This window comes from Miniopterus schreibersii (genome assembly GCF_964146895.1).
Source record: "Miniopterus schreibersii genome assembly, chromosome: 11".
Classification (NCBI taxonomy): Eukaryota; Metazoa; Chordata; class Mammalia; order Chiroptera; family Miniopteridae; genus Miniopterus; species Miniopterus schreibersii.
This window is the reverse complement of record NC_138111.1, coordinates 38,314,911-38,603,268: the sequence shown is the minus strand read 5'-3', so window position 1 is coordinate 38,603,268 and position 288,358 is coordinate 38,314,911. Positions and strand designations below refer to the sequence as shown.

Genomic DNA, 288,358 nt, shown 5'->3' with positions numbered 1-288,358 from the left:
TTATTTTATTTTAGTATGCATTTGATTTTCTGGTGTTTTATTTTTGGTTTTTCCATCTTTATATTAAGTGAAATTAAACTACATGATGTATGTGTGTGTGTGTGTGTGGGCGTGCACTATTTTGGTCAGGTTTGTTATCAACATATGGAAGTTCTTAAAATAAATCGAGAAGCTTTCCATATTGTTTTAGATGCTGTGAAGTTTCAAATTCATGCTCTGCCTCTATAAGATGTGTAATTTTAGGCAAGTCACTTCACTTGTTTTTAAATTTATTTTGTAAAAATTGACTACTCAAGCTTTTCCCACTTTTGAAGTAATTTTTTTTTAATCTTTACCTGAGGATATTTTTTCCATTGCTTTTCAGAAAGAGTGGGAGGGAGAGAGAGAGAAACATCGATGTGAAAGAGACACCTCAATTGGTTGCCTCCTGCATGCGCCCTGACAGGATCCAGGGATGAGCCTGCAACCGAGGTCTGTGCCTTAGACAGGAATCAAACCTGGGACCCTTCAGTCAGTGGGCCGATGATCTAACCACTGAGCCAAAGTGATCAGGACCGAAGTAATTTTTATAATTTATATATATTTTTATATATATTTATAATTTATACTTTCCTTTATAAATTTTGAATATATTACCAGCTATATACTAAGGATTTAAAAAAATATATTTTTATTTATTTACTTTTAGAGAGAGAGGGAGGGAGAGGGAGAGAGAGAAACATTAATGTGAGAGAGAAACATCAATCAGCTGCTTCCTGCAGGACCCCTACTGAAGACTAAGCCTGAAACTTGGGTATGTGCCCTGCCTGGGAATGGAAGCTGCCACCTCTTGGTGTATGGGGCAATGCTCAACCAACTGAGCACACCAACCAGTGCTATACGAAGGATTTTTAAACAAATTAAATGTCTATCAAATCTGTGGTAAATTTTGCATATAAATTTTGTGAATCTGATAGGTAATTTTGTATATTTTGCTTTTTAAAAAATTATCTTATTTGTATGATTGGTCTTTTAACAACCAAGACCCTGGGTTAATTTATCAAATATTTTCAATTTCTCCAACATATTAATGTTACATATTTCTCTCTTTTAAACTGACTCTGTCAGTTTTATTATACATATATTGGGTCTCCTGGATTAACTCAACAGCTCCTATCTTTTTCCCCCATTTTTATTTATCTATTTCTCCCAGGTTCTGGAAGGATTGTTTGGGGGTTGGATTCTAATTCACTGATTTGTTTGATACTTTATAATAAGGTTTTCTATTTTCTCAGTCTTTTCTGATTTCAGATTTTCTCCTTTTTAATTACTGATCATTTTGTAACAATATGCAAAATTCTCTTTATTAACTAATGAGAGAATTTCCAAACCTTCATACAGGAATATTTAATCTCATTACTCAGGTTGGAACTTTTTGATATTTACTCTTTTCTCATTTTCAGTCACTTACTGAATTAAAGAGGGAAATCAGCATTTGTCCAGTATTGGTGGTTTCTGTTCTTTAGAGATTAGGTGCCAGAGCAGCCAAGCCTGAAGTTAGCTGGGGCAGCAGCTCACCCCTTTTTTGCCCTGTGGGGGTTGCCTTCATTTGGAGAGAGCTATGGCAACCTCTTTGCACTATTCCCAGCATCATAGTTCATAATCGGTGTTTCATGGGGATGTAAGGTACAGCATAAGGAATATAGTCAATAATATTGTAATAACTATGTATGGTGCCATGTGGGTAATGGAAATATCAGGGGGAACACTTTGTAAAGCTTATGATTATCTAACCACTATGCTGTACACCTGAACTAATACAAAATAATATTGACTCTAAACTGTAATTGGGAAAAAAAGAAAAAAAAAAGACATTTGGAAGGCCCCCAGGACCCCTGCTCCTTGAGCCTTTGGCATGCAGTGCACCACGCCTCAGAGGTGGGGACTGATTTATAAGTGCCCCTTACAGGGTCACCAGTGGCCTATTGTTACCTCCAGCCCTTGCTAGTGCAATCAAGGTTATAGTCAGATTTTGCTGAGGTCTTTTTAAATTTAATTTCCAAACCTCAAAGAAACCTGGGGTGATGGGGCTTTTCCTCATCGTCTTATATTTCTAATATTTAGCAAACATTCTTTCATTTTTGAGATGACCAGAATTGCTATAAGATGTTTCCTGTTTATAATATCTATAGGTTATTCCAATGGTTAACTTGGATGGAATAAAGGGTAGTTAAATGTATCCTGAAGTCACCATTTTTAGCTGAAAACTATCTCAGCCTTTCTGAAATCTGGGACAGCTACCAAATTAACACCCACATGTACTAGTGATGGCTGGCAGAGTAGGGAATCGGGGGCAGAAGATTTATGCTATATACTTATTCCATTTTCTCAGTCATCACCTCCAAGCAGATGTCTTCTACAAGAACATCAATTCAGTGGCCAAGAGCATGTTGTAAAGAGGCAGCCGAGATATTTTCCGCAGTGCTTGGTCTCTCAATGTTTTTGGCGTCTCAGAGTCACCAGATCAGTTGCATGTGCAGGAATGACCTGCTGCTCTCCGCGTCCTGGAACCCCAGCCGCTGCTGCTGTCAGGGCCTTTCAGGAACACAGGTGGGCACCTTTACAACATCTCGTTGTACCCACTGTAAAGTGTTTGTGTTAATAAGATTTACCTTCAGGTGGATGTGTTGCGGAACCGGAGACGCTCACCTTACGGAAAGACCAAGTGGCACTTGGAGGCTGGGGGTTCAGGAGGTTTATTTTATGCCTGCGGGTCCAGAGGAGTCCAAATCCAAATTCTGAACCCCTTCTACAGGAAAGTTTACAGTTTATAAAGGTTCAGAGTTTAAAATAGAACAAAGAGGCTTTCTAAACTCATTCACAACAGTCTAGTCTTATCTCTACTCAGATACTCCTAGTTGAACACTCCTGAGCACATAGGATGGGGGTTGGTGCGCACGGAGTGACCTTGACACCAACTAAAAGACAACAGAGAGGAGGAAGGAGGGGGAAGGAAGAATGCAGTTTAACTCATCCCGCTCTTCAAACAGAGAAGCCAGCAGCCAGGTGTTTCTCATAAACAAAGCAAAGGGGAGGCTTTTAATTTTATTCTATATCAGATGGAAAGTCAAGTCATTCCTCTCATATGTAACCTTTCTGCTAAGTTTAGATTGTCAGCATCCCATTGTACATGCCCATCAAACGAGACTAGGGAATTTTGATAAGCATCCCCAGGTTTTAATAGTGCCGGTTTCCTTTTAAAACACTAGAAACACATACATAGCTTATCGTTTTACACTTAGGTCCAACTTCCCATATAATGTTTTTCTTTAGGTTCTGGCTGGATTTCCTCTTACCTCCCACTAACCACTGTGTACTAGGCAGTGCTTAAATTCAGTGAGCTGGGAGCAAAACTTTCAGAAACTTTAGATTTGGCAAAGCCTCAAAGAAGAATGCCAAGATTTTGGTTATTTCTGGGAGGTACATGGGGAAAGGACACTTGAGCAGAAAAGCCTGTTAAAGGCTGAGGTTTGATGCAAGGTTACTATGAGGACTTGGTGCAGGAATACTTAGGGGTGTAACATTTAGTGTGGAAAGAACCCAGTCTCGGGAAGATTGCTAAGGGCTATTTTACAGTCACGTTTCGCTTAATGAAGGGGGTGAGGGTGGCGATGGGGATAGGTTCTGAGAAATATGTCATTAGGTGATTTTGTCATTGTGTGAGCATGATCCAGTGCACGTACACAAGCCTAGCCGGTGTGGCCTACTACCGTAATTGTATGTGCTATCACACACACACACACACACACACACACACACACACACACACACACACACACACTCTCAGACCTTACCATGTGCCTCTGGTGTGGCTTTGTATACTCCGGGGCCTATAAGTAATATTTTTTTCTTCAGTTTCATAATAGTTTTTGAGACGGGTGTCTTGTAATCCTAATAAGAATCACAAGGACCTCTCCAGTTGTAATATGAGTCTAGAAAGGGGAGATGTGGTGGGAAACTCACTGGGGCCCAGGTGAGTGCCCCAGTTATTTCTAGCCAATATCATTACTTTCTGCCTTATGACCTTACCACAGCTCCATACATCACTAGGCAGTAGGAATTTTTCAGCTCCATAGTAATCTACGGGATCACCGTCGTATATATGATCTGTCATTGACCGTATGTTGCTATGTGGTGCATGACTGTATTGCTAACACTTAGGAACAAGATCAGAAGACTTCTAAACTTACAGATGACTGAACAAATTTGACGAGCGTAATCGAATGCTATTGATGGGAAAAGTGGTTATTACCATTCAATAAACATTTATCCAGTAACCACATTCCAGTCACTGTGCAAAGACAAAAAGTATACCAAGATGCACAAACTGTGCTAACAGAAAGCGGATCTGATTAGTTAGGGAAAAGATTATAGCAAAAAGAAGAGCTTATCAAATTCTGTGATTCTACCAATTAGGTTTCATCTAACTCCTTCATGAATACTGATATTTAATTTTTATTTTATTTTAGGAAACTTCAAATTAATATAAAAGTAGAGAAAATGGTGTAATGAACCTAATGTATTTATCAGCTTCAAAAATTATTAATATGTGGTCAAGTCCTTTTTACCTGTATTCCCTCAACTCTTCCCTCACTGAGATTATTTTGAAGTCCTTACTATCATATAATTTCCTCTATAAATAGTTCAATATGTATCTTCTGAAATAAGGACTCTCTCTTTTAACATATCCATATACCATTACTATCACATGCAAACAAACTAATAATAATTCATCATCACATAAATTCACACTGAACTGATAGTGTTACTGGAAAACCCCGGTGGGGTTTGGGCTGTCTGTCACTGTGTCCAATTCTATGAAGTGTTTACTGAGAAGGCAGGGAGCATGCGAGCATCCAAAACCTGTCTTAAGGAGCGGCCTGAGGGCTAGGGTTATATGGGGCAAACTGAGGCTGGGAATGGAATGCAGCTACGTGCAGTCCTGGAAGTCCCCAGACGTCATTCTTTTGATCTTGGTCGTCTGGCTATGTCTCGATAAGGTGATATCTTGACTCCTTGTTGGGTTGGCCGGACCATGCAGCTGGGTCATCTGGCGATGTCTTGATAAGGTGATATCTCAACCCATTGTTCACAGCTGCACCACCTCCTTAATTGCTTCAGTCTGGGATCAAGGGGAGTGCAGGGTGCAAAGGCCTAGGCGAAAGAAGCTTAAGGAAAAAAGAAACTTAAATCCCTGCTCACATAAGTATGTGTGTTCTACAACTTTATAAGTGATATAATTATATTTCAGATTAATTCAGGTGCTCAATCTTTGGACATTATAAGTGCCCCTATCAATTGCTCTATTTTAAAAAAACACCTTTTTTTAGTTAGTTTGGTTTTTAATCACAATCCAAATAAAGCCCATAGTTTGCCATTGACTGATAAATCCTCAAAGTTTGTTTTAATTTGTAGGATCATCCTACATATCTCTCTTTTTGGGTGGTGGTGGGGGGGCATTTTATGGTGTTTATTTTAGTTTCCAACAGCCTGGATTTTATGAATTGCATCTCCACGGTATAGTTTATAATATTTCTTTATTTGCTCTATTTCTTATAAATTGGCAGTTTGATTTAAAGGCTTGATCTATTTCAGGTTATTATTATTATTTTTTTAACACTACTTCATAGGTGGTGTGTTATGCTATCTTGAGGAAAATGATGTCTTAGTGTCTCTCTTTTTTATGTTAATTCAAGTTTACGGAATAATGATACTCTAATTCTGTCATCTCATTTTCCTTTACTTTTTGAAATACTTCTGTAAAGAGAAACTTCTTCTCATCAACTATTTGGTTATCCTGTAATACAGACTAGATAAGAAGGTCAGGAAGGCTTGATTCCACCCCCCTTATTTATCAGCTTTCAAAATAATGAAATTTCCCCCCAGCATCTTCTAAAGGTGACTAATTAGTTTAGTTTTAGTATAAAATTTCAATCTATTGAAATTGTTATTATTATTGATGCTTAAATCTCCTATTTTAGCCCAGTGGAACTTTGTTAGGTTGGCTCCTGAATACTTTTGACACAACCCTGCTGGTCTTCACTAGCTTTCTTGATTTTTTTGAATAACAAGGTATTTCAGCATATCTTTTACACTTTCTGCCCTAGACCTAGAATTAATCATTTTTCTAAAGAGCCTTGTTTGCTTTAAGAGGGAAATGATTTAGAGACCATAATCTGGACACTAAGGGTGCACATTGGTACCAGGTTGGTCATTGCTTCGTTGCCTTTTCAGTGGTTAGAGTTATAGAATACACTTTTGTTGTTGTTGTTCAGATAAAATTCATCATGAGTTTACACTTACATTTTCAATTCCAAGTTAGGATGTGGTTTTTATTTAACCTCATCAGTTACATTTGAACCTCCTGGCAATGACACACAAAAATGTTTCAGTCCCTTATGACACCAGCCTAATTAGACTTTTTATTTTTTTCCATCTCAGAGAGCAATTTTAACACTACCACCGCCAACATGATTACTGAAAATGGTTGAAGGTTTTGTGTTTTGTTTGTTTTTTATTTTATTTTTTTGCAGCTCTTTATGTCCTTAGAATGTATTTCTAATGTACACTCTTAGGAATAGACAGGTATTGTGTTTTAAAATCCATTGTTATAATTTCTTTCTCTCTCTGATTTTTCTACCAGCTAGATATATAGTTATGTCCATGTGTTTCCTGATACTTTTAAACTTAGATGTTGCTTTTATTATTTAATTTTGCTTTATTTTTATGTAAAATATTTAGATAGTTCTAAAGCCATACCTACAAACAAGACATATTTTAAAAAATCTATTTCTGTTCTCTCTACTATGTCCCCTTTCTCCCTCCTGTAACTAGCTATTTTAAAAATAGCTTATCTTTTCATTGTCTTCAAAAATATAATTAAATATATACATGTAAAGTAATTATTTACTTTTACCTTTGAGCCCAACTCAGCTACAGATGAATACAGTTGAGTCAAAAACCTACAGGGAACAAAAGAACTACCCAGGTGAAGCCTGCCCAAGTCCCTGTCTCAGAGTCATGAGAAATAATAAAGCATTGCTTTACATACAGTAGCTGTGTTTCAAGCCTGCCCAAGTCCCTGTCTCAGAGTCATGAGAAATAATAAAGCATTGCTTTACATACAGTAGCTGTGTTTCAAGGTAGTGTGTCATACAGCAATAAACAGATGATACAACAATATATCCTGAAGTTCATGCTATAATTATACATGGAGATCTCTGTCTCTCTCTATATATACATATATATATCAATATATATCTATCTCCCCATGGTGGCTCAAACCACCACTTAAATGCCATCTTTAGCTAATGAAAAAAAACTACCCTTCTAAGTCCTTTGGCTGGTCTAATAATTAAGACAGATTAACAGGTGAAAAAAATAAATTTAATTCATACATACAGAGGTCTCATAGATATGGGACTGAAGGAAATGAAAAAAGGAGGCAGCTTTTATACTTTTTAGACAAAGAAACCATATGTTGATGAAGAGCTGACAAGACAAAGAAATTTAGGCTTGGGTGCTAAATCAGTGAGGAATGTAAACAGAGACTGTTTATATCTTGGCCCGAAAGTCCCCATCTCTGGCCATAAGGTTGTCACTCTACCTCTCGGTGCATGCAGGGCACCTTTCACATGAGAGATGTGTTTTCTGCTGTCAGTGAGACAAAGGATGGTCAGAGTGTCCTTTTTGCACTGGCTATTTCTTAAGTAACTTTAATTTAAACTAATCAGCGTGTCAAAGTGGCCTACTTTGGGGCCCGGAGCCACATCAGTATCCTGCTCTTCGGCATCCTGGACAGTGTTCCCAAATTTACTTTCTTTTCTTTGACTTTCCGAAAACAATATCCATAAATCAAAACTGCAAGCACAGAGATTACTGACATCATTGCAATGCATCATGCCTTCTGATTGAGAATGTTTCTTGGTTCTTGTTGATGTTTGGAGTCTTGCCACACATCCTAAGTTAAATAAGATAATTGCTTCTCCTAGCACGGCACTGGAATGACTCCAGCTAAGAACTGATCCAGTAACAAACAACTTGATTTATGATGGTATAAAAAGCCTCAGTCTCAGAATATCCAAAGTAAGGAAGAATCCAGCTGAGATTGAGGTGTGCTAAAATGAACATTCTCCCCTCCTTTCTTTATGGAGCACGCACACACACACACACACACACACACACACACTGTTTTTTTCATAGATTGAGAATATTCCATAAGAAATCATTTGGACTAGCATGTGAGCTTTGGGCTTTTTGATTGAATAAAATATCCTGAAACTGGGATAATATTCTTCATAAAGACTTTATATGGTATTGTTTCTACTTTGGCATGTTTTAAACTGCAAAATGGACTCAGTAATAAGCCCTGCTCCTGCTCCCCAATTACCTAGCCGCCCTTTCTGAATCAGTTAGGGTTAGTTCAGCTATGAATGACACAAACTCCCACATGCCAATGATTAAATAAAGATAGAAATTTATTTCTCTCTCAGTAAGACAAAGTCCCAAGGCAAGGAGTCCAAGCTTGGCATGATGAAGCCGCTGTAATCAGGAACATTGATTCCTTTCTAGTGCTGCTTTGCTACTGTCAAAATGAGGCTTTTCTCCCAGGCCCCAAGCAAGTGCCTTGAGTCTCAGGAAGCAGGTCCACAGTCCGGCAGGCATAAAGCAATGGGAGAGGAGAAGAGCACAGCCCCCTTCTAAGGGACACAATGTTGGCCAGAACTGAGCCACACCTGTTTGCAAAAAAAGCTGGGAAATGTGACCTTATTCCAGTTAGCCATGGGGTTAGCCAACATCTGAGGTTCTATTACTAAAGAATAACTCTTAAAAAAACATTCTCCCATATTTTCTTCTAGTACACTTATAGTTTCTTTTTTTTAAAGTTTATTTTTTTTCTGTCTGAAATTAATTTTCTTATAAGAAATGAAGGAGGAAGGAATCCAATTTTACTTTTTGCCAGATGGTTAACCAGTTGTACTGTACTAACATTATTTATTGAATAACCTATTTCTTCCACACTGAATTTTAATGCCACCTTTATCATATTCTAAATTCCCATGTGTATCTCAGTCTATTTCTGGGCTCTTCATTCTGTTCCATTGATCTGCTTATTCAGGCACCACTACCAAACTAAACTGCTTTAATTCCTTGTAGATTTATACTGTGGTTTTATATATAATATTAGCATTAATTTCCTTTAGTTATTTGTCTTTTTCAGAATTTCCTAGCTATTTTTGCCTGCTTATTTTTTCAATAAAATTTAGAATTTTTTTTAATATGTCTTCATTGATTTCAGAGAGAGGAAAGGAGAGGGAGAGAGATAGAAACATCATTGATGAGTCATTGATCGGCTGCCTCCTGCACGCCCCCTGCTGGGGATCGAGCCCGAAACCTGGGCATGTGTCCTGACCGGGAACCCAACTGTGATCTCCTGGATTCTAGGCCTATGCTCAACAGCTGAGCCATGCCCGGCTGGGCAAGAATCTTCTTGTTCAATGGAAAAAAAAAAAAAGTCCTTTTGACATTTATGGATTATTTAAAAGAAAATAAAATCTTTATGATGAGTTTTTTATCAAAGTAGTATTTTAAAGTTTTCTTTACATAGATGTTGCATTTTTATTGTTCAGTTTATCTTTTAGTTGTAATTGATTACTTCTAAATATAGGAAAAATAGATTAACTCATTTTACTGATTTCTGTTTTGGTTTGTAATAGTTTTTCAGTGCATTTTTCTAAGTTTTTCAGATATACAAGCATATCTGCTGCACATAATGACCACTTAGACACTTCCTTTTAAATTTGTATTTCTCTTATTTTATTCTCTTGTCTAATTACATCAATCACACCAGCTAGAGTTCCAGAACATAATAAAATAATAAAAGAAACTTATTTTTCAAATAAACTCTTTTTTAGGAACCAAACACATAAAAGAAATAGCAGCAAAGCTTTTCTAGTTGATGTGAATATATGGGTCACTGATGCTCACCAACTCTATCCCCCACACTTAGCTGGATCCTTACACTGCATCCTAACACAACGTGAGAACCTGTAGGGTTAATGGAACATAGTTGGAAAACTTCTTATAGATTCTAACACTTTGTTTTGCTGATGAGGAATCAGACCTAAAGATTTGTCCAAAAGTGAAAAAAAGGCACCATTTTTTATTTTATTTTATTTATATATTTTTAAAATATATTTTTATAGATTTTTTTTAGAGAGAGAGGAAGGGGGAAGGATAGAGAGAGAGAAACATCGATCTGCTGCCTCCTGCGTGCCCCCTACTGGGGACTGAGCCCACAACCCAAACATGTGCCCTGAATGGGAATCACACTGGTGACCTCTTAGTTCATGGGTCGAGGCTCAACCACTGAGCCATACTGGGCTGGCAAGGCACCATTTTAAAAATAAAATGACTATACTATGTCAAACAATAAATTTCATCTATTGTTATTTTCATTTATTCAATTCACTCATTTAACAGATACTTATTTAGAACTTATTAAATATTAAGAAGACAACACAAAAAGCTTATTTATAGTCTAGGGCTGAAGTCAGTAAACTATGGCCCAAAGGCCAAATCTAGCCTGATCTTTGTTTTTATATGACCTGTGAGCCAAGAATAAGAATATTTATTGTATTGGGAATGCTTGAAAAATATTAAAAGAATAATAATACATGACACACAAAAACTCTATGAAACTAGAATTTCAGTATCCATAAAGTTGTATTGGAACAGCCATGCTCATTTATTTATGTATTGTCTACAGCTGATTTCTTGCTACAGTGGCAAAGTTGAGTAGTTGTGACAGAGAGATCAAGTGGCCCACAGAGCCTAAAGTATTTACTAGCTGGCCCTGAAAAATTTGCCAATCTAGGTCAGTGGTTCTCAAAGTGTCAAAATCATTGAGGATGACCTAGGAATCTGTATGTTGAGTAAGCTCCTTTCCTTTATCTTTGAAAATAAATAAGAACAATACAAGATGATAATTGTCTCAATGGCTGCAGGTAGGCAGTGGAAGTAAGTAAGATAGCATCTAGCTCTACTTGGGGGGTAGACAGGAAGTCTTCACCTTGCATGTTGATATTGGAGGATGAATGGGCCTTTTCCTGTAGAAGAGCAGAAAAAGAGCATTCCAGAGGACAGCTAAATAGAGTCCAGGATGTTTACAAAACTGAAAATTCTCCAGAGAGGCCATATGAAATAGTGTTGAGGAATGTGGACTCTGAAGTGCCTCTACCACTTACTATCTAAGGGACCTGGGGCAAGTTATTTAACCTCTGGGTGCCTTAATCTCCTCATCTGTAGCTGGATTTCATAACTATGCTTCAGTTTACTCATCTACAGATTGGGTTGTTATGAAAATAATAAAAACTGTTATTAAGGCAGTGTCTGATACATACTAAGTGAGTTTAAGAGTTAGTTATTGTTACTATGATAAAAGGTGAAGTCAGAAGGCAGAGTAGGGAGAGAGAGCATTAAGGGGGTAGGTAAGGGCTAGATCTTGAAGGGCTTGTAAGTTTTTATTTATTTATTTATTTATTTATTTATTTATTTATTTATTTATTTATCTTTTAATCCTCTTTGGAGGATATTTTTTCCATTGATTTTAGAGAGAGTGGAAAGGAGAGGGATGGGGGACAGAGAGAAACATCTAAGTGAGAGAAACAAGTTGATTGGTTGCCTCCCACATGCACCCTGACTGGGGCCAGGAATGGGACCTGCCACCCAGGTACAAGCCCTTGACTGGGAATCAAACTCGAGACCCTTTGGTCCGAAGGCTGATGCTCTGGTCACTGAACCAAAGTGAACAGGGCAAAGGGCTTGTAAGCTCAGATAAAACTTTGGTAAGTGATGAACATCTGTGGTAAACTGTTAAATTGGTAGCCTCCAATGAACCACATCGCCCAGTATTCACACCCTCCGATTCTCTCTTCTCACATTGGCTTTGGACATTGCCATGTGACTTGCTTTGACTAATTGGACATTAGCATATGTGATGCAAGGAGAGGCTTGATAAGCACATTGAGGCTTATCCTCTTTAAATGCCCCTTCTTAAAATCCCAATTCACCATGCAAAGGGATCCAGTGAGCCTGAGGGAGAGAACATATGAACACAGAGAGATGCCCGGTCAGGTCCCAGCCTTTCCAGCCATATCAGCCGAGGTTCCAGATTTAAGAGTAATATTGCATTTCTTGCTGAGCTGAGAGGTGACTGTAGCCACGAAAGTGACTCTAGACAAGAACAAACAGTACTTCCTCCCCACCCCAGCCCAGGTGGCAAAACTGTGATTAAATAAATGGTTGTTGTTTTAAGTCACTAGGGAAATAGAAAACTGAAATATGAGCATTAAAGAATGTTATTCATGAAGGTCATTGGATTTGTATATATCAAAGGAGACTTTGGTAGCAGTGTGTGACATGGCACGAGACAAGAAGGGATGCTGGTAAGAGTGTTGTTTCAATCGTCCAAAAGAAAAATGATAAAGATTTAAATTCAAACACTGGCAAAAATGCCTGGCTGGCGTGGCTTAGTGGTTGAGCATCAACCCACGAACCAGGAAATCATGGTTCGATCCCCTGTCAGGGCACATGCCTGGGTTTCGGGCTGGGTCCCCAGTAGGGGGGATGCAGGGGGCAGCCGATCAATGTTTCTCTCTCATCATTGATGTTTCTATCTCCCTCTTCCTCTCCCTTCCTCTCTGAAATCAATAAAAAACCCATTCTTAAAACAAAAAACAAAAAAAGAGTGAGAGAGGGAATGGAAAACAGAAATGAGAAGATTCTTTTCTTTGGCTTTTAGCTCATAACTCATCCTAACATCATAAATATGTACTATGTATCCGTCAGTCTTTAAAGAGAAGTTAAGCAACCTCACCAGTTTCTCAGGATGCCCCTTCTCTTCTCCTCTGTTGCCTAATCAAGGTCTAACCTCACCTCCTGCCTACCTGGAATCTTCATTCCCCACTTGATTTCCCTGATTTTGGTTTCCTTTCTGTGAACTTTGGGTTTCATGACTTCTTCTGATCCTTTGATTTTGGCATTTGTACTTGCTTTCCTAGTATCTGGACCTCTTTCTCCCAGGAATCTGACATGGTTTATTTCCCTAAACTGTTGGGTTGATGCACATTTACCTCAGCTCCAAGACCCTCTTAGCCATCCACTTGGAGGTGACGGGAAAGGGGTTGGAAAGAATCAAGATATTTAGGAGGTGGAAAAGGTAAGATTTGATTGATGTAAGTTTGGACTATGGGTAAATGGAGAGGTGAGTTTATGTGACAGTTTATGTGACTGGAAATATATTGGTGCCATTAACCAAGGTACAGAAATCAGGAGAAAGAGTAGATTTGGGGGCAGATGGTATAAACTTAACTTTAGAATTACTGCATTGACTATGTCTATTGGGCATTGGAGTGGAGAAATCCAGTAGGCTCTTATATATGTGGGTCATGAGGACAGAGTGTGGGTTGGAGATAGAATCAGCAGCCGTGCGACACATGAATACATTCCCAGGGAGAATGGGAAAAAGACAGAGGGCAGGTCTCTGGGGATGCTGACTTTTGAGGGACAATGAGAAGAAATAGAAACAGAGGAAACAATCAGAGGGGAGCCAGAAATTACTGTTATCATACAGAGAAGGCAAAGAAGCAAGGAAGGTGAGTGTCAGATACCAAAGAATTTCAAGTGAAATGATGGCTGAATAGTGCCTAGTGGATTGAGGCGTTAGGAGGGCACCAGTGGTGCCTTAGTGGAAGGAGTTTCTGTGGAGTAGGGGGAGGGTGAGCCTGTTTGCTGTGGGTTGAGGAATGAATGGGAAATGAGGAGAGAGACAGCAGGCATAGACTTCTTCTTGGAAGCTTGACATGAAAGTAAGAAGAAACATAGGGCACATGCAAAAATTGGGCATAAACTCTAGGAAAAAGACTAACCATTTTAATATCTAAGCAATATACAAGAGTAGTTAGAAAATCAAATGGTACTAAGAGGCTTATTAGAATAAGAGCAGCCCCTTGTTAGTAGTAACTTCATTTACCTCTTCTAGGTGTTTATAAGTAATATGCTTATTTTTTTTGTTGACCATTCTCTCATGGATTTACAAATATACGAATAAGACTATCTGTATCTATACCTACGTATGTTTCTATAGGCTAATATTTTTAATGTTGCAAATATAAAATCATGCTGTTCATATTGTTTGGTGCTTTTTCTCATAGACATATTTCTAACTTCACTCTTACAAATGTACCTCAGTCAGTTTAAACACTTCAGAGCAATTCATTGTATGGAGGTGCCATAATTTTATTAACCCACTGCAGTTGGGTTTCTGCAGTCACCAACAATGACATGACTCTGGTTAAAGTCACTAGTCACCTTCGTGTCTTTAAGTCCATTGAGTCTCTTTTTCAAGTTCTCTTTTTACAAGGCCCTCCCTTGTGCCATCTTCTTTGATGTTTGCATTATGATGGGTATATTCTTTGCTTCAAGTCACACCTATTTCAGACATGATTTAAATAGAATTAGAAAATGTGATAAATTCAGTCAAATCGTGACATAAGATAGAATGCGGTTTGTTTTTTATGTTCTTTTTAAAAAGTTTTTCAAAGCTCTTTGCGCCTGAATTTTCTGTAAGCAAGAAAAAGCTCTCAAAAATGTTCAATTTGATGTTTGAAGACGATATCTGTTAATTACAGTTTGTGGGCATGTGCAACAAAGTAGCACACACGTGGATTACAGCATTCTGTATTCTTTGCTGACACTGAGTGAAATAGGCTATTATTAGCGAGAATCGTGGGCAGGGTATAGATGGGGTGATTTAACAATTAAGTGAAAAGACCTCCTTGTCTCCTTTCAAAGTCAGTACATATTATTGTCTTTCGAACACCAGTTTTATTATTTGAAATCATTTCAGGAGACTTAGGAGTGCTTATGTTTAGTTTTTATGAACCTATTTAATTTAGGTTTACCATTTGGGACTAAGATTACAAAATATAATGTTTATATTAGTTGGAATGCAGCATAGAGGTGAAAAACACAGGCTCAGCCATGTCTGGTGTCTTAATCAGCTTGAGCTACCATAACAAAATACCATGGACTGGGTGGCTTAAACAACAGACATTTATTTCTCACAGTTCGGGAGGCCGGGCAGTCTGAGATCAGGGTGCCAGCATGTTTAGGTTTTGGTGAAGGCCCTCTTCCTGGCTTGCAGGTGACAACTTTCTTGTTTTACGGTAGAGAGAGGAAACTCTGGCACCTCTTCCTCTTTTTATAAAGGCACTAATCCCATCATGGGGGCTACACCCTCATGACTTCATCTAAACCTTATCTTCCAAAGATCCCACCTACTAATACCATCACATTGGATGTTAGGGCTTCAATATATGGGTTTGGGAGGCAGAGGGGAGAAGACTCAAACATTCAGATCCTAATATTGGCTTATGCGTTTTGCCAATCATTATCTATGTGACTTTGGTCATGACACTTAACCTTAGTTTTCTCATCTGTAAAATGGGAGTCATATTTCATAATCTCATAAGGCTCCTGTGAGAATGAAATGGGACAATGTTTCTAAAGTATTTTATGAAGTGCTTTTTGTTTAGGTAGCTCTTATAAGACTCTTCTGTGAGTACAAAGTGTCAGTTACTCTTTATGGCCCTTCTGTTTGATGGTGACCAGTTGTGTTGGACAAAGAGGCTGTTGGTCCAGCTCAGTGGAATACGAAGCTATTAACTGTGCCAGCAAAGATGCTTTCCTGGAGAGATGATTTGTTAGCACTGAGTCCATCTATACTTGCTGGATCCTGGTGAGGTTTAGGGATGCACTGGTGATTCATGGAATGCTAACTGACCAGCAGGGAGGTCAAATTTATGAACTTTGTTTCATCAGCATCACACTCTAACTCCCACTGGGAAATACTGCTAGAAACCAGAGTTCTGATGCAAGAGCTTTTAACCTAGATTGCATCCAAGATTGACCCCTCAATCTTGGGGGGTCAGATGTTGAGCTTCAGATGTACTAATGCAAACAGGCTTTATCTGCACAGAAGCCCAGAGTGTCCTTAGATTCTCAAAGCAGTCTTTGACCCAACAAACTTTAATAGCTTCTGACCATAAAGAAATTTCAATGTTTTCCATAGCATCCTCCTTAACTAAATGTCCTATGCCCTATACTTTCTAATGAAAAATGTGTATATCCCTTCTCTAGAAAAAGATTAAATTCTATTGGGATAGTTAATATATAAAATTTGATAAATTAATACATTTTAAGGGGGAGAGTATTTTAAATTAAGGAACAGAGAAAAGCTAACCGTAAATTAAAACTAATGAAGGAAAAGAAGCTGTGGTCATTTTTCTGAATTTTAATATTGCAGTATTACCTAAATGTCCCCAGCTCACCAGCCAGTGGATATAAATGAGATCACTAGCACATTAATAAGGCCTGAAGTTAGCTTTCTTGTGGTCCTTCCCGTCACATGTCAGGACATCAGCTCCTCTCCAATTTTTTTTTTTTTTGGCAATTTCATGAGTGTCTCACTTGGGCTCAGAAATAAATCCACACATGTTCCAATGTATCATTACGAAGTCCATTGCCAGTAGCCACTGTATTTTAGTTCTTCAGCTCAACCACATGGGCAAGATCCTCAGTGGGAGTGCTGCCTCCTGGCATTCCTGCTCCACAGCTGCCCCGAGATTCCTGCCAGATGTTATCTTGTGCTGTGCAGAGACTGGGGACATGCTTTTCTCTCTAGGTAGCAACTTGACACCAAATGCTATTGCCTGTGCCATCTGTCCTATAAGGCTCTTATCATAACGCTCTGGCTTTCATTTATAAGCCCTGCCCTCTATAGGGTGATCCTGAAAGTCGGGGTGAATAGCAGACATTCTTTTATTTTCTTTCACACCACTTTTTTTTCAGAGATGTGTGTGAATAAATATCTGAGGCTGGATATTTGAGGAAGTTCCCAGCATCTTCTTATGGTCAGTTTAGATACTTCATTAACCCTTTAATATTAGTAATAATAAACTTTTTGTGTCAATTAGAATGCTTTGGGCTGCAAGTAACAGAACATTTTATTTACAGTGCTTTAAACAATACTGATATCCTCTGCTCCACAGTATGCTTTAGTCAAATGTCCAATGTAAGACTGTGTTTTATTTGCTAGTGTACTCCCAAAGCTTACAACATCTAATAATAGTAACTGCCCAATAAACATTTATCCAAATATTTGAACAAATGAATGTCTATGCAATTCTCCTGGCTCTTTCCTCACAAGCACAAGGTGGCTGCAGCTTCTCTAAGCATCATGTTCTCATATGGCAGTGACCAGAGCAAGAATAAAGGATGCTGGAAGATAAAAGACTCTATCCACATGTACCTTTCTTAGCAGGAAAGAAAATCTTTCCAGGAAGACCTCAGCTGACTACTTATATTTCATTACCCAGAAGTATATTACAAGCCCATTGCTAGACCAATCACTGTAGGAGAGATATGGGATTGTCATAGCTCTTAAGCCAATCTTGATTCATCTGAGCATTTTGCAGCCTGAACAAAATTGGTAGCAAGAAAGGAGAGACTGTCTATGGGGTTGCTAACCAACAACGTCTGCCACACCCCTTCCAACACCCTCAAACCCAGTTTTTGTATTTGTTCCATTTCCTCACTTGTAGCACACTTTGGTCTTTGGAATAAAATAATCAACCATGCCCTCATTTTAAAGAGCTTTCACTGGATAGAAGTGGGCAGAATAGCTGGCCTGTGTATTATTTAAATGAAGAAAAAGCCCAGCCATCCAGATCCTCATTATCTTTGGAACCAGAATATAGCAAGGCCTCCAAGTTGGCTTCCCTGCCTCCAGAATTTCTGCACTAATCCATGTGCTTCACAGCCAACAGAGTGATTTTTAAAATCCCAGACATGATAGTTTCATTCTTCTGCTTAAAAATTTCAGCAGGTGATGGTTCCCATCACCTCTCGTATCCAAACTCCTCAGCATCACAAACGATGTCCTTCACAGTCTTGCCTCATCCTACCTCCCTACCTTCAGCTCCCTTTACTTACGCAGTCCAGCTTCACCTTGTCATGTAAGACATTATAATGAACCTCTGCCTTGTACAATCGCATTTCTTCTTTCTGAAGCATCCTCCTCATTTTATCTGCCTAATTATAGCAGGTTTATATTGAGAAAGAAATAGGTGGAGAATGGCAAGGAGAGGAAAAGAGAGTGGAAAAAGGGCTGGAGGGGACGGAAGGGCAAGAAGAGAGAAATGAATAATTATTGTGTATTGACTATGTTTTGGCTCTTTGTTGGTATGGAATTTATTTCCAAGAAAAATAACCACAGAGGGATTTTGATCCACATTTTACGGGGGAGGGAAAGGACGCTGAGTGAAAGGTTAAGTCATTTACTCAAGATCTCTGAGCTTCTTAGCAGCTGAGCTGGAAATTAGACTGATGCACCTCTCATTCCAATGTCGTGCTAACTGCCACACCTGTACCAACCACTGTCTCAACAAATATTTCCAATTTTCTGGTGATACTTGAAACTCTGGTTGAAGCTGCTTGCATTTGATGAATTTAAAAGAATATAAAAATCCTTATGTTGTTTGGCCTGAGTCACCCTGGACTAAAACGGATGAAGCTGGAAGCCAACTCTGAGAGATGGTTTCCATAGTGGCCAAAAGTGACTATGGCACAGCATGCCTTCCACTCTGTCTCTGCAAGGAAAAGTCCCAGTGCCCTCAGTTAACCAGTTCTAATGGCTCTGAACACACCTTTCTAAAGGAAAGTGCTCCCCTGCTATTCCCTAATGAGCTTTTTCTGAAGGGAGGCCTTTCACCAATGCCAGTGGTTTTCTGCTGTAAACTCCTAAGAGGCCTAAGCATTGGGATGCTCATTGCTGTCCATGAGAAATTATATGTGTTTATTTCTTTAGCCTAGAAAGAGTGCCTTGTGTTCTCAGAATGTAAAACTAGATGTTCCAGATGGATAAGAGCTCCTGGGTTGACACCACTCTGGGTGACAGTTTGTTCCTTCCTTTTACACCTTCTTTCTTTTCAATGCCTCCTTTATGCCTCTGTGTCTAAAAAACTCCTTTAATTATTGCCTGTTCCAGCTGAGACAAGTCTCTGTGTCTAGGAGTCTCAGATTAGTTTCAACCCAATGATTCGAGGACTTGTCCTGTGTCGTGCATAGGTTGCAATGTGAACCCAGGTTAAGAGGGGACGAGTTGGCCCATTCCTGGTGTGATACTAGAATGTCAAATCTGTGGAATCCACTCAAGCATTGCACAGAGCAAAGGACTGTGAACATAGGCTTCTCAATCTGCATGATTTATAAGCTTGGGTGAGTCTGGAGGGAAGTCAGCCAGAATTAAGGAAAACTCTGAATTGTAGTTTAATGTACTAGAAAGAACATTTGTCTTTTACTTGCATTTAAAAAATAGAATTACTTCAGTCTAAAATATTTCCAAGTTGAGATTCACCTAAATCTGCTTTTATATGTAGAAGCTATGCATTATTGGTTAGGATCGCTAATTTATACTTAAAATAATACTATAAATTCTTAAAAATATAGGCTGTTATCTTAAGTAAGTCATTGATCTTCAATAACATATGAATTTACAAAATCAGAAACTTGTACAATTGTAAATCACAACTCCACCAGGCTGAACTGCTGGAAAATGGGGAGAAGGCAAATAAGTTGACCTCCACAGATGACAGTAACAGCTACTATATATCTTGTGCTAGTATCATACGAACAGCAGAATCTTAAGAGGCAATTATTATTATCCTAACTTTTCAGTGAAGTTACAGTGTCTGAGGAGTTTAAACGACTGGCCCAAAGCCACACGTGAGTAAATAACAGAACCGGGGCTCTAACCGAGATGGACTTGGTTGCAAGCCCTTTGTTCCTAGTGCCCACTTTACAATGCTTTCATTTTAGGACTAGGAGAGATTTTAGAGTTGAGCTAGTCCAGTGTTTCTCAAACTCAAGTGGTGAACTTTTTGTGACGAACTCATGTGCATTCATGGCGTTGATATAAAATATTTTTATTATATGAAGCTTAAATAAGTACAAAATATGTTCTCTTATGTCCATATTTTTTATATAACCATAAAGTCAAACAGCAGCATTATACATTAAATACCAAGCAAATTAAAAAACCAATAAAATTTAAATTGGTTGCCTTAATATCATAGAAGATGCTGTTTTGCTGAAACTAAATTGCTCATACTAGCTTGAAACATGTCAAAAGTTATCTACTAATCACTACTATAGATAACCAGAGTCTGCAGCAATGAGGTATTCATATAAATGTACTGCTCAGAATGTTATTAATAATTTCAAGGCAGTGAGAAATGCTTAAATGCCCATTTTAATGGAGTCATTTAGAGCTCTGTAAGCAATCTTACTTACTTGAAGATAAGATTAGCATTCTATCTTTTTGGAAATCTACATTAAAGAGTAGCTAAGTGAATTATCACTGAAATGTGAAATAAAAATTTCTCATCATGTGTTAACTGCCTTACAAAACTATTCTTGAACCACTGCAAACTGGTCCTGATGGTGCCAGGAAGCAGATTCACTTGGGTTCAGCAAGTCTAAACTACCTCTATGCTTCGTCATGGCTCAATTCTCTTTTCTCTTTTCAAATTTTTGTGTACTAGCTAAGGATAGTATTAGCTGTTACAAGAGGTAAGTCCTAAATTTTCAATGGATGAGCACAATGAAAGCTCACTTTTCACTCATGCCACTTCTGGTCAGGCAGCCTTCCATACTATCTTTCAAGGACAAGGTCTCCTTCCATTTCATGGCTCTACTTGCCTTTAGTGCTCAGTGGCCTTTCTGCTGGCAGATGGGAAAAGAGAGCAAGGACTATGTATGCTGGGGGGAGTGGGTGCTTATATGGACCAGACCTGGAAATGGTACACATAATTTCTGCCCACATGCTATTGGCCGTAACTCAGTCACCTGGCCATACACAGAGGCTAGTACATGTAGCCCAGCTGTGTGCTAAAAAAGGAAACAATAAATATATAGCAGGATATTCCTCATTATGAAAAACTGTTTTTTTAGTGAACTAGTTCTTATATAAACCAGATTATAAAAATGAATACTAAAATGTATTCATGTAATGAATATAATAATGTAGCAGTGACTAGGTTTAAGTGACCATCCTGATGATCTACATATACTTATACTAATGTTTTAAATCATCCCTGAAATAAAAATGCTAAATGTCAAAATCGTCTTTAAAAACTCAAAGACCTCGGAGAAAACATGTATAATCCTGAAGGTCCATAAACCTTAATTTTAGGAACCATCACCCTAAATGAAATCCCCTTCCTTAACAAGCTTGAGTGCTCCCCCATGCCTGTTCATTCACTATCATTATTCCTGGCCTTGGGTGCTTTTGTTTTTGTAGTTCACCTGCCTAGAATGCTCTACCCCTTTCTTTTCAGAAATCAATCTAACTCCTACTGACCACGTGGCTAACAGCCTCATGCCTCCATGAAGTTTCCCCAGCCTTCCTGTCTTTCGTGATCTCTGATTTTTCAGAACTCTTATCTTATATGGAATCAAAATTTTATTCATACCATTATTTAGTTTATAAATATATGACTTGTCCCACTAAATGATTTCCCAACCTGAGTCTGGAGGGATTTTATACTCTACAAAGAAGTGAGGAAAATAAGGGTAGAATGCTGTTTTTTAAAAAAAGTTTAATTAACTCAACCTCCAATTTTTTTCATGGGAATATGCCTTTTTTTTAATGTTAAAATGACTTTGCTTTTTATAAAATGATGACTTGAGATATACAGTGGTGCCTCAGTTTTCAAGTGTAATCAGTTCCAGAAGACCGTTCCAGCTCTGAAACGCTGGAAAACCGAGGGATCCACAGCTGACAGCTGGGCCTCGGGACCTTGCCCTCAGCGGAAGCCGCGTGACATGTTCGACTTCTGAGGCGTGTTCGAAAACCGAGGCACCACTGTGTACAACAATTTCCTTTTCTCTGTCTCTCTCAATAAAGAAATATATGAAGAGGTCCTGAAGAAAGGCTCCTATGCGACTTGATTTGTTCCATGGGTCAATGATGTCATCAAGGACCCAGATTCTTCCTGTGTTTCCTGCTCAGCCATGGTCAGTAGGGCGGCTTTGGTTTCAAGGTGGCAGTCATCATTCTAGATGTCATGTGCAAACATGCCGGTGTTTGACAGCATGAAGAGACATACTTTCTGTGTTTATCTTTTGTAAAAGTGAGGAAATATTTCTCAGAGGTCAATCAGCAGACTTCTCCCTCAACTCGCTGGCTAAGAGTGTGTCAGATGCTTATACCCAAGCCAATTCCTCCGGCAAAGGAACGGGTGAAACATGATTGGTTAGTATGTACCCTGAAGTTGGCTGTAGGTTGATCTTCCCTGAAGAGTGGAAAACAGAACAAAATCGGGCTTTGCAAACACAAAAGAAGGGAGAAAACGGTTGTCAATACACAACCATTAAAGTCCACTATGTCAGACTGATTCTAGGGGGTCTTCCTGCGTGAAATACTGTTTGAATGAATAGAGAGGAGTGAAAATATACATGGAAGATAAAGGTATTAAGAATATAAATCAGGCATTAAGAGAAGAGAAACTGATTCCTCATTTCTTTCCTTAGAACCATTCAAATACCTTTATAATTTATGATAATGCATATAAAAGCTCCTCCTTCATTCTTCTTTATGGTGCTACAATGGTAAATGAGCTCTATAAAGTCCTACTCCATCTGTATATTGTATTGTGTTCACCACCCCAAGTCAAGTCTCCTTCCATCTCCGTTTATTCACCCTTTACCCTCTTCTACCTCCCCCATCCCTCTTTTCCTCTGATAATCACCCTGCTGTGGTCTGTGTCTATGAGTTTGTTTGTTTGTTTGTTTGTTTGCTTAGTCCCTTCACCTTTCTCACCCAGCCCTCCAATCTCCCTCCCCCCCTGACAGCTGTCTGCCTGTTCTCTATATCTATGAGTCTGTTTGTAGTTTGTTAGTTTATTTTGTTCATTAGATTCAAACATGTAAGTGAAACCACATGATACTTGTCTTTCTCTGACTGGCTTATTTCACTTAGCATAATATTCTCCAGGTCCATCCATGCTGTCTCAAAAGGTAAGATTTCCTTCTTTTTTATGGCCAAATAGTATCCCATTGTAAAATAACAGTTATATACCAAGAATTGTCCATAAAGATATTTATCCTATTGTAATTTATAGCATCAACAACAAAAATAAATTCAGTGAAAGAAATAATATTTAGTAATAAAGAATTAGTATTCTAAATGTTAGAAATTCAGATGACAGCTAATACAAAGACTGCAGATTATTTAATAACATTGAAGATGTTCATAAATGTACATTAGCAAGTCAAAAAAGATTTCAAAATAGCATGATCTCTTTTGTTAAAAACATGGATATATGGAAATGCTTAGAAAAATGTTGGAAGTATATGAAACAAAATGTGAACTGATTCTTTCACTATGGTGGGGATATAGCTTATTCTTTTTTATTGTTTTTATACTTAACACATATTGTTTTTGTAACAAGGAAGACAAGAATAGATATCTTTCTCTTCAACTGGGTGATCTGAAAAATAATTTCTCTCCATTTGACTACTCCTAATCAAATGGCATTATTTTATTTTGGTAATGATGGCTTGATAAAGATATACACTTTATCAACCAAACTAAGCATCAAGAACCAATCAGTGGCATTTTTGTGACAGATTGTGGGATGTTTTCCCACTGTGAAAGTGAGATGTTTTTCCACTTTTCTGCCACAAACATACAGGTTTTTAAATGATATTGTAAAGATTATCAAAAGGAATCACAAATTTCTGTGTCTATTGTAGAATCACTTCCTTTAGTTTGGCATTCACAATTTAATCTATTGTATTTAAAGTTAAACCTCAACCTTGTGGACCTCCTATGCAAGAACAGCAAGTTAATGTTTTAAAAAGCTGCTTGCTTGCTTCTTTCTCTTTGCCAGTGCTATTTAAAGAGTGGTGTAAGCACACTTATCAATAGGATGTGTGAGTCATATCAATAGTTATGAGCAACGGCAATACTTTTATCAAAGATGTGCACCATCTTTTAAAAACTCTAAGCAAAATGTCATTTTTATGCAACTGATTGATATGGAAGGCTGTTTTGAAGCAGTGGGGTCTTTTGTTGTTTTTGATCAACCAATATTGTAGGCGAGAAACAAATCAAGTAATCTAGTAAACATAAAACATGGCATTTTAAACATGAACCATATGACGCGCATTGTGTTTGGTGTGAACTCATTGTTCTTAAGACGTGATTAAAATTCCCTAACTTGTTCTGTAAGGCCCATGTTTACCAGCAACCTTAAAGTAGTTCCCTGGGATCTCCATGGTGGACATTTAAAGATTTTTCTGCTTTTTCAATCCTGTGCTTCTACCTCCTACCCCTTAACACATGATCTCAACCCTTGCATCATTCAGAAAATAGAAGGCACCAGGCAGAAAATGACTCTACTTTGCTGCACAGCACCTACAAACTTACCTACTTTAGCACCCCCCACCGCTCTCCTTTCTCTACCTGTGCCTGGGATCCCCTCGGCCCCTGCCTTCTCAGGGACTGCGCCCTACAAATGAGCCCCCTTTCCCACATCTTCAGTTTCTTACCTCAATCATGGGCCTTTCAACACCCTTTTGAAAGATATATGAATAGAATTAATAAAATGGTAATCCCACTTACTAAGCCTTTAGTCTATACCAGATATGGAACTAAAGGCTTTGAAATCTATGAACTTACTTTTTAAATCTCTTTTAAAGGCTGATGCTGCTTTACATATTATGCAGATGGGGGAACCGCAGCTCAGAAATGGTAAGCACCGGCTAAGATTGCGCTGTGGCAAAGGAAGCATTCAAACCAAGGTCGGTCTGATTACAAGCTTATATCTTAATCATTCTGTTATTCTGCCCTTGTTCATCTCTGAAAAACCCTCTCTTGGACCCAGTCTGGAGCTCATCATAGACAAACTTCCTGAAAGTCTTGTATTCACTTGCTGTCTCCACTTCTCACACCTCAACCCACTGCAGCTTGGCGTGTGTCCCACGACATCACTGAAACCACTCTGGGCAACATCATCAAGTATCTTCTCACTTGTAAAACCGAAGGATCTTGAGTCCCCCTTGAAACTTGATGTGTAGCAAGCAGCCTTTGACTCTGCTGACAGCTCTCTCCTTGGAACATTCTCTTCCATGGACTTTCAGAAAACACCTACTTTGCTAGTGTTTCTCCTGCTTAATCTTTGGGGTTGGAAGTTGCCTCTTTTTTCTTTATCTATTCCTTATATGTTGAAATTCCCCCAATCTGCCTTCTTTCCATTACAAATGCAAATACTTTCATTGCTAATACTGTCCTGCAGATCTCACCCACTCTGGTGGTTTTATTTCCATTTGCTGAAAAATCCCACATTTCTATTTGGAGCCCAGGTTTCTATCCTGACCCTCAGACCTGAATATCTGCTGCCTATTTATTTCACTTCTGAGTTTACATGTCCCACAGGCATAGGACTGGAGGAGTGAAGTAGCGAGAGCATCCCATCTAGACACAGACCCCTGGGTTTGAATCCTGGCACTACCCCCTTGAATCATGTATGTCTGGGTGTTCATTTCTCTGGGCCTCCATTTCCTCACTTCACCTGCACTTGCTGAGTACACATACAAACACACACATTTAAGAAAAACAGGTCTTACACATACAGACACTATCATGCCATCTCAGGTTATTTTTCATAATTATTATGTAGGCCACCAGCCACTCCACCATTAAGTGAGAAAATGATGTTATGGTCTTTATTTTTAACATTGGATACCCTACCCATTATGGATAAACAACAGAGAGAGAGAGAGAGAGAGAGAGGGAGAGAGAGAGGGAGAGGAAAGAGAGGGAGAAAGGGGAGTGATAATGCTTGAATTTTTTTTTAAAAGAAGGAAACCTGAATTTTCACAAGATTTTACATGCATAAGTATTCATTAATAGTATCATTCAAAGTAACTAATATAAATTACTCACTAAGAAGGACTTGTTGCACTCAGCAGATTAGTACTCAGTAAATAGTAATCAAGAGTAATCTGGTGATCATCAGAATCACTGAAGAAATTTAAAGTGTATGTACATGGATATCTCCCCAGACTTACTGAATCAGAATCTCTGGAGACGGGAGTCAAGAATATGTATATCTTAAAGCTCTCAGATGATTCTGGTGATCAGTCTCATTTGGAAACCACTGGTGAGGAGGGTTTTAGCCTCTAGTATTATAAAATAGCTATTATCAAATGAGATCCATTTTCAGTGCTATCTCATATTCTATGTTTGAATGCCGGGCAATTGGAAAGATAGCGCTCAATGGAATCATCATTAGTGACATTGATCTAGATAAAGACTACATTTATCACTTTCCTTTGCAGTGAGGTGTGACCGTGAGACTCAGTTCTGCCAGTTGGATGACAGTGGACATGAGGTATGCAAATTAGGGTCTTGTCTTTTGAGCAGTGGTTTCTACTATTTTTCCCCCCATAAATCCTTTTGGCAGCCTGGAGAACCCTAAGGACTCCTTCTTAAAATAATATTTTTATATGCATAAAGTAAAATACTTAGAATTATAAAGGAGACCAATTATATGACATCCCGTTATTAAAATATTAAAAGAATAAATTTGTGATGCAGTGATAGAGATAATTATCAACACATTCAACAACAAGATGATCAGCAGGTTAATTGCAGAATTATGAACATTAGGATGGCTTGGGGTGAAGGTGGGAGAGATATTTCAAGGTAGGTAATGTCTTAGAGTGAGAACATTTAGGATTCTCTACCTTCTTAGATTGAATGAACTCTATTCCTAATCCCTAGAAACTTCCAACTTTGTCCCCATCTTACCCAAAGTTCAGTCCTCAACAATTAATTAGAGGAGGGGAAAAAACAAACAAACAAACAAACAAACAAAATATATATATATATATAATGGACACAGCTTTTTAAGAAAGTATAGTGTAAGTTCAAGAATGTTTTGTGTGTGTGTGTGTGTGTGTGTGGCTTCAAACAACAGAAATTTATTATATTACTGTTCTATAGATCAGAAGTCTGACATGGGTTTCACCAGACTAAAATTAAATGTTGATGGGGCTGCATTTCTTTCTAGAGAGTCTAGAAGAAAACCTGTTTCCAGCTTCTAGGGCTGCTCACATTCTTTGGGGCACGGGCCTTTTCTCCATCTCTAACACCAGCAGCAGGGGATTGACTCCTCAAATCATGTTTCTCTAACTCTTCTTCTATATTTACATCTCCTTCTGACTCTGACCTCATTGGGAAATGTTCTCTGCTTTAAGGACTCATGTGATTAGGTTGGATTCAGGAATGTTTTTCAATAAAGACAGTGGCTTTTTAGAGTATTCTGACCCTGGTTTACTGGATTTTGTTAACCTGGCTGAATGAAGTGATGTTTCCTTTATTGGGCTCTTCAGTACCTAATTTACTCATCCATCTGTCCACCCATTCAACAAACACTTTTTGAGCATCTGCTATACTCCAGACACCGTGCTGGGTATCTATTAAATGTTAGTGACTCGCAAACTTGCCGGATATTGAGTAGTGGTCATCACCTGTAGTAGCAGACAAGCAGCATTTCAACCTAAAGTCTGACTGCATCTGCTTGTCCAGTTAGAACAAATTAGAAAGGTTTTCCCTAACTCATTTTGCTCAGTGGTTAGAGCGTCAGCCCGCGGACTGAAGGGTCCCGGGTTCGATTCCAGCCAAAGGAATGTACTTCGGTTGCATGCTCGAACACAGCCCTGGTCAGGGCTCGTGCGGGAGGCAACCAATTAATATCTCTTTCACATCAATGTTTTTTTCTTTCTCCCCGCGCCTTTACTCTCTCTGTCTCTTTCTCTCTCTCCTTTCCACTCACTCTGAAAAGCAATGGAAAAAATATCTTAGGGTGAGAATTAAAAAAAGAAAAAAAGAAAAAGAAAAGAAATGAGGTTTACAAGAAAGTATAAAGGGATATTGAAGAACTGGTTAGTTTTTTGCTCCCTATTTCAAGTCTGTCCTGTAACTGCCCAATCTTTTCTGAGAGTATTTGGGCCTCTCTGAGCAAACTGCCAGCCTGTAATAGGTCAGTTCAAGGAGAACGTGAAAAGTCATTCCTAGGAAACATCCCAGAATAAAAAATTCTTCATGGCCCTAATAACACAAAATGGACATCTGCATGTTTCAAGATCATTGGGGAATCTGTTGTATCCTAAATTTCCATTTAGTATGAAAGTAAATTTTTCCTGGAAGAATCTACAACGTCTAGATTTAGTTGTTCTTTCCTTTCGGGCTAGTCCTTGGACACTCTCTCAGGTTATCTGCCTACATTGTCATCGTGAGGATCAAATGAATGGCGTATGAGACAGGGCCTCCTCAGTGCTACTATTGTTCTTTGCAAAAATAAGGTCTTGTCACTATCAACTGATGACCTTGGGAGTTATTTCCTCCAAAAGAGGTTAGTTGGCTTTCCCCACTCAGTTTCCACATGTCTGTTTATTTTTTAGTTTTAGTCTGCTTGTTCTTTTCTAATCTACGTGTAGGACTGTAAACCACTTATCAGCAAGGACTTTGAATCCTATCTCAATTGAGGTTCAACTGTTTTGCTTGGTTTTACTTGAGCCAAAAACTTCCAGATTTTCCTGTTTACTGGATTACTGGATTTTGATTATCAGTTACCCACATCCCTAAAGAAAGGGGATTTAAATAGAAAATCATTTCCTATTAAAAGGAGATGAATATAACTGGCATAGCAATTAATAGGTAAGAGAAATGAGAGTTGTATGGCTGCTTTTGTACATACCTGTTACTACTGTATTATTCTTGATGCATTTACAAAGCTGTTTCTATAACGAAGTGAATGGCAAATGTGTTTATTCACTATTCCATGTTGTTTTAAATAAGGGGCTCAAATACTGGAATGGTGGTGTTACCGGAAAGGGGCCTGGGCCTGGAGCATGTCTGCCTCGGGCTGGCCTGTCATATGTGGGTGCTTCCCTTCATGCATGAAAGATTTCACATCACCATCCAGGTGATTTTGAGAGTGTGTTTCTTAAAGGTGGGGACAGTGCAACAAGGAAGGGCTTAGGATAGAAGCAGCAGCAGGAGCGAGCCTTGGCAGGGCTGCTTCGGCGCTCTAGAAAGTTACAGAAAAGGTGAGCCAAGGCAGGGCTGCTGCCAGCTCACTAGCGTCAGAGAAAAGGGGGTCTCGGGGACAGGTTGAGGGGGTCAGCCTGGGGCGAGCTGCTGTTGCGCATTGTTGCCCCTGTTGCAAGTCTCGTGGGGCCCTTTATAGTTTAGGAGCTGCATGCCTGTGGGGGAGTAAGAGGAGAAAGGAGAAGGCTCGGGTTTGACACGCTGGGTCCTTGTCTTGAGGGTTTTAAAGGCTGGGAGTTTAGGGGAGCTCTTAGAGGAGGATCCCAATAGAATATTCATCAGCTTTTCCAGGGGTATCCTGACAGAGTCACCAGTGCAAGGAGTCATTAGTCACTGAAGCTGGTCCTGGCCTCGCCCCACCTGGTTTTGCTTTTTTTCTGGGCTTGGGGCTGGTACAACGCAGGCGTAGATGTTATCTTTAGGGGGGAAAGGTCGGGGCCCTAAACTGCATGGCCCGCAATATGCCAGGGGAGGAAAGTCCATCCTGGGTGGGGGAGGTCCCGCACCAGTTTTGCACTTTGCTAGGCAACCAGTGGGGTTTCTGCCCTGGTGACGCTCTGTATCTGCCTGTAAATTGCTTGGCCAGTTTGTTCAGCTATCAGTTTCAGTTTTCCCCTTCCAATTGCCAGGGAATTTTCCTAGCTTCTTACTTACTATCCTGCCTCAGTGGAATGAGGCAGAGTGGGAGTGTGTTGGATGGCTTTCTCTTCATTCTTCCGAAAATTTGCTTTACACTGACAATCTCTTTGCTAATTGTATTAGTAATAATGATCATTTCAAAACAACTACTCTCATTTTTGAGCATTTGCCATGTGCTAGGCATTTTATATCTTTTATCTTAACAATAGTGGAAGACAGATTCTATTCTTCATGGTTTTATTTTTATTTTTTTATTTTTTTAAAATATATCTTTATCGATTTCAGAAAGAGGAAAGGAGAGGGAGAGAGAGATAGAAACATCAATGATGAGAGAGTCATTGATCGGCTGCAGCCCTCAACCTGGGCATGTGCTCTGACTGGGAATTGAACCCTAAACTCCGGGATCCTAGGTCGACGCTCAACCGCTGAGCCACTCCGGGCCGGGCTATTCTTCATGGTTTTAAAAAATGTTTTTATTAATTTTAGAGAGGGAAGAAGGGAAAGAGAGAGAGATAGAAACATCAGTGGAAGAGAAACATCAATAGGGTGCTTCCTGCACGCCCCCTATTGGGGATTGAGCTTGAAACCTGGGCATATGTCCTGACCAGGAATCAAACTTTCAATCTCTTGGTGCATGGGCTGATGCTCAACCACTGAGCCGCACCAGCCAGGACTATTATTCACTTTTCAATGCTGTTATATAGAATATCATATAATAAGCATTTAGTATTGATGTAGAGTGGGTTAGTTATTTGCATTATTAGGATTTTGGCAGCTCCCCCACTTGGTTTTGCTCACCTAGCTCACAACAGACTCCATGTAAAAACCAAAATGCTACGGTACTTAACTGACCATGAGAAATTTAACTGCTCCCCCAAATCTTTGCTAGTAAAATCTGATGTTAATCAGAGGGTTGCTTGGTAGGCTTGAAAGCAAGGTAAGGGAGTTAGCAGAATGAATTGAATATTTAAAGGTAGCAGGTTATATCAGCCTGGGACCAGACTCTTGCTGGGACAGGCAAATTCTTGAGCCAGAGCATTTCTTCCCCTAGAAAGTTCCTGTACCGTAGGTGACTTGGGCCTGCTAGAAATTGTTGGGTGACACTGGAAATATTTCTGCTGGCCTCTGGCACCTCCCACCAGCACATGCAGTAAGCAGGCATGAAAGATACTTAAACAACAAAGAATGACCTTATTCAAATTGTGTATTCACATTAGAAATTGTCCATCTTTCTGAAATAAGATGCCAAGGAGTTTTCTTTGATTCATCTAGTGAGAGAATAAAGGTAGTAGGTTAAAGTAAGCCTAAACAAAGAACAACAATAAAAACAGAAGTGAGGGGGTGAGTGGGTTGTGGGGCGGGGAGAAGGGGGTAGAGGACTACGAATCCTAAATAGATCTCTTTCATGTCATTTAATGGCTTATTTCTATAGAGAAGAGTTGTTTTAAGAAACAGATACTCCAAGGAGGGATTAAATCTACCTAATTTTGATAACAGTACACTTAAATGAATAGTTTTTGGTGAGGTCTAAAGCTTGATTTGTAGAAAATGATAATTAAGAACTTTACGTAAGAAAAAGCTAAGACCTGCAGAACTGAATACACACATTGGGTAGGGGCAGAGGGGACTCTACATTGCTTTTCTTTTTTCTTTTTTAAAAAAATATGTTTTTAATTGATTTCAGAGAGAGGAAGGGAGAGTGAGAGAGAGTTAGAAACATCAATGATGAGAGAGAGTCATTGACTGGCTGCCTCCTGCACGCCCCCTATTGGGGATTGAGCCCGCAACCTGGGCATGTGCCCTGACCGGGAATCGAACGCTGACCTCCTGGTTCATGGGTCGATGCTCAACCACTGAGCCACGCCAGTCGGGCTGGTGCACTTTTATATAATTAAGGTTCCTAAGGGGCTATGGGCATAACGAGGTAGGCACTTCATCCAGCCTGAGGCTGGGGAGAAGGTCCATGAAGGCTTTACTATGTAAATGGACCTTGCTCGAGCCAAGTTGTGAAGGGTCAGTAGAGTTTAATTAGGCAAAGGATGTGGGGAAAATGTGCCAGGCAAATAAAAGTGCCGAAGTAAACATTCAGCGGTTTCCAGTGTTTTCATTTGTCACCCTTACCTCATAACCGCGGTCTTAAACTGTAACTCCATCCCATCGCACCCTTGGGTTTATGAGCCCAACGCTGTAGTTTGGTATCTACTTGCCATTCCTAACCACACCATGCATTTCCCCTGCTGCAATGCCTTTCTTCTATCAGTTAAAAAAAAAAAGATTACTTGTCCTTCAAGGTCTAGCTCTAGTTGACCTCTAGCTCTACCTCTAAACTGGAAAACTAGCCTGTGAGCCAACTCTCACCTACCACCTGTTTTTGTAAATAAAGTTTTATTAAAACACAGCCATACTCATTCATTTAAGTACTGTCTGTGTCTGCTTCCACCTTACAATGGCAAATTGAGTAGAATTAAGGAGTGTAGTTGTTTCAGAGATGGTGTGGCCTCCGAAGCTGTGTGTCCTTGAGATAATTGCTATGTAACCCTTCCACGCTTCAATTTCCTTACGAGTAGCATGGCAATAATTATAAAAGATGCAGCATGTTTTTATAATGATTAAATGAGATGCTGTGTATTTGCTGGGTGCCGTGATGTGCCACCCTGATCCCTCTTCAGAATGAACATAAATTTCCCCAGTTGTCAAAAGATAGCTTTCACCTGTCAGTCTTATGCTGTACTGGAAGAAAACTTCAAGTTGTAACTTTTTTCCGGGGCAGTCCTCATCTAATGACGTCTTATTCTGGGAAGTATAAAGACCTGGTCCCTCAACCCCCAACGTGGATCTGCCCAAAGAGCCATCTCAGCACCAGAGCTCCCTGTCGATCATAGAAATTCAGCCTTTTCTTATGCCCAATTCTACTTCAATTCACAGGTGTTGATCCCAAGAGCACTCTCTAAGCTCCTTCTCAGGGTTTGCCTTCAGTGATCCCAGCTCGTGACATTAGGATTGGTCCACAAAGAGAGATACTGAGATGGGATTTTGGAGTGGATCACCATGTCCTGGCTGCCAATGAGAATGCTGTCACTGGTAGTGGAACACACATAGCCCAGGCAGATGTTAACACTTCCACCAGTTGTGACCTGGGATGTACTGTATATGAACAGAAGGGGATGGACTGGCTGGTGCAAGGTGTCAGGGGTTTGAGAAATAAGAGGGAGATAGGAAACACAAGGACTGAACTGACTGGCTGCTGTTAAGCTCCACTGAGGCCCTGGGAAAAGGTAGCAAAAAGCTGAGATTGATTAATCAGCAAATAAATGCTCAATGTGCAGGCCAGAGGGCCAACCTGGAAACATACAAAAGAGGCTCTCATCTCTTAAACTGAGAGAAGAAGGGGTTCAAATGTGAGGACCAAGGCCGGGATTTAATTGTAAGAGTAGCTGAGGCAGGTCTTCTATGTCGAGGTTGGGCAAGTGGGTTCCTGACACAAGGTATGGGTACATCTGTGTTGATGTCCCCTAAGAATCTTGTATCTCCAGATTACCCTGAACCCTCTGACCCTGCACAGATGGTCCACTCCTCCTCTCTGTTGACACACACACACACACACACACACACACACACACACACACACACACCATGCTTGAATTTAGTGAAGAGGTCTCTCCTCTGCAGGACATTATATGCTCTCTTTGGGGCCTCCACCATCTCCCCACCCAAGTCCCAGGTCAATAACTGGGGTTAAGTCACAAAATAACTCAGCCAAGGACCTGCTACAACTGATGAAGGAGGAAGAGTTATACCCTCTCTGGTCCAATTTCAAGACTAACCTACAGGGCAAATATGCATGGGGCTTGACTCTGAGGATGCCCGACCAAGGTGGGTGGAAGATAAATTTGGACACTAGAGAGCTTACCGATATCAGAGCACTCCCCCAAATGCAGGATGTGATAATACCCTGGCAAGGAGCCAAGAGAGGGTGTGAGTATGTGGTAGGATGGCACCTAGAAACAAAAAAAGCAATGGCTCATATTAAGTGAGGTAGAAATGATGGAATTGCTGTAACAGACAGCGTCACACAACAGAGAAAGGAAAGAATGTGTTTGGCACCTCTGTTCTCTTGCCTAATTTGATGGTAAGTGACATGTGCAGCAATCTCAGTGTATATATATTATGGCTATTCATTCTGAAGGTCTCCAAACCAAGCAAGAAAATGCAGATTAGTGTCAATAGTACTACTCTAAGAACCCATAGGGACACAGTAGCCCAGACACACCAAGAGACTCCCAGGCCATTAATGGTTCTGCTGGACCTATGTAGTTATAGTTCTAGGAGTCCCCTCACCTCCCTGCATCCTATCCTCAGCCAGAACAATACTGTACCTGATCTAATGGTTCTGATTTGTGCCTCTGGCTTACAAGACCTCATTATATAGGGCAGCCCTGGATATTTGTACCTGATTATGAAATAGGGCCCACCATTTTCAAGGACAAAGCATAACTGAGGAAGAAAAGGAGGCAGCTCAGTGTACCCTGTGTGATAATTTCAGGGAACAATTCATCCCTGATAACAAGAAGTAATTTTTGTTTAGGAAGCGATCTCTGCACTTTCTTTTTTTCTGTCCTCAATCTATATTATTTATTGATTTGCAGGTTCTAGCATTTCAACTATTTTAGATAAATTCTTTGCCATTTTAAAAATCAGCAATGTGTATAGTCTAGATACTATTTGGACATCTCCTATGTACGTGAACATTGTTCTCTGGGAATGTTGAGTTGAGAATGCTTGCTTTTAGATTAGCCCACACGGAAATTATTCCCTGGTCACTTGTTTTTAAACTCTAGGCCTTCCATCATCCTGATTTCCCGTGGGCAGAATAGTTGTTCACTTCAAATACAATTTAAGAAGAATTAGGAAAGCTACCTCATTTCTTCTTACACTAACTGGCTTCCTAGAGATATTCACCCAAACAATACTAGAAGTTGTACAGCTGTAATTCTATGAATGGGGTCTAAAATAGTCACTGTATCCATCATCTGTTATACTTTTAAAAAATATTACAACAGTTCCAGGTGTCTTCTTTAAATAAGATATTGACCAGGCACTGAGGCAACAGAGACTACATTTTTTGAGGATCTACTATGTTCCAGATTTTGAACTAGGAGTCACCCAAATCTCAACATCCCTGTGAAGCACTTTTAAAGAAAACTGCAGCAACTGAAACTCAGAGAGGCTGGTAACTTGTTTGGAATGAAACTAGATATGATCTCAGATTGATTTAATTCTAAAGCTCATATCTACACTATTACATCAGGCTCCCTGAGGGCACTCAAGGGAGCGACCTAGGCCCAGGAATGAATGGAGGTAGGTACAGAAGAGAAGTGAATTAACTTTTATAAGGCATCTGTTATTTGCTAGACATTTTGCATACATTGTCACAACACAGTAACTCAGTGAAATAGGTATTATCACATCTGCATTTTAATATGAGAAAACTGAGGTTTAAAGGGCTAAACAACCCACCTAAGATCACCTAATAAGTGGTAGACTCAAGAGCAGGCTAGTCATCTGTTTGACTTTTCCCAACTTCAGATATTACTCATGGCACACATATTGATTTTGCTCAATTTGTATTGTGATTTTCTTTTTTAAAAATCTCACTTTTTAAAACTTAAACTCAGTTAATTAACTAGAAAACTGTATACAAATCTGTAAATGAGAAACCAACTATGCCAAAGCTATGAAAGAGAAGCCAGCACCCCTTGCCATAAGCAGGAAGAAGCAGTAAACGTAAACACATTATAAACAAAATAATGATGTGGATTCTAGCTAGATACTGTTGCCCACAGAAGATTCTAGTTCTGAGGTCTCTCTCTGTTAAAAAAGGAATTCAGCAGGTTACTAAACCTTTTAGTACTTAATTGAGAAGTTCTTGACTTAAGAAGGATTGAAAATTCAAATAGAAGTAATTTTCTCACTATAATTATATATAATTCAACGTTGTTTAATGCAGTGTCTGTGAGAGAGCTAAAATCATCTCTTGAACCATGTAAAGACATCTCACATTCTACCAGTTGCTCACATCTAGTATTTCTGAATGTACTCTTTACCATTCTTAACTATCTTGAAGAAGAGTGGGATGGCCCTGGCTGGGTGGCTCAGTGGGTTGGAGCATCCTCCTCTAAATAAAGGGTTGTGGGTTTGATTCCTGGTTAGGGCACATACCGAGGTGGTGGGTTTCACATCTGGTCAGGGCACATACAGGAGGCAACTGGTCCGTGTTTCTCTCTCACATTGATGTTTCTCTCTCTCCCCCTTTCTCTCTCTCTAAAAATCAATAAAAACATATCCTCAGGTGAGGATTAAAAATAATAATAATTTAAAAAAAAAGAAACATAAAAATAGAATAGTGGGCCCGGCCAGGTGTGGCTCAGCGGTTGAGTGTCGACCTGGGATCCAGGCGATCGGGGTTCGATTCCCAGTCAGGGAACATATCCTGGTTGCGGGCTCAATCAATGACTCTCTCATCATTGATGTTTCTGTCTCTCTCTCTCCCTCTCCTTTCCTCTCTCTGAAATCAATAAAGATATATTTTAAAAAAAGATAGAATAGTGGGATGACGAATGTGGTAGGAAAAAAAGAAAAAGACTTGGGACAGTCCCCACCATCTTCAAGTCTTGGAAGGTCAACATGTGGGAGATAGTACTGATTTCTTTCTTGCTCGAGAAAGTCGAACTAGGACAAATTGTGTGACATTTTGAAATACAACTTTCAGCTCAATATAATATACAACATGAACATTAAAATAACAAGGGAGGACTGGAGTCAAATTTAAGATTCTTTAGAAGTTTAAGTCTTTTTCAACTCCATCACTCTACAAGACTTTATGGTGCTTCTAGTAGCTCGAAGTTCACTCAGCATTCAAGATCCTGTAGTTGAGGCTCTTACCCGAGACAAAGGTGTTTCATCCGCAGCACTGCTGATGTTTGGGGCTGGTTTTCTGCTGCTTTCAACTTAAAGTCTTTACTTACACATGCCCCAAACTCAAATTACATTTGTTCACTTCACAGCATATGATAGTATTTTGTACACTATAGCAATTTTAATGCTTAAGGAAAGAGATGAGTGAGTTTGAATTGGGCTATTAGATATAATGTAACATTAAATCATCTACTATTTACTGAGTTCCTACTATGCGCCCTTGCACAAAGAATCCTGAAAACACAAACCAAACTTATAAAAGCAACAAAAAAAGGTGCTTCCCTTAGATGCTTTTCCTCTCCCATTTGGGCTAGATTTATAATTAGTGTCTTTTGCTTTTCATATAAAAGAGCCTTCCATAAATGGTAAGTTCCTTTATATATATATATATATATATATATATATATATATATATATATATATATATATATATATAATATTAAAAATCATCCCTTTAGAAATATGCAGAGGAAGGAATTTTTGACATTTATTTATAGTTTCCCAAATAAGTTTAATTTTGTATATTCAAATAAGACTAAGAATTTCTCATAACTCTTTTTTTTTTTTCTTTAAAAACATCATTATCAATTTGATTTTCAGTTAGCTTTTAGTTTCCATATAAAATGTACACCTATCTAAAGGGGCACTAATTGTGTAACTTTTCTAAGGATGATAATAGTTTGTTTTCTGCTGGAGTAGAAGCCCAAATTTGGCTTGGCTTTAGGAGCATGGACTCCCGTGCATGCAACAGCTCTCAGTGTATAGCCTATCACATCATTAGCTAGGCTGAGCATCTTCCCAACTTGGGCACCACTGTCAGCTTAAGTCATCTGAGCTGTGCATGGACACTTGTGAGGAAAACCAACCCTTCTCTGTTGTCTCAAGAATTAGCACCTAAATAGGATTTCATTCTCTAAGTCTCAATTGTCACTGTGACATGTTGGATATGTGTAAAGTAAACTCTCCTAGTTCAAGGCAGAATAATTGGCAACTAGTTCCCAGAAATATGTGAAATAATGTTAATGATTTCCTACTCTGCTTCAACAAATTCAAAACTATATTTCTTCAGCTATTTCTAACATTTGTCCAACATGAGATAGATGTATGAGCTAAGTCAAATGTTAGATCTGTTTTTTTGTTTTGAATTATGTTAATTCAGCATGATAATACTAGACAGTTCATGTTGATCGGGAGCTGTGGTTGGTAGTTAATTTGGTCTTTAATGAAAGAAAATGGGGAAATAATTCATTCAACAACAACTTATATTGGGCATCTATCTTGTCTTCTTTATAGATAAAATGTTTTAAAATTTAAGGTCTGAGCAGGGTAAATAAGAAAATTAGTTCTGGGGAGTAAAGAAGTAAGGAACCAGTGATAGTATGTGATCTCATATTTTAGAAACCAAGGATGGAAGAGGTGGAATGACTTTCCCAAGGCATCATTGGCTAGAAGCTGAGCTGGAATAGGAACCCATAGATATCAATTCTATCCACTGCTTGTCCTTTGATATTAAATGTAGAATATTTTTATAACCCATGTTAGGGTAGAAATGTAGATTAAGTAACAGCAGGTCAATAGTATTTGTTTTGAGCTTGCTGTCATAGCTAAGGCGCTATGTGATCCTAAGGATCAGCAGTAAGAGCAGGTGGTGGAGACAGTCACTTATAGGATACTGAAAGCTTTCTATCCAGGAAAAAAATCTTCCTGCACCAGCTTGGCATAAAAACTAGTTCAACTGAAACTCAGTTCTCTTGTTTTGAAATTTTTCTTTCTTCATTAAAATTCAGGTAAAACATATGCCTTTCCCCAAATTTCTCCAAATTTAACTTCTGTTCTACAAAGTAGAGGTAGCTTTTTCCTAGATTACTTTTCCCTCTACAAACCTCTGGTCTCTTATCTTTTGTCTTTTCTATATTCAAACTTTTCTAAGAAAACCTCAAGAGTGCTAGTGTTGATGATAGATCTGGGTTATGAGGTATGAGTATTTTTAAAAATATTCAAATCTTTAAAAACGAACATATACAATTTTACAAAATGATGAAGTATCTACTTAAACATATAGACCTCTTTAAAACAAAGACGGTTAAAGAAGTCACACACCTCTGGGTTGTATGTGTGACTTTGGCTCTAATCTTAAGTGCCATTTATTATGTTCATATCACAAAACTTGATATGCAGTATATATGATAATATGCTGTTCTCCAGTCATGCCGGGGAAATGTTATGCTAACAGTGTGAAAACTATTAGTTCCACTCCTAGAGGTGAGAAGGAAGATTTCTGCAAGTTGCGTATGGGCAGGATAGCATCTGTTTCATTCTTCTATCCACATTGCTTGGCATAATGCCTGTCATGCTATAGAGTTCCTATATTGGTTTCATGAGCAAACAGAATAAAATATATAAGGGCTAGCACTACAGTCTCATAAAAATTGGCTAAATGAGGACTGAGCCATCTCTCTCCCTATTTCTAGTAAGTGCAGAAGTGAGTATGCACAGACATAACTACTGCTACACAGATAAAGAATTGGGGGGGGGCAAGGGTACTCCTTTGTTGGGTATGCAAACCTACATTCTCACTTAAGTACTGGAAAATTGAGATCATTATGATTTGCTATCCATCAAGGCTTCCTACTCAGAAGAACACAATTTTAGAAGGAATGCACTTATTCCATCTCAGATTTTTGGAGTGCCTTTCTTTTTTTTTCCCCCTTAAAGTATAACGAGCTTGTCAGAGTTTCCATGGTGAACATGGGCACCATGGAAACTGATAGATTTAGCTACACAAAAAGAATAAATAAAATAGGCAGGCATTTATTCCACTGTGCAGTGACAACTTCTCTCCTGGATAGGAGAGGAACGTGGCTTCCCATTTAACCCGCCAGCCCTTTATTCTCTGTGCCTCATGAAAACACGCCTTATTTTCACTGGAGCATTTTACTAGCCTGTGCTGACTGGATTGTTTATCTCCCCGAGGTCCTACGTTTATTTTCCTCCTTTGGTTTTACTTCAGGGTGGGTCTGTGTGCCAGTGGCAATGGTTGGAAAACCATGGACAATGGGAAAGTTGTAGATGACAACCCACAATGACCAGTGAGTCATGAAAAAATTGAATGAAAAATTCTTCGCAGTCTCCTGTGAGGGGACGGTGTGTGAGAGTAACTGCTGTCAAGACCCAGGTCCATCCTATACTAAGTGGATAGGCAAGCCAATGCCCCTGAACTTGTTTCCCCATCTCTGAAATGATTAAAGTACACCCTCTCCCTATTTTATAGGGCTGTTGTGTGGCTCAAAATGAGATAGAGGAGAAAGCCTTTTAAAGCAGGTCAAGTTCTACCTAGCAGGACAGGTTGACCAGCTGCAGGTATTACACCAATAAGGTGACCAAAATGCCAAAACTGATCATACTATGGCCCAGTCTTTTGCCTCAAGCAATTAGAGTTCAGAATATATTGGTCCCACCTAGTAGTTGGGAAGTTTTGAGACCACTTGTTTCCATCTGAAGTAGAGAGAAATGGAATGTTAAGAAATGAAGCTTTTCAAATTTCCTGTAGGTTTGAAAATTTTCATAATAAAATGTTGGAAAATGAAGTCAAGAGAATAAAGCTCTTTTTTTTTTTTTTAATGTTTTTATTGATTTTTAGAGAGAGAGAGGAAGGGAGAGGGAGAGAGAGAAACATCGATCAGCTGCCTCCTCCATGCCCCATACTGGGAATCACACCCACAACCTGAGCATGTGCCCTGCCCCAGAATGTAACTGCAATGCATGGGGCAACGCTTGGCCAATGGAGCCACCCTGGCCAGGGCTAAAGCTCTTTCTTAAGTTCTAGTCCCAGTGAAAATCTCACCATTAATATGCTTACTATAGCCCCTTATTTTTTAATCACTAAAATACAAGCAGTAGAGCCATCTCTTGAAATTCAGCATTTATATAAATCTGTTGAGCATCTCCTCTTGGCCAGGCCCTGTGTGAGGGGATACAGAGGAAGGAAGGAGAAAAAGAGAGCGTGGTCCTTTAGGACCCCGCAGTCTTCCGAGGAGACGAACAGGGGAGCACCTAACACCGGGGAGAGAGGAAGAGCAAAGGTTTCCTGGAGGGGCTGGGGGCACCGATTGGGCTGAAGGATTGGATCGGGGAGGGTGGGTGGTAAAGCGAGGCAGGCGCCCCGGAAGGCGGTATACGGGCCCGGCAGGCAGAGGGGTGGTGAGCCAGCAAAGGCACGGTGTGTGGGAGGGGGGAAGGGCCCGAGAAGCACCCATGCAAAGGAGAGTCCTTTTCTTCGGAAGGAAGTGAAATGTGGGGGTCGGGCCCTGGCAGCACATCCCATTGGTGGATTTCCTCTTGAGAAACTGAGTCGGTGAGGGTTGAAAGGAGCCATTACTGACAGGTAGTGGGAATACTAGAGAATAGCAGTGAAATGCACATTGAATAACAATCTCCAAGGTTCAGCTCTAATGCATGAATGTAAACGGGCTATAGAAAGAGCTGAGGAACAGAAACTGTGATTTCCTTGAGACTCTGAAGCACAGTCAATACCACTTGTGGCATCCTTTGCCCTGTCAGAATAACCATATTAACCAGAAGCTGGCTTGCAGTGTGCTTGGGCTATGTTTCAGAGGCGAGTGGAAAAGCTCCACACTCCTTTCCCCCTCCAAACCTCAGCAACCTTGAGAACATTTCCCTGGGGAGACCGGGACGGGCTTCGCAATGGCAGGCGGGCCAGCACTTTAAAGGGGTCTCTGGGTCTGAGAGCGGAGAAGGGGGGAGAGCCGTCAGGAAGCCAGTTCCCTGACGGGCTGAGCTGAGGGAGCGGGGGGCCTACAGCCGCGCTGAGGATGGGAGCAGAACTGCACTGCTCAGGAGCGTGAGCACCTACCTGAGGAATGCAAATGCCAGGTCACCTGGAGGCATGTGGCCGCTCCTTCTATTTAAGAATAGCTTTACGTAAGTCTATACTATAATTACTCACACCATGAGGCACAGGCAACAATATCAGTAAGCATCAAAACAAAATGCCCGGCTGGCGTGGCTCAGGGGTTGAGCATCGACCTGTGATCTAAGAGATCTCAGTTCAATACCGGGTCAGGGCACATGCCAGGGTTTCGGGCTAGAACCCCAGCCAATCAATGACTCTCTCTCATCATTGATGTTTCTATCTCTCTCTCCCTCCTCCTTCCTCTCTCTGAAATCAATAAAAAACATATTTAAAAAAAAAATTCACAGCAATTCCATTACCCCAACAAGAAAAGAGCCACTGTTTGTTAGACCTTTTCAAGTCTAGCCAGTATGCCTATAGGTGTTTCATGATTTTAACCAAGCATAAATGTCATTTAAAGAAAACCACCTTAACATTTTATTCTATGTAATTCCCACATGGCTACATGTTTTCCCTAATTGTTTTTAATAACTGCATTAAATTCTACTAAGTAGATACATTCTAATTCATTAGTCTCAATAGTTGGATAGTCATTAGAAATATATTGGCTGTATCTGTTTTAGGGAACTAACACATCTTTTGGGAACATTTAATGGACTTCTTTTTTTTACAATAACAGCCAGACTTTTTTTTCACTTTTCTTTTTGAGGTTTGTGTGTATACAGGCCTAGGTCAAGAGGATGTTTTCAGTGTTCTGGCTGTTGGGACTGCCAGGAGGCAGTGTGGTCTCTAGAATCAGGAGAAAGTGACAGGGAGAAAGGGCTCATGTCCCCACAAGGCAAGTGCAATGCTTTCAGCTTCTGGACTTCCTAATCTGAGTCTTTGGCAGAGTGACCAACCACCTTGGTGGACCTGGGACTGAGGAGTTTTCTGGATTTTGAGACTTTCTGTGCTAAAACCAGGAAAGTCCACCATAAACTGGGATGAGTTGGTCACCCTAGACATTGGGAGGAGTGAAGGGACTGGAAAAATAATTTATTCAAGCTAGCCCTATATTATAAAACCAGCAGTTCAGGGAAAGCTTACTCATGCACTGCAATGGAACGTTTATTCTTTACGTAAGAGCCAAAACCAGATATTTATCTCAGGATATTGCTCTGCTTCTGGAAAAACCATTTCTTCATTTATTCAATAAATATGTATGAAACACCAGGCACTGTTCTAGGCACAAAACCCCTGTTCTTGTGGTACTTCCATTGCTGTGTGTGTGTGTATGTGTGTGTTGGGGGAAGAGAAGCATAAATAAATGAAAAAACATGAAATACATGAGGATGGATATGATAAATGCAACGGCAGATATAGGATGGATTAATGGGGGATTGCTACTAGCTTGGTGGGGGGGGGGGAGGTTTCTCCGAAGAGCTGACAAGCGAAGTAAACCAGTAGTAAGAAGAGCTGTCCATGTGAAGATCCACAAGAGGCACTAGGGGCAGAAGGAGCCACAGGTGCAAAGCCCTGAGTGGACACTAGTTGGTTGTGGAGGAACTTAGTAAAGGACATTGTGGGTGTCGTGTAGGAAAGGAATACTGAGCTAGAGGCAGTCTTGGCAACCACCCGGTCGAAGTTCCATTTCCACAGGTGAGGATGAAAAGGGTGCCGAGGCCCACCTTCATCGACTGTCGTCTCTTGGTCCCTCACCCAGCAGTTTTCCACCAAGCCATGCCACACTGCCATTCCTAGCTAGTTGGGTTCAGTATTTATTCCCCCCCCCCCTTGCACAACTGGAAATAAATCAAAGAGCTTAGGTATGAGAAAGATTAGAATTGGAATTGTTTGTGGATGGACAGAAGGACCAAAATATTGGCCTCAAGGTGAAGAGAGGTGTTTCCGGGTCCAGATTAGCCCGGGTAAGACATGCTTCTGGACGGTCAGGTGAGGACACATTCTGCAGCTGGCAAAAGCTGGCAGTGAAACTTGTGGGCAAGGCTGGCCACCCTAACTCACCTTTCACCCTAGTCTGAACTTGTGTCAGGTCAGGCGGTGTGAGTGTGACAGGTTGAAGAGTCCAGGGTTTGGCACAAACAGCCTTAGGGTTTGAAGAACAAAGAAAACAGGCAGATGCAATTTTAGCTAGGCGTGCCAACTAAAGAAAGGCGCAGGAGGTGGGGGCCAGAGAGCTAAAGCGAATTTAGTGACCAGTTCAAGGTACAGAGCTGGAATCCCGTCTCTGCCAGCTCCTTCCTTCTCTCCTGCCCCCCTGGGTGCGCGACAGCCACCACGGATTAAAAGAACTGCAACATTAGCAGTGATTTTGGAAACTCAAAGAGTTAATATATTAAAAAAACCCCAACAAAAAACAACACACCGAAAAAACCTAACGCATAGGAGGAGAGAAAGACCACACCCACGGGAGCGCGGTGCCAACTCCAAGCAGGAAGATCCTGTTGGTGTTGAAGAGGCAGGGAGCCAGCCCCTGGGCGCGGCCTGCAGGGGGCAGAGGACCGCCGGGGAGAGCGGGGGCAGAAGCAGGCGGGAGCTGGTGCCATTTCAGCAGCCGCCCGCAGCCCCGCCGCCCGCAGCCGCTCGCGCCCTCGCCGCGCCTCCCCCCGGGGCGCCCGCCGACCCGCTCACCCTCCGCGGCGCTCGCCGTTGCCATGTGTGCCGCCCAGATGCGGCCCCTGGCGCACATCTTCCGAGGGACGTTCGTGCACTCCACCTGGACCTGCCCCATGGAGGTGCTGCGGGACCACCTCCTCGGCGTGAGCCACGGCGGCAAAGTAAGCGGGCGCGGGGGCTGGCGCAGCCCGACGGGCGGGCGGGCGGGCGGACGGACGGGTGAAAGGAATCGAGCCCGGGGCCCCGGCGAGCTCGGAGTTCGCTCGGCGCAGAGCGAGTGCGGCGGCTCCGGAGTTGAACTTGAGCGCTCGGCTGCTGGGGATGCCCGACGAATCCCCGCGCTGGGTTCTCGGCCTGGCTGGGGGGACGTGTGCCCAGCCGCCGGGAGTCCCAGGGCCCCGAGCCACTGGCTGGACAGCCGTCCAGGCTGCAGTGGAAGGGGGAGCGAGGCTCTACCCTTGCAAATCTGAAGAGCGCATTCATAGACTAGAACCGCGTGTCATTCATCTTTGGGTTTCAGGCGCCTGGCACGGGCTAGGCGTTGAGTAAATTTATCGTGAAAGGAATCACAGAGGGGGAAGTTTGATCAGTGTTCTTTAGTCCTTTCAGTGCACAAAAGAAACAAAGTGCTAATTTCATTCACGCGATCATTCAACAGACAATACACTTACTAATGATTCGAACTAAACAGCTTCTAATACTAGAAAGGCTAGCCTGGGAGAAAGTATCCATCCCACTCCCCCAACACACACCCATAGCTATTCGCATTCAGGCAAGCAGTTCCATTTTAAGGTGCAAAATGTCTTCTAGGAGTGTATCTTCTATACTTCCTTTTCCAAAACCAGGATTTCTGCAAACGACCTGGGTAACTTGATGTCTAATATTGACTGTTCCATACTCAGGGGTGGCAACTGTATCTGTAGCGTCCTGGCCAGTTTGATTAAGTGAAAGGCATTCCAGTTTTAGAAGAAAGAAACTAAGGTGGGGATGGGATATTTTTGAGCTTTGCACTACCAGTTTGCTTAGCAAAAATACAGGCATTGTGACTTGTCAGCTTGACCATACTATTCCTGACTAAAGATTCTTCCCAGTCAGTCAGAGGTCTGCCTCGTGAGTCTTACATCTGGGAATAACTAAACCCTATTTTCTTATGGTGCTTAAAAAAATATTCTCAGTGCATATTCAGGGAGCCTGCTGTTATGTTTCCAAGGTGATCAGACTCTCAGAGCTCCCCCAAATGGGGAGACTCCCCTAAACCCCGAGAATGGTGAATTATTGCCTTGTGTACTTTACCCAAAAGTTTCAGGGATCCCTTAGGCTAAGAAAAGTCCCAAGTGGCAAAGGAACAGAAACTGCCAAGCTGGGGAAGGCTCAAAGGTGTTTTCCTAACCACAAGGAGCTGCTCAACTCTTAGGATTCTTTTTTAAAATTAATTTCCCATATCCCGAATTTTAATTGGTAGGATAGCAGGCAAGAGAGTTGAGTTTGAGGAATGGCTTTAACCAGTGGAGAAGAATGAGAAAAGGAAGTGATTTATCTAAAAAATTGCCTTTGCTAGGTGTTGTAGACAAGAAAGAGTGTCCTGAACATGCAATTAGTAGCTGGTCAAGAAGTCTATTCCTAATGGTGTGTGGAACATACTGAAGTAATAAATTTAGAAAAATGCCTTCCCAGCACAAGATAAAATCAACTAGAAATTGAATACAAAGGTGAGGTAATCAAGTGGCTTCAATTTATAGTATAAAATGCCCTAATCATTGAATTAGTTACTGTTTACTGCTCTGCTCCTAAGTGCAAAGCAGTTGATTTCTGACTGTGTAAAGCGAAGATGTGCCACATATATGCCAAGACTTGATTTCCCTCCAAGTGCGAATGCCTCGCCTTTAGAGCTGCTGGGATAAGTATCTTATTTCCTTAAAAATTTTCGAGATTCTAAACAGAAAATTATGTCTCCATGAAATAAATATGAGGAATCAACATGATCTTTACATTTTTACTGAGCTCTGAAAGCTATTCTCAAACCTTGGGATGAATCAGAAACACCTAGGGGTGCTTGTTAAAATGCTGGTTCCTGCCCTGGCCAGTTTGGCTCAGTGGCTAGAGTGCAGGCCCTCGGACTGAAGCGTCCCGGGTTCTATTCCTGCCAAGGGCACGTACCTCGGTTGCAGGCTCGATCCCCAGAACCAGGGGTGTGTAGGAAGCAACCAATCCATGTGTCACTGTCACATCCATGTTTCCCTCTCTGTCTCTCCCTTCCACTTCTATGAAAAGCAATGGAAAAATATCCTCAGGTGAGGATTAAAAATAGTAATAATAAAATAAAAAATAAAAAGAAATAAAAGTAAAATGCTCCTTCCTGAGCATCATCTTTACCCCAAGAAGTGACATTGCAACAAAGATCCCAGGAGATTTCAGCACAGGGAGTGGGTAGAATCCATTTTGGGTAATCACAGTGTGTAGGTTGTGGGATGGAACGAGTTGTGTGGGGTCTTGGGAGCTTAGTTTTCCACTTCAGACTCAGGTCTGGGGTAGCCTCTCAGAGAGAGGAGACGTGACTGCCTCCGTCCTTCAACCCTCTCTCTTCTAGATCTCACCCCTTACTTCATTTAGGCCCAGAGAATGGCACTGACTCACTACTTTTAATGAATTAATTAAAGCTCATTCAAAATTAGGTTAATTAAAATTAATTCTTTAGTCAACATTTTAGTATTGGACATTTGGAATTCAGAGTTAGTTTTTCTACTCAAGTGACATGTAGCTTTTCAAAAGAAAGACCCCAGCATGAGTAATTCACTTACAGATATTTAATTAATCTTGAGACACTGTGTGCTCAAATGTTACTAAATTGCCTGATTCTTTTCACATGCAACAGGGTCGGGTTGACTTCAAAGATACAGAAAGATGCTTTGGGTCTTTTAAGGAACACTTACAAGGGAGCAAGAACAAGGGAGAGAGTCATTTTGGAGGTAATGTCCTGGAGTGGCAGAAGAGAAAGTCCTGTGGAGAAACAGAGACCTGGGTCCAAGGTCTGTCTTTATCATTTACCTGCTCACTTCCAACCTATGTGAATTTGATCAAGTTACTTAATTCTATTTTCAAGTTCCCTCAGGTATAAAATATTACTATAGCCTACCTCATAGGGTCGTTGAAAGGATTAAATGGATTAATAGTTGTAAAATACATAGATTAATGTCTTGCATGTAGCACATGCCCAATAAACACCAGCAGTTATTATCAGCAATGGAGATGGAGAGACATGCACAAAGTTGGTAGCTATTTGTGTCAGGTCACCTGGATTTGATGACAAGGGTGGAATGATGTTTGTGAATGTGTTAAATTGTATGGTAGGATACAGATTGGCTGCTGGCAGAAAAAGCTTGACGAAGGAAGCCAAAATTGAGCTGCACATGAAAGAACACATAGGACTTGGACAGAAAAGGGTTACAAGGCTCTGGTGAAGGGAGTGAGTCAATGTTCTCTATTTCCCCAAACTGCTGGGAGGAACAAGGGTTATATTATAAAGAACTTGATTTGCCATATCTCACAGTGTAAAAAGTCTTAACTGGTTCCGAATTGTCCTTTTTTTCTGCTTGGGCTGGTGAAGACCCATCTTCCTGCCCAGCTCAGGACCTCAGAATATCCTGTGAACTTGAAGAGGGAATTTGGGCTAAGCGCTCCCTTCTGAGGCTGCCAGATCAGAGCTTTGCTTTCATTAGAAACATATGTTTATGCCCAAGGATCATGTTATCATCTCGTAAATTCCTGTTTTCTGGAACGCAGATTGTTTTGTTCAAAATGCTCATGGCAGGCACTGTTGGTTACCCACTCCGTAGCTATAACCCTGCTTCCTTATTGACACATCTGAATTCGAGCTGCCTGTAACAAACTGGGCTCCTGGATACGTCGTGGTGTAAGCCAGTGTTGGTAATCATAATCTCATTGGCTGGATATTTCTTTTCCCAGCTTCTTGGTAGCTTGGGGTGGCCAAGATGACATGACATTCTGACATACAGGAAATCGGCTCAAGGCTTCTGGGAGATATTTCTCTTATTTGTCTTCCTAATCCACAGACACAGCTGTGGGAAGAGAAGTCCTTCCCTTTTTGGATGCTCTCATGTGAGGAGAGGAGCTGTTGCTGCCACTGTTTGAGACTATGAGGAAAAATTTAAGAGGGTTTTAGAGGCACCAACCTAGTTCCTCTTTGAACCACCTTGAATAGTTAGCTCTTCCTGGAACTGCCTACTTCCCTCAGACTTCTTTTGGGAGATAATATCTTCATTATCTACACTTCTGTTAATTGTAGCCCAGGACGTCTCTAACGGTGACATTGCTTTTTCAAAGAATTACATTATTTTCCAAAGGACTGCTAGCTGCCTTCTCCTTTCCTGTTTCTATCTTCTTATTGGCCACAAATGTCAGTGTCTTTTAAGGCACCCACATCAAGCAATCAAACCAAGCCAGTTTCCTCTGGGACATCTCTGTGCCTACCCCTTTCCATTGCCATTGGCTCCATCCAGCCATTCATTGTCTCTTGCCTAAAATATTACCGGAGCCTCCTAACTGTTTTCTCTTCCCCATTCTAATGCCTCCTCCGCATTGCTGACAGTTGCTTTCTCAGGGCATAGATACTATCATGTGTCTCCTCTTTTCCAAGCACGTGTGGCTCTCTGCTGCCTCTAAGGCCCAAATGCGCCAGGACGACATTCTAGGCGTGGCATTATTTGGCCCCAGTCTGCTTTTCTAATACTTCCTCCTGCTCCATTCCTCTCTCTGACACATAGGAGTGGGATTACCGTGACTGGTTTTCGCCATGAGGGATCCATGAGCCAAGGGCTGTTTATCCACGCCAGTTTCTCACTGTTACACAGCATATCATGGGCCCTTAAAACTCCACTTTGTTTGTGTCAGCCTCTCGGCCTGGAATAGCCCTCCCTTTTATATCCCCTTTTCTACTCTACCTCTGTGAAAATGCAATCCTGTTCTTCAAGGCCCACTTCTTTTTTTTATTTTATGTCATGCGTTCCATTTTATTTATTTGTTTATTTATTGAATTTATTGGGATGACATTGGTTTGCAAAACCATACTGGGTACAACCCAATAAAACAGCATCTGCCCACTGCATCGTGCGCCCACTGCCCCAAGTGAAGTCTCTTTCGCCCCCCTTTCTCCCGCCTTCGCCACCTCCATCTCTTTCCCACGCCCTTTCCCTCTGGCTATCACCACACTGTTGTCTGTCTATGTGTTATGTATATATATATTTTTTGTTAATCCCTTCACTTTCTTTCATCCAGTCCTTCATACCCTCATCTTCCCTCTGGTTTATGAGTTTAAAAACAAAATCCTACAAAGCTAAAACAGTTACAAGGTAATTCTAATTTAAAGTGAGTTCTTCTAGGCTTACATAGATGTAAGAATTTTAAAATCCTGAGGTTCCCAAACGACTTAAACTGACAAAAAAAGTATATGGTATGACCATTCAGCCCCCTCCATGCACATTTAAAACACATTTCTGGAAGGTCATATTAAAATTAAAAACCTAAATAATATTTAAGGGTTGGGGATGTGGAGGAGAATTTTTACTTTTCACTTTATAACTTTTTGTATTTTTTGTTTTGTTTTTGTTTTATTTTTATAATTTAACATAAAATTCACCACTTGAAAGTATATAATTTAGTGTCATTTATTACATTAACAATGTTGTGCCACCATCACCACTATCTGGTTCCAGAAGATGCTTATCAACCCAAAGGAAAACTCATTAGCCATGAAGCAGTCATTCCCTATTCTTCCCCTCACTGCTCGCCACCCCTCAGCAACCACTAATTTGCTTTTTATCTTTATAAATTTTCCTACCCTGAACGTAGATCATGTAAGTGGACACATACAATATGTGACCTTTTGTCCCTATTTTTTTTTCCATTTAGCATAATGTTTTCAAGGTTTGTCCATATTGTGGCAGGTGTGAGACTACTTGCCCAGCCTTCTATATTGTTTATGCCTTTGTGTCTTTGTCTCTGTTCCTCCTTCACCCTTCATCTGCTGTATTAATACCTTTCCAGACCAATCACTGACACCTCTCCAGCCCTTCTGTTGACAGGCAGAGCTCAACCCTGGCTCCTTTGTGCCCCACGTTCTGTTTGACACCTCTTTACGGCTCTGACTTCATCTCATGAGCCTTCCCATTAACCTAACTTTGAAGGCAGAGACTACGACTTTATCACTTTCAGATCCACAACTCCTAGCACATGGTGGCTACTCAGATGAATACTTGGTAGATAAATGGTGCTTGGATTTTTTTTAACCACAGGTGACCAGATTGGAAAAATTCACTTTAGGAGTCAGCAAAATGTACAGCCAGCTAAAAATATCTTCCAAATTACCAATTATTAGAATTAAGACTCTGAGTTTTCTAATATAGAGCTTAATACAATGTATTTGGTCACTGGGAGCTGTTACTAGTTTCATGTCCTAGTGAATAATTAAGAACCCTGGAAAAGTAGATTTTAATTGGAACTCTGAGACTATCATAAAGTTCTCAAATGCCTTTATCGTGGACTGTGTTGAGGATCTGGAATAATGTAGGTTATTCCCTTTGGTGTTGATAGTATGGTTTGTTAAATGTTCACATCTCCATAAAATAATAATTTATTTGATACGTTGTTTGTAAATTGCCACTTATAATTTTCAGTCCTGGAACATGGTAGAGCTTCCATGAAGAATGGCTCTTATCGTCCGTCTCCTGTCCCTCACAGTACTTAGTGCTTGAGCACAAAGTCAACATTCAATAAATGCTTTCGAGTGGAAGAATGGATAGAATGGACTGTTACTTGGGGGAGGAGCACAGGTTGTCCTGGCAGAGTAGGCATGAAAGAGTTCATCAACACTCTCAGCTGGTGGTGGCCAATATGTGTGAGGGTGCAAGACAAGAAGTTACATTGTTAAGGTCTTCAACTGGTGGGAATCATTTCTGGACTTCTGCCTTCTCTGAGGCTTTGAAAAAACCTCACTCTCTTCCTCCTTGCTGGGTGGATGACTGTACCAGAAACTTTAATCCAGCTAGAAAACAACTTCTAAATGACTCACATTAAGAAGGAAAACTACACCCCTTTAGGTATGAATGGAGGCCTTCACAATAATCCTTTTTTATTTTCTCTGCCCAGACAATCCAGTAGGAAGAAGGAAAACAGGAGGACTAAACCAGCTTAACCAGCCAGCAAGCTCAGCTGGCCTGGCAGTGTCAGCAGCTCAGCAACTTCTTACCCTCGTCGTATCCCCAGTTAACTCTCACGAAGTAGTTGAAAAAAACAACCAAAACTTTTGATTTTTATGAAAGGCTGTAGTGTTCTTGGAAAACTGATGAGCAAGTGAAGATGTGCTGCTATCAAAGTAGTTTCTTTTCACAGCTGTGTCCCAGTGACCAAATGGGGTGAAGAGAGCTGAATTGTAAATCAGACCAACAGAATGAAGCATAAAGATGTTTTTCTCTTTAAAATTAGGAAATATGGCATCAAACACCATTCTCTGGTTGCTGTAAAAATATAACAGGAAAGTTGGACTGGACGCCCAGGTTTGACTAATGAATGCTGTGCTCCTGAAAACACGTAATTTTCCCTGAGCTATTGGAATGAACCAACTGCAGTGGCTGGGGGTGGTGGGTGGTGGGGGTTGAGGTATTTGCATATATTAATTTTAAAGATAGAATCCAGGTTGGCAAAAATAGCTCTCCTTGTACTATATAAAGGATACAGCAAAAGGCAAGGAATAGACCTAAAGACTGAGAGAGAAAAAATAAAAGCTCATTGCTGTCTTCATCCACCACGGATCTTTTTTAGAACTTAACAACTAGATTCTTGAGGAGTTGTATGCAAAGGAGATTTTATAAATGAAATATTATGAAAAAAATATATTAGGCTAGAGGTCGGGTACCTGAACTAGAGAAGGGCTTCTGTTACTCAGAGGACTGTCATCATGGGCTAGTCAAGATCCTTTGTGCGTCTTTCTTCTTCACTCATCTGTGAAATGGGTATGGAATGTGGTCCTTCAGAAAGGATTTTTATTTTCTTCTGTAGGGACTATTGGCGTCACCACGCATTTCGTCTGAGCTTAGTATTCACTGCTCCTCTTTCAGCCTAGAGCTTCTTTTTCATTTTCACTTTAAAAAAGCACCAAAAAAAAACCCTTTATACTTTCCCTATATCCTGCAAGTGCTACCTAAATGCAGACTATAGTTATTTTGTGGCTGGAGGGCCCTTCAGAGTATATTGCTCACTATATTTACCGAAGGAGAAAATTGCTAACATTATTGAAGGCTTATTCTGGGCCAGGCATTCTTTTGAGCATTTTACTAGTGTTATTTAATACGCACAACAACTTTAAGAGGAAGGTAGTATTTTTATTCTCATTTTATAAATGAGGAAATGGAGGTCCAGGGGGACATTAAGTAAGAAGTTGCCAATATTACCCAGCCGATTAAATATTGGAATGGGTTTTCAAAAAAATACCTTAAAAACATAAAAAATAAAAATCTATGCTCATGATGGGAAATTCCAAGTGCACAAAATGCTACGTAGTGGCTCGTAAGTCCTTGTCTTGCTTCTGTCCCAAAGACTTGACATTGCCCCTCCCAACAGGCAACCACTGCTAGCAGTTTTTTGCTAGAGATACCGTATTTTCCTAGAGATAGTATACAAAATATACAAGCTCATATATATGTTTTGTATTAAAATACTTAGATAGTTTTATATATTCACTTCCCCCTACAACTGGCAGTACACTAAATATGGTGCTTAATGCTTTGCCACATACCATATCTATGTATATCTACACACACACACACGCACACACATGTACCAGTTAACATACCTTGGACCTCCTCTCTTATCAGTACCTAAAGATTTGCCTCATTCTTTCACTCTTCCATGCTTTTCCATTGTAGGGATGGGCTAGAATTTATTTGACCATTCCCTGTTGATGAGCATGTAAATTACTTCATCTGTTTTGCTCTTACAAACAGCATGATGCCAAGACGCGAACTCAGATAATCTGACTCCTGATCTCTATTTCTTTGCCAACCTCATTTGTTTTCTGCTAAGATGTCTTCTCTGGAAATGATGAGGAGATAGGAACATGGAGTGACATGTTACCAGAGCTCTGTTGTTGAAAGAGAACTGGTGGCCTCAAGGAGGAAAGTTTAGAGGGAGATGAGTTTGAAAATGAGATTCTCTTTTCAAAGATTAACACGAATTCCCACTTCCCTGTGTACCACGTGGGCAATGTGATCGCATAATTCTTCCACCTGCCCATTCCAGGGACCTCCATCTTCTGTCCATTACAACCACCAGCACGGCCTCACCTGGAATTTTTGCAGCTCTGACCTGGGCCTGCCCTTTGCCTTATTCCAGGCTCCCAACTTTCATGGACCTGGGCCTTACCCTATTCTCTTCTGTCTGGTTTTGATAGAAAAATAAAAATAACAAAGACATAAACTAGTATTTCTTGAATCCTTAGTCCATGCCTGGTACTTCTCATTTAATTACCTTTAATCTTCTCAATAATTATTAGTTTTATTTTATAGGTGAGAAACTGAGCCTTTGAAAAATTAAGTAACTTGTGCAGGGATTTTCAGATAGTGAGAAGCAGAGCTTGGATGCAAACCCAGGTCTTCGTGGCTCCTGTGGGCCCGCACTCTCAGCCCTCGGATGGCGCTGCCTTTGGGTTATCTGAGAGAGCGACACCCTTAGCCTCCCTGTACTGGGTTAGGGTGAGGGTGAGAGTGAAGACTGGAGTTAGGGTGCACTTTAGGATCTCCCCTCTGTTCCTCATGTCCCGCCTGGATGTAGCCTGCCCCAGTCTGTTTTGGGATTGCTGGCTGGGGGAGGTGTCAACTGGGGGTGCAAAGCTCAGTCCTGCCCAGGTTCTCCGCCTCCACAGTGTTACTTTCGCATGTCTGTTTAAGGATACGCCTTTGCCAACCAGTGCTTTTGTGGGTCTAGTACTTTGGTGCCAGAAATACAAAGGTCCAAGAACGTCACTGTCTTTTGAGATTATACTTTAGTGGGGAGACAGATACCCTAATTCCGAACTGTAATGCAGCGAGGTAAGTGTTTGTATTAATTTTGTATGGTTGCTCAAACAAATTACCACAGACTTGGTGGGTTAAAACAACACAGAGATTCTTTTACGTTTCTGGGGGTCAGAAGTCTGATCCAGCGTACTACCAAGTTCCTTAACATTCGGCCCACATGACACTTCTCTCTTGGCTCCTCTCTACACTGGCCATTGCCTCCACCCAGATGAATCATTCATATGGTTCACTAAGGGTTCTGTCTCAAACTCTTCCTGGCATACCTTACAGTCATGGCTCCATTTATTTTCATATGAGACTCTTGCTTAAAAAATGTTTAGGGAGTCAATTCTAAATTCTTTAGTGTGGCACTTTAAAGTTCACTAGAATTTAGGCCTTACATTACATTTATTTATTCAGGCATCTCTCATGTGCCAAGACTGTGGCAGGCAGTGGAAACATGATAGCAAGTAAAAATAGACATCGCCACCCTTGTAGAATTTGCCTTCTAATAATAGAGATAGATATGAATAAAATAATAATTATGAATACATGTGAAATTGTAGCCATGATAAAACAATAGCTCAGAAGTATGTAATGCCTGTGATGTGCCTTGCCCTATTCTGAGTTTTTTTACATATATTGTATCATTTAATCCTCTCAACATGTTCATAAGTAGTATCCCCACTTTACAGAAAACTGGCTTTTGGAATTGTAGTTTGAGTCAGTTAAAAGGAAACTAGCCCCCCCCTCCAAAAAAAAGCTGTGTGAGCAGGCGTCTTAAGATTGCAGTGCACCCTCAGTGTTCAGATAAAAATGGGTTGTATTGGTTAGCTATTGCTGCATAATAAATATCCCAAAACTTAGGGGCTCACATCGACAATTTGTTCTCCTTATAGTTTCTTTGGGTTCGGGATTCAGGAGCAGTTTAGCTGAGTGGCTCAGGATCTCTTGTGGGATGAGATCATTTCATCAAGATGTTGGCTAGGACTGTGGTCATGCAAAGACTTGACTAGGGCTGAAGAATCCACTTACAACACTCAAGTTCATTCACATGACTGTAAGCTGGTGCTTGTGGTTGTTGGCAGAAATCTTTGGTTTCTCCTCATAAGAACTGCTCCCAGGGCTGCTTGAGTGCCCTCATGACATGACTGACGGCTTTCTCCAGAATAATAATCCAAGAGTGAGAGAGCCAGGTGGAAGGCATTGTTCTAAGCTAGCCTTAGAGGTCACATAGCATTGTGAACATTTGTTCCAAGCACATTGCTAAGTTTGGCCCACCTCAAGGTTGGGGGAAGGAACTAGAGTTCACCTTTTGAAGAAGAGGGGAGTGTCAAAGAATTTATGGACATATTCTAAAGCCACCACATTGATGTTTGGAATCTGAGCTGTGGATGGAGCCTCCCTTTCACCTTGCGTAGGGATTAATTTCTGTTGCAGCATCCCTGACAGATGGTCAGTCAGCCTCTGCTTGGTACTTCCAACCATGAGGAGTTCACTATGTTGTGAGTCACTGAATCCCATTCATATCAATTGTTAGAAGATTCTTTTATTCATGAAATTGAAAATTCAACTGCTGAGTGTTCCGTTATTGACTCTAGTTCTGCTGCTCTAGGATAGCACTTTCAGAGATGGTTTTTTCATTATTTACAGCGATGGCAATCTGGACTTCTTTCTTCTTTAGACAAAATAGTGTCAGTTCTACTCAGAGTTTGCTCTGAAGTTTTGATTTTAGAATTTTCCCACATCCTGATCACCTTCCTGTAAAACACTTCAATTCAGTACATCCTTCCACAGCTGAAAACCAGCAGCTCGTCCTGTACCCCAAGCTAAGTCTAACAGGACATGACAAAGCAGCCCTCATTTTGCACAACAGGCTGAGAGAAATGACCATGAAAATTGAAACCTTGCAAAGTACAACTAATCATACTTGGGAGATATTACAGGTTTGGTTCCAGACCACCACAATAAAGTGAGTATCCCAATGAAGGAAAGTGTGATCTTTTTGCTGGTGGAAGGGCTTGTTTAGTGTGTGAAAACGCAACGTGTGTGAAGCCCGACAAAATGAAGGGCAGTGAAACGAGGTATACTTGCGATCTTAAAAATCAATGGGAAACATTACAATTATTCTGAAACCTTTAAAAACTTCTGTTAAAACATTAAAATGTCTCTTTCAAATCTAAATGCATGGAGAAATGAAAAAAAATAGTGAAACCAGTGTTCATTTAGTATGCTGTAATTTAAAACATTAGAAACAGAGAATTAAACTTTTATTTCTTTATTAAAAAAAACGTAAAACTAGTTTCAACAGTGCTTGCCTTTTTCTTGTCGTCATGTGGCTTATAAAGTAGAGTGAGCATCTTTTGTTTGCCTTGGACACTGCCACCTGCTTTATAAATTTGAAGCACCTTCCAACAATATGTCCTTTGAACTCTCAGTGTTGTGAAATACCTCTGAGATATTCCTCTGAGAGTGCCTTTAATGGGAGGTTTGGGGTTTTTTTTTTGCTGGTGTCCCTGCTGAGGTATCTTCAATCACTATGTTCATTTATGTGAATAAGTTCACTTTGCTAAAGTTCTCTGGCTGTAGATCTAGTTTCTCGAACGGTGCTGATGTCCATGTTCCATGGTCAACTGTTCCTTCGATGGCTCCATTTATGTTGGATTCAAATTTCACCTCTTGTGGTATCACTTTTCATTTCTTTGCGATACTGTTAAGCAGTTTACTTTTTCAATTATTCATTTTTGTAAAGTGCCCTGTGAGTTCATTGCTGGGAGGTGAAGAGGCAACACAGCCACATGCTCTGCTCTCTCTGTGAACGGAGTTAACAGTGCACAGTGACCGGTGATCACAGACTTGGGACGAACTGACGTGCTTGGCCACTGATCCCTACACACTCTGTGGAGTGTGTCGTGACTTGTGGACTGAAGAGCTAGAAGCCAGGTTTGTCCTTTATGCAGTCACTCAAAGTTAACAGCTTGTGGTAACTAGTATTTGAACCACGTTGTTAAGGGACTGGTGTTATTTAAACTGTGGCGTCTGAAATTTATGTATTTTGGAAACCATGCAAAGTGAGGACTCCCATATTTCTACAAATTTAACCTTAGCTGGAATCTGTTTTATGGGCAGCTATTCCATACCATTAATTTAGGGTCTCATACATCTTTCTTTATGCATTTGATTTTTCTTAAATGTGTCAGGTTTTACTTACATTCCTGTTAAGCTTCATCTTATTACTCTTATTCTGTGGATGTCTTTTTAAACTTGATTTTGCTATCTAAGGAACAAACTGTCCCTTCCAAATTGTTGTCCATTTCACACCTAAGCTTTTAATACGAACAGGGCTTGGGCAGAGCCTGGTGATATGTCTCTAGAGCTCTCCAGCCCTGCTTCTCTCATCCTGTTAATCAACTTTTTGGGACTAAGAATATACAACCAAATATAATTTTCTCCAACTCTCCTGTCATCTATGCTTTCTTTTTTTTTTTTAGCTTGTTCAACAAAGTTAATTTTCTGGTGCCGTAAGATGCCTCTCTGAAATCAAAGCACACCATGTCAGCAGTTGTCTCCTGAAATATCACTCTGGTTACCATATAAAAAATTAACAGTACTGAAATATCTTATGTTTATGAAGAACTTTTACAGTTCATGGAATTTTTATATAGCTTCCTTTAAAAATATTTAGTCTTGATAGAGTGGAAAGGTGATATGGCAGATATTACCATATTTTCAAAAATGGTAAGTCAGAAAGGTTAAGGGATTTGCCTTGATTCACAGAGAGAGTGGAGAGTAAAGTCTTTTTTATTTTTTATTGATTTTATTTATTTATTTATTTATTTATTTATTTATTTATTTTAAATATATCTTTATTGATTTCAGAGAGAGGAAGGGAGAGGGAGAGAGAAACATCAATGATGAGAGAGTCATTGATCGGCTGCCTCCTGCACACCCCCGACTGGGGATCGAGCCCGCAGCCCAGGCATGTGCCCTGACCAGGAATCGAACCCCGATGGCCTGGATCCTAGGTTGATGCTCAACCGCTGAGCCACACCCTGCTGGGCATGTTTTTTTATTGATTTTAGAGAGAGGAAGAGAGAAAGAGAGAAACACATCAATATGAGAGAGAAACATCGATTGGTTGCCTCCTCCACGTGCCCTGACCAGGAATCGAACCTGCCACCTTTGGTGTATGTGAAGATACTACAACCGACTGAGCTACTCGGCAGGGTGAGATTAGAATCTGACTCTTCAGAAAGTCTAGTGTATTTTTTACCACCTTAAGCTTCTGAGATGAGGGGCCTACAGAAAAGAGTTTCTGCAGGTTTTTATTGTTGATTTACTAGACCAGTCTTACAATCCCCCCTTCTCGTAGGGTCTTCTGTTGGTCTGTGAGAGCTGCCATAACAATGCACCACAGCTGGGTGGCTTACACGATACACATGTATTGTCTCTCAGTTCTTGAGGCTGGAAGTCTGAGGTCAAGGTGTCAGAAGGGTTGGTTCTTTCTGAGGGCCATGAGGGAGGATCTGTCTAGGTGTCTCTCCTTGGCTTGTCGATGGCCATTTTATCACAGTGTCTCCTCATTTCATCTTCCCTCTGTGCATGTTTCTGTGTCCACATTTCTCCTTTTTATATGGGAACCAGTCATATTGGACTAGAGCCCACCCTAATGACCTCATTTTAACTTGATTACCTCCTTAAAGACCTTATCTCTAAATACAGTCACATTCTGAGGTACTGGGGGTTTAGGACTTTCACATATGAATTTTGGGGAAACACAACTCAGCCTATAATGCTTCTCTAAGGCAGATTTAGAAAATTACCAAAGGAGTAGGCTTGTGTAGCAGTACTTTTGTGCATCCCTGCATTTTCTTACCTGTGTCTCCGCATTTAATGCAGTCTATTGAGGTCAACTTTCTGGTCAGTTGATATCAGCTTTCAGTTATAAAAAGAAAGAGTGCTTTTCCTAAATTCATTCTCAGTTGTCCAAGCATTGAATGTAGTATCTGAAGATGTCTTTTGGGAGGCAGATGTTGAAATTATTAGCTTATATAATGATTTCAGGATTCAAATGTGTCATTTAACTTTGGCTCTGAGACCTGTGTTGAATTCAACTTAGTGTTTGGTGAAAATTATACACCCATCCAAACAGTTTCCTTAGTCCACAAATTGATTAAGGAATTCTGAATTTAGAAAAAAAATAAATTAGAGAGTATCCATTTGTATCCCAAAGACATTCACAAGCACTCAGGTGCATGTAAAGGTTGTGTAGCATATTATTGCCTGCTTGTAAAAACAAGGGGCAAATTAGATTGCTGATGTTGGGATGCTATAAATGTTTGATCTGTGTAATTTTGCTTTCTCATCTCCTCTACACCTCTTGAAGTTTCTCTTCTTGGTCATTTGGGTGTTCTACAGATGATCAATGTGAGCATTTTATATGATATAGAGTTTGATGTTTAAAAAAATAACATTTAGGGTGTGAGCAGAGTTTGTTTGTGCTCATATATTTGCTCAAAAAAAAAAAAAAGAATAGTTATAATGTCTGTGTAAGGTGTAATGAATAAAGACATGATGAACTGTCAGTTACCTTTGGAGCCCCCTATATCCCTCCCCACCCCATTTTTTCCCCTTCCCACTCTGAGGAAACCATTATCCTAAATCCTATGTTTTCAAGTCCTTGCTTTTCCTTACACTTAAAATATTTGTATTCCAAAACAAATATAGTGTTTGGTTTTGTAGTTAAATTTTTATTTTTAAGTCATTGCAAAATTATAAAAAAGTTACAAGGGTAGTATAAATAACTCTCTTATAGCCTTCAACCACGTTGCCCAGTGTTAACATTTACATCTGCTCCATCGTTCTTCCACACTCTCTCCAGACATATGTAGATATACATATGCAAATACACACACTTATATTTTTTTCTGAACTAATTGAGAGTAAGTATAGACATGCCGTTCCCATTTACATACTTTGATGTGTATTTCTTTAAAAAAACAAGGATGCTGTCTTACATAATCATATACAATCATCTAGATCAGGAAATGAACATCGATATAATTCTACCGCATAACATTCAAACTTTTCCCATAGGCCCAATATTGTCCTTGATAGCTTCTCCCCCTTTCTGGTTCAGGATCCCCCCCAAAATCACATCACAAGTTGCATTTACTTGTGATGTTTCATTAGCTGCCTTCCATCTGGAATAGGTCTTCAGCCTGTCTTTGTCTTTCATGTCCTGGATAATTTTCAAGAATATAGGAGAAGTTTTGTCTTGTTTTAAGAATGTCTCTCAATTTGGGTTTGCCTGGTGTTCCCCTATGGTTAGATGCAGGTTATGCATTTTGGGGCAGGATTATCACAGAAGTGATGCTGTGTTCTTCTCAGGGCATTATATCAGGAGGCACATGTTACTGATTTATGCCATTACTCTTGATGTTAGCTTTGTTCACTTGGTTAGAGTGGCATTTACCAGGTTTCTCTACCATAAAGTTACTATTTTTTTTTCTGTAAAGTAAGTTTTATGAGGAAATAATTTGAAATTATATAAATACCTTGTTCCTCAATGAATTTTCTCTCACTAGTTTTAACATTTATTGATAATTTTTGCATAAATAATTTATTAAATGATGGTGTCAAATGCTCATTTTTAGAATTCTCTCATTCCTTGCACATGTATTAGTTGGTATTCTACTGTAGGAAGGACTTGTTTATTAATTCATTCATTCATTCACTTATGGACTCACGGATTTCTATCATTGAGATTTAATTCATTACTATTATTATTTATTTTCATCCTCATATTAGCCCTATTTAGCTAGTAGAGGCTTCTTCAAGGTGGTGCCTGTGTGCTTTTTACTACTCTCCATCTATATTTTTAGCACATCCTTATTTTTTGACACAAATTTGTATTTCAGAATTATCTTTTTTTTGTAGATTTAAAAAAAAAAGCTGTATTAAGATATAATTCAGATACAATACAATTCAGTGGGTTTTTATCTTTTCAGAGAGTTGTGCAATCATTGCCACTATCAATTTTAGAACATTTTCTATCCCCCAAAGAAACCCCATAACCCCTTGGCAGTCACTCCTGCTTTCCTCCCAAGCTCCCCAACCCTAAGCTATTTTCTACCACTAATCTACTTTCTTTCTTTTTTTTTGGTGTTTTTGCTATATTTGTTTTTACAAATTTATTGAAAGTTTATTCCATTACCGTATTTCAGTTGTGTTGATTAATGTGGCCAAAGGTGCTATAGAACTTATCTACTCAAGTTATAAGGCATTTTCCTGGGAAGTTTCCATTGCTGCATTTAAGCCCCTGAAAAATCACTATGACTTTAATTTAAGCAAAAAAAAAAAAAAAAAAAAAAGATGGGGGGATGTTTCTAAAATGCTTCTGTTTTTAAAAAATATTTTAAAATGTTGAGTATTTTTGAAATACATTAACATATTATATATGGTGTTGAGAAGGAATTGTAGTTTCTTTGCTCCAGCTCTGGAATCACTCTGGTTCTTTCTATTGGAGAATGACACATAGAAACCAATATCTGAGCATTAGGGGTGCTGAATGCTACAGGGTGTCACTGTTTCTAGTTCTTGGCCCTCTCAGAAAGTAGAGCTAGGAAGGAAACTTTTATATATATATATATATATGGTCTACATAAATTAAAAACCATGAGTTGACACCAATACTCCAATTTAAATCCAATACCACAGAATGCTTTCTGGCATTACATATTTGTACCTCCCCTCTGAGAAGCCTGGCTCTCATTATCCACAATATATTTATATTGTGAACTAAGTATGGTTTTTACCTTTTTAAATGGCTTGGGGAAAAGAATATTTTTTAACAAAATAAAATTATATAAAATGTAAATTGTTTTCTATAAATAAAGTTTTATGGAAACATAGCTGCACCCATTTGTGTATATGCTGCTTTTACTTTACAATTACAGAGTTGAGGATTGTAACAGAGACAATTTTCTGTCTGCAAAGCTGAAAAGATTTACTGTCTGGCCCTTTGTCAAAAGTTTGCTGACCCTTGGTTTATCCTGTTAGAGAAGCAGTCATAGAGGTATGACAGAATCTCTGCGAAGATAGGTCAAGACCAGCAGATGCTCCTGGCTTTCTCTGTGACCGTAGGCGATTCACATTACCTGGTGAGAATCTCGGACCTGAGGATCTAAGTCCCTCATGCTTCTCTTTGGTTACTTTGTAATGTGGATTTGCTCGATTTTACCTTTATAGGTTAGCTTTTATTTTTTCTAAGGCAATCTCACCTCATCTTTCTCTTCCATTAATCTGTTTGAGGTGAATTGCGTTAATATGGCAATTTTCACCTCTGTCCAAAAGCTTCAGAAATCTTGAGATCACATATTTTTATCTGATTTCATCTCCCGTTACAGTGCCTAAGAGTGGATTTTGTGTAATGGGTTGCAATATATGTTACCTTATTTTGTTGGCCAAGCTATTTTATAATGGTCCGAAGAGCAGTTTACTCTGTTCCATAGCAACAAGCCTCTTGCCCAAATTGGCCATCTGGTGTGTGAAGCCTCTATTTTGCAGAGATTTATTTTATTTTTTTTTTTAGCTGGTAGTCATTACTCATCTGCTTTGGCTTTAGTATTCTTGACATTCTTGTTATTGCTCATCCTAAATAGTTCCAGTTTCAAGTAAGAGAGCGCTTGGAGTCATTGCTTAACAGAAGGGATTCAATTTCCTCATCTGGGAAACAAGGGGGCCAGATGAAAAGGTTCTTGCCAGCTGGCACCACCTATGATTTTATGAAATTTGTTTTTTAATGACTGCTGTATGTGCTTGGCAGCCCACCTAGACTATGGCCTGTGAAGAGGAGACCTTGGGCCATAGCAGATACTCTTAATGGTGAATGATTGAATGAGTGAATGAATGGCCACATGAACCCAGGTCACTTCAGGTTGAAAGACCCCTTGCCCCATAAAGAAAACATCCATATTATTTTGTAGTTTTGCCATATTTGTTTTCCAAAATATTTTTAGGGAGCTCTTAAAAATAAATCTCAAGATTGTGCCATGACCTACAAAGCTACCTCCTCCATCCAGTTTCTTACCACTCTTTCTTCTAGTCCTTGTACTCTATCGCCACTGGGTCCCTGATGTTTTAAAACATGCCAAGCAGCTAATTTAAACATACACATGGGGGATTTTGTACTGATTGTTCTCTCTCTGGAACTCTCTTCCTAGAATATCCTAGTAGTTCACTCCCTTCCTTCATATAAATCTGTGCTCGAAATAATTTCTCAGAGATAACATCACACCCCACATTTTATTACATCCATTTACCTTGCTTTATTTTTCATCGGTCTCACTTACATATGCAATATACCTTATATTCATCTATCGACTTATTGTTCCTGGTCCTTGGGAGAGTGCTTCTCACACAGTAGGCCTCAGGCGGTAATTGTTGAGTGACTACATGAATAAGAACAGGGAAAAAAAATCTAAGAAATACTTTATTTGTGAATTAAAGTTTTCCCCAACCCAGTGCTCTAATGTTATTAAAGTATACTCATGTCTGTAACACATCTTGTAGCTTTTAGACGTTGTGCCTCTGTTTCTGTCATTATTTACCTCTTCCACCCCTTTCTCTTCAACCCTGGGTATTCATCATGTGTCAAATCATTGTTGGAGTTCTCCCTTTCCTTTGTAACCTTCACTGACCATGCCCACTGTCTCTCCATTGGTACTGGTGGCGCCCATTGCACCTTGTCACCATGCCTTCCCCGTCTGATTCATTATCTCTCTGTGGGTCTTAACTACCCAACCTTAGGCTCTATGACTGGAGATTATGTATTTCTATTTTTTACTTTACATTTGCATATACATTGAAAATGAAATTAACTTTAACATTTTAAAATAAAACATTTGTTACTATTAACAATTTTGAATCTAAATGAGTGTAAATATAGAAGCAAAAATTACTCCCAAATTTTATTTTAGAGATATTAACCACTGTGAACATTTTGACCCAACACCCCAACACACACACACCCCATATTCTTGTAAAAAATGTGATCATGCCATAAATGTTATCCAGCAAACTGCATTTTAAAAAACATCTTAAGATTGTATTAAGGGTAATTTTCCATTCTGTACGTATATGTCTTCACTGTCACTTTTAATTCCTGCAATGTTTATTTGCATTTAAACCAATCCCTTAATGACTGATTTGAAGTTGTTTGCAGCTTTTCACTATTGCACATGTCTGGTGTATATTTTGGGGGTAAAAGCGCAGATTTGAAATCTTTATGGTGGAAGGTGAGAATATGAGTTGACTAGAGAAATGCTCTGCACATTTTTTTACTAATATGCCCCTAAAAGAATTTTGAAAAGCTTTATATGCTTTCATACTTTTAAAAGCTGATATGTGTAATTTTTATTAAATTAAAATATGTATAAAGCTCATAATTTCTGGCAAATTGTAAATATTGCATGCTAAAATTGAACTGTGATGTTACTTTAAAAAATTTTTTTTTATTATTCAATTAAAGTTGATGTACAATATTATATTAGTTTCAGGTGTACAACCCAGTGATTAGACATATAGTGTATATAACTTATGAAGTGATCACCCCGATAAATCTAGTACCAATCTGCCACCATACTTAGTTATTACAATATTATTGACTATATTCCCTGTGCTCTACTTTAAATCCCCATGACTATTCTGTGACTACCAATTTATACTTCTTAATCCTTTCACCTTCTTTACCGAGTCCCCCAACCCCCCTCCCATCTGGCGACCATCAAAATGTCCTCTGTATCTGTGAATCAGTTTCCTGGCTGCTTGTTTGTTTATTTTGGTTTTTAGATTTCACATATAAGTGAAATCACCTGGGATTTGTCTTTCTCTGTCTAACTTATTTCATTCAGCACAATACCCTCTAGGTCTATTCATGTTGCAGATGGCGAGATTTCATTCTTTTTTTATGACTCAGTCATACTTCATTGCATATATGTTCCACTTCTTTATCTATCCATCTATTGATGGATACTGTGACATTATTTTTCAAATGTATCTGATGGAATGAAAATATAGTGATTTGATATCTATCTTAACCTATTTTCTAAAAATCATGAGCTAGCTCCTCTTTAATGATCTAAAAAGCTATCCAGTCCCTTTTTCTTCTTGAATTACTAATTATATTCTCCTTTCCTCACAGAGTTGTGCTAATGCAATCTAGTTTTAGGCTTGAACATCTTTTATTGATCAACCAGTATAAATTTGTGCACATAAATTTAAACCTTTAAAATTTCCTAGGACCATAAAGAATTTAAAAAATATATGTTACATATGTTGAAAGGTAATTTGTTAAATGTGAAATTAAAAGGCTGTTTTTTACTACTAGATAAATATCTCTATAGATGAGAATTACTTGGTAGAAAGAATGAAATGCCAGTACCATCAATTTTTTAAAATTTTTCTTATTTTACAGAAGTAAGAGCTGAGAATTATTTTCACATAAATCAAGTAGATGGGGCTGGGAGGCGTTCCTTATACAGTAGCAATATTGCTCAATTCTTTGAACTCATGAGTTATTTGATAAAATTTGTATATTAATATATCATCAAAAATATTTTTAATAATCTGTCAGTAGATAAGCAATTAGGTCTCCTGTAAATTTTATTGAAAGTAAAGTCCACAGTGCTAGAGAAATATCTTAGGGAGCCAGGTGTAGGCATTGGTAGGAGCACATTTGAGCTCGATGATTGGATATTCCATCTACCATCTGCATGCAGCCCAGAAAACGGGACAGTTGCGTTCAGTTAAGGTTGAACTTTTTTAAAAAAATATGTTTTTATTGATTCCAGAGAGAGGAAGGGAGAGAGAGAGAGAGAGAGAGAGAGAGAGAGAGAGAGAGAGAGAGAGATAGAAACTTCAACGATGACAGAGAGTCATTGATCGGTTGCCTCCTGCACGTCCCCTACTGGGGATTGAGCCTGCAACCTGGGCAAGTGCCCTGGCCGGGAATCGTGCCGGGCTGAACTTTCTTTACCAGATGTGTGTTAACTAAAACTCACAGGCAGTATGAAATAACACATGGTAGAATCTAAGCTGGACCAGGAAAAATGGTAAGAGAAGACCACTGATGGACTGAAGAAAAGTGGAGGGGGGAAGGTAAAGGGAGGGCTTTTTAAGGTAGAAGATTGTTTGAAGTATTTGGAATGACAAACAGGTAAAAGAGAAATTGTGGTCAGATGTGTGATTTGGGAGGTAGAGCAGTTATAATATGAAGTTCATGAACTTCATATGTTCACAAACCAATCACTGAAGATGAGTTCATGGAACTAGCTGGCCCTGGTGTCAACAGGGTTGTCCAGGTTGGTATTACAAGGCTTGGGATGTTAGAGAAAGTGTGTGAGGCAGGTGTCAACAGATTTGAACAAGAGAAAGGTTGGTACAGGAGAACAAAAAGAGACGATAGGTGCACTTGAAAGCTGCATATATATTTTATTCTTCTTTGTCCTTTCTTGCTTTACAACCCGTTTTTATAGAGAAAGCAATCACACTACACTTTAAAAATGATCAACAATAGATATAATGTATCTAGGATTTAACATATTCTAAGGATGTGCTATCATCTTTACTCAAATGATTCTATTTAGGACTCACAATAGGCTTGAGAAGTATGTTCTGGTGTTACCCACTGTTTGCAGATGGGAAAAAACAGACCAAAAAAGATTAAGAGGCCCATCGAGGTTTCCCAGCTGTGGCCCATGGGTTTCAGACCTCACAAGTGTAACACGAGAGATCACTCTGTTCGTGTTCCATACACTGTACTAGAGGAATGTAGCAGACGTCTAGTATCAAAACATCAACATGGTTCATGCCAAGACTCAGTTGTCAGGCAATTATGAGCAGCTATATTCCATATTAAGAACTTGCCCCGTGATACACTACTACGGTACCCTGGACTTGAGTCTCCTATAATAGCCTAACAGAGATCTTTTAGTCATCTGTCGTGAGGCATACTTTCTATAAACAATGGTTTTCTTTAATCATTTTCAGGAGTGGGAAAGAAAAAAATATCAAGCCCTTTTTAATACTGTCTCCAAATTAGAATTTCTGAAGCCTTGCTTATATCTATAGAACAGCAGAAAGGGAGAAATATCATTCAATTTACTTCTTTGGGCAACCAAAGGCAAACACCTGCCTTTTGGGCCTCTAGACTCAAGCCTATTTGTTATCAACTACCTTTTAAAATTAACTCAGCTACAGTATAGTCTCTTTTTAAAACATTTAGATATTGAGTAGCAACAAATGATGTTTCATTAATTTATGATTCTTTTCTTTCTTTCTTTTAAAGATAGTGTTTCTAGAAGAAGCATCTCAACAAGAAAAGCTGGCCAAAGAATGGTGCTTCAAGCCGTGTGAGATAAGAGAACTGAGCCACCAGTAAGTAACAGCCAGCTTCTTCCCGTTTGTGGAGTCCATTGACTAGTCTTAAATGATAAGAAACCTGCCTTGAGAGACAGAGGGGCTCTTTTTCTTTCTTAAGGTGTGAGGTATGAGGAGGAAGTGAGTAGAGAACAGGGAGCTGAGGGATGGAAACTTTGAGTCCTAGAGGCTGCCATCATTTATTTAATTCTTCACCAAACATTTGTGGAGCTTAGTACATGTAGGAACTGGGATCCCGAGGTGAGAATGCTCTACGAAGCCTTTGCTCTCCCAGGGTTACAGCCCCTGGCAGGCCCTGGGGAATACAGAGGGTTCACAAGGGCGCAGGTATGTGAGTATGACAGTGATAGGCTGTGAACCTGTAAAGGAAGGAAAGAAAGAGCAGGATAGAGATGCTTGTCGGGAGGCTGGGAGGGAGGCTTGGGGAGCGATAACTCTGACATCATGGTTAGGTAAGACCTATCTCCAAAAGTGCATTTGAGCTGAGATTTTATGTTCCAACTTCTTTTAGGAGTTTTTAATAATTTGTTCAAAATGTGTTTCTTGTGATTGGCCCACCTTCTTTGTAGCCTACTTGATTTATTTCATAGAAATAGAGATACTTTTTTTTTTTTTAACTCAAAGATTTTATCTTGTTTCAGGCCAAGTGTATTTCCAAAGTCAGTGAGAGTTCCAAAGTCAATCAAAATCATTTTCATTCTAAAAACATCTTTATAACCTGGGGAGTGACTTGAGAGTAATGTAATGAGAACAGTGAAGTAGGAATTAGAACACCTGGTGTGAATCCTAATGCTGCGGCTTCGTGGCTGCTAAATGTAATGCAGGCCACTGTCCTTCTCTGAGCTCGTGTCCTAGGCTGTTAGCAAAAGGATTGTCTAGGTGACACTGTCCCCTGCCACAGATTTGTGAATTGGGTTACCCTCAAGGCTTTGAGGCAGAGGGCCTGGCCGCTGTCCAGAGAGACGGAGGTGACTGGTCATAAAGTTTTGTTGCACTTGCATTTATTTTGTCTCTCCTGCCTCCTTCCCTCTCTCTGGGCTTTGAAGCTTGCAGGCAATGGGCATAGAGATGAATCCAGGGCAGAAAGATCATTACAGTGACTTCTGCTGTTACCGTCTGCTCCCTGTTGCTAAATTTTCATGAGAATATATGTTGAAGAACAAAGGACATTTCTGGTCACGTGCCTGTGTGCCTTGGTAATGAGAGATTAAAAGAAAGCTTGGGAGTGGCTGAGATGGGGGCTGGGAGGGAGGGAGAGGATGGCGAAGTGATTGGCAGATGAGGAGATGGGTGAACACGTTTGTGGGTCTTCACATTTTTTGTCCCTCTTTATGAGGCTGCTTTTGGAATGAAATTCATCAAACAAATGCAGATGCAAAGGGACCTGTAAGCACAAAACACCAAAAGAGGTAAAGTAAGAAAAAATTTAAACTTTGGTGGAAGACTGAAGTCTTTGAAGAAAAATCCTATTTAAAATGCACAGTAATTTGTAGATCAAACACGTAAGATAAGTGTGTTTGAATTTCTTTAAGTCAGGATTAAAATACCATAGAAGATGATGTGTCTGACTGTCTGTTTCATAGATTCCATGTATCTACAGGTCTATCTCAGCACGATGTGTATTTTAAAAATATGAAAATTACAACTTTGAGCAGTGCTTTGTTAGGAGTGGTTCAGATTATGGCCACAGACCGCAGAGAGGTTGGCAGGGCCAAGGTTAGGGTGAGACGAGTGGGGAATTTACCTTGGGCACAGAATTTATGGGTGGTGGGGAGGGCAAAAAAACTTAGGAATCAAGATAAATAACAGTTTAATGCAATATTTTTAAAAAAGCGAAATTAATGCAAAAAATATCTGTGATGAACAAAATGCCAAAATTTTAAATAAAGATGTTGTTGTTTGTTTCATATCCTTAAATTTTTGTGTGCAAGAAAAGAGTGGTTTTCAAACAGCCCTGGGCTCCCAGAGCAGGTTGACAATGGTGTTCAAACAGATTGGGTAGCTCAGGCCTTTGCAGACAGTCATATGCTTTGATTCTAAAGCTTTTATCAAGGTTTTCCACTTCGTTAGAGGTCGGGATGCTTCAGTAAGTGTATGTAGGAAACACATTGTTCTTTCTCCTCAGGTTCTGATACAGCCTGGCCTGCGCTGCAGGTTTGGAACATGAAGTTGATGGTTTTTTCGGGTGGAAGCCGAGATTTTCTAAGGGAATTATGATAGTGATTAAGTGAAGTGAAAAGAGGAAAGCAGAAAGGAGAAGAAAGGGGAGCTTTTCACCTTTTCTGCTTCTCTGCCTAAGCCCCATCTCTGCTTTGCCTGCAGCTTGATGGCTATGCTTTAGTTGTAAGTGAGGCCTGGGGTGGAGAACTGAGTTCTGATCCTGGCTGGACCAGCCACGAAAGAAGTGCGCGTCTGAAAACGACCTTGGCATCTCTGAGCTTCCCTCTGGGCTCGGTGACCTCTCATCGCACACTCAGCTCTGACAGTCCGCACTCGAGCACCCTCCAATATCTGTAACATAAGTCCCCAACTATACCTTGATTATGTGAATGTTTCTATTAATAAGCCTTCCACAATGCTCCCTGTTTCCTACAACGGTTGTTAGCTTTTCTGGATGAAAGTCACATTTCTGATGCAGTGAATCCCTGGTGTTCCGTTGCCCCTGAAGACTTTGCACGCTGGATTACCTCCTTTACTTCTTTTATCTCCGCTACCTTCAGAACGTGCTTGGGCTTCTCCTACATGGTAAACAAAATGTGACTTTCTCTCTCCTCCCCTACATTACCATTCCAACATTCACTATCAAATATTTTGAAAGCGAGCTCTCCATTTGTCCAGTAGTTTCTCTAACACCTGTCCTTCATGGCCATGGCTCCCTCCTCAACACCTAGGGTAGTAACTAAACTATTCTAGAGACTTGGTGAGTACTTACATAATAGAGGACTGAGTCCATGTGAAATCGGTGTCTCCTAATCGTTGTTTAGAAATGAGAGCTCCCAGAGTCTTTCTTGAGGCTGCACATCCTTGACTGTTGCCATTTCTGACACTAGTCACTGTCCTGTACTCCTTCCCTTCATTGCTGTCTGTCCTTGACAACTCTATTCTGGGTGTCCCTCTACCTACCTGACAATGACTCTGCCTAGATCGGGCATGACTGTCTCTTCCTCAGTCCTACTCCTTAAAAGGGAGGGAATGCTGGGTCATGTGGCTATAGCTGCAGGGGTGGAGATGGGATGAGGGGGGTGTTATTTTCACCCACGCCAGCTCAGCCCTCACCATCCCCCCAATGGGAGACTAATTGGACATATCCTTCCCACAACCAGGGGCCCTGCCCTGCTGAGCTCAGTTGCTGGGGAATTGAGTGCTGCACAGTTAGGATCTTTGGAGTGTGTCTCCCTGGGAAACACTTGTCTTAGACTCAGAGGAGTGCTGGGTTGTGCTCCTAGGGCCATTCTTACCCCACCTGTGAGCTCAGCCTGAGGCACTCCCTCAACCAGAGACTCATTGACCTGTCCTTCTGACGCCCAGAGGACCTGCTGTGCTGAGCTTGCTCCTGAAGAGGAGTCAGCTGACTGTGCCCAGCCTGAACCTCAGGGCACTCCTTCTGGGAGAGCTAGAGTCAGAGACTTGGGCAGAGACTGAGTGGTGTGGCTCTGGAGTACCCCCTGCCATTGCATACCTGACCACGCTGCCCCCAAGCAGGAGACTGACTAACCCTGTCCTCTGGACCTTGGTCTCCCTGGAGCTTGTGTCCTGCGGAAAGGGTCTGTGTGTTGTGGCAGCCTGGGCCCACTCTACAGTTTTTCTACGGAGGCATCTCAAGGAAAACCAGGCAACCTCAGGGGGTGGAGGAGCTGTGGACAGGTGGAGGTGGACTTCGGGGTATAAAGAAAAAAGTGGCAATAAATAAGTACCTATCAATACATATTTTAAATGTAAATGGATTAAATGCACCAAAAGACACAAGGTAGCTGAATGGATAAGAAAATGAGACCCATATATATGCTGTCTACAAGAGACCCACCTCAGAACAAAAGATACACGCAGACTGAAAGTAAAGGGATGGAAGAAGATATTTCATGCAAATGGAAACCAAAAAAAGCTGGAGTACTTATATCAGACAAAATAGACTTCAAAACGAAGGCTATAACAAGAGGCAAAGAAGGACATTACATAATGCTAAAGGGATCAATACAACAAGAGGGTATAATCCTTGTGATCATCTAGGTGGCCAATGATAGGACCACCTAAATATATTAAGAAAATCTTGGGCGTAAAGGGAGAGATCTACAGTAATACAGTCACAGGAGAGGTTTTTAACACCACAATGGCAACAATGGATAGATGTTCCAGGCAAAAAAAAAACCCAAACAACAACAAGCAAACAGCGGCCTTAAACAACATACTAGATCAGATGGATTTAATTGATATTTACAGAGCATTTCACCCTAAATGAGCAGAGTATATTTCAAGTGCACATGGAACATTCTCTAGGATAGACCACATGTTAGGACATAAAACAAGTCTGAATAAATTCAAGAAGATTGAAGTCATATCAACCATCTTCTCCAACCACACTGGTATGAAACTAGAAATGAATTACATGAAAAAATTTGCTCACTTATGTTTTGACCAGATACCTATCTTTTTTTACCCTGTCTTTCTCTCTCTCTCCCTCTCTCTCTCTCTCGCTCTCTCTCTTTCTCTCTTCTCACACACACACACACACACACACACACACACACACACACACACCCTCACTCATCCTTAATCTCCTCAACTAGATTATAATCTCTTTGAGGACAAGAAGATGCCTTATTTCTCTTTGTACTCCCCACAAAGCTTAGCAGGGTTTCTTAAACACATTAGAGACCCGGGAAATAATATTTGTTTGAACAATTCAACTACATGCAGAAGTCACACTGCTATTCCATTTTATGGCGGTAGAGACAATAGAAGACGCAAGGACTGAAGTATCCTGGGGAAGAGAGGTCAGTGACTAGAGCTAAGAGGAATCCATATTTCATCCTTTGTCTCTGCAATCCCCATACACGGTAGGCCCACTACACACACCTTCTTGCCATGCTTACAGGTTGTCACTACTCTTCATTTCTAAAGTGAATTAGAAGTCTTGTCAAGTGGAAGGTAATGAGCAAGAGTACTGAGTCTACTGACAAATGGCCAAGGTTTGAATCCAAGTTGCAGAGCTGACTAGTTGAACATTTACTTTTTTCAAGCTACTTAAATTTCCTGAGCTGCAGCTTACTCTTAGGTAAATGAGAATGACAATATTACTTCATAGTTTGTTGTGAGCATTACACCACCATCACAAGTAACATTTTTTCAGTGTTTTCCATCACCTAAGTAATGTTTTTATGCATGCTAATTCGATCTTCATAAAAGCCATGTGATTCTACTACTACTCCATCTTACATAAGGAGAAACTGAGCCACAGAGATATTAAATGACATGCTGAATATCCCAATGCTGGTTTATGGTGGGGCATGAATTCATAATCATGCGGTCTAAGTCAAGAATGTATATACTAAAACCCTATAATCAGCAAATACGGTGATGCCCATAGAACCCTGTGCCCAGTGTTCAGTCTACGTATATCTTTGGTTAACATTGCCTACTGTCACCATCGTCATTATCATTATTGCCACCATTTACAGTTATCATTTAAAAAAATAAGCACTTATAGATACTCATGTTTTGTTTGTTTTCCACTGAGGTAGTATACATCTGAATTGGTAGTGTAAGGGATTTTTTGTTTGATCCTGTTTTGAGTTCAAGTCCCTTATATATATAAAAATATAATATTTATTTGAGGTGATGGTGGTGGTGGTGGTGGATAGTATCTTTTAACAAATATCTGTTTGGATGACATTAGACACTTAATAAATACCAGTGAACAGAAATGCTTCTTTAGAAAAGTTTTAAGTATCTGTTAGCATTGGGCTGCCTCAATTCTATGAGTAGTGCCTCTGAAATTTTTTTTAAAAAGTATTATCTTTTTAAAAACATGTATGTTTTTATTGATTTCAGAGAGAGGAAAGGAGAAGGAGAGAGAGATAGAAACATCAATGATGAGAGAGAGTCATTTATTGGCTGTCTCTGGCACCTCCCCTACTGGGGACTGAACCCACAACCCCAGCATGTGCCCTGACGAGGAATCGAACCTCGAACAGTGACCTCCTGGTTCATAGGTCGAGGCTCAACCACTAAGGCACACCAGCTGGGCCTCCAAAAACTTTTAAAAACATCTTTCCAAGACTTTTTTTATAAGTGTTCATAGAAATGCGAAAATTAGTTGGTGGACTAGGGTAAGAGCAGGCGTGGTCAGAAACAGCTAGAGAATGGCTGGCAATGCAGTCATAGCTTCAGTTCTCATCTGCGGTCATCCTGAGTGACTTGTATCTAATTCCTCAGCGTGGCCCTAGAAGGTTTGAATACCTCCTCTCTCCTTTTTTCCCTGTCTTACAACCCCCAATGTGAGAGCAGACTCACAGAATGAAAGCATAACTTTACGCTTTTCTTGTGCCACAACTGCTTTGTTCCTGCCCAGTGCTGTGATTTTCTCTCCCTCCATCATTTGTGATTACCCTCACACCAGTCATTCCAACTTAGGAGCCATATCTCTCCTAGCAGAGCTTCATTTTTATATCTTGATCTCTAAAGAATAGGAGAATTTAGTTGTCTGGTTGCATCAGCTCTAAACCTATGTGGGGTAAACGATTCAACCATTGCTAAGAGAAACCATTGCTAAAGGTTGGAAAACGACTAGGAATGCTATGAAATTCTTTTTCTCTCATCTTAATTTCCAGTGAGTTCTTCATGCCCGGGCTGGTTGATACACACATCCATGCTCCTCAGTATTATTTTGCTGGGAGTAAGGTGGACCTGCCGCTTCTGGAGTGGCTGACCGAGTACACATTTCCTACAGAACTCAACTTCCAGAGCATCGACTTTGCTGAAGAAGTGTATACCAGAGTTGTCGTAAGTATCCTGCTTGTGAGTATTAGTGTATGTGTTTGGTCACATGTAGAAACATCAATTTCTTGGAGCTTATTTTAAGCATAAAACACAGGCAGTTAAGGCTAGAATGAGCTATAGAGATTTTTTCAGTTCTTCCACAGCCCAGTGAGTTTGGGACCACCTGACCTACACAACTGGTCACTAGCAAAGAGAGGACTTGAGTTCAAACTCCCAGATCCCCAATCAGGTGGGATCTCATGACTCTGTCTTTTGCTTTTTGTGTTTTACTTTACTAAATTTAGGTTTAATGTATATGTGTGTTCCCTTACTCCTGCTAATCCACAGTGCTGTTCTGGAGACCATATGGAATAGCTGTGCAACCTTTGAAAAGTTCTTAAATTCATCTTCTTCATCCATAAAATAGAGATAACGATAGTACCTATTTCACTGGATTGTTATAATTTAGCAAGCTAATACTTGTGAGGCTCTTAAAATAGTGCCTGACATATGGTAAGCGCTCTGTTTGCTTTAAAAAATACCCAAGGAAATTAAAAATTAAAATTACAATTAGAAGACTGTCACACTATTTTGGTAGCTTCACAAGGAGAGAAAATAGGATGGTCCCTTTATAGGGCATTTAGGGGTGTGACAAGAGTCAATACCACTAGAGGGAACTATGGGGCTAGTTCAGTCATTGAACAGTGTCTGTAGTGTGTGCCAACTTTATGTTGAAAGCTGGGAAAATGTCCTTCCTTTCACTCTCTCAAGAAAATCATTTCCCATCTTTCCACCCCAACCCTATACCCACTCCACTTAGCAGCCAGAAACAGCTTCTGCAGTTGAGAATTTAAGCTACAAATACCTTCTTACCTGACCACTGCCTCTTATTATTCAGTACACTTAGTATAAATATTGCTGCATTTTTGTTGGACTCATTGATGGATTTTCTCCTAAGATGATGGTTATGTGATGGCGACAATATTATAAGCATTATATAGTGACCAGTTATCTTGCCAGTTTCCTGGTTTTGCATTATTCAAGCCTTGAAGGATAAAAACAAGTGCTATCATGTATACACTTGCCTCAATTATAAATGCAGTGCAATTGTGGATTTTACATATTTAGCATGCATCCACATGACACCAGAAAAACTGAGAAAGGCTAGGGCTGTGAATGAATTGTGTTAACCACACTAGATCTTTTTATTTTCAAATTTTATTTATACCTTGAATTGTTTTAAAAAGGGCTTGAGATTTCTTAAAATTGAATAGTATCCAACAGAAGAAAATGAGTCACAAAATCATAGCAAAGGAAAAAGGGAGAGGAAAAATAAAATGAAACCAAGAGGTAAATGTATCCCATGGGAGTCCACACATTTGTTAGAGTTTGTCAGAAATTTGACTTTAAGTATCTAGCAGCTGACCCAGAGAGGAAAGTCAGTTTTCAATTTTACACTGTCGGTATGATTAAAAAGGAACATTTGTTAAGGTAAAGCACATCTATTTCTCATACTGAAATGTAAGAATATTATTCCCAATATTCCAATGTAGTTACATGCTATGTCATCAAAATATATACTATCTAGGTGCTATAGTATCAAAAAGTCCAGATATGTCAGTTTTTGTTTAGAGAGAGTATCTAGAACTATGTATCCTTCAGGCCGTACTCCTTAAATTTTATTTATTAATTCAGAGATTTGAGTAAGAATTTAATGTCAGCGAGTACAAAATAGTTGTTATTCTCAACAAGTATTTGCAGTTCACACACCCAATGTTTCTGATTATGAGCAAGTCCACATACTATAAGAAGGATCTCGTACCCTTTGGGACAGCATGGATGGAACTAGAGAATATTAAGTTAAGTGAAATAAGCCAGGCAAAGAAAGAAAAATATCACATGATCTCACTTATATGTGGAATCTAAAGAACATAATAAACTTATGAACAAAATAGAGTTAATGACATTGAAGCATGGAACAGATGGAGGAATCTCAGAGGGAAGGTGAGGATGGGTGGGGGGTGGGGGAGAGATTTCCCAAAGAACTTATATGCATAACCCTTGGACACAGATAATAGTGTGGTGAAGGCCTTGGGTGGGGGGTGGGTGCGGGGTAGAAGGGGTCAGTGGGGTGAAAAGGGGACATCTGTAATACTTTCAACAATAAGGATAATTTTTTTTAAAAAAGAAAGTTAAGATTTGTTAATTAGATCCTGTCCTTAGGGTGAAGACTGCCCATGGCAATGCATAGGGGTGCTGAGGCAATATCCATGAATAAAATCCAGATATTTTTGTTTTTTTTATTTTCTCCCTCAGAAAATGGTTCTACATCTATACTTCAATAAATGGGCCATCAAGACCACAGAGTTTTGCACGATAGATTTTTTTACATCTATGGATAGTATTTCCATTGTCCTCATTGCTAAATAGCTGAAATTTTTCATTTTGATTTCATCTTCAGGCCCAGATTTTAGAAAGGTGTTTAAAATTTTGTGAATTTAGAAAATGTTTGATTATATTTCTGTTTTAACTTTGAGTTTTATTTTACTCTGGTAAGTGAATGTAATTTGTATGATTATTTTTCTTGGGAATTAACTGTTATTTTAAGACCTAACAAAAGGTCAATTTTTATGGTTATCTACACTTTTTTTTTTAAAGATTGTGTTTTCTCTGTCAACATGACATTTTTTACATCTCTGTTAGACTAAGTTGTTAAAAGCGTTAAGCAAGTCTTCTAGCATTTTCCTCTCTATTCTCTCATATAACAAGACTAGAATCTTACATAACCTTCCCTTCTTTGTGTTATGACCCCTTTCACCATGTTCTTACCTGAGATTTTAGTTCCAGTTTATTATTTTTTTACCATCTACACTATATTTAAAATAAGCTTTAACTTTTAAATTTAATATTAATTTTCTTTTAATTTAATTCCAGTTTATTATTTTTCAACATCTGCACTTAATTTAACAATGAGCTTTATTTTTTCCTTTTGCTATTTGGATCCCCTGTCTTTCTTTTGGATTCATTTTTTAAATTTTCTTGAAATCCTTTTTCAATAAAGTGGGTGATAAACATTCCAAATCATTGAATTACCAAAAATGGTTTTACTTTGTTCTGACTCTTGAATGATGCACTTTCACTGTAGAGATAATTCTATTTGGAATGATTTGCCCATCAGCATCCAATGTGCTGATGTCAATCTGATTCTCATTCCATTCTGGCTAATTTGCTGTCTTTCAGGGTGTTCTGAAATTTCACTTACAGATTTTTTTTCAACTTTTTATCTTTGATATGTAGTTCATTCAATAAGAGAACTCCTGTCTTCCAATTTGGGAAATGTATTTCTCTTTCTTTCTCTCTGAGTATATCCTTCCCTTCAATCTGTTCTTTGTTTCGGTAACTCCTACTAGAAAAATGTTGTAACTTCTGTGTATACCTTTGTATTACATTGTTAAAGAATGCCAGTGGTCCAGTTTTGCAAGTCATTCATTCACTCTACTGTTATAATAGCCTGTCCTCTTTCAAGGACATCATGTCGTATTTTCTTTATCTAAGAATACTGATTTTAGTTCATTTTATGCCTCTTGTTGCTTAGTAATTCAGCTTCCTCAGGTGTTCATTCAGTAAATGTTTACTGAGTGCACCAGGATCCGGACACCTTTGGAGTTGCTAGAGATTGAATTAGGTGTCTCTCTGCCATGGTATTACCTTTCCTCCTGGACTTGTGATTCTGATAGAGAGCTCATCCTTGTCTTCAGCTGACGGGCCGTAATCATCCTCTATTAGCAGCCAGATGTATTTTATTTCATATGCAAAGTGTCTTAAAATTTGAAAAGACTGACAAAAAAAAATCCAGTTTTTCAAATTCCCTTGGCCTTTGGGACTAACTGACATCACTGGGCTCTCATCTGCGTTTTTCAACAGTTGGCTGATGCAGAGTAGAGACTGCTGTCTGAGATATAGGGTATGTCCTTCCTTATTATTTAAGTTCACAGTATGTTATTCACCTGAATGATTCTCTTTTAATTTATCCTACAACCCTTCTATTGTCTTCCAAATTTCACTTATAAAAGTTTTACTTTTGGAGAGCTCCTGTTCTTTGATTTTCATAGCATTCTGTGCTTGTCTTATAGAAGTGATATCTTCTTTAATTCTTTGAGAATGTTAACAATAGTTGTTTTTTAAATCACGCTTCTTTCTGACCCTATTTCCTCCAATATATATATTTAAATATGGTTTTATTCACTTGAGAGAGAGAGAGAAAGGGAGAGAGAAACATCAATCAGCTGTGTCCTGCATGCTCCCTACTGAGGATTGAGCCCGAAACCCAAGCATGTGCCCTGACTGGGAATCAAACCAGCTACCTCTCGGTGCATGGGAGGGTGCTCAACCAACTGAGCCAAGCCACACCGGCTAGGGCTCCTCCAATATTTTTTCTAGACTTTTCTTCCCCCTTCTCCTTTTCATAGCAGCTCTCCTCCAGTGTCTGTTGAACTTTGAACGTACATTCACATTTAAGGGTGATGCCCTAAGATGTGATTGGAAGGTCTGGGGGCGGTGCAGCTCTTCTTGGCTAGTGAACTTCAGCATAGGATAAACAGTGAAAGTAGTGAACAGCCTTTTCAAACATGGGTCCCACACATCATTGTGAGGGCATCTTTCTTGTAGAGCCACTCATCTTCTCTAGGGAAGAGACCTTCAATCCTGCCAGGAGTGGTGGTGGTAATACAGATGGCACTCTGGGCAAGCTGACCAAGGGGCCCTGGAGGTGAGCCAGGTTTTCTCTTAAATCTCTTCTTTGCAGTCTAGCCTCACCTTGTCCTTTGAGGCTTGTATCCTCTAAACACTACCCAGTTTCTACAAAGAGTAAATGTCTCCTTCAAGGAACAGGTTAGGGGTGGTTGGCTGCTTTCAACAGGGAGCAGAAGGGTCCTGCCTGGGCTTCATCTGTAGACAGACTTGGAGCCAATTCCCTATTAACAACCACTTGCTTCTCTCTCTTCCTAAGTTGCTTTCAGGTTCTCATCCATATTTTTTATCTTCCAAGAAGATGTTGAAATGTTTCTTCTGTGCCTGCCTCTTCTTATGTTCTTCTTGCTAGTGAATAAATTTTGCACTCTTTTACTGTTATTTTAGTGGAAATTTGCTAAGGAAGACAGAGAGAGATATATGTGATCAATCTGCCAAGTTGAACTAGAAGTCTGGTTGAATTATTTTACCCTATAATAGATAGAAAAATCTCCTTTATTCACTCCCAAATGCAGTAAAGTGTGCATATCTTTACACAACCCTAAAAGATAAGGAATTAATGAGCATCACATTTTATGAATTCTGCAACACAGAACTGTGTGAATCTAGGGAATCAAAAGTACCAACTTCTCCAGTTCACACTTTTAGAATATCAGTATTTTTGCCATTTACCTGAACTGTATTTCGTATTGAGATGGCATACCTTTAAATTAAAACATTTTAAAATTGGAAATGAGAATTCTATTTTCATCTGTATATGCCATGTGACCTTCTTGGCACACGTGACTCATGGTTTTTGTGGTGTATTTTTAGAGGAGAACGCTGAAGAATGGAACAACCACAGCTTGTTACTTTGGAACAATACACACTGACTCATCTCTGCTTCTTGCGGAAATTACAGGTGAGGAGATGAAAGCGTAGTTTATGGGCATATCCAGCAAAGCCAGCCAGACCATGTCTGGCAGGGAGTCATTCTAGTTTTCAGTCTTGCCTTTTAATTGCTAGAATTTGAGCATTGCATTTCTTGCAAGTAATTAGGTGTCTGTGTATTACTGTGGCCCTTAAATGTTTTTCTTGTATAAGTAATTTGATTATTTACTTATGGTTTTTGGTTCCAGAATGATGTGTATAAGTCTGATTTTTGTGTATTAATTTAGGGCTTTTTGGAGCAGGTTTATTGATTCTAGTAATGGCAACAGTTTATTATAATCAACAGATAAATATTTTGTGTGTTGGTTAAACTCAGGGCACTGTGCAGATTGCTGGGAACACAATGAAACAGAACATAGTCTCTGCCCTTGAGGAGCTTGATAGGACTAATTGATTAATAACTATACACATTGATTAGTAACTTTAGGAACAGCTGTAGTGCTCTTACTAAGATGCCTGGCTTTGTGCGAAGTGCTCTGCATGGATTATGTCAGCTCAGTTGCAGACAACCTTCCGAGGTAGTTATTATGTCCTTGTGTTACAGATGGATAAACTGATGCTCAGAGAGATTATGAAACATGCCCAAGTCACATAACTAGTAAGCAGAGGTGGGGCTTGATTTAGGTGGATGATTCTAGAACTTGTATGAAACACAGTGCCTAGCACATGGCAGGTGCTCAGTAAATGGTGTTGGCTGATATGCTGACACTGCTGCTTGCTGACCAAAGTCATTGATGTCCAAGGCCTGAAGGATGACACTGTTGCTGTTTTGAGAGGAGACAGAGAGAACCCAGAACTGGAACATCTGGGAAGACTTCATGGAAGGGAAGGGATTTTTAAACTTGGCTTTGAAGGGAAGATAAAATGGGGAAAGAGGAAAATGTCCTTCACACAGGGAAAATGACATGAGCCAAGGCGTAGCAGACATTGGAAGTAGGGAGCAGAGTAGCTGAACTGGAGGCAGGATTCATTGCACGGGGGTGGGGGTGGGAGAGGAGGTTGGGGAAATGGGACAGTTCAGACTGTGGAGAGATTTGAACATGCATCAACAACTCAAAGGTTTTGATGCCAGACGAGGTATGTAATCAAAGCGGTGTTTTAAAAAAGAGTAATCTAGCCCGGCCGGGCGTGGCTCAGCAGTTGAGCGTCGACCTAGGATCCAGGCTATCGGGGTTCGATTCCCTGTCAGGGCACATGCCCGGGTTGTGGGCTCAATCAATGGCTCTCATCGTTGATGTTTTATCTCTCTCTCTCCCTCTCCTTTCCTCTCTCTGAAATCAATAAAGATATATTTTAAAAAGAAATAAATAAAAATAAAAATAAAAAATAAAAAAGAGTAATTTAATGGCCAGTTAGTAAAATGAATTACAGGGCCCAGAAGGTCATGGCTCAGCGGTTGAGTGTCGACCTAGGATCCAGGGGATCGGGGTTCGATTCCTGGTCAGGGCACATGCCCGGGTTGCGGGCTGCAGCCGATCAATGACTCTCTCATCATTGATGTTTCTATCTCTCTCTCTCCCTATCCCTTCCTCTCTCTGAAATCAATAAAGATATATTTTATTTAGTAATAATAAAATAAAAATAAAAATAAAATGAATTACAGGGAAAAAGAGAGGCAGTAAGACTTCTGTAAGATTCTTATGACAGAGGTGGAGACATTGTAAAAAAATTAACACTGCCCACTGTAGATTCAACTTCCTAGCTAAAATAGAATCCCTCTAGAACCTCTAAATAGAACTAGGTTCTTTAGTGTTGGGAGCTGCTAGCAGGACTAAATAAAATTTTTACAGATAACAATATTGGCATAGCTACAGTTAAGAATAGAGGCAATATCTTTTCTAAGCGTGTGCCAGACACTTTATATACATCACTGGGTATATTCCTTCTGGCCCTGCACATAGCGGAGGACACTGGACACACAGGTTTAGACCTTAAACAAATAATATCCACCATCCTTGAAGTAATTAGAGGGGTAAGGAGTCAAATTCAACCGGGTCTGTTGAACTCCAGTGCCCTGTCTCTTACCACAAGCCATGAGTAGAGGAAGGCTAGAGAGAGACTCCATCCAGGGGGCCGGGGTGCAGTAGGAGACAGGAGGGAGATTGTGGGCCATGGAAAAAGAGAAGGGAGAAAGAAGAAACAAGGGGTAGACATGTCAAGGTCGAATAATGTCTCACCAGGTCCGAGGCTGCCCTCTCTTTTTCCATGCGATAAAATGGGAACAAGGATAGTTATGACTGAGTAAAAATATAGACAAACTGTAAGCAAAGGGAAAAGCTGAGTAATAAGTAAAAAACACCCAAATATTACCTGGCCAGCCTAGAAATGGGGATAGGAGAGGGGGTGGTTAAAGTGATAGATGGATATTTACTACTCACAGAACTTAATGGGGGTTTTTTATTATTGTTATTTTTTTCAAAAAAATATGTTTTTATTGATTGTTAGCAAGAGAGGAAGGGGAGAGAGAAAGGAGACAGATAGAAACATGGATAAGAGAGAAGACAGAAACATCCGTTTGCTGCCTCCTGCTTGTCCCTTACTGGGGATCGAGCCTACAACCCGAGCATGTGCCCTGACCAGTAATCGAACCAGTGACCTCTTGGTTGACGCTCAACCACTGAGCCACACCTGCTGGGCTGTTGTTATTCTTCTTAAGGGATAATCTTTCACATTCTCACCTGTGTTTTTGTAATGATTTGAATTTAAACATATTTTTTAAAGGCTCAGAAAAGCTACTCTGTGTGAAAGACACATAATTTCAGATTCTTTTTTTGTGTACCTCACAGATAAATTTGGGCAGCGGGCATTTGTGGGCAAAGTCTGCATGGATATGAATGACACTGTTCCGGAATACAAGGAGACCACTGAGGAATCAATTAAGGAGACAGAGAGGTATGTTTGTCCTGATTTGTTTCGTGGGTGGTCCCTCTGCTGCACTGATAGAGTTGGAGACGGCACTGAACCAGGCAGGATATGCACATATGTTACAGTGTGGTTTTGCCCAACTTTATGAAGTTGATCTGGTCCTAAGAATCATTGCATGTCAATACTACTTTTGTATATCAAACTATATTTTAAAGCTTCTGGGAACTTGTGATAGGAGTCCTAGGGTAAACCCCATTGTAAAATGAGGGCTTCTTTTTGGAAGTAAATGGTTTACCCTCTCCCTCTCCTTTAATGTAGATCTGATCTTCTCCTGTAAATTGGACTTGCTTTAAGTGATAGATGGATATTTACTACTTACAGAACTGCTCATAAGTTACAGTTGACCCTTGAACAACACGGGTTTGAACTTTTTATCTTACATTGAGATGTTCTACTGATCCTATAACTACTTTTTTTACATTTCTTTAATGGCTTTTTCATAGTGCCTTGAGGATTTGACAAGGAATTGTGTTGCATGACACTCAACACCCAAGAGATATACATAGAAGAAATTTCTTCACATTTAAGTCTTCCTCAAGACCAAATGTATCCCAGTGCAAATTTCAGAAGCCCAGCTTCTCTGGATGCCCCAGGCCTCCTTCATTTAAGTGTGTCTTCTGCAAAGGAAGCTCACGGGCTGCTCCCTGCTCCCAGAGAAAAGGAAGCGTGCACCTCCCCTTAGCATTGGCCATCAGCTCAGCTTTTCCATGAATGTGTGTTTGTGGTCATAGTAAGCCTTAATTCACATTTTATTCTGAAACAAAGGGAAAAGGAATACCAGAGGACAGGAAAGTGTAGCTAGTACATATTCCCAGTCAGGGCAAAATTAGCCATTTCATAGGCCATGCATGTATCACCATCCCTGGAGATATAATTGGTAAGATCACCACCCCCCTCCCCATCCGTTTCACAACCAGCTCTGGCCTTCATCTTCTGCCTTACTCCAAATCCAGGAGGAGTAGGACTCTGCCTTTGGAAATAAAGGATGATATTGTGTGAGCAAGTAGCTTCCACTTTAGGGAAATCAGGAGTAGAGAGCCCCATGGTTTCTAAATGCCTCCCGGTGCATAGGATTCGGGAACTCTAACATCCCCGGAGCATCGCACATGGCAACATTCCCCCAGCCCAGCCCAGGCTGGCGGGGCGGCCTGAGTGCTGCGGGAATGCTCATGAGCGGCCCAGCTCATGTCACATGGCGAGATGGCATTTCCCGGTGATTTTGCACTCCATCTCTGCAAATGAGAAGGCGCAGTAATTACTACTTGTTAATCTTTAATTAGTGGTGGTGAAACATACGCAGTGTTAGAAATGTTTGCGTGGAAAACAGGACTTGGAAAGATCATGTTTTCATCCTTTGAAACAAATTTTTTTGAAAATGCTTACATTTTCTAACTTCCCATTTGTTGCCTTATTTCAGATTCGTGTCAGAAATGCTCCAAAAGAACGTAAGTAAACGTGTCGCCAGCTTGTTTCGGGATTGCCTTTGTCTTAGTCGTAGGGTTTGTGATTAGGTCGCTTGGCAGAGAAAGATGCGGGCCTCTGGCTCCTTCCCAGGCCCGCAGAAGCGCTTGCCTAGAGCCGCAGGTTGTTTCCACAGCGGGCCCGTCAGCTCGGCTCAGTGAGCTCAGGCCGTTTTCGCTTTCCTGGCGGTTTTCTCTTCCTCTCCTCTTTCTCTTTCTCTCTCTTTTCTTCCTCTCCCTCCTCTTCCTCTCTAATTTCACAGGATTGGTCTCTGGGGAGGTGGGGGAGGGCTTCATGGCTGCGGATGGATTGGTGGCAACTAGAAATTGAGGCGTGGTGTTTGTGGGCTCTGTTGATATTGTCTCTGGCCTGTTGTACCCCTTGACCTGATCTGAAATGCAGGTGGTACCCAGCCCTGCTGCCCCTGTCCCAGGCCGCCTTGGTCCGTATACATACATGTGGCATGTCACATGGCCTGCGGGCACTCGGCCAGGCACCTCCCTTTGTGGCCCTGGGGTTGGTGAGCCTATGGAAGTAGTGCTGGTTCCTGTCCCCACCCCCAGCAGGCTGGTTCATGGTTCCCTGGTACCTTCCCTTAGCATCCTTTGAGGTCTGATTGGAAACCATAGGGAACCTCAGAATTTCTTTCAACCTGACCTTGGGAGACTTAGGTGGAGTTTTGTGGATCCTTATTTTCACCATCCCTCTCTGAAGTCTTCTTTCCTGCTCAGACCCTCACCTCAGGTGACAGCAGAGCCAGTTCTGCAACTAAACAGCCTTCGGGGGTGCCATGACCAACACACCTCCCTAAGATGCAGGAAGGGAAATAGGCCAGTGCCTCCTTCTAGTCTCCCCAGATCTCTCCTTTGGAAGTTCTCCTTCTGCCTCTCAAGTCTCTTCACAAAGGCCACCAGTGTAGGCCTCCATGGAGCCCTCCTGTGATGTGGAGCCAGGGGTGGCCATAATTTGGGATGAGACCTTCTTCCATTGACCTTGGAGCTACAGAATATACTCTTCTTTTTCTTCAGCCATGAGTTGTTCCCATGAAACCCAGGACTTCCACCCACTCTCAGAAAGGGGGACTGTCCCCAAATATCAAGACATAATATCATCTCTTATGATATGCACTTTGGGATATACTATGCATTCATAATATCCAGTTTCCTTATCAACTATTTTTTATTATTTCCAGTATCCTAGAGTGAAGCCCATAGTGACACCACGTTTCTCCCTTTCCTGCACTGAGCAGTTGATGAGCGAACTTGGAAACATCGCGAAGACCCATGATTTGCACATTCAGGTGGGTATTTTTCTCCTGTTCATGCCTCTGCCCAGACCTCTGCCCAGATCATCTTGCTTTCTGGCAGTAATCTTCAGTTCTTCTCCTGAGATCTCCTAGAGATGTGGCATCATGGGACAGGGAGGGCCCTTTCAGACCTCAGCTAAATCCAGTTCTTTAATTTTTTCAGCTAAGAAAATGGAAGTTCCTTTTCCTCTCAATCATCCCTGATCAGGCCTACAGAGATGAGGCCATCACAAATAACCCAGCGAGATCTATGACAGACTGGGTACCTGCTGTCTGTAGGATACATTTAATGCATGTCTTTTCTACTCTTTCATTTGATGCTTTCTCAATGTTTGAGTCCTTTATCTTTGAAGGAACCACCTATTATTTAAAAAACAATAAAACAATAAGAACCGAATTTCCACCTTACAAAATGCATTTAAAAGCCCTTTTGTTCCAAGTTTCTTAATTTAAAATCAGGAACAAAAAAAAAGTATATTTTACTTTGTCATTAAGCAGTTGCAATTTAGGAATAAAACACTTTTTAAAGCTTCCAGCTGGGTTAAAATTGGAAGTTGGGAGCTTGCCTTCCTCCATCCAAGCTTCATTACATACAGCACTAAAATTCCTCCTCTTAAGAATTGACTATCTTATAACAAAGGGAAAGTCAGGGGAAAGGCAACACACTGATTCTTTCACTTGTGGGATAGAAGGTAGTTTGTATTTTTTAAAGATTTATCTTGATAGGTCACATTAACTATTCTCATCTTTCCCAAGTCTCTCTTTGTTGCTGTTGTTTGTTTGTTTGCTTGCTTTTTGTTTTACAGCCTGTGATATTTGAAGTTTTGACTCAATCCCACACAGTTGTAGGGCAGGAAAAAGTTTTCCTCCACCTTTTTAGGGTCCCTGTCTGGGTTTGAGAACTAAACTGACAAAGATAGAGTAACGGGAAAAGCATGCAAATGTATTTAATGTAAGTTTTACATGACTCAGGGACCTTCACAGGAAGTGAAACTATGGAGAAACAGTTCGACCTAAAGATTTTTTGCTAGGTGTGATGAAGAATGCACGGTTGTGGGGGAATAGCATAGGCTAAGGGTTGTGAGGTAAGGCTAGGAAACTTAGCAAGGCCTGTTTGTTCAGCTTTTTCTTGGCTCCCTTTGTCTTCAGAGATAAGGGTGCTCTTTTCCTCTGGGTGTGGGGAGGCACCTGTCCCCTGTGGGTTTTTTAACCTATTTCAGGGAAAGAAGGATTGGGGGCCATCAGCGTGACCTTCCTGCTTCTGCCCTTCTCAAACTCCTTCAGCTTAACATGGCATTTTTTAACAAACCAAGATGCCATATTATGGGGCAATGTGTCCTGAACCCCATCAACACACAACAAAAGGAAATATATCCTTCCTGGGGGGTAGGAGTGCCTGTATGTATGTGCATTTACTCAAATTTATCAAAATGACACAAATCATTTGGTTATCCTTTCTCCTACTCTTATGCCCAGGCATTTCTTCAGTGGTCTGGGCTTTCCTAAAGGCCAGGTATAGTGTTCACCCCATAGGTAGAACACCGTTTTTATAATATTGCTGTTTTTTTCTGTTATTTATGTGGCTATGCATACTCTACCTCATGGAGAGAGGGAAATGGCATTGCTCTTCTTAGAAGTGGTAACTTGTTCATGAGTTGTTTCCCATAACATATATTCACCACCAGCTGGTCTGAAATGATTTTTGTTTTAGGCTAGAGGTAGGTGTGGTTCCACTTAAGTGTTGTGTCTCAAAGACACTTCACATGCTCTCAGGTTTTGTGGTGGCCTGGAGAAAGGTTGGTGTGGGAAAGGACACTCACCTGTTTTGCTTGCATTATGGGCTCTTTCTTGGTGACTGCAGGATTGTCTAACTCAGTTATTTTCAAATTGTTTTCTGCAGAAGAACTCATTCTGGAAGCCAAAAAGGGGACAGAATGGAGACAGGGTTCCAGAGTCCCAATACTGCTTCATCATTAGAGACAACTGGTTTTATTCCTTTTACATACTGGATTTCTATGAATTTTTATCAGAATAACATGTCCAAAACTAAAAGAATTTAGAAAATTACTTATCTGGCCCAACCCTTTTATTTGAGAGATGAGGGAATGGAGGCCCAAAGAAAAAAAACTGACTCACCCTAAAACACATAACTAGGGTCAGAACTTGGGTTAAAATCCAATTCTCTTTATTCAAACCCAGTTTTCTTATGAGTGAGCCATGCTGTCTGTCTTATTAATGGCCACTGAACTCTTTTCTTAAATGGCCAACAGCAGAAGAGGTAGGTGGCCACAAATAGCGAGGCTCTTAACACTCTTCAAGGTATACTATTTATTTTTGTTTGTTCTTGCTATACTTTGGAATTTGAAAAGCCTTTGTTGGAAGAACTTTATATGGGTTAGAACATTCATAGTTTCTTTGTCATATGATTGTTTTAAATAAAACACATGTACAGTCTTCATTGTCTTTCTATGTGGTCCCTGACCTAGGCAAGTAGAAACCATCCATATAATTTTGGGATAGGAAACATAATTTCTAATGGCATTTTACATTGAAAAGTTGAAAGTATTATTTTTTTTCTTTTAGAGCCATATAAGTGAAAATCGTGATGAAACTGAAGCTGTGAAAACCTTATACCCCAGTTATAAAAACTATACAGATGTGTATGATAAAAACAATCTTCTGACAAATAAGGTAAATTGCATATCATCACATAATCCTGTCAAATAGGGCATATATATCTAAATTTTAAAATCTCATAGTGCTCTTCAGACTTCCATGACGTGGGCATTTTCCAGACTAGAGTAAAGCTCAGAGTGTGCATGTGTATGTGTGCACATAGTTAAAAATAGGCCTGAACTCTCATCCCAGTAAATAAATCTAAAGGCTTCATGGAGGGTGGGAATGTCATTTGGTCCAAGGACATTTTGTCAGTATTTATTGGAACGTAAATGTACACTCCTTGGAGTTAGCAGATCATTTCTAAGGGTCCATTCTGTAAGGAATATGAATAGGAATGTTAACATGTGAAAGTTAAAAAATGGCTCTCATGGGGGGGTTTTTAAGATTATAGAATATACATAATTAGGGCTTTATCCAACACTCACAAAGAATGAGACGTACAGGCTTATAATATTGTCTGATGTACATATACATATGTGTGGGTGCATGCTTACCTAGAAAAATTGCACGGAAGACACACCTTGAATGTTAAAGGTAGGGGAGAAAGTAGAAGGGCTTTTTACTTTTTTATTTTTAAACACTCTGAGGTTGCTTTTATGAGTGTGTATTTTATAATTAAATAGTTTCAAGTTAATTATAATTAATATGAGTGAGGAGAGACCTCATTAGAACAGTATACCCCTTGACTTTGGCCTTCAATGAACTGTGCAAACTGCATGGAGAGTTTAACTGCAGCAGCAAATAAATTCTTAGGGACTTTGTGAATGGAGATGTGAATATGACTAATTTGAAAGGTTAATATTCTGCATAAAGCTTATAAATGCGATGCCTTAATCTTTATCCTTCACTACATATATATCCCTATGATTAATAAATTAACCTTCAATTTGCATGTTAATTTGATTTGCACAGAAGTTAGGAAAATTATATTTTAACAAAAATTCTGAACCATGCATCCCAAGGGAGAAAGCTATTCAGGTACAGGTTCTGTACTGAGGGAAAAAGAATTTTGAAAGGGTAAAGTCTTATTCAGGAAAATCCACAAATATTACCAAGACTTAAAATTAAGAGAATTTTATGCAGTGCCTGCCTTCTTGAATCAATTTTACCTTCTGAACTTATGCTTATAAGATATTACATTTCCTAATTTTTATGAAAATGTAAATATAGGTGACGAAATAAAGTGTGTTTGGTTTTGTGTCAAGACCATTGGTGCCTATATCTAACTGGGAGCAGAAATAAAGAGCAACTCTTCCCAAGGATCACTCCCATAGCTCCCATGTACTGAGAAAGGAAAGCTTACTTCCAGAAAGTTCTAATTAGAATAGGAACAAGCACAGCCCCACCAGATGCCCACTAGATTTAGAAAAGAAAGTAACTCGGTTATTTTCTAACGTGGAGGTGAAGGAATCATAATATCTTCAAACTGGGTGGATGTCCTAGGCTGTAGATGACCTGGATCAACCCTCCTTATTTTATAGATTTAAAAAAGAAAATGAGAAGATCTACAAATGTGCTGAAACTTTTGTAATCCAATGTTTTTACAGGCTCTTTTGAGATGTGACTTATACTGAGTGATTTTATACAGATAGGTGGACATAAATGTTCTTGTGAAGATGCTAACAGACATCTTCATGTACATACGAACAGGGACAGATGCCACAGCTTCTGTCTGTACCTATTATGTCTTGTTGTGAGTAAGGACTGACTTAAGCATTGTTAAGTGGTAAACTCCACACAGGACACTCTTCTCTCCAGACAGTGATGGCCCATGGCTGCTACCTTTCTGCAGAAGAACTGGATGTATTCAGGGAACGAGGAGCATCGATCGCACATTGTCCCACTTCTAACTTAACGTAAGTAGGCAATGACTGATAGATTATAAACATTTGGGTTGCAAAATGTTTTCTTAGTCATTCCTCCTGAATCTCTCTTCTATAGTTAGGTTTGATTGGGACAGAAGCTAGATAGACAGACAGGTATCTTTGCTCTCATGGGGAGAAAGAGAGCACTTAACAGGCCTTTTTTTTTCTTCCTGCATAGTATGCATTTGAAGAGCACCACATCTCTTAAAATTTCTGAGTTTGCACAAAACAGAAAATTGGAAATACAACAGAAAGAGTTCAAAGCCAATAGCATTCAGAACTTAGAGCACGGACATACCAGCCAGGTGTTCCAGGGAGAGGGTTCTGATTGCCCATTACTTTGTGTTGTGCCAACTGCTAGAAACACTCGAACTAGTAGAATGCAGTGCTACTGGAAGCCATCGCTCTACGTACGGTACATGTCACCTGCTGGATCCAACAGGATGCCAGTTCACATGGGAGGGACCTTGCCCTATTCTAGTTCGCCAGAATGCAAAAGCTTTATTCATAACTGGTTCTTAACATTTTGAAAGGTTATGGATCCACAAGTGAGTCACATGAGCATTTTGGCCTGTATCTTCAGAAAAACGCCCAGAGATATAAACACGCTGCACCTAATTTTGGGGAATTCATGGATCCCGTGATGCTGATCCATGGATGCTAGGTTAAGAATTCATGGCCCAGGGTTAGTCAGAGAAAGGAGCTCTCCTTTCTGATGTTATTAGACCCAGAACAGAGCTGCTTCCTCTTAGGAGCAGGCTGGGGTGGGTCATTCATATACTCATTCGATAAATGTATTTAGCTTCTGCTAGATTTTAGTTTTCTCTCGAGTTACTTTGTGTTCTCTTGTTTTGAGTTCTTGCAGAAGCAGACCATGAGACGAGGACTCATGTACGAGTAGTTTATTAGGGATGCAATCTCAGAAAACACCTTTAGTGGGGTAAGACAGAGAAGGGAAGGAAGTCAGTAAAGAGTGCACCATTAACCAAGTTATCAGCATGGGCTCCTGGAGTTTAATTGTTCTGGAAATCCCAGGGAGCCAGTGTCCATAGCAGACCTCCAAGTCATTCTGCCCAAGGGGTGGGGGAGCTGGGGTAGTTATACCCCAAACAACATTGTTGGGGGACCACTGGGTGGGGTGAAGAGCCATTGAGTCCCTGGAGCTTCTGACCTTCCCCAAACCAGGGCAGAGCAGGTTCTATTAGCTCAAGAGTGCCCTTGGCAAAGAGTTGGAGGTGCCGGCAGTTAAAAGCCAAGGGACTTTGTGAAAGAAAAAATGATACATCACTGGCAATGTGGGAAGGCACAAGAGGCACAGTGATTTATTTCTGGGGTGTCTGACAGGTTCCAAAGACTTCTAGTTTTGAGACATTGAGTGGTAACACATGACAGGGAATCCTGCCTAGGTACAGCTTAGTGACCATGATTATGGTCTAGTGGCCAGATCGGGGAAGGGTTTAACATCCCTTCCGTTAGTTACACATCTAAATTAAAGCATGATTGAAATTTAGGTTTGAAGTTAAATTTCTTTATGGATATATTTCTGTTTAAATGGCAACTGCTCTTCCTCAACAACTGAGAGATTTATTGCATGTACGTTGGGGCTTCGAAAATTATAGTCACGTGCGTCTTCGAGCCGACCACTTTGACCTTTGCATCTTCTCGGACTTCTAAGGATTGCTTTTGGTTTCCTTCGTTTCTTTAGAAAAGCGGCTTATCTATTAAGCTCAGAGTCACAAGGACCAGGATTCAGTGCAGGAACCATCTCTCCTAGTTTCTGCTGTCCCCAGTGGCTGCATTTGAACCGACAGGCCCAGACTCATCGGAATGTACCCCTTTTCCAGTTACACCCCCTGTTCCTTTGATCTTGATAGTTGCTACTCATTCAGGGTAACAAATTATTCCAGACGGAGAGAAAGGCAATCCTTTATAATTTCTACTTCCTAATATAGGAGGATGGGTTGGTTAAAATATATTAAAGACCGGTAGGACTTTTGGACTAACTGCAAGCTTTAGTTTATTTTTCCTTGCAAATGATCCCCTACTTCCTGTTTTTGTTCTTGCCTCTTTGTTTCCTCCTGGAATTAACCTCAGTGCAAGGATTCAAGCTCTTGCATGATCTATTTTTACTCTAGGACTCAGATGTTGTGATGTGACAACTGTGTGTGTCAGCATTAGACTGATGTGATGGAGAATGTCATTTTCAGCGCCATCGCCAGCGCCATCACTATCGTTAGTGTCTTTCTCCTGTTGGGCCCACACAGGCCCCCTTGTTCTGACAATCTCCTCTCTCCACAGGCTCAGGAGCGGCCTTCTCAATGTGCTAGACGTGCTGAAACATGAAGTGAAAGTAGGGCTGGGTACAGGTCAGTAGTGCGCCATTTGGGGCCATGGCAAAGTGGTTGATTAAGTGCATAACTTTCTAACGCGATTAATGTTCAGGTTGCATTTCCATGTTTAAAAAAATTAGTTTTATTTTCTGGTAATAATACCTTGAGTTAATAAAATAGTAGGGTTGGAAGTAGTAAGACGATGTACACAAAAGAAGACGTTTGATGTCACTCACCTTCTGAAAGCTATTATCTGTATTTACTGTTCAGCAGCTATAAAGGATAAGCCCTTCTCTAGTGTTTTCGAGATTCTTTTAAAAAAGTCCTTGATTTTTTTCTCTTTTGTTTTGTCCCTCTGGCTAGGCTTTAATAGTTTGGATTTGTGTGTTTCTTGTTTTCAATTAGTGTGCCATCACAAACACCGACTCAAAAGGAAATTACTTGGCCTTGCCATAGTAAGCACAAAATCAGTGTGTGCCAGCGCTGAGAACTCCGAGTTATGTTATGTAAAGGACTTGCTTTGCTTTTAAGCAGTGGTTAGCAAAGTGAGATTCCATTCCCACGGGCAGCGTGATGTTTGCTAGGCTGAAGGACATTCTCAGTGGCTTGTAAATTAAGGATGCCTCTCTTTTTTTTCACAGTTCATTTTAATGATTTTCCCCGAGGTGTGCAGTGCTACTCACTTTGAAAGTGTGAGTCAAGCCCAGGTGTCTAGCATATCCACTGTGAACCTGCTTTTACTATTGTGTGTGAATAAACTAAAACGTTTTTAAAAGTGCGTGTGTGGCACAAGGACTTACTTTCCATTCTTATGCATTTGTCCTCCTGATATTTAAGAGCATCGGGATGTTTGCATGTTGACAGTGATGATTGCCATCAGTTTCTGGAATAACTCGAGTCTCAGTTAACTTTGTACCAAGCGACTCCTTGGTAAGACACACAGTAATACAGAGATTTATCAATATTTTAAAATAGGTATGCTAATGTAGAAGTTTTCCCCAATTTTACATGAATCAAAGAAATTAGATTTTTTAAAAAATTCTAATTTAAGCCTTGAGTCATTGAGATTGTGTAATACCTGAATATAGTTGCAGGTGCTAAAGCAGGAAATCAACTATTTTACCTCAACAGAAAAGCTTTAATGGATAAGGGAAAAAAGGCCAAGGGTTTTTGTTACACAGTATAGTCAATTAATGAAAAATTTAGCAGACATGCAAAACAAGGTAGAGTCTGGCCGATGTTGCTCAGTGGTTGGGCATTGACCTAGGATCCAGAAGATCATGGTTCCATTCCTGGTCAGGGCACATGCCCCGGTTGCGGGCTCGTTCCCTGGTGGGGGGCTTGCAGGAGGCAGCCAATCAATGACTCTCTCATCATTGATGCTTCTATCTCTCTCTCTCTCTCTCCCACTCTCTCCTTCCTCTCTCTGAAATCAATAAAGATGTATTAAAAAAAAAAAGTTGGTATTGCTTTAAAATTTTCTGGAAGTTTGGTTTCTATGATTTAAATACATCACGTGACTTCCAGTTCTTGACTTTGGATTGTGTGGCAATGGCCTGAAACAATTACGTAAAGTTCTGTCACTTATTAGCTGTAAGACATTGAACAAATTAATTTTCTAGGAATTTATTTCTTAATTTCTATAACAGTAAGAACAACAATCATGACAATATCTATCTTACAAGCTTGTTTTCAGGATTAAATGGGAAAAAAAATCTGATACATTTGTACTAGTCAACACCAATTGGCTTAAAAGGGAAAGAGCAGTGTTGGTACATTGACCAAATATTTGATTAAATATGATGTATTTGCTTACTAAGTTGGAGAATGCATTTTACATAGTCTCTGCTGTGGTAGCCACCCTATGCTCCACTATTTTCTAAACATGACCTTTGTGTATGAACTTGCCCTTCACTTGTAGGCTTTAGAAGATTATTTAGCCTGATATTATGGACAGAGAACAGTTGTAAGGGCAGGTCATTCACTGTATCTATATCAAGTGTAGGCAGGTCTGGACTTCCTCAAATATTAGAGGAACACGAAGCTTAATGAAAATATGGCAAAACAAGAAACAGCAGTATCAAAAAAATAAATAAAAGGGTGAGCATATTTTTGCAAATGATTTACTTCAGGATCCAGAAGAAATTTTCAGAAAATTACCATCCTCCTCGGAGTACAAGAACACATGGCACTATGAAAAGCCCACAGGTTGTGATGGAAACGGAAATTTTTAAAATGAAAGAAGAAAACTGAAAAATAAAAAAGAATAAGAAGCATGTAGACTCTCATACACAACTGAAGGGAGGGTAAATGCACAACCACTTTGGAGAACTCTTTGGCAGTTTCCTATTGAGTTAAATATAAATCTACATATGACCCAGTAATTCCATTTTGGAATTTACTCTAGAGACAGACATAAACACATATATTTGCAAAAAGAGTTGTATAAGAATGTTGATACCAGCTTTACTCATAATAACCTACCCCCTTCCCCAAAGTCCCCCCTCCTATTTCAGGCAAAACCTAAAATCCCTGAGGCATGTTTTGTATTCTCTCCCTCTCCAAGTATCTCAATAAATTAACTCCTTTTGCCACTAACTCTTTTGTATCATCCTTATCTCCTCCCTACTGAATCATTTCTATCATCACAAAAATATTCTTTAGCATATTCTGATCTTCTAAGCAATGAAATTTAAAAACAACAACACACCTCTCTTTTAATCAGACACTCCCCTCTGGCTCCTGCTCCGCCTCTCTACTCCCCTACAACACAAAACTTCTTCAAAAAGTGGGGACCCACATGGCTACCATTTTCTGAGCACTCTTGCGTGCCCCCACCCACTTCAGGCTGGCTCCCCCCCCCATGGTAATGATCCTTGTCCTTCCTCCCTGGGGCTGTCGCCCCTGTGCTGTCTTGCTGTCAGCTGCAAAGGACGTTCTGTACTTATTACGCGGGACTCCTCGCAGTGTTTGCCATAGGTGACTGCTCTCTCCTCTGTCCACGGTGCTGTATTGGATTCGGTGAGACCGCGCTGTTCTCGATTCCCTCCTTCCTCTCTCGCTCGATTCCCAGTCAGGGCACATGCCCACAGCCGATCAGTGACTCTCACCTGTGTCTATTCTATGTTCATAGATAAGATCTTTTATTTGAAGTATATTAAAGACTGAATATCTGTCACTAAAAACAAACAAATAAAAAACCCAACCTATTAAGAAGTACAAATTGGTAGTTACAAAATAGTCACAAACCCGGCCGGGCGTGGCTCAGGGGTTGAGCATCGAGGCGATCGGGGTTCGATTCCTGGTCAGGGCACATGCCCGGGTTGCGGGCTTGATCAGTGACTCTCTCATCATTGATGTTTCTATCTCTCTCTCTCCCTCTCCTTCCCTCTCTCTAAAATCAATAAAGATATATTTTTTAAAAAAATTTAAAAAAAACACCAAAAAAAACCCCAAAATAGTCACAAGTCTCTAAAGTGCAGCATAGGGAATATAGTCACTGATATTGTGATCATTATGTATGATGTTAAGTGGTACTTGAAATATCGGGGGGATCACTTTGTAAAGTATATGATTGACTAACTATGCTGTACACCTGAAACCAATGCAAAATAACATTGAATGTAAACTATAATTGAAAAACGGAATTTCAAAATCCAACCTTATATACTTAATATTCCATTTATCTCATAAGTTTACTGTCTTGGTTTCTTCTACCATAGACGTGGCTGGCGGTTATTCATGTTCCATGTTCAGTGCAATCAGAAGCGCAATGATGGTTTCCGACGTTCTTTCGATAAATGAGAAAAGCCTCACCCTCAAAGAGGTATTCAGACTAGCTACTCTTGGAGGCAGCCAAGGTAATCACCATTTTTTTCTCTCTAACAATGTACAACCATGCCAGTCTGTGTCCTTGGGTGCACTATGAAGGTAGATGATAGTGGTATTAGCAGGTGTCCAATATTCATGAAATAGTAGTAAAAATAATAGCCAAGAGCTCTTACCCCGTGACAGGCACTATGCAACATGCTTTATGTATGTTGTTATTTACCTCTCAACCACTGTTGTTAGTTCTATTTTATCAAGGTACCTGGTGGAAGCTAACACAGCCGTTAAGCTATAGAGTGCCATGATTTGAATCCAAAACATGATGTCAGAGTGAGGTTCTCACCTTTTCACTGTGATACCTTCCTGTGTAAATCCCAGCTTGGAGTATGCATTTTGTTTATGTAATTAAGTATAGTAATTACCCAAGTCTCTTTAAGTGGAGAGAAATGTCAAAATATGGTGGGTTGATATGCAAATATTGTTCACCAGCTTTTCCTAGTTCTCATATGTAACGGTATTTTTTATGGGAAAAAATAGAAATTGATAATTGCTAGCTTTCAGTCACTTTAGTATAATGGTGTACTCTAGATGGATGATAGTGAACATAGCATGAAATCTTAGGTAGCTAGTGAGAAATAAAAATATAGATATAGAGACTGATACAGATATATAGGTAGACTTATATATATCTAATCTGGGTCTTAAAAATAGAGCATAATGAAAACCAAGAATACCCCGGGAAGAGAAGCTTCCTGACTCTTCTTTGAATGTTCTGGGCTATGATAAAGAACCTTTCAAGAAAAACAAGTAGAGGTCACACCGTTCACATTTCCAAGTCTTAGGAATTCATGTGAAGTTCCATATTTTAAGTCACCCTTCTTTTAACAAGCATGGCACTCCCCACCTCCACTGCCACTGTGTTTGTGCATATGAGTTCAAGCAGTTGGCCAACCCTCTTATTTTCAAGGTGCAATGAGTTGTATTTAAATAGTGTGGGCTGTTTTTTGTTTTTTTTTTAATTCTAGGCTCTCTGTGAGTTGCTTCATCAGGATTAGGTGTCTGATCAAGCCAGGGTAGAATGTTTACCCAATCATTTCAACCTTGTTGCATTTTCTGGGCTGCTGGGCTTACTGTTTTGGAATTTCTTCTTAACTTGTGTTTCTACAAGAGTCTGAGTGAAATGAGGTGAATGAATTCCTATTTAAAGTGTGGCATCTTCCCGGCTTGCCACTACCTTTATATTCAAGATGTGCATAAATCACCTTCACAGAGCCAACATTTGCTCCAAAAGCAGCAAAACTGTATTTCCTGAAATGCATTGGAGTTGCTTACCAGCCCAGCTGGGCCTTACGGCAATAATTTGAATTTAGATCAATTTACAAATTCACCAAAAACAATTGTATCTTCTTTGGTTAGTTCATGCCTGAACTCTCCCGGTTCCAACAAATAGCTCAATTAGTTTATATATTATCAAAGTCTGGCAAATGAACCTGGTTATCTGACCTATTAAATGCACAATAATTTTATGTTGAATACAGTCATTAAAAACTTATATTTGTCATGTTTCTTTGTCAAGGGCAAATGGGTGAAGGAGGAGAGAATTTCCAGTGCTTTTTCTATTACATTCAAGTCCTTCTCCACACTATTAGCAGAAGTTACCTAACTGCTTTTAACATTTCTAATTATTTTCGCACCCCTGTCTTTCTATAAGAATTCTTTAGCTAAAAAAATCTTTCGTTTCTGAGAATGAAAGAGTTTCCCTTTAAATACTCTTTTAAGAATAAGTAGGATTTTTAAGTCAGTGATTAGAGCATTGCCAAAAGACTTCTGGATATCCATGAATAGAAATATAATGTATCAAATATTGTCTAACAGGGATATGCCATTCAATATCTTCATATTGGACCATATCTTGATAGTGATAGAATATGAAAAAATATGTAAAAGTTCAAATAAATAATGTTGTACTCCAACTGACCCTCCTTTTATGCATGCTTCCATTTGGTATCTCAGTGTACACCTTACTCAAATCACAGGCTTTACTGAGTTAAAGATGCAATATTTTCATTGACCAAGGAAGCCAACTCCTCCCCATCTTCCTTTTTTCTCCCTGCACCTTCTGAAACTAAATCATATCAGTGAAAGAGATGTTCTTCTTCAGCATCTAATACACATGGAACATGAATTCTAGCTATGAGATAGAACAAATCAATAGACATTATTGACCTATGCACTACTTTAGAAAACAATTCTTCTCTTGCAACCAGAAAATCTTTGAGGTTGCAAAGAAATTGGTCTGCTTTGAAAAGGATTGTGACTCTTAAGTCATGAGCATCTATTTACTTTTAGAAGTGAATTTTTTCTATTTCAAAAATTTAAACTAAGGAACTTATGATGGATATGCCTGCATTGGCAAATGTGCAAAAGGATAATTACTTTTTGTTTATTTGAAGTTCATTCCACTGCCATGAAAATAGTTCTTGTCAGCTACTTCATGGAACAAAAGGGGGAAGGACAGGAGTCGGAGTGTTGTGGGGGAGACTAGGAAGGAAAAAAGAAAGATATTTTGTCAGTTGTCATGTTTCTTGGAGGGATGAATGAACCATAGACCAGTTGGACTGTGAAGAGCGCCTATAGAGATACACCATCAGAATTATGATCATGTGATGAAGGGAACTGTTTTATTCTCAGATTTGCTTTCCTTGATTTCTGAACGTTGAAGTCTTGGGAGCTATTGGAATGAGAGAGCTTTTCTGCTTCACTATTAAGATACTAATTTTTTTCCTGGTGACGTGTTGGTTGACTCTGTCCTTGCAAACTGGGACATTGGCACTGTCTGATGGATCAAAATATTGACTATTTATTAATTTATTTCACACTGTAGCCCTGGGGCTTGATAGAGAGATTGGAAACTTTGAAGTTGGCAAGGAATTTGATGCCCTCTTGATCAACCCCAAAGCATCTGATTCTCCCATTGACCTGTTCCATGGGGATTTTGTTGGTGATATTTCTGAGGTAAGTAAAAAAAGTTAATCAAAATGCATCTATTTCATGAAGCAATTACAATAGCTTCCTTGTAGAAAACAAAATAGAAGGAAACATTTTAATGGAATGCAGGAGGGCCTTAAAAGGGAAGCTTGATTTTTAAAAGTTAGCATAATTTCATGACAATGATGTTAGCAATAATGGTACTAACAGAATATTTGTATTTTGAATATATTTGTATATTGAATGTTTGGGGCTATAAGAAGCCATAATATAACTAGCACTTATTGAACACATTTGCTAGGTGCTACGTGACATGGCATTAAGAACTTTCATACATAATTTTTGTTTAATGATCAAAATAACTCTTATGAGAGATAGGTACTATTGATATTGTAATTTGGGGGGCAATGAGGCGTAAGGGAGGTTAAGTGATTTACCTAAGGATTGATGGTTAGTCATTAGTAATTATTAGACAGAGTTGGGATTCAAGCCCTGGACTTTATGACTTCCAGAGTCTGTACTCTTGACCACAATGCTACACTGATTTTCTCAATTATAAGAAAATGAGTTTTATTACTTTGTTCCTCCTATTATGAAATGTTTCCCTATGTATAAAACAAACTAGTTCTTCTTACTTTAATAACAATTTGTTATAAGATACTGAGTTTTTCTAAAAAAATTAATTACCATTTATAACATGATCCACTATGAAAGTAAATATGTAAATATAACATATTGAGTTTTTTTAGAAAAAAGATGCTAGATTATTTGTGGTTGATTATTTGTTATTTTTATATTATTTATTCTTTTACTTCTTTATTAGAGTGGATTTCTGGGAATAGGGCTCAGTCCTATTCATCCAGTCATTTTTCTTATAGATCTCTTAAAATATTTGCATTATTTTGTTAAATTAATTTATGTAAAACTTTTCTTCTAAATATTTCAAGAACTTTCAGGCAGTAGATAAACATTTACTAATAACTAGTATTTTTTTCAGCAAAATACCATTTCTTTTTCATTAATAAAAGTAGATTTTACCATTGAGAAATGAATTTATATTTCTGGGTTTTGCTAATGCACTATTGACTATGAATTTACTTTTCTAAGTGCACAAAATAATTTTTTCTTCTTATTACCTTTATTTTCCCTTTTAGACTATTATCCAGAAGTTTCTCTATCTAGGTAGGTAAAAATATGTCTCTATGCTAAATAAAATCTTTCTCTATCTCTATCTTGGGTATGACTCTCCGCATTTATGATACCACATGTTAAACCGTAAGTGTGATCAATTGCTTTGATTTTTATTTTTTTTTAAACTTTCCTCAGGATAGAGCCCATTTATGACACAATACTTAAAGACATAATTTGAAATTTGCTCCTATGGAGCATACAGTCATAAATTCTCAACTGCTGGCAGGCCAAGGGGAAGATCAGCAGGCCTCTTCCTCCTACACTCAATCCCGACCCTCAGGCTGCCCTACCATGTTGTATTCGTGGTAAGGATGTGGTGGGGTCTCGCCTCACATGGTTTTTCACGTACCCCATGCCACTATATTCAGTGAGGGAGAGAAATAAATCACGTACAAGATTCTACTCTGCCTGCCACTCCGTCGAGTGAGCTCTGAGTCCTGAGTGAACTGAGAATGGAGAGACGCTTGGTTTCCTCGTGGAGCTCAGTTCTTGCAGGCCCTTCACCTCACCGTGCTGAGTGTGATTTGGGGTGTAATTATAAGCACTGCCTTTACGTTTGGGGCTGGAAAGGCAAACTCATTTCAGCTGAACAGACAGCGATAGGGGTCAATTCAACTACATGTGATTTCTGCCTCAGGTACGGATTTCAGAGCCCAACCCTCGAATTAGATGCAGCACCTTCTATTGGTCACGTCTCCCTTGTCGGTATTTTAAACAACCTGAGACAAAGAAAGGCAGTTTTTGTATTTTCTCTCGTAGAAGTGTGTTTTGCTTATAAATCTCTCTCAGGGGCAAGGAAAATAGTTATTAACACAAAAGCACTTTATAAATGATTCCCTTCTTTTTCTTCCAGGGGATGACCGAAACATTGAGGAGGTTTATGTGGGCGGAAAGCAGGTGGTGCCCTTTTCAAGCTCAGTCTAAGGCCCTGGGCGTCTCCGAGGTCTCCGGGACGACGTGGTTCTGTACCTCCTCTGCCCAGGCAGGGTTAGAAAGTCAAAAAATAGTACCTTGTTCTTGGGATGACTATCTTTCTGTGTTTGCTTACAGTGCTCACTTGACAAATCAAAGGAAGTTGCACTAATTCTCAAATCTGTGGTCAGGAGGGTTTAAAAGTTCTTTTTGAGCGGTTCAGATTTACTTTAAGCTTAAGCATAAGAGAATGTTATTACTAATGGTGTTGTTATTATGAGATTAAAGTAAAATCGACTTCATGTTTGGAACTGTGGAGAGGAAATATATTCCAATTTAGGTTAGATATTCTAAGCTAATAAATGTGAAAATTGGATATGGAAAATGAACCAGTGAGTATATTTTCACAAGGGAGAAAAAGTCAGACTACGAAAAGACATTGGAAAATCACTTCAGCTTGTTTGAAAATTATATCCTGAGCTTACTAATTGAAAAAGAGAACTCATTAAGTTTTAAAACATGCTTCTAGATTGACTTTGTGTTCTGGAAATTTGTACTTAATGGAATTTGCATTTCAGAGACTTGCTATTGTTGTGCTTTGCCTTCTTTGGGGATGAATTGTCAGAAATTGAATGCCACAAGCTTTCTTAATATAGCCCTGTGCATCAAAGTGTTTGTCAGGAGTTGGGTAGCAAAGATTTAAAGTCTCTTAGGAATATTATTCACACAACTACATGGCATAAATAGTTGTATTCTTGTGTACTTTAAATCACCTTAATGTGTAACTGTGTGATGCTATTATCGCTTCAGTTTTATTAGAAGGGAAACAAATTCCATACCCCACTGTTGTGTAGATTGAAGTCTTCATAAATTGGGAAGGTGCCTGGCACTCAGGAGCTGTCAACACTAGAGGAAGCATTTCATTGAGATTGACCTGCTGTCCCCAAAAACTATGCCGTAGTCGCTGGCAATTTCATACTCAGATCAATCTGTTAGAACTTTCAAATAAAAGACAAATCTTTTAAAAATAAATATTGTTAAAAATCTTAAAACCTTGCATGTTGAAAGCACTCTGTTTTTCAATTTTATCCTATTGTCTTTTTAATTCCTAATAATTTTAGGGCATTAGAATTTTAGTATAATGAAAAATATATAAACATCCCACTTAATGTTTATATTAATAGGACTTAATCTGTACCAGATATTTAGGAAGATTAAGCAAAGCAAAGAGTATTTTTATGCTTCCTAACTAATTAGTGTTCTTTTCCATAACCTAGAATTAAAAACAAATTATGACTATGATAAATCCTTAAGAAGCATTGATATGAATGTTATTTAAAGACTATGTATTTCTCATTTAATTCCAAACTAGCAAGGAAAAGGAGTAGATTTTCTTAATATTTCATAACACTCATACCTAGGGCTTAGGTTTGACTCATTATTAGAGAACTTTACACTGTGTAGCTAATTCCATATATAAGAACTAAGAAAAAAATTCGCCTTCTTGTCTATAATTTTTATTCTCACATAATCATGCTAATTAAGCAATAACTTACCCAGTTTTCTTTCCTAGTGAAAACACTTCTAAATTTGATTGTGTATAACTATACTTAAAGATAGAACAAATTTTGGAGTTTTTTTCTTTTAATAACAGTTTTTTAGGATATTAAGTAATTCAGTAAATCTAACTTCTAGTCTCAGTAGCTGTATTTGCAGAATTCCTAATTCCTGAGTCAGGTCAAAGAAGGCCCACCAGACTTCTCCCCATTTCTCTGAAGTGCCAGTATGTGATTTCTGCTCTATCTCCCAATCCATGGCAAAGGAGCTCGGTTACCTGGTGTCTAACCTTCATGAGTGGGCTTAAGCATTTGGATGAGATGTTCAAGATCCACTAACAAGCAGCAGCTGATCCCACCCTTTGCAAGAGCCTATACTTTTACCATCCTTAACAGTATACATTTTGAAGTTAAAAATCCACTTTCATTTAGATTTAGGATTCATATACAGTAAATATAAATAAGTGTAGCGTCAGAAGCAGGAAGAATGACCATATACGACCACTCTGTCTAATGTTAAATTTAGCCCTGATAGTATGTTAAGACCTGAACATCTTTTCTAGTAAAAATAGAATGTGTTGAAATGTTTACCTGTGCTTTGATCTTCCTGCATCACTTAGAACTTATGGGCTTCATGTCTCCAAGTGCCGTGTTCTTGAATGGTGCGTATGCTTTTTGCAGTACTTCGGGCACTCGCCATACATGGGCCCAGGTGTTCTGCACCTTGAAATGTGGCCTTTGCCTAATGTGAATTGACTTCCTGAATTGTGGGGAGACAGTATTCCAAGCCATTTCTGTTTGTCACTTTGTGCTTGAAGATTTTGCTCTCTGACAGGAAAGAATTAAAACTTCTAATCAGCCCCCTCACTTCACCCTGCACTATTTTGCCTCAGATTTCATGGTATTTTTAATGGAATATACTTTAACAGGACAAAATGTATCCAGTAAGATTGTCACACATTTTAAAAATATTTTTGCAACCAGAACACAAATCAGGCTAATCAGCTAAGGTGAATATAATATTCAAGAGAGTGTGAAGTGTGGATGAGGGCATGAGAGGTGGTCCGAGCCATCGTGAACTGAGGCCAAGGAGACTCAAGCTCTCTTATCTATTCTCCCAGCTTCTTCTCTGATTCAATGTCAAAAGTTTGAGAGTCTCAGATAATATCTTAGAACAAGCCCTGTTCATGCCAGGAGGAGGTCTTTGTAAGTTAATACCGTGAGCACCAAAGCCCATTGACTTTCTGTTTTACTTCCATGAGACTTCTGCACGGTTAAGAAAGGAGAGTGGTGGGGAAACACTCCTGTTATGTGTATCTGAGTTTGAATTGTGACCTTGAATATCCCTGTTGGCAGCTACAGCTGAGATGTCAGAAAGGAAACAATGGGTTTGAGATCCAGCAACATATTTTGAATCTTCACTCCTTTCCAAACTCTTTCTATTTTTAATCTTTTCACCTCAACCAGACATACGGGAAGCCTTAAAGGCAAGCCGGGAGGCACGTTGGGTCAGGTCTACCTTGTGCCGTACACTGAGGAGATGCGGAATCAGATGCTTCTGTAGCCTACTGGGTATCGTTTCATTGTTGCCATGTTTTAAAGCTGATGATGATGCCAGAAACACTCACATGAAAGACACTGAAAGAGGTGCACAAATGAATGGACACTATTAGGAAACCCTGGCATTGGTCCCCACGCGTGTTTTCATGCCCAGACTCTCCTCCCGTTTTCTCCCACAGCCCTGAGTGTGCGAGATCAAGCACTGAAGGGTTAATTCTGGTTCAAATTTACTGAAATGCAAAAGTTGAACAGGCCGATGATAAAGCTAAATATAAATTCCAAGGTGGCTTTCACCATCCTTGGGGTTCAAGTGACTGAGTATCAGATGTTATGTGGCAGTAGTGTACCTGTCCATTTCCTACTCAAAAGCCTGTCAGAAAGCATTCTTTATTGAAAACCACTTTACCTTGTTAAATTCCTGATTGCTGCTCTGAAGAATAAAAAATATATATGTATGTATTCATGGGGACATTTTTTCTCAATATTTGTATGATTTGCTTATTGTTTATGTGCAGAGTGAGCTCCTTTGTGTTTTAGAAAAAATAAATGAGATTTTGTGTTTACATTATTTTATTGTTGCTGTGAGTTCTATCAATCTGATAGAAGGGGATTAATCTTATAATGTTTTTCTCCTTTTAACACGATTGTAAAAAACAGGATAGAATATTTAGCTGTGGGCCAACATGTATTTTCCAACCTATGATAATCTCTATACATAACTTTTAAAAATTAAGCTAAAATGTTCAGCCCTTTAGAATCAAAATGCTATTGCTTTTGATCTCAGCATAGTGAAATATTTTATATATACATATGCCACAACCCAGAGTGAGAATGTACTTTAACATCAAGAATTAATTCACACATACATATGTACATGTATATTTAAAGCAAAAGTATCAAAAATAATACTTTTCCTGTCTGTGATGTTCTGGGCTATTTTTTTGTACTATTTTATTCTGTTCTGTTCTATTATATTTTACTCTGTTTAATTATTTTTGGTTTCTCGAACCTGCATGGAAGCAGTTTCCAGTGTCATTTGAGCTGTATGCTTTAAGTCTCCATTCTACCTTAGGGTCATGAGAATTAGATAAAATAGCCAGCACTTAAGATAGCACCAGAGACAGAGTGAGTGCTTACCATATAGCAGTTATTTTTTAAATGAATGCACACTGAACAGAAACAAAAATCATTTTAAATGTGTTTTTACCAGTCTATTTTTTAGAATCTAAATCAAGTGATGTTACAGATCTCTCTGTACATAAAAATATTCTATAAGGATTAAATCTGATTTTTTGGCACTGTTATGTTCATTATTTTTTATTTGTAATGTGGAGCATAAGAGAGTAATAAGTTTGTTCTGTACATTTGCCCTTGATGTTCTGAGCAACTTACTAAGCACCCTTTTTTTCCTCCTAAAGATAACTTAGTTAAAATACCCAGAAGAGAAGTTTTATGCATAATCTTGCAAAATATGTGCCTAATTTACACATAGTGGGCACTGTGAGTTCTGTAATAGGTAATTCATAGACACATGCAAATTATCACATGGTACTAAATTCAGGATTCAAATAAAATAAAATAAAGTTTAGACATTAAATAAATACCTGCCAATAGCAAAACAAGGCCTGTCGTGGGGTGTTTTAAGATTCCATGGGGAGTCCACCCAGTTAAAGACACAGGACTCACAAGTACTTGTTACCAACAGGAGCAGAGTTTTTTGAGTTTTTTAAAATCTTGTTTTGCAATGGGATAAGTGAAGAATTCTCTGTTCTTTAACATGATAGAACATTAAAGTATAATTAATTTTTTTCACTAATTCACACTCATTTGCTTTTACCATCAAGCCTGCCTATGCAGTCATTGTAAAATTACATTAAATTTTTCATACTGCTATATTTTTTCATGCTTCTATATTAGTTGAGTCTATATTTTGGGTGGGAGAAAGGCCGCTATAAAAGCATTCTCTATGTGGTAGGCAATTACACAGACATGAGAAGACCAAGGACGCTGAGCTAGGTACAGAAGGTAATGGGGTGGAAAGCCCCAGGGGTCTAGAAGAGACAATTGTAGGGTGTGGCCTCGCCCCCAGGGTGATCTTTCCTCCCCTAGCATATCGCTGGTCATGCAGTTTGGACCCTCTAACCTTTCCTCCCTAGAGATAACATCTAGGCTTCAGTTGTATTTCAGCTCCAGGCCCAGAAAAGCAACAAAACCAGCCATAGCTGACCTCAGGACCAGCTGCAGAGGATAATGACCCTCCCAGGCACTGGCCAGTCAATCTGTGGAGACCACAACCCAGAAAGGACACACCTGGAAAGCTGCTGAATATTCTATTGATCTTCCCCTGGGACATCCCCTCAAATCTCCACCCTTAAAGCCATTAGGACATGGGCCCAGCGCTCTCTCTCCTGGGAGCATGCTTGAACCTTTCCCTCTCCATTCCCTGACCAGCCCCTCTCAACCCCCACCGCCTACACCTTACTATTAGCTTCCTCACTTCCAAGCACCTAGGCCCCTTCCTTTATCTGTTGTTTACTAAGCCCATTTCTTCTAGGAATTACTTCTGTGATTTTATAAATAAATGTTCTCTTATAGTTGGATTCTTGGCTCTGAATTCTTTCCTAGCCAGAACTCAAGTAACCAGGGTGCTGAACCCGGGTCCAGTGTGACCCTACTGGTCTAACACCTGGTGCCTCTCCCACCGTCTACATCTACAGCAAAACCTTTGCTGGGAAATTTTTCAGTGGTAACTTAGAAAAAAAATTCTTTTTCATCCCAATGTAAAAGTGATAAAATATGAACAGATACATGGAGTTTTTCTCAGGCCACTTGCCCCTCACCCCCTCAATTGCCTAGATTCTGCCCATCCCTATAGGAAATTAAGCAAACATTGGTTTCCCCATCTGTAGGGGAAAGTCATAGCAGTAAAATCCAGCTCAAAGTCACAGCAGTAAAATCTAGCATAGGAGAAATAAAGGCCCAAGAAAGATTATACTTTAATCACATGACAAGAAATTCTCATAGTCGGGCTTGAAAATTGACACTGGCAGCTTCTGGGTGAAATGAATCTCTGCCCTTTGAATCATGGGCGGTCTCTGGAAATCAGACGCCTGTTTCACTGCCGTCAAATAAAGCCAAGCCGCCAAGCGAATAACCCAAGGAAGAGTTTTGCTCTCATTTGGTTTTGGTTTTGATTTTTTTAATTTCTAAATTTGTTTCCTGGAGCACTTGAAAGACTTTAAACAGCTTTGGTGTTTTGTTTTCCTTTTTCTTCCTGAAAAAGTTGATTCCATCCACGCCAGAGTTTGGGAACAAAGGCAGGGATGGCTTTGTGTTTGGAAAGTGCTTTGAAAACCTTGATTGAAGCACAGAAACAGATAGCGACAGGAGGGGCTTTTGTTATTTCAAAGGCTAAAAATTAAGAGGCTCAGAAAAAGCAGTGTATACACGTCTTTCTGTTAATGAACGCTCTCCTGCTGGCAGGACTATGAAAGAGGAATTGGGATCAGCAAATTATGGAGCCTGGATTAATTTTCATAATGGCAACGAACTCTTCAGCAGCAGAAGCATGTTCCGGCTCAGCGCAGTGGCGCACTAGGCACCCAGTAAATCTCGCATTTATGAGCAATGGGCATGGGATTTATGAGTAAAGTCGTATTGTGGTGGCCAGTTAGAGAGACATGAGCAGAGCAAGGACGAAGGGAGAGTTATAGAAGGTCACCAGGTCGGACACCTAGCAATGCAGAAGAGCTGATAGAGCAGATCCTGGAGATAAGTATTGTTATTCAAGACTCAGGCCCTGAGACCCCTCTGCACCCTGGAGTGCCTCTGGGCCCACGGATCAGATTCTCCTGATCTTGCCTCCCCCTCCCCCCCCAGGTGGCTAGTCTTGTGGTGGACCCCCATCCTCAGAGAACTAGAGGGCTGGGGAAAGCCCCATCTAACCTCCATACAAGGACAGAAAATGGCAGGACAGGCCCTGATGGGTAGTTTGAAGAAGAAAGCAGTTGACCCCGGTCCAAGGGATTTAAAGGAGCCCTAGCCCCACTACCCATTTCCCTTGGAGTGTACTTTCTCTCTGCCCAATAAATCTTCTTCAGCGAGTTGGAGTCTTGGCTCCGAACTCTTTTCTTAACCAGAACTTAAGTACTGAGGTTGCAGAACCCAGGTCTGGTCTGACTGGTGGTCTGACACCTGGTGCCACTCTCACCACCTACAACAGTATGGGTGTAACAGAGAAGCTATGGAGTTTAGGTTGTTTGTGGTTGTTATTTTAAGCTTATTGATAGATTTTTATTTTATTTTTTTATGTTCAGGACAACTGTGCAATCTCTTGGGAGTGGATTATTTATGGTAACTTAGAGGAGGGGGGAAAAAAAGTTATATAGAAACATGTATGAAATCATGTTCTCTATAAAATTACTACCCAAATAAAATAAGAAAGAAGGCAGCATAAATGCATATAAAAGCTTCATTTAATGTCATTTGTGGTGCTGTAGACCATTTAATGTGGCATAATTGATTCTAAAAGAATCAATCAGGTTGCCCTGAAAGTACATAGCTTTTCGTGTGTTGGTAAAGTCAAATACTTGTAATTAATTAGTTGCTTTTTAGAAAAGATTAAAATCCGTACTTGCAGAAAGCATAAGTTATAGCCTATTAAGTAATTTTAATTTATTGATCACGAGGCTGGTAAACTTTAAAGCATGTTCACTTGAGTGATACTTTATTAAGTGCACACGAGGTACCAGGCACAGGCCGGTTTTGAGGGTTAACAACATTTGTCCTTTGAGAAACTCAGTCTGTGATGACAGGTAAGGGGACTATGCAGACAAATCAACATATTAAGTTCATGACAGGTGTATAGAGACCTAAGGGGGCTCAGAGAGGAAAGCTGGGGTGTGTTGGCCATGCTGTGAGTGGAGAAAACAGAGGGCAAAGGAGAGTGGTGAATGTTTCTCAGAGAAAGGGACATCTAAGCTGAGAAGAAAAATAGGAATTTATTTTCCACGTGAAGACTCTCAAAAGGGTACTCTAAGCAGCATTCAGCAGGAACAATGGCAGTCATCATCAGAGGGAAGGGGGGGCAGGAAGAGATTAACCAAAGAATTTATATGCACGTATGCATAACCCTTGGACACAGACAATGGGCGGGGAGAGGGACGGGCTGGAAGGGGGTGATGGGGGAGGGCAGCTGTAATACTTTCAACAATAAAGGTAAATTTTAACAAACCCGACCTCTGTGAAAGGTTACATAAGATGAAATGGTCTAGTCCAGTGACCATCGGGGCCCCTGGGGGTGCTGGTTCAAAGTCTGGAGTTGGGTTCATGAATCTGTATTATGAACAAATGCCTTGGTAAGGCCAGAGGCAGGGTATAGTGAAGAGGGCCATCCTTCTGATGACAAGGACCCGGTGTGATCACTGGTGTGAGCTGCTGAAGAGGAAGATGCCACATTGGCTGAGTCCAGAAACTGTGAGCCTGTGTGCAACGTGGGTCATTTACCTGTTCATGGGGTAGATAGCTCATTAGCAAACATCACATGGCTTCACCCTGGCTGGTGGGGAAAGTGCTGCTGGCAGCCCTGTTCCTGCCACAAGGGGAAACCTGAGAGGGTGAACCCTGCCCATAAACACCCAGAGGCTTTTCTCTGACTCTGAGACTAGAGGCAGACAAAGGAGCTCCTGGGCAGGGTGACTCCCTGATCCTAAGGGGGACCCCAAGGCTGCCACAGCTCTGACCGCTCTGCCACTTTGTGGGTTACCTCAATATCCTATGTTGGCTTAAGCTACTGCCAGCTTTGTTTCTGTCACTTGCAAATCAGAGCTCAGACTAAAATCCACTCTAGCCTTTTCTCTCCCCTAAAATGGCTCAATTCTTTAGAAACAGGTTATAAACTGTTGGGTTTTTTTAAAAAAAACAACAACACATGAATGAATGACAAACAAACAACTCTCACTTCACCAGGGTTTGGCCACCTGTCCACGCCAAGCCTTCTCAGAGGCTCTGTGCTCCACACCCACTAGGGCACCCGTGGCCTGCACCTGGCACCCTCCAGGACCCCAGGGCTCTCTGCTCAAGGCTCTTGTCTCCCTTCAGTAAAGGCACTGCGGAGGAGTTGCTGATGGCAGTCCCAGCACATACTAGGAAAGAGATGTTTAAACAAGTAAATGCACTCTGGTTATGTTAGAAAATATCAATGCCTTCAGAAAATACATGTGAAAGCATTTAAAAATAACATGTCACCCTGCCCCCAACTTGTCTCTGCCAAGTGATTTTCTGGCCTCTGCTTGCATACCTCCATTGATGAGGAAATTATTTTAAGCAGCTCATTTCATTCTGAGACAACATAGATCATTAGAAAACTATTAATTAAATTAAAATATTATATAGTTTCATGTGTTTCAAATTCTAGGATAAGTAAAATTATTTCAAAGTGAATAAAACTGGGCTTTTGGTACAAGATATAAAATTGTCATTTTTGGAATACCAGGTGAGATTGTAAACAGCCCAGAAAGGTGGAGAGAATGTTTAACCAGTGCACCACCTAGCGGCCGAAGCTTAAACAGCCGGCTCTGGGCAATAACCAAGGTCTCCCTCCAAAAGGGCCGTCACAGAAGAAAAGGCATAGGCTACATTAATTTTATTTTGACACTCAGCAGAACAGAAATTCATAATTTTCATAAAAGTCTAAAACAATACAATAAAATTTGGAATATTTTTTTCTTAGAAGGAAGCTGGACATGTTTTGTTTCCTATGCAAGGAAATTAATAAATAATTTCTTAGGTTGAACCCAGACTCTATAATAGACCAGGTTAAAGGAAATTATATTCTCAGTACAGAAAAAAAATGTATCACTTACTTACTGTCTTTAGTAAAGAAAATGCCACAAGAAAAAATTAAGCAAAATTATGAAATTCCAAATGGCTTGCTTGAGTCAACCAAGTTCTTAGGAGAAATGAGAAGAAAAACAAAGACTTGTCCATCAGAAAAGAATCTTTGGAGATACTGAAAAATGATGAATTGCCATGGGCATATTAAGTTTTCCCTAAGAAGTAAGAATGTAATATAAACTATTTTACATATCACCAAATATGAAATTCAACAACACTGCTTATAATTTAGTCAATTATTTTAGATTCCTATGAACACATAATGATTCAAACCATAAAGCTTGCTCTAGCTTATGCAAACCAACCACCAATTAACAGGCATCACCCATTCTGCCAGGATTTTATAATCAAATGAAATCATCAGCAGGGAAATTGGGAAGATGGTGCTGACATTGTCCCATGAAGGACGTTAAGAGTCAAAACTCAGACACCCAGGATCTCAGGTTTGGGAGGACACTTTAAAGATCATCTTGTCTGACCAGCTGGCTGATGCTTGAGTCCTTTCCTCACATTTCCAACAATGAATGTTAAGCCTTGTTTAAGCCCTTAGAGCGAGGGGGAGCTCAAGGCTATGTTCCGTTCTTGGACTGCCAAGTTGGAAAATCCTCTCTTGAACAGACTAAATTGTTCTCATGGCAACGCCTCAGCTTACCCTGTTGGTGACTCTTACAAAAACAAGGGTACCCATCTGCATGCGACAGGCTTCACCTATCTGAAGATAACTGCTGTACCCCACTGAAGTATGAGTTCTCCAGATGACGCATCCCCAGGTTTCCATATTATATTGTGTTTTTTAAATCTTTTTATCATTAAAACCTTTTCTACCAGAATAATTTAGCAGATAATCTATTACCCTTTTAAATATGATGCTGTGAATTAAAGGTAAGTTTGGGGATTGGGTGGCCAATGAAGACAAGAGGCAAATATCAATGTATTAATTCTGGACCAGCATTTCTTAAACTATGTTCCCCAGAACTCAGGTTCTGGGAGATGTTTCATGAAAAAATAAAATGCCTTTGTGACCAAATAAGTTTAGGAAATATTCCTTCCTTTATCTATATCTTTCTTCCCCTAGAATTCACTATGTATAATAGCATATTACTGATACTGAGAAACTCTTCAACACGGTCAAAAAATGACTCTATGGCCCAATAATTTTGTCTAGCTTTGTTTACCCATTATTTCCAAAAGTATTAAGCCACAGAACTACCTTCCAGTTATTTTCCTCCATAAGATACCTATTAATATTTCACTATTTGGTGACTTTTAGAAATTCTTTTTAGATACAGTACTTCAACCCATGGAGGCTATCATCACCTTTTGGTGTTGATGACATGACCTTGTAGATTCAGAGTGAGCTGTACTATCCACCTAAACTTCATTATTTTGCACATTGCTCTGCTAGTCATGTGTCTTCTTATCCTCATTTTTTTCTGTTACAAGTTTTAGACCCAGCTGTTGGACTTTTCCTCTACCCCTATTGAGCTGCATGGTGCTAGAGTCAGTCTATCCTTTCAACCTGTTGAAGTCTTTGTAACCAGAATTTGCTATGCCCACCAGTTTTGTTCTGTCTTCAAGTTGGATGAACCTGCCTCCTTTCATCCATAGCAGGAAGTCACCAGAAATTTTCCCAAGCCTTATTTCATCTTTACAACAACCTTGTTATTAGGCGATGACCTTGAAGGTGATGGTGATTGAGAGTCAGGCAATATTAATCCTGTTTATAGAGGAAAAAAATCAGGTGGCCAAACCAGTCTCCAAAGGTGGATTTCAATGAACTATGTCTCCCAGTACTCAAGCCTTCATGTATTCCTCTTACACATTGAGTCTGAGATGGACTGGTGACTCACTTTAACCAACAGAAGGAGGCAGAAGTGAGGCTGTGCTGGTTCTGGGCCCAAGCCTGAAGGAAGCCTGGAAACTTTTGCCTTTGTACTCTTGGGAGCCCTAAGCCACAAGAAGCCTGACTAAAGGGACCTATTGAAGAGACCATGAGGAATGACCACATAAGAGGGCACGTGGGGATGAAAGAGGGAGAGAAAGAAAGAGAGACTGATTCAGCTTTTCTAGCATCTTAACCGAGTCTAGCCTCCCAGTCATCTCTGCAAGATGCCATATATGCTCTAGCCCAATTGAGCCTCCAAGTGACCACAGCCCCAAATGACATCACATGGATGAATATTAGCTCAATTGAGCCCCATTAACCCCCAGACCCATGAGAGAACATAACATAGTGGTTGTTTTAAGCTGCTGTGTTTTGAGATGTTTTTCCAAGTCCAATACATAACTCAGACAGACAGATAAAAACCAACACAGCCATGCAGTGTTATGGCAATTATCAATTAATTGCCTCTCAACTTCAAATTCACGCTTTTTTTTCCGGATCTGTGAAAATGTAAGTGGGCCTCTTAAATACATATTCTTCCTTTGTCTGGCACAGTGCTAAATTTTATCAGTAGAGGGCGATGGAGAAACATTCCAAGAGGAGAGGTTCCAGGGCCTCTTAACTAGGTTCTGGGAGAGCCACTTTTCATAACTTGGTCCATTGCTAGATACCAGTGGGACACAGCTTTCTCCACATTTGGGCACCACATATTTTCTCTAGCTCTTCACTCAGGCATTGGTGGTGTGGCTGGGAGTCCCAGACTGTGCAGACGTATACTCCAGCCTGGCTCGCTTCTTCCCATGTGCTTTCACCAGTCGCATAGCTAATACAGCTAATTTGAATACATATAACATTTGCTTACTATGAGGAAGGAGGGCAGGCAGACAAGTTACTGAATTGTACTTTGTATATTTTTTTCTTTATTGTTTGAACTGCTGGTTGGAAGCAATGAATACCCTATGATTTGGGCCTCAAACAGGTTCAAAATTTCAGGGCTACTATTAGGTTTGTAACTGACACATTTCCGTATATTTTTGTTTTTATGATCACAAATGAGCTGTTGACTAGAGGGTTTACACAAATCATCTATACCCTATTGCTTATCAGATATGAGCACAACCCTCCAAATGTACTAATTTAACAGTAAAAAGAATGTGGAGCAACACTTCCCAGTGTTTCTGACATTGTGTTCCCCTGGAAAGGAGGGACAGTTAGGGTAGCTAGGACCAAGAATCTTTTGCCCAACCTAAGTAGGCCACAGTTTAAAAGTTTGATATTCAATTGTCCAGGTTGAGAGTGATTTATTTCTGTCCTCTGAGTCAAATCATCCAGCAGATAATAAATGCGACTACTGTCCTCCTGCCTAAGAAACAATTGACACAATCACAATACTAAATAATGATGTGAATGAGGCAGAATCATAAAGTATACTGTGTGCAAAAATGCAAATTATGGCACATCTGATGTTTTTATTCAATTGGGATGTAGCCTAATGCTAAACCCAGAGAATGAATAAAACATATTAAATTGATTTGTCTCTGCAAATTTTAAAGTGTACGACTAGATTTGTACATGTCTGAAGAGTCATTAACAATGCCACTCTATCTAATTATATGAATTTTGCAGGCATATTGCTATGATAACAATTGAAAATAATGTCAACTGTTTTGCGTTTCTAAAATTACTGTATCTGCAGGTCAATAAAAATGTTTTCATATTTGCTAATTCATGTTTTTATTTCTGTTCATCAAGAGAAGAGTTTGACACATATACTATTTACTTATTGTAATGGAGATTGTTCATTACATTTAGAGGATTGATAATCTTGGAAAGAATTTGTCTTTAGGGGAAAAAAAAAAATGTGCCTGATCTGTCTGTGTTTTAAGGCTTTGAGGAGAAATCTGGGTTTGCCTGGAGACCTAGAAATTTACAACTTCTGGGTCAAGAAGAGGCCATGACATTTGTATTGATCAGGATTCTTTGTTGTAAATAACAGAAACTCACCCGGACTAGTTAAAACATTCATCATAGAGGCTGGAGAAATCAGGACCCATCCAATGAGAGCTATAGACACTTCCAGTAACACTTCTAATGCCTAACACCACGAGGAGCCATTGCCATTGTGTGGAACACCATCAGGGTGAATGATTGTTAAGTGCCCTTCACCTTTGGTTCCTGGGCATCTGATGGGCTACCCTGTGTCATGTGCCCTTACCTTTTCAAGGGGCATGAAGTAGGAAGACTTCATCCTGAGTTTCCTTAGTGAGCATTGGGAAACCACATCCTACCGACACCACACAGGGTGGAGTATTCTGTAAATAAAAAAAGGGAATTGAATATGGAACAGTTTGGATAAAAATAAAGACTGTTTACAATACTCACCTCTACGGTGCAGGTGGGTTCTGACTCACAGGTCCCATTACAGCTCCTCTCATGTCCTAGAACAACATATTTTTCCTCACATCAACTGTTCTGCCTTGGTTCCTTCTTCTTGCCCAAGCCCTTCTTACTATTTTAATTCAGCATTCCAGGTCCACTAATAACTCTATTTTCCTCACCACCACCATCTCCTTCCACTTTGTGTTGGATCTTTCTCCCCAGGTCACAAGAGACACTCCTCACTCATGTTTGAAGAAGAAAGAACCAGGAAGGGAGGAGAGAGAGGCAGAAAGCCAGCTGCAGAGGAAAACCCTTGTTCTCCCAGGAGTACTGTATGTTCAGATACCCATGGTTGGAAATCCAGATGCATATGCTATACAAATGGGCCAATGACGTGGTCTGCATATTGGTCCATTTAGGCTTTTGTAAAGCCTAAAGCCCACCAGCACCACAAACTCAAATTCTTACACACCCAATTGGTCTAAATATAGCCCAAATAAGCATATTTTTATCAATCTAGAGCCTGCTTGCTTTGCAGACCCCATAAAACTGTACCCAACAACTACTAGCCATACATAAGATAAACCTCATAGCTATAGGAAACCCAAACTGCTGGGTCATTTGGAGCTCTCTGACCCAGAGACTTCACACCTTGCTGCTACTTGGCATTGCTTAGACACATAGGCCCTTCCCCAATTCTTCTCTCCCCTGAGACTTCCTTCACCCTCTTCCCCTTCTGAGTGGTGGCCCCATATCACTATCTCTGGAAGGCCTCCTGCTATGAGGGACATACTCTCTCTTGCAGCCCTGTCTTAGAGGTGCCCAGTGAGCATGTTGTACAATGCTGCCATCTCATGGTCCTGGCTTTCCGTTCATCAGCCCCGAAATTCTTAAATACATCACAGCACCTTATTTTATCTTATCCATGATTAAGAACTTCTCCATGATCAGGACTAAGTTTCAGCTATACTAAGGGCTTCTAGAACTAATCTAGAAGCATAACTATCAGAAATAAGGGCTTCTAGAACTAATCTAGAAGCATAACTAACAGAAATAAAGAGTGACCAGCTGTCTCAATTTTCCAGGACTGTTGGTTTTCCAGGACTGAGGGTATTCAGTGCTGAAACTGGAAAAGTCCCTTGCTAACCACAATGAGTTGGTCACCTTAGGAATAACTGGTTCTATGGGAAAATACATTCTGCACTCCAAACAACTGATTTCAAGTCAACTTAGTGAATACAATCTTTGCAGACAGCCTGTTGGAAAGTAGTTGACTCATCTATTCAATGCGATCTTGCTTGTAAGTAGGGGAGTCATGGATATCTTAACATGATTTTCTGATAGTTTGCATTGGAAATCTTAATGTTCAGAAACCCTTTATACCTAGGGTTTCCTTTCATCAGCCCTGAAATTCTCAAATACATCACAGCACCTTATCTATATCCTTGATACCAAGGATATCAAAAGAACATTCAAGACTTGGCTGAGTTAAGGAATATTTTATAGTGCCCCCAGAGAAGAGCCAAGAAATGGCTAGTTTTTCTTTAGAAATTTTCCATTAAAGTTTTGATTATTTCTGCTTCCTGATCAAAATTCACCCCAAGCAGGGTGGTGAGACCAGGTAGGCCAAGAGCCCAATTAGTAAGACAGTTATCCTTGACATATTACAGCAAATATTGTCACCAACAAAATTTCAGGGTCTGAGTGGGAAAGGCTTGTGGCTGAAAGCTGCTAACCCTAATGAAACCAAGCTCAAAGTCCTTTGAGCCATGCACATCTCCTTGGGTGAAGCTTTATACTTTCAGGAATTCCTAATCTATTGGTGACCAGAAAACCCCCCAGCTCCATGGGTGTGGGGTCGACTTGTTTCCTAAATTTAAACTCCTTGCTTAACATGTCTTTAAAAGAAAATCATCTGGATTTGTGTAAAAATCAAGCTCTGAAATGTCTATTGAAATATTTTCCCCATTTTAAAATTGGTTACCTTTTTATTGTTAAAATGGAAAGGTTCTTTATATATTCTAGATACAAGTCCCTCCCTTATAATTTGCAAATATTTTCTCTATTCTGTGGGTTGTCTTCTCACTCTTTTAGTGGTGTCTTTTGAAACATACAAAAAATTTAATTTTGATGAAGTACAATTTATTTATTTTTATTTCATCACATGTGCTTTTGGTGTTATACCTAAGAAACCATTGCCTAACCCAAGGTCACAAAAATTTACTTTTATGTTTTCTTCTTAAACTTTTATAGTTTGAGCACTTTCATTTTAGTCCAGGATCCATTTTGAGTTAATTTTTGTATATGGTGTAAGGTAGGTCTAACTTTGTTCTTTTGCATGGGGTTAATCGATTAGCCCAATACCATTTGTTGGAGACTATCTTTTCTCCATTGAATAGTCTTGGCACCCTTGTCAAAAATCAATTGACAAGAAATGTGAGGGTTTATTACTGGATTCTCAATCCTATTCCATTGATCTTTCTATTTACCCTTATTTTAGGATCACACAGTCTTCATTATTGTAGTTTTGTAGTAGGTTTTGAAACCATGAAGTCTGAGTCCTCGGACTTTGTTCTTTTTTTGCAAGATTTTTTGGCTATTCTGGGTCCCTTGAATTTCCATATCAATTTTAGGACTAGTTTGTCAATTTCTGTAGAAAAGGCAGCTAGGATTTTGATGAGGACTGTATTGACTCTGTAGAATAATTTAGAAAGTATTTTCATCTCAGCATTAAGTCTTCCAATCGATGAACATGTTAAATTTATTTCTATGTATTTTCTTTTCTTAGTGCTATTGTAAATATAATTATTTTTAAAATTTATTTTTCAGATTGTTCATTGCTAATAAATAGAAAAATACAACTGCATTTTGCATATTGATTTTGTATCTTGCAACTTGTTGAACTTATTGATTAATTCTAATAATCTGTGTTAGTGTGTGTGCATATTCTTTTAAGTTTTTTTATATACAAGATTGTGTCTTCTACAAAATGAGATTGTTTTACTTTCTTTCTAACCTGAGTGCCTTTTATTTCTTTTCTTGCATAATTGTCAAGAAAAGAAAATGACTGATCCTCTTTAACGAGTATGATTAATCTTAAAGAAAAGATGATATGTAAGCTGGGGCCTGAGAGACAAATAGGAGTTTGCCAGCTGCAGAAGACAGGGTAGAGATAGGATATTTTTCTACATTTTTACTACTACAATTTGTTTCTAAGTTTTTATTTAAAAAATTTCAAGAGGTAATATGTTTTTTATTTGCCTCTAAATTGTCGTAAATAATTTGTGAAAGAAAACCCCTTGGCTTAAGGTGGAGTTTTATATGCACAAAGAGCTCATAGGGTGTTCTTATTCCTGAACTCTGAATTTTCTGGACTATGTGATTGAAGTTAATCTGAACAGGCAGCACAACCTATGCTCTTAATGGTCTTTAAATGATAATAAAGTCCCTGGGTGTCAGGTTGGGCCTTCAACATAACTGCACAGTTCTTCCTGATTTTATTTCTGTCCAGATGTCATGTCACCAGTACTCCGGCAGGGGGCATGCTTTCAAAATGAAATTTCTTCGAAAATAAGATTCCACAGCCTTTTTACTTTTGGTTCATAGCCTTTAATTTTTGTGCATCTATTACTACCATAATTTGCTTAGAAGTGCAGGAAACAGGAAAAAAAGTTAATCCTTAAATCATAAACAAGGAGTCAGAAAACACTTTCCCAAAGAATAAAAATAGGTGGTAATGAGAGCTTAGCTTTAAGAAACCAGAAACCAGCAAGGAAGCGGTGTTCAAGCACCCGGGGGGAAGTGAAGACAAGGCAACTATCCAGAAAACCAAGACAAAAATAATGCCATTTGAAAGCATTTTTGTAATATTTATGTTCAATTGAAGGTGCTTTGACTTAGTCCAAATAATTGTTTGGGTTTTTTTGGATTGAAGTGCATTTCCATAGAAAAACAACTAATGAGCAAACTGTTATTACTACATGCATACATCATGATGGAGTAAGTAGGTCTAATGACAAGGGCCCAACTATTACTTTTAACCCACTCCCCCATTACTAGTCTTTAATGATGTTCCTTCTCTAGGTTTCATTTTGCACAAAATGGAGGTAGTATCGTTTGCCTACTTCACTGTGTTGTTGAGCTAATCAAATGAGATACTCATATAAAAGAGCCTTTTAAAATAAATAAGCTGTATGCCTGTAAGTTAATTTTTAAAACAAGAAACACTTGGTCTTGCAGTTCTACTGGTAGGAGACCATATACTTAAAGACCAAAAGTCTGTGTGAACGGCATAGTATTACCCTCCTCAGAGGTAAGCCAGCTTTGTTCAAAACTTTTAAGTAGAAATCTTGATCATTGGGACACAGGGTCTTATATGTACCAACAAAAGACTTTTTTCTCATTGGAATGGGAAGCATGGGCCTTGTTAGTGATTCTCTTGAGGGTAAATTAGCTGTGGAAACTAGCCCCCAAATTACAGCAGTAATACATATTAATTCATTTTATTCAATGCATGTATATTGAGCACTTGCTCTGTGCCAGACATTGGGTTTAGACACAGGGGATACTTCAGTGAATTAAACAGGCAAAATTTTGTGGAGAGTAGGGGCAGGGGATAGTTACTGGGGTTTTTTGTTTGCTACTTTAACAAGATATAGAAATACTTTAGGGAAGTTTTTGTTTTCTCTGTTAACATAGTTACATAGAAATGAGCAAATTTCAAGGTCCTTAAATTAAAATATTAATTTTTTTCTCACTTTTGGGAGAAATTTTATTAGTAAATCAGTTTCACCCATGGTCAATCCTATTTATTCAGCACCTATTGCAGACAGAGAGTCTAACTGTTGGGTATAAATACTTAAAGGAGTTTCTGGTTTGTCTTTACCTTCACAATTTTCCCCATTTATTTTTCTCTATTTCCCTGCAAGTCCTTACCTAGCCCCTTCTTACAGAGACTTGAGAGCAAATGGCTTTATAATGGACATTTAGTAACAAATATTTTCACAATGGTTTTTAGGTGACAAAATATTTTATCATATATAACCTCTTTTGAGACAATCAGCAATCCTGTCCATAGATGCTATTTCCAGTTTGCAGTTGAGGAAACAGAGGTTCAGAGACAGTGAGTAACCTCTTCTAAGTTGCACAGCTAATAAGAGTCACAGCTGGGATTCAAACACATTTTCTGCATTCAGATCTTAAGACCTTCCCCAAGAGCACCTCCTTCCCTTCTCTTTAGAAAATGAAGTTATAACTTGACTAGTATTTTAGCTCCTTCTTAAGCAAACTGAAAGTCATCCTGTCAAAAAATTTATTATAGTTATGAAGCAGATACAGGCAAACTTTAGAATACTTTTTCCTTTTAGTTTGTGTAAATTCCTGCTGAATCCTAGAGTCTAAAGGTTAATGATATCAATAATTAACACCACTGGCACAAACTACATCCAAAGTCTACTTTCAGATTTATCTTCATTTCTAACCTAAGCTACACATCAAGATCGGAAGAATACAAATGAGAATTGCCTCTAGGTACTCTACAACTAAAGCTATATTGAGGTGTAAGAACTTTTTTTTTTTAATTCTCATCTGAGGACATTTTTTCCATTGCTTTTCAGAGAGAGCAGAAGGGAGAGAGGGAGAGAGAGAGAAACATCGATGTGAAAGAGACACATGATTGGTTGCCTCCCACACATGCCCCAACTGGGGCTGCAGATCAAGTCTGCAACTGAGGTACGTGCCCTTGGGTGGAATCAAACCCGGGACCCTTCAGTCCGCAGGCCAATGCTCTAACCACTGAGAAAAACCAGCTAGGGTGAAATGTAAGAACTTTTAACACTGACTCTGGTTTAATCTCTATTTAGAGTAGGAGATATTAATACTAACTGAGGTAGCAGATATGCTCTGAAAGCAAAGAAGAGCACTGCTCATCCATTAAAATAAAAAATCGAGCCTAATTGATCCAAAAGCCTAAGAATGGCCAATTTTAGGAAGAGAGAACTCCTGAATTGGTTTAGATGTGGGGCAGAGCTTGGGATTCCCCAACCAAGAGGGCTGTGCTGTTGGTTTAAGTGGTTCACATTTTTGTAATTCTGAACGACTGTGTTTTATTTTCATGCACCCATTGGTGGCCACCTACCAATGACCAAGGTGGCTATTGGCTTGTCTTCCAGCCTGTGCAAGGGAGCAATTGGAACGTGAGGAAAAAAGTAAAAGAACAGGAAGAAGAAAGAGAACAGAAAGACATGGTGTTGGTGGTAGACACAGCACCCACAGGTCCCCATTTAGGCCATGGACATCCTAGTCCTGGGTTAAGAGGAGACAGGAGTCAGAATTTCTAGGCCCTTGTCCTTTCTTGCCTTCTATTACTCTTCTGTGCATCCTGGGCCCACTACAAACATTTGTGGGGCTCGGGGTAAGAATACAAAAGAAAACCACATACCTTATGTCTATATATTTAAAAGCTCTAAATCAAGCAGATAGCCCAATAAATGATATACCTTGACAAATGTCCCATTATAATGACCTGGAGGGCCAAGTTTGAATTTAGAATGGTCAGACTTCCCAAAGCTCCATGTTGGAACATGTGGTGGAGGGAGAGCTGGGCCCCAACACCTGTTCAACTCTCCCCACCCCAGGCTCTGTCCTCAACCACGAGGGGCTTTATACAAGTGGAACAGACACCCCAGACTGCCCCTCTGTCCCACCACACAGGCAGCAGGTTTAGGTTACCCTTTGGCTAGGGATTTCTACACCAGAAGTGCAATCTGTTCTCCAAAAGACAGGCTTGGGGATGAGGTCTGCCGAAGCCCTCAAAAGTGCCTGAAGACATTTGGTCATAGAGGGGAGGGGACAGCTGGATTCCAGGCGGAAACATCCCTTTGGCTCCATGAGTTCCTTGCCCCACAAGGAAGAATGTTGTTTGTAGAAAGCCAGAGCAGAACCCTCTTCTAACTTATGTGTGGCAGGACAGGGCCCCTCTTGGCTGGGGCTAAACCTGATGCTGCTGTGTCTTGGTGTCCACTCCAGCTTACTAATCATGTAAAATGCATGGAATGTTCTCTTTCAAATAGCCTTGCAGGAAGGAGCTGATGTGCCGCCACCCAATATGTGTGTGCTAGCAGGCCATGCATGTGCTAGCTGGCCTGCTGTTTCGGGTGGACTGTGAGAAAAAACATTTCTTAAATAATACCCAGTTCCCAGCATTTTGTGTGGCAAGGCATCACCTAATAAAACTGCGCTTTTTATTGTCTTTGTTATTGTTTGACTTTTACTGGTTGAGTGTTTAAACGCAAACGACTAAGTCTAATTTGTTTTTATCCATCACGGCTGGCTCCCTCTCTCCTGGCTCACTTTTAAACCTTTGGACTAGTTTCATCATTTAGGTTAATGTAAAATTAATTGTACAGTTTCTCTATTTGCTTTGGTAATGTGCAGCTTATCGTTTTAGAAACCTTCAGGTTATAATTACATAAAAACACACTGAGGAACATCAGAACATTTCTATTCTCCTTAAGTACTTTTGAAGCTGTTTCAAACAGCACTTAGAACCAAGATGCTCATTCCCGTCGGCCCTCCGGTGGCTGATGAGGCCGTGCTTGGCTACTGGCTTCTGTTTTCTAGAAGCCTCTTTTATTAACCCCAATGTAAAACCTTACCACTTTCTAAATGTCCTCTAAAGTTAAAGACGTTAGGGGGCCTTGCAAAAGTAGTTTTGCTCTGAATGCATCTGAGAATAGATGTATTTATTCACTCTGAGTTACTAATCTAAACAATATTGGTATTTCCTCCAGTTTAGATGTTTCTTTGCCCACCTCAGTCTTCTGAAATGCTTTTCCTTCCCCCTACCCTCAGCTTCTCCTGGTTCTACTTACCCTCCAACACCTGCCTAATTTATTCAGTCATCAAACAAGTACAAAGCCCCTATTTTCAGGTGTCATTCCCACCTTCGTCTTGAAGCCTCCCTTGACCATCTGCCTGGCCATGGACTCTCCTTTTTCTCTCCTTCTCCAGAACTCATAGTGTATTTCATTTCCACTCTTTATATGCACAGTTCTGTTTTATTTATTTTTTTTTAGTTCAGTCTCTTTTCACATATATAGTCAAGTTTTTCCATTGAGATTATAGATCTTTGTAAGAAAACACTACTTCTTATTATAAAGCCTTGTATTTCTCACTCCACCTACTGGAGTGCATTTAGCATCTATATAAAATCAGTTGACTAATTGATCGTGACTACAGTAATAATAAATATCACTTACCGAGCGCAGCGCTTGGAGCTCAGTCTGTGCCGAGCCAGACAGAACTGGACTGAGTCCTGCTGGTGCAGCTTGTTAACTGGGCCACCTCAGGCTGCTGACTTAACTGTTTCCTCATCTGTAAAATCGAGATCAGAATGGCATCTCCCTCATGGGGTTGTTTGAGAACTAAATGAGATAATAACTGAAAGAAACACCTAGAAGAGTTAGCTTAAGAGACTGTTAGATAGTAATGATAATAACCATAATGTCCTAGGCGTGGAGACACATTCTTTTTTTTTTTTTTTTAAATATATCTTTATTGATTTCAGAGAGAGGAAAGGAGAGGGAGAGAGAGAGATCAAAACATCAATGATGAGAGAGTCATTGATCAAGCCCGCAACCCGGGCATGTGCCCTGACCAGGAATCGAACCCTGATCGCCTGGATCCTAGGTCAATGCTCAACGGCTGAGCCATGCCCGGCCGGGCTGGAGATACATTCTTTACATATATTACCAATCTAACTCTTACTATAATCCTACCAAATATGAACTATTATACCTATTTTATAGATAGGTAATCCGAGGCTTAAGGAAGATGAGTATTCAGCCCAAGTTCACAGACCAGGCAACCTGATTGCAGAGCCTACCTTCTTACCCACCCCAGGATGCCAAGTGGCAGACGCAGTAGTGCCAGGATCTAAGGACATTGTCTCCTCCAGGTCACCTGTTGAAGAAACATGTTGGGAAAGTACGAGGGTTTCTATATAAAGGAGTCCTGTTCTAAACTGGAATTGAGAGTCCGACTTGTCTGAGCATGGGAAGACCTAGTGGAGAGGTGGGCAGAAGTCAGTGTCAATGAGATTTTGGGCTGAACCTTCAGAGGGAGGGGTGGTGTGCCCTGGTGTCCGATGTGGAGAGATGAGGGTAGGGAACAGAGCATGGCATTTGGTTCTCTACTGTCCAAGCCCTTTAGGACAGGAGGCTGTAGACAGATGAGGAAGCAGCTGTTTCCAGGAGGGACGCTGAGACACAGAGGGGTGAGCCGCCTGGCTGGAGGCCCAGCGACAGGCTGAAACACGGCGTGGGAGGAGTGGTGTTCCTCCCACTGCACCCACCTGGCTGTGTGACAGTGCATGCAGCAAAGGGGCTGTGCCACCTGGGCATCCTCAGCACTAGGCAGGGCACCCTAGGCGCAGGCAGGAGCCGTGGTGGAGAGGGACCCCAAAGTGGCTTTCTGGGAGGAGCAAGAGTAGAAGAACTTGAAAGCCCTGAGCACCTATGGATAACTTCCAGGATTCATATCGGGCTGTGGTCCCGCATCATGCAAATGAATGAAGACAGTGAAAGCTGGGTTGCTGTCTTCCCTTTGGGCCGCATTGTATCCTCCAAAATCATATGTCCAAGTTCAGCTCCCAGTATACCTCAGATTTTGGAGATAAGACCTTTAAAGAGTGATTAAGTTAACTTGAGGCTGTTAGGCTGGGCCTAATCCTGCATGACTGGTGGCCTTTCAAGGAGAAGAGACACCAGGGACACATGCACAGAAGAACAGCAACATGAAGGCACGAGAGGACATCCATCTGCAAGCCAAGTAGAGCGGCCTCTGAGGAAACCACCCCTGTGGACTTCCAGCCCCCAAAACTCTGAGAAAATAAACTTCTATTGTTTAAGCCACTCGGCCTGTGGTATTTTGTGATGGCAGCCATAGCAGGCTAATATACTATCCCCAAGAAGGTCTGTCTCATGCCCCCAGGCTGGTGAGGCCTGGGGCAACTTGGGGTAGAGCCGCTTAACTCTCGCCATGCATGTTTGAAGCAGGTAATATCGCTTATTTACAGAGTAGAAACCAAGGTTCGGATAAGGTAAATATCTTGCCTAAGATCACACAGCTTCTAAGTAATGGAGCCTGGATTCAAATTCAAGTCTTTGTAATGCCCCAATCATATTCTATGTGACATTCTATGTGACATTGCCTATTTTATCCCTCACTATCCAGTGACGTATTTTACCCACATACTAATTACTAGTGATTAGTGATTAACAGGAAAGGCACATCTCATACTGCCCTGATGATACAAAGAAAATCGGTTCTTTATTTATAAATCCACTATACTTGGCTTTGTGGTAACATAAAATTCAGAAAGATGTGTTAGCAAAGGGATATTTGATTTCTCAAAGAGATTTTTAAAATGTTCCTAAACAATTGCTGTTTAATGTCATAAAACGATCGTATTAAAATGATGTAGAGCCGGGCCCAAGGAAATAAATAGACATATAGGCATATTCCTGAGTATGTGTGTCTTAGGCGAGCAGGAGAAATAAAGAAGATGGGACAAGGAAGGAGAGGAGATAGACCTTTCTCTTCTTTTCCCAAAGTCGAAGACATGTCTTCATCATTGTTATATCCCCAGGGTCTTATAGGGCTTGGAATACATGGATTTTCGAGGAATACTTGTTAACTGACTGAACAAATGAACAAAAGAATGAATTCAATCCTCTAGTGAGGAGAAAAAAGTCTTTAGGCCTTTTCAGTGACCTAAACACGTCAAAGTATTCTGGGCTTTTCTTAATTTACTTTCTGTTTCACTTAATCAGATGAGATGGAATTTAAGAGGAGGTAAAGATTGTACTAAAGAATTAAGTCATAGGCCAAAACAGGGCAAAAAAAAGGGGGTGTTCTTGCTTGAATATTTGAATAATATTAATGAAAATGTATCTCCTTGTCACCCTTTACAGTCATTGTAGAAATCAGCGTCGCCCCACTGCCTCAAGTGAGCTCAGAATGAATTTATTTCAGGTGGATATCTCGGTCTATATATGGTGAGCTACAGTCAGAGATGCATACAGCTCAGGAGACAGAAACATGCATGGTAAATATAAGCAGAAGTCATCCAGATATTATGAGACAGCAAGACTTTTTCCAGGCTGATGATTTTTAAGAGCTGTCTTCAGAGCTTTAATCATGCTAAAAATAATTACCTAGTAGGCAGAGTTCAGAGGGTTTTAGGGCAGTGAAACAACTCTGTATGATACTGTAATAGCGGATACATGTCATCATATATTTGTGCAAATCCATAGAAAGCAAACCCATAGAAAGTAACACCAAGAGTTAACACTAACATAAACCATGAACTTTAGGTGATAATAATGTGTCAGTGTAGGTTCATCAACTGTTGCAAATGTACCACCCTGGTGGGGGATGTTGATAGTGGGGGAGGCTATGTATGCATATGGGCAAAGGGAATATGGAAAATCTCTATACCTTCCTCTCAGTTTTGCTGTGAATCTAAAACTACTCTAAAAAATAAATTCTACTAAAAAATATCTGCTAAAAGTAAGTAATACAAAAGATCCCTCCCTCCACTCCAGTCAGAAAAATGGCTAATAAGGTTATGAACAGGGCAAAACAAAGTGAAACGTCCTTAAAGGTTTTAGATACTACTCTAAAACCAACCCTTTACTTTAGTGCCCTTTACTATGAGAAAATGCAAAATTTCCTCAGCCCTGTATTCAGATTTTAATAAAAGGGAAAAGGGAGTGTTTTCTCATGCTACGTTGTGGTAACTATAATATCTTGTTTTTTAGTGTGGTAGCTACAACATCTTGCATCTTCTTGGATGTGATTTACCTATCAGTATGAAGAATATAGTAAATGAGGGTGAGTTATGTGTGTTGGTAGTCCCCCAGTGTTCCTTGGGGACAAAGATGGTTCTAGTAAATATTTCTCCTTTAAAAAAATAAATGCATCCAGTTATTAATTTCTGATTCTATCTGGGAAAATTTTAATGGGCTTTCAATTACAATGTTTCAACTTACTTGCAAATGGAAGCTACCTCCATCCTACTACGTGCTATTATTATAAACACAGCTTTGAGTCTGAACAATCCAATGCTGATTAGAGGTTTTCAGCATTAAGCACTAGTCTCATCTCTCAGTTTTAACAAATAACACAATGCATAATTCTCTGGCACGTCCAATCCTTTTATGTCTCGCAGTTGAAGCTCCCTCTACTCACGTGACAAGCGAACAGAATACATACTGTAATCAACTGAGCAGGCTGTGATTAACTTTGCACAGAGCTGTCCCCAACTTCCTACAAACTCCATACTTGTTCTTAGATAAAGATATGGCAAGATATATTTCTCTAATAGAAAGAAAATTTCTAGTTAAGAGCATCTGATGTTTCGTTTCTTTTCTTTTTAAATATATCTTTATTGATTTCAGAGAGAGGAAAGGAGAGGGAGAGAGAGAGAGATAGAAACATCAATGATGAGAGTCATTGACTGGCTGCCTCCTGCATGCCCCTGACTGGGGATCAAGCCCACAACCTGGGCATGTGCCCTGACTGGGAATCGAACCCTGATCGCCTGGATTCTAGGACGACATTCAACCACTGAGCCACGCCCGGCCAAGCTGATGTTTCTTATTTTTTAGGGGATCATGAATCACATTAGCACAGGGCCTAACCACAACTGTCTCTCCTGTATTATTTTCACTTGCTTCTGCTACACAAAGCCTTTCCATTGTGAGGTGCTGGCCTTTATAATGTGGTTGGGACCATCATGTTAATTAATTAACTGAGCAAAAATACAGAGAACCCACTCCCATTATCCCGAAAGGGGGCACATTCTAGCCACGTCTGTGCAATCAGCAGATGCAGCAGTTATGTTCATGTTTCTTGAGTGTCTGCAGATAGTTAACCAAACATTAATAATGCATTTGAAAATATGTTGTGAGGTCTGAACTCAGGTTATCTCCACAAGTTTGGTTACTTGCTTGCTCTCTTCATTGACAGCAGATATTTAAGTTGCAAACTGTGGGAATTGAACAGCATCTCAGCTCCCCTCCCATGACAGACATTGTCAACCATTTGTGCCCCTCATATACCCACAGGTCCAAGTGAGTTAATAATATTCAAAGCGCTTAGGCCACTCCAGTGAAAGGACTGATTCTGTCTGATTCCAGAACCAACTCTGAACCATTCACTCTAATGTCAATACTTTTTTCATTATCTTGAGCAAGGTGATGGTGGTTATCTCCCTCTGGGAAACTTTTTTATCAGATGGGTTAATAGCTGGCTAAGTATGAAGAGGCTTCCCACTCTTCCCACTCAAGGACGATCTGTCCAAGAGCGTCACTCCAACCCCCTGAAAGACTTGGGCGTTAGTTTGTCTGGAGCATCACTAGATTAACTGAATTCCGAAACCCTGCATAATTTCTGGTGGTGTGGATCTGTGGCACTTCGAGACTACAGGACTTATTTCTCCAGCTGTTTCTGAGAAGAATGTCAGCTGACAGTCCTCACAGCTGTTCCACCCAATGTCTCATCCTTTCCCGGGACAGCCACCATCCCACAATGCTCCCTCCTCCTGGCTCAGAACAACTCTGAAAGGCCATCCCAGCTTCAGCGCCCCCTGTAGCGTCCCCTCTGGCCTTGGTTTTGACTGCATTGTAGCATGCCTTCTTTCCCTTCCCAATCCTGTCTTTCCTGTCCCTTCCACAGGTTTTGATCCTGAGAACCCTTCCCAATAAACTATTTGAGCACTAATTTCCACCTCAGAGTTTGTTTCCTGGGAAGCCACCCTGCAATATCTGGCTTCCCCTTTTCCTGAGCTTATACCTACTATTGCTTTCTTACAATTGGAATTAGCTAATGGAGACTGTATTGATTATATATATATATATATGTGTGTGTGTGTGTGTATATATATATATTTATACATGTGTGTATATATATATATATATGTATATTTTTCCAATGGAATTTCTGAGGACGTAGGGCCTGCTTACCTTATAGTCTATACCCACTGAACATCTAGTAGAGTTACCATTTAATAAATGTTAACTGAGCAGAAGAAGCTCCAAGGTGGGGTGAGTGGGAGTATTATTACTCAAAATAAGTGGTAAATATCTTATTTGGGGCTAACTTGTAACTTCAGCGGACTGCAAGTGACTAAGTTAATTTGGGCCTAGCATTATTCACAGGCAGTTACGTTAAACCCTGGAAAGTGCATGCATTTTGGTTTCTCTGGGGTACATTAGGGAATGAGGAGACTGACTTCTTGCAAAGCAGAATGTGGAATAGTTTGTTGATTTTCAAGTTTCTCATTTCAAGATGTTTTTGGAAAAGGTCTTGCCATTATCTGTTTTTCATTCTGCATGGAGATTTTTATTTGTTGGCCTTTTTGGTTCCTGTTTAACAGATCCAAAGTTAGAATTGGTTGAGAAAACTCTTACCAGGAAGTAATGTTATTGCCAAACAAATAGACTTAGGAATAATAGGCCAGTTCAGTGGGGTCACCCTGCCCCTTAAAATCTAAAGGAAATGAGCTCAATCCTTCATCCTGTGACTTCTGGAAAGCCCAGGGTATTCTCAACAATTCTATGAATTTCCCAGTCTCCTCTGACTCCAAGCTCCTATTCTGCTGAATTTGTTGAGTTTAGAGGTGATATTCTCTCACCTTACTCTGTTCCATATCGATACAAAACAGGACCCAGCCTTCCGCTCTGCCCCCCAACACACCATTCACACAAAGCAGTCTTATATGTAGCTAACTTTACTAGAGTTTGGGGAAGGTAAAAGTTATTTTACATAGAATGCAAAACCCTAAATACAGTGTTCATCATCTCTGTCTTTAAAAAGCAAGTCTTTTGTCTATTTCTGTAACAATTCACGCTCTGGCTTCCCTTTCTTCATTTCCCCCTCCCTTGTGTGCCCACTGCCTCTTAAGAGAATAAAAAAGTTCCCCTCATTCTCTTATAGATCATAATTTAGGCTTATCAGAAACTTATTAGGTCACTGTGACTGCAAGTGACAGACAACCCAATTCAAACTGGCTCATGTAAGAGAAGCGGATTAAGTCTTTTAACTTAGAAGTCCAGGGCTAGATCTTATTTCGGGCATGGTGGATATGGGAGCTCTGCCATGTCAGCAGATCAGCTTTCCTTCTCTCAGTCTGTTGGCTCCCTCTCCCTGAGACTGGCTCCCTCTCAGAAGCCTTTTTTAAAAAATCCTCACCTGAGGATGTTTTTTTCCATTGCTTTTTAGAGAGAGTGGGAGGGAGAGGGAGAGAAAGAGAGAGAGAAACACCGATGCGAGAGAGACACATTGATTGGTGGCCTCCTGACTGGGGCCGGGGATGAGCCTGCAACTGAGGTACGTGCCCTTGGCCGAAATCAAACCCGGGACCCTTCATTCCGCAGGCCAGTGCTCTAGCCACTGAGCCAAGCCGGCCAGGGCTCTCAGGTGCCTTTTGTTCTTTGTTGCAAGATGACTGTGCTAACTCTTCACATCATCTAGCATTCAGCACCAGCTGGAAAAGTTGTCCTGTCTCTGTCCCAAAGTGTCAGCAGTCTCATTTGGTTGTGAGTGAGTCCCATGTCTCTCCCTTGGCCCGTCATTGTGAACATGCTCACTGGCTTAGGCTTAGTTCCCATCATTTCTCTCTGGAGCTCTGGGGGTGGGATTAGCTCGACTCAAACCATGTGGAAGTTGTAAGTGGCTTCTCAAAGGAAAATGGGCTTTGAGTGCCACAGAAAGATGAAATATCCCAGAGCAATAGCCAAAAGAGCAATATCTGGTACATGTATGACCCACACCCCATAATCAGCTTAGGGCCTTACTTTGAATATCTAAAGACTCCCTGAAGTTTTAAAATGATTGCATGTACATACCTGCCCAATTAAGTGTTGACCGAGGCCATCTTCCTACCCATTAACAGTGTAGAGTGGGAAGGTACACTTTCATAGATACTCTGCAATGGCCTGCACGTGCCAGAAATGTTCTATATCTTTATATAAATGGCTACAAGACATATACATATGTAAAAAAAAAAAAATCAAGCTATATACTTTAGGCTTTTTCTTTTTCACATAAGTGTTATGCTTTAGTTAATTTTAATATCTTGCAAGATGACCAGCAAGATCTGTGTGATCTTGAACCTATTTTCAGTCTGCCTATATACTAAGTCTTATCCACCCAGAGGTGAAGACGGCCTACCTGAGGTCGCCAGGGTAGGAAACCCTTATGTGTTTGGGGTCAAATCCTAGTTGGTGTGAATATGTCTAGTTTGCCTGAAGTCTCTTCTGAGATATATACAGCCTTCAGAAACTTAGTGTATTGACATAAGAAACATTTAGAGACTGAGAACAGACTGAAAGATGGTGTTTATAATTTAGACTTCTAAACATTTCCCTAAAAGATTCAGGTGAACATATTCAAGGCAGAAGGATAGTCTGCCTTCTATCACAAATAGAGCTAGTCAAAGTCATTAGTGCTCAGTGAAACCATCACATCTGATGTTTCTTTGGTGCAGAGTACAATGGCCTTAGAACTGGAAGGCCATGTGCAAGTCCTACCCCACCCCTTACTAGCTGTGTGACTTTGGAAAAGTCACTTAGGTGTGCCCGAGCTTCAGTTCCGCATCTATAAAATAAAATAATGATAATAAGTGAGGTTCCCCTCTTTCAGGGATGCTCTGAGAAACACAGGTGACATGAACCTTTTTGAAATGGTGAAATTTAGTTATGCTATTCTCCACTGCCCACTGTCTTTGATAAGATTAACCATGTGGGGTGTTTTTTTCAGTGCCTCTTTTAAACTTATCTTCTTAGGCATTCTACTGAAGGATTTCTCTCTTTATAATTACATCTAAGACCAAGTGATTCTCAGGAGTTGGTCCAGCAACCCCTTCCATTTTGCCAATACATCAGAGCACCTTGCCTGAATTTTATCTTACATTTTTTTTAGATGCTCTATCTTCTATAGAGCTTCTTGTCCTTTTGGATCTTTTGCAGTTAAATCTCTTAATTCACTCTGCTTACAATATTACTCCTCTTTGAAATCTCATGATCAACTCTGGCCACCCCAACCTAGGGCAGAGTTTCTTGATTTCTCTTCAAGTGGTTCAATTATTGCGTGCTCCTTTGGCTGTACAAGTACAATGAATACGGAATAGTTGTTGGTACAGAGAAAGTGCAATTTTCTTTTTGAAAGGTGGAATTTTCTTATTGTTTTTTGTAAGCTACTGGAGAAAATGATGAGAGAGGAGATTTTTATGAGAGTTATAAGAAAATTTGAGAGATTAGCTAATTAGGTCTATGTATAGAGTATAGATATAAAGAATATAGAGTTTATGCCATATAGAAGGCATTGTTTTAGGTACTTATATTTCTTATCTACTTTAATCTTCATCACCATTCTACAAGTTAGCTATTGTTTTCTCCCTTTTACAAAAGATGTTCTTCAATGGTCCTCATCTGGTGGACTTTGGTGGATCTCCAACCAGGTAGAGATAAGAGATAAGAGAATACTGACTTGCTAGCCACATGGCTTATGTCCAGGATTCATATATGTACTTTTAACTAGAGTGTAACTCATGAAGGAAGGAACAAAGGAAGAAAAATTATCACTTTTTTTCTGCTTCTACTAAAGACTGCTCAATAATAATAATAATTTTAAAAATACCAATTCTTATTAGACTTATCAAGGTGATCATTTTGTAAGTTATATTAATGTCCAATCACTATGTTGTACACATTCAAATAATACAATATTGTCAACTGTAATCAAAAAATAAAAATAAATTAAAAATATCAGTCTTACATTGCTTCAATAGGAATGTCTATTACTTTTAAGAGATGACACACAGAAAATGGGTTATTCAACATAAGGATGGACCACCAAGCAAATAATAGAATTAACCTTTATTACAGTGTCTAAGGTCTACTTAAGACCAATAATTGCAACTTTTAGGACATTAGGAATCTGGACTCAAAAGCATTTGGGGAAACTATAATTTTATAATGTAATTAATTATTTAATATTAATTTAAATGTAGTCAAATTAAAAACTTTGAGAAGATCATTTAAATATATCCTCATGGGGACACATTTGTTTTACAAGCTTGCAAGCCCAAATGGCTAGAATGACACAGTTGTCAACATGTAAACATGCTAATGTGAACGTGACTACTATTATTAACATGTTGAGATATACACAGGTACTTATTTATTAAATTAGCTTGTTGCTAGGAAAAATGTATAATTAAAAGTAGACAAGAGGGCTCCCCTCTTTGTTTATTCTTTTGGAAAAGCAGACATTATTATTCACTGTAAAGTTAAAGAAGATCTTTTTCCTAGTCTCAGAGGCCCCAGTGGAGTATTAGTAGGTCAGGGAATGACTCAGATTCACAGTCCTAACAAGTTCCTATTCTGAGCAGCTGTGAGCATCAGCTTTCATGTCTTTGCTACTGAATCATAGCAGCTACCACTACATTTCTGAGACCTTTTTTAGCCCCTTTCACCTGTGACTCCCCAGATCCATCATTTAAGATTAACAAAATATAACATACAAAGATTAAAGGTCAGCTTTGAAATATAAAGGCATTATGTCCAAATGTTAAAAGCAAGGTCAGCAATAAATCATGTTGCAAAGAAACAGAATGTCATAAACACAAGACAAGAGATAGTAAATCATAATTCAGAGCATGGAGCTCCACCATCCTATGAAAATTAACTATAAAGCAACAACAGTGAAGATGATGACAATAGCTAGCATAGGTCAGGGATCTGAGGTTTAGGAGAAAAAGGCCAGAATGCTCAGAGGAAAAGGCAAAGGGCAAAGGTCACGAGCACAGACAGACTAACTAGGTATCATAGTAATGTTTGTTTGCTTGTTGTTTTCCATCCTGGTAAATGCTATAATTAAATAATTCTTAGCTTTTTGTTTGTTTGCTTGGTCCCTGAAGGTCAGTCTAGGAAGTGTGATGTCAGTTATTTAGAGGGCACTAAGAATAAAATCTCATGTATTCAATTGAAGATGCTCCTAATATCTTAGAGGCAAACACTGAAAATCTTTAAAAAGTGAGAGTAAATTTTTGTCTGGTTCTTCTGGTATCACTTGGCCATGCTAAAATATCATCCAGACTCCTTTTAATATATGATAGTAAATCACTGACACAAAAAGAATGATTTATTCTACATCAGAGATTAGCCACAACCACAAATTTAAATGTCGGCTTTCTTGGTCATCTACAAATCTAATAATGGTTTAAAACTACTAATGACTGTACATCATATTTTTCTTGTGATGAAACATAATTACAATACATTAATATTTATGAATCACATTGAGGGTCTCAGATGAAGTGAAGTGACAAGCAAGTAAATAAATATTACATAAATAAGTAATTACACAAGCAATTAATGCCTCTCAAGTTGTGGACTGTAAATTTGAAAAAAAAACTAATTGCTTTTCAAGACGTAGGCCCATAGACAACATGGGAAGTGATGTTGTTTAGAACGAAATCAACTCCTCTCTAATCTGACTTCGAAGCCAAGTAAAGCAGAAAGGAGAAATTAAGGTTCGAATATGCCTAGTTTTTTTACGTACCACTGGAGACATTCTGAACAGTGTCAGTTCAATATAGTTGATTTAAGAACAGCTAAAAGGTATGATCTTTTTCTATTCTGTGTTCACATGCAGTCAGTGCATGAAAGTGACTTTTAATAGACTTCAAATGTTTGAAAATGCCTACTATAGTGAGAAAGAAATATATGTGGGGGTAGCTCATCCTTTAACTCACATTCAGATGAGACATAATTATTACATACTGCAAATTTCCAAATGTGATAATGGAAAACGTAATTTTTTTGATTTTTTAAGGTCTAATAGCTTAATCTGTTATAAATAAGAAGGACAATGGGGAGAATGTAAATCATATTTCTACTTATGTCTTTTTAAACCACAGCTTTGATAGCTCAAGATTCAGATCATTTTGGAAGTTTAAAGAGTAAGGCAAGAATCCAGTTTGTCATACAATATGAACCATTTGGAATGTCATAAAATTACTTTCCCCCCATTCAACAATTCTTTGGAGATTCATCTGTAACAATTAGGAGCAGGGAAAATTATCTTTTTTCTCACTTGACTGCCCTACAATCAAAGGGGTTTTCTTTGTAATTTTTCACAAAAATAACTGCAAAGGTATTATTCTAACCCAAATGAGCTCTGATCTGGACCTAAATTAAACACTAAGAAAGGTAGCCCTATTTTATTGGCTTCTTTATACTCTTCTGTATCATCTGGATTTTCTACAATGGATATATATATATAGCTTTTATAATTTTTTAAAAATCACATAAAGAAGTTTAGTTCAGATCCAAAACTTGCTCAGGGCCAATAAAAATAAGAGGCTAGGCTAGTGAGCGTGATGTAAACTCTGCAAGCACCATGACAGGAGTCTACATACGGCTTTAAGAACTATTTCTTATGTTTCACAGCAAGCATTCTGGATGTTGTAAATGGACGCTATTATTTCCCCCTCCTTACTGATGAGCACTGAAGGATGTGTGTACTTACATAATTTTCTTCTGCATGGAGGTTAAAAAATAAATTATCTAGCGGCTTTACAAACAATGTGAAGACTATTTTAAATAAATCTGAAGCTGAGTTTGCTCTGGACAGCGTTAAGCCAGCAGAGATTTTTGCTACAGGGAGGCTGTCAGCCTTATCAAAGGAAGCAAAGATAAATGTCTGAACAGAAAATTATTATTTTCGGGAGTGTTAAGAGAAGCAACACAGTCTCATAAATATTTGGAGAGATCAAAGCAGCATAGTTCAGGAGGCTCTAGATTTACCACCAGCTCTGATGTACAAGCTCTGTGACCTTGAGCCATTTACTTCACCTCTCTGGGTCTCAGTTTCCATTTATAAAGTGGCAGTGATAATAACAGTACCTATTAAGAGGGTTATTGAAAGGATTAAACTCAGCAAATTGCTTATGGGACATCTTTAAGCCAGTGGAAAGTGCTCGAATGAATGTTAACTTTTATAGACACCTGTGTGGTCTTCTCCCCTTGCATGGCAGTGGTTCTTAAATGAAGAACAGAGTCTGAATGTTTTGAAATATATTTATTACACTATAAATTAGGTTGGACACACGAAGTTTCCTTACCTTCACGCTTAGAGTTTTATTTGGAATTAGAACCTTCAACCAACAGGGCCCTAAAATGATGCCACCTAAAAAGTTGCTTATCCTAGAAGTAACAAGTGGAACTTCTGCATACGAAATTGGAGGGAGACTGTGTTTGTGTTTAAGGTGCCAGCAGGGCTTCCTAGAGGGAAAATTGTACTCTATTGGGGGAGTAAGAATCTGCGTGTATTAATGGTAAACCATTCCCAAATGTTCACTGGGAGGAGAGAGTTGTTAACATCTTGTCCCACACTGATTGCTCACGACCGGCCTATGCAGCAGGTACTGTTTAATCTCTGGAGACAACTGAGGCTCAGGGAGGTTAATACCTTTCTCACACAATGAGCAAACGGTAGACTGGGCATTCCAGGGTCTAACCATAAATGCACACATCCATTTATTTGAGAAGAAAACACATTAGCTTCACCCTTTTTAAAATGGTGGCGGTGTGGGGAAAATAAACCCACTGAGGGAGAGAAAAACAAAGAGGAAAAGTTCAGCCAGAAGTTTCTTTCCTTTGAGGGCAGAACAACCATAACTGTCCCAGAAGCAAAGCCAGAGAGGGCAGGACCAGGGTGAAAAGACAATCTTTCAGGGAATCTAAGGAGAAGTCGTGCTTTCCAAAGGTGTAAGCCTTGTTTTCCCCCCTCCCTTCCAACCGTTGTCACTAGGAAATGAAATAGTTTTGGCCTGCAAGCTGTCACCAGGGAGTGGAGCAAGACTTGTATAATAAACAAGAACAAGTGCCAGAGCCCCAGGCAGCCTCCCCAAGGCCACACTGCCAAGGAAGCCTGGTGTAGTGACAGCAAGGTCCATTCAGCGCGGCCAGTGGTCACTGAGGAGCGACTCTGGGGAGGACAGCCAGGTGGGGCTCCCCCCAGGCTCACTTAGAAGGACAATGAAGCCTCCTACCCATGAGGTGTTTAAGGCTCTGAAATCTTCCAGCCTGCGTGTTCCAGGAAACCCTGGAAATAAGTAAAATTGTGTGTGCGTGCATGCATGTGTGTGTACACACGTGTGCACATGCACACAGTTTTCTAGAGAAAATGTCTTTAGCAAATTCCCAAAAAACCAAGAGCTTCATGGGAGAAACCACATTCAGGAGAAACACATACTTTGATCTTCCAGAAAATAACACCAAGCTCACCACTTTTATTTCTGGAGCAACTGAGCCCAGGCTGTCAGCCCACTTTCCTCTTACAAAACCCCAAGGCACTTAAGAAAGACCACAGGGGGGGAAAAAAACTCAACCCCTTTTCTAATCTAAACCTAATCCTCCTTAAACCTTGCCTGACCCGGGCTACCAGGAATCCTGCCAGTGCCAAATGATATGATGTTTATTCAGCTCAGGTCTTAGCCCGCTGCTCCTGAGCCACAAAATCAAAGGGGAGCGTTTCAGCTGCCACCTGCTACTGAATGGGTAAACAAGAGCCAGTCAAGAAAGGAGGGCCAGTGTTTGAGGACAATGCCTTTGTGTAGTCCTGGCTGAAACAAGGGCACAGCTCCTAAGGAGCAGACTTGGACACGTCCAGATGCGGTGCCAAGTAGTTCAGGAGCCTGGGTACAGCTGTTTCTAATGTACCCTTTGACCCCCAGTGCCCTCTCAAGCCACAATAGAGTGCCAGTGACACCATGCCCCCTAGAGCAGAAGAAGTTTGCAAAGTTACAGTTTGTGAACCAGTTAGGATTGTGTTGGAAGAGCATTTTCCAAATTATTATCTGAGGAGCCTCAGACCTGTGAGGGTGACATGGAGCTCTGAACACATGGCTTGACCCCCATTTTGCCAGAGCAGCTGTTTTGATCTGGTTTATATCTGGGGGATCAGCATAAGTGCTTTTTAGTGGGGGAGGAGAGTTCTGTTGCTAAAAACAGAATTGAAAAGCACTCTTGTAATATCAGATTTAACACATTCTTACCTGAGAGGGGTTTAAATGAAATAAACCTTATAGATCTTGAGATCCAGCAAGCTGGTTTTCTTCCCATTTTCTGTGCTTCCCTTCTCTGAACAAATGCCTACCTATAACTCTTTAGATGTGTATTTGAATCAGTATTTTCCTCTCTGTAAGACTAGCTAACATTTATTCAGGGCCTACTGTGTGTCACTGGATGTGCTGGGCAATAAAGTGCATTATCTCACTGGGCCCACTGCAGCCAATCATTCTTAGTTCCCAGGTGGGGAGGGACAGTGAAGCAGAAACACACCAGCTACAACGATAACAACAAACACAACAATAACAACATCCACCACAACAGTTTGCCTCAGTGTACCCAGTGCTTGTAAATGATGGACCAGAACTGTAACCCAGGTAATTCAGAGCCTGAGCTCTGACTCAGTGTACAATGTCGCCTCTAATGTTTAATGAGCAAGAGGTGCATGCATATGTGTAAATCAGATGTAAATTATTTATACATACTAAAAATAAATATGCTCAATAGAGAATGTCTGAAAGTAAAAATAGGAAGTAAAAAGTCATCCATCATTCCACCATTCCAAGACCACCAACTGTTAAAGTTTGGACATATTTCTTCCCAGTCTATTTTTATGCATAATTTTTAGTTCTGCACATTTAAAACAGCTGTGATTATCTATGCATATTTTATTTTGCCTTTATCACTTAATATGACAACATAATAGAATGATGTTTTTCATAATATTTCAAATTCTCTATCATTTTTTACTGGCTAAAAAATAATCTCTTAGGTAGAGAAATTCAGTTTAACAAACACTTATTGAGCACATGCTATGTTCCAGATCCTATGCTAGACCCTAGAAATATTGTTCTTTTCTTCAAGGAACTAGCAGTCTAGTGCGGGGCAAAGAAGATAAATAGATAACTATACAGTTATAATAATAGCTAATACTACTGAACATACACTATGTTCCAGGCATCACTCACATGAATAAACTCTATAAATTTTCATAGAACCCTTATGAGTGAGGACATCTTTCTATTCTTTTAATAGATGTCAAGACTAAGGCACATCTTGTTAACAAGATGGTATTTCCAGGTATGGTAAGTAGAATAATATCTCCTTGAAAATGTCTACCTTCTTTTTTAAATATTTTTAATTTTGTTTTAATCCTCACTGAAGATATGTTTTCCATTGCTTTTCAGAGAGAGTGGAAAAGAGAGAAAGAGAGGAATATTGATGTGAGAGAGGCACATCCATTATTGATTGCCTCCCGCATGCACCCGGACTGGGGCTGGGGATCGAGTCTGCAATAGAGGAACATGCCCTTGGCCAGAATTGAACCTGGGACCCTACAGTTCGTGGCTGACGCTCTAACCACTGAGCAAAACCTGCTAAGGCAAGATGACTATCTTCTAATCTCCAGAGCTTGTGAATATTATTTTACAGGGAAATTACCTGTAAGGTAAAATGGTAAAATGGAATGTTACCTTACATGGAAAGGGATTTGGTGTGAGTAAGTTAAAGGTCTTAACAGGGGAAGATTATCCTGAATTATCTGGGTGGGCCAATGTCACCAAAAGTGTCTTTATAAGAGGGAAACAGCAATGCAGCAATGTAAAGGTCAGAGAAGATGACAATGAACTCAGAGGTGTGAACTTGTATGTGAAGGCTGATATATGACATATTAGCTTGCTAGGATGCTATAGCAAAGTACCACAAGTTGGGTGGCTTAAACAACAGAAATCTACTTTCTCACAACTCTAGAGGCTGGAGGTCCAAAATTAAGATGGTGGCAGGGTTGGTATCTCCTGAGGAATCTCTCCTTTGTTTGTAGATGGTCTTCTTCCTGTCTTCACATGTCCTTTCCTCTGTGTATGTCTGTGTCCTAATTTACTGTTCCTAGAAGGAGATTAGATAGATTGGATTAGGGCCCACCCTAATGACCTCATTTTAACATAAGTACCTCCTCTTTAAAGACCTTATCTATCTTCAAGGAAGATGACACAGGCTGAGGTTCTGGAGATTAGGACATATAAATTTGAGGGAGACACAATTGAGCCCATAACACATGGAAAAGAAAGCTATAGAGGAATGAATCAATACCAACCAATGAAGAGAATTTCTGTTCACTGTGAGAAGGAAATTTTGTAATATTTTAAAATTTCCCATAATGGAACAGAGCTAGAGAATGAACACAATGGTGATGCTGGTGATAGGCTCACTCTTTATTCCCAGCTTGGCCCCAGTGCCCATCCTGGTCAACTGGGCTGGGCCACGTGCAAACTGCATAGACACTGCTGTGATCTTTACTCTTTCGAAACTTAAACCTAAATCTGCTTTAAACAATCGCATGATTCTTTTCCATTACCCACCTTGGCCCCACATTGTTTCTGCAAGCTACCTGCAAAGACAACATGAGGGAGAGAAAATAAATCATGAATAGGAAATAATTTGGCTTCCTTCCCCTCTCAACAAAAGCTCCTCTGTAACCTCTGTGTGTCCTTCATCTGTCCTTAATTCAGATCACAATCTTCTACTCTTGGAGTGGGAAAAAAGGCTGAGCTTTTTCTTATTGTTGGAGTACATCACCAATAAAGAGGTTTACAGATCTCGCCTGGCCCGGCGTGGCTCAGCGGTTGAGCGTCGACCTGGGATCCAGGTGATCAGGGTTCGATTCCTGGTCAGGGCACATGCCCGGGTTACGGGCTTGATCAATGACTCTCTCATCATTGATGTTTCTATCTCTCTCTCCCTCTCCTTTCCTCTCTCTGAAATCAATAAAGATATATTTAAAAAAAAAAAAAAAAGAGGTTTATAGATCTCAATCAGGAGTCAGCAAACTTTTCTGTAAAAAGTCAGAGAGTAAACATTTTAGCATATGGGCCACAGGATTGCTTTTGTGACTGCACAACTCTGCCATTATAGCTCCAAAACAGCCACAGACTAAACATTTTTTTAAAGAGCATCATCGTGTTCCAGTAAAGCTTTATTTACAAAAGAAACAACAAACTAGTTTTAATTTATGGGCTGTAGTTTGCCATAATTCTAAAAAATTGAATATATTTACTAGGGTGAACAGAAATATGTAGTGAGCCCTGACTGATCAACTATGAACTCATTTTTGGTTGATTTATTAAATAAATTATGTATTTATGAAAGTAAATCTTAGTCTGGTTCCTTCTCAACACTCTCTGGCCAATTTTATTACAAAAAGGAAAGCTCTAAAAATTAGTTTAATAGTAACATATTCCTGAACCTGAACTTTACCTTTAAAAAAAGTTTTTGCTACATAATGCTTAGGTTAAATCTGTCACAAAAAATGACAATCACATGCTATAATTACATAATAAGGGACAGAGATAAATGTCAAGATTTAAGTCCCAAAGAGTTAGTGTTTCATTCTGTCATTATTCAACCGGTATTTTCACGTGTGCTGTGTGCAGGCACTAGACAGAAAGAGTGCTATGGAAAACTCCAGGATGAAATAGACACAAACAGTATCTTGAAAGTCTCCAGTGTTTCTCTCCAAACAGAGTGAGAATAGACCTCCCCCCCTCCGGTCACAGTGATTAGTTTAGGGGAGAGCATATGACTAAGTGAGAACACCAGACTCTTCCTGTGGAATTTTAATCTAAAGCCCATGGCTGGAACAGCAGGGAACTATTTCACTAAGATAGTTCATTGGTTCCAGCCACTGAGCTACATGAAGTAGCCCTTTCCCAAGGTGGTTTGGTTGGGAAGGACTAATAAGCAATAATATTGAAAAAATAGGTTGGGGGTCAGCTGCGGTGAGCCTTCGAAACCAGAGGGAGGGGCCTGAATTTTACCCTGCAGATAAAAAGTGTCCTGTGATACTGTAATTAACTTGAGTGGGTTAACAATAAACCAGAGAAAGCCCACGTCCACATGTATGAGGTGCTAAAGATCACCAGTCTGAGTGACACTGGACAGAGGCAAAATGAAGATGGCAGGTGTCTGGCGTCCCACGCGGTGGGCCAGCGCAGTGCTCTGGAGCAGGGCTTCTCAACCTCCGCACCGGTGACATTTGGACTGAATAATTCTTTGCTGTGGGGCTACCCTGTGCATTGCAGGACATTTAGCAGCATCCTTGGCCTCTACCTATCCAGTTGCGTTGTGAAAGACAAAAATGTCTCTAGACATTGCAATATATCCTCTGGAGGACTGTATTAGTTTCCTATTGCTGCTGCAACAAATTACAACCAAACTAGGGGCGTAAAACAATCCAAATTTATTCTACAGTTCTGGAGGTTAGAGCTCCAAAATGAACCTAATGGGGCTAAAATCAAGGCGTTGAAATGACTGGTGGTTCCTTTGGGGACCTCTGAGGGAAGAATCCACTTTCTTGGCCCCCTCCCCCCCCTTTTTTGTTTTTTAGTGGCTACTGTATTCCTTGGCTAGTGGCGCCTCCCTCCAACTTCAATGTACATCACTCCAATCTCTGCTCCTCTCATCACACCACCTTCTCCACTCTGACTCTCCTGTCTCCGTAAGGACTCTTGTGATCACATGGGGCAATTTGAATAATCAAGGTTAATCTTCCAGTGTCAAATCCTTAACTTAATCTTATTTGCAATGTCTCTTTTCCCATAAAGGTAACGTTCACAAGTTCTGGGGCTTAGGACATGGATATATTTGGGGATCCATTATTCAGCCTACCAGAGGGGCAAAAATCACTCCAGGTTGAGAACCACTGCTCTAGAAAAATGGGGTCAGATGACCTATATTTGAGTCCCAGCTCCACCCTCCCTACCAGCTGTGTGACATCAGTTTCCTGATCTGTAAAATGGGTCTGACAGTAGTACTTATCCATGGAATTGTTATGAGAGGGGGAAAAAAAAAATGAGCTAAAACACATAATGCAGTTATCAGTTTTTCACATATGATGTTCAATATATGTTAGTTATTAAAAATGGAAGTATGAAAAAAATAATGGAAGTATGGTTAAATATGAGATTTATAAATATGGAGATCATTTTCATGGATAAATATAGAGAATGAGAGTGGTATCTAAGAAACAAATCTCTGGCTAACTTGGAGTAGGTCGTATAATCATAACTTATTTAAATATTAACATTTCCTTGGAACAGACTGAGGGATCTCAGAGGGAAGGTAGGGGTGGGAGAGTGGGTAGGGAGAGATTAATCAAAGAATTTATATGCATAACCTATGGACACAGATATTGGTATGGGGAAAGCCTGGGGATGGGGTAGGTGCAGGGTGGAGGGGATCAATGGGGGGAAAAGGGGAACATCTTTAATATTTTCAACAATAAAGATACATTTTAAAAATATATTAACATTTCCTAATTCTTAGGAGGTATGTGAGATCACACAGAATTTCTTCATTAAGTGCTCATATTTACTGAAATGTGCTATGGTTCAGTCTCTATTCTATGCTCTTTGAACACATATTTAATGCTCCTAACTGCTCCACTACATAAGTCATATTATTATTCCCATTTTACAGATGAAGAAACTAAGGTACAGAGAGATTCAGGAACTCAGTCAAGCTCACAGCATTGCTGACAGAGGTGAGATTTGAATCAAGCAGTCTCTCTAGAGTTCTTAATTCTATTCTATAACACCTTCATATTTTTAAAATTATGGTTAAACACATACACATACATACATAACATAGATCTACATTCTTAACAAAATTTTAAGTGTGCAGTACATTATTATTTAATAAGTGCAATGTTGTACAGCAGATTTCTAGAAACTTTTTATCTTGCATAACTGAAACTTTATACACAGTGAACAGCAACTCCTCATTTCCTTCTCTGAGCTTTTGACAACCACAATGAATTTGAGTAATTTAGGGACCTCATATAAGTGGAATGATGCAGAATTTGTCCTCTGTAACTGGTTTATTTCACTTAGTGTAATGTTCTCAAGGTACAGCCCTTCTGTCACATATGGCAGGATTCTTCTCTTTTGAAAGGCTGAATAATATTCCATTGCATGTATAACTGCCTTCAAAGACCCATCCCCTCTCTCAAATCAGGTTATTTCTTACTTAGACTATAGACTGATTCATATTTACCACCTAGGAATAAAGTTAGTTAAACAGAATGGGAGAGTAGAAAAATTATCCAGAATGTTGCCCAGGCTACTTATATTGATTGTCTGTAACTATAACAACTTAGGGATTCTGGGAGCAAGTGAAGAACAAAATATACAGGCTCCTTTGTGGGATGAAGTTTGGAGTCTTCAATTTCCCCCCCTCTTTAGCTCTTTCTGCAGAGCCTTGAGTTCCACTGAAGACCCACAGATTTTCTGAGGGAGAGACTGGAGAATCTGCATTTTTAACAGGCAGTATTTTCCTATGCTAAAGTCTGAGAACACTGCTTCCAGCATTTCTAATCTTGGCTCCAATTCATCAGGGAGCTGTTTCCCCCTTCATGGAAAAATCACCATCTTCATAATCGCTGCCCAGGGCTGCTTTATTAACTAAAGGGGGCACAGAAACTCAACTCTCAATGGTTGGTAATCATTGCAAGGTGATTCCTGCCATTTTCCCCCTCCCCCAAGGGGCAATTTAGCACCAAGTGGCTCACTATTAACTTTTTTCCAATTAACTAATTAAATAAAAAATAACAAAACTAACAGCCAATTAAAATTTGTTTTTGGTTGGCAGAAGAATTGGCTGCCTATGTGGTGCATCACGAAAGCTGAAGAAAAGCTCATCTCTAGAAATATCTCTGTCCCACCAGCCTTCTAGGGGAGCAAGTCTGTGGTTTGGGTTCTCCTAAAGTTCTGAACATGTTACCTAGAAGGAGTAGTAAGTTACACATTAATATGTTATGATTCAAAAACAGCTTAAAGGGAATTGCAAAATTAGCTACCAAGTAATTTAGCAATAACCAAATAAGGCCTTCAGAGAGTGAGATTTAGGACAGTATATTTAGATGGGTGGTAAAAACAAAACAAAACTAGGCAAAGTCAAGAATGTGGGCTCTTGCAAAGGGCTGAGTGGGAATATGGAATCAGCACATCTTCTTCCACTATTCGTCCTTATGCCTCTTACGTTTCTTTGAAAACACGAGTCAACAAACATTTTCTATAAAGCTCAGATAGTAAATATTTTAGGCTCTTGAGCCGTATGGTTTCTGTCGTACTGACAGTTTAGCACAAAAGCAGTCATAGTCTGTAAATGAATGAGCGTAGCAGTGTTTCAATAAAACTTTAGTTATAACTCTGAAGTTTGAATTTATATAATTTTTACATGTGGCACATTATTCTTCATTTTTTGAGTTTTCCTCCAACTATTTAAAAATATAAAAACCATTTTTAGTCTGGGAGTCACACAAAAACAGATGGCAAGATAGATGGGTCATAGTTTATAAATCCTTGTTCTAAATTGAAAACCATTTGCTGTTTTAAATATGTATCTCATGCTATCCCACCTCTCTACACCTGCTCCCGCCCTTTCTTCTACTTGGAATGTTATTTCCCACCCCTTTCCTGTACTTCCATCTTGTACCTTCACCTGGTTCAATTACTGTCCCCCTCCCAACGTCGTCTCCCATCTTCTAAGTGCCTTCATCTGTGCCTCTCTGATGGCCTTGATCATTAATGACTGGCATTACTTTGTGGTCCAGGATGGTTTATTTGTGTATTCTCATGGCACTGAGCCTGACACAGGGTTAGCACTCATGACTGTTTTTTGAGTCAAGGCAGGACCATCAGCATTTATGAAAGTATAGGGATAGATGGTATCCAGCCATGAGCGAGATAAGAGTAAAGTTTCGAACCCACAACCTTTCAGTATATGGGGCGATGCTCCAATCCACTGAGGCACACCAGCCAGGGGGCAGCAGCCCATTCTTCATGTGCAGGGACCGTCTGCTGCCCAGGTTCAGACAATAGAATCTGAGTTTCAATCTCTGTCTCTGTCTCTCTCTTTTTTCTCACCTTCCCTCTGTTATTTTCAGAAGAAAAAAAAAAGGCTTCTGATCTCCTTTTAAGGGGTATGGCCTTCATAAAAATCTGCTTCCCTGAGCAGCTCTATTTGAATGCATTTAACAGCCTTAGCTTCTAGTTTCCATTACGAAAAATAAATAGGAGGAAACAACTGCAGGCAGCACCGGGAAGACGTCAACAATGGAAAAGTTAGCCTGCTGCTGGGTGAGTCATGGCTAGCACCGTGCCCAGCTGCCCTGCGACCTTCCACTGGGAAAGGCCCTGAGGACCAAATGCTGGCCGTGCAAAGTGACCCACAGTTAGGGTGCACCGGGGAAGCACGAGTGTTCAGGAGCCTGAGTGTACTTGGGTCTAGGCTTGACTGCCCTGGTATTGCCGCTTACTGGCTATGTGACCTGGGCAAATTAAGCTCCTTGAGTCTTAGTTTTTTCATCTGTGGGAGTGATAAAAGCATCTACTCCATAGCTATCAATCATGTAAAACGGAAGCACAGGTAAGCACTCAGTATTATAAAGTGTCAGCTATAAAACTGTTTCTATTAAAGCCTTGAAAGGATTGAAGGATATCAACCCTCTGCCTTTCCTTTCACCAGCCCCGCCACTCATGCTCTCTCCACACTTTCTTTTTTGACTAGGTATAACTTTGCCACTTTATTAACGTTTCAGTAGCTACCTGAAGGCCAAAAAGTATGTTGGAAAGTAAAAATAAGAATGCCCAAAGCTTACACAAACTCTCCTTGAAAGAATAATTACAAAATAAAAGATGCTTTCAGGGAAGAGATATTTTACATGACCAGAATTAAGATTTTTACTCTGTATTTTACCTCTACTAATTTAAGATTATTTCATAACTCTATTACAAGGAAATCTAGTTAGGCCGTTTTCATCACCTCCTTCCTCTAGTCCCCCACGCCCACCGCTCCTTGAAACATTCATTATCTCAAGATAATTTTGCTGATTATTGAGGCATTATTAGTCTGTGGCTTCTACTGTGACCTCTTCATTCCCGAAGTCACTGCTTTGCTTCAAAGATGACACACTGGTAAGAATACTAATTTTCCCTACTCTGGTATTAACCAGGTCCCAGAGCCCCAACATTTGAAATTTGAAAAACCAGAATGTATAATACCATTAGTAGAAAGCAGTACACAGTAGCAATCATTGCAACACTCACTTAGCTAATAACACTCAGCACTCCCTTACATACATATATGTATATAACCTATATATATATGAATTTCTGTACATATATATTTCTTATGGTAAATGGCTGTGGGATATAGTGTTATACGCTCTTTATGTTTGGTATTATTTATTTATGAAGGGTTGAGACCCAGGAGAGTTAATTAATTGCCTGGGCTGGCAGCAAACCTAAATCTAGACTCTAGATTTGATTCCTCAAAAGTCCCAAGTTTATGCATTCTTAATATGATAGAACTATATGGTTTAGCCCTTCCAACCAACATATAATATCATTGCATATATCTTTATATAGCTACCACAGTAACTCTGTTTCCTTATCTGCTTAATTCTGCCCTGTCCTAAAGAACTTTACCTTAATCTGCCCTGATTTCTCCTTCCTGCAAAAATTTCCTTCATGGCCTGGCCGGTGTGGCTCAGCGGTTGAGTATTGACCTATGAACCAGGAGATCTCTGTTCAGGGCACATGCCCTGGGTTGTGGGCTCAGTCCCCAGCAGGGGGCATACAGGAGGCAACCTATCATTGATGTTTCTAACTCTCTGTCCCTCTCCCTTCCTCTCTCTGAAATCAATAAAAATAGATTTTAAACAAACAAACAAACAAATAAATAAATAAATAAAATTTCCTTTATGCCTTCATTCTTTTCCTTAGTTCACTGGAATCTGATTCCAGTCTCAGCCACTCTAATGACTATTATTATCTTCAAGGTCACTAATGAACTCCTTGTCAGATCTAGAGGCCCCTTTTTGGTCTTCATGTTGATTGATTCTATGTCATCTGAGATGACTGAGTAAGGCTATCTCCTCAAAATTCTTTTCTCCCAATATTTGGCCATCCTCTCCTGACACTCCCCGTGACTGTGCTTCCTAATACTCCTTTTTTGTTAGTGAAGATTGATGGAACCCTTACTGTGGGATGGACATCATGTTAAACACTTTACATGAGTAACTGAAGGATCAGCCCCTCTGTCTTTCAAGAATCATCTTTCTCTAATTTGTTTTGGAAGAAATGGGTATGTGTCACGTTGTGCTTCTGAGTTAGTCTGCATGGCTGCACACGTCACCCTTCTCACCAGCACCTAAGATTGTTAAATCTGAGGACAGATAGTTCCCACTTTCGTGGGTCCTAAAATTTGTAAATCAGTTATTTGGAGATTTTTTTTTCCCTTTGGAGAAGAAAACGTGGGAAATAGTAACCAGGTCCTTAACAATATCACACAAAAGATCATTGTACCTGTAACTGAATTCATCCATGATGTAGAGCCCAACTGCTATTTACAACAGCTTCTCTGTGAATGTTCATCTATAGAGATTTGAGGGATGTATGGATGAGTATGTAGAGTTTATTTTTATGTGTTTAGATGTCCTTCTTTGCATTTCTGACTAGAGACCAAAAAATAGAAAGAAAGAAAGAAAAGAAAGAAAGAAAGAAAGAGAGAGAGAGAGAGAGAGAGAGAGAGAGAGAGAGAGAAAGAAAGAAAGAAAGAAAGAAAGAAAGAAAGAAAGAAAGAAAGAAAGAAAGAAAGAAAGAAAGAAAGAAAGAAGAAAGAAAGAAAGAAAGAAAGAAAGAAAGAAAGAAAGAAAGAAAGAAAGAAAGAAAGAAAGAAAGAAAGAAAGAAATCTCATGCTCCAAGGACAAGATCCCTTCTTAATGAGATCTATGTAATGAAAACTTAGGTGGGAGCTTTAAGTGTCCCCAGTCTACCCAGAAAAAGAGAGAAGGTATTCTCCATCATTACCATTATGCAAAGCCAAATGAAAGACAATGGGAGTAACTATCATCCAAAGCCATATAAAGGCCTATTCTCCTTTACGTGGCCTTGTGTCCCGTGACAACACCATCCACCCCACCCCCACCGAACCCAAATGTGAGGGCTTTTACCTTAGTGTGTTGTGACTTAGTCCAGATATCAGCCCAGGCTAAGGTTTTCTGCTTTCAACTTTCCCTTTACTCTGAACTAACAATCTGCCTCCTTTCATACTTGGCGTCATCTTAACTCTCATTCTTCTTAAATGATCATAAAACGCCCAGGGTTTTGCCCTATTGATAATTTGTCTTTGGTTTCTTTGTCATCTATTGATTAAGGCTGGCAGCTATTGGTCTCAGTGATGTTCTCTCTGTTTTGCTCCAACACCTAGTAAAAGTACTCTTCACTCACTAAATCATAATCCCCTTTGGCTGAACTTGTTCAAAGAATGAAACAAATGCTTCATCTGGAAGTAAAGCTGTGATTTCTTAACTAGTATAAGATTTAAAGACTTTTTACTCACTTGCATAGTTTCTGTTTACCAACCTTAAAAATTAATTTCAGATTGTATTTCATTTAGTCTTCTCCCTCTGTAAAAATATCAACAAATTATGCTGGAAGACAGCTTTCTTGGGTTTGTTAATTGGATTATCTTTAATAGCCCCATTTAAAAAATTTATTTATGGCTCAAACACAGTCAAATCATCATTAATTAAAATGAGCAAGGCGCCCACAAAAGCATCAATAAAACAGAGCAAAGAGGCCATCTTCATTTAGCATTTTTTCAAGGTGATTTAGTTTAAAAGGAAAGGCACGCTCTCTATTTTGAAAATCAGAAAGGAGAAGCTGCTTCTCTTTGGTTAAAAGCAAGAAAATACGAAGCCACCGATTTTCCAAGAGAAAGGTCTTTTTCAAGACCCTCTGAGGGTTAACTTTATGACAAAATGGAAGATTACCCTCTGCCATCTGTCCCTGAAACCCAGTCTCCCCTCTATATCCAAGCCTCAGAGCAGAGAGAAAGTAAAGGAAATCGAGAGACATAAATGTACTAGGAGCTGTTTCACAAGTTTATTTCACATTTGTCTCCATCAGAAGGCTTTCAAGATTGGAACATTTAACAGACCTCTCACTGACAGCTGGTGGGAAGATTAGTGATCAGGGGTTGGAGATATTTGGAAAAGGAATGTGTTCTGCTGTGGGGACTCATGGGAAAGTGAGGAGGAGAGAGAACTCTAACTCCAGGTCCTGAAATGGAGACTGATTGAGCTAAAAGCCCAAGAAGCCATTGCGGGGGAAGGGGAACAATGGATTCCGCCCCCTTGTGGGGGCAGCATCCTGTGTCCATCCACCGAAAGGCAGGCGGCCCTCCAAAGAAATGTGCAGTAAGTAGCCAAGTGGTGTTCTTGAGAAAGCCACTTGTGACAGGCTTCTCACGCGTTAGGGGCTCAGTTCTGTCTGAGGAGAGAGAACATTTGTCAGTGAAACAGTGCGAGGAAGTCCTGCGGCCTTTGTGATGAAACATGATTCCTCTGTTTCGGTCATAATCATTCACCAGTTCATTTGATGGGTGTATTTTTCTGGCCTCAATGATTCCAGGCCCTCCCACAGAATTTCAGTGGAGAAATGTGAAGGTTTTCGCCTTTTCAATTCACAGACTACTCATGAGGTGGGTGAAGCTATTGATTCCGCTCATGTGCGTTTACCACTCCCTCCCCTTCTCACCCTCCTCATTCAAAGTTTACAGATTCATTCCAAAAACCAAGGTGTAGACATTGTCAGATCATATAGTTGACCTGGAACTGACCCACAGTTAAGCATGGAGTGGAATGAAAGACCCTTGTTGGTGGCCAGCGCAGGAAAGTCTAAACAGAAATGTCTGTGGTCAGGACGAAGGCCTTGTGGTGACATAAGACCAGCAAATGACCAGAAAAAATGAGGAGAGCTTGAGTGGAGAAAGGTAGTGGCTGAGCCTCTGTCTCCTTCCAACTTCTAACTCTTAAATTTCCATTTAAGAGGAAATAAAGCTCTGAATAAGAGTCCTTCTTGTCTTCTGGAATCCCAAAAAGTTAAAGCTGGAAAGAACCTGAATAGCATCTAAAGCAAACCTTTCATTTTATAGGTGAGGAAAACTGAGGATCCCAGAGGTGACATGGCTTTTCTGTGGTCACAGAGCTCCTTTCTGACAGGCTGCAATTTTCCTGAGGCCCAATTCATGTCTGTCTGGCCACATATTCTCTCCTTGACCAAATGTACTCAGGCTCCTTGGAACTCTCTTCTCAAATGCACCTGGACTTTTGGCTTCCATGTTCACCTCTGCATTTCCCCATTTTAGCAAAAAATCCTGCTAAATCAGGTTAGCCAGAACCCTCCCTTGATATTGGATCACCCCTCCATTCCTGATCAGTTCCTCCTCCCCACTATCCCCCAGGTGATGTCTGAGTACCCTGGCCTGATTACACCAAGAATCTTGTTAGGTCAGTTTAGCCAGAATCCTCCCTTACCTGCGATGATTTTCTATCCACTGACACCCATCCCACTCTTTGGCTATAAATTCCCACTTTCCCTTGTATTTCGAGTTGAGTCCATAGCAGTGGTTTCTACACCTATCATGATATTCTGAAACAAAGTCTGCCCTTTAACAAGAGCCATGAATAATTTTTTCTTTAACACTTATCTGAGGAGCCATATATTTTCTAATCATTATGAAGGAGAGAAAATAAGGATTCTCTGCTCTCTGGTCATACAATTACAAGGGGTGGGGAGAGAGAACTGAAGTCCTTACCTAAAAATAAAGTGAGAATTTTGTATTTCTAACAGAAATATATACTGATTATTGACTGAAGGTTTCTTTCTTTTTAATAAAACCCTCTTTCATTTCTATAGGATGGCCAGACATGAAGAGGCCCCACCCTAATAATTCACATTATTCTTGTCCCTGCCCCCAGTTACTCCCTAAATTTCCCAATTCCGGTAATTTTATTTTTAAATGCTAGGAAAATGCAAATTAACTTTTAAAATTTCTGTACACATTTAGAAAAATATTATTAAAGCCAAACTTATTAAAAACTAATCAATTTGTTTAAATAGAAAAAAGGCAAGTCTAAATTATAGAATACTGGGAAAGAAATTAAGTTGACTTCATAACAACAAATGAGTTTACTAGATTAAAAAAAGATGTTGGGGGGCTGGATAAGAATGAGCTGTAATCAGCATAGGAGTTATTTTGTATTTTTCCAAAGGAATTTGCCAAATTTGTTTGCAGATGGAGCAGTCTTTGCCACACTATTGTCATGCTCAGCAATCACAAATCATTCTCATCTGCACCAACTCTAGATTTAAACAGGGATGAGTTACTGAGCTCTAAAGAAGTGTTTATTTCAAGAATACAAAAATGATGCTTTATTTTATCCGCAGTTTATTGAAGCAATTGATAGTTAAAATGTACATAAAAGAGTCATTTGCTAAATCCATCAACCCCTTGGGGGCCCTAATTAACAGTTGTGTTGATCTAAATGCATAAAGCTTTCCATTCGTTGTCACTTTCAAAATTCTTGTCAAACTTGTCATCACACTGAAGGTCTCACTCATTTTTAGCTTATCTGAGTAGGCTGTTCAGATCTGTCAGTTATAATTGTTCTTACTTCTCTAGTCATTTTGATTAAAATTTCCCTGTCTGCACAGTCCACCAAACCTCCTCCCCCAGTTGTCCCAACTGTCCCAACTGGATTTTGTGTTTGCTAAGATGTCCGGTCGTAAATTCTCCTACTGCATTCTGGATCTGGCTAATCACAAAACAGCTGCTGCTCTCGATCAGGTTACAGTGGGGTGACTGAAGCCTTTTCATTCTTTGAAGAATATTTCATGAATCGATGAGGTTTCTTCTGGATGATTTTTTCTATAGATTGATAAAAGTTTCATTAATAAAATAACGAATCACTAATTGGTGGACATAGCAGAATGTTTTGCTAACATTATTAGCTAGTTTCCAAACCCTGGAATGCATCTTTTCCTCTAAAGTAAATTTGTTTTACCTATTTAACAACAGAGAACATGACACACAGGAGGCGCTCATTGTTTTTTTGCTCTGCTGTTGTTGTTCCTTATTTTTCTCTTTCTTTTAAGTAGTTAAAAAATATAAGATGTCAAATAACGAGATTTCATTACAAATAGTATGATGGCTGAAAAACTATATATGCTGGTTTTTGAAGGAGATAGCGTCCCAATGTAAGGAAAAACAAACATTATGATGAACCAGGCACTGTGAAATATGCTAGAAAGACAAAACTGAGTATGTCACAGTCAGACTTTGTATTTCAAGGGCGTTAAATACACATAACTCTGTTTTCTTACAGTTGGATGCTGTTATAAACTTGCATGGCCTATAGCTTGCATTAATGAACTGGGGCATGAAGCAGTAAGTAGCCCAGTCCAACTTCACTCATTACTCGCATCACACTTCAGTGTGGCCAGGAAGCCCTCCTCCATCTGATAACTATGCCACTAGAAAATGTGGTCTCAAAGTCACCCTAGAATGGAAAAGGGAGGAAGGAGGCTCAAGAAGACTATTTCTAAGGGCCAAACTTACAAGTGGTTCTATCCACAGTTTATTGGCCAGACTTTGATACATAGCTAAGTGCAAGGAACCTGGGGAATAACTGACTTCTTGTGTGCCAGGGAAGAGGAACTGGGTGGTGAGCACTTAGCATTGTTTTTGTCCTATAGCCGGAGATAATTATCCTCTGAATCTTTCAAAATGCATATCAACATTGAAAATAAATGCCAACATTTCTCACAACCATGAGAAAATAAATGTTCTTAGATCATCATGGTACTTCTCAAAGAGAGCTGTTGGTTTCCTTATTGAATCTGTCATGTCAAGGAAACGGTACATGAGGATATAATTTTTATCTGTGGCAAAACTGTAAATAAAGTATTGTTAACTAGTGTTAATATAAAAACACATTTGGATCATATTCAACATAATTGTTCTTTCTACATCATATTATAATAATTAAAGCTTGACTCCTTGGGCACATATTCTAGTCTTCGTTATAACTTTTACGTAGTAGGTTGAATTGTGTCTCCCCAAAAGATACATTCAAGTACTAGTCCCTGGTATCTGATAATATTATCTTATTTGGAAATAGGGTCTTTGCAGATGTATTCAAGTCAAGATGAAGTCATACTGAATTAAGATGGGTTCTAAATATGACTGTTGTCTTTTTAAGAGAAAGGAGAGGGACATTTGCATACAGAAACACATAGACACACAGGAAGAAGGCCATGTGAAGTCAGAGGCAGAAACTGGACTGATACAACTACAAGCCAAGGAAAGTCAAGGATTGCTGGCAATTACCAGAAGCCAGGAGAGAGGAATGTGATGAACTCTCCCCCTCAGAGCATCCAGAAGGAACCAATCCCGCTGACAGCTTGATTTTAGACTTCTAACCTTAAGAACTATGAGAAAATAAATTTCTATTGTCTTAAGGCACTGAGTTTATCATAGTAATTTGTTATGGTAGCCCTAGGAAACTTGTACACTTGGTTTACAAAGAATCTGGTCTTGAAGGGAGACGTATCATCTGTGTGCAAGGCATTATTAGACATTGGTGATACAGACGCAAATTAGGGGAGGTGACAGTCATGTAAATAGATATATTTGAATTCAACTGTGGAAAAACATCTTTGTTCTTTAAAATCTCCAACTCAAAAAGAGGACAAACATGTCAAAAACTATGCTTTATACTGCCACATCTTATTCTTCCTCTAAGAGCTGAAATATGCAGTTCACTTCAATAAATCCCTAGGCTTAATGATGGTCTTTCAAGACATGAAGTATATTACTGATATTATGCTACCTCATGGTACAGGAAACATACAATGTGTTTCAGCCTGAAGTCTTAAGGAAAAGATCATTGATGTGTTAGTGTTTGTTAAGACCTTTATGTTTTAGATTGTTGCTACAATCTGAAAAGTGTCCATAATTCTTGGAAATCAGTTCATATCAGGAAAACAAGGGCAAGTGAAACCCAGTTCTTCGTGATGCATGTTGGTTCTTGACGGCAAATGCAATAGTTATTTTATGTTTGACATGGAATGTCTAAGTTGGAACAGCCCCAACCTGAAATCATTTCATGAGGAAATGCAAGTGTCAGCGAAGCCCTGTGTTTGTGCCGGGAAATAGTCATATAAATAATAGTACTGATAATCATTTCATTGTTTTTGGCATTATCCTTTTTGTTACATCTGCTGAAGGTGAGACCAGATCATTATCAGCTCACTACATAAGAACCACTAAAATATCATAATGGGGTCCCGACTCCATGACTGTGTAACTCATGGTTTTTTAAGGTTTCATGATCAACCTAACTTTGCTCAGAAAAGAAATCCTAGGATGTTTCATAATGGGCTAAATTAAATGAACTCAGTGAATCTCATTGGCTCAATTTTGGTAGTACAGGTAAAAAATACATTAGATTTGTCATGTTCAAATATTTATGTACTGTGATGCATGCCCCTAAGAGAGAAAAGCTAAAGAAATTTTTAACAAGTTGGCCCCAGTTTAGCACACAAAGTCAAAACCAGTTCAAGTCCACTTATGGGAGTGTGGGGAGTGAGAAAATTTATAACAGGTGACACTGAAGTTCATTTGTAGCCCATGTAACATAGGTCACCATGGAGGTGCTGTAAACCCAGTTTTCAAGATGGCCCAGCACAAAGCAGATACTCAGGTCAAAAGTTACCGAGAAAACTGTATTGAGCCAGTAGGCAACTATCTGCTGGCAACCATCTCAGTTTCCCAATAGCTCATCCTCGCCTCTCCTCAGAAGGTCCCCAAAGTCATTACAATTCTCATCTCAGAGAGAACTCTATTGCCTCGTAGGTGGTCTTTCAGTCTACTCTGTGCTTGCCACAATGTAGACTATTTCCTGAAGTTGGCTGCTGTCTGCATGAGGGGCCTCATGGATCCTTTTAAATACCTGCATCTCCCCTAGACCACCTAATGCTACCTATCTTGGGCTACAGTTGATTATCTGTTCTTGCAACATAGGCAACCTGTCTTAGATACTTATTAATCCAAGGGGCTTTACTACCAGACGTCATCTCAATGGTTATGGCCCTTTCCTTTCCACAGGGGGAGACGAACCATCCTGTCTAGGCAATAATCAGTGAGAGCTTGGCATTGATGTCTCCTCCACTCCTTTCCAGCTCAGGGCTTTCTTAACTTTGCTGAGATGGCTTGGGTCCTAGGAGAGGGGCAGAGTGAAGCTGAAATGGCAAAGAAAGTGTACAAGTATTTTTAAACACCACTGTATTAAATACTGTGCTCACCTCATTTAACTGGAACAAAATCCTGTAAAGTTGTCTTGTTAGGCCTACTTTCTCATTCAGGAAACAGAGGGGTTAAATATCTTGCCCCAAACCACATCACTGTTAAGAACCGAAACAAAGCCTGGCCAGACATGGCTCAGAGGTTGATCGTCAGCCTAGGATCCAGGTGATTGGGGTTTGATTCCCAGTCAGGGCACATGCCCGGCTTGCGGGCTCAGTCCCCAGTCGGGGGTGTGTAGGGGGCAGCCGATCAGTGACTCTCTCATCATCGATGTTTCTCTCTCTCTCCCTCTCCTTTCCTCTCTCTGAAATCAATAAAGATATATTAAAAAAAAAAAAAAAAGACCCAAAACAAAGACTCAAGACCAAATCTATGCAATTTCAAGGTCTTTGATCTTTTCTACTATATTCCTCTTTGACACCCAGTTACTCAAGGATGCCCAGCTTCTTCAGGTAAGGTCACTTCTACCACGCTCCTACCCTGGTGTCTTTCCTCTGTTCCTGGGAAGATCATGAAGCACACTTCTCTGAAAGATTTTGTCGCATCTCTCTGACCAAAAAATCATTCCAATAATTCTGCTCCTTAGCATACACTCCTGTGACCCTGGATTGCAGTTAGAGAAATGAAGCGAGACTTTGGTGGTAACTACGTATTCCTATCTACCTTTTGATTATGTACTTACACTTAAATAGAAGGCGGACTACTGTTCTGAAAATGCTTTTGAACCAGATTCTGAAGCTGTGCCAGGATCCCTGACAGTGGGTATGCTGTGAGAACTGTCAGATTTCCTTGTCCTGGATTCTTGCTCACCTTTTCTAGACAACTCACACAATTAATTCCCTAACCCTTCTCCAGAGCTGGAAAAGTGCTATGACAGCTTTAAATAGCTTTCGGTCACCCAGCCATCATGGCTCAGGGGTTGAGCATCGATCTAGGATCCAGTAGATCCAGGTTCGATTCCCGGTCAGGGCACACACCCTGGTTGCGGGCTCGATCCCCAGTGGGGGGCGTGCAGGAGGCAGTCGATCAATGACTCTCATCATTGATGTTTCTATCTTTCTCTCTACCTCTCCCTTCCTCTCTCTGAAGTCAATAAAGACATACTTAAAAAAAAAAAAAAAGCTGTTGGTCAAGGCTAGTAATAAAAGGTATCAATGCATAAGTAGGAAAAATGGGTAGAGTACCCAGGCAGAGAAGTCGGAGAAAGTAAGCAAGTGCCACCAATGAATTTGAATGTGAGATTGGTAGATAGGCTCCAAACTTGATTGTTTGAGTTCTATTGTTGAGTTTCACTGAATTCTGAACACGGCAATTAAGTAATTACTTCTTAGAAGGATTTTCCAGGTGAAATGTCTGAGCCACATATTGAGTAATCATAGGATTAAAACTAAAAAGGATTTTCTCCTGTGTTAGCATTTTGCAAAATACCCTAATGTAGTCTTACAAACCACCAATAGAAACAGTAAATACAAGAGTTCTAACAGGAGGCCATGTACACCAGCACTTTGAAATGGAGATAATACATAGACACCGAAAGCTACATTTGCAACAAAGTACATGAGGCACAGGACTGTCTATGCTCACCTCCCTTTACACTGCATGGGTCTAGTTGGGGGGAGAGGAGACATATTCTCAACAGTGTTTTCCAAATCTGATTAACAGAATCACTTAGGGGAGAGCTGTCAAAAAATACATATTTTCCCAGCTGTTCTGATTCAGTGGAAATGAACTGAGACCAAAGTATGTGGGGTTTTGTTTGTTTTCTTAATCCTCACTGGAGGACACTTTTTCCATTGCTTTTCAGAGAGAGTGGAAGGGGAAGAGAGAGAGGGAGAGACACCGATGTGAGAGAGACACATTGATTGGCTCCAAGCCTGCAACCGAGGTGCGTGCCCTTGGCTGGAATCGAACCCAGGGCCCTTCAGTCCACAGGCCGACGCTCCAACCACTGAGCCAAACCAGCCAAGGGGGGTTTTGTTTTGTATTAACTCTTCAGTTGACTTTAGTGATCCACAGGTTTGGGAATGACTCTGCTAGAAGATTTAGGCTATCTTGCCATTCTTAGGATTTAGGCAAGTCTCACCCATTTTCAGTGTCTGGATCAATGAATTGGGAAGGATTATGAGACTTGGGAAAGTGCAAAGATTGATTCTAAGACAATCCTCTAGCAACAGCAGGCTGGGATCAGAGAAAGTGTACGCCAGAGAGGGATCACTCAGTGATTAAACGATGTTGTCCTGAACTGACTCAGAGTGAATTTCAACTTCTGTACTATTTTAACATTGGAACCACAGTATAGGAGCTTCTCTCCATCACACAGAACAGTACCCTGACAATTCAGCCAGGGCTGAGAGGGCCTTTCGACTTAACAAGGTTTGAGACCACCAGGGTGTAAGATGATGCACTTGAAACTCATATTTCTCGGCTTGCAAGCTCGTGTATCAGGCAAAGCACAAGGCCTCGAGCGTCTGATCTGGGTCTGAGAGGAGGAGTAGGAGAGGATACCAAGGGAAAGCAACCTAAAAGGGCAAGTCCTTTTTAAAAGGACTGGAGGACTCTGTGGCACCCCAGTGAAGTCCTCTGTCAGTCCATGGGGCCATTGCTGCTGCCCCTAACAAGATGAGAAAAGGCACCACTTTTTTTCTAATACTGCCTCAGAGGCAGCAGCTGTACAAGGCAGATTTGGTATTCCTGGTTTATATAACAGCTAGTTCCCTCTTAAAATACTTAAGTATCTTCTCAAGAAGGCCATTTAGATCCTGAGTCTCTTTGAGTCATGGATCAATTTGAAAATTCTACCAAGAAACAGACACCAAAGTTTGCATGCAATTTCAGGGACTCATGGATCTCACCTTTAACATAGTGAGGTTTGCCCAGCTGGGTGGCTCAGAGGTTGAACATCGACCTATGATCCAGGAGACCCTGGTTCAATTCCCCGGGAAGGCACATACTTGGGTTTCGGGCTCAAATCCCAGTAGGGGGCCTGCAGGAGGCAGCCGATCAATGACTCTCTCATCATTGAGGTTTTTATCTCTCTCTCCCTCTCCCTGAAATCAATAGACATATTTTAAAATGATAATAAAATAAAATAAAATGGTCAGATTTGCAGAGAGAAAAACAAGTGGTGGGATTTCATTTCCATTCCACCAAATGAATTTAAGTTGATGGCAAAATGACTGATTATTACACTGAACAGATCAGAACCCGGCCTCTTAAACATCTGTGAATGTGGCCTTTCCAGGGGTTAGTAATGTTAAAAAAAACCCTAAACTGTATCAGTATGTGTTACATGCAACATTATTTTAATCCCTAAAGTCTGCATAGGTGAAGGCATTCAGGTATTCGAGATTTTAAGTAACTTTTCCAGAGACACACATTTTTTGAGCCACAATGAACTGACTTAAAGCTAGTATTTAAACACCACCTACACCATTGCTTCCACTCTGAAAAACTGACTCATCACCTACAGCGGTGAGAAATTTCGTAAGGTTTATTCCTCCTGGGAGAAGAACCTTCAAGTAATGATCTATACCTGAAAATATGCAACGCTAATTCTGACCACCCATCCTTATAAAACTCAAAAGAAAGTTCTCAGTTCTAGAGTCAACATGACAATTTAGTAGTTCAGAAAATCACTTACCCATTGTACTAGTTCATGATCTACTTGAAAACTGAAACTATGTATGTCCCTTGACCTGCTCCCACACAGCATGCCTAGGCCAGAGACACTGCTCAGTTTCAAATGCAAGAATGTGCTCCTCTCAGTCCTCAGTGGATGACACAGCCTCTCAGGGGCAAACCATGGGAAGGGAGCCCTCTTGGAACAACTTTTATAGGCCTGTTTCATTTGGTTTCTACTATGTAACATATACCTAGCTCATTTTAAAAATCAACCATTGATCCTTAATTTTCCCAGTACGTGCCACTGAATAACAAATTTTACTATAGAGCTTAAATGCTATAATTCAGGACCATCACGTTCGGTCCAATCTGGGGTGTTCTGTGTAAGGGCAGTACATCATTGGGCAGATTTGGTCACTAGTTAGCTGTGATAATTCTTAGTCTAGAAAATTCTCCAACCTATCCTGGCCAGTTTGGCTCAGTTGTTAGGTAGAGCGTCGGCCCAGACTGAAGGGTCCCGTGTTCGATTGTGGCCAAGGGCACGTATCTCAGTTGCAGGCTCCATCCCTGGCCCCAGTGCAGGAGGCAACCAATCGATGTTTCTCTCTCTCTCTCTCCCCGTTTCACTCTCTCTAAAGCAATGGAAAAAATATCCTCGGGTAAGGATTAAAAAAAAAAAAAATTCTCCATCCCCATTGACCAAGCAAAAACTGTTACCCTTAATCCACTTCAAAAGTCTGTCTTTCAATCAAAGGCCCAAATAAACATGCTTATCACTTGAATGCTAAAGGACCATTCCTGAAGATGAATTCATATTTTGATGCCTATAGGTTGCCGTTTTTTTCTAACAGGTATCATTACTTTATTTATTAAATTTCTGAAGTCTCACGGTATATTACTTATCACCGATATAATCTAGCCACTGAAAAAACTGGCTATGCTGTCCCAGATGTGCAAAACAATCTGATTTTCATGCCAACCAAATAAATAAGCCACAGAATAGCTAAAAACAAAACTTGTTTAGATATAGGTAATTTTAGGCATTTAACTATAACACAGATTCTAAAGGCTAATGAGTGGGGTAGCAGACTATTCATATTTAAGTACAAAAATTTTAACAGAATTAGTTTTGCAATAGCAATTATTAGTGCAGGACTTTAGAAGCCAAATATTCTTAGTATGTGGGTGCTATTTCTAAGCACGTGGGTATGTCTAGGGGAAGGAAGTACTTTTCTCATAGGGGTGGACGTGAATCAGAACACCAAGATGTGTAACTTCTTTAAAGAAATGCTTAAAATAAAAAAGTACTATCAATTCTTGAAGTTCTATAAATGAGATGTAGTGCCACCCAATAGAAAATCTAATCACATCTGTTTGCCTGGTATTGTCATTTGCGTGTTTGAATACATTTTTAGTGATGGAAGGGGGGCCATAAACATACTATGTAACAGGGATCAGATACCATTTTTTAATTTGTCATGGATTATATGGGATCAGAGAAATTTACTCTGATACTCATGTAGGGATATATATATTTAATTTTTTTTCCCTAGCTCATTCTTGAACTTTAAAGGGTGACGTGCTTAAGAAAATCCTGTTTTCTGAACACTTCTTGCACTCAAGTAAAATTTAGGAATGTGACAGAAAAGTTTTCTATTAACTTCTGAGTAGGCAGATAGATGATCTTAATTCCTAAACAGCCTTGGCTACATTATCAATCATTTTAGATATATACAATCTGAGGTCCTGTGGTGATAGTTTTAATAAAAATCATGAAGAAAAAACATATTCAAAACCAACTAAATATAATAAAATATATTAACCCATTAAAAAGCAACAACCTGTAACATGTCATGTTGCCGTTTATGTGAAGTACAACTTAGCAACACCATTACCTATACTAAAAAGGATAGTAAGTACTTAGTTGCAGACAAGATGAAGTCTTACACTTAAACCACAAAATGGTGTACCTTTTACTTACAGGACTAGAACAGAAATGCACTCTAGGGGAAAACACAAAAACAGTGCTCATTGCTTTTTATATGAATTAAAAACCAGTGTTTGTGTGTGGAAATAGCTATACGTATTAAATGGCATTTTTGTATTTTTATACATGTACATGTTTTTAAAGCAGATTGTACAAGTATAAGAAACTGCTGTCAAATTTCAAGTTACTTTTCATTAACTACCTGCTGTCTCACCCACAGAAACCCTTCTATGTAGTTTCAGGTTATATAATCTTATTGCTAATCAACCAGCAACCACCCCCATCATTCTCTCCAAAATTATAAGCTAATATCATGAACAAAAATCATTAGAACATCTTTGCAGTCAAACAATTAAGCAAACAAAAGTCAAATTAAGTCAAACATTTATACGACGTGGAAGAGGCAAACCAACCTTCCCAAGTTATGGTAGTTTCCTAAAATGTATGGTTGAGCATTGACCCATGAACCAGGTCAGGGTTTGATTCCCAGTCAGGGCACATGCCCAGGTTGCAGGCTTGATCCCCCAGTGGGAGGTGTGCAGGAGGCAGCCGATCAATGTTTCTCTCATTAATGTTTCTATCTCTCCCTTCCTCTCTAAAAATAAAAATATGAGACAGGATGAGGCTTTGCATCTCAATGTGTATTATAATAAATTTGTTTTTGAGCCCTCTGAATGTATTACTGATTCAAAAATTTACAGCAGTATGCTTAACATGTTGCTAGTACATTACTTAGACATTTGTTCATTTTTAATACTTGCTATGCACTTCATTTAACAGGCACATGCAAAGAAAACAGTAATGAAAAGAATGATTCTAACCACCACTAAGGAAAAGGGTGGAGTTTCCTCAAAAAATTAAAAATGGAACTGTCATTTGATCCAGTGATCCCACTTCTAGGAATATATCCTAAGAAGTCTGAAACATCCATCAATCAGAAAGAATATATGCTCCCCTATGTTCATAGCAGCATTATCTATAATAGCTAAGATCTGGAAACAGCCCAAGTGCCCACCAGTAGATGAGTAGATAAAAAAGCTGTGGGACATTTACACAGTGGAATACTATGCAGCTATAAAAAAGGACCTATTACCCTTTGAGATAACATGGAGGAACCTGGAGATTATTATAAGTGAAATAAACCAGTCAGAAAAGACAAATACCACATGATCTCACTTATATGTGGAATCTAATGAGCAAAACAAACTGACGAACAAAATAGATCCAGAGACATGGAAGCATGCAACAGACTGATGAATCTCGGAGGGGACAGTTAAAGAGATTAAACAAATAACTTACATGCATATATGCAAAATCCATGGACACAGACAATAGTGTGGTGAAGGCCTGGAAAGGGGGCGGGAACTGGAAGGAGAGGGTTAATGGGGGGGGGGGGAATGGGGACATCTGTAATACTTTCAACAATAAAGATAAATTTTTTAAAAAAGTGGAAACAAACCAAATGTTTACCAACTAATAAAGAAAATATGGTACATCCATTCTTAAAAGATTCTAATCACTTCAAATTGAAATTTTTAAGTTGCAGATCTTTACCTTTTCACTACACAACTTAATGTAATCAATCTCATTCTCAGATAATTTTCTTTCAAAGTTTTAGAAATTGTTAAAAAACATTAAAATTAATAGTTCAGCCTGGCTAGGCATGGCGCAGCGGTTGAGCATCAACCTAGGATCCAGGCGATCGGGGTTTGATTCCCGGTCAGGGCACATGCCCGGGTTGTGGGCTCGATCAATGACTCTCTCATCATTGATGTTTGTCTCTCTCTCTCCCCCTCTCCTTTCCTCTCTCTGAAATCAATAAAGATATATTTTTAAAAAAATAGTTCAAGAGAATGAGAACATGTCAGATGAGAAGAAAATACTTGCAGAACACATATCTCATTAAAAGATTATTATCCAAAAAATATAGAAAAAAACTCAAGAAACCCAATAAAAAAATGGGCCAGAGATCTTACCAGACACCTCACCAAACAATATGTATAGATAGTAAATAAGAATATGAAAAGATGCTCTACGTTGGCCCTGGGTTCAATTCCGGACAAAGGCATGTGCCTCAGTCACAGGCTCTATTCCTGGCCCAGGTCGACACACATGCAAGAGGCAACCAATTGATGTGTCTGTCACATCCATGTTTCTCTTTCCCCTCCCTTCCCGTCTGAAAAGCAATGGAAAAAATATCCTCGGATGATTAAAAAAAAAAGATGCTCTATATGATGCCATCAGGGAAACGAAATACCACTACACATCTATTGGCCAAAATCTGGAACAGACAACACTAAATGCTGCTAAAGATGTGGAGCAACATTAATGCTCATACATTGCTAGTAGGAATGCAAAAATGGTACAGCCATTTGGAATAGTTCAGTAGTTTCTTACAAAACTAAACATATTATTATACAATCCAGCAATCAATCACACGTTTACCCATAGGAGTTGAAAACTTATTTCCACATAAAACACACCAATGTTTACAGCCACTTTATTCAAAATTGCCAAAATTTTGAAGCAACCAAGACGTCCTTCAGTAGGATAAACTGGCACATCCAGACAATAGAGTATTATTCAGCACTAAAGAAAAATAAGCAATCAAGTCATAAAGACATGAAGGAAACTTGTGAATATTACTAAGTGAAAGAACCCAATCTGAAAAGGTTACATACTGCATGATTCCAACTTTATGACATTTTGGAAAAGGCAGAATATGGACAGTAAAGATCAATGGTTAACCAGGGGTTGGGGCAGGGTGTAGGCAGAGGCAGTGGATTCTAGGGGCACTGAAAATACTCTGTATGATACCATAATGATGGATACATATCACTCATTATACATTTGTCCAAACCCATAGAATGTGTAACACCAATAGTGAACTTGTAAACAATGGACTGTGGGCGATTAACAAATGTACTTCTGTGGGAAGTGTTATTAGGGGAGGTTATACGTGTGTGAAGGGGAAGGAATATGGTTAATCTCTTTATACTTTCCTATCAACTTTCCTATGAACCTAAAACTGCTCTAAAAAATGTCTAACAAATTTAATAGAGTACTATGTACCAGGCACTGTTACCATCCTTATTTAGATGAAGCAGCCTGGTTCCAGGGTCCATAACCCTCTTTAACACTATGATACACACTACTAGAGTTCTTTCCTCTTCAAATTGCAAAAACCAAGGGCTCAGTTTTAGATTAAAGCCCACTGCAGAATAGATTTGATAAAAGGTGTAGTCCAAGGTCATACAGCTAATTCATATGATTGTGGTTTGTCCTAGCAAAACATTTTTGAAGGGTGTGCAACGATCATCTTTGAGAAACATGGCAGTTAAAATGCTTTGTATCTCAGTGTACATGCCAAAGTTAAATCCCATTTTTAGTCTTGCCTAAGAAACATTCAGGTTTGAATGAAAACCTACATAGACTTAGCTGTCTTACACACTTAGGTTTCCTTTTCCTTAATTGATACAAATTAAATCTTGCAATATCAAATCTGCCCTCAATGTTTCTGGTAAAAATGATTATGGAAACATTTATTCAAAGACCTTTATAGGCCAATGAAGATAAGGGTCCACACATAACCACTCTTTGATTTCAAAACCTTAAGATTTAAAATCTATCAAGTACATGTTGACAGAGGTAGCACTGAGTGGGGGGAAATAAGTCGTTTTCAAACCTTAATTATCACTCAGTTGTGATTCTTCAGTATCCTTCATATATCATTATCTCATCATAGACTTCCACACATATTTTCCCCACTTGAAGCAAAAGTATCAACACCCTAAGAACTGTGACAAATGACAGTGAACCAGGGTAAGAATTTCCATTTCAAACTACCACTGAGAAGCCATGGTTCTGTTCTTGGACTGTTACCCCATGGGCAAAGTCAGAACACATCACTCTTATTCCTTGTTATCTCACATGACACCTTAAGACCAAGCCCATGGATTCATCCCTACTTTAGAGCCACACCCAATACAGAAGTAAAAAAACCTGTTTTTGTACAAATTGTCATGCCTAAGGTGTTACCTATAAAACAACAAAGGGAAAGGGTAACAGACCGTAATTGTTCAAATGTCATTCCTCTCATAAATGCTAAGACTTTTAAGATCCTAAAAATGCCTATTCATTTCAAAAACAATTGCCTATTATGTACCATACTTGAAGATATTTTACAAAACTCATCTCATGGTTCTCCCTTGAACACATACTGAGATGGCAATAAAATAAAAACATAGCCATGCAAAGTACATATACAACTAAAAAGTTGTATGAGACATTTTCTAATCATCCCCCTGTAGGATTTCTAACTATGGCTTAAAAACCCAATGAACAAGTGGAAGTCTCCCTCTGTACATGGTTTTTATTATTTACATAATACAATATAGCATCAATGCTGGACAGCATGATTATGTGCAATACATAAATATGAACTATCTGTACACATCTGCAAATCTAACTCAGAACTAAGGTACATAAAATTGAAAGCAAAACTGAATGCTTTAATAAAAGTAAAAACTAGGACTCAACACTGCAATAAATCAGAAGTAGTGCCTCGTGTACATACTTAACTATTTACAGATGAAAACAGGCATTACCACAACACTAATCTAACTATACTCATTTATATATAAAAAAACACAAGTTTCTTACATCACAGAAAACCTTCCATTATAACACAGAAGTGATATTACCAGACAAGCATCAGTGAAGTATACTGCCTCTTCTAGTTGTTATTGTACAATGCTGTAAATAATGCAGCCCATGCAACACACCCAAGAACACTAGAGTCCTACACCCAAGTACAATTAATATGATAAAGCAGCCCTCTGCAAGTGGTGCTGGATACCACTAAGAAGTCTACTGCAGCCATGTTGGTTATGATTTTCCATGCAGAAGGGTACAGTTACATTAAGAACTGAAGTCTTTAAAAAAGCTTTAAACATTCTTTCTTGAACCAAAACATTCAACAAAAGATGCACATGAAAAATTAACTGTTCAGATACCTTTGCAACTTAAAATTCAGATGCATGTTATTCAATAGAGCTCCTGTATGTGAAAACCAAAAGTAGTTTTAATTTCTTCTTGTAAACAAATTAATCCTAGTGCAGTTCTGTACTACACATTTTAGCAATGAGAATAATGCAGACATCTTCTGGTGCAGGCCAGCACTATTAGCTTCAATGATAGCTCCAGACCGCTGCTTGATGATTTTACTCTTATAACCAGTTGCAATGTTTACCTTTCGCAGAATGTCTTATTTGACAGCTTTAAGACCAATTAGCCAGGCTTACATATGGCATCAAATACTGGTTTCATGAAAAGGTCTGATCCTCTTTATCACTTTCTTCCTGCTTCCAAAGAACATGTTGTAGAAATTAACAATGTGAAGTTTAACTATGGTAGAAGTAGACTGCCAGTCCTTTTCTGGTGTACCATTTTATAGAAAAATACAGGCACATAACACTAGCCAAAGATTATACCTTGATTGCATTCCCAAAAGGCAGATATGCTGCAAACATGCAGAGATTTCATGTGTTTTGTTTGGCACGTGGGAACTAAATTTTGTCCCTATTATCTGTGAAATTCAATTTGATGTGCAGATTTTCACCCAATTTTATTCAAGGGAGGGCATATACATTTTGTAGGGCTGTATCTATCCAATTCTGCCTGTAACAAACACCCAAACATCCTAAAATATCAATTAGAAGACAGACAAGTAATAAAGTAAAACTCTGGAGAACATCAAAGGAAAATGGCCATGCATCTGCTCTTTAATGTTTTCCTACGATATATTAAAATAAAAACAAAGTTTCAGTCTCTTCACAAGTAGTAATTTATATTCTCTGGATTTTTTCAGCCACAACAACTGGATTCTCTTTTCTGATTTTTGCTGCAGCTTCTGCTTTGTAATCGTATGGACAGTTGTGCTTGTCAGAGTAACGGTGAAGTCCACAAAACAAATTTCCACACCGGCAGTCAAACCCTGTACACACAAGAGGAAGCAGTCACTTGGGGACTTGTAGCAATTAAAAGGAAAAAAAACTGACTTACTCACTATAGAAAAGGAACCAACTTTTCATAGCTCTATGCAACATGAAAGACAAAGTCTGTCACTTCAAACTTTGAAACAGCTTTCAAATCACCTGACATGGTCAGAAATTCAAATAACTATTTTCCATAAACTTTTATTGATACCACACAGGGTAGAAATTGCATACGCTCTGGAACCAGAATGACATGGCTTTAAATCCTCCTCCTACCATATGTTAAAATAGGTAATGTTTCAAGTGAAAACCAGGGAAAGACAACCAATTAAAGAAACAATTGAAAAGTATCTAAATATTTTGTGCCTGGCTCAAATTTCAGCTACCTTTTCTGCAGGAGAACACAGGAAATAATAAAAAGGAATGAATTTTTATCAAAACAATGAAGGAAAGTAATTCATAAGGCATAAAGTTAAAAGATTTCATGTGATTAGGGAGACAAAAGGAAATCAAACTAGACTTATTCCCATTATCCCCCTTTCTAGGCCACTCTGGAAACTTCCTATTCCTGAAAGTCAATCCTTTTGTTTTATGTGTAAGACCAACTGGCCCTTATGAAGGGGCCAGGAGCTCCTTGTTGAACCCTAGCTGTAAAATACATACTCTTCATTGTGTCTGTAATACCTGTAAGGCCTACTTTCTTTCTGCACATGAAACATCTGTTCTTCTTTGGTTTGGGTAACTCAGGAGCTTTTTCTTCACTTTGAGAAGTACTGGGCTGAGAAACTGACGAGCTGGGCTGAGTAACAACTGAAAAATAAGGGTACAAATTAGAAATTTATCAAGAGTTCACTGGCTACCAATTAACCAATTAGCTAAGTTAAAAAAACACACAAAACCTTAAGATTCTTAGTACAAATGTTTAAAAGCCCTTCTTAAAATCATGTACTTAAATTGGGTATTTTATATCAGAACTTACAAATTTAAGAATTTCTTGCCAATCAACATACTTGTTTTTCTAAAACTATCACTCCATTGAAATTCTTTTAAACTCACTCTTAGCAGCTAGTACCGACAAACAAAATCCCAATTCTGAAAGTTTTTAAAGCCCTAAGAGATGCTGACCACATGCTCAGTTTTTCCATATTGCAATTGCCTACATGTAAACGTCTTAATTAGGGCTGTTCAAATTCATTATTACTCAGTAAATAAAGCTGACAACTTATACTTACAGAAAAAATAAAGACTGTGTAGACAAGTAAAATCCAAATCACTAATCACTGTTTCAGGTCCTAAAAATCTCACAATAATTACTTTCGCCATTTTAACAAGTGCTTTATTGTCTTACGTAGAAGAGCTGGAAGATTTTTTAAGTTTCTTTTGAAAGATTAGCAAACACTGTCTTTAGGACAATGTAAATAACTTGTGAAGTTGTGACTTTAAGACTGGTAAGGATTTTACAGATAAAACAAGAATTTCTGATTTACATTATGAAGTCCATTTCTCTACCTAAAAGGCTTTAAGTTTTAGCTTAGACATGACATCAACAGAATTTGTCAAGATGAAGGTAAAATTGCAGATTACTGGAGTAAAGCCCACATTTCCACTAGCTATTTACCAACTTTAATTCTTTTATAAAATTCAACTACATTAGAAGCATTGTAAATTGAGCTTTAATATAACCCAAACCCCAAGAATAGCAAATTAATGTATGCAATGCTAAAATTACTCTCAAAACAATGGGCCAGCACCAATGCTAGTAGCATAAATCTAAACTCTAGACACAAGCCAATTGGTTTAATGACAACTTACTCTCAAATTCTCCCCCAAATTTATAACTCATCTGCACTACTAACTTATCCAGTGAGATCAATAGCCTAATACTAAACTATTCCACCTGTTTGTTACTTATTCCTAACAATCTACTATAACAACCTCAATATAATTTTTCCTGCTGGTATGACAATAGTTTGGGGGCAGGGAGGAGTGACAGCCATTTCCCTGGCCACACTTGAAAACTAAACAATGGTTCAATATAGATAAGGGTGGTGGTGTTTTTTTAAAAAAAAAAGATACAGAAAAAGGGCAAAGAAACAACTACAGAATTCCCACTAAGAGATAATAAATTCGGAGATTAGCTACAGATCTAATCCGAAAGAGTACTGTTCTAAGGCCAGACTAATTTTGTGTTTAAAAAAAACAAACCAAAAAACCTAAAAGCTCTGCACACTCTCTCACAAACACACACTAATTTGGTCTGCTTTTTTCAGAAAAATGGAACTCATTTCAAAATACCAAATATGGAATCACTTGCTCAACTTAAAAATTTTCACCTTAACTTTATATAATTAAGATTGATATAGTTCACATAAGCTTGTGATGTTATGTGATGTTAAAAAAAAAAAAGCAAGCCTCCAAAGCAGATCACATATCCACTGACACTACTTCCTCACAATAAAGTTTTATATTGTGTTCAGTCAACACTACCAAGAAATAATGAATTGATCAGAAATGAACTATGTGCACTATAACATACACAGATCCTTGTTCCAGGCCTAGCACAGGTAATTCAAACAAGTCAATCTTCTGCCCAATACATCAGAGTACTTGTGGTTGCTATGTAAGTTAAGCACTGACTCAAAATCACTAATGAAAACCAAAAATGTCTTTCCATACTGTTTTAAACTCACAAAATATGGGATTGTACACTTCTCCAGCTTGAAAGTTTTAGTGTTTAATATGTTCTATTTCTTGAATATTTTCTACAATATTGACAATATAAAGACTGAATAGTTACTGCTTTTGATTTTAAAATTTTTTTCTTCGTAGCTTTGAAATTTAATCTATACAATTTCTTCTAGGTTTATAAATACCTTCTCTAGTGATTTAGATACCTTTAAAATATTACAGTAAACCATTATTTACATTATTAATACTTCCAGTCTCCAGATTATGAAGTTTGCCAATTTACTTGTGTGCAGGATGGTGGGGGGTGGGCAGAGAAGAGAACAGTGTGACAATTTCAGGCTCTCTAAAGAGAGTGGTTCTTGCTCAGTCTGTGTTTTTGGCTCTCTCCTTTCCTTGGTCCTTTGGTGGAAAGGAAGGAATCCCCCCACCAACCCTTCCTCATACTACCAAGTCCAGAACTGAACTAGAATTAAACAAAAAGCATACCTGGCTCTGACACCTCTGTTTTCGGGGTAGTAATTTTGTCCTCTCTTGAAATGCTCATTTCTGTCATTTGCTGAGTTACAGGCAAGGCAGCCACAGGCACATTTCTATTTGAGTTCAAGCAAACATTTTTAAAGATGTTAAGGGTACTTCTTCTTGAGATAATAAGTTGTCAGTTCAACTTTAAATTATATATTATTTCCAACATAATCAAATGGAGCTAAATAATCTAAAATTATAAAAGAATACTGGATGTTCAGCAAAAAATGGTTGAGAATAAAGAAAGCAATTTGATAAATGGCTCATCAATTCAAGGCTGCATATTTGTGTAAGTCACAATGTTTTATTATAGCCAACTAGGAATTTTTAGCTGTGCCTGTAATCTGTTCAAGGGCAAAAGGGGGCAGTTTTGCCAAAATGCCTTGTGTGGCATTAAAGTCTGCAGAGCCTCACTGCCTACAATCTCTAAACCTCAATTACAAGGAAATTAAAGCACAGCATTCTCAACACAGCATCCTTGGGGGTGTTATGGAGTGTGCTATAATATACATCTTTACTCAATGACCTACAAGATCATATATTAAAGATACTGAAATCCCTGACTGTGCAACACATGCAAAGCCAAGGGCATCTGATACATTAACATCCTTATTATATATGAACACTCATAATTATAATTGTATGGATAGCACAGATATCTTTTATTTCCTCCTTGTATTACCATAAAAACTCTGAAATGATCAATCTTACCTTGATTTTTCAGATGTGCTGCCAGCAGCACCTTCACAGTTGTTTAAACTAGTGTCTGCTCTTTGTACAGATGCAGAATCTGAGGTAGGACTGTTGGAACCACTAGCTGTCCCTATTTAAAAAAAGGATTTGTAAGAAACAAAGCAATACTACATATGATCAATATCAAGACTATTAATAGGTAACAAATACTTGCATTTAATTAGATTAGTGATTTAAGCATTTTCATTGTGCTGCAGAATCCTACACTTGAGTATCCAAACAAAAATATATATTAAAAAGTTATATCCAGTGAATACAAGTATGAAACAAAACCTCCAAAAAGGAAAATGAAAAAGCTAGTCAAGATGCTTGCAGTCATTCATTCCTGAGGTGGGTCATGCCAAGTACTTGGGCTGTTGCTTTAATTTCAAGCTTTTCTCAGGTCTTCTCTCTGAGCTTTCAGCATTGACTCTCAAGTCTTAGGCCCAATTCTTGGATCTATGTGTTCTGTTCACCAATTCTTCAAATGGGTTTTTCCTTGGAAACAACTTACCCATTGGGCTCATTCTGCCACTATTCTGCTGCCTCTGAAGATGCTCTTTGTAGCAAACAGAACACATTCCATTTGTCCTAGGATTCCCATAAAAGCCACATCCTGTACTACACAGCATGGGCCCTGGGGTCTGGTTAGTCTCCTGAGCCATATTTTTCTGCTATAAAAAACAAAACAAAGACAAAACTTTAGAAACTAGCATATAACCAAAATAAAATCACTAAATTAGTATATGATACACTGGCCACCAGTGTATCCTAAGTACCAAATCTATTTCTAAAAAAGGCCCAAATTGTGTTAATCATTAAAAAAAGAGTAGGCCAAGAAAATTATGAATATTTTGCTGCATTTATAAAACAAAGGGCATGAAAGGAATTGTGTTTTAGCTTGATAAATTATGACCTATAATGACTTCACATACTTTAGGACAAGAGTTAAATATTAAAATGTATTTATTTCACCTGTCACTATTGTTTTTTGTTTCAATTTCTGAAAAGGTCACTCTCTCTGATGTCAGAATTATGTTTAAATACATTTAGGCAATTGTTATCTAAGTTCCTTTCTACTCTCCTACACTTTGGTTAAAAATGTATTAACTGGAACTTGCAAATAGGAAAAAACTAGTCTTAATTACTGACTCTTAAGATCTATTAGTGGTTCTTTAAATTAGCTGTATAGTAGATGTAGCTCTAAAGTTTTCTTAAAACTAACACCTGAACATACTTGAGCTCGACTAGTAATTCAACAATTCTGCTACAGGGCAGGGCATTTGTACTTTTAAAGTGTTGCAACACCTTTATAGCAGACTGAAAAGAAAGCTGGTATATCATTCTAGCCTTTCCTGTTACCTTGGAACCAACAAGTGAAGCTCTAAGAATTCAGGGGGTCAGCTGCTTATGCTTTTATGTTCTGCATTTGAAGTGTGAAATCTGGGTCTGAATACTTGAAGTCAGTGTCTAAAAACCTGCAACACACAAATTATCAGCCATAGATTTCTCAGCCAAAGGCTGTCTTGTAACTTTTAACAAGAGTTTGTCTTTCTCATACCAGAAAATGAAATCCTGTCAAGCTCAATTTCAAATAAGGCAAAGTAAAGCAAATATAAACACACAACCTTTAGTAGTGGTTAATATTTAATGCTAGATTACCAGAAAACACTTTATACAGAAAACATACTCTTGTTTTTCCACAAGCCTTGTTAAAATTAGCACAAATATAGTAATATTTTGCTAAGTTTAGTAAATTTTCCTGAGTTAACAGAAAATATAGCTATTTAAGGAAAATGTGGAGGGTTTCCATGACACCTAAAAATACGTATAAACATACAAAAAAGCATACTTGAGAACATTTTAAAAAAAAAAATCATTTGCTCTAACTTGTCATTTAAATGTACCTTACTGTTGATAACAAGATCACTTATGATTTATTAAGTTATGAGCATTTCAAATAAGCGCAGGAAAGTACTTCAAGTTACAGCTTGCCATCTTCTGGAGTTTCATGTGGCTCCTTCCACTACTACTTCTAGAATACACTCTTTGGTGATTATTAAAATAATGTCTTAACAATTACTAGCAATTTTTTTAACAAAATTATTTTTAAGAAGGGTGAAAGAGAACTAACCAATTCTGACCTGGCCGAATCCTGACAATAGTATTAATTTAGTTGACTCTGTCTCTTTAAATAGTAAGTGGAATTTAGCTGACTCATTTTGGAGCAGAGTAGTGTAAACATTTCAACATCCCTTATGAAGTTTATAATAAACAACTTCAGCTGGTTTTTTAAAAATTTGAGAATATGTGCAAAAAATGCTTCAGATAATTGTTTATTTGCGTGCCCACTATGCCAGGTGTGTGAATCTTTATCCTAAACAAAAAGTTGTGCCATTCCTTGAACCCAGGTTAAGAATTATGCTAGCTCACACTTTCTATACTAATTTGCAGTGTCATCTGAACAGGGGCTTTAAAATTTGAGCCAACAAACATTAATATTTGTTAATCTGATTCTTAAAATCTTGTTTTATGTAAATAAAATAAATGGGGGGGCTCTCATCCAATGATTTCACCCACTTCGACATGCAATGTGTTCCTTCTTCAGAAACACATCTTCCTTCAATTCGCTAGTCTTCAACTCAGACACCAAGGTGTGTCTTCTACATAGCTTCTCATCTTGTAGTCTGTTTCCCCCTAGAAAGCCAGCTTTTAAATGCCATCACATGTGCACAGCTTGCCTTAATATTTCTCAGAAGCTTAGATCACATGGGCAGGCACTTCAGCCTGTCACAAGGCTGCAATGTGACAGGCTGAGCTGGATGGAGGCTCTCACATAAAGCCTAGTCAACAGGGGCCTCTGAAATCAGCTTCTATTTATATCCCAGAGCCTGCCAACTCCTACACAACCCCCAAAACTAAGGATGCAGCGTTCATACATCTAACATAATAAGAAAACAACACAAAAAGATGCCATTTAGGCTGCTATGGCTTTCCTGTAATGTAGGGAGGGTTAGGCAGCAATCTCAGATTCAATCTAGAGGATGCAAGCAGGCATCATTAATCACTAATAGAAGCCAAAATGGTCAGAGTTGTTTATAAAAACCAAGTAAGTGGAGAATTAAGGCAGAAAGAATCCTCGTTTAGCGGCAATTTCTTCTTTTTGGGGGGTGGGGAGGAAGCCTTGCTATTAGGTACTGTGGTTTCCTCCTACTTGGCAATGTTTTAAAAAAAAAAACACACGGTACAATTACTATTTAGTACCTTTAAAGTTAATAGAAACTTGAGTATTATGTGTCAGCTCTATCATGTATAGGTGAAATATTTTTCTAGTTTTGGCTCCCTCTAACCTATAGCTTAAAACAACAAACACCAAACCTGGACATGCAACTGAGAAACTCTCCAGCCTCAAATTAAAAAAGCCTTTTTAAAACCTATGGAATTTATAAATGTTAAAAGATGTTAATAATGCCCACTCACCTGGAGTTGACACATGAGTTCTAGCCTCTAATCTATGTCTAACTAAGCCAGTGACCTTGGGCAAGTCCTCACTCTCCCTAACTCAGAGTTTCCTCTTTGCCAAATGGAATAGATTAGTATGATTTTAAAACGCTCCTTTCCAGGCTTAATACCGGGCCTGAGAGAGAAAAAACAGGGGAGAACTACAACAAATCCCTTTTCAGGATTATTTTAAGAAAAAACTTTAAAGATAAAATTGCAGTATTTCCCCTAATTCAGTTCTAAAATCCCACTTTTAAAAACTGAGTAAAATGAAATTCAGATTTTTTTTAAACCTGTAGTTTACCTGAATGCCTGGTTTAAGAACAGGGGCTCTGTGACCTATATTTCTTTACACTTGTATGTCCTTAGACCAGACTCTTAGGGGGAATTAAATCAATAAAGATAACCCAGGCATTTCCTAAAACACGGCTCCACGGAGGGCTTGCAACGGGAGCACAGAAATTCACGTTCACCAGCCTAAAATCACGAAACAAAGGGGAAGGTGCTCCATCTCCTTCATGAAAAGGATCTTGGGTCGAGAAACGTAAGCAGCGTTGAGAAAACTAAAACCCGACGACAGAGAGGACCCCTCACCCATATTCCAGCGGGTTTCAGAACAAGTTCGGGTCCCCTGGTCCCCCACCCTTCGCCGAGCACAGGCCGCGCTCAGGAAAGCCCGACAGGGCCTTCTCCAAAAACCACTGAGTCATGCAGAACAGCAGCTCCGCACGACAGGCCGGCCCCTAAGGCTGCGGGCCCCGCACCGACCCCGGCCTTAAACGGCTCCCCGGAGGCGGCGGCAGAGCCGGGGGTGCGGCGAGCGGGGGCCGGGGGCGCGGCCGCCGCCACCTCCTCTTTGTCTGCCCGGGTCGGGCTGCCCACGTCGGGCGCCGCCGATTAGGGCGGCCGAGAGCCCCAACCCCCAGAGGACGCACGCCGGGTATTGTTCCCGACTGAGCGTGTGCGAGTGAGCCGCGGGCGCAGGGACTCGAGCCTCGGGCCACGACGACAGGATGACGCCTCCGTCTTTGTGTTTCCTGAGCCGGCGGGCGGGCTCCCCTCCCCCGGACGCCGCCATCCGCGACCCGCTCGGGCCTCGCCGGAGTTCCGTGGCGTTCCGGCCCCCCCAAGCCCAGCCCAGCCCAGCCCAGCCCGCCCCCGGCCCGGCACGAGCAGCCGGCGCCCTCCCCCATTTCCCACCACTCACCCTGCGTGAGCAGGAGGCAGGAGCCGGGCTAGCGCGCGACGCCGGCGCGGTGGGGCCGGGCCGAAGCCTCAGAGACGGGCTCGCCGGACGCCCTGGGGCCGCCGCCGCGGGCCGGGAGCGCCTAGGAGCCGCGGGCGGAGGTGGCGCCGCCGCCACGGGGTCCTTCTTTTGTTCTTGCAGCAGCACCGAGCGTGGCCGGGACACGCCGGAGCTCGGGAAGTGGGAGGAGGGAAGGGGGGGGCGAGCAGAGGGGGAGGCGGAGGGAGGACCGCAGGCTGCGGCGGCTAACGCTGCTCGCGGCGCTCGCCCGTCGTCTCCTCACGCCTCCACCGGCGGCGGGTAGGGCCGATTCCGAGGGCGAGCCGGGCGGGCGCCGCGAGGACCGGGCACCCCGAGGGCCCTCTGATGGCGCTCTCCGTCGCCTGTGCCGCTGCCGACGAGGCCGTGGCTCCCGGGAGCGAGCGAGCGAGCCCGACTACATGCACTGAGGTCTGCGGTCCGGCCGACTGACGCTTCTCTCCGCCCCGCGCTCAGGCCGTGAGGGAGAGAGGGAGGGAGGGGCGGGGCCTATGCGTCAGCGAAACCCCGACGGCGGCGGGGAGCGCGGTGACGTTCGGCCCGACGCCCTGCCCTGCCCCCAGTCACCGGGTCCCGGAGGCGGGGCGGAGCCTGGCCGCGCGGCTGTCGCGCTGCGTGGAGTCACTGGCCGGGCTCCTGCCCCAGGGTGGAGCTGGAAAGAGCGAGTCCTAGGGAGGATGCGGTTCTATTTTTAACCCGATTGTTCGCCCTCAGCCTCCCTCCTCCGATTTTCTCACTCAACCTACTTTTCGCCGAGTTCTCACGCTTTTCCTTAAGCCCGGTTCTTACTTTGCAACTACCCCTCCCCCACCTCTCGAGAATTAGGAGGATCCTCCTCGGGAAGAGGAATGAGAACTGCTTTATGGCTTCGGGTCTTTTCGCTTGTTTATTAAGTCGCCGCCCGCCCCGCCCCGCCCCGTTCCCTCCCGCCCCCTCTCGGTTGCACAGTCCGGCGCGAGCGTCGCGCCGACGCGGCCGGGAAGGAGCTGGGCCTCCGGCGCTCGCTCAAGGTCACCGGGGGCCGTGCAGAGTCCGGGTCGCCCCGCGGTCTCGCTGCGCGCCCGGGGCCCGGCGTCCCCGTTCTGAACACACTGTTTTGGCCAGCCTGCGAAATCCCTGGAAACTGACTATTCCGGCAAAGCGTCGTGACCTGGGAGAGCACCGAATGTTCTCCTCAAGCAGTGGAGTTAAGGGACAAACAAGGTAGACCTGAGGCAGAAATCAGAAAGGAGGAAACGTTGCAGGAGGAAGTTCAAGAGGGGGAAGGTATTAAGCAGACAATTCACACATGAGGCACAGGGCCCAACCAATTTGAAAGGGTGAGTTAACTCAAAACACAGAACCTTTGCGAAGCACCAAGAAAAAACCCCACTTCCAGCTGACCTCTCCCAGCGACTTCACTTCAACTCAAAAGGACAAAATTACTGAGATAGGAAGGACTTGCGATGTTTTCTAGTGACCAAAGAGTAATGAATAAATAGGAATGTTTAGGGCTTATATTATCCACCATTGAGAATGAAGTGAGAGGTCCCTTCAGTGTTTCCCGAACTCGAGGATCAGTCCCGTGGGGTGATTATTTAAGAGATGCCTAGGCCTCTCCCCGGAGATGGTTTTGGTTGGTTTGGGCTGGAGCTCAGGAACCTGTATTTTAAATAATGCTCCAGGTGATTCTTCTTTATAATTTTGTGTTTTTGGGAGACCCTGTTTTGGTGCTCTGTGCCCAAAGTTCCAAAATAACACAGTTTCCTGCCACAGTAAGCAGAATACCTAGAAAATAAGTGACCATTTCGGCGTATTTCTGTGGTTAGTTAATGTGTTGGAAATGTTAAGTAGTTTCAGTCACTGGTTCCAGGGCCGTTGGAATTTATGTCCTTGAATGAGTAGATAAATTAGTAAAAATATAGCAGTTACCATTTACAGACCATTTTTGGTGCTAAGCATTTTTTTTTTTTTTCCCAATGAGGGTCTCATTTAAGCCTCGTGGCAATTCACTGAGATAGGTACTGTTATATCCATTTTTATAGGTAAGTAAATAATGAGTGAAGAGAAGTGGCTTGCTTGACTCTCCGAAGGACAGGGAAGCTATGGAAGTGATTCTTACTGAAGAAAAAAATACGAGATTTTTTTTCCCCCCTCAGAATTTTAGTTATTAAAAAGTGAAACAAGATAGTTCCTGAAGAAGCATAATGAAAAAAACAAAACTAGGAGTAAAAGGCAAGCTGGCTATTTAATAATGTATTGCATAATATATGTTATGTAGCATCTTCTAATTCACGTTCCCTACCAACCATTTATAATTTTCTGTATAAGACTATTTCCTTTTTTGGGGTGTGTGTCAGGGAATATGTTTATTAAAGCTGTGAACAGTGAAACGAAGGAATTAGGGTAGAAGCAGCAATGAGAGAGCCTAGGCAGTGCTCTGCTTTGGCTCTCTAGAAGTGTTAGAGGAAAGAAGTGAGCCAAGGTGGGGCTGCTGTCAGCTCCCTCGGAAGTCAGAGAAAAGGTGTTCTTGGAAACAGGATCAGGGGTGAGCCCCGGTGGAGCTGCTGCTGTCCACTGCTCCCCTGGTTGCAAGTCTCCTGGGGGCCCTTAGAGTTTAGGAAGAAATAAAAAGTTCGTGCCCTGAAAGAGGCATGACTGTGCTCTAGAAGGAGCCTGCATCGAGTCTTTGTCCTGAGGGCTTTTTATCTTTTTGTTTGTTTATTTCTATAGGGGAGAATCTTAAGGGAGGGTTTGAGTAGAATATTCATCAGCTTTCCAGGTGCATTTCTTTTTTTTAAATGTATGAGACTATTTCAAAAGAGAACGTGGCTGATATTGAACCTAGTTTTAGTAAGATTTTCTTCTAGCCACTACCCTAGTCATTCTCAAAATGTGATCCCCACACCAGCAGCATCAACATCACCGGGGCACTTGTTAGAAATACAAATTCTCAGGGCCCCACTTCCGACCTATGGAATCACAAACTCTGGGGTTTGGTCCAGCAGTCTGTGTTTTAACAAGTTTTTCGTGTGATTCTGATGCATGCTCAAGTTTGAGAACTGTTGACTTACCCATACCATGCTATCAGGTGGCCTGTCTCAGATGCTCACACCAGGTAAGGGGAAAAGGTTAAAAGAAAGAAGCGATTTTTTTTCATGTTACTGGTGTAACAGATTATATGTATACTTCTATGGTTTTATGCTTTTTTTCTTGCCTTTGGTGTTCTAAATTTTCCATTGAACTCTAAAGACAAACTATAAAACATAAAATATACAATAGAATGCCCTGTAATACAGTATGAAAAAGGGCTCTCTCTCACTCTGTGGTCATCGGAAAAGGTTGAAACCAGCCTTCGTAAAATAGATAACAGAAGAAGTGAGGCATGCTAGGTTGTGAGGTTATCAATTAATTGTTCAAAAACACTTTTTGTAGAATTTCATTACGTGGACGAAAAAGAGTTCTATAGAAAGTATAACCTCACAAGGTGATGTGATCATAAATTCCTAACTGGGCAGGTCATGGTGGGTAGTCATGCCCTAGGCATATAACTTTTATGGTAAAAGGTTTATCTTTGCCTTAAGCAGGCCCTGCCCATTGTTTTTGTGCATCTAGGTTAACACAACCTTGAAACAAGCATAACCACCCTCAAGAGAGCACATAATCTTAATTATTCAGTTATCCAATCCCTGCCTTACTTTTGTCCACCTGCATGTAATCTTCCTTATGTTACTTCCTTAATTTCAAATGCATAAAAAACTGCAAAACTGTCATTCTCTGAAACATTTAAGATCTTGTGTCCCAGCCATTGTAGTCAGTTGGCTCAATATCTTATTAAATTTTTTATAGATTTGTACCTTCTTAAATCCTCTATTGCATGGCACATACCAAGTGACTTATACTGATCCATTCCTAAGTATTCATTGAAAATAATAATTCATTTATTTTTTATTCATTTTTTTCTTTAAAAATGTTTTGTACATCTATTCTCTCTCTTTTAAATATGTTTTTTATTGATTTCAGAGAGAGGAAGGGAGAGGGAGAGAAATAGAAACATCAGTGATGAGAGAGAATCATCAATCAGCTGCCGCCTGCATGCCCTCCACTGGGGATCGAGCCCACAACCTGAGCATGTGCCCCGCCAGAAATTGAACTGTGATTACTCGGTTCATGGGGCTGTTTTGCATATTTAGCTACATTCTAGGCACCCACAGAACTGGGTGCTGGAATATACATTGGTGGGGAAAATGGATCTCACTCTTGTTTTCATGGCTCTTACTGTCATGTTGGGGAGAAAGATGTTAACAATATTATCATGTAGATATATAACTATGAACTGGTAAATATTTTGAAAGAAAGGTACAGAATGCCATGGGAGCATATAACCAATAATAGTGGGTACTGAAAACACCCAGGTCTGAGTTCCATCACCAATCATCCATTGCCAGTGGAGCCAGGCTTCTTTAAAAGTATTTAACTATAGTAAACTGGCATGTCCTTTGAGAAAGTTGGAACAGTTTGTATTCCGCTTCAGAATTAGGTAAAGTCATTGTAGGTTAACTTACATTTTTCTTTGTTATCTAGGAATGGGCCAAAAAGGGGATTGATGATTGGACAAGAGCAAATGTAATTACATTTCTTGGAAAGTAGAAACTGACATCTCTGAAAAATAGCAATAAAAGTTATTAGTCCACTGTAAAATATAAAAGACCTGGAGTTATTTTAACTTGACATTTAACTTTCCATTATGGAGACAAGAATTGCTTCTATGGCATTATTGTAATACCCTGTCATAGTTAATTTCATTTTCTCTGTGTGCTTGAGTAGAGCTCTGTGAACCACAAAGTCTGCTGGGGTTTTAAAAGCTCTTAGGTATTCTGGCCAGTGTGGCTCAGTTGGTTGGAGTGTCATCTTATATACCAGAAGGTTGCAGTTTGAATCCAGTCAGGGCATATACCCAGGTTGGGAGTTCAATTCCTGGGTGGGGGGGGGGGGGGGGACTCGATACTTCTTTCCCTCTCCTCCCTCTCCCTAAAACCAATTAAAAAAAAACTATTGGATGTCATTTGATGTTCACATAGTGCCTCCTCCCTTTTCTTTTTCAGTCCCTTCCCAAATCTCAAAGTAAAGAGACTTAATTGTATTTTTATTATTTTCAAAATGATTGGAAGGATTACATATTGTACTTAGAGCAAATTAACTAATTAAAAACTTAAGAGAATAACATACATTATTTAATTAATATTTTTCCTTTTTAATAATAATGAAAATATCAGTGAATTTAATAATGGATTGGTTTTAGACCCAGATTAACAAGTGGTTGGCTGAATCTTCCTCCTCTCCCCTGCCCCAGAATTGATAAAACTAGTAGCAATTTAATCGTGTAGAACTTTTGGTAATTTTAAAGCTGAAAACAACTTGATTAAAGAATCTTCAAATAAATGGCATGGATATCTTACCTGATTAGAGAAGACTTTCAGACAAACCAGATACTGTCAACATAGCCATAAACAATTTTAAAGTCTACTTAAATGAACAAAATCCTTTATTATCTATGTAAGTCAAGAACTTATAAGGTGAGTGAAATCGATGAATATGTACATGTGTGTGTGTGTGTGTGTGTATATATATATATATATATTTTTTTTTTTTTTGCTGTGAACATCACCTTTTAAGACACAAAGTACTTTGGTCTCAAGAACTTTAAGAAATCTCTGTTACTGAACAAACAAACTAAGTATGAATGTTCAGTTTGTATTCTGAATCTTAGTAGTTAGCTCTGGGATTGGCTCTGAAACAATCCCAGAGCATATCATAACTTGTGCTCATGGGCCAGAAAGATAGGAACGGGGTCCATGATTAGGCAAGAGCCTAGCAATTGGGATGGTATAAAGCTCTGGCAGTGGGCATTTGGTGCTATCAGGCAATAGAAAAAGGTCACAGAAAGCAGGTAGATACCATCAGGGAAGTCAGAATTTAGGCAGAAGACTGGCAAGAGACAAGTGGGTAAGGTGGGCCCTTGTCCTAGAGGAATGCAAGTTCTAGGTAGAGAGTCAAGGCAAGTGCCTTATGTTTGTGTAATGGTTCTTCATTTACAATATATATTTGAAAGCATTAATTTGATAAATTTATACAACAGCCCATTGAGATAGGTATTATCATCTCTCCTTTTGCAGAGAAGTTGACAGAAGCTCAGAGTCATAAGTCCTGTCCAATGTCGTATATCTACTAAGAGTCAGAGCTGGGAATTTAATTCTAGCCTTCTGTCTCTTAGTTCTGTGTTCTGCTGCCTTTCCAGGCAGACCCCTTCCCCTTTTAATTTATGTCATAAATATATTTCCCATTATAATGAGAACCACCCTTTAACATTGTATATCACCCATCTCACCCAGAATTGTGACCTTAAAGGAAACCCTGATGAGATGGTTTCCCCCTAACAAGTAATTCCTTCTAAGCTTCTAACTTTTCTGCTCAACTTCTAAATGTGGCATTTGAAAGGTTAAGATCCATGGTGTGCAGGACAGACTAAATAGCCATCTCAGATGATGGATAAAAAATTGAATTTATTTAAGGAAAGGGGGTGGGGGGATGGGGATATCCAAAGGGAATGCCTGCACGGCACTGAGTTAAAGGGTATTGTGTCCATGATGACAGCAAAAATATACTTGGAACAGTGAAACAAGGAGGAGTATAGAACTAAAAGGAGAGCCTCACTGCGACGTCATAGAAAGGAGCCCTGGAGACAGGTTCAGGGGCAAGCCTGGGATGAGCTGCCAATGCCCATTGCTCCCCTGCTTGCAAGTCTCCGGGGCCCCTCAGAGGGAAGGAGGGGGATGGAGATGGTGCTAGTGTGCTCCCCTGATGGGGAACTTGCACTGGGTCCTTTGTCCTGAGCCTATTTATCTCTTTCTTGCAGGTGGAACTCTTAGGGGAGGTCACAGGGGAGGGTCTCAATAGGATAAGCATCAGCTTTCCAGGTGTGCTCTTTCAGGGTGGTGGTCTTCACTGATTGGTTGGTGACAGGGCAGGGGGTTGTTAGTCATTATAGCTGGTCCTCAGGCAGCCATGGTACCACTTGTCTGGTTTTGCTGCTTTTCTGGGCCTAGAGCTGAAATACAACTGAGGCCTAGATGTTAACTTTAAGGAGGAATTCTCAGGGGGTCTAAACTGCATGGCCATCGATATGCTGGGGGAGGATCGGTTACCCTGGGGACAAGGTTTGCTAGGTATCTGGAGCTTCCTGCCCTGGTGAGTTTCTGTACCTGGATTTCTGTACCTGGCTCATCTTACAGCATTCCTTAAGTCTAGATCCCAGGCATTCTTTGTTTCTTTATTGCACATATTCTCAGAGCGATTTCACCCACTTCCATAGATTTAAGTGCTATCATTCCTTAGCTTACCAATGCTTGATTGAAAAAAATAATTTTATTTAGAAAGATATTTATTTTGAAAATTTACATATAAACATTTTCAGTTTAATACAGGAAACTTTTTTTTTTTTTCAAACTAAAGGTATACTATGTCATTGGAAAAGAATTTCATAGCTAGCCACTGCTATTGTTGAGTTGTGAATAAATGGGAGGACCTATAAATAGAGATGGGTTTATATGTATTGCTTGTGGATCTTGACTCTAGAGTGGCCAAGATATAGTTAGAACCTTGGACTCTTCAAGCAGGTGCTTCAGTTATTGGTATATGACTGATTTAAATTCTTTCTTTACTGTAATTTACAACATAATGACCAGCTCTAAATGTGAAACAAATATGTAGAGAAAAAATCCTACCTTTTACTGTAAAATTAAAAGTGATGAAACAAATGGAAGCAGTACAAAGAAATAAAAACATCAGTCTTGCCCATTAATTGATTGGATAATATAAGGTTGGGGGGAAAATCAGAGATTATTAGGTCTTGACACTATTACTGAAATGTATCCAAGGGTAGGCCTTTTGATATTGGATAGAATGCTGCTTTGAGCTTCCTAATTACATAGCAGAAGGTGATGTCTTTGAAGACCTCAAGAAGATAATTGAAGAGGAACCAAGGGGACAAAAGAATAGGAGTAGGGTTCAGTGGACATCACAGAAGGGCTCAGGAATTCCGAAGAACATAGTCTTATAGTCAGGATTAAGTTGCAACTACAGACTGGAAATTCCTTAGCAATAGTACAGAGGAACTTCAGAAAAAATTCAGATCTATGATTGTCATTGTCTTTGAAGAATGTTATCTCCTGGGGAAACAACTTCCCTGAAGTACAATGCCCTCTTGCACATAAAGGAGGATGTTCAGATCTGTCTCCCCCAGCTTTCCCATGATCAGAGATTACTTTGTTAGTTGCTGCCTGCAGATACCTGAAAATCACTGATGTAGCCGTTCTGATGGAGGTGCTGATACCCCAGGTGCACTTCTAGTCCAGTTCCTTCCTTTCAAAAAGATTTCACCCACCTTTTTCTGGCTAAGAGGTTAAGAAACAGCCTATTTGAGCAGTGTTCAGGAGGAGAGGCTGAAATAAAAGATTCCTGCAATAGGAATTAGATTCAACTACATGACTTCTTCAGTCCTGGCAATTATAAGACCCCATGTTTTCTTTTAGTGCTTATTTGAATGAGTGAATTTCTGTTCATTTAATGTTTTAAAAAGTTTCATTCTTTTGCAATCACCTGGCCTTATAGTTAAGGTCAGATTTTTAATGTGGGTTAAAAAACTATAAATCCATAATAAATTAATTTTAAAAATGAAAACCAAGAATAATGCAATGGCACAGGGATTAAAGGAACTATGAAAATTTCATTCAAATAATACTTAGTATTTTGTACTTTGTGCTTTTATATACCCCATTTCAAGTCTTTACAATAATCCTATAAAGTAGTGATGATTATGCGTTTTGGCAGGGGTACAGCTGAAGGGCAAGGAGGCAAATAATATATTAAAATTATATAGTTGGTATCAAAGAGTAAAGTCAAATCCAGGTCAGCTTGACTCTGAAAATCAAGTTCTTTCCAATGCAGCAAGTGCTTTTTCTAAACTAGTTATAATTACAAAATTTTAGGCTTGGAATGAAACCTAGAAGGTCCTCTTCAGCTCTCCACCCAGCATAGAAGCCTTCTGGACAGCATCTTTAGCATCCAGGTTCTGCAATAATACCACTAATACTGTGAAAGGATGCATCACAAGTTAACCTGTTCCAACTTCCCTAAAATCGTGATAAAAGATTTCATCCAGATTATTACCATTATCTAGTTTGCCAAGACCTCAGAAAAATGTCACATCAGTGTTCCATTTAACTGTATTTCATGACCATTCAGATGCCATTGGTTAAAAACAGCTAACAAATTTTATTTTTTAGGAACTTACTGCTAAATCATGTTCAACGGCGTGGCTATTTGTTTTGGCTTGTACTTGGGTGTGATTAGGTGGACTTTTTACTGTGGTCGACTCTCATTATCAGTTAGTGAATTATATGTCATACACCTCATCTGTAGTAACCTGGTTACTTTGCCACTTACAGCAAATTTGTTTTTCTATTTTGGAGGGATGTTGAGAATGAGGGAGAAGGAGAATGAGGAAAAACAATAACAAAATAATTCTTTTCTACAGCTGGTTTATTATGCTATTTTTAAAAATTATAAAATAGTAATAATATAGGAACATACTCTCTTTGTATAAATTTCAAGCAACACATAATTTTAACATAAAAATGAGTCTCCTGCTCAAGCCGTCCCCAACCCTTTCTCCTGTTCCCAAAGGTAATCCTTAGGTACTGTGTCCTTTCAAACCTGTTTTCTTCATTCATGTACTTATACATAATAGAGACTTGTTTGTTTGCATACATGAAATTATGCTGTATATATTGTTCTGCAACAGTATGTGTCGGGGATCTTTCCATGTCAGTGCGTAAAAATCTACCTTATTCATTTTAACAAGTTTCAAAGCATGGATGTAACAATTATGTTAATCATTACCTTACTGGTGGATAGTCATGTTGTTTACATTTCCTAACTATGATAAAAAATGTTGATAAGGGTAGTAACTTATTCGGAAAATAATTCATACCAATTGTTTTCATTTTGAAAACATTTTTCATATGGGCTTTGGCCATGCTCATGTCAGTCTTTGTGAGTAGAATTTTTAAGACAGTAGATAAATCTTACTTAACTGACCATCTTTCTCTCCCTCTCTCTCTCTCTCTCTCTTTCTCCCTCCTCCCCCCTCTCTCCCTCCCTCCCTTCCTCTTTTTAACTTTTGAAAAGATTATGCAACAAGATTCATTATCATTTCTCCCTCACTGATAAGCTAATGATCATTATGACAATAGGTAACTTTTGTTAGGCATTGATTAAGTGCCAGGCTTTGTTGTAAGTACTTTACACATGTTAATATTAATTCTCAGAGAAGAATTAGGAAGTAGACACAGTTATTATCCCCATTTTGCTAATGTGGAAATTGTCAGAGGTTTTCTGATACTGGAAAAATGAGAGAACTTCCACATAGTGTACCTCAAAGCCCAGGACAATGAGTCCTTACCCCTTGTGTGGTAAAAGGACCTTGATGAGCCAAGGCCCAGTGTTCACAGCTCCCAATCAAGAACTGGTACAGACTTCATGGGGGGGTCCAAGTTAGGGTGATCAACTCCTCTTTTTGCCCCTGACTTTCTCACTTTTAGCACTGAAACTCATGTGTCCTAGTCAATCCCTCAGTCCTGGGTGAACCTAGATGGTCGGCCACCCTAGTCCAAGTAGTATTTGTTTTAAGGAAAGGCAGGGGAGAATATACCTGGAGCAGGTGGGTGGTAGCCCTGTGTTATGGTCGTGAAGGAGTTTGGCAGGACCTTCCTTGTGAACCACTGGCAGTGGGTATCTTTTCATAAACTCAGCTGTATGAATGGTAACCTCAAGGTTGCTGATTTCCCCTCTCTAAAGAGTCACTATGATACTCCCTGTGAGATAGGAAAAGATTAAAAAGGAGAAAAGGCCTACCACCTGGGTGGCATTCTAATATATTAGAACACAAAAGATGTTGAAGAGCAACCAAACCACACATATTCCCTAACAGCAAAAGTTCCTGGGTTGTGTTCTTTTTCCTGATTTTTAATGTCAGGCAATTTAAGTGCAATGTCCTGCCTTTACCTATAATAGGCCTACTAAATATCCCACTCTTTCTTGTTTCACTGCAGTCAACAGTCCAAGCTGCTGCATTATCTATGTTGCACAGATTTATGGATTTTTTTTGGTATGTGACCTGGCATTAACCTCATTGCAACAAAGATGAGATGTCCCTTTAAGAAAAATTTAAAAAGCAAAGATTGCATTTTTTTTTCATGAACAGTCTGACAAGCTTGATATATTTAGAGTTGCAAATAGAATGACTTTTTTTGTTGTTGTAAACTCAGTCACAAATTGCAAAGGGGATCAGAAAACCAGAAACTAGTCACGTTTCTTGGCAGATGGAAGGTGCCAAGAGAAAGAACAATGGGACTATGGTCGTCCTTAACAACAACAACAAAATCACGAAACATAGGCCTATTCGGTAAGATTTTATAAAGCCTGTCATAAAAACTACCTCATTTGAAAATTACTCCACCTAAGAAATTGTGATAAAAATGCTTGCTCCCAGCACTACAAATAATAGTCAACCATTTCTCACTTAATTATACAAGTTTAGCTCTGAAATTGTGCTTAACACAGCACCAAGTGGCTGAGCAAATGACATCATTGACCAAAAGGACACCTGATAGAAGTGCTGTGAAGCTCAGCGTTACAGTGTGAGGCCATTGATTTTGCAACAATTTGTTTCTTTCCTGATTTAAAACAAAAAGTGATTTTTATGCACCACAGGACCTAATCTCTTAACAGTGTTCATCCTTTATAGGTCATCATTTTCCTTGGAACATACCGCATGGTGTAATCTGTGCAGTAAGGATATCAGAAACTGACTTTGGGGATGTGGTCAGAGATGTCGCCTTGAAAACACTGGGGGCACTTGTCTCCAAGGCAGGGGTCACTTGGGAGGTAGACAGTGCTCTCCATAGAGACAGGATGTTCTGAACCCTGATTAGACAAATACATTACAAAATTTGCTACCTAAGACTTTCCGATGGAAGGACTTAGACTCTTTAATGTGCTCTTTTGACTAAAACAACGGACTTTTTGATTCTTTCCAACACGTACATATTGAACATCTCCTCCATAACTGGAAACTTTCCCCCCCAGAGTGACGGTGAGGGGGTTTGGCCTCTTGGCCAAGGGAGCGGATGCCTTCCTGACCTCATCTACCGCTTCACTCCTCATCGCTTGGTTCCGCCACTCTGGCTTACCTGCTCTTCCTCCAGCTGCCCAGCTCTCTCTTGCTTCAGTGCTTTTCCACTTACTTTTTCTTCCACCTGAACAGCTTTTGTTCCAGATGCCTCACTTTACTGACTTCTTGATTAAAGGTCACCCTCACAAGGGAGGCTTTCCCTGCCCCACCATGTAAAAGACCCCCCCACACACACACACTTTTACTATTCCTTTGTCCTATTTTACTTTTTTCGTCTCCATTTTCTTACTCCATCAATCATACAACTTTTATTTGTTTATGTTCTTTATTAAGTGTCTTCCCTCGCTATCATGTAAGCTCCACAAAAGCAGAAAATTTGTTTCTTTCCTTTCCTGCTTTATCCCTGGTGCTCACAACAGTGCCTGGCACCTCATAGCTATTCAGTGAATAACTGGAAAGGATGAATGGGTAATGTGGTCAAGTAGACAGCTCTTTTATTCACACCCAGGTTGGTCTAACTCAGTGTTTTTATGCTCCTGCATCCTGAAGGTCATGAATCAAGTTCTAAGTACTTCAGAAATCTTCAAGGTTAATAGTTTTATTCTGTGTCCAGCAAAAGACTTAGGGCATGAGGGAGGTTAACAAAGTCTCCATTTCTTCCCACCTCCATTCCTCTTGTCTCTTTCAACTACGACTTTGCTTTAGACAACTTTTTATAGTGGGCTTTCACAATACAAGATAGGATTTCCTTCTTGTAAAGACAGGATTTCCTAAGCTGAAATACACTAAACAAACAAAAACCAGAAAATAGAAAAGCAGAAAACCACTATTTAAGGTGAGAGATGTTAATTCATTGCTTCGTGTTTTCAGGGCCAGCATTTCTCAGGAACCTGGAAGAAGGGTCTGGATTATGTGTGTAAGACGCCCCTGGAGTCCTGTGAAGGCTAACTTACCCAAGACAGAGCCCGGAGGAGGCCATGAAAGAAAGGTGGGGTTTAATATTTTAACTCTACTAGAAAATAGCCTTTAAAGGTCATACAATATTAGGAAATGTCCCCCTTAGTCGCTTTCCATTTCAGTGTTAGAGAAGTTGAATGAAAAGCAGGTAGTTGTTTTTCTGTTAATGTATGCAAGATCTTCCCTGAAAAATCCTTATTCTGAGAGATCGAATTGGCATCATTCAGAGAGAAGCCATTAGATAAACAACAGCACTTAAGATTTACACAATAAAAAACTGTTTGGATTCTTACCACTTGTCCACTGTTGACTGTTGAAATGAACAGCTGTGAGCTCTGTGCTCACAGTTTTCACATGGCCCACATGTCCTTGGGGGAATCCTACAGTTGTCATCTAAACAAGCATATCTTTGTCATGTCGGGAGAGGCATCTAATTTCATACTGTTGGAGTGATGTGATCCTGGGTCCGTGCTAGGCAATTGGAAGCATTGAGTACAGTTCACTGTAGGGACTAAGGTTCTCCTTGTCCTTAATAGTGTCAGTGCCCTACTGAGGGGAATGAATACATCAATCACTTATTTGGCAACACTGTGTGCCTAACACAGTGCCGTGGAGGGATTTTAAAGAAATATGAGATCATGTCCATAATCCTGGTCCGGCTGTTGTAGGTGGTGGGAACAGCACCAGGTGTTAGACCGGTGGAGTCACACTGGACCTGGGTTCAGCAACCTCGGTACTTGGGTTCTGGCTAGGAAAGAATTCAGAGCCAAGGCCCATACTATAAGAGGACATTTATTTGGTAAATTACAGAGGTGGAAGAAGTAATTCCTAGACAAAATGGGCTTAGGAAACAAGGTATAGAGGTAAAGGAAGGGGGGCTTGGTGCTTGGAAGTGAGGAAAACAAGTTATAGAGGTAAAGGAAGGGGCTTGGAAGTGAGGAAGCTAGTGGTAAGATGGAGGCGGGGGTGAGGGAGAGGGAAAGGCTTGGCTGTGCTCCCAGGAGGGAGAGTGCTGGGTCCTCCAATGGTTTTAAGGGTGTAGATCTTAGGGGAGGTCCCAGGTAAATATCTCATTATAATATTTAGCAGCTTTTCAGGTGAGTTCTTTCAGGGTTGTGGTCTCCACTGATTGATTGGTTGGTGCCAGGGTGGGAGCCATCATTCAATGCAGCTGGTCCTGAGGTCAGTTGTGGGTGGTTTTGTTGCTCTTCTGGGCCTGGAGCTAAAATGCAAATGAGGCCTAGATGTTATCTCTAGGGAAGAAAGGTCAGGGGGTCCAAACTGCAGATATGCTTGGAGAGAAAAGGCCACCCACAGGGTGAGGTCCCACCTCATCCTACCCTACATTTGTCCCTTGCTAGGCACCTGGGGCTTTCCACTCTGGTGACCTTCTGTACCTGGCCCATAGTCCTTGCTCTGCTCATGCCTATATAACTTCCTATCACACTGCTGCCTTCATAACAGAGTCAAGTTTTCTAGAATAGAAGAAGCCTGTTTATTTGTTTTTGATTACTTTGCTAAACGCTGGCTCCAAAATTCCAACACTATCTCAGAAGTTCTTATGTTCTTCAGGAGCTGCCCCACTGACTTCAGTATCTCCTTGCTTCAGTGTATTTTGTATACACCTACTCATCAGTCTTCCTACAAAAGAAGTATATTTGAAGCAGATTGGAATTGGAATCAGAATCTAGCTCTGGTTTAAACCTTATTCTATTCACAAACGATAAGAACACGTCTACCATAGGATTGTGTCAGGGAGCAAATAAGATCATGTATGTAAAAGCAATTTGTAAAGGCTAAATATCAATACAAAAGTAAAATATTTTTGTTATAAAGCCCTATTTTGTTATGTACCCCCCTTGATAATGAAAACCTTTAAAGGCTACATGTTTCCTGCAGAATAAAGTTTCCAAAGCCTGTTATAAGAGGCCCTCTCCATCAATGGCCTATGACCCATGTCCTCTGTATTGAACCTTTTCTTTAGGCAACGCAAGCCTTTCACCATTCCCAGAACAAAGCCTTACTTTTCCATATCTATACCTTTGTGAACACAGTTCCCTGTTCTTGGAATGCCCTTCAGTTATCTTAGCCAGTTGAAACCCTACTCATTTTTTAAGGCTCAACTCAAGCACCACTTCTCATCAGTTTGTATTGGGCATGTGTCACTTGTTATACTCAGTGTTGTATTGTGGATGTATAGCTCCGTGCATGTCTCCCCTGAAACAGGAAGCTTTCTTCTGAGTGAGTGACTGTACAAGTGCTAATCAATGTTTTTTAATTCTTTAAAGTGCTTTGAATATTACTGTCATTCAATGCATATTTGCTGGAGAGGATCAGTGAATCAACTCAGAATTAGGAACTTGTTTTATACATCTCTTTTTAGATTCTATTATTATGTTTACAGTCACCTTCAGTGGGCATGTTTACCTATTTGGTGGAACCCTTGGAAAATTCAGGTAATTTTTTTCCCCCCTTGCCTGGGAAAGATAGTTACAGAGATGTAAGGCCCTCCCTCTCCTCCTCCCCCTCCCCCTGCCCTGAAGGATTCTGCCGAGTTCTGCACAAAACCTGCCCTGGAGAATGTAGTCACTTGGAGAATAGATTTTGTTTTCTATTTACTTCGCAATCTATAAAGTTCTTTCACATCTATCATTTGTTTTCAGTCTCACAACAATGGTGAGACATGTTATCATTTTGCTTATAGATGAGACACTTGTGACTTGCACAAGTTAAGTAACTCAGTCAAAGTTGTGGAGACAGCATAGGCAGAACCAGGCCTACACCCAGGTGTTCCAGTGCTGCTTTTCTTTTCCACCACAAGCTACAGCTACCACCTGGACCCTCACAAGAGTATATACTTTACTTTTTTGTGTTTCTCTTCAGACAGGAACAGTTTTGAAATGTATTTTTAAAACAAAGTCACTTAGGTTATTTTATTTTTTCTTTTCAATATATCATAACCTGATACCTTGTATATGTAATATTGTTATCAGTGGAAGTGGAATTCTTGGGGTGCTGCAAAACAAAGAATTTCCTAAGGCCCCCATGGGGGGCTGGGGTGTTCTGGAAAGCTTTATTGATGCTGTAAAAGTAAAGGGTTCCCCTCCAAGGTTCTGTCTCTGTCTTCCTCACCATGGAAGAAGTCCACTTTTGTCTTCAGCAGGGCCAGGATTAAGGCCACTGCCCAGAGTTTCTGCTCCGTATTCAAGTCCAGTTCAGTCCAGCAGCTGGCTAGCTTAGCCTGCGTTCCCAGCTGCAGTCCTCTGCATGTGGGGTCTGCGTGGCCCTGGGCCATGCAGCTGCTTAAGGCCACATGGCTATGGAGAGAGAACAGGCAAGCACACAGGCCAGTGCAGGTCATGCAGCCAGAGAAAACAAGCCGACGAGCGTGGAGAGAAAGCTCCTTTGTCTGGGGTTATTAACTTTCCAAGATTTTGCACACTTCTGATGTGGTTCAACCCCTAGCCAATCTGTTGTTCTCAGGCTAAACTGACAGGCAAGCACCTCCCCTATGTCACCCCGACTTCTGCACATGTGCTTCTCTCTCCCTTCTCCCTCAACAATCCAGTAGTGGTGGGGGGAAGGGCGGAACACTGCTGTGTGACACTGTCGCTTCCAGGTGAAGCTTCCCCGGCGACCATGCTTACAGTGTCTGGCCTCCCCCTCTTCCTGTTAATAATATTAACCAGCTAATTATGACGATAACATGATAAAGGAGAAAGTGTCACATAGGCTCTATGAGTATACTTATCCTAAGATGTTCTCGTCCCAAATTGTATAACATAGATAGGCTCAGGGAATGCTTTCATTGCTGGTGTCATGCCACTGATGTAGTTACAGGAAATATAATGTGACAAAAAAGGCCACCTGTGCTTAAAATACCTTTCAAATTCATAAGGGTAGCTTCTAGTTCAAGATGTCAAGAAGAACACATTCCTCTTTCACAGGACTAATTTGAAGTGATATTAGAGGAATAAGAAACGAGCTAGCCCAGAAAGATGGAGAGAATTGTAGGTGATCATGAGCAGGTGAGAAGAGGAAGGGCAAATGCTTTAAGAGGTTTATGAGAGCTGAGAGGAAGGGGGGAAGCAGTATTCTAGAACATGAGAGAAGGAACTACAGCTGTGCCTCAGTTTCCGAATGGACTCCGCTCCGGAAGACCGCTTGAGCTCTGAAATGTTTGAAAACCAAGGGATCCACAGCCCACAGCTAGGCCTCAGGGTCTTGCCCTCAGCAGAAGCCATGTGGCATGTTCGACTTCCGAGGCGTGTTCAAAAACCGAAGCATTGACTTCTGGGTTTACGGCTTTGGTAACCCGAAATGTTCCTCAACGGAGATGTTTGAAAACCAAGGTACCACTGTGCAAGAAACGAAGTCAACAAGTTGCCCTGCAGAACCCTGGAGACGCTTAGGATTCTGAGCTGGAACATCAGCCTAACATGTCCAATAGCCAACAAGTAGGAGTTCTAAAGACAAAACACTCATGATAGAGGAAAGGAAATCGTTTAAGAAGTAACATCACCAGACCTAAAGGCAAATCATGATTCAAAGGGTTCATAAGATAAATGAAAAAAGTAGGATAAATAAACGGGGCCCATGTTTAGGGGTATTGTTATGAAACCTCAGAACACTAAGGATTTAAAGTGAGAATTTACGTTCATACACTTTTACTTGAGGATGTATTCCAATAAAAAGAGGGTGAAAACCAAGAGAAAGAGATGGGAATATATAATAAAGAATTTAATCTTGCCCCATAGCCTTTAATCTAGCCTTTGCTTCAGCTTCTGGGAGGTAATCTCCAAACTCCTGGAATGTCATGCCTGATAGGAGTGTCTTTGCTTGCCTGGGGGATTTGGACCAGCCTAATAGAAATAGTAGGATTCAGGCTGGGGGCTTTGGATCACCTTGAAAGGCTGTAGGCTATACTTAGCCATATGGGCAAACAATCGTGTAAGTAATGGCAACTCAATAAAACTCTGAATACCAAGGCTCTGATGAGCTTCCCTGGTTGGCAAAAGTCTGTGCTTACTGTTACACATCAATGCTGAAAAAGTAATGACTATGGAGAGAGGACAATGGAAGCTCTGAACTGGGTGCTTCCTTAGACTCTGCTCTATCTACTGCTTTCCTTGTCTGACTTCAGTCCGTAGTCTTTCTCTGAAATAAATCACGACCACGAGTATAATAGATTTCAATGAGTTCTGTGGGTTCTTCTAGAGAATTATCAAATCTGAGCATGGTTTAGAGAACCCCTCCCGCTTGCAATTGATGTCACAAGGTAGAGTGATCTGTGGGCTGTGTGGGCTGTGCTCCCTCTAACCTTGTAGTTGGTTCACTGCTTCTCAGGGGTACACAAACAGAACTAGTTTAGGGGAATAATGAAATAGCATCCAAAGATGACAGTTGCACAATAGGCCAAGGGAGGAAATTGGTCTAAATTAGAGCAGAAATCAGCAGGCTTACAGAAAAAATGGACTCTATTTCAGATAATAGCTGCTGTTAATGAGTAGCTGCAAAATATAAGGATGTAGCAGAAAAAGCCTCGAATCTTAACAACGTAAAAAAGAGCAACCAGAAACTCTAGGTAGATCAAAATAACAATGTCATATTCCAAATATGAAATGATTTAAAACTTGATTATTTTTTTGCAATTGGTAAAATGTAAGAGAAGAGAGTCTAACCTTGGCACTGGTATATTTTCTTCTGAAATGTAGGTAAGAGAAAGTAATTATTAACATTTTCTGCCTCTGTGATGAATGAATAATGTACTGAATTGTCATAATAATGTAAAATTTGTTTATTCTTATCAGCTTTTAAAATAAACCTATGCAAAAAGCATGGACGAGTTCATGATGATTAGGAATAGAACATAAACACTCTCCCCTTTGATGGTGTTAAAGTAATGCTCTCGCTGACAGATGTTGGGAGATGAAAGGTGGGTGGAGAGGAGCAAGGAATGGTATGGGTACAAGTACCCTCATTTAACAAAGGGTGGAGTCGAGAGCCTATTAAAAATCAGTAAAAAATTAATAGTGATTACAAAAATGCAGCGCAGTAGAAAAGAGAATGTTCAATCTGGAAACAACCCACTCACACTGTGAACAAAAATATCAATTCTAGGTCATTTGTAGACCGTTAACCTATGAAAGGTAAAACAGTAAGGCCTTGGAAGATAATATAAGAGAATAGATTCATGATCTCAATATGAGGAAATTATTTTTAAACATACTGAAACTGAGAAACACCAATCTTAAAGGTAAGGATTGATTAAGTTCAATTACAGTAAAATTAAAAATATTAAAAATAATTAAAACAGAAAAAAAGCAAGCCATAGATTTGGAGATATTTGGGACATGTATAATCAACAAAGTGCCTATATCCAGAATATATGAAGAACTCATACAACTCAGTAAGAAAACACAATTCACTAGAAAAATGGGCAGATAGACTCAACGGCCATATCAAAATAGGGTATAGCTAGTTTTCAATACATATATGATAAGGAACTCAATCTCATTAGTTGTCAGAAAAAATGCAAATTAAAACTGCAAAGAGATACCGCTACACCCCCATCACAATGGCTGAAATTAAAAAAGACTGAAAATAGCAAGGATTGCCAAGGTGTGTAGCTCCTGGAACTCTCATACAGCTGTGATGGGAATGGAAACTTGTTTAACCAATTTGGAAAGCGAGTTGCCTTATCTACTAAAATTGAAGATACCATATCTCATGACCTAGCTGTTATCTCTTAGGCATATATCCAATGGAAGTATGTGCCCATGTGAACCAGGAGACAGGTAAAGAAAGTGTATAACAGCTTTATCCATAAGCCTAAGCATAGGAACAACTTGCTTATTGACAGGAGAATGGGTTAATTTTGTGGTGTAGTTCTATAATGCAATTCTTTATGGCCATGAAGATGAACTGTGCAACTGAATGTGCAAACTGCTGCAATCTGAATGAATCTTACAAACATAATATTAAGCTAGAAAAGGCTGATGCAGAAGAATATCTACTGCATGATTCCATTTACATAAAATTCAAACAGGCAAAATTATAGTATTGAGCGATAAATTCTTGGGTGGCAAAAATATAAAGAAAAGTGAAGAAGGGAATACCACAAAAGTCACAAGAGCTACATTTGAAGAAAAGGGAATGAGTCATGACTTAGAAAGGCATGTAGAGAGTTTCTGGGGGCTGGCACTGCTCTACTTGATCTGGATAGTAGTATAGGGATGGGTGATGTATTTTGCACACACACAGAGATTTAAATAAAAATAAATTAGTGGTATAAAGAAATTATTTAAATTATAAGGATAAGCAGTAGAGAAACTAAAAATAGTGCCATAACTGCTAAAATTGAGATGTGTGGAGGAGTCAAGTAATTAGCTAAATTCTCCTCTGCAGTCACACAGGAAGCTAATAAGAAAATCTCCAAATTGATGAACATTTTATTTAGAATTAAGAACCAAAACATGCTGTAAAAATATTGATTTCTGGTCTGCATTTTCCATTTTAAACTCATGTATGCTTACTAATTTTATAATCAAGAAAAACCATTACTTTATATTTCCATTTTTATATTGTCAAAATATCGATATGACAGAACACCCAGATTATAAATAAATGTGTGAGTAGGGTTAACTTAGTTTGAGGACTTTTAAGTTTTGAGTATTTAGCATTACCCTATGAATTTATTTTTAAAACTTATGCATCGAATAAAATGTTTTCAAAAGTCTTTCCTCTGTATAACTGTGAGAACTTTGAGAAGGTTAGAAGTAGAGTCAAGGATTCTTTGTTTTAACAGCAAAATCTCACTTTGGAACAGTTATTTATAACTGTGATACTGAGGAGAGTTAAGTTGATAGTTGTAAGTTGAGCTTTTATCTTTCCTGACTTCATTGTATTTTAAAGGCATTTGTATTATTAAATAACAATGTGCACCCTAGTGGATTTTGCTCAGTGATTAGAGTGTCGGCCCACTGGACTGAAGGGTCTCGAGTTCGATTCTGGTCAAGGGCACGTACCTCAGTTGCAGGCTCCATCCCTGGGCTCTGGTTGGTGCAACCAATCGATGTGTCTCTCTTACATCGATGCTTCTCTCTCTTTCTCTCTCTTTCTCTCTCTCTCCCCCTTCCATTCTCCCTGGGAAAAAAAAAAAAAAAAAAAAAGGAAAAATATCTTTGGGTGAGAATTAAAAAAAAAATTATAAATAATAATGTGCAATGGCTTTCATCAACAACCACCACCATCATCACCAGCCAAAGCAAACAAATAAACAAAGGAACTTCTCCACACCTCTGCAAAAACCCAGCATTAAGGATGCTCCTAAACACTAACCTGAGAAAACATTGTCCTCATCACCCACCCATTTCAGGGGAGTGGCAGGGTATTCAGGTGCAAGCATAGCTTTTAGTATCAGACATCATTATTTTATCCTGGGGCTTTTTAACAGAGCAAGACACTTATAGATCATTTTAATGATCAGTGTAGATGAATTCTGAGTTCATTGATAAACTGTACAAGAGAAAAGTTGCTTTTCAATAGATACTCTCTATTTTGTAATTCCTTGTCTGCATTATTTTTATATTAGTTTTTTAAAGGAAGATTTAGCCTGAAAAGGGCATGCAAATTTTCTTTCCTACAGCACTTTATAAAAAAACAACAACACCCACACCTTTACTAGAAAAATAATATAAACTAGATAAATATTATCTGAATATTAAAAGGAAAGAAATATAAAAGTTGACGTTCTATCATGTTAAATTAACTTCTAAAAATATGTTGTATTAAACTCTGAGACGCTTGGATAGTTATAACATTTATGATGAAATCCGAAAATTTTATAAAGGGGAAAAAGTTCTTGTTCCAACTCAGTAGCTCCTTTTGACTTTCTAGCTAACATAGAGAAATAAATATGACTGAATGTTCCGAGAAATGTGTTGCCCCATGGCAGTTAAGAAACAAATCAATAAATTATTCTTGTAAATTAACGCGGTTTTCTTTTTATGTTTTACTGTGGGCTTTAAACTCACTTTTTAGGAAAGCATGTTGAGATGTCTGGATTTTTCTGCCTTTATAGATTTAGGAACTATTTTGGTCTCGTTTCAAATGTAAACTATCTGATCGTAATGTCTCAGTACTGTTCAGTGTTGACAATAAAAAGGCTAAGGACACCCACTGCACTCATTTATGACATGAACGGGAGCTACCCAAATGCCCTCTCTCGGTCCTGGCAGGTCACCTTGCCTCTGGTTTTGTGTTGTGTTTCAGCTCGCCCTGTCCTTGTTCATACTTTCAATACACATTTCCAAAAAACGATCACCCTCGCCTACCTATGCTAAAAGCATGCATTCGGCCTTCTTTCTTGAAGAAGGTTGCATTTCAGGTATAGGATTTAGGAAATAACTAGTCATAGGAACAAAGATCAACCAATCTGTTTTTCCTTTTTTTATCTTCACCAGAGGCTATGTTTACTGATTTTAGAGAGAGACGATGGGAGAGAGAGAGAGAGAGAAACATCAACGTGAGAGAGAAATATCTCTCGATTGCCTCCCATTCTCCTCCCAACCAGGTATCAAGCCCACAATCTAGGTATGTGCCCTAACTGGAATCGAACCTGCAACCTTTTGGTGTACGGGACATTGCTCCAACCACCCAAGCCACGTGGCCAGGGTAAACAATCTGTTCCTAAACAGGGTTGACAAATAACCAGCTGCAGGCACCAAGTTCAACCTACAAGTGTGTACTCTAGAATCAGTGTGAGTCATCTGCTCTGTGTTTGGCACCCCTGTTTACACCCTATCTTGAGCCTTCTCACGTAGCAATGCTACTGGTAAATAGCTTCCCTTTCTGACAGCATGGAAGGAAAAAGGACAACCAGATCTTGGTTGATAAAGTATGTATCTTATATGCGGTGAAGGGATATTTTGGAAAGTTTTGAGCAATTATTAAAAATGTTTCTGTGTGCGTGTGCATGTGTATGTGTGCTTTTCTTTTTATGTGATATGTAATGATTCATATTTTAAGAGGGTGTGTTTTTCTCTCTTAAAGATTTGGCAGCCAGCCCGCCTTCTCAGAAATGGGTTATTTCTTTAGCTAATTTGGACATGCAGGCTATGTTTTACTCCACAAAGCTGTAACTCTTTGTCCAGACAGCACTGTCAATTATCTGTGAATATTCCTATTCAGTATAGACTTTAAAAAACAACAACATAAAAGCCAGGTCTTTTTATTAGCCTGTTTTACTCATAAGCTTTTAGGATAATTGTATATTAAAATCACTTCTAAAGCAGAAAGGAGTTATTTAAAGAGATGACCTGATTATCTTGATAAAGAAAATCATAGAGCTGCAATCCAGTTTTTAAAAGTTTGGCCTTTGGTTTGAATGCAGACTGGAAGGTAAGAACTTTTGGATTTAATTCCAAATTCTAGGATAATAAGGTTTGGGCCAAATCATTTAGTCTTTCTATATCTTAGTTTTCTAATCTAAGGGGAATCAAAGCATGTACCTATCTCCTTAAGGAAAAACAAAGCATTGGTAATTGATTTGACGATACAAATCAGTGCAAGTGCACTTGTTCTGCTTGAAGGGCTAAGCCACCTACTGTTCTATCCCTTTGCTCCTTCCTTCTGGCGCCAGCCAGTGTATGTACTCCCTTGTGGCCATCACCTTTCTCACAAGAAAAAGACCTGCCACTGTGACGAGAATTCAGAGAGAAATTTTGTGTCGTGTACAGATTCATTAACCAGAAAAGAGGCAAAATTAAGGCAGATTTTGTGAAAATTCCATTTTCTATTTTCTGAAATATGAGGAGGCAGAATTTCCTCAGAGGCAGAAACATGCACGGATGAGGCTGGAATGACCTGCTAGAAGGAATCGCAAATAGAGGAGGTGGAGAGGTGGCAGCATCCTCTCTTCTGAGGGTCTTTCAAACAAACAAAAAAAACAAGCAAAAAATGTGGCTCCCAAATAAAGGCAGGAGGGTTGGTTTGGCCACTTTGTTAGAGGTCCTTTTCATTTATAGCATGCTGGTGTCAATGATTAGGTCTGCCACCAATTAGAGCGTCAGCCTATGTGCCAAGCTGTGTATTATGTGTTGAGAACTCAAAAGTGAAAAAGAAACAGTTTTTGCTTTCAAGGTCTTCTTAACCTCCATGGGAGAGATATACATACAAATAATTACAATACTGTGTGATAAGTGCTAGGCTAGTAGCAAAAACATGTGCTGTGATTGCAAATTTTGCCTAGGGTGGTTGGGAATGAAGAAGTAATATCTGCACTTGACCTTGAAGACCATGTGGGAGATGGGCAGGGTAGGTCATTCTAGGCAGAGGGCAGAACCTGAACAAAGACCCGAGGAAGTGGATGTTAGTGGTAGATGGGCTTATTTTAGAGAGGAGAAAGTAAGTATTTGAGTGAGTGAAAGGTTAAGGTCGGTGGTGTACTGGCAAGCTAAACAGCCATCTCAGATGGTGAATAAAGAAAAAATGAATTTATTTAAGGGAAAGGGGGTAGGGATATCCAAAGGCAAGGGCTACACAGCACTGAGCCAAAGGGTTTTGGGTCCATGATGGCAGCAAAAATATACTTGGGACAGTGAAACAAGGAAGGGCATAGAAGCAGCAACAGGAGAGCCCAGGCTGGGCTGCTCTGACTCACTGAGAAGTTAGAGAAAAGGGGGCCTTGGAGATGGGTTCAGGGGGTAGGCCCAGGATGAGTTGCCGCTGCCCATTGCTCCCCTGGTTGCAAGTCTCTGGGGTCCCCTTGGAGGGAAGAGGAGGATGGAGATGGCACTGGCGTGCTCTCCTGGCGTGCTCTCCCTTGACCTGAGTGTATTTATCTCTTTCTTGCAGGTGGGAATCTTAGGGGAGGTCTCAGGGGAGGGTTTTAATAGAATATTCATCAGCTTTCCAGGTGTGTGCTTTCAGGGTCATGGTCTCCACTGATTGGTTGGTGACAGGGCAGGGGGTCATTAGTCAGTGTAGCTGGTCTTCACGCAGCCAGGACACCACTTGTCTGGTTTTGCTGCTTTTCTGGGCCTGGAGCTGATATACAACTGAGGCCTAGATATTATCTTTAAGGAGGAATTCTCAGGGGGTCTAAACTGCATGACCAGCCATATGCCGGGGGAGGATAGTTACCTTGGGGGCTAGGTCCTTGTTTTCCCAGTTTTGCCCTTTGCTAGGCATCTGGGGCTCTCTGCCCTGGTGGGTTTTTGTACCTGGCCCATCGTCCTTACTCTGCTGATGTCTAACAGGAAGTGTTTCAAGTTGGTAACCCTCCCAGGCGACATTCACTGGCTGTGTGATTTGGGGCACATCATTTGGTGTCTCTGAGCCTGTTTCTGCATCTGTAATGTGGGAACATTATTATCTATCCTGCAGAGTTGCTGTGAGAATTCAGTGAATAAATGTAAAGGGCCAGGAACAGTGCCAGGACAGAGCAGATGTTCAGCAAGTGGTCACTGTTGTTTCACCTTCCCAGCTGAGCTGCAGCTGATGCTATGGAACCGGAAATAGTTTAGAATATCATATCTTGTACTCGGAAGGGCTTCTCAACATAAACCATCTGTAAAATGGGAATAATACCTACTTACAGGGTTCTTTTGTGGATTCAAATTAATGTTAAACACAGGCCCAATAATGGTGCTAAAGAAACAGTAGTTATTATTATTAAAATTACAACAACACTTTTCTCTCAAAGACCAAATTATATGTATATCTTTTTTATACTCAGATTGTGAAGCTTATGTGGGTACAGAGCTGCACCTTCTGCGAAACCAGATGCAGAAAGTCACTTTTGAAAGCATGCTATTTCCCCGAAAGGTAATGTGTCATATTTATGAATATGTGTTCTGTGTGAGCTGGTATACATAAGTCATCTAACCCTGCTTGTTTTGCTATTTCTCTGTCCTTGTACCAGGCTTTGTATCAGGCACCCAGTAGATGCTTGAAGAAATACTTGCTACATAGGTTAGTGTGTAACTCTCTAGCTGGTTCTCTCAAACACATTTTTAAAAACAGTTTTAGATTTTCACATTGCCTTTTCAAAACCAAGTTTCCAAACCATTTGAACAGTTGAACATGTATAAATGCATGTGGTATCACCTGGTGAAAAGGATCACGTTGCTCCAAAATCATTTATTTGCCTGGAGGATGCATTGGTTCAACCTGTAGTTATCACTGTAAACAGTTATTATAGCCAGGATCATCATTATGACAATTCTAATAAGTATTATTGTAGAGGTCAACCTAATGTTATATCAATAAACCAGGACTAGAATATCTTATGAGTTCACTTCATAGTTTTTCTTGCTAGGACCTTATTTAGATACCAGAAATGGTAGAAAATCCAGCACCTTTTAGTTTCCCAAGGAGCCCTCCTTACTTTTTACTCTGTCCAATTGCATAATGCCCCTGAGAGGTCATAGCTCCACTGTTCTTTCCAGTTTTAATGACGAGCGTTGATAATAATGGAAATGGTGACATGGAGTCTGGCTCAAGCTTGTGAAAATGACACATACTCCAACTTAAAAATGTTGCATTGCAGAGGGAAAAATCAGCATGGATGCACTTGAACTTCCATATCACACAGTGCAGCTACAACCTGAGAGTACTAATTATCTCTTCCAGCAACTTCAAAGCAGAACTGGACTCACATCATGCCACACAAAGCCTCTTTTGTCTTTCTTTTGAAGGGCCCTGTGAGAAAGAGACTGTACAACTTGCCTTGAAAATGTATCTGTTCTTTCAGAACTTATTGGGTTCACATGCTAAATAGAAATTTGTAATACTACAAATTTAGCTTAGCTCTTGTTTGTTCCTCAGTTAACCAAAAAACTTATATGCACACATGCATAGCCCAAGGACACAGACAATAGTGTGGTGAAGGCCTGGGGTGGGGTGGGGTGGGGTGGTGGCTGGGCAGAGAAGGGAAGTTGGGGGGAAGTAGGGAATATCTGTAAGAATGTCAAAAATAAAAAATAAATTAGAAAAAAAAGAAAATATATCTAACCAGCACTCTTTTTGCTTCAATGAGTTATTTGACTTAGATTCAGCATCTTTCATCTGGTAGAGACTTTGAAAATCTATTTCTTTATAGATTTGAAAACTAGAAGGTATTAGTTGGGAATTTAAACTCTGGAGTTTTCAGAGGCTTCACATCTTGTTCCCAAAGCTGTATTTACTTTCATTTGAGACGTTTGATACTATAGGTGCTGCCTATAGGCTTCATAGTGATCACTACCCTGGCCCTTCACGTTCAACTGTTCTTTTCACCATTGTGATTTATGCACTGAGCAGCTACAATTAGGATGAATATTTAAAATTTCTTTTTGTAGGCAAAGAAAGATAAGGCAACCTAACATTGAATCTCATAAGTATTTACTGAGTACCAACCATGTAAAAGCAAAGGTTCAGTTATGTAGGGGAAGTAATCCAAGAGTAGAATACTAAATCACAGCTTTTCAAAGATTCACTCTACTGATTTGGTACAATTTTCTATTTGCAAACAATGTCTTATATGGCACTTTTTTAAGTTGCTAGTTTGCAAATTATGTAGTTTAGATGCTTAATCAGGGGAATTGAGCAAAAAATATCCTTAGAGTTTGTTAGTTTAAAAAGGGGAAAAAAAACTTGTACATATTTATTAAAAAATGATTAAATAATATGGAAATCTATAAAATAAAAACTGAAAGTTCTTTTCTTGCCACCTGGAGTTAACAACTTTTATTTTATTCCAGACTTCTCTTTTTCTTTATTTTACATATAAAATGAAACATGCAGCTTTTTCCCACTCAGAATTATATCATGGATAATTCTCATAGATGCAGAATGCTTAACTTTTGAAACCAGGAAGTATTAACATGTCCACTCTTAAATAGTCTTTTTAGTAGTCACTTCCCACATTCAAGTGCTTTGTAATCGAGTACTTTTCAACACTACTTTTGTGGTAATTGCCCAAAAACATTAAAAGAAGACTTATAGTCTCAAAACACTTTCGTTTAAAACCATCCTCTAAAGAAGATAAGGTACACACAGTAACCACATGATTTTAGCACAGTGGGTTGAAAACAAAAAACAAAAATAGTTGTTCAAATGCTTTATCTCTGCTATACCAAATAAGAACAAACTTAGAATCCTCAAAACAAATAAACAAAACAAAACAAAAACAAACAAACAAAAAACCCTAGTAAGCTCCCAGGGGGCATAGATGCACCACAGCCGACCTAAAATGATGTTGTTTTCCCCATTTCAAAAATTGAGATATAACCGACATATAGCATTATATTAGTTTCAAGGGTACAACATAATAATTTGATATTTGTATGGCTTCATCTTAATTTTTAAAACAGATAATGAAGTTGAAATTTCTACATTTAAGTTCACCCTCTCTTTAAGTTTTTCCTCAACATTTGCCAACTTAAACCATTTATTTGCTGATGTGCACAGCAGGTGGACCGAGTAGGTAGCATACAAATGTTAATAGAAAATCTCTGAAATAACTCATTGTGTTTAGTTTTAACAACCTTTCTCTCCCCTGGATATAGTTGAAGTTGAATATAATGTACATATAATAGCATCATATTTTCTGATAGTAAAAGTTCTGGTTCCCAAGGCAGACATAAATATATCATCATGTAAATAAGTTTCCGCAAAAAGCAGTGACTTCTAGGGGCTCCACCACCTATCCAACTGGAGAGCACTGTCTTGGTATCAATAACTCTGCTCCGAAGTGAAGAGACTTGCTGTTTTCTCTGAAGTGAAAATAGAGGTAGACTGAGTGATCTTCATGGTTTCTTTTCAGGAGCTTAGTTCTTATATTTATTTGCAAATCCTTCAGTATTCTCCCCCCCACCCCCACTCCCAGAGACAGAGAGAACGTGCAAATAAAAGTCTTAGGAACTTACAAGGTTTCCTTCTTCCCCCACCTCCACGTTGTATGTTAAAGCGAAAGTACAAATCATTCAGGACAGACTGATTTCTGTAGGAATCTTACTTTTTTATCTGTTGAAAATTACCAATAAAATGCTTTAAAGTAACCTAAGACAAAAGAATATATATTTTTAAATGCATAAAATGTGCTGCTTAATTTCTTTGGCTGATAATATTAGGAGCTGACTGTAGCCTATCTTGTTCTCTCTCTCTCTCCCTCCTTCTCCCTCTCCCTCTCCCCTCCCCCTCCCCCCTCCCCCCCTCTCCCCCCCCCCCCCCGTTTTGTTTTGGTTGTTGAGAGGAGAGGTGAACAGTTGCCCTTAGCATTGCTGACCTGGTCAAATGCTGTCATGTTCTGCACTGAGAGAAATCTAAAAGGATTACTCTGGGTGTTCAACCTGAATTACTATTGCCGTTCCATACTGATGAGTGATTATTATACAGTGGGCTCTCAGACTGCTTTGTGTCTCCATTTCTACCCTTGGAAAATATTTAGGTGATTACCTGAAATAGTAAAGAAACACACGTGCGCGCGCACACACACACACACACACACACACACACACACACACACAGAAAAGAGCTTCTGTTTGTAGATCTGGGAAAATTAAGCCAAGACTGGGTGATCACACTATTTCTCTATAAAAGGTCTTAGGCACATTCATTTATTATTGACATGTATTATTGGTTTGCACAAATATATTCATTGTAGAAGAATCCCAAACCACAAATGAACAACAAGAACAAGTTGCTAATGGCACCTGAAGTGATTACTATAATAGCATTTTGGAATCTAACCTTTCAGTCTTTTGAGTTTACTAAGTGAATATATGTGGCAGAATTCTTAGTTATAAAGTCAGCTAGTGAATAACCTCTCCTCCTTTCCTAGGTGGAGGGTTTATTAGCTTTGTGTTTTTTTTGGTTTTGTTTTTGTTTTTTTTTAAATATATCTTTATTGATTTCAGAGAGAGGAAAGGAGAGGGAGAGAGAGAGATAGAAACATCAATGATGAGGGAGTCATTCATTGATCAAGCCTGCAGCCTGGGCATGTGCCCTGACCGGGAATCGAACCCTGATCTCCTGGATCCCAGGTCGATGCTCAAACGCTGAGCCACGCCCGGCTGGGCTATTAGCTTTCTGTTTAAGGAACTGAAAAGAGAAGTTGCCAGGTCTGACCTAACATTGGGAAATCCCTAAATCCATTTGTTGTGCTTGGAGGATCCATTTACTTTTCATCTCTAAATTTAGTGGCCAAGAAAGAAGGGGTAAGTAAGATCACCTCTTACTTCTTGGGGAGCTGAAAGGAAGAAACTGAGCCTTAAGGCAGACATAGGGGGAGGGGAAATGGTTGAATGCTTTAGGAAGTCAAAAGAGTTCTGATCTGGTCAGTAAGCCTGAATTGAAATATAATTTTTAATTGATTTTTTTTTTTTTTTTTGGAGCAAGACCAAGGAAGGGAGAGGGAGAGAGAGAAATATAAACAGCAATATGAGAATATTGACTGTGAGCCCACAACCTGGGCATGTGCCCTGACTGGGAATCTAACCAGCAACCGTCCTGTGTACAGGACAACGCCCAACCCACTGAGCTATACCAGCCATGGCAGTAAGATTGAATTTAGATCCTAACCACTGTGTGATCTTGGATCAGTTGTCAACCTATCTGGGCACTGGTTTTCCCATTTATGAAATTAAGGGGAGATAAGAGAAAGTGGCAGATGGGAGAGGGACTGCAGAAATGTCTAAGACACGGTTCCTATTTAGTTAGAAAGATTAGCCTGAGAAAGAACTGCATTTCTAAATTGGGGTGGTGGTGAAAAGATGAGGAAGGGAAATGACCTAATAGGGCCCAGCTAAAAGTCTGATCTCCTTTAATACCTTCATTCAGGATCTAGACCTGTGCTGTCCAATATGGTGGCGTTTAGCCACATGTGCTACAGAGCACACAAGATGTAACTAGTCTGAATCAAGATGTGCTGTTAAGTGTCAAATACATTCTGGATTTTTAAAACTTAATGCAAGTAAATATCCCTTTAATAATTTAAAAATATTGATTCAGTGTTGAAATGATAGTATTTTGGATATACTGGGTTAAATAAAATATAATAGAAAATTTTATTATACCTGTTTCTTTTCAATTTTTTTAATGTGGCAATTAGAAAATTTTAAATTGCATATATGGCTGGCATTCTGTTTCTGTTGGAGAGTGCTGGTCTGGGACATAATGTCAATGGATTGCACTTAGGGAAAATAGACAATTATTAACCTGTACTTGGGTATGGAAGATGTTACAGTTGTTCAGCATGGTCTATTAGAATGTGTGTCATCAGAAACCCAGATCTTTCATAGATAAGAGAAAAGCAGAAAATGGGATGACTAAAACACTCGAAGGTAAATAATGATAAAGGCTTATTTACAACGACATATGGCTCTGAACTTCTGTGTGACAAAAAGCAGTTCAGAGCCAGTCTGACTGCAGGGACACATACCAGAGTCACCCCCTTTTGCGGTGGTTGATTACTTTAACTGCGTCTTTCTGCAGACGACTTGTAATGAACAGCTTTAGGCAAGAAGGCAAGGGTGGGAGAGGGGGAAGAAACAGGGACCAGTTTATAAAGCATGTGTATAGACTTTAAAGATTGGCCTCATGAAAGAATGAGACACTACGTGTCAGTAAATGATTACAGCTGCCCTGATAAACTGAAGGCATTTGCTAAATAGCAACTCGTCTTCCTGGAAAATTTCCTTTACCTCATACAGATGAATCATTTACTTCCAGAAAATAGTACACTTACTGTAGGCTCAGTTCAATCCTAGTAATTAAATTCAGTTAGCCAAGGAGGGTCAGATTTCATGGTAACATGGCAGGAGGAAGAGTAAAACTAAAAGGACATTGAAAATGTCCTCAACACCACAGCCAGTGGCTTTTCACAGTCTCTATCCATCGAAACTTCAGAGCACCACTTGACGGGAAAAACCTCCCCTTCAGCATTTTCGTCTCAGTTGCCTGCTGTGATGTGAAGCCTGAGTCCTCTTCCTGCCTGGCCCAACTTGTCAGGGACGCAGGGTAGCACTGATTGAAGAGCCAAGGTTTGCGGGTTGTAATAAGAGTTTGCGTAATAGTTTATGTAAAGTGCATAGTAGGTTCTCAATAAAGTATAGCTATTAGTATTTTTTATTACTTTTACTGAATTTTTTTTTCATTCAAGCCCTTTAAGTTCTTTCCTTTCTGTACACTACAGAATCATATCTACTCCTTTAGTTTCAAATGTCACCTCTTAAGTGATAGAAGGCTGCAGGTGTCACATCTGAAACCCTCTTTGGATGCAGAATATAAGCATATTCAGTGTTTCCTATGCCTGGGAATCTGGATAACACCCAAGTACTTTTTTCCTCCCAAATCTTCCTGCCTCTAAGAGCCCTCATGTCAACACACCACTTCACTTTTGCCAGATGCTGCCCCTCAGATGTGTGCCTGGGCGTTCCCACTGCCTGTCCTTATAACCTCACACCCCCATAGCTCTGTGAATATGTATACGCCAGGGTGCTAACAAATTCCAGGGTGAGCTTAGTTTGTGTTCATGTGGGAGTTCCAGGAGACCATGGAAGTATTATGATTTGGTCGAGATAATTTTTTTAGCCACTTTATTGAGGTATGATTGAAATACGGAAAGCTGTACATATTTAATGTACACAACTTCTTGTGATTAATGGGAAAGCAAAAGAGATTGTTGACAAGCTTTAGCTGTGGGACACTGGGCAGGTCATGTCACCTCCCTGTCTCGGTTCCTTCATTGGTGGGATGAGTGATCTGGACTTCATCTTTAAACTTCCCAGGGCTAGGATGCTGAGCTTCTAGAAAGCAATAGGCAAAAGACACAATATTCTTCTAAATTTTCAAATGAAAGAATGTTGCCAAAAGCAGGGTAGTGAGAATGGGTTGGTGTTTCCAAAAAGTTCACGACAGCGTTAAATTTCAGTGGCTATAATAAATCCACACTGTGTGAGTAAAAACTTGCCATCTCTAAGAAGTTTATTGTACTTATTACAGTTTTTGTTACTAGAATGATCATTTATTGATCATAAGTTATATGATTAATTAATCTTAAAAATATTTTGTGTTTTAATTTTATAAATTAAATGGTTTATTTATTTATTCAAGATAATGCAAATACCTATGTGTCCAATGTAAAAAATTCAAACAATAGAAAAAAAGTAAAGAAGACAGTAAAAATCACCCCAAAACATGGTCATCCAAATATAATATTTTTGAAATTTTGGTTAGTAGCCTAAGGTATGTGACCTTATATAAATGAGATCAAACTATAAATGATGCTTTGTAACCTGCTTTTTAAAAAACTCTTTAATATACTGTAGACATATTTTTTCAATAGTGATGGTTGGTCTTTTGTAATGGCCACATTCCATTGTATGGCTGTATCCAATATATTTATTTACTTCTTTCCCAATGGACATGTAAGCTATTTCTAATTTCTATTAGGAACAGGACTTTGATGAATGTCAAGGCATACCTAAGCTTACAAACATATTTAAACACGTTCATATAGAAAGAACAGACTCATTTTCTTGGTCAGGTAATTAAGAGGGAGTGAGTAAATACACTTTGATAATCAGATTGCCGCTGCAATGACCCAATTCCTGATTTGCAAAAGATTAGTGCATTGTGACCATTATTTTCCTGAAGGGTGGAAATTTACACTTAATCACTGTATCTAAAAATTAATTTCATGCTGTTAGAGATGGAAAGGCAATATAAAGCACCCTTTCCCCAGCCGAAACTATCAGTTATCTCTAATTAAAGCATACATGATGCACATGGTAAAACATGTACTGGCTTCTCACCTCATTTGAATGTGAAGTTTTATTGTCATGCATGTTAAAAGCTCTTCTTTGTTTTACTAGGTCAATACTGTAATACCTTTGACTTGGGCTGACACCATATCTTGTTAATCATTGACTACAGATTTCCAGGGCATGGGTTGGATGAATAAAAACAAAAGACAAACATTTCTGTAAATTAAAAAAGATTAACATAAAACAATTCCAAATCCCAAACAGAGTAAAGCAATGTCATGAAGTAAGTCTAAAAGAAAAATTGGAGAATGAATTTGTACAATGCATGCTCTTTTATCCTACTACTTCGTTCAGTGTCTGGTGCCTGGTGGACCCTCAATAAATATTGTTGAAGAAAGACTGACTGACTGACTGACTGACTGACTGAATGAATGAGTGAATGAAGCCACTTTCAATTTGTGACTTAAATATTGGCAATATCTGAACCCATAGAGCCAGTTCTTTTTACAATTAAAATAACCTATATGCACTACCAGAGAACTGATTTTTCTATACTTAGAGATAAGGTGAATGGCTTCCACTGAACTCTTGTGGTTATTATTTGTGCTACAATGTATAGGTGAGTAGAGGCCTACAAAGCCTAAAATATTTACTGTCTGGCCTTTCATAAAAAATGTTTGTCAACTCCTAGTTTAGGTTTGTCATAGTCAGTTTGGGTTCCTCTAATGTAATGCCATAGACTGGAAGGCCTACAAACAACAGAAAATGTTTGGAGGCTGGGAAGTCCAAGATCATGGTGCAGGCAGTTTCCGTGTCTGGTAAGAATCTGATTCCCAGTTCATAGATAGCTATCTTCTCGCTGTGTCCTCACAAGGTAAAAAGGGCAAGTGCCCTCTTTCATCAGGGCACTAATCCCATTCATGAGAGCTCCACTCTCATGACCTACGTTCACCTCTCAAATGCCCCATCTCCTATTACGGTTACACTGGAGGTTAGGATTTCAATATATGAATTTTGGGGGACACAAACATTCATTTCTTGGGTGCAGAGGTGCATGTTGTTCACTAAGCAGCAAGAATGTTTTTGGGTGTCCAGACTTGGCGAATGCTAGAGAAGTATACTAAAATAACAGGTAACTTGGCAAGGAAGGTCAAGGCAATATGCCTATTTTGTTAACAACTTGAAAATAATAATGGTAGCATATCTTCTTTATCATCTCTAATTGAGAAGGCCAATTTTATGCAATGCAAAATGTTATTAGAAAACTCATCAATAGAGTCTCTAATGCCAGGATTGCTTGGAACCTTCTAACACCGGGCCCAATGGTTCACTTGTGGCCGCCATGTGCTTCCCGCAAGGGCACCCTCTGCCTCTTGGTCTTTGAATTCTTCTATGTATTTTAGGTTTGAAATTTTATTTTTATTATTTTCTTTTTCTTCTATACCAAGATGCTAATTTTCACCAGGTTCTTGAGTAAAAACAAAGATTACATTAGGAAATGAACAGTTCAATTATTGTTACTGTTAAACAAGATAATTGTAACTACAACTATGAGAAAGAGATGTTTTTACTGGCATGTATCCTCATATCTTCTACTTCTGACTTTATCTCACTAATTTTTTAAAAAGTGATTTTAAAGAGGAAGGGAGAGAGAGAGAGAAAAAAAACATTAATCTGTTTCCTCCCATACTCACCCCTACTGGGGATCAAACCCACAACCTGGGTATATGCCCTGACTGGAAATTGAACCTGCCACCTTTGGGTGTAGGGGACAATGCTCCAACCAACTGAACCACACTGGCCAGAGCTCACTCATTTTTATATAATTATTTCAGTGTCCCCCTCAACAGCTTTAACATGGGTCATTCTCCAGAAAAACAGAACCAACAAAATAATCGATCATCTGTCTATTTTAAGAAACAAACTGGCTGATGAGATTGTGGGGGCTGGCAAATATGCCCACACACCAAGAAGTGACTAAAAAAGAATCCACTGGTCATAATTTCCTTCATTCCTTGTCATTTGAAAGTATCCCTTGGAAGTTTCTCTACACAACCTGTCCAATGAACACACTGTTTTCTCCATGTCTGGCTTACAGAAGTAGAAGGAGAGTGGGCATATGGACATACCTCCAGGGAGGTTTTGTCAGCTTGAGGGTAGAGTCCATGATGATGGGGGAGAGTCACAGTACATCCCAGTGTTGTCAATGAGTCAGTGAGTGCTATGAAAAAGGTAAAGAACCCAAATCTCATGGTTGTCCATGGCACTCACCGTGCAACCCTGAATGCTAATGGGGCTGCCAGAGTGGGCTGTTCACTCTACCTGTCTACACCGTTCCCACCACTGTGTGTTCACCCTGCTATGGCCTGAATTGGTAGATAAATCATCATAGCATCTTTTCCATATTGCTCTAGAACCTCATTATAATCATAATATCAACTAATATTTGTTGAGCACTTAGTCTTTGCAAGCCACTGTTTGAAGCACTTCACATATAATACCTCATTTACTCCTAATAACAACTAGTAGCAGAAAGCTACACTTTTAGGTGAGGAAGCAGAGACTCAAAAACGTTAAGTGATTCACTCAAGGTCACTTGGCTCATAAGTGGAAGGGTGGGATTCAAACCCAAATTCTCTTGCCCTGGCCCCTCTTCTTAACCATCTCACCACTACTGCTTCCCAGGAGATGCATGCTGAGAAGAGGTGAAAAGGTGAGGCTTGGGATCGCAGAATCAAAAGAACCTCACAGCACCAGCCCTTCTCATTCCCCCTCTCCAGAAAGAATCCTTTGAATGTCATCTCTGACAAGTTGTCACTGCTTCTCCTCAGATGCTACTGGTGACCTGGAACTTGGTGTCATGTGAGGCAGCCCAGTCCATTTTTAGATAGCACTAATTGTCACTCTGTTATTCCATATTTTGAGCATAAATAATTTCTCTCCCTAACTTCACCTACTTGTCCTAGTTCTGTTTTCTGGAACTCCACCAAATAATACTTTTCTCCCTCTTGATGGACAAACCTTTCGATATTTGAAGATTTGAGGGATTTTGGAACAGTCTCCTAATGTTACAGCGTAGTATGAAGCTAGGAAAATTCCAGGACAAGCAGAATAGGGAAACAAAACAGACAAACAGCAGTTTGCATCCACCTAGTAAATCCTATCTTCCCTAAACCAAGGACACTTAAGAGTAAATGGTTTGTACTTCTCTTCCCCAACCTGAGGGTAAATAGCTTGAATCACACTTCTCCTGGAGACAGATAACAGAAATCCAATTAGTGCCATTTGCTAACCACACCCAAGGATAGACAGATTAAGTGAATAAACTTCATTTCCTCATTTTGTTTCCTTTTTTTAATCCTCACCTGGGGATATTTTTTCCATTGCTTTTTCAGAGAGAGAGGAAGGGGGAGAGAAAGAGAAACATTGATGTGAGAGAGACACATTGGTTGGTTGCCTCCCGCACAAGCCCTGACTAGGGCTGGAGACTGAGCCTGCAACTGAGGTATGTGCCCTTGGCTGGAATCAAAACTGTGACCCTTCAGTCTGAGGACCTACGCTCTAACCACTGAGCCAAACTGGCTAGGGCAACCTCATTTTGGCACATCAGCATAAAGCTGATGAATATTCTATTGATCACCCTTAAGACCTCCCCTAAACACCCAGCCTTTAAAACCCCTGAAAATAAAGGTCCCAGGGCACTCTCCCTCGAGGGAGCTTGCCTGTGCCTTTCCCCTCCCCCCTTCTTTCCCCCACAGGCACATGTCCCCTAACCTCTAAGGGACCCCATAAGACTTGCAACCAGGGGAGCAGTGGGCAGCGGTAGCTCATCCCAGGCTAACCCCCTGAACCTGTCTCCCAAGGCCTCCCTTTTCTCTGACTTCCCAGTGAGCCAAGGCAGTCCTGCCTAGGCTCTCCTGTTGCTCCTTCTGTGCCCTTCCTTATTTCATTGTCCTAAGTATATTTTTGCTGAGGTCAGTAAATTCTTGCTTTCTTTTCTACACTTTGTCTCTTGATTGAAATCTTTCCCTCAGGAAGATAAGAACCGAAGTCTCCTCATCTCCCCGGTAATGCTACCTCAACCTCCTTTCCCTACTTGCAACAGAAATGCAGGATTTTATTCTCTAAATATGACAGTCTTTTGCATTCATTGATGTGAGCAGCTTATCATTTGTGCCTGTTAATCCAGAAGGACATGATTATACATATGAACAATTAGCTTTGTTTTAGGGTTCATTTGATTGGAACAGTCACCACACCTCTGTACAGTCTTCATAGTTTATTATTCAACTTCCTTCATTCAGCACACAGGCTTTGCGCATGGCCCTAGGTGGGCCCTGGTGTTAAACAAACTAAGGCATCATTTATCTCTTCATAACTTAAAAACGAGAGGAACATGAGTGAAAAAATACTGTTGTGAAGATGGAGGACTAAGATGCAGAGAAAAAGAACATATGACAGTGTTGGGTGTCATAAGGGAGGACCTGGAGAGAGGTGATGATGCAGGTGGGTCCACTGGATGAAGAGTGAAGCATGAGAGGCTTTTAAGGATAAATTTGCTGGTGGTAGAATAACAAACTAGAATAACATTGGCAACAACATATGGTGTTTCCAGTTTCATTTGAGGAAGGGTAAAAATTACAGAGTATATACAGGTTGAAAATATTAAAAGTTCAGTTAGGCATAATAGCTGGTTATGGAAGTTGTGCATTTGACAGTTGTTTATGTAATATTGCATTCTTGATAGAAATTTTCAGGAGGCCCAAAGACTTCTGTGTTTTAGCAAAACACTTGAATTTTATAAAGAATATTCCATCTATAGGAAAGCCTTGTTACTGGAAATGATTCCCTTTTGCTTGGGGAGAGGGCTCCTCCCCTTCCTCTGTTGTGTCCCACTGTTGAGTAATGGAAGGTGAATGGGCCAGACCTGTGACCTGTATCATCGGCCACTTACTATTCACGTGACTCTGGGGAAGACTCTTCCTCTTTTGAGACCTCAATTTCCTCATCTGTGAAGTGAGAGAGTTAGACTAAGTTTCTTTCCAGCCCTGAAGGTCATAAGTCCTTCCTTATTTTTTTGTAGTGGTTCCCTGATATATAAAGGACTACTATGGACATAAATGGCCCATTTCTCTTTGTGACATCCATGGTGTTGTAGATTGAATTACTGGTTGTAATTCTTCATTCCCCTTTCTAGGGGAATTATACATTCACACCCTAGTCAATGTCTCAGGATGGGCAAAGTATACTTTTCTGCTTTTGGCTTTAAGCTTGGTCATGTGACTTGATTTGACCAATCAGATGTTAGCAGATGTGCCATAAGCAAAGGCTTGATGAGAGGAGTTGAACCTAAACACAGACCAGACCTAGGAACAACTAAAAGCTTAGAGCCCAGTCTACATTAGTTGAATCCCTGAAGTTTCAGAGTGAAAAATAAATGTTTTATGTTTTTGCTCCTTAGGTTGTATAGTTGTTATTTTTGCAGGGTTAATTAATCATAAAAGTAAAACATACAAATGTATAACCTGGCCTAAATCTTTGTTCTCAATGGATATCATGCACTCATTTATTTAAAATCTTGCTAGATGTTTATATTCTCTCCTTTATTTATATTTATAGTCTCTGTTTTTGTACATAAATTATATATGTGTGTGTGTGTATACACACATTACAAGGAGAAGGAGAGAGAGAGAGAAACATCAATATGAGAGAGAAAATTGATTGGTTCTAGGCTGAACGGGACAATGCTTCAACCAACTGAGCCATTCCGGCCAGGGCCGTTATATATATTTTTATCAAGGCCTTAATGCCCTTTGTGGCCAACTATTTAGTTTGATTTGCATTTTTGTTCCACAGAGATGTGAATCATTAAGGTAAAGATGTTTTCATCATTCAAGCTATTTATTATATTCATGAGTGGAACCGCAAACCTCAGCTGAAATGACTCTCATTATTCTGGTTAGCTTTCTGGATGGAGAATTTGGGTTTAAAAGCACACCGGGTGTCAGAGCCATTGAACTGTGTGGACTCTTTGCTCCCAGTACTGACTCTTACTTCTCAGCCACAAACTTTATCAGCAATGCTTAAATAGCTGGCATTTACTTACTGCTACCCCGCGTGGGGGAAGGATTGCAGCACAGAAAAAGTGGAGTCAGCAGTCTTTGGGGGTTTAAGAGTCTTGAAAATTAATGAACTCTTTTCTACCATGCTGTGTTCCAAAATTAATCTGGTTTCTGCCTGCCATGAAGTGATACGGTTTGTTGTTATATGGTCATTTAAGGCACAACATTTACCCTCCACAATTAGGCTTTCCCCTGCTCTTCCATTATAAGATCAAACAAAGCGATACCTTGTTTATAACCTTGAAAGCTATGAGCTGAGATGCCCATTAGCCCCCAAAATATTCACTTTTATGCCCAGCTGCTATTTTGTCCTTTGGAATTTGATAGTTTTACGTTGTGTATCCAACACATCCTTAGGCTTGCTTGGGAATGTGCATAGAATTTAAAACAATTCCATATAACTCGAAGAAAGAAAACTCATGCTGTGGTCATGCATGCTCTTTTAGAAGAACTGAGTTTCTTTGCATCTATCATGTTATTTGGTAAGTTTCCCTGTTAATATTCCACAAGCTTTCCAAACTTGAGCTCAGAACATTTAGTCTATATACTCTTTATGATAGAGTTGACACAAAAATAATTGGGGTGGAAGGGAATTTAAGGTGAAACTAATCAAGGATAAAGTTTTCCAGTCAAACATAAGTTTTGAGCTTGTGTTTTGTTGATAATAAGGAAGAGATTTCCACTCTGCAGGTGTTGGTGGTACAGGTCTCCCAGGAATGACAGTACATTCTTGCCTGTCTAACAGCTCAAGGTGACAGTTCAAGGTAGAAGGCAGGAGAGAAGAGAGTCCCTTAATCTTTCTCAGGGTACACAGAAATACTTGCGTAAATCTTCTGGGGATTCATAAGTATTGAGTGTGACTCTTCTAATATTACCTGTTGTTGGAATAATATAGCAGATGTTTTAGTCAAATAATGAAATAAAAATAGAAAACTTGGCTAAGTGGAAATAAAGTTGTGGTACAGAATCTTTAAAACTTGTTTTATAATTTATTAAGCACTTTCACATTCATTACTGCATTTATTTCTCAAAATATTCCTATGAGTATTATTATAATATTTGTATATCAAGTATGATACTTTAATTTAGATGTATCTTACAATTAATCTTTGCTTCATGTCTATATGTCTTTTCTGCCCTCATATCAGAAGCTACTTAGAAGACAAAGTTTTAGGTTTCAAACTTTTTTATATCCACATGCAGGGCCTATAACAATATGATTCTATCTCAAAGGTTAAGGGATTTGTCAAAGATCCCACAACTAGTAAATTGTAGACTTAGAGATTCAAACACTTATAAATATAGGCTCTTTTCACCATGATAACTGCTTGCCTATTATTTTTATAAACTCTTATAAATTTATTGCAATCTGCCTAGCATTTGATATAATATACTTTTATGTTATATTATGCTATATGATTTATATTATGTTCATATTCGTAGCTATCTCAGCAATTTGACCTGAAGATGTTATAGTGTCCCATTTTCTCCCTGAGAGGACACTACCTGGGGACATAAAGAAAAAAAAGCAAGATTTTGCACTCTTAAGATCTTTTTATCAGGATGGAAAAATTGAGCATACAGACAAAAACTAGAGAGGATTTTTCTATTAATACCTATATGTGTGATCTTTTGGCCTGAAATGTTATGTTAGAAAGGAGTCTCAATATTATTATGCAACTATGATCAAAATAAGATTCCCTTTTCTTCTCCTTCCAACTTCCCCAAAACAAGAGTTTTCAGGGTGTCACCCTGCATGCTTTTCCAAGCTCCCAGCCAGCATGTTGTGGGAGGCTGAGTGAGGGGCCCCTCACAGGTAAACAGTTTGCCTATAAAGTCTCCCTAAATTTTGCAAAGGAAAACAGGGGGAAAGTTTTTCTAACCTGTTGGCTCTCCTAAATGGAGAACTTAATCATTCTAAATTGTGTATAAAATTAATTACTGTTGGAAAAATGTGGTCAAGCTTATGGATTCCCAGGGATTGGGGGGTGGGGTGACTTTTGCCTTGCAGCCACAATCACATTTTTCCATAAATGTGTTTAGAAAGTACCCACACACTGGTTTTGTTTTCACTCCCCAACATGGCCTTGGTGTGGGACTTTACTGGATCTAAGTTTCCCTTTAAATAATGCAGTTACAACTTCTGATATAACTCACTCTGCTCCAACGCTGCACATGAAAACCCGATACCAGAGAACACCTAATACAGTCCATTTACACACACACACCCTTTTTTTAAGGAATTAAAGTTCATTGAATCTGTTATGAGCATGAACTAGCCCAACTCCTCCCATACATCAGAGTACAAACTGGGGACCTGGAGGCACCATTTACCCTTATTTCAAAAGAAGGTTTTGTGGTTATTTATTTATTTATTTATTTGTGGCCTTTTAAAGAGCAACCTCTCAATGTATTTAAGCCTTCTCTGAGAGAAAGCGGGGGGAGGGGGGTGCTGTGGAGGAATTATCCATAATTATACATCACTTATTTATCTGTTAATTATCTGTCAAATAGTAAACTTAAGAATCAGGAGTCAATGTAAAAAAAAAATTATGTGCAAAGTGAAATCATGTTTGAAAATACATATGTCCAGCATGGTATATGATTCAATCTATTGATCTTTGATTTATACCTAGCATCTCAAAAAATCCTATCACATATACAAACTTGCTAATAAAGATTTAAGTTTTTGGAGTTGGAAGATACTATGGAAAATTACAATATTTAAAGAATATTTAATGTTACAAGAATAAGAATGGAGAACTTTCAATATGAGCTTCCCACTCTGTCCGTGTCTTATCTGTAGAGGATGAGTATCTGGTACAGTGGTTATGAGCCTGAGCTCTGAGCCAGTTTGCTTGGTTTGTGTTCTAGTTTCGCTCCTTTTAACAGCTGTGTAACTTTGGCCAGCTTCCTTTGACCAACTCGCCTTCCCTTGGTAAAGCAGAGACCCCATTGATATCTAGCCTAGGCTTGGTAAAGGAGGGCTGGGCAATGGGAAATGCAATATATCTAACACCATAGCACAGGATAGTTATATGTTGTCACCGGCATCTTCTATACGCCTACTGCCACTATCTTGGGACTCAAAACTACTGTGAATAAATTCTCAACTGCCCCTTTGTCTTTGCATCATTCTCAAGATTCAGAGTCCCGGGTGGGAGCACTTGATTGACTGAGCTTAGGTCACGTGCCTCAACTATAGTGCTCAGTGAGTAAGAGCAGGATTCCTTGGCCCTTTTGGCTTTTATAGTTAAAAGAAAAGAAAGTACTTGTCTGCATTAGATAGGCATTCAGATGCTGTGTAGTTCCCACCAAGAAGACAAATATTTTTTTCTTATTGCAATGTTTTATTGTTATTATTATTATTATTATTAGAGCACTTTTTACATTAGGAGTATTAATACTTTGCCACGTTCGTTGTATATATCTTTCCTTTTTTTCTTTTTCAGTCATTGTGGCAAAATAACCTTTTAAGATAAATGATCCCAACCACTTCTTTCCTGCAGAATCTGATACAATTGATAGAGCATTGTTCCTTAAACAAACCCTGCTGTCCTGGCCACAGTCAATTTAACTAGGACTCTGTGTAAAGAGGAATGTGGTTTGTTACAGAGTCATCTTTACCTCGTCTCTACCTAACAAGGTTACTTTATATAAGGGATAGAAAATTCACCCGAATTCCTTCTTGCGAAGTTAAAAACGTTAGTTGAGCAAAAGAAGACTGGCCATTCAAGCTTGATAATAAAGATGGTTCTTGAGTGAGACTTTTTTCTAGTATAGCTCAGGACTTTCATCATTATAAACCTTTCTGTACTTAAGTAATTCAAAAGAAATGGTGCTATAAGATGGATCATTCTTTGAAACACCTCCAGTAATAGGTATTCCTTGGTAGTCAGTTTCAGAATTTGTTAAGCATTGTACTGTCAAAACGAACTTCCCTGATGAATACCTTAACATGTTCTTGCTTAACTGGTTCCTCCGACTCCTAGGAAAGCCCCTGTTTCTTGCAAAAGTGACCCACAAGTCTTACTAACCAGCCTTCCCCATGTGTAGTTAAAGTTCTTTCTACTCCAGAAAGCCTCAGTATGAGTAAAACTCTGGAGAAAATGTAGTTGAACCTTACATATGACTTAGATGAAGAAATGGATGTAATGCCAAAAGAAATCAACTTCCATATAAAGCCAGATGACAGGCTGGGATCATAAAGAGAACCAGGATATGTTTTCCAAAAGGCTCAGTGGGCAAATAAATTCATATTTCTAAATCAATACTTCCCAAAGCTCATGGAGGAAAATAAATAATACTTTCAGGGTAACATGGTTTTCCAAATTTACTACTTACAATTAAAGTCTATAAGTAGTCCCCGGTGGTGCTTCAAAAAATTCCTGAGTGTGATCTCATCGGCTTTGTTCTAAACTCCTGGGGCACAGTAATGTTTTCTTCTCTGTTTTTGTCAGGAGATACACATGGTAGAAAATCTCCTCTCTGACTATATATACATATACATATACATATACATATACATATACATATACATATACATATACATATACATACATATATATGTATGTATACATACATAAATATGTGTGTGTGTGTGTGTATAATGTCAGGTAAACCTCTCAATGCTTGGTGAACAATTTGAACAGAACTTTCCCTCACCAGTCGGCTGGTCTTTAAACTGCTAAGCTACAATTAATTCCCTGTTGGGCACTGTAGTGATGAAATAGACAGAAAAAGGGCCACTAATGTGTACCCAACAGACAATTTGGAAATATGTCTTCTTATCTAGACTAAAACTGAATTTGTCTTTTCACTGGATTGTTAGTGAAATATTGTCACCAATTGAGGCTCCCAGAGGTGGTTGTGGATGTGCAAACGTGAATGAGTTTGTGTGTGTGTGTGTGTGTGTGTGCGTGCGTGCGCGTGCATAGTTTTTCATGCCATGAATTAATTCTGAAATGATTTCTCAGAGTTGCTGTAGGCCCCTTCTTCTACTCATAAAGAATAATTGGACTCTTTGTTCAATTGACTACTTCCCTTGAGAAAATGACGCAGGGAGGGGTGGAGGAGTAACTTCTGAAAGAATTCATAAAAGCGGCCTAGAGGAAATTTAATTTTATCTGTGAAAACAAGCAGAACTCAACTCCCCTCCAAGTAACAAGTTAGAAAGGGTGACTCCTGTTACAGTTGTAGTGTGGTCCCTGCTGGAGCAGCCGGGCTGAGGTCGTGGGTTAGTTGGAAGAAGCTGTGTATAGAAGACCTTAGAGGACCAGCATATTTGATTGGCCTTTGGCTGAACATTTTTATGATCAGCCAAGGCCAAAATGATTGTCTATGGACCGAGTATGGCATCTCCCATTCTTTGCTATCTTGTCTTTTTGTCTCCTTTGCCCCCTTTGGGTGCATATTTTAACTTACATTTCTCATGAAATTGTCAATTTACATGGCCCTAGTTTTGGCATTTTATTTCTCCACCCACTTATCCAGACCTTTAGCTCAATCACTCCTTCCTTCTTCTCTTGTCTTTATTATCTCCTCTTTCCCCTGCCTTCCTTCCATCCCATTTCTCTTCTCTCTCTTTAATCTTGGTCTAATCTTGGGCAAACTTGTTATATTTCAGTGTTTTAGCTTTTTAGACCTGGATTGTTCCTCTCCTCAATGATTTCTGCTTTTCTATTGTTCGGTGTTATTATGTTTTTTTTCCAAGTAAAAAACATTTGGAACTTATTTCCTTTAAATGTTATTTTTCTGGGATGAATCTCAACTTAATAGCTACCAAAATATTTAGATAAAGGGATGAAAGACCATAGTGAAATTTCAGGGGAGACTGGCTGGAGTTCTGGGGGACTTCCATGTGTCCTACAGTCCTGTTTCCTTTGTCCTTCATATAACTCCTTGAAGCAGTGAGAATGTGGCTTTGAGAACTTGATTTCCTCTTTCAGAGCCTTGGAGTGCTTGGGCCTTCTGAGAGGATGGAAGCACCTGAGTGACAAATATTGGAACTGGGTCTCCAGGAGCAGCAAAACTGAACCAGAAGTTCAATAGATACAAAGAGCCAGGAGAGGGCTGGCTGCTGGAACAAGATTGCTTATTTAGCTCTGCACAGATCTGGGTGCAAAGAGCATTCTCAAACTGGGAAACTGATTTATAACAACCAAATTCTGACAGGATGAAGCTGCTATTGTCTAAAAAAATCAGTATTTAGGATGCTAATCTAGAAAATTGACAGATATTGTGACTACACATCAGCAGTTTTGGGGCTCTGATCATAAGAAGAGTGCTTCAACCACACTCAATGCCTCTGGATGCTCTCCAGAGACCCTCTAACTCAGATTTGGCCTTTACTTACTTATTTTAAAATGTTATTTTTACTGATTTTTAGAGAGAGAGGAAGGGAGGGAGAGAGAGAATCATTGAAGTGAGAGCGGAACATCAGTTGGCTGCCTCCTGCACACCAGAGATTAAGCCTGAAACCCAGGCATGTGCCCTGACCGGGAATGGAACCAGCAACCTTTTGGTTCACTGGATGACACCCAACCAACTGAGCTACACTGTCCAGAGCTCAGATTTGGCCTTTCAAACTCACCTCAGTGTTCCTGCTCTGGAAGGCTGTCCCTGACCACTCAGGCAGTGAGGCAGTGCCCTTCCTAGTGCGCCCATGGACCTTGTTTTCATGAGAGCTCTCACCACACTGTCTTGTAGTGGCCTTTTCATCTGACTTTCCCTTTAGGCCATTAGCAAGATGAGGGCACAGAATGCACATTAAACTGTGTCCAGTGTGCTGAGCGTGTGTCTGGCACAGAGTGGATGCTTAACAGATAGTTGTTGAATGGATGAATACATACACACATGATGTCTTTTAGGACAGTGGACAAAGGAATTTTTAAGTTATTGCAAAACCAGACCCCAGAACAAACTTCTGCCACTGAGATGGAAAAATATTGCCTTTGAATTCAGATAGTGTTTGAGGTTCCTCTTACCCTCAAAAGAAGGCAACAAAATTGTAGAGAGCTGCAGTAGAAGTGGATGGAAAATAAAGGAGGAGGGAGATGCTGACTCATTCTCCTGAGCTGGCAAAGTATACAATACACACCAGACAATGGGAGAAACCACCTATCCGCCCATGGAAATCAATTCAACAAAAGGGGGCCGGATAGATACCCTCCATTCCCTCCAGTGCTTCCTCTGGATCTCAGTCTCTTTGTATTCACCAAGGCTTTATATCTTGGGACCTTTAAGCTCTGCTCCTCCCATTCTTTATGAGATAATAAAATCTGGAGAGCAATACTGGGTTAGGTTCCAGCTTGTGCTGTTTGGTAAGAGCTGTGGGAGGGCATGGGCATTTGGAAATTTACTGTACTAAGAGGGGAAAATTGGAATTGGAAAGGGGGTGGGGTGGGGTGGGGCAGGTGGGTGCTGCTTTTTCTTATAAGCTCTTCTGTATTATACAAATTTTTAAAGTTATCTGCAAGCATTATTTTGATAAACTAATAAAATATTTATTTTTCAAAACAAATGAGAGTAGGATGGAGAAAGCAGTCTTGGGGCATGCAGGAGAGTGGGAGGAACGCATAAGTAATAATCACATTTTGGAGAAAAGCTAGTTTCATGCCTGGTTTAGCTCCTTTATGATGCTATTGCTACTCTGGCAAGATGCACTGGACACTGCACAAAAGGCACTCATATTCAGTGTTCCTGAATGTGGGTCTACATGGTCCAACCTCTCTGCTCCACTCCTCAGTCATTGCTCCAGTCTCTTAGCTCTATTAGCTTCTAGCTCTAGTGCCCATTTACCTTAGCTTCTGACCTCAACTTCCTTTCCAGTAACATTTTTATTTTTTTACCTAAACCCTAAAGTATTCATGGTCAGCCTCTAAAGTAAAAGCTTTCCTGACTTGCTTTGGCTTCCAGGTTGTCTGTTCCAGACGCCGCCCTGTGAGGAAGTCCTTTCTTGCTCTAGTCATGCTGTGGTACCTGCGCAGCTGAAAGGACCAGAGGAGGGCCTGAGCAGGGTGAATGACAGGCCGTGAAGCAAACGGCGTCAATCCCTGTAGTCATACCAACCTTCCTTTCAAGGCCTGTCTCCTTCCATTTCCTCGCTGTGTGACCTTTTGTAAGTTACATTAACTTTCTGACCCTTCATTTCTTCATCTGCATACGGAAGATACTTACCACTAAATAAAAGCTCAGTATCACCATTGATGTCACATCCCATTGCAGCAACGGTGTGAATTTACACAGTGTTCTTAAATATGCAATGACAACAAAGTATGGAATCTTCCCTCTATTATAAATTGGTCTGTCCTCACCAAAGACCCCCCCCTCGTTTCCCCACTCCTGCCCCAGGTGGCTGAGCCTGAATGATAAAGGCAGTTTCAGTGCCAGCAGACAAATTTCATTCAATTCTACAAATACAATCATTTCTTGAGGTAGAATCTTTGTGTCTGTTGGGTAAAGTGCTCAGTTTTTCAGATTTTTGCTTCTTCCTCCTTCTGTTTTATTCCAAGATGGCATCTGAATGTGAGACTTAAGTGATCGCGTGGTGGTGGAGAAGATAGGGGGTCCTTGGTGTCCTTTGCATGTTGTTGGTCTCCGCTGCATCCTGGCTGATCTGCGCTGCAACCTGGACTGGTGACCACTGAGAGGGACGGGTGTCATCCCACGGTGTTGTGCTGGTGTTTGATGCTAAAGCCTGTAGCTGGTGTAGCTGAGGACCATTCCTGTCTTTGCAGACTTGGTCCTACCTTGTCGGCATTGCAGAGGTCCAGTGAGACTCGCCTAGGTTTCCTGTGAAGGCAGCCCACCCTGCTGCATGAACCTTAGGTAGCGGTGTGCTGCAAAATGATTAGCAGTTAGTGCTGGGCGGGAGAAGCCCTGATTTGGTCTTTGCAGACTTTTGTGGTGTGAGTAGTCCCACCTTGGCACTTTAAGCTACCAATATTACATCACCAAATGCTGAGTTGGGAAGGGATGCACTGTACAGATACAAAAGATGTAAATAATCTCAATAGCATAGAGAATAGTGCAATGTAGTAAAATAACTATGGGGTGATAATTTTGAATATTTAATTATCTTTATTTTTAACAGAATTTATTTAATTTTAAGTTTAAATAATTTAATTTTTAATAATTGCTTTGATTAACAAATAGCTTGCATAATTATCGACAATTTGACAGTCACCTCTCTGAGCCAATGAGCCAGCTCTGATCTACCACTGGCCAATAACGTCATCTGCTTTGTCAAGACAACCTCTGACAAGCTCCTAATCAGACCCTCAACTAAGTTCAATGTTCCCTTTCAGGATCAGCTTGGGAGAGCTAAATTTAGGCCCACCCTCTGCTGTCCACAACCAATGATGCAACATCCTCTCAAATACTAAAAAGGAAGCAGAGCAGAAGCTCCTCTGCCCATGGCATTAACCTTGACCTACATAACTCACTCCCCCAGTAGAACTGGTCAAATAAGCAGAATGTCAAATTCCCTTAAACTCTTGAAGCAAATTCACTCAATGGCCAATTCACAGGAACTTATTTCGCCAAATGAGGAGCTGACCAAATTTATTTTTCCTTTGTTTTAATTGACTAGTTTCCCTAATAGCATTTTAAGGAAGAATGCTAAATTTGATCTCCTGCAACAGCTGGAGGAAAGAGGCCTGAAGAGAGGAAATTTTACTAAATGTTTGTCTAGGAGCCCACAACAACGTCTCCTTCCTGCTACTCATCTTACAGAGCTGCTTTCTCTGATCTCCGTGGCCCTTCCTTTCTCTAGAGTCTCGGTCTCTTCCTTCTCTACTTTGCAGACTCCACAGCCCAGCCTGCCTCCTAGGACTTCTAAAAGAACGCTGTTGCTCTAGCTTTTCACTGGTTGGCTGTTTAAACAAAACACATTAAAATAGACATTGGCAGAAATAACAAGCCCGACAGAGCTCTGGAGGCTGAAGTCAGCACAAAGCGTTCCTCACAGCACTGGTCTCTGTTTATACAGCAATCTCTTAGTCTCTTCTTAATCACCTAGGCATTTAAAAATGCCAGGCTCAAGTATCTGGGCTTGTAGGTTTTGAGAAACTACTGAAGGCTGCAGTAGGGGAATGACAACATTTGATTCGCTTTAGAAACTCAACTGTAGTAGCAATATGTGAGAAAACCCAAAAGGTGGAAGTTGTAAGCAGGGAACCTTTTCAGGAGTTTATGAGAACCTAGGTGAGAGACGACAGCCTAAACTCCAGTAATAGAAACGACGGAATTATAAGAGCCCTTTCCTGGGGACCCTACCTTCGCGGAACCCCATTTGATTTTTTATCACCGGGCCCTGTTTGTTTCCTTCCTAGCCTTTGCGGACATTTGCTCCTTCACTAGACTGTAAACTCCAAGGGGGCAGGCCTGCTTCATTTCCCAAAGTATCTCGACACCTGGGGCAGGGCTGGGCACCTAACAGGCACCCCGCAAACCTCTGTGGGAGAAAGGGGGAATTAAGAAGGAAGAAAGGGTGCCCCTAAGTGGAAGAAGCTGAGCTATATTTTCAGGTGAGGGAAAGGTGCTCATGGAGGAGTAGAAAGCACAGAGAAGAGAGAAGAGATGGCACAGATTCCAGGAGAAGCAGGAGCAAACAGGAGGAAAATGGGAGCAGAGGCATTAGCTTGGCCTGGGGGAAGGGCTCTGCTTCTCCAACTGGCGAAAGGAAGAATGAATGAGAATAGAGGTTAATCGCATGTACAAGTTATAAGACCAATGGTCTCTGTTTCCTGGAAAAACTGTAGGGTCAGAGAGAGAGGGGAGAAGGGAAGAGAGAGAGGGAGGGAGGGAAGGAGGAGGGAGATGAAGAACAGATGAAGGGGGATTGAGAGTTAAAGGAAGAGGAGTTGAGAATTTGATGAAGTGGTGAGAATTTAACAAAATTACTCCAAGGAAAGGAAAGGACTAAGTCGGTGACCGAAAATATCTAAACCGGTTTCTTAGGGAGGGGCCCGCTGAATAGAAGCATGGCCAAATTAACCGGGCCCGAGTCTCGTAGGCCAGGGGCAGGGAAGCGCAACAGGAGGGTGGGAGCGTTGGCTGCACTGGGCACTTGCTGGGCCATCTTTCTTCCCGGTTAATCCTGTGTCTTTACTGCAACAGGAATCAAGAATAAAGAAAGGACGTGTTCGGATGAACCATCCATCTCTCCAGCTGTTAAAAGTTTTCAATGTGTTAGGTAGGATATGGGCATCAAAAACGGGTTTCTCTGGAGGCCTCGGTGAGGGGCTGGTGCCCGCCTGTCCTGCTGTGTCCTAGATCTGTAGGTATCAGGACGCTCTTGCCCTTGACCATGACTTCCTTCAGCAGGAACGCAGCTTCTGTCTTAGAAATCTTACCGATATTCAAACATCTTTTGCACTTAGGTGACTGCCTCCTATAAAAGGAAGTACATGAATTTCCATGTTCGCAGACCGGGTTTGGTTCCTGGCTCTGACACCTAGGAGCTTGGTGATCTTGAATAAATTGCCTACTTTTTCAGCCTCCACTGTTCAGAGGAAAACCGCAGGAAAGGCAGAAGATTGAAATGAGATGGTGTGTGTAGGTAATCCAGCAAAATACACAGTACACGGTAGACACTTAATAACTACTTTGTTACCTCCAGATACCAATCTAAATGATTTCCATTATAAGTGACCTTTCCTTTTTCCCCTCTCCTTCCCTGCCTCTCCCTTTTCCTCATTTCTTCCCATCTTCCCTTGTATTTTAGTAACCAGTTTTTTGTCCTAGATTGCAAGACTCCTCACAAGGCAGGAATGACATCTTAATCATGAAAAGGTAACTTTTATTTTATCTTTGGAAAGTAATACATGTACTTGCTAGCTAAAAATTTCAAACACTGTAATACAAAAGAGCAGTTGCTTCATCTGTCGTCACCCCCATTCTCCAGAGAATATCATATCTAATTCTTAACAGTATGCTTATACTGTTATTTTCTGATTTATTAGTTTTAAAAGATTGTGTTCCTCTTTAACAGAAAGATTTGGCATAGTTACACTATCATCCTATCTCTGCTTTCCAGATAATTGTGTCTCTTTTTAATATCTCTATTGGTTACCTTTATAATTTTAAATAATAAATAAATATTTTCCTTTTTTCTATCCATTATATGTAGCATCTTGATTCCTTGCACTATAAAATGGGAACATAATCACATCTCTTCTCTTCAGCTTTTCTCACCCCTATTACTTTCTGACTTCTGTCATCTATACTTTTACTTTTTTATGGTTAAGGTTGATAACATTTGCTTTCTCTTCTGAAACTGTAATTAAGTTTTCTGTGCTTTGTTAATAGATTCTAAAGGCTAAATGCCAGTAAGTAGTGCTTGCATTGTAATGATTATATTAATATCACTCATGACCTAGTCAAACATACTTACTTTTTTGTTTAGATTTTTGTTTTCCTAGGGTTTATAATTGCCTTTATTTATCTTTCATTGTCTGCTTTTATAATGCATTTTAAACTGTTTCATTGTGTCAGTGTTCAAATATATGGATTTCTTTCTTTCCTTTAATACCTCCTCCCTGGACTCCTCTTTAGTTGCTCACTAGAATGACTGCAAACCTGTCATTCTGAGATTTTCATTCATTACTACTCTGAGTTGAATCTACCTGGTTCAAAATGCACTGTCTTCCTCCTTTTTGGTTGGTTAATTCATTTTACAAAAAAAGTCCATAAGTTAATATCTAAGAAAGGGTACACATGAGGTAAACTTTCTAAGTCCTTGCATGTGGGAAAACATGTTGCCTTTATATTAATTAGCAGTTTGGTTTGGTTAAAAATTCTAGGGCTAAAAAGTTTTATTTGAGGATTTGTCTTCTAGTATTCAAGGAAGCTGATAGCAATCTAATTGTCTTTCCATCATAAGTGACCTATTTGATTTATATATCTCTTCGTGGAAACTTTTAGAGTATTTACCATGTAACCTTAATGTTCTGATATTTTAAAATTATGTGAGTGAATTTTAATTTTATTTCCCTTCATACATACCCAATGGGCCTTTTCAGCCTGAAGTCTCGTTAGTACTGGAAAATTATCTTTTATTTTTAGTTTGATAATTGTTTCTCTTCATTTTTTCATTCCTCTTTCTGGAACACATTTGTTGAACACTGGCCATTATGTTTAGACCTTCTATGGCTCTTACTACTATTTTTCTCTCATATTTTGTATCTTTGTAATTTTTTCTAATTTTTCAAATATTTTATTAACTTAATATTCCAATTTTAAAATGTTTTAAAGACTTTTAATTTTAAAATAATTTTAGAGTTACAGAAAAATTGCAAAGATTGTATAAAGAGTACCCATGTGCTCCACACCTGGTTTCTTCTATTAACAGCTTAGGTTAGTATGGTACATTCAACAAACCAGTATTTGGTACATTCTTATTAACTAAAGTCCACATTTTTTCAGATTTCCTTAATTTTTACCTAACGTCATTTTTCTGCTTTAGGATTCCATCTAGATGCCCCATTACTTGGCTGTGATAGTTTTAATGTTTTCTTCTCTCTGTTTAGCCTGTTTTCTCCAAGTTTTCATTCTGTTTAGTCTCACCTCTGTGTTCCATAGTTTTTCTCTGATATTTGCTCACCTTTGCTTGACTACTCATAATTCTGAGTGAGTGGGGGAATCTGATTTCCTGAATGGAATCTCTGGAATCTGAAAGTATGGGTGGGTCTGGTTAATGCTGAGTTTCCCTGTAGGGTTATTGGTCTGGGCTATTGTTGGAGGAACCCCTGATATTCATGTTAAGTCTTCCCATTTGGGCCTATTCCTTAAAGAAGTATCTTCCAATCTTCAGCCTGAAGTGTAAGGCCTGTCTGCTCGCAGTCTGGTAGCCAAGTAGTTATTCATTTAATCCCTGAATTCTCAGACTAGTACTCACACCCTCAACTATGCTTGGCTTTCCCCAGAATAGAAACTGTTTTAATCTTTCTGATGTTCTGCTATTGTGGGGGAAGAGAAGTAGCACAGTGATAAGGAATAGCCATTGGAATGTAGGGAGGGGGACCTGATTGCTTTTTATTAAATCTTTCAACCAATCTTCTTTATTTGGGCTCCTCACTTTCCTTTAAGCCCCATTTCTAGAAATATATGACGCTGTCAGTTTCTGAGCCTTGATGATTTTGAAGTGAAGAACAGGTCAGTTTTCAGCTTTCCTCATGGTGGTTAGAGTTGGCCTGCTTGCATTTGTTTACAAGGTCCTTTGCTTAACACTCATCTGTTTACTTTCCTGCCTTCCTAATTTTTGTGCTATTGTATTATCTCCACTTATCCTTGGATATATACCTGTAAAAACTTTCTATATATCTACCATCCATCCATCCATCCATCCATCCATCCATCCCTTTACTGTGGTTTTATGGAGGTTTCTGGTGGGAGCAAAGTTTGATTATTGTGTTCAATTCAGTGCCCATCTTTTCCAAAATCCAATTTATAACTTTTTATTTCCTTTATATAGTCTTCTGGATTCTAACTGCTCAATAAATATTAGTTACACTAAAACACATAGAACCTAGAAAATCTCCGTTGCATTGTGCTTTGAAGTTGATTGAACCCTAGTAACTTTGAAGTTGCTAGAACACCAAAGATATACACCATTTCCCAAATGTAACTGTCTTTCTCCTTTCTCAACTAAAGTCAGAACAGAGAGCATCTTTATGATTAATCCCTTTGTTTTCACGTCTAAATAAGCCTCCAGGGAAGAGCAGCCAAACAAATTTATTATGGCTTGTAAATTAGCAATATTAAAACTGGTATTAAGCTGCTTTCACTTGAAGTGTTGGGAGGGTGCGGTTTGGTGAGAGTCCGTGCTTTCCCAGTAGGGTTCTCAGTTAAAATGAATGAAGATGTAAATAATTAACTTTACAATGGATGCTCATTTATGCAGCATCCGTCCTCCATTCCAAATATATTTGGCTGAATATTGATTATATGGCTCACTATTTTTAGACAAATGCTTTTACTTTGGTGTCTGATGAGTTAAATTGGATTAAAACTGTCAACTTGCCTCTTATAAAATGTAGCTTCCCACATGGTTTATATATGATTTGTTCAAGTGGTGACGTAATGCTGGGTGATCAAAGAACTAAGCTTTAGTCCTGGCTCTACGACTTCCAAAGTAGGAGACTTTTTCCTAATCTTCTCAGCTTCCCCAGTGCTCTGATTCCCATTTACAAAACTGAGTTAGTATCACTCATCCTGGCTGATTAATAATGAGGATAATACTTACTCGTGTAGAAGTGAGGATGCAATGAATTAATGGTGAATAAATCTTATTAGACCCCTTTAGTTTGTAACATACTATACCAATATAAAGAAATGCTATTTTAACATTTTAAATGCTATGTTAAAGCAAGACTTATTGGACTAAAAGAGTAATGAGGGCAATGTATTTTTTAAAAATGGCAGGGACAAGGACTTCCGAGTCCCTTGCCTCTTGAGTAGTTTATGTGTTAGAAGCAACACACTGAGTAGACCTTTTGCACACACCAGTTCTCCTAACTAGTCCGGCTTTGCTTTTACTCTAGACTGTGGAACAGGAATGTCTGAGATCTTGACCTAATGTAGGCTCTAATCTTTCAAAGCTCCCTGCATTTTACCTGGCTTCTCTCCTGCCCCAAAGCTAAATGTTAGTTCCAAGATCTCACTGCTCATCTATGAAACTGTTTTGTAAAAAGTAAGCAAAATCAAGTTGAGGAGGTTCATCTACATTTTTCTGTCTAAGCATTCAAAGTGTTCAACGGGGCCGGCGTTTTTTTCTTATGGAATTCTCTATATTGTCAAGAGCTCTCAGTCATTTTAACCATGTCATTCATTGCTTTTCAGGAGAAAACCCAAGCCTGTGCTTTAGTTGCCTGCTCTGGACTTGGGCCCTGACATTGAAAAGGTTTAACACATACTATCAGTGACAGTCAATTGGAAGACAGACAGACACAAAGCCATTCTCAAGGATTTCTCCCTTTATTTCTAAAATACCTTTTGACCACTGGAAAGGGGGTTGATCCCTCCCTTTTGTTTCTTTTAGTATGTTCACAGTGACAGAGAAAAGGAGAGAGGGCACTGCACTCAGGGAGTTTGCTTTTTTTTTTTTTTTCTTCCACATGAAAGACTTCATTGTCCCACCTCCGCAGTTGACTGCAGGCCCTGGAGAAAGCAGCAGAAGATCAAGAAAGAGAGAAGAATGATTACTGACATATTTTCAGAGCGGCAGGCTCTGTCTGAATAGGAATGCATTGATTTGTGAGAGAGGATTCTTGCTGTGTTCTCCGTCTGAGGGGCTTGCTTTATCATTACTGCCTTTAGTGCTGCCTGCACTTGATCTAATCAGGAGTGGAGCCTTTAAGCTGCCTTTCTAAACCTCCAACACAATAGTTACTTGTCAGCTCTGATTAGATTTGATTAGTGTAAGTGGGAAATATATCAGTATTTTTTTTTTACCTCCTTTTTCTACCTGATCCCTTAGCTACCTTTTTATTTTTGGAACTTTTCCCCAGGAAAGTATTTTTGTCTCCCCTTCCTATTTCTTAGCTCTGGAGAATAAAAATGATAAATATACATATGAAGAAAAGAATACGTACCTAGGTACTCAGTCATTTGTTTTTTGTATTCTTTTTTTTTTTTTTAAATATAGCTTTACTGATTTCAGAGAGAGGAAGGGAGAGGGAGAGGGAGAGAGAAAGATAGAAACATCAATGATGAGAGAGTCATTGATCACAAGCCCACAACCCGGGCATGTGCCCTGACCGGGAATCGAACCCTGATCGCCTGGATCCCAGGTCGACGCTCAATGGCTGAGCCACGCCCAGCCGGGCTGTTTTTTGTATTCTTAAGTAAAGCACATGCAGTCTGAGGTGTTGGCTGCTTTTGTGTAGCTGTATATCGACAAGATTACCCAAATTAGAGATTCTCAAAGCATGATTCGGACCATGAGCCTGCAAAGAGCCTACATTGCGGGGAGAAAACAAAGTGTGATAGAGCCAGGGATGGTGGTGGTTATGTAGTACTAGGAAAAGCTATTAGTAGATTAATTCGTTAGTGTCCTTTTGGTTGTACTATTGTGAAGTACAAGAATTTATTAATCTAAATAAGACTAGCATCATCTTAAGACTCTAATTATATACATAGTAAACATTAAAATTCAATGGTAAAAATTCAATTGAAGGATTATTGCTGAGGATTTTCTCAGAACTTTCTGGATTGGGTAATTGGCTGTTCCAGGTGAGAGAAAACACACGCCAGGCAGAGTAGTTTTGGAAGGAAAGGAGATCAGATATTCAGTTTTTGATAAAATGTATTTGAAGCATCCAAGGGGCACTGGATAGAGCTGTTCAATGAAGATTTGACATGGCTCTCATTTGCTGGTCAGAGGACTGTACTGGATTCATCGAGGAGACCCTAACATGTGATGGTCAAGACTCAGAGAGAGAATGAAATCATGCCTGAGAGTAGGTGACTAGGAAGAACCATGGGCCAATAGAAGAACCTCAGGAATCCCAATATTTAATGATAAAATGAAGGAAAAATATTTGTGAAGAAACAAAACAATCAGAGAGGTTTGAAAGGAACCTCATGCAGTATCATGGAAGCTTTGGAATAAATATTAAAAAGCTCATATAGAACAATTACCGATTTAACTCTGAAGATAGTGCCAGTCTGATCCTTGCCAGGTGGGGTGAGGTTTCCAGCAGGAAGGGAGCAGCAGTGCTCCCTGACAGGTGACTGTAAGCACCCACTGTTTCTCTTCCAGGAACGTAATCATGAGATTTAGCTCATTGTTATCAGAAAGTTGGGGCCCAAGTTAAAGGTGGAGTCAATAAGTATACACATTAATTTATGCCAAATCAAATTTTTTGTAGATATTTTTCTAGCAGAAAGAAAATAAATAGGAGAATTTGGAATGTTTCTAAGTCCCCAGTTCCTTTTTGACTTTTATTACATTACATTTTGACCCATTTTTATAAATATACATGAGCACACATCACACAAGCCTTGTAAGTTTTGCAAAGTAAGTATTACAATTTCTGATCTATTTCTGTGGTAGATATTTTTGATAGTATTATACAAGAACTGAGTACTTACCAATGACCTTAGGCATCTTGGCAAAATACATGGAAAAGTCAGCTGCAAGGTTGGTTTCTTGTTTATTTATTCAGTCTTTCTAGTATTTTGATCTCTTATTATTTTCTCTCAAGCTATTTTCTAGTCCTAGACCAATGTTCAAATGTGAGCCCTTGTAAATTCAATGGGTTTTATATATATATAAGAAAAATTTGATCCTGAGTTTCCACGTTCTGGGAGAGACAAATACTAATTTTATGTAACTGACATTGAAATTTCAAAAAAAAAAAAAAAAGTCTATTTCTAATTGAAAACCTCAAGGTAAAACATGTCTAATTTTTTAGATAATAAAAATGTTGTTCTCATGTGAGAGAACTCCTTCTTTGGACTTAGTTTGAAAAACAAAACAATTAGAGAAGAGAGGAAATTTGGTCATTTCAGTAACTTTATCAAGTAGTGACAAAATGGAACCTTATAGTGTGGGAAGGGACACTGAACAGCAACATCAAATCTGTTCCTTTTACTGCTAATGAAGATACCCTGACTCTTAATGTCTGGATTTTCTCATCTGGATTGGATTTTGCTAGTTATTTTTTTGTTATTGCTCCTTTCAGTTCCTATGTTCTCCAATTCCCAATAAGATTTTCTTACTTGGTATCAATAATCAATACCATAGATGCTCAGTTAATCAATGTCCATTTCACTAGAGTAACCACGCTGCCCACTCCCTCAATAAAAACCTGCTGGACTGTGCCCATCACAGAAGAATACGGGCAGCCGGAAGACTACTCTAGTACACCCAAGCATTTCTGCCCCCATCAGTTGACTTTTATGTTGATCGAGAGTCAGCTAATTTTGTTCTCAAATCTATTTATGCCAACAGTGTTTGTTATTGAAATTTCATAATTTATTAAATAGTATGAAAACCAAAGAGATATGAGTGTGAAAAGAAAGATAATTGTGTCCACAAAAACTAATCTAAATTTTGAATAGAGTCTGTGTGCAGGGGGGAGTTGTGTAATATAATAAGACATTATAAAATATTAGAAAATACTCAGAAATACATAGAGAAGTCAATTTTCTTGTTTCTTCATGCTAAACCTATTTTTTAATTCCACTTGAAAGAAACTGAAACTGGAGGTCAAAGATGATGCTTTATGCAAGGAAGTAACAGCCGTACAATCAGACAGTAAGCAAAAGTTCTACAGCAAAAGATAGGTGAGTGAATGCCAGAAGAGATTATTGAAGCAAATGTCAATTACTTAGGTATGCATGTATAAATTCTTATCTTTCCTCACTTTCACTCTTTTTTTGGTTAACCCAGTAACTACCAGTTCTGACTGTGTCCAATTAGAGTGTATTTACTCTAATTTGCCATTTTGAGGTCAGGCCAAGATAAAGTGTCCAAGTTTCCTGTGTTCTCTCAATATTAATGAATGTACTAGACTAAAGAAGAGTATGAATAAGCTTGTGGAGAGCACTTTTTTCCAGGCATTTGAGGAATAAATATTTATTTCAGTGCTAATTACATATTATAAGGTAGTTGTATTATTTTCTGTGTTTGAGTCCTGCCTCCTGTTCTTGCTAACTTATTAATGTCTTCAAAACATGGCTTCTACCACAGAGACATTACAATAATATACTAGCTCACTGAGTTAGAAGGTTAACTCTGCTCAAATACAGAAAGCATGCACCATACATTTAGTGGAAACTAAGAATATAATACTTATTACCTCTTAATGTAGGTTTCAAGTGCTTCTATTTACTGACTGATTTTGAATGTAATGATGAACTCTGGAAGTTCTTAGGTGAAAAAGATTGAACTTTATGAACTTTTTCGGGGGAGCTAAGGCAAACTCGAGAGAACAATGGGACTGCCGGGACCACATAATTAGATGACATGGTGGCCAGAGGTCAGAACTGAGTAGCAAGTCAGAGCCTTCAGTTAGGGGTCAGTTCTCAAGCTCAAGCATAGACCAGTACTTGCAGCACATGCTTCAAGTGACGTGTCCCCTCTCTGTAAAGCACTGTTGCTGGAGGTGATGAGCTATGCACCATGATTATTGCAGGTCTGAGCTATGCTTTCTCTCCTTTCGCTCGCTCTCAACACGTCAGCTAGACTGAGCCTTGTAAAGTCTGAGATCCTGCCACTCCTGTGCTCAAAACCATAGAAACGCAGCTCATTTCACTCTGGAGTAAAAGCCAAACTTCTTACAGTAAACGGCCTGTACGGCTCTGCAACGACCTGGGATCTCAATGGCTCCTCCACTCCCACTGCTGTTTATTCCTCTCATTCTTTCTCCCTCAGCTACACTGGTCTCCTTGGAATTCTTTTAAAAATGCCCAGCACTCTCCTGTGCTGTGACCTTTGTTTTTCCCTCCACTGGGAATGCTTCATCTCCCATAGCTGCTGGTCCCACTCCTTCACTTCCTTCAGGTCTTTACTCAAGTCTCGCTTTCCCAGTGAAGCTGACCTTGACCACCTCCGCATCCCACACTCCCCTTTCCCCAGCTTCCTTGCCCTTTTATATTGTAGAACTTACTTAGTTATCAAGTTTGTTTTTTCTTGCCTGCCTATCTTCGCTAGAATGTAAGTTCTACCAGGGCAGGGTCCTTTATGTATAGTTTTGGTCACTTTCATGTTCCAAGTGCTTAAAACAGTGGTCTGACTTGGAACATGATTGGACTTATTAAATATTGGTTCGATGAATGAATGAACAAATGAATGGAAGAATCAGGACTGGGCTGAAAACAAGTCCAAGTTATCCTTTGCCAAGGGCAAAGCAAGTAGCAAAACTATCGATCTCTGGGGATTCACTGAGGAGAGCGATGATCTTTTTAGACTGGAATGGCTCTCTTGACTTTAGCTATAGTTTGCAAATCTCCCTTTTCTCTAAGTCCCACTACTTTCTTTTAAAAATTGATTTTAAAGAGAGGGGGAGAGAGAGGGAAACATCGATTAGTTGCCTCCTGCACATGCCTCGACCAGGGATCAAACCCACAACCTGGGTATGTGCCCTGACCTGGAATTTAACCTCCCACCTTTCAGTGTATGGGATGACTCTACAACCAATTGAGCCACACCAGCCAGGGCTACTTTCTTGATTTTGTTGCCTTAAAGTCATGTTTATTCAGGCAAAGAAAATCAAAGAACTGTCGCTAAGACCCAGATGATCCAGATAATAAACATGTCTTTGCTTCAGTTTTGTGACATATGGGCAAATAGTCATTAAGGCCTTTTTCTCCTTTTCCTTCATTACTTGTCTCTAGTTTGGTTTAATGATTACCTAATGATTCAGCAGTTATGACCTTTCTTTTTAACTCTTGCAGTTTCTGACCCTCTCATATTGTATCCATTTTTGGTGTTGAAGTATATGAATTCCCTTTCACCTAATTGCAGTTTTGCAGTCTAAATACTTCTAGTTTTCATGGCTCTCTTTATGTATAAAATAATAATTATACTGTAGTAATTATAAAAATTATTTAGCTCTATTGAGCATGTATTATCTGCCAAGTTCTGACTTGGGAACTTCAGATATATTTTCACTAATTGTCACACCAACCTTACAAGGGGATTTTGAACTCAGAAAATTTACTCTGTGCTTTTCAACATGTATGTTTTCTTCTGACTGGCCTCATCAGATTCACTAGAAGTTCTTGGTGACAGATTCCTGGACCCCACTCCAGAAAACCTACAGACAATCAGTATTTTAACCAACTTCCAAGGTGAAACTACTGGACACTAAAGTTTGAGAACCATTGTGTAGGTATTGAGGTAGAACCTATCTTAAAGTATGCCGGAAAGTGAGCTCTAAGTTGCCAGTAGCACCCTGTATTAGTCATCACTGGGCAGTTTTTTACTTACTACAATGGAAGCTAACCCTCTTCCTGGCAAGCCATACTTTGCTTTTGCTGACCCTGTAGCATTTGGCATATATAGTATCACACACACAAAAACAAACAAGATTCGTCTTGACGTTTCCAGCCAGTAGATACTGTTCAAGGAGATCTTGGTTCTTTCCCAGGCCAGAATGTGCCTTTTGACTCTATGTCAAATTAATTCAGTTTTGTAAGCAATAAGGGTCCAACTCATTTGGTCAGTGCATCTGGGAACAAAAAGTAAAGCAGATATCTGAAAAACTAAAGACAAGTATCTGATTTTGCATTAAGAAAATCACTAGCTTTCCCTATTTTTCTTACTTATTCAAGTACAAGGAAAGAGCATGACTCAAAAGTTAGATATGTAAAATTGCACAGACTCATTTCACTACAAATCAGATAGGGAAGGTGAAGCAATTGTTTAGATGTGGAGTTGGCAATCTATGATCCATAAGCCTAATCTTTCCTGCTACCTACTTTTGTAAATAACATTTTGTTGGGTCACAGCCATGCACATTCCTTTGCATGTTGTCCAGGGCTGCTTTCATGTTACAGTGGCAGAGTAATTGCTGAAACAACTATAGGTATGGGCAATAAAGCCAAAAAGTATTTAATATCTGATCCTTTATAGAAAAAGCTTCTGCTCTCTTGTCTACATTCCTTAGAGATTATTCATTTTCATTCCAAATTTTTCAAGTTTTTGTATGGAATTTGAACATGGTAAGATAATAGAATTGCAATAAATCTATAGAAAATGAATGGTAATATTTTTTGGTTAAACTCTTCACAAAAGAAGAAATAAACTCAGCCATCCAAAGTCACTAAAAATGTTAAGCAATTGTTAACCTGTAACCCCACTCGCAGAATTACTCCATGGATCATAAAGCACACTCTGTAGGAAGAGAGGAGATAAGTTTTTATGGAGAGACATTCATTTCAAAGTGGAGGTCATGCTCACCAGGGTGTGAACAAGACCATTCATTGGTGTGTGGAAAAGATTACAATTTATGACTTTACATTAAAATGTAGAGAAAGGAAATTAAGATTTACTGATATTTAATATACATATTGGTACTCATCCCTGCACAAATGTACTGACAAGAGTTTGAGGTTTTTTAAGGAAAGAGAAGTTGCCCCAAACCCAAAGGAATGGCTGTGGAGTTCTCTCTCGCTTGATTTCAGCGTATTAACACACAGTGAAGTTTGCATGTACCTGGTTAAGTGGACTTTGGGATTTCATTCTCTACTTCACAGAACGGTCAGGTAGGTAAAAAGATTCCTGCAAAAATATTTGAGATCAAAGATAATCATTCATGCACTGCTTAATAATGGAAAAAATGGCAGAGTTGACATTTCTCTTAATCCTATGGCACCAGTTCTTCAGCAGCCGAAGAGGTAAAAGATGAATCATAAATTCTGATGAATTTTGAAGTGATCAAGAGAATATATGAAATATGGATCTTCTTCCCCTATCATTATAGATCTAGTTGCATACTGTCAAATTCAAGCAAAATGTTTTGCATAATTGGTGAATTGGATTAAATAATGAGTAGCATGATTTAGCAGGCAAGATAATGAGGTCCTTTTTCTTTTCACATTCATATATCATTAGAAATTGACTTTTCAGCGATGATAATCATTGAAGTCAAGTGCAGAATTAATGAACATAAAGTTGAACTGAATCATAAATATTAAGCCAGGATTTTAAAAAATCAAATATATTAAATCATATTGTTTATACAAATTTTAATAATAGTGATGATATTTAAAGCAAGAACAGAAAGATTTTATAAATTAATAAATAAACCACTATTTCTGTCATCTTTACCTCATCATTCACAATTTCTATTTTGTATGTGTTGCACTATGTATATAATATGTTAGTGCAATAGTACATGCATATAATCTTTATATATTTATAAATTTAAGCATACATCTTCAATGAGTATATACACATATGTTTGTTTTATTTGTAGATGTGTGCGATTAAAAGGTTTAGAAGCCACTGATTTGGACAATGATGTATCAGTTCAGCCTTCCTACTGGACTAGTTTGGATTTTATCTCTGTCTGACATTTCCTTTGACTGAACTTCCTTCAACCTGCTGAAGTCTTGGTACAGCGACATGAATAGCAATAACTCCTCTCCATGAACCTTTGTATAAATATTTATTGTTACATACTTGTTTGTATATTTTATATTTGTCCCCAGTGGCGTTGTCTATCATTAATTCTAGATATTTAAATACTAAGGATATTACTGATTAAATTTGCTTTTTCTTGTGCAGTAGTCCCCCCTTACCCGAGAGGGATACGTTCCAAGATCCCCAGTGGGTGCCTGAAATTGCAGGTAGTACTGAATCTTATATATACCATGTTTTTTCCTGTACATACATACCTATGATAAAGTTTAACTTATAAATTAGGCACAGTAAGAGATTAATAAGACTACTAATAAAATAGAACAGTTATAACAATATACTATAATAAAAGTTATGTGAGTATGGTTTCTCCCTCTTCCTTTCAAAATATCTTATTGTACTCTGCTTAGCCTTCTTGTGATGATGTGAGGCGATAAAATGCCTAAATGATGAGATGAAGTGAGGTGAATGACATAGGCATTGTGATGTAGTGTTGGGCTACTACTGACCTCCTGATGAGATACGTCAGAAAGGGAATCATTTGCTTTAGGTGATCCTGGATTATCAAGCCATGACAATGTTGATGGTTGGATGTCAGGAGAAAATTATGTTGATGGCTGAGAAATTTTCACCTGTCCTTTTGTATCACTGTTGACTGCAAGTAACTGGAACTGTGGAAAGCAAAACCATGGAAAGGAGGTGACTACTGAATCTTTTATAGGCAGTTAGCTGGTGCCCCTATTACTATTTGCTTTTGTTCCTGAAGAAATTATTGTATGATCACAAATTTCACCAAATCTTACTGATTCTCATATAAGTAATAGGAGCACATTCAGACTTTGGGTACATTTGGGGATGTTTTCCCGGGTCAAGTGGCTTTCGGTGATATTAACTTTGTTTACTGTATGTTAAAACAATAAATCACTTTCCTTAGGAAAAAAATTCTGCCCCAATCACTTAAACTTATTTGGTATTTGTTGAGATACAAAGAACCCACTTTCATACCACAAATTGTGCTAAATGAGATACCTCCTTCATGTCTCTTCTGGCCAGAACAGATCTATAATTTCATATCTCAGTGTCATGTTCATTCAAACCTTTTCCCATTTGGGAACAACCATGTTCTCCAACTGTGCCACTGACATTGGTATCAAAGCTCTCCTTAGTTTTTCTTTATTAAACTGTAGTATTTCTTCTATCGAGCAAGTTAGTATGTTGACTCCAGTAGTTCTCTTTTTCTTCTGTCAATTTTAGCCCAACTGCACAAGCTCTGCCTTTTGTATTTGTCCATGGAGAAAACCTCAGAACTTGATGTTTGCTATCAGACTGGCCAGAAAGGCTAGTTCCTCATTTGCTTCTTTATGCATTCTGGATGCCAGTCTCAAAAGCAAATGTCACAGCTTTTACGGGATTCGGCAGATGTCAAAATCCCCTCCATTACTTCCCACCCCAACTCTTAGTCCCAGCAGCTCTGTGGTGCCAGTTATGATCGAAATTCATGAAAACAGACTGACATTTTAGACATGGATGGAAACAATTTGTGGAGGAGGCATAAAATAGCAGGCGTATACTTCTCATGTTTATAGTCTCTGATCCTGTAAGAACTTCAGTTTTTAGAGAAACCAGTTTGAATACCATATATGCTTGGTTTGAATATTTTAGGGAGAAATTCACAGTAACTACCTTTGATGTGGACTGAGCTCTAGTCTCATGGCTAAAAAAGTTTGTTTCTTCTCTAAGCAAATGGCTAATCATGGCAGGTCCATATTGAAAATTAATAGCTTAGGGGAATTTAGAATAAAAATAGAGGAAAACTAAATTTTTAAAATGTAGTTTAAGAATGATAAATCATTAATTAGTATTTTAGTAAAGTATTTTTCTATAGATTTGTAACATGTACGACACCCATTATGCTAACCAGTAAATCCTAGGCCGGAAGGAACAGTTACCAAAATCACACATTTTCTATTTATGTTTCATGTCCTTAAACCAGCCATTTATTTATTCTTATAATGTGCCAAGCTTGTACTAAGCCTTTTACATAAATCATCTTAGCAGTTCTTAATGTATTTTTACTGTTATACATCTGAGAGATATGCCATGTTCTCATTAGAAACAGTAGCTCCTAAACAATGGTGTAATGACCTACTCTTCTTTATCTGGAGGGAGCAGGTTGGGGGAAACATGAGAATTTGTTGCAGAAACTAGAATTTAAGCCTATACCTGGTTTCAGAATCTGTATTCTAAGCCACTATACTCTAAACCTCCCATGTGTTTGATCTTTCACTGCCTGTGATGGACTAAATGTTTCTGTCCTCCCAAAATGTTGAATTCTAATCCCCCCTTCTGATGATATTAGGAGGTGGGGTCTTTTAGCATGTGATTAGGTCATGAGGGTGAGGCCCTCATGAATGGGATTAGTCCCTTATAAAAGAGACCCCAGACAGGATTCTTGTTCCTTCCACTACATGAGGACACAGCAATGAATCAGGAAGAGTGTCCTCATGAGATACCGAATATGCCAGTGCCTTGATCTTGAACTTCTCAGCCTCCAGAGCTGTGAGAAAGAAACTTCTACTGTTACAACCACATAGCTTATAGTATTTTTGTTACAGCAGCCTGAATAGACTAAGCACTTCCCAACCCCTTCTCCTGGATCATCCATGATCTCTAGGGGCTTAAGCAACAAAAAATAGTCTGTCAGAATTCCACTCTCAAGTGACATGGGGCCCTGGTGAATCTCCATCACTGCTGCCTTCACTGTCTAGGCTCTGCTGGGAACACCAATTTTCCATGGTACCTCTGGCCCTGCTGCTTCAGGCATTAGCAATGCACCGGCATATACAGTTTTCTTTTGATCAGCATGGGCTTCTGAAAATGGGTGGCACCAAAAGTTAATACAACTTGCTTTCTGATCATTTTGAATCCCTTGCTCAGGCCCCAGGACTACTAATGAATGTTCATCTTTTTCAGGAGCCTGCACAGCCATGCTCCTACAAAGTCCTTTACCCAACCGACATGTCTAGTCATCTCCCTGTCTCAGAGATGGCAATCACTATCCCTCTTTTGGATTCTGGAAGCCTCTCAGGGTGAACTTTCCTCTTCTTCCTAAAATATAGATGATACTTTTTCCCTTTTCTTCCCATGATGAAGTTTAAAGAACATTTCAGAAGAACTTGGGCCTCAGAGACACCAGGACCTGTCCAGTACCATTTCTTGGGGAATGGGAAGTGGACTATTTTTTTATTTCTTCTTGATAAATTGCCCATTCCAGGGATATAGAATAAAAATTTCAGTACAAGCTAAATTATCACATGTAGATGACTCTGCTATATCAAAGATGTATAGAACAAGAATGCATGCTCTTGTTAATTTCTCTCTTGTATAACAAAACATGTTTTCTTTTTAGTTATGACCTAAACATAAAAATCTATGTCATAATGTTTTGACCTTTATTATTTATTTGTTAGCTATTGCAAAAGCATGTCCTGGTAGCTAGTCCAGAGAGGAATCACTGCCAAGCTTGCTGCCAAGGGCCTCACAGAGAGAGAGCTGAAGAAGCCAACCTTACAGGGTTCTGTTGAAAACAAGCAACTTTTTATGGTCCCCCCATCTTCTCACTGCAATGGTTTGGCAGTAACTTCTCAGGACGAGTGTGCAGGGAAGGAAGGTAGTGTTATATAGTTGGCTATGATTGCTGCATATCATTTTATGCCTGGTAACTCAATGAGACTGCTTGCCATTAGAGCAACAGGCATAGCTGCTCATAAAAGCATATCCATAGTACAGGAGGATCTAGGCCAGGAGAGATTATCTCAGGTATACACTGTGTCCAGAATTCTCCTGAGAATTATTTAGGAAATGGTATTGAGACCAGACCACTGACCCATTGTTTCCTCTCTTAGGCGAGTCCTTCATTGTCCTCCTTTGTGAGAATATACTTGGGGCCTTCTCTGACACTGATCTCAGGCTAGCTGAATAATGGTGAAACTCATTAGAGTGTGGGACTTGAATATTTACCTTTCCTGGGCACTCCTTGGCCTGTAGACAAATACATTTATTTCCTACTGGGCATTCTTTGAGTTGAACATACAAAGATGATAGGGGTGTGGGATACCTTGTCAAGCCACAAACATAACATGCTCTATAATAATATCCTCCCACACTGTTACCGTGCTTTGACATGATATGATTCAAGTCCTAATCCTGTTCCCCTAACACTAAAATTAAGTGGTTTCACTCTATTAAAGGCATTTGAAACTCACTAAAGCATCTGAGCGTCACATGGACTAGCCCAACACAAAACTCTTAATCTGAAGTTGACCTTTTAAAAAAACCCTTAGCTCAGAATTTGACCTCATCACCTCAGAAAATTGGGCTTAAAATCTGTCTCTACAGTGTTTCATGGTTCTTGTCTTCCCTCCCCAACTTTTCTGAATTTGCCTTGGGTATCAAATATATTATTTCCTCACCAAAACAATCCAAAACATCTAAATAAATATATATATAGAAACTCCTGTTCTTTCTTCCTTAATATTGTTTTCATTAAACACTTGTTTTGAAAGGAGCTCAGTGTGAATAATAACATGGGTGTGGGCCTCCACATACCAAGGCCCCAAGGAATTCACTTACATCATGTTTAAGTTTTAGCTGAGGCCCCTGAATTCCACCCAGTACAGGTGGTAATGTGTACAGAGCACATGTGATTGGTACTGAACAGTAAGAGGTTCAGCCTTGGGTTAAGAAGGAAGAAAGAGAGAATATAAACAACCTAGAAACCTGTTTGGATCATGACAGGTGGCTGTTGATTAGGACAGGCATATAACACACCTGGGTGCCTTAGTGGAAATGTCATGCCTTATTTTAGAAGGAAATTAGATTCAGTGATAGGAGACACACTCTAGGGACTAAATAAAAGCCTAATAACATATTTAAGTGTGCCACTTACCAACAAGATTGATTTTCAAATTTGCTTTTTCCCCCTATGTATTTATTTATTGATTGATTGATTATATTACTGAATTTATTGAGGTGACATTGGTTAATAAAATTATATAGGTGTCAGGTGTACAACTCTATAACACATCATCCGTATATTGTATTGTGTGTTCACCACCCCAAGTCAAGTCTCCTTCCATCAACCATTTATCCCCCTATACTGAAATTTACTTTTGACAAAGATTTAAAATAAAAATAAAATAATAGCAAAATGGTAAATCAGTGAAGAGAAATTTATAAAAAGCATACAAAGTGTGATGAGGGATTATGTGATATACTTCCCCTCTGTGCTCAATTTCTATGAAATGCTAGTTTTTAAAAAGATAATGTGAAATTAACTTTTTTTCAAATCCTCACCCAAAGATATTTTTTTTCCATTGCTTTTTCAGAGAGAGTGGAAGGGAGAGAGAGAGAGAAATATCGATGTGAGAGACACATTGATTGGTTTCCCCCTGCACTCGCCCTGCCCAGGGCCAGGGATCGAGCCTGCAACTGAGGTACGTGTCCTTGGCTGGAATCAAACTCAGGACCCTTCAGTCCATGGACCAATGCTCTAACCACTGAGAAAAACCAGCCAGAGCGAAATTAACTTTTAAAATTTAGTCAGGTGTTGGCAAATCTATAGAAACAGAAAGCAGATCAGCGGTTGCCTGGGGCTGGGATTAGCGATTGACTAAACTGGCACAAAGGATGTTTTTGGAGTAATGAAATGTTCCAAAACTGGATTGTGGTGATGGTTGCACAACTGTGTAAATTTAATAAAGATCATTGAACTGCACACTGAGGACAGGTGAATTTTATGGTATATAAATTATATCTTATAAAGTTAAAAAAAATTGACCAGGTGCAGCTTCATGGAGCTGGATTTGGCAATGATTTCTTGGATATGACACCAAAGGCTCAGGCCACAACAACAGAAAGATAAATTGGATTACATCAAAATGAAAAACTTCTGTTTATCGAAGGACACAACCATCAGAGTTGTGAAAGGCAGCTCTTGCTTAGAATGTGAGAAAATATTTTAAAATCATATATCTGATACGGGGTTAATTTTCAGAATATACAAAGAACTCTTAAAGCTCACCAACAATAAAACAAACAATGGACAAAAGTCTTGAATAGAAATTTCTCCAAAGAAAGAATACATATGGCCAATAAGAACAGGAAAAGATGCTCAGCGTTACTAATCATCAGGGAGATTCAAATCAAAACCACAGTGAGATACCACCTCACACCCATTAGAATAGCTGTAAAAAAAACAGTAAATAATGTGTTGGCAAGGATGTGAGAAAATCGGAACCCCTGCGCATTGGTGGTGGGAATGCCAAATAGTGCAGCTTCTTTGGAAAACAGTATGGAGATTTCTCAAAAAACTAAAAATTGATTTACCATATGATCCAGTAATTCTACTTATGTGTATATACCAAAAAGAATTAAAAGCAGGTTTGGAAGAGATATTTGTACTCTCATGTTTATAGCAACATTATTCACAGTAGTCAAACGGTGGAAACAGCCCAATGTTCATTGACAGATGAGTGAATATATACAAAGTGGTGTATACATACAATGGAATATTATTCAACCTTAAGAAGGAAGGAATTTTGACATGGGCTACAACATATGTGAATGTTAAGGATATTGTGTTAAGTAAAATACGCCTGCCACAAAAGGAGAAATTCTACACGATTCCACTTACATGAGGTTCCTAGAATAGTCAAATTTATAGACACAGAAAATAGAATGATAGTTCCTAGGTGCTGGAGGGGTGGGGGAAATTGGGAGGTTATTGTTTAATAGTTTGTACTTTATACCACTTAACTGTATACTTAAAAAGGTTAAGATGGTCAGGTTTATGTTACGTGTATTTTGCCACAGTTAAAAACTTAAATTGAGTCTTAAAAAAAATCTAACCATGTGTGCATGTCTATTCTAAAAGTGGAAAAAGTGGTTTTACCTGTTTTGTTTCCTGGAATAATAAATAATAAATAAATAGATGTGAATGTAAATGCATCCAGGACTGCGCTGATCAATTCTGATTTTGCCTCTAGATATGAACACCTTTAGACAGTTCATCTGTTATCATGGATAAAATCTCACTTTTGTGCAGATAATCTCACTCAGGCCAAAGTCACAAAATCTGGCCCTGCAGCTCTAAGTTTTTGATGGTATTTTCAGTAGAACATAACCAAACTGTCCCAGACTCATCGTGGTAAATGAAAATTCATATTCTTTGTCTGTAAACAGTGTCTGCCTCTTGAATTCCCTGTTTCTTCCAGTGGTCACCATTACCATGGCTTAGATGTGTGAAATCATTTTGGATCTTACCTATTTCTCAGTGACACTTATTGGTCTTTCTGCTCCCATTCTTTTCTTTTCTTTTCTTTTCTTTTCTTTTCTTTTCTTTTCTTTTCTTTTCTTTTCTTTTCTTTTCTTTTCTTTTCTTTTCTTAATATATTTTTATTGATTTCAGACAGAGGAAAGGAGGGGGCAGAGAGAGTTAGAAACATCAATGATGAGAGAGTCATTGATCGAGCCCACAACCTGGGCATGTGTCCTGACCGGGAATCGAACCCCGATCGCCTGGATCCTAGGTCGACGCTCAACCGCTGAGCCACGCCCAGCCAGGGCCATTCTTTTCTATTTCTAAACATTCTGTACAACATTGACAAGTAAGTTTATATCTTAAAACATCCAGGCCATTCAGTTAATCTTATCTACCCAAAGTAATCTCTGACTATTACCAAGATTAGTTCTCTACTTCTCCCAGTGTGATGTACTTAATGGCCACATTTTTATTTTCATGTGTTTTCACCTCTTCCTTTCTATATACAGTGATCTCCTCCATCTTTTTTTTTAATCCCCACCCAAAGATATTTTTTCCATTGCTTTTTCAGAGAGGGTGCAAGGGATAGAGAGAGAGAGAGAAACATTGATGTGAAAGAGATACATAGATTGATTGCCTTGCGGACGGGCCGGAGCAGGCCAGCGGGTGGAGCCTGCAACTGAGGTACGTGCCCTTGGCTGGAATTGAACCTGGGACCCTTCAGTCTGAGGGCTGATGCTCTAACCACTGAGCAAAACAACTAGGGTGCCTTCTTTTCCACTTAATGATCTCTTCCCATCATATTCCCCTCAACCAGGAACCTTCTCTGATTACTGAATTCTGTGGTCATTTCAACTTCCTTTGAACGGCTGCCTTGACACTTACTCTCTCCTCTGGGTCACAAGTGAAGTGCAGGCTCTATGAGCTGTCAGCACCAGACAAGAATAACAAAAGCAAACCAGGATTGGCCTGGGGTCAGATGACAGGAGAGTGCTGACAGGAGGCCTTGAGTTGAAATGGGATTGTGGTCTGGGTCAGATAGCGAATTAGCACAATTGAAGACATAAAGGTGAATCAAAGGAGCATGAGAGTCAAAGTCTTTGGAAAAGACTGAAGAACCATAGAGCTATGCATTGAAGTAAGTCCCAAATATCTCCCAACTTCTAATAAATTCTCTGGTCACCGCACCTTGATTGGGGCTCGATCTCAAGCAGCAGGACAATTCATTGGAAGTGGCTGTGGTTCCTGATAGACATGGATCCTAATCTCAGTCCCCCTACTTACTATTTGTGTGGTCCTAGGCAAGTTACTTAACTTCCTCTGCCTTGTTGTGTTAACCTCTAAAACAAAAATAATATCACCAAAATTGTAGGGCTGTTGTGATGATTAGTAAAGTTAAATAGCATAGATAAAGCTCCTGGTAGATGCTCAGTAATGGTAGCTACTAACCTTTTTATTCTGGCTGAAGTCGATTGGACTATACGTATTGAATGAAAACTACCTTCTTCATGAGACATAAACTACCTTCTCATGAGACATGAGACTATGTCACTGCAAATAAAGTGTAGTGTTGATGAATGTCAACCCACATCTTAAGTATGTAAGAAATATTGCCTTCCTTTCCTTCTTTTCTCTTTTTACCTTTCTTTTTTCCTTTTTCCTTTCTTCTAATTTAATTTTGACTCTGATATGGGATTCCCCGCCTCCTTCTGTTTTGGACTAAGAGTTTAAGGTTAAATATTTCACTAACATTAGGAGAGTCTTGCTACTTATTGGTCTCTGTCTATCCTGAGTCCTGCTGAGATGTTCACCATGCCCAGGACTCCCTCAGATCTTTTGCCACACTCAGACTTCAGGGTCAATCTAAGAACACTGGATCAAAGTCCAGTGTCCTAAGAAGCCCTGTGGAAAGAAAGAAGGAAAGAAGCAAGGAAGAAAGAAAACATTAGCCCAGAAATACCTGGGTTTGCTTATTAGGCAATAAATCATCAAAAGAAAGTCCTATATTCTAATCAGAAATTAGAATGTCTATAGAAAAAAAGAATAATAAAGTAGAATAGAAAGGCTAAGGCCATGGAAAAGCCTAAAGTTCAAAGTATTATAAAGATTTTTCATTTGCAGATTGAATGTTCTCTTCCTCCGGTAGAAGAGACATGCAATGTTCAAAGGGTATTTCCAGTTGACTCAGAGAGAACTTACCTGTTGTGTGAGGCAGGAGAAACACAATGGATGACTTCTTGTTTTGATCCTACCCTAACTTGGTTACTTAACTTCATCTTTGGAGACCCAGGTTTCTTCATCTGTACAATGCAGGTGTTTAACCAAAAACTCTTAAAAATATAGTTGAATGTTAAAATTCTCTAGATTCATCAGATTGAGAAAGATGATTTTAGAAGGTGGGTTTTGCCATAGAGTCATAGCTATAAAAGAAAACAATTCAGAGGCAAAATAACTTCCTTCGAACTGTCACCTTTATAGGTCACCTCTACTACAGCCTGGATGACTTTCTGATCTGACTTATAGTCATTTGCTGGCAAGTCTTGTCTCCTCATTTGCTACTAGAGTTAAAATTCTTTAAGGAACGGGTTCAGCTATCCAGTCCCTTTCTTCTCCTCTCCCTCCCTGCTCAGGCATATGCTCCTTGGAAGTAGTAAGCGCTAACAAAAATTATTTACAAGTGAATGGAAATAACCAACTTTACGAATTTAAGAATTTCTTCCGAAGGTTATTTATTGATTTCTTGGAAAGTTGTTTCTGTCATCCACATTCTAACAAACTAAAACTGCTTTTGTCTTAAAATACTTACTTTAAATATTTTGCTATTGTACTTAACTCTTTACAAGCATTTTCTCTCACAATATGCCTGAAAACTACATAGTATTAATATCATTTTCCAAGGGGGTGGAGGGATTGAGCAAAAAGAGAGAGAGAGAGAGAAAGAACTCATGGACAGCACAACAGTGTGGTGATTGTGGAGACAGGGGGTGGAGGTGGAAGAGGGTATGAGGGTACATATGGTGATGAAAAAAAAAACAAGATAAAGAAAAAGTATATCATATTGCAGATAGGGAAACAAAGGGTCACAGGGGTTAAGGGGTTTGCCCAAGAGCATTCAGCTACTCAGGGGCAGAAGCAGGATTTGATCCCAAATCTTTTCAGATTCTAAAGCCCACCTTCATGAAGTAGAAACACTTCGATATCTAAGTTCTTTAAATAGAGAGAGTAATTGCCTCACAATTACTCACAATTGCCAGAGGCAAACAACTGGTTTATGGGTATCCGTAGAAGAACAATAACAATGGTAAATTGGTGTATAAAAGTTCCTCCTTTCAGTTCAGTCCTCACAGTCTCTGATTTTAAGCAGCTATTCCATGATATGTAGCATTGAAGTCTAGCCTTGAGTTTGTAATCATGGTGCTCACACAGGGGCACCAGGAGTTTGCAAATGCAATTATTCTGCTCAGACATTTTAGTGAGAGAAAAAGGAAAACATTTTAAATAAAGATCTAGGAAAGAAACTGATGGACCCAATCCCATTAGGACAATTTAGACTGGAAATAATAGCTGTTTGCTTTTAGCTTATTCTGAGTAAGTAACTATGTTTTTTTTTCAACGTGCATCCCATAATGACTCCCAATTCTCAGAACATTGAAAACGCTTTCAACAACCTACAGGAAAATGAAATCTGCTATTTGTGAGGGGAGAAAGAAACTACCAGCATTGCATACTGATTGTTCAAGTCTGTAATAAACACTCTGTGGAATGTGTTTTGTGTGTATGTTACACTTAATCCACAATGAAGACTTATTTGAACATTAGATTCGTCTTTTTTTCCAAAGAACAATTTTTCTGTAGATATTTGTGTCTCATTAAAAGTCAAAACAGAACTTACTTGTCTGTCTTTGAAAGCCATTTTGCTTTAAGAATCCCTTCTTTTATCTTCTGTTTCAGTAAGGGCTTTATTGATTATTGAAGCCTTCTTTTAGGTTGACAGTTTTAATATGACATAATAAGAAAGTTTTAATATGATATGTAATATGAAAATCAACTCATCCATTCCCCCCCCCATTTATACCTTTAAAAAATTATTGTGGAATAATATACATCTAGAAGTTTGTCATCATAGACACACCTAGCAATTTTCTGCTGCTGACTAACTGCTTACCTCACACAGGTGAGGACACTGACCTCTTTCAGTGTTATTTCTGACTCAGATTCTTTGGGTAAAGTAATTATGGAAAATAAAATTTTGGATAAGAGACATTAATTCTTTTAATTGAATTTATGCAATTTTTGATCTATATGTATATAACTTTATTTATATATAAATATATATATATAACGTATACTTTTATTTACATATAAATAAAATGTGTAGTCTTTAACCAGAATTTTCCTGTTGGAGTTCATAGTTTAGTAAATGAATGAAAACATCATTTAAAAACCTATGTCCTTGTTGTATCTATGGTTAGTGGGTTTCTAGAAATTTTAGTAAAATTTTCTACTGGCAAATATCTACAAAATAATAACTTTATAAATATATGAAGGGATATTACATAATTTCAAGCTGTTTCCAAGCATGATTAAAATTGGACAAGTTTAACTCATGGTATACATCACTTTTGAGGCCAAGGACTGTTTGTGGGTGGGTGGGTCTGCACACGTGTGCCCATGTATGTCTACATGTGCAGAAGACACTATATACCACAGATCACAACCTGATGGTTATATTGCAAATCTTTTGATTTCCTAGCATGGTGTTTGAAAGATGAATTTGTGGTAAGTATTTATAAATCAGCAAATATCAAGGAAAGCAGATTACCTCTGGGAAGAAATTTTCTGACTATAAATTTATCCTTGGAACACACATGTGTCTATTAACACAAGGATATACGTATGTATAGTGCATGCAAACCATTAGGCTTGGCTTACATGAAATGGAACAAAATTAAGGGAGAGGTTTGGCAATTATCCTGGTAATTAGTTTGATAAAAACAGCAGACCTATTTCTGTTCCATGATGGTTTTAAATTAGTTCCATTACTACAAGGCCTGAGTTAATTAACCAGGTAATTTTGCAAACTGGCAAAATCTCCGTCAAGATGACATAGGTATTCCCTGTGTATGCCTCTGCTGCTATGTAGCTTTTAGATGGGTTAATTTGAGAAAGTTAAGCTCTCAAGTTTCCTTGAACTTGACGCTAGATCTGTGAGGGATGCCACCACTTCCCAAAGCGGTAAGCCTGCATTTGAGGGCTCCTCTCACCCCGAGGAACGTGTGTGCGTGAGAAAGGAAGCCAGGCGCCCACGTGAGCAGGTGTGAAGCCAAGCTCACAGAGCAATCAATGAAACAAATAAAAGCTCTGGCTCTCTTTTTTAATTACGGCAACACTGGTTAATCACATTAGATAGGTGTCAGGTGTACAGCATTATAATTCAATAGCTATATACACTATAGTGTGTTTACCACCAAAGTCTGATTTCCGTCCATCACTATACGTTTGGTACCTTTTACCCATTTCATCTACCTCCCCACCCACTTCCTCTCTGATAAACACCAATCTGTAGTTGCATCTGTGAGTTTGTTTTTGTTTTGTGTTGTTTGTTTGTTTTGTATTCCACAAATGAGTGAAATCACGTGGGGCCGTGTCTCTTTAATGAACCCCCTCCCCTCCCCTAGTGCTCCCTGCCTAGGTTTGGGTTCTAAGTTTCGTGGTGGGGGAGGATGGCCTTGGAGGAGGTGCCAGTCCCACTTGCAGATATTGTTGCTCTAACTCTGCCTGAGTTGCAGTTTCTGGCCTTTGGTCATGACCCCAAACAGAAAGTGCCTCTGAATTCCTCCAAACATGGTATGCGGAGGAGGAGACAAGAGTTTAGTACGTAAAAACCCAGCTGCCAGCTTTTCATGTTCGCAAGAGATCAAGAATAGGCCACTTGGGGTCAAGAATATATCCTTTCTTCTCCCTCCAAAGAAGCAAATAGTGTTGTCTTACACTCTAGGTGAAATACAGGCTTCTCCGGAGCTATATTTGGTTTGGAGTTTTTCTTTGATGCTCCCATACTCTCTCTGCCTTAAAGAATTGCACAAATAAAGTAACTTAAACTTAATTTGTATTTATGTCTGGTCAGTTTCCTGGGGGAAAGTTGAAAGCCAAAATATTGAGGAATGGAGAGGAGGAGTGAAAACATATTGATTGTTTTAGAGGTGCAATTAATATTTGAGTGTAAATCAGAGTTTGAGTAGAATGGTAGAAAACACGAAACGGTTGAAAGGTGTCTCAAAGGTCAGGTCCAACCCTCTTCCTGAGGATGCATGAATCACCGGCCTATTCTGATTCCTTCTCTCTGAACTGCTCTATTTTTTTTCTCTTCAGGTTTTTCTACTTCAGGAAACCGCAGTTGTTGGCTGATAGAAAATCTGCAGCAGCACTATACAGCGAGAGGGCTCCTTCTGCCTCCTTGTCAGTGAAGTATTAACACTGCCTAGCGTGTAATAGACTTTGCCCTGTAAGAAAATGCTGTTCTTAGCTGGCTATCGAGAAAATTTTCAGAAAGACTTGTATCTGTGGTTTTTGAACTTTCAGCTATCAGGTTTCCTGTATATCTAGGAATACCAATAATGTTCCTCTGGTGAATAGACTTGGAAACACAGTAATATGCTTTCATTACAACATTATCATTTCCATTAATTTGAGCAAGTGTTGATCAGTATAAATTATTTATGTGAGCTCTGGGAGCCACCTCCCTAGATGCAAGGCAATCTGTTAAAGATTTGCAATCATGCTAGAGAATGAGGTGGGTGGGAGGAGAAACACATTTTATGAGTCATATGGCTTTAGGAACATTAGTCCTCATGCTTGCTTGCATTTGGAAATGAACTCTTGGTGAAATGCACTGTAAAAAAAACACACCATGGAAACCAAAATCCACTAACAGCACATATAGAAATAATGAGAGGGGAAACCCCCCCATAAACCCTGGTAATATGCCAAAGATGGTGATCAAACAGATTAGAAATGGTCCTTAAGGCAGAGAAAGACTAACAGTAGAATAGGCTGGCTCATGCCTTAATTTGAATTCTAACTAATGTGTTTATTTGCCACAGCTTTTCTGAGGGGTAGGGGAAAGTGGAGAAAAGAAAAGAGGGTGATCAGAGAACTAGCACGTAAGGTCTTCTTCCTATACTTATTGGTATCATTGAATCTTACTGTAGTTGTCTGTAGACAAGGTCTAGCTTCCAGGGACAGCCAGTAGTTCTCCAGTAAATAGTTGATAATAAGGACACTTACTATTCTAACTGCTTTATATATGTTACTGCATTTAATGCTGCATCAAGCCTGTGAGGTAGGCACTATCAATAATCCGATTCTACTGTTGGGGAAACAGAGGCATAGTGAGGTTAAGTGCCATGAGCCAGGTCACACTGCTAACAAGTAAAAGAGCCAAGGATTAAACCAGGGCAATTGAGTTCTAGGCATTGTGCTTGTAATCATTGTGCTAAGTGACTTCTCCAAGATTTAGTTCTGAGTTTTACAAAGTGTGGCCTGCAAATAAAATGCTTTAAAGAGGTATATTGCATATTGATAGCTTTAGCTTTATTTGTTTTTTAATCCTCACCAGAAGATATTTTTTCCATTGCTTATCAGAGAGAGTGGAAAGGAGAGAGGGAGAGAGAGAGAGACATCGATGTGAGAGAGCCACACAGATTGGTTGTCTATGGCACATACCCCAACCAGGGCTAGGGACCGAGCCTGCAACTGAGTTAGACGTCATTGGCTGGAGTCAAACCCAGGACCCTTCAGTCTGCAGGTCAGCGCTCTAACCCCGGAGCCAAACTGGGTAGGTCAAAGGCTGTAGTTTGGTATGTTCCATTCCTGACCTAGATTCCATCAAGAGAAGCTTACACAGCAGAAATATCTAATGTACTTCCAATTCATTCCCAGAATGGGAATGTGGTCCTCCCATAAGGTCCTCAGGCAGCAGAGCTGGGTACACAGAGATTCTTAGTAAACTCCTAATGAGTATGGATGAAGGTCCTTTGCTATTGCCCTCTAAATTGAGAGTAGTCTCTTCTTGTGGAGATTTGTTGAAATTAAATAAGGAATATTTTCAAATTACATATAATTAAGTCCCATATCCACTGGTCAGCTTGTCTGGGATAGGACCTGGATTATGTATTTAAAAAAATAAAGTTCCTAAAGCATTATCATCTACCCCTTGGTTAAGAAAAACTGCATGTAGAAGCCAGGCTTTAGAGATAATCTAGTATCACCTGATTCCTGTGAAGATCCCCACGAATAGTGCTATCATAAAGAAATAAAAGGGCTATTCCACTTACTATGGCTACCCAAATTACTTCCAAACTGAATGGTATAAATCAACCATTAACAATGCTCATAGATTCTGTGGGTGAGGAATTCGAACAAGGCCTGGAGTGGATTACTTAATCCGAATCATGATGTCTGGGACTTTGGGTAGAAGACTTGAAAGCTGAGGGCTGGGATCAGCTGAGGCTTATTTACTGACATATCTGGTGGTTGATGCTGGTTGTTGACTGAGACCTTAGCTCACGCTGTCTGCTGAACACCTTTCCATTGGTCCTGGGATTCCTCACAGCAAGATGGCTGAGTTCCACGGGCAAGAATCCCAACAAGGCAGAGACTATTATTGCCTTGTCCCACCTAGCCTGAGAAATCATGCAGCTTCATTATTGTTGCATTCTACCTATTAAAACAAGTCACTAAAGTGGACCATATTTAAAGGAGAAGAATTAGACTCCACCCTTTGTGGGAAAGTGTCAAAGAATTAGCAGATTTATTTTAAAACCCTTCAAGTGCTATGGAAAAATATGACAATAATAACAATAACATCTAAATTATTGAATATTAACATGTGAGAGTCTCTTCTAAACATTCTATTACCCCAGTCCTCCCACAATCCTATAAGACTGGTGATATTATACTATGTTAAAGATAAGGAATCTGAGGTTGCATAACTTTCCTAAAGCTAGAAAGTAAGGTCATAGGATTAATAACCAGGTAGCCTGGCTCCAGAAATAGTTTCCTATTCACTACTGGATACTACACTAGAACTGAGGAGAAATTGGATCTAGTCTAAAGTATTAATTTAGGGAGGAATCTATTATGCTTTAAGTGTTTTGCATGCCCAAAGCCCCATTCTGAGGAAAAGTGACTACTCAACTTTGTCTCTCTGTCCTATCCTGAATAACGAGGGAAGATCATCTCCCTGTGGTCATCACCTGTGGGCCCTGAGGTCTGGTGAGAGGGCTCTGTGGAACTGTGGCAGAGTTACTAAGTGAGCCCACTGGCTCTGCCTTCCTGGAGCTAGAATGTAAGTCTATCCAAGGGCAGTCAGCTGCGCAGAGAGAAGCAAAAGGCAGGAGACACACAGAAAACAGTGAGAAGGCTTCCAAAGGAAGCAGAAGCCTTGAAAAGCAGGAATTAGAAGCACAGAGGAGAATAGAGATATATGTCTCCATATGAACAAGAGCAGTAAAAGCAAAGGCAGAAAGTAGTTATTGTCCATAATAGCAAAGGACTGGAGCAGGCAGACATGTCCATGTCTAAGGAGTGTTTACCAGAACAGAAGCAGCATACTGAATATATACAGTTGACCCTTGAACAAAGTTGGGGGTTAGGGGCGCCAAGGGGTAGAAAATCTGCATGTAACTTTTGATTTAACTACAGTTGACCCTTTGTACGAGTGGATTCAACCAACCGTGGATGGAAAAAGTATTTTCAATGTGTGGTTTTGAACTGCAGTTGGGAATGTGAAAATACTATTTTCCATCCCTGGTTAGTTGAATCTGCAAGTGAGGAATCTGCAGCTGAGAAACCCCAGGATAGAAAGAGCAGACCCTATTAAAAGAAATCCATGTGCAAGCGGAGCCGCGCAATTCAAACCCATGCTGTTCAAGGGTCAGCTGTATTTACTGGAGCTATGCTTATGCACCTGCAGGGTTCAGAGCTCAGTGAAGTTTGGCTGTGCTGCTAGGAGGGTCCCCACCCTGTGCATCCTTAAAGCAAGTCCTCACTATCTGAGGTAACGTGAGCTTCTCTCTTTCTGTTCCCTGTACTTGAAGTGCACTCACTCACTAACTGTGCCACTCATGAGTCCTGTGATCTGGGACAGGTCACTTCCCTGTTTGCCTGTTTTCTCATCGCTAAAATGTGAGTTGGACCAGATGATGTATAAATTCATACTTGGCTCCAAAGTTTATTATTCTGAACTTTGGTGTGGAGGGGTTGATTTGTCTGATTGCAAAATCATGGCAATCCCCCCAACCTTCTTTATTTCCAGCCCCCCCCCCCTCCAACCACAAAGTTATTTAAACTTGAAACTTCTGTCTCATAAGGAATCCAATGGGCCATGCCAGCTTGCAAATTAGCTGTGTGCCCCACCCCCTCCATACACACACATACACACAGGCTTCCCTGGGTTTGTGCAGTGTTTTCTATTCAAGCCAGCAGGTGAGTGAGTGTGTTGACCCTGTCTTCTCTCATTCCACAAGAGGCCTTGTTTGCGAGGGAGCAATGAAAATAAATTATGGGAAGTTGCCAGCATGTTGATGGGAACTGAGGTAAAATGTGGAAAGGCTGCTGGGTTTGGGGTGGTCAGAGGTGACTGTAACTACTGTCCAGGAAGGAAATTTGGAAGGGATGGTTTTACAGATTTTACTTGAAATTCTGTTTAATCTCAAGCAGGGTTTACAGTGGAACAGACCGGCATTAGCATTTCAGAGAAATGGGAGAGGGGAAAATGACATAGAATTTTAGACCTGGCAGGGCCCACAGGAGTCTTGTGTTAACCTCTGCCCTCTCACACACTTCCATCCGCCCCTTCCCTAGATGAGTTTGAATTTAGAGGAAACCACAGGCAGAGCTCCAGATGGAACATTTGGAGACCTGGAAACAGTTTTGGCTCTGAGACCAGCTCATTGTGTGACTGTAGGCAAAACCTTCTTGGGCTTCTTAGTTTTTCCATTTGTATACTAAAGATAATATTGTCTGTTTTTGCTTATGTCACTGTAATTTTCTGCCAGTTAATGAGATATTGGGCTCTAGTCTCTCCAGTTTCTCAGTAAATTCCTTGTACTAAGCCAAATGTTGGGGAAGGAATACAGGTTAACCCCTTCAAGACTTCAGGGAATTGTTTTATGTATCACTAGTGTATTGAACTAAATAGCATTGTATGATCTACTTATAGAATAGAGCACCAAAAATGCACTGAATGGTGTGAATGGTACCCTAGAGGCCTAGCAGAGTTCATGGGCTTGCTTTTGGTAGGGTCGATTGGATACCAAAACATGACATATGACACAGGAGAAAGAAAAGACTAAAAAGTCTCTATATGGGGGAAAATTTAGCAATCCCATTAGTAATAACTGAAATGTACTTCCCTTTCACTCCATCTTCCCCTGCCCAATCACATACACACACACACACACACACGTACATGTCTTGATATTACACTACTTACTGGAACTCAAACTGAGCTATGCTGAAAAGGTGCTTTGAATTCTTGGTGAAAGAAATAAATATATCTCATCTTCGACTGCCTATTTATATTATAGAAGTTCACTTGATGGGGGAATTTTTTTCTTTTTCTTTTCTCCACCTACTTACAGAAGCCCAGTTACTCAACTGAAGGTCCTGGTTGATTTATTTCAGCCCTGGAATCCAATGAAGAAACAAGCTTCTGTGATTATACTAAGAAACCTAGAATAACAGGCAGTAGAACTCCCATGATTGCCCATTAGAAGGAGAATAATGTCCAGTTCCAGAGGCTGAAATTCAAGGAACTTCTTGGTCTGCTTCTAATGTGTTTGCTGCCAGTAGAATGGAAGCTTCTTCAGAGCAAAGAGTTTGTCCACACTGTTTATTATAGCAGGACATTTTGTGTCTATCGTTTTGAACCTAAGGAGGTTGTGAACTAAGAGTGGTCTGGTGTCCTGGTATATTTGAGAGCTTCCTGTTAATCTGACAGAATAGCTAGCTATAGCCTCTTTCTCCAAGTCCCTCTAGATTTTTCCCTTGGTCCTCATGCTGTGCGCTCACTCTTCTATCACCCCCACTCCCTTTAATTGGCTGAGTGAAGACTGCTGTGAAAAATATGTTCTTGTTAAAAATTTTTAATGTTGCTATAATTCTGATTAAAATGATTGTATTAAAATCTACACCTACACTACAACCCAGAAATTCCATCCCCATCAGAACTGTACACATATGTGAATCAAAAAACATGTACCAAAATGTTTGGAGAAGCTTCATTTATAATACTCCCAAACTGGTAGCAACACCATCAACCATGGTAGCAAGGTCCATCAACCATGGAGAGTATAAATACAATGTGGTGCATTCATAAATGGAATCCTTACGGCAGCAAGAAGGAATGCGCGACTGCCACGTGAAACAACATGGGTGAATCTCACTAACAAAAAAAGTCAGACACAGATTATGTACATTACATGACTTCATTTATATAAGGTTCAAAAACACACAACGACTCCATGGTGATAGAAGTCAGGATGGTGATTACCTTGGGGGTTAGTGACTGGAAGAGGGCATAAAGGAGACTCTCGGCCGCTAGTAGGTGTTCTGTTTCCTGATCTGTGAGGAGTTGTGTGTTCAAAATTTGTGAAAATTCATTGTGCTGCATGTATACATACAACTTATTTGTACAACTTTCTGAAAGTATGTTATATTCCTTAACATAGAGTAGTTAAAAACACTGTATAGGTTAAACAAACATAATTGTAACTCTTATATAGTTCATGGACCTACCGTTTGTGGCATTTATCCTGGGCCAGATTTCTGATTGAGCCAAGCTGGTATAGTCACCATGCACCTTGCTTATTGCTTTTCCCTATGTCCTCTACCTGTCTGGATTCTTTCCCTGCTCCTTTCTGTCATTTAGTCTTTCAATCCAGAGTGGGCTCCACTTCTTTAGCAACTATGATCTGTATTGACCTCGTCAAAGTTTTTCCATGGCTCCCAAATACCAGTCTTTATAGATTCATACAAAATGACAGAAAAGGAAAATGTACCTTTTATCACAAAGGTAATTAAATGCATTGTATCTAGTAGATCTTCATTTTGTACTTAGTTGATTTCTTTACTCTTTTAGTATTAAGATAAATCTCATAAATCAAGGGAATTAACTGATGAGAGAAAGTATAATGTTTAAGGGTTTTACGGGGACCAGACTGGTTGTTTACAAATCCCAGTGCTGCTGAGGTTATTGGCTTCTGTGGACCTGAGTTTTCTGAAAATTGGGGATGATAAAACACACACATACATATAAATAATACTATATATAGTCATATGTATATCAATAATATATTATTATAATATATTGATGACATTAATAATTAATCATGTTTTATATATTTATAAATTGTCAGAAGGATTACTATAAATAAATAAAGTGAAATAAATAAAGCCTTTAGACTTGTGTCTGGCACAGGATGCACTATGTAAATGTTAGTAATTTTTTTTTTTTAATCTTCACCTGAGGATATTTTTTCCATTGCTTTTCAGAGAGAGTGGAAGGGTCAGAGAGAGGGAGAGAGAGGCAGCAATGTGAGAGAGGCGCATCGATTGGTTGCCTCCTGCACTTGCCCCAACCCAGGCCAGGGATCGGATGGAGCCTGCAACCTAGGTACATGCCCTTGGCCAGAATCGAATCCAGACCCTTCAGTCTGTGGGCAGACGCTCTAACCACTGAGCCAAACCGGCTAGGGCTAAATGTTAGTAAGTTTTATTGTTTAGCTGGACAGTAGAAAAAGTTAACGTCTCTATCTTCCTCCCCCTTTTTCCCTCTAGAAAAGTTACTGATCCCTGAAATTCAAAAGATTTAGACACATTCGACTAGGTTGTATAATCTGGGAGGGCATGGCCTGTGCCTTATATTTCTTTTAATCACATAGTTTCGTATGAGTAGAGTAAATGTTTCTGTTTATAGTACCAATTTCTTCTAAGCCTGTCGGCATGCCTCTATGGTAAAATGCAATAGCATATATTTCTGTATACATACTTGCTTAATACTATGAGTAAATTTTACTTGACATTCTCCTCAAAATCTAAAATGTCCACTGTAAATTTTGTCTTCTTTTCAAGACACTTTCTTCAACCGATGATCAAGAGTAAGGCTCTAATAATAAGAGCAAAAATGCAAAATGGGGAATAATCCCTCCTGAGGTTCAGACAATCTGCTGTCTTTTGGTATAATTAACTCTGGGATTAGAAGGTTTTAGGAAAATACATGATGAACAGACACCAAACCCTCAGCAAATACTCTGGTTGACTTTAATTAGCAGGGATCTTCATGACACTAAAGTGATTGTTTTTTAAACATAGCTGTCACTGGTAATTGGCTGGGTGAAGCAGGAGAGAGTAACTGTCTAAAGATAAGCATTAAGGCTTCAAGGCAACAACACAGCCTTATCAATGTTGAAACTCTTCCGAGATAAAATTTGGAGACTAGTAGTGAGAAGGAGGGAACTGAAAGAAAGAATCTGGTTGTAAGTCTAGAAGAGCACATTTGGAGAGAAGGAGAACATTTCCTCTCCCTTTTCCACCCTTATAACCCTCAATGTTTTTTTAAAAAGTGCCTGCTTTCTATATACAATGTATATCTAAGTCTCCCCTTAGATATATTTTTTCAAGGCTAAAGTAAAGGAGTAAATCTAATTTCTTTGACAGATTTCTATTTAAACCACTATATGAACCACAGGATGACTTATTGGCAGATTAGACATTTTTTAGGAATACTCCAAATGGCAGACCCTTAAGTGTAATGCTTATTTGAGTCACAGAGCTTTTCTTTAAAATTTCCTTTAAAAGAAATTCAAATTTCCTGAGCAGAAACATGGGGAAGATGGGGGCTCTCTTTTGGAAATTTTATTAGGGTGGCATAGAAGCACAGGTGCATAGCACAGTGATTCCATCTACACTCAGTTTCATTGCCAAGTGGGGCCAGTTGGTGCTTCTAAGGATTCCACTTGACTGACAGATCACAGAGGCTTGAGCACTGAGGCATGAGGCATAATACAGCGACTGCTCATGTTTCCAGAATTGGAAGAAAGCCTTACATTTCAAGGGATGGCTGTGTGACTAAATTAACATTACTAGGGAGGTGCACAACCCCCTAATAAAATGGTTGTCCAGGCTCTTCAGTTGACTTTCAACCTCAGATCTGCACCATAAGCTATAACCATTATCATTCTGTCAATAGGCTTGATTCATATCTTGTCTAAAGAAGAGGTAGAAAAAGCCAGTTATGGCACCTTTGGCACTAGTTCACTATTAAAAGCTGTTTTTCAAAAGGAGGAAAAAACACTACTACCTATCAGAATTATTCTTGGTTATATGGTGCATATGTATGGTGCACAACATGTGGATTTTGATCACATGCATCTTTATGTTTCCTATTTTCCGTTTATTTTTATTCATGTGTGGGAGGGGTGGTAATCTTCATCTGACCCTAGGTGAAGGTCTGGGCCACTCCCATGTCTTTTCTGTTCAGTAAGGGACACAATAGTCCTGTGGTCATTTTATGTCATTTTGTCTCCTTTTTCCCCTTCATACTCCCTGCTCACCTCTTTTCTAGGGTCAAATGTGTGTGGGAGAGGGGACAGATAAAAGGGTAAGAGCATGGTTTCCTGGCCAGGTGGCTTTTGCTCTCTGACTTGGCAGATGGTTAAAGCTGGCTTCTCTTGGAAATCCTAGCTAGCATGGGCTTTGGAACAGAAATGGACTCTCTCTCCTGTGCATCAATCTCATGGACGTGTCCCTTGCTGAGCCCTCTCTCCTGTAGTTTGTTTTATCTCCATGGATGCATTTACAACCCAGGGATTCACTATCAACTCATGCTCAGTCCTTGGCTATCTGGGGTATGCTTTCTTTGGTAGAGCTTGAGGAGAGAAGGAGATGGGGGGAGATTGTCATGTGGAGGCAGGAGACTTAGATTGTGCAAGCACCTCTCTCTTCTTGCCTCTTAGATTCCTTTTTGTATCATCCATCTGCTTGAAGAGTCTGATTGACATGCACAGGTTCTTCTATTATATTACAGAGTCCTAAGAAACAAAGGCAGGAAGAATCCAATTCTATCATCTTTTTACTCATGTTTCATAGTTTGCAAAGTATGCAATCTTATTGGTTCAGTTATTTCTCACTCCAGCAAGAAATAAGTCCCAAGTAACAGACATACCTTCCCCTCTTTGCTGGTGAAAAGCAGAGTTTGGAAAGGTTAAAAGACATATCCGAGTTCACGTGGCTTTCACTGAAACTATTTATTTGAATCCTCCCTGGGCTGAACTCCTTAAAGGATATTGTATTCGTGTTTGTATCCTTAGCACTTAGTGCATAACAGACAAAACATAGATATGCATGGAAACCAATATTGCCAGGACTTCTAATGCTTATTGAAGGGGCTCAGAACATGCCACCCCGAAATATATCACTTTGACATATTGATTATTTTGATCTGGAGGTGCTTGAGAAGCAGCGGATTCAGGAAGGGCTCTTTCACCTCCCCCTTTCTCCCTAAAAGCAAGTCATAAAATGTTCTCTGAAAAAGGTATCCTCCCTGTCCCAAGAGATGAACATTCTTATTGCCAGACATTTTGAGTCAACACTGAAATGGACCCGTACAAACAAGCCTACTAAAATAACCCTTATCTCCCACTAGTTTGCCCCACCTATTTCCTAGTCACTGTCCCACAATGTACTGTCCTTAGCCCAAGTCCCTTTGTCTTTTCACATCCTCACAATTCACTGTTCTTTGTTTTAAAAGGTATATAAGCATTTGGGCCTATGGCTTCTTCAAATCTTTATTTTTCTCTTATTGACTCCCACGTGCACATGAAATTACTAAACAAAATTTCTGTTAATTTGTCTAAGTTAAATTCTTATATAAACTTAGGGACATAGGAGGGTAGAGGGAAGTTTTTCTTCCTCTGCACTAGGCAAGTCCTTTTTCCTGCATCAACTTATGCCCCATCACGCAGGTTGTCTGGTTTCTGACCTTCATGTCAACACAACCCTATCAATCCAGGACCATTTCAATTTAAGGCCAAAGCAGGATCCCCCTACCTTCCTTAGGACATGGCATGGGCCTGAAATGGACTTGGGGTGAGGACTGTTGCTCAGCCTTACCCTTCCATCAGTATTTATCAAAACAAGAGAGGGGAGCCCCATTTTCACATTTCCCCCTCAGAGAATAGGAGAGCTGGCATTTAGAACTATGTTTATCGTTTATTAAATTGAAGAGTGAAATTCTTCCTTTAAGTGAAACTGTCAGGGGTTCCCTCTACAGTCTTACATTTATCATATATACATATCCACACGTTATTGTTCACGCAAATCTGAGAGGTACTCACTTTTTGAGAGAGCAGTTGCTAGCTGGTTGTCATGATGATGGTCATTAAATGATGACATGTTAGAAGCCATAAAGATGAGCAGTTTACAACACAGATATATAGGGTGTCCCAAAAAAATGTATACACACTTTAACAGCTGATTCTATTACATTTTGAAAACGAAATGTATTTTAATAAACACTGCCTTTATAATTATTCGAAGTGTATATACATTTTTGGGGGGACACTCTGTATTTCTTTAAGAGCTGTTCTTCCTCTGATTTAGATTCCTATCCCCACATTGATCTTATGCATGTCAAGGGCTCTGGACATGAATTTATCTGCTGCAGATTGTGTGATCCTCCCACTTACCCAGTTGCTCATTTTAGAGCTGCTTTGAGTCTGGATGCAAACGTTCAGACCTTTAACCTATGTTTAATCTCTTAGCCTGCTTTGGGGAAGATGTAGATTTTTCAAAGCACCAAGCAATGAACAGTTTTTTGTTTGCTTGTTTTTTAATTATTAGGGCTACAGCTTTGAGACTCCAGGAACTTTTGATGTCAGATATTAATAATAAACAGACACCAGACTTTTTTTTTTTTTCTTGCTGGCATTGTTATTGCTTGTGTGGCTTGAATACATACCCACATATACATCTTTTTTATTATAAATAAAAGACAGAACACTTTAAAGGCTCAACATGAACTGGCTAATGTATTCCATAGATTGTAAAGAAATAAGGCTTTCATTAACTGCTTGCATTTACGATTCAGTTGGTGTGCAGAGGTTTTCATTTCTGACCTAGATACTTCAAGTAGCTGCTTCTGGGGAAAAATAATAGGTAGTTAGACAACAGCAACAAAAACCCATGTCCTAATTTAAATCCCTATGATGTTTCATTTTCATATCCACTGTCCTGGAATTGTATCACTAGGTTAAGAAAATAGTTTTCTGGGTTAAATTAGAGTGTAATTGCTAGTTAAGAAGTGTCTGGTACACCTCAACCAAAATATTATAGGTTCTATTGTAAATCTAATAAATTGAGGACCCCAAGGTTTCAGTCTCTGAAGAGTGTGGCATTTAAGGAGCACAGTTCAATAGGCAATCTGGTCTCTTTCCCTGAATTAAAAAGGAAATCTGTTCTTGTATCTCTCAAAGGTCATGATGGAGATCCAAATTATAACCATCATATCTTTTTCTCCCCTCCTCCCATTCTTTCACATTTTCTTATTCACAACTAACTGCCCCCTTGCCCCACTCCATCCACCCCACCTAACCTCTCTCTCCCCACTCCATCCACCCCGCCTAACCTCTCTCTCTTCCCACTCCATCCACCCCGCCTAACCTCTCTCTCTTCCCAATCTGCTCGGCTTTTCCTCTCTCTGCCCTCGTTCCTCTTTCACAGCTTTTTTTCTGTGAGTCACCTTCAGCTCTTTCACTGATTCTTTCCCCTCCTTCTTTCCTGTCAGTCCAAGAGATGGAGGGGAACAGGGTGGGGTGAATTGGCCTTGTAATCACCAAATAGCAGCTTTGGGGGGATTATGTAAACATTCCCCCTTTAATAACTTTTGTCTTATTGAGTATGGCATTAAAAAGTGTTAAACCTTACTTGCTTTAGTAATATTGATTAAAATACAAAGAAATTGGCATAAACTGTTCATAACCGAATGTTCTGGAGAGGATGAGATGGGGCTTTTTATCATTAAAATGGTGTTATTCCCCGACGTGGTGTTAGTACTATCAGACTGCTCTGTGCTGTGCCTATTAGGATAATAAGGCTGTCTAGGCTTTGTGTCTCCACATCTTTTCAGGCTTCACGAATGGCAACAGTAGAATTTATCAGCGGTGATTAGAGTAGTGCTCAGCCTTCAAACTGCTCCATAATCTCACACCAATTTCAGCTCCTGCCTCGTCCTAGTCATGGTCCCCATGCCCAGTACATGATTTATATCTCTATTAATAGAGCAAATTGCCTTGAATTATGTATATTCATGTACACACAGTCTGCCTTAATGGATGATAAGCTCTGTAGTGTCTGGCACATAGAAAAGCCTGAATAAATGACTGTTGGGCTGACTTGAACTATTTATTGTGTTATGGACTCAAACTTCAGGGTGAGTCCACACTGTGGCCTTGATTTGTTCCATCTCTAGCAGGGTAGCTGAACATGGTAGATATTTTTGAATGAGAGATAGAGCCAAAGTAGACTTACCATCAGCATAATTTTAAAGCCTTCTTTCAGCTAAACTGAGCAAATGTTTTTGAACAAAGGCGATGTAAAAGACACTGAATGAGGCACAACGGGTGACACGAACTTAAGAATGACTCAGCGTTCATCTTTGGGAGCCTTACTGTATTTGCGTGCACGATTTAACCCACATGGAATATAAGATGAAACAGAAAAAAAAGTTTTTTCCTTGGCCTGCTAAAATGTCTGTGAGTATGAATGCATGTGTTTTTGGAGTATTTTCCACTTATATTTACCACCTAGTCCTTCATTGGCAATATTTTCTCAATTATTTTCTAGGGATTACCACAGACTTGGTAAATACAATTATATAATTAATGCTTGTGAGAGAAATAAAAGGTAAACATTCCTGTAGGCTCTTACTACTGAGAAAACTGAACCAGCCATTCAAGCGATAAACCCCGTGACATCTAGCAAACAATCGCTGTGGAGTCATTAGTGTCAGAATGTTTGGGCTCCCCAAGCAGGGTAACTCTCCTGCTGGTGAACACTGACAGATTCAAGCTCCCCTAGGATGGGCTGTCTTGGTTTTCTCCATCTTCCTGGCCTAACTTCTCTAGAGTTTGGCATTTCCTCTTTGACTAAAATTTTTGTATCCTTAAATATTCTCCAATAGATGTCTAAACTGTGTCCCATGAACTGACTCTGGCTGAACTTGTACACAACCTTGGTAGAAACTCTGAGAGCTTCTTGGTGCCATGTGTATACGATCTATTTTCTAGAAACACAGGGCATTGAAACTGGAAGGGTCTTTATGGAAGTGTAAATAATAGGAAGGAAGAGTAGTGCAGTGGAGGGATTGTGGTAAGGTGTAGCAATAATCATAGTGTTACAGGCTGAATGATGTGCCCCTACTCCACCCCCACCTGCAAATTCATATATTAAAGCCCTAACTTCCAGGATCTCAGAATGTGACCGGATTTGGAGATAAGGCCTTTAAAGAAGTGATTAAGCTAAAATAAGGCTGTTAGGGTGGGTCCTAATCCAACCTGACTGATCTTCTGATAAGAAGAAATTTGGACATAGAGAGATACTAGGGATGTACACACAGAGGAAAGATCATGTGTGATGATTAATTTTATGTGTCAACCTAGCTAGACCACAAAGTGCCCAGATATTTGGTCAAAATTATTCTGGGCCCTTCTGTGAGAGTGTTTGGGGATGAAATTTACATGTAAATTTTTGAGTGAAGCAGATTGCTCTCTATAATATGGGTGGGCCTCACCTACTCAGGCGAAGGCCTAAATAGAACAAAAGACTGATGTCCCCCTAGCCAGAAGGAATTCTGCCAGCAGGTTTTCTTCTGCAACATTGGTATGTCCTAGTTCACCAGAAGATGATCTTTGGACTCAAACTGTAACTCTTTTCCTGAGGGCCTAGCTTTCCTACCTTCCCCATCAGATTTTATACTTGCCAAGCCTCTACAATCATGAGCCAAGTCCTTAAAATAAATCTCTTAAAATTTCATATATTAAATATATATATATTATACATGTTGCATATAACATATTATAAATATATATTAAAATCAATAACATGCATTTCTTTTTTTATCTTAAGTTAAAACAAACATTTGGCTCAGAATTGTTGTTTTATAGTAAAATCAAATGAGGAGATGCCATGCTAGGGAATAATACAGAAATGCCCACAGGCTTGTAAAATCCAAGCCTAATGCTAGTTTTCTTCACACACTCACACACACTCACACACACTTATAATGATTGATAAGTTTGAGACTTAGTTTAATCAACAAATGCTACGATTAGAAACAGGATTATGAACATAACCTTTGTTAGTGAATCTATTAAAGAATAAACTGTATCTATGTACATATCAGAAATAACAATGATGTTTTGTTAACATTCTGTTGAGACATGATGACTAACCACTTAAAATCAGAACCTATGGTGGCTTCTAAGTATCTGTCAAATGCTTTAACAACAAAATCAATTATTTACTGAAAATTTACCTATTATATTCAAGGTACCGTGCTTGTCTGCAATGATATAAAGGCAAAAAAGACCTGGGCTCAAGCTCATGAAATGCAAATACATACAATCTAAACATATTTGTGGAATTACAAGCATATTTTCAATTTATTTTCAGCACCAATGCCATCAATAAAAGTAAAAGTTTTAAATTGACAGAGCTTCACCACAGAATCTAAGAAATATTTCTTGGACTACTCATTTTTCCTGCTCTAAACATTAATTGATACTTGAGTTTTGGCTGCAAGATATACATGGTATTTCTTGTAAAGGCTGTGTGCAGTCTTCATACAGATTTAAATGGCACTTATATTCAGAGCAGCCTATCTAGAGAATTTTCTAAATTCCCTTCTCTATTTTGCTTCTTGCTATCTGGCTTATGTTCAATGAGAAAAATATAAATGCTGAAGATGCTGGAAACATGGTAGGTAGAAAGCCACATTAGAGTTAGAAAGAGGCAAAATAGTATAGTAAAAACCGCACAGGCTTGGGAGTCGTGCAGGCCAGCCCTTTTACTTACTAGCTAGCTGGCTTTAGACATCACTTGGCCTCTGAGAGGCTCGCTTTTTCAATGGTGTAACAGGAGTCACAATAATTCCTCTTCTATCTCACTGGATTGTGTAAGGCTCAAAGGGGAAAATCTTGTAAGTCCTGAAGTACTACCTGAATATAGTTCACAGCAGTTAAATGATGTCACAGATTAGATTAATTTTACCACAAGGTTTTCAAAGCTGTTGCTAATACCCTAAAAGTCTGAATAGACAAAGAAAGCATTCATATATTTTTATCTTGCAGATGGGTGTGAGAGTGAAATGGGACAGAGAAGCTAGATGAGAGTTCAAGTTAAGTATGTGAAATTTATAATACAAAATAAAATGCAGTGGACTGAAGGATTTTGAAGGTTCTTACTACATTTTTTTAATCTCATAGTTCATGACATGCTTGCAATAGATTTCCCCAAAGTATCCCCAAAGCAAGTGAAGACACCGAGTGATCCAGGTGGATTTGAAAAATAACTTATAAAAAAATGCTTTAATGTCTGGTCCCTGGAAAGAAAATTTAATAATAAATAGACAACTACAGTATATCTTCTATTTCTTAAAATGGAGAATTCAATCATCCCATAACTTCAACCTTTATAGTAGCCTTAGCTGATGAGTAGGTTTGGAGAAAAACAAAATAAACCAAGATGTACTGTTCTCCTTCCACTCTCCTAAGAAGAATAGAAAGTCTGAGTCATATAATAAAGGCTTCAGCCACTAGTTAGAATTTAAGATGTCATTTCTGTGGAGTCAGTTCTTAAACATGACATATATAAAATATCTCTGGACATTTAATGCCTGATGTTTTTGAAGAGGTGTGTGTGTGTGTGTGTGTGTGTGTGTGTGTGTGTGTGTGTGTTACATGGTCTGAGGCTGGGTTTTTGGTGGTTCCAACTCTTGAAATATTTCAGTCCTAACCAAAATCACCCACTCTACTATTTTCTGGCCTTGTTAAGAGAGGTAAAACTAAAAAGAAAGTTATTTTTGTTTTTGTGTTCTATCCCAGTTCCTGAGTTTTCTACTTTATTAGTTAGTGTCTAGATTTTATTTACATGGCTAGGGCAAGTCAAACACTACAAATGTTTAACTAAAAGTTATTGGGGCAGATATTTATGTTCTGAATTGTAATGTAAATGTGGCTCTTATACTAACCACGGGCATCTGGAGTACTTGACCTTATGTGTGAAACACTTGAGTTTTTGTATGAGTAACCCCCATACAACTTATTAATAAGATTTCTGATATTTCTTTTTGTGACTTCCCTTCCTGAAATAGTATAAGAATCCTAGTTCAAAGATGGTGATGGCAATGTCTATGCTATTTTGAGGTCTGATCATACGGCTATTAATTTCTGCTACTACTTAATATCATGGATGAAGAATGGCCCTGCACAGTCTGATTGATACTACACTGTTGCTGAGGTGGTCTGGTTGGTCTAGGTGTTTGACCAGGGCTCATGTTGAGTCCAAGAGGAAAAAAGGTTCATTCTAGTGTGTGTGTGTGTGTGTGTGTGTGTGTGTGTGTGTGTGTGTGTGTGTGTGTGTTTTGGTGGTGGCGAGAGGGGGGTTCCCCACACCACCAGGCAATTCTCTGACACCAACTGGGTATCTTACAATTCAGATCAGTTCTGACACTATCTGAAAATAACATCAGATTATACAAGTTAAGGGCTCAGTCCCAAAAAGCTGCTCCTACCCACCACCACTACTTCAGATGCCGGTTACAAGTCCAGGTTGTCACCTGTGCTTCTGATTAATTAGCTATAGATCAGAGGTGTCCACCTTGGGCTCAGTTAATTTGCTAGAGTGACTCACATGACTCAGAGAAATTTACTTACTAGATTATGGTTTATTATAAAAGGATATAGCTCAGGGACAGTCAGATGGAAGAGATGCATAGGGCAAGATATGAGTGTTACTAGCATTAGGATTCTTGGGTTCCCCAAGATAGAAACTGAGAGAAAACTCCAAAAAAATTTCCAGACAGATCTTATTAAGCTTATGCTCAAGCATAAGGGAAATAGCACAAAGGAAAGGAAGGTCCTCTGAACTGGTTCTGGGTCTGGCTCTGGGCTGCTGTAATAAGCCGGGGATAAAGTGGACTTGAAAGAAAAGGAGGGACTGTGAAAAGTTTGGGGACTGGAATTTTCCATGTGTGTGGCTACAGAAGTTGGGTTTCTTGGCAACTATCTCGTACCTGTGCTATGGGGGCAAGATGGTGGTGCTTCTTATTACTCCAGAAAGGTCTATAGCCTTCAAACCTTGATCAACTGTGCATGCAAAAACAGTGGTTCAACATCAGCAGTTGAAAGAGAGATAAACTCAGTTACCTCTGTGTTTTTGAGCACAGAGTGCAGGGGTAGTGACATTTTTGCTGTCAGTTTATCCCACATTCCTTCTGACTACTTGGTATTAACTTGGCTTTCTGGCCACCCCGTATTTTCTGTTCCCGACCTAAGTCCCTGTGCTGTCTCATTGGGAACAGGTGCAGAGCTCTCATGCCCCCTTCAGAATGCATCACTCTCCCCACATCTCCAGCACACAATCTCTTCAGACACTGTGGTCTTTTGGGTTTTTATGGAGGTTTCATTACATATGTATGATTGATTAAATCAGTAATTGTCAACCTTTTTCATCTCATGGCACACATAAACGAATTACTAAAATTCTGGGGCACACCAAAAAAATATATTTTTTGCCAATATGACAAAAAAAGGTGTAATTTTGATTCATTTACACTGGACAGCTATTATTATGCTGGCTATTATCATTTCTTTATTTGACAATCTAAGGGAAAAGAGGTCAGTGGCACTGACTAACTAGTTAGGAATTGCATGGTTTAAAATTTTTTGTGGTTCACCGATTGAAAACCCCTGAATTAAATCATGGACTATTGGTGATCTGATTAAGCCTCTAGTTTCTCTCTCCTCTACCCTCCCTGGAGAAGGGGTTGGGGGTGGAGTGGAGTGAAAGTTCCAGCCCTCCAGTTACAGTCATGCAGTGCTTAAGGGATGGGGAGAAGTTCTGAGAAATGTGTCATTAGGCAGTTTTTTTGTGCAAACATCATAGAGGGGCACTACTAAAGCCTAGGTGATGTAGCCTACCCCAAACCTAGGCTGTATGGTGTAGCTTATTGCTCTGTGGGTGAGGAAATATAATTTTCCATCTTGGCTGTGACATCCTTGTAAAAAAAAGTCATTAAGAGGAGAAACACAATTTTAATAATATGCATACCTCCTGTATACATGGGAGAGACCCAGGAAAACTGAGTAACTTTTCAAAATGACTGAAGCCGCTACCTTAAAAAAAAATCTTCATCTAAAGACCAAAGATGTTAAGGGTGGGGGAAGTCAGTTATGGGAGGTTACTAGGAAAGGCCCTGTAAACAGAGGTAAGGCTGTTTATGTAGCTAAGTAGTCATCTTCTGTACTGATAAGAGTTTCTAAACATAAGGTCATCCCCCTTTTTCTGGAACAGCCTGGGAGACACCCTTACAAGTGGAGATTTTCCTTACAAATGTAAATGTCTTTCACAAAGGGTAACTTCTATGGTGGCACCTCAGTTTTCAAACGTCTCCATTGACGAACATTTTGGTTTACCAATGCTGTAAACCTGGAAGTCAACGCTTCGGTTTTTGAACAGGCCTTGGAAGTAGAACACGCCCCGCTGCTCTCGCTGAGGGCAAGGTCCTGAGGCCCAGCTGTGGGCTGTGGAGCCCTTGGTTTTTGAATGTTTCAGAGCTGGAACGGTCTTCTGGAACAGAGTACGTTCTAAAACCGAGGGACCACTGTACGTGGTTTTCAGAGTTTCTCCCATGTCTGCAGCTTCTTAAAATTAACCAACCTAAAATCATCCTTATGCCAAAGAGACATATTCTGGGGAGACAAATTCTGTTCCTCTACAACCTGCCATCTTCAAACCTATACAGCATGTTGCTGTACTGACACTGTAGGCAATAGTAATGCAATGGGGAGAATTTGTGTAATGTGTTGCACTATGATGTTACAACTGTTAGTGTCACTAGGCAATAGAAATTTTCAACTCTATTATAATCTTAGGGGACCACTGTTATATATGTGGCTGGCCTGTTGTTGACCGAAATGCTACACAGGACTGTAAAGGTGTTATAGCATAGTAAAAGCTATGAAAATTCCAAGACAAGCAGAATAGGGAAACTGAGACCTATAGTTAAACAGCAGTTTGCACCCATCCAGTAAATCCTATTTTCCCCAAACCAAGGATATTTAAGAGTAAATGGTTTGCATTTCTCCTCCCCAGCCAGAGGGTAAATAGCTTAAATCACACAACTCAGGGAGGCAGACAACAGAACTCCAATTAGTGCCATTTGCCAACTATACCCAAGGAAAGACAAATTGTGGAGGGGGTACACATTTGTAATACTTTCAACAATAAAGATAAATTTAAAGAAATAAATAAAATAAAAATAAGTTGATAAAAAAATTAAAAAAATGTCATTGGTATTTTTCACAGAAATAGAAAAAACAATCCTAAAATTTGTATGGAACCACTAAATAAATAAATAAATAAATAAATCTCATTTTGGTATATCAGCATACAGCTGATGAATATTCTATTGATTTACTTCTAAGACCTCCCCTAAACACTCAGCCTTTAAAACCCCTGAAAATGAAGGTCTTAGGACACTCTCCTTCCAGGAAGCAAGCCTGTGCCATTCTTTCCCCCTCTTCTTCCCCCACAGGCATGTGTCCCCTAACCTCTAAGGGACCCCATGAAACTTGCAACCAGAGGAGGAACGGGCAGTGGCAACTCATCCTGGACTAACCCCCTAAACCTGTCTTCAGGTCCCCTTTTCCTCCTTTTCTTTGACTTCCCAGTGGCCAAAGCAGCCCAACCTAAGCTCTCCTGTTCTTCTTCTATGCCTTTTCTGTTTCATTGTCCTAAGTATTTTTGCTGCAGTCAATAAATTTTTTCTTTCTTGCCTACAATTTTTGTTTTGATTGAAATCTTTCCCTCAAGAAGACAAGAACCGAGGTCTCCTCCTCGTTCCCCCACCACCTCGAGTTGGTTCTCCTGGCAACCGATCCCCAAAGTCACATCAGTCTCCCCACTTAGGAAATTCTAAGGATTTTATTTATTTATTTATTTATTTATTTATTTATTTATTTATTTATTTATTTATAAAATCCTCAGAGAGTGGAAGGGAGAGAGAAACATCAGTGTGAGAGAGACATATCGATTGGTTGCCTCCCACGAGAGACCCAGCCAGGGCTGGGACTGAGCCTACAATGGAGGTATGTGCTCTTGGCTGGAATTGAACCCAGGACCCTTTGGTCCACAGGCCAGGGCTCAAACCACTGAGCCAAAACAGCTAGGGTGGAAATTCCAAGGATTTTAGAAGTTTTATATTAAAAAAGGGGACACAGACCAAATACCTATTTCTTTTATAAATCACAATATTATAAAGGGGACTACACATTTTAGTGCTCAGTGACTATTCTTCAAAGTACAGCTGTTGTGCTCACATGCCTAGATTGGAGGAACTTTCAACATTAGTCATAGTGCTCAAACCATTGAGTCTGTGTAGCCAGTCCCTACAGACATCAAACCATTGGCTCTGTGTCATCAGTCCCTACAGACATCTCCAAATTTTAACTTGTTTTCTATAATTAGAATTTTTCACTTTCAGTATTGGCTAGGGTTCAGGGGCTGGGCTCTTTATGCAGATTGGGCCACCTCCATCCCAAATAAAACCTCTGCTTATCAGGATGTGGGCAGATTTACTCAGCTGCTGGAACAAAACCGAAGGCCTCCAACTCTTCTCCTAGGAAACAATGGGTTGCTACTTGATCTATATCGTTTTGTTTTTCTTTACCTAAGAGATTCACTTTTGTGACTCCATGAAGGTCAAAAAAGATCAAACAAACAACAAACGTCAACCAGCTCTACTCCATTCGATTATAACATCTGGAAGCATTTAAAGTAAAAAGATAAATACATATGTACCTAGGGCAACTCGCCTTCTGCTCTTATGTGTCATTTTGATCTGACCTATAATGTCAAAGTGTAGCCATACAAGATAAATGATTTAGTAAGTCCAATCATTGTAGATACCCAGACTACATAATGAATAATATTTTAGGCCCATTCACTAGGAAATTAGTGCTTTTTCCCATTTAGTCATCTGAAATGGCTGACCTTTAGCCAATACTTTTTTCAAAGAACAGCTACTGTTACACTGCAAGATCAGAGAATTCAAAGCAGAGTGGTAAATAGCCTCTTTTTAATTTGGGAACTGCGCATACTCTACTATTTCTGACCTATTGATTATAAAAATTCATCAAACTATTTTTATCTTCAGTGAAATCTCATTGAATTAGCTCTTGAATTTAAAACTTTAATTTATGGAGTATGTTGCATCCCAGTCAATATTTACATGTGCACAGTTGCAGAAGGCAGTTGCTTAAAGCAAAGCCATCCATCAAAGAAAGGGAGGTGCCTGCAATTATATTATATTAACGAGACTTGCCAAGTAAAAAAAGAGAATGTGTTTTGGTATATGGAAAAAACAAATGCACTTGGTTTCATGACTTTCCTACCACTTACTTTTTCAATGACTGTCTAATTCAAATCATAAACATTTTTATGGGCATCCTTTTTAGTAATCTTCACTCTATCAGCTTGAACTGAGTAATGCTGGAAATTTCAATCATTACATTTCTTATAATGATAGTTGTTGCCATGGAGGGAGTCATCTCAGATTCAAGGCTGAGTTTTGTATACCTTGGTTACATGGAGTTAGATGACCCTCCTCTTCCTAAGAGTATTCCAAGAGGGTGTTGAGAAACAACAGAAGTGTAGTTCACACTTGGGGGTCAGATGTTGTCTGATATGCCTGGTAGATTTGAGGTTGGAGTGCACATGTGTTAGAGGTACTGAAACTGGACAATAATGGGTCCGGCCAGGCTGCCTGTCACCACTTGAGCCAATTAAGCAGACACAAGGTTGAATCATATATAAGTGTTTATTCCAATATTGCCGGCAATATGGGAGAACAGGGGGTCATCCATGAAAATCTGCTCTAACCTCCTCTCCCCAATAAGCCAGATGCTTACACTGGGTAGAAGGACAAAGATTACATGGGAAAGTAGGCAAAGGAATTGCAGGCATGGGGAAGTAGGCAAAATGGATAAGAATGGGTATAATTGTTCAATGCAGGATGGGGTTTGAGGGGCGCCTCCCCCTCTGGATGGAGAGGATGCAGGCTAGGGGTACCAAAGGGCAGGCACCTCCGGGAACAAGGCTGTTATCTTTCCATGATAAAAGAATGGATCACATTCCAAATGTTAACTCCCATGTCCCAGGACATACAACTCCCAGCCAGGTTAAAAAGTGCTTTTTCTAATTGGAACAGAACAATCATAGTTAACAAAACATGATTAATATTTCTTATAACTATAGCTAAAAATCATGGTCAACAGAGTATAATCAACATCTCTGCCCCCAACAATAGGAGTACAAAGTGACAAGTTTTGTGAAGCCACATGGAGTCCCTAAAACTGAATTCACCATAAGAAAAATGTTCAGTGGAACAAATCAGACTCAGGTACAGGCCAGATGTTGGAGGACCTGTGAGAATGAAAGAGGTGTTGTGTTCAAGTGTGGCAGCTGATACTAAAAATCTTTCCTAATAAAACCACCTTGTGTGTCAGTTCAGAGAGAAAATAAACAAAGCTGTCTCACTATATTTGCTACCCCAAATCCCAGGAGTGTGCTGTTTTTTACCTTCCCCTCTTGCTGCCCAATACTCCCGAGAGTCCTCAAGGAGGGCATAACAGACAGGGCTATTACTCTACTTGCCATTCTCTGTGTGCATTACTGGCTGGGAAGAAACTTGGGCTGAAAAAAAAACAGTGAGAGGAGCGTGGTCCACAGAGTTCTGGTGTGGCTAACAGAGACACCAATGTTGGGATCAGTGTGCAATGACCAGAAATGACTTGTAAGAGCTTCCTGAGTGATTCTGACATACTGGGCAATGGGGAGGAAGAAACTCTCAGCAAGGGCCTGGAATTCTTTCAAGAACAAGTCTGAGTGTAACTGATAATGTGACATCATTTGTACTAACAGTTAAAAAAGTCAAGAGCCATTGGGTGATATTATTTATTATCATTTTATTAGTAGTTTTCTGATAACCTTTGTAGGACAGGTCTTTATAAACAAAAAAAACAAAAAACAAAAGATTGAAATGGAACTTCAGCTGATGCCTCCATTCTAAATTATATAATAGCAATTGTATCACACACACACATACACACACACACTTACTGATTCTGTAACTTTTGGACAGCTTTACTTCTTAAGAGGTGCTATGAGATGTTTCCATGGATTGTGTTCTTTTGAAGCCAGTTGAATACTTATAAAATAAGAGATAGACTATACCCAGTAGAAAAGCAAAGGGTTTTGATGTTAGACAAAATACACTAGAAGGAAAATATACATAGATATTGTTAGAAGATAATTTTTAATAAAAAAAAAATCATAGCTATTAACATACAGGGATGATTTTCAAATGTATATCATATATCTACTTAGAATTCAACAATATCAATACAACATTTAACATTTACCAAACATCACTATATGCCTGAAACTGCTAGGGCCTGAGATACAAAAATAATGAAGACACAAACTGCCATGAAGGAGTTCCCAACTTAAAAGGAAACAAATAATTCAATAAATAATATAATAGTGATTCTCTGTGACACAGGGGAAAGAGTAACTGCTTTGGGGAAAGTGGTTTGAGATGATGGCTTCTCAGAAAAAGACTCTCTTAGCCTGGGTTTGGAAGATGAGCCGGGTAAGGAAGTGAGGTCATTTCAGGTAGGGGAAAATCTATGTGTAAAAATGAGGGCTTATCAAATAGAATTTTATTCACTGGATGGAAGTTTCTGCAGTTTTTCCTGTGGGCTAGAGAGCCTCAAGAAAGCTAGTATAACAAGAATTTAGGGAGCATTTAGAAAGTGCTTAAGGATAACACTGGAGAAGTGAGCTTTAATCCAGTTTTTGAGAGCTGTGATAGGGAGTTATATTTTATACTGTAGGCAATGGGAAACCATGAGGTGTTTAAGTAGAGTGATATATTTAGATTCATGAATTAAAAAATAACACTACCTGGCGCCCTTGTAAATGACTCCCTTTCCCACCTCGGTCCCGCTTCTTTGTGGAACTCTCTCATGTATCAGTTGCTTGATACATGATCATCTTTTCTAAAATATGTGATCATCTTAGTCTTTTGATGTTGTAAATGTTGATTTTTGAGAAATAGATTTCATTTCATGAGACCATTCTTTTACTATATTGTTATAATGATTTTTGTACAATAAAAATGTTTCAAAGTTGAGAAGTTATGCATTCTCAATTTTTAAGATCATTTTTTGAAATAGTGGAAATGTGGTTTGTTGGTAGAATCAGGTGTCTTAATATGTGTGGTGATAAATGTGACCTCATTGTTTTCCAGATGCAGTGAGGACTATTTAAAAGGATCCACTGTGGAAGGAAGATTCGAGATCTGAGTGAGTTTACTGTGGCATGTGGGAATCCATAGCCCATTTTGGTTTTAGTTATTTTTAAATACACTAAATTCAGGAAATGATGGTAAAGACTATGGTTTTGAAGACGATGTAGCTTGCTTTATATTTAAAATACTAAGCAGCAGAAATAAATAGGTACTTGAAGTAAATTAGTCTAGAATCACAAACTCTTATCCTAATTCAGAATGTTTCTAATTTAGAGAGAAGTAAGCCTATAAAATGTGGTTACATTGATTACCATTTTAATTCCGGCCACAATTTGAATAGTTATGTAGGGATTTTTGCCAGTATTGTGAACAAATTAAGACTTCAAAATATCTGTTGTGCAATGTCTGCCTATTGTGGGCATTCAATAAACATTCAGTTGAATCACAGCAGTTCTCACTGTAATAAGTTGCTTTCCTCAGCTGGATAATTTTGTTTAACATTCACAACATTTACAAGACCTCTGGAACTTTTCTCTGATGGGGAAGTAGTATGGGGAGTTACTATTTACTACCATAAAGAAGACATCCGTATTTTCTTACAAACTCACTTCGCATCTAACACTGTTCATACCCTAATTAGATCCCCTTCATGCTTCTAGAACTCATTTGGTTCCACAATTATTTCAACAAACATTTATCCAGCACCCACTCCTTGCAAGGCACTGAGACACATGGGAAGAACACATTTGTTGGTATTGGTTTTAGTGTTGTCTACATAGAGGTTTCAGTTGCTTAATATGAAAGTCCAGAGTCTTCCATTATCTGACAGCAGAGCTCATTGTTTTTCATCTTCTTCCTTTCTTTTTCCCCCTGCATCATTCAATACTGATACATCTGAAACTTATATAATGTTATTAAGTGATGTTACCCAATAAATTAAAAATAAAATTCTAATGTACTGAATTCCAGTTCCATATCAGGAAATTGCAAGTCACTTACAGAAGTGGCTGTGGCTTAGGAAAATGGATGTAAGAAAAGGTGAATGGAGTTCAGCTTAGTGACTAAGAGCTCTGGCTCCCTGGGTTCAAATCCTCCCCTTATCACTCACTAGTTGTGTGACCTTGATAAGGGACTAAACCTCTGGAAACCTCCATTTTCTCATCTATGAAATGCAGATAATACTAGTATCTATCTCAGAAGATGATGTTAAGTGTTAAATGTACTCATGCATATAAAACTTAGCACATTGTTACCACCTGATAGATGTTAGGGATTGCTATAGAGATATAAATCTAGGAGAAGGTTTTTCCAGTAAAATTTAGGAAGAAGTAAAGAAAGCTGAGGAGGCACCCCCTGCCTTAAAGGTACCATGTTCTTTTCTTTATTAGAATGGTGAGAACTCAAATGTGTTTCTGAGGGTCTTTTGCCCAGAAAACTTCTTGAAAGAGCCCAAGATATATTAACATGAATATTACCAAAAGGATTTGGAAAACAGCTCCTCAGGTGTGCAAAATAGGCCCACATTACGAAGAGCCGTTTGAGCATCCACTTTTAAATTTGTCCCTGAAATCATGATGTCAGTGGAGATGACAGGAATTAGAGCTCTGAGTTATAAAAATGAGAAAGGACCACAGGTCAGGTTTAAAAAAAGAAAAACTCAGAAAGAACCAAACACATTTAAATCATGCCCCCTCAGCATGCAAGCTATTTGTGATGGAGCAAATAATTTTATAGTTCATAAGCTTAAAATTATAGTTTATAGTTTTTCTTACTTAGGAAAAGTGGCCTTCTGAAAAGTTCATAGTGAGCAAGAGTTGGAAAAAGGAAATTAATTATGCAGTATATAGTATGCAGTCATTAATTTAAGATGTGCAATGACATCAGCAATTTATTTCATATGCTGTCTTTGTTTTCATAGTGGTTGAACAATGTCTGAAAGCTTCCTTAGAGTTACCCTTTAGCTCACGTTCCCAATAGACATATTTCTTCAATAAGGTCTCAGTTTGCTTTTCTTTAATATATTCTTTTGTGAAGGAAGCTTAATGAAGTTAATTACTGTTCTTGGGTTTGGGAGAAGACACTATTATGCTTTCTGTAGGGGACACTGTTTTATGTATTTAAGTACACTATCTAAATATTTAGTAGGTATGAGTGGCCCCACAAAAGGGCATACATATATGTCCAGTAATCATTTGAAAACCACATCTACAAGCTTATCATTGCTAACAGTAACAAACTACAGGTACAAAGGGGCTGTGTACAAATAAATACATGCACTTCTATGTGTTTGATTTAATCTGCTTGAAATTAAGCTTAACATATCTATAATATACAACATGAAACATACTATTTTGAAATTAATATTGTATTTAACATATTCATAAGCATTATATTTTTTAGCATTTATTTTCAGATCAAAGGTTAAAAGCTTAAGATACACAAAAATTCTTAACCTTCTGCAAGAAGTCTAAAAAATGATTGAAGACATGCCAGTGAGAGACTGGAGGGGAAGCAAATAGCCTAGGAGACAAAACAGAATTATAAGATGACAAAGAAGTTAGAAAAAGGAGAAGACTGATTGAAAATGGGGGGGGGGGGGAGGAAAGTAATACAGGAATTATTAAACAGAAGCATTGGATTCAAGTAACCAAAAGCTATAATTAAAGTAGAAGTTGAAAGTATTTCAAATATGTATTATGACTATGAGGAACAGAATTTCAGATGTTAGGACCTTGTGTTTACCATATGAACAAATAAAGTATTTAATTCTTAATTATAAAGATTTTGAAGAATATATGTTAGTTATGATATATTTCCAATAAATAATTATGTTCCAAGAGCGCACAGGGTATAACAGAAGAGGGTCTGACAACTTACTTGAGAAAATGGAGCCCTTCCTTAGTAATAGGGATAGATAGAGTATGTTTCTCCTCTCCTGCTGGCAGAAACCCACGAGTGGTTTTCTTTGTGAACACTGGATATTTACTGGTTTAGCCAAGGGAAGGATGTACATTTGTCAGGCAAAGAGTTACCTGGCTGATTATACTGAAGCAGGGATTCTCAAAGTATGGTCAGAAGACCAGGAACAGGGGCAAGCAGCATTGGACACCTGGTTAGAAACGCAGATGCTCTGGTTCCACCTAAGACCTACTGAATCAGAAACTGAGGGTGGGACCCAGGCAAAGCTTAGGATGACTGTCCTAAATGGTGGCAGTTACACCTCTGTTGGTCAGATGTCAAGTAAGAAGAGGAAGTATGGTGACATATGCACGGCATCTTTAAGACACTTTTGAAACACGTGTGAAAACCTAAATCAAAGGCCTTCTCCTCTATGAAGCATTCCCCGATCACAATAATGAAAATGAAACAATATTTCCTCTATTCTACTGCCGCAGAAATTTCCCTGGTCAGGATTGGCCTAGTTGCATATTCAACTTTGTTTTTCTTGCAGTGCACAGCATGTTTAATTGACATGTTTGAAAATTAAAATTAAATTGAATGAATGCCTAAGGTAAACAAATGTGGAGTAATTTATCGCATTATGTTCAAATTCCTACTTTAGGGTGAAATCAAGCATAATAGTAGAGGGAGGAAGAGAATACATACATTATAGATTAAAAGGAGAAAAGGGAAGAAATAGGGAGAGAGCTAGATAGGGGAAATGTCAAGGAAAATTTAGGAGTGTAACCTACTTCTACCCCTGAGTATTGAATTGCCTTTGACTTTTTGGTATATGCTCAAATTAGTTAATTTATAGAGATGTAGTAAAATTTTTTTCAATTAAATTTTCAAATTGAATTGAATTTTAAAACTGTTTGGATTTCTACTGAGCACTGAGCACCTTGCTCGGAACTGCTGGAACAGGGCTGAAAAAGTTCCTGCTTTAAAGGAACTCATAGTCTAGGGCAGTTTCTCAACCTCAGCGCTACTCGTATTTGGGGCCAAGTAATCTTTTGTGTGGGGGCTGTCCTGGGCATTGTAGGGCGCTAAGTAGCACCCCTGGGCTCTACCCAGTAGATGCCAGGATCATCCCTATCCTTAACTGTGACAATCAAACATGTCTCCAGACACTGCCAAATGTCCCCCAGGGACAAAAGTTTCCTCCAATTGAGAACCACTGGGCTAGTGGAAGGAACAGACACCCTACAGAAGTTTCGCACACACCATGATAAGTGTCATGAGGCCACAGGGCTGATGGGAGTGCAGTGAGGGGGCATCTCACAAAGACTGGGGGTGGCGGGAATTAGGAAGACATGGAGCAGGAAATAAAGCGGAGTGGGCTGTGGGGGAAGCGAAGGAGCAGGGGGAGGAAGGGGACCTTGGAGGGGGAAGCTGGCGCAGTGGTGGGGAATTACTTGGCCCAGGCCAAGGGCACAAGAGGAGAAAACGCAGAGGCCTGAACCAGTGTGCTACATTAAGGGACCCAGAAGCTGGTAAGTGCCATGTTACCCAAGCGTAACGTGCAAAGGAGGGGAAAGTGGGCTTTGCAGACCCAAGGCCATAGACACATTTTTCATAGCCCAAGGTCAGTCTTCTATTACCCTTTACAGTGAGCTTTTATAATTATCCATTTTTCTCTTGTCATTGCTGGGGAGTCCATTAAATACTTGCCACTATACTTGGTCCCGACAGTTAATAGACTGTAGCATCTTTTATTTCTTTACCTAGCACTGAAATCAGTTGAGCTTCTGCCAAATCTCAGGTGTGGTTTTTTGTGTTTTTTTTCCAGGTTTGGGGCAGGGACATTTAAAAGATGCATGATACGTGAAAATAGAGAAGAAAACAGCTTTAGCTGTTTGTTCCTTTGTTCAACCTCAAACTTTTCATTAAAGTAAAAAAATATTTAAGGATATTGTCATCATTTTAACTGAGTTCTTTTGACTTCTTGTGAGCCCTGGGAAAATGGGAATCAATGTCTTCTTAATGCCTAATATATAGAAGATGCTTGACCAACGTTTACTAAATAAAATATATTTACATATGTTATTTGTAATAGTAACAAAATTTAACTATGTCTATTTGAACTTCTATAACAAAATATCATAGACTGTGTGGCTTATAAACAACAGAAATTTATTTTTCACAGTTCTGGAGGCTGGGTAGTCCAAGATCAAGGTGCTAGTAAATTTAGTATCTGGTGATATCCCATTTTCTGGTTTATAGATAGCTGTCTTTTCACTATAACTTCATGTGGCAGAAGGGGAAAGGGGTTTCAGGGGTCTGTTTTGTAAGAGCACTAATTCCATTCATGAGGATTCTGCCCTCATGATTTAAGCACTCCCAAAGGCCCCATCTTCTAATACCATCACATTGGGGATTCAGTTGCAACATAAAATTATCCAGTGTATAGAATGTTTCTATAGAGTACAATTCGTGATAAACTTCTCAAGGATGTGATCTCATTTAATGACTACAACAGCCCAATGAGGTAAGTAAAGAATTGTTTTTAACTGCATTACAAGTTGTGTCTTATCCTTGACCCTATATTACTTAAGCCATACTCTTCTACCTCCTACACTGAAAGAAAACTGGTAACAGAAATATTTTACATCTCGTTTAAGTGCTTATTCTTGTGGTGATAGATAATAGAGAGGGTAGGCACTATAGGTTTTTATTTCCAACTTTTTAAAAGCGTTAGAATCATAAAACAATAAAGGAGGCAGGAGCCTTTAGAGTCAAACCTTTTGATTTCATAGGTGAGGAAACTGAGGTCACATAGCCACTCAGTAGAGCCAGATTTATAACCTGTATCTCTGGGCTCCTATGTTTGGGTGGACACACCAGGATTTGTTAATAGGTGTGGGTACCTGAAATTCCTATGTCTCTCAAGCAGCAGACCACCACACATCTGCACAGCAGGAGCCGGGATTGCAGAGGTTTCTATTGTACAATGTGTCTTCTGTAGACACATATGTTCCAGAAGAAGGCTGGCTTCAAGGATATAAAAAAAACACATTAAAAAACGATGTGTATGCCTATTCTTTTATACCAATATTGAACAATACAATCTAGGTGTCTAAATACAATAACCTGTTTTATTTTTCCCAGAAGAGGAAGCAAGGGTCCAGAAAGGCTAAATTTTGCATAGGATTTTATTAGCCAAGTCAACATCTGTGTGCTTCCTAGCAATGAGTCATCTCTATTCGTAATAAGTAGGGCAGGAGGGCAGCTGGAATTTCCCAGCTCATTCCTAGGTCGCTGCTTCCTGTCTCTGCTGCTCTTTATTCTTTGTGGCACAACTTGATTGGTAAAAAAGGGAAACAGAGAGTACCCCAGATAGTTGCCTGTACTGACTCAGATGCCTTCGGCTTGTGTTATGAGAAATTCAGGGCAAAACAAATGTCTAACTTTAATGACAGTATGAATAATTGGATCTCTTCCCAAGTTTTGTTGCTCAATATCCCACCCAGAAAGGAACACTGACTACACTCAGGCTTTCAAAGGACAGCTGTGACTGACAAATGCAAAGCTTGTCACAGGTGACGAAGCTCAATAGCTAGATCATCGCTGAAAGAAAGAAAAACACTTGGAGCTGTTGTGCTGTCTCCTTGCTCACATGAAAAAAATCCTTAAAGCCAAAAACTAAATAAATGTTGATGCACCAAGCATTACCCACTAGTCTTGCTTGTCCCCGAGTCTTGAGAGCCCTCATTAGGCCCTCATTTGGGAGGGTGAGTGTGTGTGTCTTTCTCTAGAAGGTGGCAACCCTGAGAATAAAAGGAAAGGATCTTGTTGAAGATGCATTAAGTTCCTATTGCAGTTAACACATCTGGGGCACCCACTTTAGCTCTTAGGATAACCCACTCCCTTGCACAGCTGTTGTTTTCGCATTCCATGTGTACAACTTGAATTATCCAGTGGCCTTGCTTTGAGGAAATTCATCATATCTTATTGATCTTCTCACTGTCTAGGACAATGGGGAGCACAGGGAAAATGCACAACAGATACTGCTGAAACTAAATTAACTCTACAAATTTGAAGTTCTAGGATGCCACTTGATCATGCAAGCCTTATTTTCCAAGACATCACCTGCCAAGGGAAAAATTAAGAGCTCGTAGAGTCACGGCAGGGTTAAATTCTAGCATTCAGTCTTTTTATAATTGGCATTGTTTACTCTAAGAGCTTTCTTTCCCTCTCTGTTTCTTAAAAACAAAGTAAGACAAGACAAAACAAAAACAAAACAAAACTAAACAAAACCCCTGTGACCAAAAAAAAAGAAAGAGCCAAAAAATGAGTAAGTTTTTAGTCT

General features: G+C 39.5%; 3 protein-coding genes across 4 annotated transcripts; 2 read left to right on the top strand and 1 right to left on the bottom strand.

Annotated features, from left to right (window-relative positions):
• The first annotated feature begins 44,253 nt into the window (after window positions 1–44,253).
• GDA (guanine deaminase) lies at window positions 44,254–106,062 on the top strand. The gene is made up of 14 exons (XM_081151549.1): window positions 44,254–44,545; window positions 67,797–67,885; window positions 74,716–74,887; window positions 80,426–80,513; window positions 83,329–83,434; window positions 84,885–84,912; window positions 86,121–86,228; window positions 88,818–88,925; window positions 90,672–90,769; window positions 93,077–93,144; window positions 96,831–96,968; window positions 99,821–99,951; window positions 101,079–101,106; window positions 101,969–106,062. The coding sequence occupies exons 1-14, from the start codon at window positions 44,423–44,425 to the stop codon at window positions 102,037–102,039; spliced, it is 1,356 nt and encodes a 451-aa protein (XP_081007675.1). The 5' UTR covers window positions 44,254–44,422; the 3' UTR covers window positions 102,040–106,062.
• Window positions 106,063–167,612: 61,550 nt separating this feature from the next.
• Window positions 167,613–178,796, bottom strand: ZFAND5 (zinc finger AN1-type containing 5). Of its 2 annotated transcripts, none has more exons than XM_081151457.1 (6): window positions 178,729–178,796; window positions 173,711–173,870; window positions 173,176–173,287; window positions 172,429–172,532; window positions 169,939–170,064; window positions 167,613–169,253 (listed from the first exon to the last, which is right to left on the bottom strand). In XM_081151457.1, the coding sequence occupies exons 2-6, from the start codon at window positions 173,859–173,861 to the stop codon at window positions 169,105–169,107; spliced, it is 642 nt and encodes a 213-aa protein (XP_081007583.1). In that variant the 5' UTR covers window positions 173,862–173,870; window positions 178,729–178,796; the 3' UTR covers window positions 167,613–169,104. The 2 variants fall into 2 exon arrangements, with proteins under 2 accessions (XP_081007583.1, XP_081007582.1); XM_081151456.1 differs by lacking the exon at window positions 178,729–178,796 and adding an exon at window positions 177,905–178,486.
• LOC308563539 (uncharacterized protein) lies at window positions 178,474–285,958 on the top strand (the record flags this gene model as incomplete). The annotated part of the gene is made up of 8 exons (XM_081150771.1): window positions 178,474–178,628; window positions 178,877–179,185; window positions 191,085–191,202; window positions 203,911–203,999; window positions 255,831–255,917; window positions 259,435–259,518; window positions 281,110–281,164; window positions 285,839–285,958. The coding sequence occupies 7 exons, from the start codon at window positions 178,474–178,476 to the stop codon at window positions 281,162–281,164; spliced, it is 897 nt and encodes a 298-aa protein (XP_081006897.1). The 3' UTR covers window positions 285,839–285,958.
• Between the last annotated feature and the right edge of the window lie 2,400 nt (window positions 285,959–288,358).

What these genes read in the sequence shown, in the direction of transcription:
- GDA (XM_081151549.1), top strand. Translation starts at nt 44,423, where the DNA reads ATGTGTGCCGCCCAGATGCGGCCCCTGGCGCACATCTTCCGAGGGACG. An exon ending in TGTCCCACTTCTAACTTAAC is followed by an intron (nt 90,770 to 93,076) that starts GTAAGTAGGCAA and finishes CTCTCTCCACAG; the next exon opens with GCTCAGGAGCGGCCTTCTCA. An exon ending in TTGTTGGTGATATTTCTGAG is followed by an intron (nt 99,952 to 101,078) that starts GTAAGTAAAAAA and finishes TTTCCCTTTTAG; the next exon opens with ACTATTATCCAGAAGTTTCT.
- ZFAND5 (XM_081151457.1), bottom strand. Translation starts at nt 173,861, where the DNA reads ATGGCTCAGGAGACTAACCAGACCCCAGGGCCCATGCTGTGTAGTACA. An exon ending in TGGCAGAATGAGCCCAATGG is followed by an intron (nt 173,288 to 173,710) that starts GTAAGTTGTTTC and finishes TTTTTTAAATAG; the next exon opens with GGACAGCTAGTGGTTCCAAC. An exon ending in AAAGAAAGTAGGCCTTACAG is followed by an intron (nt 169,254 to 169,938) that starts GTATTACAGACA and finishes TTGTGTGTACAG; the next exon opens with GGTTTGACTGCCGGTGTGGA.